Genomic DNA, 288,358 nt, shown 5'->3' on the forward strand with positions numbered 1-288,358 from the left:
TTTTCATTGCCTTGCTTTCTGAAGTAATTTGTATTGATTGTGCCTTTATAGTACCTGGATGTCAGGGAAGAAGCTAATTTCTAAGAAAACTGGAGAAGTACAAGATGTAGAATCACACAGAGTCATGAGCATAGTCACCATTGTTGTATTTCAGTTTGGTCTGGAGCACACTCTCCTATAGAAATGTGTTCCTGCCTCTTGGCAATAATGATCATAAAGAAAACAGCAACTGAGAGGTGAGTTCTTTTACAACTTGGTCTTCTAAGCCTTTGTTTTACCTAGAAGTAAGTTCTATTTGAACTGAAATGTCAAACACTTCTTCTTTTTGACACTGACAGCACTTGGCTGACCTCCAGTTCTGCTTCTGGTGTAAGAAGTGCCAACCCCCGACAGCCCGTCAGGAGAACCCTGCCTCAATGCAGCACTCAGGGCAGCTGTGTTCCTCAAGTAAACGTTCTTGTCATAAACCGGAGGTGCTTAAAAACATAGCAAAGTTGACGTGCTTTAAGACAAAATAAAACCAAGCAATTGCTTGACAGATTTTAGCTTTGCTTTGGACTCCTGACACCGTTCTTTTCCCCCATGTTTAGTTTGAAGCAGAAGCAGCACCTGCTGGTGAAACCAAAGTCTGGGAATCTGCTGAGCTGTCTTCCTGGAAGAACTGGTTTGATCATTACTGCAGGCCTGGGTAAGCTGCTTTAGAATGAAATACTCCAGCGTACCATAGTGATTTTGGAAGGTGTCTATAAGGGCAGGTAACTGGTTCCATTTTTCGAGTGCTTATGAAGTTAGTATGGTGAAAGCCAAGCATGACACAGCTAAGACCTGGGAGCCTGCAAACTTCTTTCTAGTCCAGGGTTTAGTCCTGCAGCTTGTAAATGATTGCACCAGCAGAATGAATTACAAAGTTTCAATATCTTGCTGCTACTGATAAACAGTTACTTGGTTAAAGCAGAAAACCAGTTGCTAGAGTTTATGCTCTTTGATGGGTTTTTAAAAGGCACTAAAAGGAAAGAGGGAATAAAACTTGAATACCCTGAGCTGGGAAACACGTTCCACCACATACCATCCAGGATAATGACGCATGAGCAAGTGTCACTTGTACCTGAATATGCTATTTGCAAATGGAACAATTTCTGTTTTAAATAACACTATTGTCTGAAGACAGCAAGGGAGCTTTCCTGGCTGGGAGCTGGGAATGATTGGGCCATAAATATTTCTTGTCTGTGACAATTGAACATAATATGAAATCAAGTAACTGGTAAAATAGTAAGAGAGATGTTATCTTTTATTTGGAGGGTAAGCAGAACATGGAGAAATACAAATGCACTCTTCTGCAGTGCCTAACTCTGCACACTGTGGTTAGATTGTTGGGATAAGCAATAATGGGATCCTCATTTTCAAGGTATTTTTATAAGAGTTTTAGACAAATTATTATAAAGGATTTTATTTTACTTCTGAAACATATCACAAACATCATGAAAATGATTATTGTACCCTTGTTATTATTTAACAATGGGATGGATAACTGAAACTGTAACTTTGGTTTTTCAGCCTTTCTTGGTTAATACATGTTGCTTAATGTATTGATGAGTGTCACATTGTGTTCTCTGTTTATGAGAGTTGTTCCCAAAAGTAATAGAGGTAATACGGCCCCAAGTACTCTACTTTCCTGGTTCTGGATTGCAGCATGCAGCAGCAGGCACTTTAATACAGCAGTTTGAGTACTTTGTCAGCTTTGCTGCCTACCAGCTTGGGTCTTTCCCAACACTTTCGTATCACGTTGATTCTCCTAAATGAAACAAAGGAAGGTAAAAATCTCTCCATGAGTCCAGAGTCTGGGTCACCATCTGGTCAGTTTGAAGAAATACACAATTTTCATGTGTAATTGAACATGAATATTGAAATGGTCTTTAGAAACACTGATGCAGTGGCAGTCTTTGTGGGACAGAGCCCTGCTTGCTGCAGCAGTGACATGAACAGGACATGATGAATTGCACTTGTCCAGGGCTGGATGGGAACTTTCTTTGGGCTTAAACTCTCTCACACTACATGCGCAATTTAGGTAAATGGCAGTGATGTTTGTGTCAGAGATCTGTTACTGTGAGGTAAATCCAAACAAACTCCATTCCATCATTAGAATAGATGCTAATCTTAATTTATTGCAAAGCAAAGTAAATTGAAAAAAAAAAAAAAAAAGATGCCCAAGTAAGATTGAAACCATGATAAGGAAAGCTGCCATGAAGCAAAGAGAGCTATTGCCAATGAATCAGATCGCCGTACATGTGCTGCTCCTGTCCCAGGCTAAGAGTGCTGGCCAATTCCAGAGCAGTGATGGTGACCCACGTAGGCCATGAACTCCCAGGTGCACAGGGAGGCAGCTGTACCCAAAGGACCTGGATGAACCTTGAATAAAGTGAAGAAGTGTGTTGGCATGAAATTAGTTTGTTAGAAAGACAGTTCTTCATATTTATTTTTAATTGGCTTGCAAACATCCTTCCTTCTTCTCCAGACCATTCACTGAGACCTGGACAGGCTTGGAGTGGTGGGCAGTAAGAAGCCAGATGAGGTTTAACAAAAGCAAGCTCAGAGTCTTGCCCCTAGGGAGGAATAATTGCATGCACCGTTACAGGTTGGGGGATGAGCTGCTGGAGAGGAGCTCTGCTGAGAGGGACCTGGGGGTTCTGGTGACGACGATTGACCATGAGCCAGCAGTGTGCCCTCGTGGCCAACAAGGCCAATGGAATTCTGGGGTGTATTAAAAAGAGCGTGTCCAGCAGGTCGAGGGAGGTGATCCTCCCCCTCTACTCTGCCCTGGTAAGGCCTCATCTGGAATATTGTGTCCAGTTCTGGGCTTTACAAAAAAGACAGAGATCTCTTGGAAAGAGTCCGATGGAGGGCTACAAAGATGGTGAAGGGCCTGGAGCATCTCCCATGTGAAGAAAGGCTGAGTGAACTGAGTCTGTTTAGCCTTGAGAAAAGACAACTGAGAGGGGACCTGATCCAGGTCTATAAATATCTGAGGTGTGGGGGGAAAAGTGGCGAGGCCAGACTCTTTTCAGCAGTGTGTGGAGGCAGGACAAGGGGAAATGGACAGAAACTGGAGCATAGGAAGTTCTGCATGAATGTGAGCAAGAACGTCCTTACAGTGAGGGTGAGGGAGCACTGGGACAGGCTGCACAGGGAGGTGGTGGAGTCTCCTTCTCTGGAGATATTCAAGACCCGTCTTGACGCCGAGCTGAGTGACCTGCTGTAGGGAACCTGCTTTGGCAGGGGTTGGACTCGATGTTCTCTGGAGGTCCCTTCCAACCCCTACGATGCTGTGATTCCGTGATTTCATATCCGAATTCCACACGTCGGGTATCTCCCAGGTCCCTTTACACCAGTCCCACCACATCGGTGTGCGAAGCTCCTCCGGACACTTGGAGGCCCTACGAGCCGGGCCAAGCTCTCGCTGTGAGCGGGACCCTGCGGGGCTGTCCGTGCGTTCCCGCTCTCGGATCCAGTTCGCGGACTTGGCAGGTGCTGCGAGACACCGCCGGTTGGAAGGGGCGGCACAGCGACCGCACAGCGACCGCACAGCGGCCGCCCCGAGGCCGCCCCCCGCCCGCAGCGCGCTCCTCCCGCCCGGAGCCCTCAGGGCGGCGCCCAGCAACTTTCCCCCGCCCGGGGTCGATGGCCCCGCTCCGCTGCCGGCCGCAGCTCCCAGCTCCCGGCACAGCGCCCCCAGCGCAGCGCCCCCAGCGGCGCGGAGGATCTTTGCGGCGGAGGAGGGAGGGGCCGGGGGGAGCCCCAGCGCCGTGCCCCCGCCCTCCGCCGCGAGTCACGTGGGGAGGCGCCGACCAATGGCGAAGCGAGCTGCGGCTGGCGGCCGCCATTGCTGTCAGAGTGGAGAGAGGCAGAGGCGAGTGTGTGAGGAGGAGCGGGTGAGCGGGGCCGCCGTGCGGGCAGCGCCAGGCGGAGGGGGGCGAGGACGGGCACGGACAGCGCTCCCACTCCGGGCCCGGGCCGCCGCCCGCCTCCCGCAGCACCGGGAGACCCGCACGGAGCGTAAACAAGGCGGCGGCGGCGGCAGCAGGAGGAGGAGGAGGAAAACACCATCCACCCACCGCCAGCGGCGGCAGCAGCGAGGGGCGGCCGGGCGGGGCGGGGAGGGACACGGGCTCCGCACAGCGCCCCCCGCCCGCCGTCGCCGCCACTGCCCGCCGCCCTCCCCCGCCCCGCAGGGGCCGCCGCCGGACCGCGGGAGGAGCCCCGAGCCCCGCCGCGGCCGGGGGGGCCGGCGCTGGACGCGGAAGAAGGGCCCCGGGCCCCCCCACCCCTCTCCTCCTCCTCCTCCTCCTCTACCTCCTCCGCGGTGCTGAGGCGGCCTGGAGGCCCGCGGGAGGGCTGCCCGCCGCCGCCGCCGCCTGCTGAGCGGCCCCCGCCGGAGCGGGCCCCCGCCGGAGCCGCCTGAGCGCCGCCCCCCCGCCCGCCGGCACAGCAGCGCTCCCGGGGCAGCGGGCAGCGCCCGGCAGCGCCCGCAGCCTCCCCCCGCCGCCGGGCCCCGCTCCTCAGACATGCCCCGCGCTGGGGCTCGCCGAGGATCATGACTGCAGCGGCCAACTGGGTGGCGAACGGGGCCAGCCTGGAGGATTGCCACTCCAATCTCTTCTCGCTGGTGAGTGCCCGAGGAGGTGAGGGGTGGGGAACGGGGGGGGGGTTGTGGGGAGGGCGGGCCGGCACGGCGGCTCGCACCGGGCGCTGCGGGTTTGGCGCCGGGTGCGGCTGCCGGGGGCTTTATAGCCCGGGCCGTGGGGCTGCTCCTCCGCTGGCCCCTCCCCCGGCGCGGCGCCCTCGGCCGTGTCTCTCCGTGTCTCTCCGTGTCTCTCCGTGTCTCCCCGTGTCTCCGCTCGGTGCCCCCGGGCCGGGGTTGCTCTATTGTCGCTGTGACAGCAGCATTAGGGCGGCAGCGGGCGGGCACGGGGCGCTGCGCGGGTCTCGGGCCGCTGTCAGCTCCTGGTACGGCCCCGCCTGGCACAGTGCCTGCCCCGGGACACCATGGGTGCAGAAATAATCATTTATTCCATCCCTGGGGTGAAACAACCGAAGATGTTGTCTGCCGGGTAGCACTGATGCTGTATTTCTCCGTCGTTGGTAATGGACAACTTTGTACTTGGATTGATTGTTTGGTTTAATGGTGCAGGAATTATGTTATTGGCTGTTTCCACGCAGAAGCAGCGTCCCTTGGAAGCCGGTTTACCAGCAGGCTGTGCACCTGCTGCCCACAGCCCCTGTTTCTGGCTGGGCATGGCCGTGCTGGGGGGGCTGGCAGCCAGGTGGGGTTGGGGGCTTGATGTGTGTGTGGGAATGCACGGTGCGGGGTGGGGATGGAGGGGGGGGCGTTGGGCCCTTCCCCTCTGTGAGCGCTGGATGTGGCTGGTGGTGGTGGGGTCTCATTTCCAGCAGAAAGGAGGGGAGTGCTGTTGGTTGTCTTGCAAGAAGGAAGGGAAAGAAGAAAATGGACTGGAAATGTGAATGATGTTTTTGTTGAACGTTTTTCTTTTCATTGCTGTGTGTCATTGTTATGCCTCCGTCTGCTGGCTTCTCTGTTATTTTGTTGCTCTTATTTGTTACTTTGTTCATACCTATGGAGAATGTGGAGCAGGAGCCCTCAGCGCTCAGCTACTGGGAAAGGAGTCCCGGCCTCCTTCTGTGGGAATGAATGCAAGTCTAATTTTGGCTTTTTCATGAACTTGTTCCATCACCTGGCCTTGTGCATGGGCTTTCCCTTGGCGGTGCTCTCTGAGCCATAACTGCATGTAGGAAGCAGTGCTGTGTGTGCAGAGCTGTGGGAGCTGTTGTGGGGACTTTGAATGTACTGCTCATACATGTGAAGGAAGAATGGTGAGCATGAGGGAGACGGCTGTATGGATGGGCAGAGGAACGGAGTGCTCTCTGCTTTGTGTACGGAGCTGTGAGGTCCCCATTTATTCATGGAAAAGTGATTATTTTTGAGGTGTGTAACTTTACATACTTGCAAACTGCAGGTCTGCCTTTGGTTAATAGAAATAATGGTTGGCATGCAATTGGCATCCGTCATGATCTGAAGTTACTACATAGTGACTGCAGCGTGGTCTGTCTGCTTTGTGTTTCACCCTGCTGTGCTGGGGAAATGGGAGCTTTTCAAATAGGGCTGTGATCCCGTCAAAATGCAGGTGGGCTTCATAGTAATTATGATTTTAATTTGTGATCTCTTTGTTTCTCAGGTAATTTTGTGGGAGGCATCCATACCTGTAATGTGGTACTGTGCATCCAGCTGTAATGATTTTATTATTTTCAGGGTCTACTTGCAAACAGAAGAATATCCATTATGTATATACTTGTATGTATGTGTGTGTATGTATATATACACACATATATGTATATATACATATACATATATATACAAATGTGCTAACTATTGGTGTGATTTGTTTTCAGGTAAATTGATATTTGTTATGGTTTATGTATCAGTGAAGGATACTGAAGAAGGAAATAGGGACTGGGAGTGCGTGGCCAGCAGAACTGACCTTACAGCCTCAAATTGTCCTACTCATTTAAAAACTTATGAAGTGTTAAAGGTGCAGTAGTTGGGGTTACTAATGGGAGAAAGTTTTGCTCATCACTTACTCTTTCAGTGCAACAGAACAGAAACATGCACAAATGAATCAGCTGTTGATGGGAACTCATTCACTTTGTAGGAGTGAGGTGAATTACTGAGCTGTATGAAACCCATTCTGCCATTAGACACTGAGTATTACAGTTCATTGTAAATCTCCAGCTTCGTTTTGGGCCTGAGTCAAAAAGAAATGTTCTTGCCTGGAGAATTACAGTTCAGAAATAGTACTTCTGTTTGTTCGTGTTGAAGCAATGTTTTTCCCCACAAACATTCCCTTTGTCTAAGGAGGAACAGCAGCTCCTGTGTCGGAGGAGCTGGGCTGTGCTGTACGACTGAGGTTGGCTTTGGGGTGTTTGTCACCCCATCATTTCCAGCTTGTTTGTCTGTCAGCTGTAGATGGACTTTAGAGAGATGGTGGCACTGCTGTTTGTTTGAGTCTTCATGGGGAAATATTCCTGGAAGTATCTTACTGTCATGAAAAATATTTTCTAAAGCTTTCTAGTAACTGTTTACGTTTTGTCAGTGGTGCCCGGAATGTGTAGAGGCTCTTAGTTTAAAATATGCCACCTGAGGGGAAGGCATAGTCTTAAGGTTATAAAATGAGCTCTGATCGTGCACATATCAGAAGTGATGTCCGGCACCAGCAGTGGTGTTCAAGCAGGTGTGAGGGGCTGCTCTCCATGGTGTGCTGTGTTGGCAAAGAAAGCTGAGCCATTGTGGGAAGTGGGTTAATGTGAGTGGTTGGGCAGGCAGCCTGCACATGGAAACCTCAATGTCTGCCCTAAACATAAGCGTTTCTTAGTAAGGCGATACGAGGGTCACAGAACATGCTTCAGATGGCAACGTGTCCATCCTGTGGTGCCCAGCAGGTTGATGGCTGTGCTCATTAAGAGTCTGAAATCACTGTAGGAGTTGTATTTATCCTAACTCTGTTTTTGCAGCAGTAGTCAGAATGTCTGCAGCTGGAAAAGAGTGCCTGTTTGTCAACATTGCTAAGCAAGCGATTGTTAAGGGGCAGTTTATTTAAATACAGAGTGTTGGCTAATAACAACTTAGAAACCACGTGTTCTGAAGTAATGCCCTTTGTACTGAAACTTCAGCCCAGCTGGCAGACCGTCTTCCTGTGAATAATCCTATATCATAAAAGTAGTTTTATTGAAATAAATTTGATTTTATTTTTTTCCTGTAAGGGTTGATGGTATGAAGGTGAAGGTGTGCAAGGGAGTGTGTGGCTCTTCTGCCTGCCTGAGCTGCAGTGGTGGGTCAAGAGGCGCGAGACAGCTCTGCAAAACTGGGCTGAGGTTGCATAACGCCTGCTGGGCCAGGAGGAAGAATGAAGCCAAGGGTGTCAGGAGCAACTGTGAGTTTGGAGTAGCTTTCGTGTGATGAAAGACTGGATGTTGTAGGAGCCTTCAGCCTGGAAAGGACTTGATTGTGTGCTTGGGAAGTGATAGGTATTTATGTAATGCTTCATAGAATCTGCTGTCAAAGAGGTTGTGAGCAGGTGTTTAAATGCATTCTCACAGGAGCTTGCTGCAAGAGAGGCCTGACTGGCAGGAGTTTGTCTCTGCTCCACATCACCTTCCAGTGCAGATTTATAAACTATAAGGGTCACTGGGGTTCTGTGTTTGGCTCCCAAACTGACACAGAAGTTGTTGTCTTCCATTGGTGAGTCTTGCTGCTGTTTTAGTGAAACTGAAAGGAGTCAAAGGAGTCTGAAATGGCATTTGAAATATCTTCTTTAAGGGTTTTCATGGTGAAGTGAAGATCAGGAGTGAAGAGACTGCTGTAGAGGCAGTCTTGGTACCTTGCATAATTGTCAGTAAAAGACTTCATAGTAAACAATTGATTGCACAGTCAAATCCATAAGCAGTAGTGAATTAACCAGGCCTTGCTTGTGGGATTATCTGAGCAGCAGGCTGTTACTGCAGCATGCAGGTGGTTGTGTCACAGCCCGGTCAGTATATTGCTTTTTTCAGGCTTTAAGTAGGTGTGACTTTACACAGATATATTCAAGGAATGGATTTAACCTGTCAAATTTTCCATCAATATTTGATTCTTTGGTTACCTTTTATCCTGAATTTTATTGGGTAATGGGATGGAAGTAGAAAAGCTCCCTTTGAAACCTTTTTGGAAAGCAGTCAGAGGGCATTCAGGAGTTCCATGGAGTCTATTCAGGTGTGAGTTTAAACAAAATGAATGCAGGTATCTAAAGAGATTAGGACAGAGCTGCATTCAAAGCATGTCACATCCAGCTTGCTCACCTTTGGGAGTGGAATTAATGACTGAGTTAGGTAAGTAACCTTTTCTGAGCGCTGCACAAGGAAACCGAGTGTGTAGGAGTTACATTTCCAGGTTGGGACCAAATATGCCAAAAGCCCAGGCTGGCTGGTGGGAAGTGTCTGAGCGAGGCTCTATGAAATCCTGCTTAGCTTCTGAATGTACTCGTCTCCTGCAGCTGTCAGTCTTCTCAGTGCTGCTGGTGACAGCACAGGCCCTCAGGGAGGGGCCACCGTGAATGTGAACATAAGAAAATACTCAGTATTAGGCTGATGTGTTATAAAACAAACAAGCTGCTGATCAGGAGTTGTAAATTTCACTTATCCTGGCTGAAAAGATGCAATATTTCTAGGATGTTCTACGTAATTGTGCAGTACTGACATCACAACCCTTGTTACCAAAAACATTTTGATCTTAAGTCTTTGTTTTTCCATTCGTTGCTTCTGAGAGCAATTCCTCATGTGAAAGAGTTAAAAGGAAGAACTTGTCCATGCTGTATATGAGCCTTTTTGCTATCATTTTCCTTCTTTGAAATGTAATTGTCTTGAAGAAATCTATAGAAACTGAAATATTTGAATTTTATCGGAGAAACTTTTGTGATCTGTGTCTGCTGACTGTACTAACACAATTGGATTTGGTCACTGGATGAAGAGAATTTGTGGTGTGGGGGGTGTAGGGTGTAGATAGCCCTTCTGTAAGTGCTAGGAGGTATCAGTGTGAGCAGAATGGCATGCTTGAAAGAAGTTAAACACTTAGGCCTGTTTGATAAGCTTTCTGGTTATGGGCTGAGAACTCTCCACCTTGTCTCCCATCTCCCTTGCTCACTGCAGGGAACCCCCCCACCTCATATGTACCTGCTTGGTCAGGACAGCATCCTTCTGCTGAACACTTCCCTGCTCATACCAGGAGTGCTGCTGCAGTTTTCTCTTGTCCTGTGGCTGGGATCATTCTGCTTCTCTGCATTCTTCCACTGCTGCTCCATCTCCTCTGGTTACTGTGATTTTGCTTCCAGAGCCTTTGGTCCGGCTTCTTCTCTGCCTTCGCACTGAGTGCTACCTCCTGCAGAGGCCGGTGCCATCAGATACTAACGAGTAACTTCTTATTGTTTTATTTGTTTTCTCTAGTTGTTCCTTCCTAATGCAGGAATGTTCCCACTTTATGCCTGCACGCTCAGGGGTCTGTAGAACTGCAATAGCAGTTTTCTTAATCTTGTGAGCACGCTGCCTGCAGGCAGCCCAGTAACACGAGTAGGGGGTTGTCTTTGGGGCTGACCAGTGTAGCATTATACTCCTTCAAATCTTTATATTCCTCTGCTGCTCTGTGTCTGTGTCAGTTGTGTGCTTCTTCTGTAGTCACTGCTAATTTGTGGCTTCATTCACTTTCCTGAGCAGAATCGCAATAGTGTGTATGGAAATGTGATTTGAGTGTTTGGTGGCATTCTCTCCTTTGTTTCTTTGAAACAGGAAGTTTTATGGTGCTGCTGCTGCATTATGTGCCTCTAGGCAATATTTACATCAACGAGGTCAAACATATGCAAACACCTTGTTCCAGTGCGAAGGAATGGACTTAATCATCTTACAAAACTGGAGAAAAATGGACAGTCCTCACCAGTTGAGGTTTTTATTTAAAATAAGAGAAGTTCTGTGTCACTTTTCACAAGGAACTTTGCTTTCTTTCATCAGCCCCCATGGCAGTGCTGTGTACTGCTCTTAGCGTTCTATGACAAGACGAAAACAATACAGGAAGAAGGAGTGTTTTTTCCCTCTCTGTGTTCCTTTCTGTGCCATGTGCCCATGGCAATACTCAGCTCCTATGTATGCCTGCATCAGAGAACTCCTGTCCCCTCTCACCCCCCGCAGCACTGCACCCCTCCGTCTCCTGTATTGTCTCCCCCCACCCCGTGTTCAGACAGTGGTGTGGGTTGAAGCTGGGTGCAATGGCTGTATGGGAGAAGAGATTGAACGCTCATTCAGTACAACTTTATTTAATTCATCCTTTACTTTGAAGAGAGTTGTGTTGCAGTTGTTGCCGTGTTGACTGTTCTTACAGCTCCATGTTTGCTCACAAAATACAGTATTTTGACAAAATAGTGGATTGAAAAGGAAATTTATAGGAAAACTCTTCTGTACTAGTGATCCAGACATTGAATTCTCCTGCTTTTTGATAATATGTTGCTTTGTGACAGTATAAAACCCTGCTTTTTACCTCATTGGAACCTCTGGTTTGCTAGGAAGCCCTGAGCCTGTTCTGTACAGCTGCAGCCTCTTGCTGCTGGGTTCTTGTATGTCTCATTCTGCATGTCTGCTGTGTTCCACAACTTGTAGCTGATTCTGGGGAAGCCATAAAATCCATTCCAGGAATGTCTTGTAGTAACCATGCCAACACCTTTATACATCAAACAATTTGTTTGCTGGCAGAGTCGGCTAATTGCTTCTGAGTTTGTCCAATGTTTCTGATTATTAAATTTTGTCTTTAAATAACATTTTGAGTTCTGTGAATTTCCAGAATTCCCTTCTGGGGAGTAAGGGGGGGGGGGGTGGGAGTTCTGGGATCACGTGTGTGCAGGAGTGACAGGAAGAAAACTGGCAAAAGGAACCTGCATGACCAGTTATATAGTAGATTTATTTGCACTTTGTATGTTAAGGAAGAGTTCTTGAGAGAACTCCTTTATCCAAATCTATGCTCCTGTTTTTCCTTTTTGAAGGGGTTTTGGCAGCCTGCCTGACAAGTGGGGCTTCGCTTGGTGCCCCTGCTGGTGTTGGTGCCTTGCAGGGCTGTCAGGACACACTGTGGGTCAGGCTGTGGTTGCTCTCTGTGCATGGAGCAATCCCTGAGCTGCTGCTCTTGCAGCCGTACTGCTTGGTGGTGGGGTGTGACAGTGTTCTGAGCTCCTAGTGCAGATTCTTCTTTTTCATTCTCTCTCTTTTTTTTTTTTTTTTTTTTTTTTTTTTTACATAAAGGAAAAGAGCTGCATTCCTGAACTCAGTGGGTCAAAGTTTACTCTACTTTGCTTGTTATTTCCTCTCCTCCTCCCCCTTCTCTTTTTTTTTTTTTTTTTTTTGCCTTTTACTGCTCATGTGTTAGATTACTTTGTTTGGGAAACATCTGATAGTCCATTGTAAGACTGATGTTTGATATTTCCTTCCTTCGGTTAAAAATAAAAGTTGAAGGAAGAGAGAAGAATCCTTCACTTTCGTATTTGCGTGTAATTTGGCTCTCTTGTGGCTACTGACGTATGTTTTGCTTTCTTTTCTGAATACACTGGATAAATTCTCCATAAGAGAGGATTTACTTTTTAATTTGGAAAATGGGCAGTTCCTTAGTGCCAGCAATGTCTTTTTGAAGGGGACTGCAGACCTGAGCATTCAGAGTGAGGGAAAGGATTCTTTGGCAGTCTATTGCACGTGGGTTTGATTTCTTTTCTGTGCTATTAGAAGTGATGAAAAAGCACAGTGGTGGTTTTCATTTTCTCTGCTCTCAGCTATCTAGTCACAAGTTAAAATACAATTGATTCCCTTTGTGAAGGAGCTGGCTGGGGCTTTGTGGAGCTCTGTTGTACCTTTAGCCTGCTCGGTGTAATTGTGGTCATAGCACGACCTGCAGAACTTAGGGAACATCATATTAGGAAGAAGTTACCACAAGTTCTTGTTGAAGGATGTGAACCACTAAAGGAGAATTTTACAAGCTGGTAGAGGAGCTGGATTATATGTTATTAATTACCTAACCCTAGGGCTTGTTCAGGTTGAAATAGGGTATTCAATTCCTTCCTTCTCTCCTCAGCAGCGACATTTTGCTTGCAGACATTCTGCAGCATACAGTGGCATATCTTTATTTATCCTCCCTGTTCAGTTCTGGTGTATGTAATTGTTCTACTTCTTCCTCTCTATTGCATAAAAACACCCAAAATGGAAGCAAAACCCACCGCATCTGGCTTTTGAGTACTTTAGTCTGCTTTTGTTTTACATGGGTCAGTAAGTTCTCCATGGACACAGGTAGATCTTGTCCAGTAGCATCCAATGAGAGCTATATTCCTATGCATTCAGCACCTGTTTTGTTCTTGGAATTGGCTTTTCGGCTTTCCGCAGTTTTTCTTATGCTGGTGTTGACTCTAGCATGGTAGCTAACAATATCATGGATTTGTAACAGCCCAAGGAGCAGAAGGAACAAGCGTGTGCAGCTGTGTGTCCCCCTGGGCTTCAGTAGCACGTTTACTTGAGAAGATCTTGCTGTCATATCTTTAGTATTTCTGACTTGAGAGCATCTTTTCAGGTAGCAGCTGAATTTCTGCCCTTTGGCCACCAGCTGGGCTTCCACGTTATCGTCTCAGGTCTGTCAGGTGAACTTGGTGTAGCCCTTCCTGCATAGAGGAGCTGAGGAGCCATACTGAGAGCTGGGTGCTGCTGGAGCTTTGTTAACCAAAGCCATTCACTGCACTGAGGACATCTTGATGGAGCCTGAAGGTTGTCTTGCACAAATTCCTTTTGTTCTGTTTTTCTTGTTTGTGTGCCTACACCCTCAATTTATGTCATGTTTACCTGGTTTGATTTCTTACGTGGTGTGCAATTTTAAGCCCAATTGCAGTGGGCTCTTATCCTTCCATCTCAATTTTGTAAGCAGATTCTGTCATTTTGCTGGTCTCCTCCTCCTTCATTTTAGTATCTGTGGAAAATCTTGTGAAACACTTTTCTCTACATTGATTCCAGGTGTCCCCTTTTACAATAGCAAACGTATTCTCCTCTCCTTTTCCCTCTTGGGTGTCTGTTAATACACAGCAGTGCTCTTCTCTCTTGACCTGTAGCTATTTGACTTGTAAAACTCTTCTTAAATGTTTATTAGCAATCAGTATATGCTTTATTAGTCTTCCCTTGTTCACCCATTTTTGCACTGCAGCTCAAGTTCAGGCGATGCTGGGCTGGAGCTGTCTGAGAGATTAGACTCCAGGAAGGTGCTGTTGCTCTTCCTGTGTCAGTGTGTGCCTGTTCATCTTCCTTCTGCTGGCTTCTATTTTAGACTTTTATTTTGGTACTTAACCCAGAAATTGTATGGCTCTTGGGATACATATCAGCAATTTGGGCCTTTGTATCGCATTATTCTTTCTTTTATGCTTGCCACTCAAAACTTCTTTGGTAGCTCCTATATCTGCCAGAACTGCTGAAACCTGAGCATTCTTACTGGGGTCCTTTTATATTTTCCACCTCAAATTCCTTTTGAGACTGCTCTGACTTCTGTTTTCTGCAACAATCCCTTAATCTTCCTAGCTGCCTCTTCTCCCTCATACATGGGATTGTGCTGACAGCTGGGAGACAGAAAAAAACCTCCTTTCTGTCACTAGTGTTTACATCTTAGGCATGATAGCTCACGCTGTTGGTTTGTTGCTCTTAATAATGGTATGTGCGGATGTTTTTAGGAGTTTTTCTGGTCTTTGGCACTAGGATGCACTATCTCAAATGATGGCACATATAAACTTCATCAGGAGAATTTCTGATAATAGGATCTTGGTTACCTGGAGGAGATAAGAGCTGGCACACACGTACTGCTGGGCTGGCGTGTCACACACAGCTCTGGGGCAGTGGTGTGCAGACAGTGTGTGTTGGAGTACAGAGAGGAGGGCTGTGTGCTGTGGGGCCAACATGCTTTGCTGGCCTCTGGTGCTGCATGAGGGAGCACTCAGGTGCATGCTGACTTTAAGAACAGATCAGCAGAGGGGCTGTCGTATTCATCCTTGTTTCTCTGGGATTGTTGGTGGCTGTCCTGTTTCCCTTCTTCAGCCGCTGGACTGTGCCCTTGGTGCAGAGCAGGCATCAGATGTGTTGTTCTGCTGCTGAGCGGGTGCATGTGGAAGGGAATGGCACTCAGCTGAGTTCTGCTCTTCAGAGCACTGAGCATAATGTAGTATTCGTGTTGGCCATGTGGATGCCATTTCAGTATTAGACTATTTATTTATAATCTGTTGGTGTTTTTCCTTTCTTGAATTCAAAGCATGACTAGGTTTGGTACAGATCATTGTTTATGTGGTTCTTTTCATGCTGGTCTGTCAGTCAGTGTCCAGCAGATGCCATTCAATACAAATTGATGCAATACAACCCATTGAGCGCAGTGCACTTCCCCTTGGGAATGGGCAGCAGGAAGGAGCCCTGAAGGAAGGAGGCACAAACCTGTCCCCTCTTCCTAAATGGACAGGGTAAGCAGGGCAATGGTAATACACAGCTTTGTAAATGGTCTGATTTTGAGAGACTGCATGGGGTTGAGGATGTTTGTTTTATTATTACTTCTTTTTTTATTTTTAAACCGGATGAGTTAAAAAGCCAGAAGCAAAAAAGATGGGAGGGCTGTGTGTTGCTGCTTGGCTCCTTGCTGGAGGAGATGGTACTGCCCCAATTGTTTCCTTTAGTGAATCAGTCTCCTCTGTTCCTTGGGGTGTACGTGTATTTTCCTTGCCTTTGTTCTTCCTATTCACTTGACAGGGACTTAGGCAGATGTTACTAAATATTTTATTTCAGTGGGAATGGGGGATAGGAGTTGTTGTCAACATGTGCTGTTAACCCCCCCTCCCATCCCTTCCATAAGCACAGGTTGCTACGGCATTGTTAAGTCTCTTCATAGTGGGGCTGACTTAAATGTAATCTGGTGTTTGAATGGCTGAGTAGAGTGTGAAATGGTATTTTGTTGCTGTGCGTGGATGATGTAGTGAAATGGAACACTCAGAACCAAAACAGATGGTGCTAATCTTGAATCTGTCTGCAAGATCTTATAGCATTTAATTAAAATGGTGGTGCAATTCCCATGGCACCTTTAACTACAGTTTAAATTCCTGGACTATGAACTAAGGGCTTTCTTATGCAGATTTCTCCTCCTGTGAGTAGTCCTCAGTATGAGTCTCCAGTGGCTTCAGCGCAGCTACTTACTGGAATGGAGCTCTCTAAGATGCGACTAATAAAATTGGCAAATATATTTGTGACATTTACATTTTCTGTGTTCCAATTCAAAGTGTAAATTGTAGATTAAAGACACTTGTCAAGTATGGTTTGATACAGAAATAAGCAAAAATGGAGACTAGAGAAATGGTTTAGATTTCAGCAACCTCGAGAAAACTAGGAAATAAATAGGGATTCTAAGCAAACCTGAACACCTTAGCATCTTTCTTACAAAAAAGCCATTTTCTTTTTTGTACCCCTTCAGGCTGACATTAACTGGTCTGTAGAATTGCCATTTGGACAGGTAGCTGGGAAGTATTTTAATGACCCTTTCTTTTCATCTTTGAGTCAGGGAATTGAGAGAGATGACAACAACCTGAGCAGTGTCGCACTGACAGCCTTTGAGGTGGTCTGGGCACTTAATCTAAGAGAACCAGACACAGCTCAGCTTTCAGACCACTTCCATGCCTGTTCTGTAGATCTTCATCTCCATTTCTGTATGTCTCTCCTGCTTTGGATGCTCTGGAGTGCTGATCTCCCACACTCTGTGGCCTGAGTCTGCCTTAGATTTTCACATTCATTTGTGCTATATGAAGCAGGAAAAAAAGCTGTGTGGTTAAATAACTTCATCTGAAAACTCTGCTGTATGCTTAGTGTGCCCAAACACAAGGTTTTGCCAGCCTTCTGCTGCTCCTGCTGTGTTCTGGTGTGATCTGTCCAAGCTCTGTGATAAAACAGGTGGACTTTCTTAAGTCTTCTGGGAAGTTAATTTAGAAATGGTCTATGGTTTGGACTATGTACGTCTTGTGGGGGAAAAGCATTAGATGGTGATGAGCACAAGAAAGAGGTGGCAGAAGATCTGTTTTGTTTGTGTTCCATCTGCAAGGACCGCAGAAGAGGAAAATAGTCACAGTGGCTACACAGCACTAATTAAATCCTCAGGGTTGCTGGGATTGTGCCAGAATCAAGTTGTGCTGTGTGAAATGTTGCTGGGGAATTGTGATTTTTTAGCAGCCGAAACTCTGCCAATCTGAATGGAGCACTATGAGATCAGCAGAAGACCCTGCCTGCCTGTTCTGATTTAAGCCTGAGGGGAGGGGAAGGAATTGGAGCTTCGGTTTTATCTCTACTGGGGATTTACGGAGCTGAATGCTGTCTTGGAGTTAAAATGGCTCCAGCCCTCGGCTGCTGCAGATCGTGTGGCGGTGTTGTCTGTATTTAAGGCTGCAGAGTAATGGCTGCAAGAGAAGGTGCAAATTTGCTTTCTCTGTCTCTACTCCCTTCTGTACACAGGGGGTATCAGAGGGTTGAATAATCTTAGCTCTTTTTTTTTCTGTTATTTTTGTTTTGTTGTGTTTGAAGCTGTTTTGCCCTGCAGAGTGCAGTGATTAAGACAGTCACCCATAAGGAGGGAAGCTTCTGTTCTCCCGCTTTGCTGAGAGCCATGTGTGGTGCTCTCTGGCCATGTCAGTGAATGAAAGCATTGACATGGCTGTGTTTTCATCATTAGCTATTTCTTGGTTATGGTTTGAATGTGTTCAGCTGCCTCCCTTGCATTTTGGGTTTGAATGCTGACCCTTTTACCCCAATAGCTGCCTTGGGTTGTATCAGAACCAGATCTCCAGTGTCTTAGGAATTCTGCTGTTGCAAGCTGAATGTTAGAGATTTGGATGTTGTTAGACAGAGGTCTGATTTCTTTGTTTCCTCATGGGCTTGGCCTGGCATATACAGAACAGCCTTCTCCCAAACTCTTCATTCTGTGACCAACTGCTGTTCACAGATAAGAGTTTCATTTTATTAAGTTGGTTGAGTTGGACCCTTTGCAGCACAGCCCTCCAGAACATATGTTCCCTTACAAAGCATACAGTCTTTTGCATAACACGTGATTTACTAACAATGTTGGTTAATTGTAAGTGTTTCTAAGTTCTTTCTTTGTCATGATTTTTAGCATTAAGAAAATTGCAACATCTGTAATAAGCTGAAACTGTGCATGTGGGAGAAGGTGCAAGAAACACAACAGATTTCATCACCTGGAATGACTTTTGCTTTAGCCTGCATTCATTTCTGAACAGTTGTGAGCAAAAAGCTGTATGTTCACAGTTCTGTGCTCAGACAGAAACCAAGGCTGCTGGTATCAGTGTCTGCCTTGGGGCTGCACGAAACCTGCAGCAGTGCTGCCCTCCCTGACCCGCTCTGCTGTCCTGTCTTAGTGCTATAGGCAATTCCCTGGCTATGTAATGAACCTGGCTTGAGGACTGATCTGAGTGGAGGGGAAAAAAACGTTCAATAGATACTTCTGATTTTTAGTCGGCTCCCCTGGTTATGAGTGCATGCAGACAGCAGCACTGCCGTAAAGCAGGATGGGGTGAAGCCAGGCGCAGGCTGATGGGAAGGCCAGAACTGCTTTTGGCAGCACTGCTCGCGTGTGCTGCCCTACAGCGATCAGCAGCTTCTGCACACAGTGTAATTCCTGTTCTGTGTGATGAGGGCTGTCCCTAAGGGGACCCCCCGCTGCACTCAGCTGTGCCTTTCCCTCCTGCCCCATCTGCACTGCTGACTGTGGATGTTTTTCCATTTAGTCTCCAGAGCCACGGGCTGTCTGGGTTGTAATGCCCAGCTTCAGATGGAGGACTTAGAACTAGGGAGTAATGCTGATTTAAGTAAGTGAATATGAAGAGCCTCAATGAGGGTGCAGGTACCTCAGTGATGTTAGTGTAAATAGAAAGCTGCCTATAGAGGCACAAGATATACACTGCCTGCTGCCAGCTTCTCTTGTGTACTACTTCTGTATTTAGATCTTGTCTTGAATTCAGTTGTAATTAACATGGAGCAAACTCTGGAAGTTGTGAAGTGTCAGTATTGATGTTCACCTAATACAAACAGAAAGACACACATACGAATAAATACACCAAACAGGCTTTCCTGCTTTGGCCAGGACGTGAGATGTCTTGAGATATTACTTTATGTTGCCAACCTCAGCACTCCCCAGACTTCTCCCCCTTTTTTGGGACTCATTGCTCATGTGGGCACTCACTGCCAGCCCAGCTCAGCTTGGGGTCATTGGCCATACCTCTCAGCCTATAGAATTGCTCCCAACACGTGTTACTGTGATGTTAGATCAGTTGTGGCTCTGGTGGCTTCTGTGCACTTTTCTTTCTAGGGATATTCCATCTCTCATATGGATGGAGTGTTCTGGGCTCCCAGAAGCTGTGTATGTAGGAATGTGCCCACGGCTTCTGCAGCTGATCTGTGGTTATTGCTCTGCTGACCAAGTGTGTGTTGCTGTTGGCAACTTGTTTTGGGGTTTGTTTGTTGTTTGTTTTTGTCATCCTCCTATTGTATGTTCCTGGTGGATGGCCGGTTTCTACACTTAACATGGTTTTTCCTTGGCTTCCCTGTGCTGGCACTGATCTCTGAGGCTTTGTGATCTGTGATAATATTTGATGTACTGTTTCAGAAACCCCACATGTTCCTTTCCTATGTAAAGGATAGATAGAGATCCATGTAGAACAGATGTAGATGTTTTTGAGAAGCATGTGTAAGTACTTTCTTTTAGAGTATTATGTCATGTGTGAGGTATTCCAGCGCTACACTGCATCCTACTGTGGAAAAAATAGATTTTTGCCCTTTCCTTTTCCTTGTCTTCCTCCTCTCCTGTTCACTTTATTAGTGCCAGTAACATGGTGCGCGCTGTTTGTATCTTCTCATCTGCTCTGCCTTTACTCACCAGCACTTTGAGAATGGCCGATGAAGTAATTGCATGGACTTGAAAACGGAGAGCCTTCTGTATGGGAAATGTAGCGTGGCTTTTGTTGGAGTGCTGGAGGTAGTAGCCTGAACCTCCACCTGCAGAGTGTGGAAGGAGGAGCACTGTGTGATTTGCAGCCTTTTTGTGTTCTTTAGAATCATAGAATTACAGAATTACTCAGGTTGGAAAAGACCTGAAAGATCATCAAGTCCAACCACAGCCTAACCATAGTACCCTAACTCTAACAACCCTCTGCTAAATCATATCTCCGAGCACCGCATTTAAACGACTCTTAAACACATCCAGGGATGGTGACTCAGCCACTTCCTTGGGGAGCCTATTCCAGTGTTTAACTGCCCTTCCTGTAGAGAAGTGTTTCCTAATATCCAACCAACCTAAACTTGCCTTGGCGCAACTTGAGGCCATTTCCCCTCATCCTGTCATCAGTGAGAAGAGACTTGCCCTGCTCTCACTGTAAGCGCCTTTCAGATACTGGAATAGAGCAATAATGTCTCCCCTCAGCCACCTTTTTCCCAGACTAAACAGCCCCAGCTCCCTCAGCCTCTCCTCATAGGGCTGATATTCCAAGCCCTTCACAAGCCCCGTGCCCTTCTCTAGACCTGCTCCAGTACCTCCATGTCGTTTTTGTACTGAGGTGCCCAAAACTGAACACAGCACTCGAGGTGAGGCCTCACCAATGCCAAGTACAGGACCAGCCACCAACTGGATTCAACTCCATTGACCACAACTCTTTGGGCCCAACCATCCAGCCAGTGTTTCACCCAGCAGAGCATATGCCCATCCAGACCATGGGCAGCCAGCTTCTCCACAAGAGTGTTGTGGGAGACAGTGTCAAAGTCCAGGAGTAAAGATTTAGGAGTAAATCTTGTCCCCTCTTTGTTGTCTTCAAGAAACGTTTAGATGTTGCAGCAAGGAATGTGGTTTATTGGGAAATATTGCTGATAGGTGGATGGTTGGACTGGATGATCTTAAAAGTCTTTTCCAACCTTGGTGATTCTGTGAATTCTATTCGTATTCTTCGTAGGTACTGCCAAAAGAGAGGAGAGGAATGCTCACTGTGTAGGTGTAGCTCAGTTTGGGGAACACCCAGCTCCTGCGGGCAGTGCTTCCCCTGCTGTGCCTTTCCTCTTCTGCCTGGCAGCAACATGTCTTGTTGGAGGAGCAGTGGCAGGCTTGGAGCTCCTGCAGCTCACTGTGTAGGCCAGCTGGCTTTTCCTGTAAGACCACTTGAGAGCTGAGCACACCGGCTATTTCTGAGCAGCAGAGCGAAGGGTGTGAGTGCTTTCAATGAAGCAGTAAAGGTAATAACAGCAGTGAGAATGTGGTAACGTGGTTAAGAACTAGAATACAAGCCCACTGTGAACACGGAGTGTGTATGTACTGATCTACACCTTGGTAGTGTGCTCATACTGGGATGGCTCTGGGGGAGGTGAGAGTCCTGCTTGTGCTTTGGACAGACTCAGGGCATGTGGTCTTGGGGCAGGCAGGGGGAGCTAGGCTGGGGTAGGGGGGAGGAGTGCAATGGGCAGGGCAGGAGACAAACATGTAGCACCTGATGATTTCAGAAACAAGATGTATGGCAGCTTGGAGTCTCTCCTTTTTAAAGAAAAATAAACAAATAAATAAAGGGGGGTGGGGGTGGGGTGGGAAGCGGACTGTAGCACTGCTATCCTGGTTCCAGCTACCAGCTCTTCCACAATTTGAGTACTTCAGCTTCTTTCTCTCTGGCAGCTGTTTATTCACTTTGCTGTGCAGCGCAATACCTGCTTCAGATGTTTGCCTTCTGCAGAACAACTTCCCCAGAAGCCTGGGCAGCCATCTTCCTGTTCTTCTTTTATGGTTAATACAATGTTATCGGGTGGAGGAACAGTAAATGGCAACTGTTCTTGCTTCACATCTGGCCACCTGAGCAAAATAAAAGGTATACATATTACACTTAACAGCATCTCCAAATGAAACTAATTTCTTTGCTATTTCCTGCTAAGTCTCTTGTTTTCTCACATCTCATAGTACTTTCTGCTTATGTCTTTGATTCTTCCAGTTTCTGGGCTGATGCTGGAGCCACTTCACTGCCAACTGGCAAGAGGGGAATGGGCCTCATTCCCCATCCTTGGCTTTAATTTTGTTTCTAACCTGTTGCATTACAGTAAGATGACAGTAGGGTTAGAAACTGGAAATGAGTCTGCTGCAGTAGAAACTTAAATGCAGGGATAAGCCAGGTTTCTATTCAGCACTGTTTCTCTAAAATCATTTTGCTTTTTTCTTGGCAGAGAAAGTGGAAAATAGGAGTTTTTAGCTCTGGCTGCTTAGAGCTAAATTCTAGGAATTAACAACAAAAATGAAACAATATTATAAATAAAACCGAGTTCTGAAATGAGGTGATTTAATGGCTTTTTTTTTTCTCCTTTCCCCAGGCTGAACTCACAGGCATCAAATGGCGTAGGTACAATTTTGAAGGTCATGGGGACTGTGGCCCTATCATCTCAGCCCCAGCGCAGGATGATCCAATTCTGCTCAGCTTCATCCGCTGCTTGCAGGCCAACTTGCTCTGTGTGTGGCGCCGAGACGTCAAACCGGATTGTAAGGAACTGTGGATTTTCTGGTGGGGGGACGAACCAAACCTGGTAGATGTGATACATCGTGAGCTGCACAGTAAGTTGATCTCTTTGGTTTTTGATTTTTCTTTATACACCTAGCAATGAAAAATGAATACTGTTGTTAAAGTCTTTAACTTGCTACCGTTTTGTCACAACTTGTGTTTTGAGACCTAAAGAGAAAGAAAACAACAATGGGTACATTTGACTTTTCCAGTGCAGCTGATCTGCAGCTGAAGTGCAAAACAGCACTTGAACTTAGGGGAATAATAGAACAATACCTAACGTTGTGAAATGACTTTTCCTGAAATCTCAGGTATGTTTAAAATTAAGAATATTCTTTGAATGGGAATTTAACAACAACAACAACATTTTGATATAGGGTAATAGTCAATAGAGTGAAACACCTCTCCTGCAGAGTCATCAGGCAGATTCAGTGACACCATGTGTGGGTACATCAGTGAGGTTCTACAAGGCTCAAACTTGATACAGACTGTGTTAAAAGAGCTGAGCATAAACAGAGTCAAGCTGCAATAATCATATGTAGTAAATAGGAGGAAGAGGAAGGTAGGATAAGTGACAGTGATGAGTTTATGTGACTCTGGGTTTCATTCTGGATTGTCCTTATTGTCTCCAGAATGTCTAGCCATAAAATGATTGTACAAAATGAAACTCACCTGATGTAATGCGTTGTGGTTTTGACTCTACTCACTCGATCGATCCATCTCTATCTTTTCATTAGTGTGTTGTTGCTGTGAGTAGATGTGGGTTGCCTGAAAATTCTTCACTTCGAAAATATATTTTACTGGACTCCATAAACTCTTTCCCTTGTTCTTGTTTGAGATGAAAACGAGGGAAATTGAGTGACCCCGGAGTAATAATAATGGTAAAACAGTTCAAGGGTCAGTTCCTTAAGTTATGCAATGAACTTTCATTGTTGTAGCCTATAATACTGTCTGGTGGTAAAACTTGTATACCAGTTCAATTATATACTGTACTGTGTTTGTCAAATGTGCTTCAGTTGATTGTTATCTGCCCACCTCTGCCCCACGCTGCTTTGGTTCTGGGTTAGATAGTATGTTCATATTCTTTTATAACCACCTATCTTTGGACAGTTTCAGACCTAATATTTCCATGAGTAGCAGGTTGTTTGTTCAGTAGTACAGCCTGTGAAATCAGGTATGAAATGCTTTCTAAGTATCTTTAGGTGTGTTTCGTGCAGGTAGCCACGTGATCATGTATAATTAAAGAGGTGGCTCTGAAGTGCTGCACTAAGCCTTTTCACTGATGTGAATATTTTATGAGGCTCCTGTTCTGAATGAATGCATAGATAATATTTCTATGCACCCAGCAAAGCTTTAATAATATGTTTTTCTCTTTGTGAAATACAATTTACTTAATATTTCAAATGCAGTATATGGGATGTAAGTGCCTTTTTATTAAAGGGGAGTTTGGCTGTAGCTTACGTTTCCGTTGTAAAGTGATATAGCTTGTTTATGTCTAACATTTTGGTTACAACAGTGTAATGCTGCATCCAGTGATAACAGCATAATGAAACATTGAGATGGGTGAGGAACTGAACCTCTATCAGAGCAGGAGGAAATGAAGTATAGCAAGTAGCAGGTAGTATCACTTTGTGTTTTGACCTGGCCCAAAATATATGGACCATCCAGGTCGGAGCCTTCAGTGCAATAGCTTCCAAGTGCAATTAAATCTGCACATGGGCTGCAGGAGCACTGTTCAGTAAGTATTAACAGCAGTAGCACCATGTAGATGAGAGAGCTCAGGGTATTTCACAAACACTGCAGCTGTCTGTATGTACAGAAAGGTATGTCTGCCCTTGCACAGTAGCATTCTCATTGATATTTATTTGTAATGTTCTCACAAATTAAAGTGAAGTAATGTCTCAGAGGTAATGTAGTGGGATGTGAAAAGGTGCAAAGTTAAGTTTAGAGATGGAGAAAGGAACGTTAGTCATAACTCATTTAGGGGAATGGAAAATTCATTATAATTGGAAAAAAGACGCATGATCCCACTAACTGTTGTGACCTAAGAGAATCTGGGAAGCAATTTTCTTTGTGCTTCCTTCCCCTGCAGGCTTTGGAATTCTTAATATTGTGTTTAAGTCATATAATCGCTTCACTTTTTATTTGTTGAAATTTTTGTGCCCACTTACCAGGTAATAGTTCAAAGTGATGTGAATTGTAAGAAATGTTATCAATAGTGCTACTGATAGGGCTGTCTTGCTTCAGTGACTCCTTATTGTTCAAACATCTGTATTGACAAATCATTGAACATCAGATCCTGCCAGAATGAGACGTTTATATACATTGATTCCCTGAAATATGACAAAGGACACTGTTTAATGTTTCCTGCAGCAGAAAGGCATAAAAAGCAAAGTTATTTTGTCTTCTATTGTGTAAGGAGACAACAGTACTGAAGTATTTGAAAGCTAAAATTACTTAGTTTGAAAATATAGTTTAGTTTCCTCAGCTCTTGAAAATAAAAAGGACTTTTGCATATGGGCACGCAAGCAGAAAATGAGTTGCTGTAGCACATTGATTTATGTGCCTGTCAGTTAAATCATGATAACAAACCAAACTGTAGCCTAGAGATAAAGTAACCAGCAGTAGCTTCAAGTCCCATTCCTACGGGCTGGGTTATCACTGTGGCAGTAACTTGTTAGTTCAGTGTGCAGAGCTTTGTTTTGTGATTGTCCTCAAACATTTAGGAGCCAGAAATGTGAAATTGCAAATACAACTGGAAGAATATACCCCAAACACTTCAGCTTTACAAATCCTGCCTTTATTATATATGATCTCTAGGATACAATGGCTGTTAATAAGGTCATGAATTCTTGCTGAGTATGAAGCTTCTCGCAGTTCTGGATTTGTTCTTTTTTTGCCTTGGGGATGTGTTTTGAAAGTGAATTTTTTGTTAGATGAATAAAAATACAGCAGCAATTTGAATTCTGTATTTATTCATTCAGGTCTAACTCAGAATTGGTTATCTGGAAAAGGCACTCATGTGCTTAACTATAATATATTGCATTTAGTGCTTAAGTTAAACAAGCGAGTTGTCTAGACCATGATTTTTCTTTCAGAGACACATTTTAGTTTTGCATCTGAGCCACGTGGGTTGCCTTATCTTTGTAGTGTTCAAGATGGATAATTTTGGTAACAGCCTGCTTTTAATAAAAAGAATTTGTCGTAGTCATAGGGAAAGCAACCTTAGAAGTTAGAAACAGGAGCTAATGTGAGCAGTTGTTTATGCAGCAGCTTTCCAAAACTGTGTAGGTAATTAAATACTGTCCTGGGGAATTAACTAAAAGCAATGATTAGTAGAACAGCTATGGATGAATGAAGCAGCTGGATTGGCCACACAGCTGAGAACCGGGTAGTTTTTGTGGGTGTGCCTTCTGTTGATTTATTTTTTTTATGCTGCACTTGAATTGTAAGCAGGCGATAAGTATTTCTTTGTTAGTTGCTTGCTTTCTTTCTGTTGAGAGTACTTGTGTTTTGAACTCTTTTTTGTCTGACAGTTTAGTCAGTACATTTGTCATCATGTGCACTTGGAGTTTATGGATACACTCAGCTTTGTCTGTTCCATCTGTGGCACAGAATGCTTGAGCTGTGAGGGATCAGGCAGAGATTAGGGTGTGCTTCACTACTGAGAGTACAGTTCTGGTGGCTGTAAACATGACCTCTGGGGATGGACTCTGGAATCCTGTTGGAATGTTAGGCATCATGATGAAAATGAATAGTGAAGCTGTTAGGCATTTGGTAGGGTGCAGCTTCCTTTAAAGAACTTTCCAGTTAATAGCTTGGTTGCCTAAAATATTGGTTCCTGCAGGTATTTGGGATTGCCATCACTAGTTCCTCTGTGACAGACTGTAGTGGTAGTGCTAAGTTAGGGCCTGGAGCAGTGATGGAGCACTTGGTGGGAAGGCAGAGCCAACCTAAAGGAGTTCAGGTGCATGCAATGTACCTGAGTGACTGGAAGGGGTGGATCCAGGATCCATCTCTTCTCAGACCTCATTTAGGGGTTAACAGTAGAGGCAAGGATATCTTGCTGGAGATCCCCATGTATCATAGGCCTTCCAAAGGTAAGCAGCTCTTTTCCTTCATTTTTGTGTCTGTGTCTGCTGCTTTTGGGTTTATTCTCATTTGCAGTAACTGAAGAATATACTACCCTGCTATTGTCATAGTACTTTCCATCCAATTGTAGTGTTACACAAAGTGGTGAGAGGATCTGGGGGCACTGGGAGGAGCCTTTGGGCAGTTCCTGTAGGCACAGCACTGAGCTGGGCTGTTAGTGCTGCTGTACTTGCCTTCAGAGCAGGCTCTCCCATTCAGAGAAAACAAATACAATGATAGCATTTTGCTGTCATAGTGGTATTTCTGTAAAAGCAACTTTGTGAAGTTCTGGCAAAGTTGTAGTGCACTCTTGGCTTGTTCTCATTTACACCTTACTCAGATGTCTTATTCCTGTTTGGGATCCTTGCTCTGTTGGGCTGCCATGTGTAGTCCTGTGTGCTGATCAGTGCTGAGACCAAAACCACCAGCTGTAGGAGGATGATTTATGAGACATTCATTCCCAGGCTTTAAAGTTGATTTTATCAGAAAGCAGGTACTGGTTAAAGATTTCCCTAATTTAGAGGATTTGAGTAGATGGTATTTTCCCGTATTTACTAGGGATTTAAAAAAAGAAAAGGAGAAAGGGAGAACTTTAATCCTGTATTTTTGCTTCTGCAAAACAAAAGGAGGATCTAGAAGCAGTAATGTGTCTCCTTTACTTTCTGTCTCAATCTGGTGTCATATGCTTAGAGTTCTTTCAAGGTGCTGTGGTTTACTGCAGTTGTAAGGAACTGGGAGGACTCTTCAGGGAGATATGAAATATGTTCTTCATGGCTGTGTAGTGATAAATGTTAATTATTGAATAAGATGTTCCTGTCTGTCTGAACATATGAAGTAATGGGTAAAACCAAGAATAAGCTCTACTTCCTGTGGAATGGGTATACAAATTAATAATATCGCTTTTAATGAAAGTGCTCTTCAATCTTCCACTGTTTTATTAGCTTATAATAACTGAAAGTGGGAAAGAAGGGAGTGTTGGCTGCTGGAATTGCATTATGGCTGACTTTGATACTTTCCTGAGGTACCAAGAGGTTATCTCCTCGTTTGCTGCTTTGGTGGGCTTAGCTGAATAACATACAGACATGAAATATGTTTTACAGCGACTTGTTTTCTGTATGTTAGAATACATAAACCTCATAACTATTGTCACACAGAGTATTATTTGGAATGAGAACAGCTAATAAGTGGAAAAGCAGTTTACTAAGAGAGAATAAAAGGAATCTCACAGGAGCTGGCTTGGAAATATTTTTGAAGGATTTCAATTTGAAAAGCGGTTATGAATATCAAGCAGCTGAGTACCACTTATTAATAATTTGAAATTAAATCTGAAAATGGTTAATTGCCAGTTCTTGAGTTGAGAGTGGAATTAACAAGTAGGTTCATATGACAGAGGACTTTGTTGGAATATTAAGTTACTGACAAGTCTGTTTCTGGGCTGATGATTTTCAATATGATAAACCATTTGCATTTTCTTAATTGCCCAGCATAGACTATTTCTAGAGGCATGAAAATAAAGTTAATCTTGAAAACAATGTTTTATAGAAGAAGATAGTACAAATTCACTTCTAAATCCTTTCTCAGGTTGCAGGATTGTTCTTTGACCCCTGTATTTGACACTGTTAATTGGTGTTTGGTGATTGCCAGTTGAAATTTAGCTTAGACAAAATAAGCTTTTTCCTAAAAGGAAGCATTTCAAGTGAGGTTATTATGCCATCATTTGGGATTAAGGAATTGCTTCATGGGAAAGTGCCAACTTCTTTTATATACAAGAAGCTGACAAGAGCCTTATTGTGTCTAAGCAAAATGTCTTCATTCTGTTTTATTTTTAAAATAACTATTCTTTCTAGCACCCTATCTCCTTCCCTCTTTCTGTTTTCAACTTGTGATTGTGTTTGTGATTACAGCGTATGAGTTCTATGAAGGAGTCAGATCTCTCTTCACCTAGGTGTCAGATTGTGCTTCATCCTTCTTCAGTGTTCTACTGCAGCATTTCCTCTCTCAATATTACCAGTGAATTGCAGTGTAATGTAGTACCAAATAAATGCATATGGCAGCCATGATTTCATTATCAATTCTAGCACACCACATAAGCATTCCTCATTTTTTCCTTTTTACAGTCTGCAATATCTAAGTCTAAAATTAATAAAATAATATCATAATAATGATATTACCTTGGGGCCGTGAGTGAGTTAGCCTAACACTGCCTCCATTCCTGCTGTCCCAAGAATTAACTTCTTAAATCTTTCCTATGTTTAGGAATTTGGAGCTTTTACTGTTAATTGCAGCAAATACCTTCTGAAAATAGTTTAAAGGATGGATACTGATGATGGAAGGTAAAACCAGTGAGTTCTCTACTGGATACCACACTTTCCTTAGTGCTCTGACTTTCGAAATATAACCTTAGTTCAACTGAAATAGTTGAAACTGAGAAACTAATCCTTAAGTTTCACTCACTGTTATGCAGTCAATAACTTTTTTTGTGTATTTTGTGGAAAAACGTTTTAGCATTTCCTGTGGAACACGACTGGCTGCATTCTGTACTGACCAGCTGTAATTCTGTTGCAGTTCTATCTCACTAAGACTGGAGTTCATAGGGAAAGGTGTGCTTCTAAGGTTGGAGCTGAGTTGGTGCTGCATATTTGTTAGTGCACAGTAAGCGTTGGCAATCCAATGCAAGATCATAATAGCTCCAAACCCCTTTCATAAAAGCTGGTGTGAGGTATTACTATGGAGCTGGAGAGAGCTGTTGTATAAAATGTACTTGGAATTAACAAGAGTGTTGGGACCGAACTGAAGTCCAACTTCTGAATGTAAATAAAATTGATGTGTTACCACAGGCAACTCAGTGAACCACGTAATTAGTTTTTTTCCATGAAAAATGAGACATTATACTGCAGCTGCAGCAAAGCAGTATGTAAAGGATTTATATTCTAGTTAGATGAAAATTAAACAATCATTAAAAGATTGTATTTTTAAAAATGCTGCCTGAGGGGGGAAATGGGAAAATCCAATCAGTAGGATTTATTTTTCAGCAGTGTGTTGGGCAATATCATCCGCTGTAGTTGATGTTGTTGTTTTTTGCTTCAGGGAATCTTTTTTTTTTTCTCCAGTGAAATGAAGTCACTTAACTATGTGAAGTAAATCTAAGTTAACTTGGAGAGAAATCTACATGAACAGAGCTCATTACTGATGGCTGTGTTTTCCTATACTGAGTAATCCTGAGAACACTGGGTAAACTTTACTGGAAAAAAATCATCTTTAAAAATAGGTGAATTGCTGCCTTTAAAAAGGGGAAAAAGACACCAACCGAAAAACATGTAATCATACAATTCCATTATGGTAATGCAATAATAATTAATGAACTTTTAGAGACTTATGCGTGCTACTGCATAGCAGATAGCGTAGGAACACAACTCTTCTGAAGTTAACCCTTACTTTCTCTTGAGGGAAGTATGGTTTCCATTACATAAGTTACTTACTTTAACACTCCCACTAAAGGTTATAAATCTTGATGCAAAATTCTTATCCTCAAACTGGCGAGACTTGTTTCATTTTAAGTGAACTTAATTATACATGTGCACTCACTTACCTGTGGATTTGATGGTAATCTGTATTAAAGTGCATTGGATAGCTTAGCGTGTACATACAGCAACTTTAAAGGAAGATTTGTTGCACAGTTCAGTGTGTCAGCAATCAGCCGTGAAATGTGAGAAGTGGTGTGGTGCACTGGGGGGAGGTTTTGGAACATGTGGTTTGTTTCCAGAAGTTTATTTGAAACTACGGGGCACGATATGGCTGTATATTATACATCACTTCAGAAACAGCAAGCCATAAATATACAAAGCAAAAATACACTTACGTAGAAGTAGAGAGAGGAGCAAATGCAAAGCAGTTGAGTTCAGTACATAGAGTAGTTAAAGAATGAGGCTGAATTCTTTGTTCCTTGCCCACCAGAGTTGTGGGTTTCAATAGGATGAGAAATGGGTGGAGTTGTGTTACTAATTAAGTATTTGCTTCCTGTTGAACAACAAAAACAGAAAATAAAACTGTGGTGTGCTCATTCATGTGATGGCAATTAGAACGTGGACTTCCAGGGAAACAATGTTACATTGTTTTTCAATGTTTAACCTTAAATAATTTGAAGGAAAGGTGTGCGATAGAGGGAAGTCACACTGCTGAAATGTTCCTCCATTCATGTTGGTCTAAGCTGTGTTCTTACTGTTCCCCTCTTTCTCCTTCCTCCCCCTCTTTCAGCTAAGCGTTGCAAGGGTAACTCTGAATGAAGGTATCTGTGCTCAGTTTGCTCACAGAACAGTGACTGTTGTGTACTTTTCTGCCATGCAGTGCTGTTAGCTGAGCAGAGTACAGAGACTGGCTGATGAGAACAAGGCAGTGGATCCAATTTTGTTGTAGCTCACAACAAGGTTTGGGGCATCACAGCCCTCAGCCAGCTTAGTGTGCTTCTGCTTGTTCTCTACTGCCCGTGGTGCTGACTTACTGCTCTGTAGTGCATGGTTCCATGGCTGCAGTCATCCTTAATGTGACTATGCTGCATTTTATTGCTGGAAATAGAAATACAAGTACATTTATATACTTGAAAATACTGCTGAAAGGTGTAGAGCATTGGAAAGGAATTAAAAGTTGTTTCAGTGTCCTGATAGGAATGTTGGGGTAGTGCCTTTGTGGAATAAGGCTGATGTCATCTCTTAGAGAATTAAAAAGGTGTTCTGGGCCAATGTAGAGGCTTTTGTGACTGGAGCTGTAGGTTATTAGAAGTTTACCTGGGTTACTGCATGCAGTCCTGGTAGCTGCAGTTGCAGATGTGGGATTTTGGGTGTTGCAGTCTGAACAGAGCTGTCGCCTTGTGAGTCTGAGATGTAGCTGAGCATCAACAACATTTACTGGAATCTCCTTCATAAGGCAAAATGAGGGGCTGGTGTGTATTTTTTCCCATTGTTTTTTCTGTCCTCTATGAAAATGATGGATAATCTTGTGCTAATAAGTAGTGTAATTGTAAAGCAAGTGCTGCTTTTATATTTGATTGGAAGTCTCTGCTGCGGGTAAGCAGATGATACCATGTTAGCCTGTGTTGGTTTGGAGTAAATAATGAAAAGCTATTCTACTTCTATGAATGGACCCGAGAACTGTGCTGCCTTAAAAGACTGCCTGTCAAAAGGAATATTTCCTTGACAGGGGTTATGTGTGTTTGCTTGGACCCCTTGCCAGAGTGCATACAGAAATACCATGTTTTCATTACTTGCTAGATGTGATTTCATTTTACATTTTACAGAGGTGGGGCTCGTGGCTCCTTCTTTACATGAAGAGGATTGTATTGTTGGCTTTGTTCAAGTCTAACAGGCATTGAAGATTGTCAGGTTTTAGTACTTGTATCTTTTGTGTTCTGGTCTAACTTCCATCTCTCAATCATTTCTAGTTGTTTTTTTTGTTTATTTTTTAACTAGTAATTACAATTTCATTTCCAAAGTCTATCCTTCAGGTGCCCTGAAGAGGAGTGGCATTAGATTAATTAGATTAGATTAATTCTCCCAAGGATACTTGCTGGCTTTCAGGATGCTGAACTTTGTCTGTTATCAGCCCAGAGGTAGCAGTGCTGTTGGAGTGAACGAGGGAGCTGTGCAGAATTCCTCAGGTGTTGATTCTCTTGGTGGCTCGACCTTTTTATTGCATTGAATGGCACCATTGGCTTCACATGGGGAGCTGTATTTCTTTATGGAGATGGCAGTATTGCATTTGCAGAAACTGTATATTTGAGGAATGAGTATTATAATCATATAATGCTAAAAAAAAAAAGATTTGGGTAAGTGAAATGTGAAGTTATGTAACAGGAGATGCTCCAAACAGAGAGTGGTACCTTGCTGAAGCATCTCAGCATCCTCGCTCCACTGCATGTGTGAGCTCCCAGCCTTTGGGTCTGCCTTGCCTGGTTGTGCCCAACAGAGCTCTGTCTGAACAGGGGAGTTCACAGTCATCTGCTTTCTTCCCATTCCTTGGGAAACAATTTGTTTTGGAAGCTGATAAACAGATGAGGTAATGCCGGGAGCACAAAGCAGCAGCGCATCACACAGCACTGCAGGGATTTGGTTCCTGGGTGTAAGCAATCCATTGAAACACACAATTTGTAGGCAGCTGCCTGCTGTCCCATGTCTGTGCAGTTGCTGTGCAGTTGCTGCCCAGTTCCCAGGTAGTTTGGAAAGACTGATCTTTGCCCCTCCCTGCACCCTCCTGAAACTAAAGCAGTCTGTACCAAGTGCTCCTGTCTGTTACTTTTGTTGGAAGCTGCAGTTAAAGCATGGAAAGTGGAAGAAAATGTCTTGCCTGTGAAAGTGTTGCTGCTTAGTTTCAAAAGGAAAGCAGTGTAGTACTCAGCCTTCTAGCTCCTCCCTCCCTGCAGCTCCTGCTCAGTCTCTGAAAGAATCTCAGCCCTCAGAATGTGCACCATTCCCTGCAGGGAGTTTGCGTGCAGGTCCTGTCAGGGTGTGGGGCTGCTCTCTGGCTGACACTGTGTTTTATTACCTTCTGAACAGAAAGGCTCAGGTTATTTTATTTTACATAAGAAAAGATCTTAATGATTTTATATATTATCTACATGAAAAGAAATTATTAAAAAAAAAAAAAAAGGCATGCTTCGGGAGGTAATTTTTGAGCTGAATGGGAATCTCTGTGGGTTCAGCTTTCAGTTTTTTTTTGTTTTTACAAGTGTTTTTAATCTATTTATTCCCATTAGTTCCCATTAGTAAGGTTAATTACGCAAACCTGTGTTGTGCATCCTCCCAAAAATGTTTGTTTTCTTTCTGTCTTCAGTAACTGGGTGCAATTTATTTTATCTGTTACCATAATACACTGAATTGAAGTTTAAATTAAGTTCCTGAACTGAAAACTGACCCAAACAAAAGATCCGTAGGAGGGCAATGGTAAATCAGGAAAGGAAGGGAGGAGAAGGGGGAGGGGAAGAAAGGCCCCCCTGTGTGTGCTGCCCTCCCCTAGTCTCAGAAAAAGCAAATGACTTTTCAGTATTTTCATCTGAATTCAGTGCTTGGTTTAACTGGTGTGATCATACTGAGAAAGTAGAAACCTTGGATTACCCGTGCATTAGAAAATCTCTGGTAGCTTTTTGTTATTAAAGATATCACTTCATGTGGCTGAATGGTATATACAAGAAACACGGTGCTGATTTAGCTGAAATAACAGGAACAGGGAAGGAGCTGCACGCTGATAAGGCTGCATGATTCATTATTATGTTAGTTCGGAATCTTTTGCTGCTCAAACTGCTGAGCTGTGTAGTTTTGTACTGTCGTTTGTCTTTGTTTTAATGGGATTAAGTAATTATGTGTGCATTTTCTTTTGACTAACTAGCTTGATAAAAGCATGCAAAACTGAACAGCCTATAAATCGTCAGCTCTTCTGTTCTAGAAAAAGTGCTTTGATTGCAGTGCAGTTTTTAAATCTTGGTGCATATATTTAGATGACCTACTGAGGTGAGTAAGACTACAGAAGTAGTTTATGTAACTAATGGGCTGAGAGTCTCCCCTTGGGACTGTGATGAGGGCAAAGCAGAGCTCAGCCTGCAGCAGGAACTTCTGAAATAGCAATCCCCAGGACTTTAAGTGGGGAGTAATGGATGTGTTGCCTAATGCAGTGGCATAAATGCTATTCAGCTGCTCTCCCAAACAATAGGATAATTTTCTGCTCTTATCAATTGTGTTTAGTATGGGCATTTGTACTTCTGCTATGTAACTAGTAGTTGAAACAGATTTTAACTATAGCTTTGGAAACCCATCCTGCAGGTGTTATGACCTTCAGTAGTGCCCCAAGTAGTGCTAGCACTAGCTTGATACTGTGATTGTCAGGTGCTAGTTTTGTCCCAAGACTTGTATTGCTCATGGTTTGTAGAACTGCCACTATTTAATCAGGAATAGCCATTTAAATCAAGTTAAAATGAATCATCCATCACTGCTTTCTTACAAGTGTTTGACAAATTGTACAAATAAGAAGGGTAAAAGACATTGTATCAGAATAGCACCTTAAGCAGTATGTACGGTCTCCTGAACAATGGAGCTCTTGCATCTTTATCCTGACTCTCACCTGGTTCTTTGCCATGGTTTTTAAACCCTTCAGCTGATTGTTGTGAGACCAGATGATATGGGTGATTGGTTGTGCTCTAGGACTTGTAGCTGCTGGGCTGACAGGGACCAGGAGCCATAAGGCACCTTAGCTGAGCCAAGTTATCTGGTTTCCTATTTGGAAATTCCCTCCTGTCTCCTTTATGCCCAACCTAAGTTTCTTCAGGACTGAAACTTGAGGAGTTATCCAGGATGTGGTACTAAAGAGCAGGAGGAGGTTGTGGTCTATGGCTGCTTTACATGCTGCGAAGCAAGAGGGCACTGCCTGTGTTGGATGAATTCTAGGGTGTGCTCAGTTGGCACTTGGCTCTGTCTCTTTCTGTTCTAGTAGCAGGGCAAACTGGGGTGGGGAGTGCTGCTGTGGAATTGCTTCTGTTCAGTGTTTGAGCTGGCCATTGTATAAAGGGAATTTCCACAAACGTATGTACTGTGAAAATGTAATTGTGCTTATGTAATGATAATTTAATGGATATTTCAAAAGGAATTTGGCTGCCCTGTGCTGTGTCTGAGAGGTGAAGGCAGAATCTGTGTGAGGTACAGGCATCTTCAGCAGCCTTGTGCTCTGATTCTTTGAATGCTCAGTCTGTTAGAGGTGTTGTAACTCAGCAGAGTAAAGGCAGCTTAGTGGATAAGACAGATGGACAGAGCTTGGCTTTGTTGCCACAAGGAGTCCATTTTACATATACCACAATGGGCAGAGCAATTGGTGGTGACCACTGTTGCCCAGTTCTTATATCTATTAAGTGCTGCTGTGATAATTTACTCTGTCTATGGCAGGTGTGCTGTGTGGATGGTGTTAGCTCCTGATGGCCACTGCCCTGTGGCTGCTTTGCAGTGCTGGCCTATGGGAGTCACTGATGTCTGCAGTCCAGTGCTGGGAGCACTTATGTTTCAGTCACAGTTCCTGGGTATGATGAGCAGGCTAGGGGTTGGCAGAGTGTTACTGTGGATGTCATGGCCTTAGTGGTGCCTTGTATAAGCATAGAGGGCTCTGAAGGCCAAGGTTGTGCTGGTGTGTGGGGCAGTGCCTGTGTTCCTGGCAGTACAGAGCAAACACACCCTAGGATCTGTTTCCCTTCTTTTTTAAAGTAACATGTACTCAATATCTACTGAATATTGCAAGAAAATGTGTACTACTGCCGAACTGAAATGTGGAGCGGGTTTCTGTGGTCAGCTGGGGGTGGGGAATGATGTGAGAAGCCTTTCCAATCTCCATGTCAGCAGCTCTTGAATTTGGCCTCGTAGTTAATGTAGCAGTGGTCAGCTTCATGCTGTTCTGGGTTAAAGCTAGAACACAAGAGTGTATGATTTACGTAACTTAAGCTCTTTTACTATTGTTGTATTTACATTACTTCTTCCTTGTATTTTTGTTCAGCGAAATAATTTCTGGTTAAATATTTGTGAAGAGAATTTCGAAATACTGTCATTAGTTCTTTTATTTTGAAAGAAGTAAATAGGAAAAAGCTTTTGGGAGTACTGAGTTTCTGGCAAGTGCCAGCGGTACAGAGTGTACTGAACTGTAAATATTGCAGAGTTAGCACAAACTGTCTGATATAAAAAGCACGTTTTTGTTGTAAACACTGCTTGGCTAGCAGAGCTGTTGGTCTTACAGAACAGTTTAAGCAGTGACTTGCTTTTGAGTAATATTAAATATTTGTCTTCTGGTGAATGTTTTCTTAGGAAAAGTTGCAGATAACAAACTAGTCCGTTCTATTATTCAGTATAAGTGCACGTGAACTTGTTTGTTTTATTGAGACTGTTTCAGCTAAAGTTACATATCTGGGAGCTTATTCTTCCCTTGAACAAATTAAAAGTAAAGTTTATACGAATCTTTTGTTGTTTTCAAATCAGCTGTGTCCTATGAAAGCTTAGTCTTGTTTCTTTCTGTGTGTGCTGGGACTGCAGCATGTTGCTTTCTGAATGCTGGGAGTGACAGGAGTCACAACTGTAATGGAAAATACCAACTTGAGTAAACACTCTCAAGAAGCACAATGCACTGTGAACATGTAAGTCTTTCCAAGCTAAAACTTGTTAAAAAATGTTCTATGCAATTCTACCCCTTTCAATTTCTGAATTTCTTCAGCCTTTTAAGTCTGAGTGCCTAGAACATAGAGCATGTAAATTATCTAGATGCTCTATCTTGTTATTAATCTGGGCTTTGTTGACTTATAACCAGGATCAGCTGCCCTCTTTATTAAGTGGTGTGATTTGTATTTGCTGACCCTCAGGCTTTGTGACCATTCCTTAGTTCATCCCATACTTGTATTTCCTTTTCTCCAGCAGTCGCTGTGAACTTAGGTGGAATGGAGGGAGGGGATGATGCATCTTAATATTTGCTGTAGTCCGTACCAGGAACAGAGGGGGAAAACTGCTATTTTTTTGAGATAAATTGCTTTTTGTTAATTGTAACAGCAGTTTGCATTCAAGAACGATAATTTGAGCTGTATGCAAACTTTTGTTCCTGTTTTAAGAATAGGACAAAATATTGCTTGATCATTTAAGTTTATTTTCATTTATTTGGCTTTTCATACATCGTCACAATTATGCCAGAACTTTTCTTGTAGGGCTGTAGACAGCTGAACTTAATCTTACTGATGTTTGCTGCATGTGATGTCATAGATGTATTCCGGGGCCTTTGGGCAGTGAAGTTGTTTTGTTTATAAGTTATTTTACAGGTTATATTATAGGTTTCTTATAAAGCATTTGGATACCTTTGTTGGTACAGCAGTGTTTTTGAGCATGGGATTATAGTCATCCCATCTTTGACTGAAGCTGGATGTCTAGGACATTTCTCTAGAGGCCTGCCTACACCTTAAAGCATCTCAATACCTTTAAAAATCTGCTTCTTATGCAGCAACTCATCTTTTAAGTCTAATGCAATACTGAAGGGCTTGCCTTGAAGGTCACAAAGCAGATGAATGTAGAATTGCTTTCAGAATACCTGGGATGTTCCTACCCTGACACCTGAAGCTTTGATTATTGGAAGAGGTTTCTGCTATGAACCGGAGTCAAAACAGCAGCCTGTGGAGTGGTGACATGCAAATTCCCCCTCAAAGAGAAAGTTCAAGATTCATCCCTCAGCAAACAAAGCGATGTGCTCTGTCTGTTGGGATAGGAAAGGGATGATCCTGCTGCATTTCCTGGAACCCAGACAAACCATCAACTCTGACTGCTGCATCACAGTGCTGGCTAAGCTGAAGGCCTGAACTTCAGCATTAGACCAGAGAAGACATCTGCCATTCTCTTTATCAGGCCCCATAGCAGTTTGAAGGCCATGGAGAACATTGCCAGTCTTGGCTGGACTGTTCTACCACACTCACAGTACAGACTGGTTTCAGTGCCTTCTGACTTCCATCTGTTCTGGCTCACAAATGTTGGGATGTGCAGGCAGTGTCTTCCTTGTGTGGTGCCATCATAGCCCTGTGCAACTGTGAGTCACCTCCATTTGGGCAGGTTTTTAGGAGCATAGCATGCAGCTCTTGTTCATCACTGGTGAAACTGTATAGCTAATGGTTGTGTCTGTGTTGGAAAAAAATACTGTTTTGTAGCTGTGAGTTTGCTGTATCAAATGGTGCTATTGTGCTCCTTGTGGCTGTTACAGTTTCTGGGGATATAAATCGGTGTCGTTACTTCTGGAGCAATGTGTATATATATGCATGTAAGACAATAACCCACAGAAACTGCAGTGTCACATGAAATAATCAAGAAAGAAGAAGAACGACACTGATGCTGTAGGTTTCTGTGATGACTGGGAACCTGCTGGATGAAGTAATGCTATGATGTGATGGAAAACACGACAGTAGCAGCAGGGTAGCAAAGTCCCAGGCTGTAGCAAGTGAGGATAAGCTCAAGTGTAGCAGTGGATGTAGAAACAGAGAAAAAAAGCTGCTCACCTTCAGAAGGCCTTGTGTAGACAGGGGTCTCCAGCAAGATTCCCTTGCCTCCACTGACAGCCCTTAAATGAGGTGTGGGAGAAGGTGGAACCATGATCCACCCCTCCTGGTCATTCAGTTGCATTGCATACACCTGAGCTACTTTGGGTTGGTGGTCCTGCCTTCCCACCGGGTGCTCAACTACTGCTTCAGGCTGAGCCTTAGCATTTCTGCTATGGATTATGTATTTGCTGTCCTTTTTCCTTCAGTGTGATTTAGGTCTGTTGTGTAATTCATTAAGAGTACAGTAGTGGGGGAAAGGCCCTCTTCAGTCAGCAGTGCTGGAGGAGCATCTACTTGTACCATTGCCAAGCATTTGTGAGAATGTAGGCTCTCCTGGTGTCCAGAGCAAATGTTTTGGTAGGTAAAAGATGTGTTTGTTGGGATCTGGCTTCAGATCACAAATGAGCAACCTGTTTATCTCATCCCTAACAACAAGAAAAATCTAATTGCTTAATGCTTAACAAATGAGTCAAAGCGAACCTTAATCCAGTGTGTTTCTTTTTAACAAATTAAGCGTGCATGTCATTATTTAAGTATCTAATGAGATTCTAGAAAATTAGATTAAGCCTACTAAGAAAACATTGTGAAATGTCACAGAGATGAAGTAAGAATTGCACTGAGATTGAGCATATATAATTAGTTTTATCAGTCTTAGGTGTCCTTAGTGCTCACTGGTGGTGTACGTACTTTGTTTGCGTGCTATTTTTTCCCCTTGTTCATTGAATGTCAGTCTCTTGCTGTCTGTTCTGGGAATTCTGATGGAGGGCTTGCTGTACAACCAGCAGGCTCAAGAGTAAGGGAAGAAGGAACTGGTTTCTTGCTGATAACCTTTCCAGATGTCAGGGAAAGACAATATTCAAAAGTGGCTTTCTTGAGTTGAATGGGTTTTGGTTGGAGATGTATTTCCAAACCTCACAAGCTCAGTCTGAGAGGAAGATGGAAACTCCTACAAAACTTGGGCTTTTCTCCTCATGTGTTAAGTTCTGAAAGCATCGATCTGCTCCCCTCATTGCTTTGTTTTCCTTGCATCCTCACCTTGTGTAGTAGGTTCAGATGTTTTTAGAATACCTGAGCTTGGTTTGTCACTGGGTAAGCATTTAGCAATGGGAGAATGTTAAGCAGGGAGAACTTGGGAGATGCTGATTGTGTTGAATGTAGTCGCTTACTTTTAAAATGAACCTTAAGCAAAAACACTTATAAGAAAGAGAAAGATGCAGGATCGTAAACTAAGTCAAGTATAGAATAGTTGTAAGGGGATCTGGGCATAATGGTGGCTTTCCACTGGCACTTCTAGTGCATTTTGATGATACTTTGCAGCTTATGATGATAATGCTGCGTGGGATTAAGTTTTAGTCGTTGCATTTCTCCTTAGATGTGGTTTTAACCTCAGAGCTTGACATTGGGATAAAAATATCAATTGGGAGAGTGCAGGTGGCACAGTGAGTGCACAGAGCTGCCATGTGGGCTTGAGTAGCTGCTCAGTTCTTGCCCAAGTACCTGGAGTGCTGTGTGTGTGCTGAGAGCTGGGGATGAATAAGGACAGTCTTAATTGGGGTAGGAGTGATTTCCCTCCACTCCCTTTGGGGTTTGGTATATAAAAAGCAGGCTGCAGAGTATCTGTTCACCCTCACACTCTGCCACTGCAAATCACAAGGGGAAACTGTCTAAAGTGAATGACTCCTTTAGTTGCTGTATTGTGTAAAACCCTTTATTTACAAGCTGTATAATCAGTTTCTTATTTTGAAATAATGATCTTTTTATCTGCACTGCATGTTTCCCCATCGCTGATCCTTTATTTGTGGAAGTTTATTTTTGTAAGAGTTTCCCAGATTTAGGAGCTGCATCTGATGACTCATAGTAGTCTTTCCTTTGCTTTATGCCAGGTATGAGCAGCTGTGTACTTGATAATCAGCTCACTCTGCCTTTGCTCAAACACCGCATTCTTTTCGGTATGTTCTGGATTAAGGGGGAGAAACGTGGAATTTTTCTCCCATTTGCTTTTTGTGTTCTGCCTACAAAATCCAGTTTAACTCAGCATCTGAAGCAGCCAGAATATTTAAATAGAACATCTGACTAAAAGGGGGACTGTAGAAGTGCTGTAAATAATCTTCCCCCCCCACCCCTGTGCTTGCTTTCTCTGAACATCGTGGTTCTGAATAGTATTGCATAAGTAGGGAGGCAACAAAAAGCAGATGGTTACTATAGCTTCAGTGAATTGAGGGCACACTTTTACTTGGCTGAAGGTATTTTCTAATTTCTGCCAGCTTGCCTCACGTTCATGAGAGGCTTTCATAAATGTGTTGGAGCACCAACTAATTTCATATTCGTTTGATCTGCCCTACCTATAAAAGCAGAAGTACCATCTCTGAGGCTTTTAAGGCACATCCTTACGCTAACGGTTTTATTGCCGCTATGGTTTACTCATAACTGCCTTTCAGCCTTTTGAACAGCACAGGTCATTTTGTTACGCTGTGGCCGTGCTGTTCTTCCATGAGCTGGGCCCATTGGACAGAAGGCACCTGTAACTCACAGCAGGTTTGCGTGCCTGGCCTACACCAGCAGCAAAGCTCGTGGGACTGAGCTGAGGTCCTGGCGTGGATCTGATCAGAATTAGAGCTGCAGAGGAAGCAATTAGATGATATTTTTATGAATCTGCAGTATCTCTTTGTCTGTCTGTGGTCATATGGTGGATGATTTAGGTAGATGTTATACATGAAACATCTATGATAACATAGACATTCCAAAATGTGAAAGGGATTCTGTTAATTGGTTGTTACATCATTAAGCAGATGTCTGCCTTGTGGAAAATGTTTTGAAGTTGATGTCACAGTGGCTTAACCTGAAAGCTCTTTGCAAACTGCATAAAGCGGAACTGTCTCCTTGGAGGTGGATTCTTCTGATGTCAGATCTTTCTGCTCCGTGCTCCCCCAGTACCATGTCACAGCTGCTTGCTAGTTGGATGTAGATGAAGCAGATCCCAAAATAAACTCCTGTCACTTAGTGAGTTCATTAGGAAAATTATTCAGCAACAGGCTGGTGGGCAAATAGAAATTAGAAAGATCATCTCCCCCAAACAAAGAAAACCCACCAAAGCACACACACCAAACAAACTTTGCAATACATAAGCTTTGCAGTGAAAGTAACTTTGCTTGCTTGCTATGTGAGGTTGTCATTTGTTCAATGAAAAACATATTCTCAGGGAAGCATCAGCAGAAGCACCCTGAGGGGGACTGTGTGTATGGCTGGTGTTGGATGCAGACGTGCTTTGTTCTGTTTCATTTGTTATTGAGTGTAATTGGAGGGCAGTGAGGGATTGGCGTGAGGCACAGAGGTAGGCAGGGTGGGATGGCCCTGTGCTGTATGAGCTGCTGGCTGCATGCACACCAGCTCTCACTGCAGGAGCTCCTGCATCTCATCTCTGTTGATCAGGAGGAAAAACTGAGTCACTGGATGGAGTTGCAGAACTGTCAGCCAGCCTGACAATATTCTTTTCTAAGCTGTCATCAAATCAGTGTTGTTTTTTATTTTTAGGCCTGAATTGTACAGTGTTTTTTGTTGGTTTATACGGCTTGTTGGTAAGAATGCAAATATGTTCAGATCTGAATGCGGGCTGTTGAGAGCATTTTAAGCAGCACATTGTCATTCTTGTTCATGGTGAGGGATCATGGAAGAGTTACAATAAGTCACATCAGTGGCTGCTGATAGCAGGTCTGGAAGTTGTTGAATCCAGAAAAGATGTTGATAATGATAGCAAGTAGTAGACAAGAAGGCAGGGAATGCCTATGCCAATCCAGCCAGGTAACTGATAGGAGCCTAAAAATGTATCATCTTCCAAAGGTTTTTGAATGTTTTAGGGTTCCTGTAGATATGCTTGCAAAAATGTGCAGGATGAAATGTGCTGTAAGACTTGGAACTCCATGTGGCCCTGTAGTAGCTGGTGGGCGTTCAGGAAGGGGCCCTTTGAGCCCCGCTCAGAGAACATTGTTCAACTTCATGTAAAGCTTCCATTATAAATTCAGGTGCTTTAGTCAGAAATGATGCTTACTATGGGACCAGTGAAATGCATTTCCTCTATGGAATTACTGAGACTTCTAGTTTCTGGCTGCATGCTTATATCTGGGGAGCCAGGAAACCTTAAGCTGATCTTTATTCAGATATTTTTGGTAATTAAACAGTATGTGTTTATGTTCTGTATCAAAATAAAAACTGCATTGCAATGGAATAAAATTAGTGCCTTTCTTCATAAACATATACAGGACTGTTCACTTCTAATGATGATTTTATTAAGATGCACACATGGTGTATGTGTGGGCCTGTGAATCTGAAGAATGCACACAATCTTCGTGTTCCTCTGTATTGTGTTGTAACGCTGATGTTTGTGAGGGGCTCGTACTGGCTGCATTTCTGTTTCCATCATTTGCTCAGGTTTTGAAATGGCAGCAGAGCTGAGGAGGAGCAAACAATCCAGCTATTTTCAGTTACAGATACTAGCTTTTGGTTTTGTTAAGGCTGGATAAAATTCAGCTTAAGCTTTTTGTGCCAATGCTGGAGTAGCAAGTCAAGGAGGAACTATGGCTTAGAGTAGTAAATATGGGGAAACTACAAGTGATTACTTGTGATTGATTGATTCTACCACAAGAAACAAGATGAGGACCAAATGAAGGTTTCTGAGCTAGGGAGAGAAAAAATCCTGGTGGTGCATTGTAGGTAAAAAGCTGCAGACTCTGGTTGTTGTCTTGAATTCTGCCCCTGCCTTCTCATCCCTCATAGTTTGGTTTTAATAAAGGCCTTTTGCAGCTCTGGATATGAGCCAGGTGGATGATTGTAGGAGAAACTAATGCTGGGATGGGAAAATCTTGACAAGAATTCCTATTTCTGGTTAAAGGGCTGGTTAGACCGAGAAGGCTTTGCGCAATCTGTTGCTAGGAAAAATGAATGATTCAACAGTGTTTCCATTTAAGAAATTTATTAAGCATTTCTGGCACCATCCCTTCATCTTCAAGGAGCAGCTGTTCAAATTGGAACGGGCAAAACTTCAGCAGCTTATCTAAACCAGGTGATATGGAAGTAACTTCAATCTGTTTAAAAAAAGTAGGTTTTGTCTGTAGGCAAACAGATTGTTGCTGAATTTATCTGCAACTACGTGTTCCTGTAGAAACAGGTATCAGGAGGGTTCACCCACTGTAACTATCAAAGAACATTGGAACCTTGTTGAGAAGCCTGTTGATACAGCAGAATAATACAATGCTTTATTCCTGATGAAGATTTATGATACGGCTTTAGAATAATAAACCTCAATAATTCAGCTTTAGCAACAGATGTTTGTTTAGAAAGAAACGTGTGTTGATGGCATTCAGAACTGGTTCTCTTATTTTGGAGATGTCTGGTTTATGCGGCAGGGTGGACGTGGGGATGACTGGCGTGGCTGTGCCATGTTCTACGTGAGTTGGGAGACTTGCTGACTCATGGCTTGGGTCTGTACGCTGATCTAATGTACAGAAATGCATCACATTTGTTTACTTTGCTTAGGCAACTAGCAGTGCTGGGCTCAAGTAAAGCTTCACCAGGAGCCAGATTGAGCAGCTGAACTGTTGCTGGGTCATCTTGCTTTGGATTTCTGCTGTCAGCTTTCACTGTGCAAGGAGATGAAGGTAATAGGTGTAACTAGATTCGTGAAAAACAAAGGCCCTCAAATAATGTTTTTCATTCTGGGTGCCAGTGTTAAGAAGTTTGAGATCTTTTGACATTCCAGCTCTGTTCTATTTAGTTTTGTGGTGGGGAAGTCTGAACCTTAAACATCCTGATCTCTTAAAAGGTATCATAGGTGTTTTGGTAAAAATCTGGGAGATGCAGTTCATAAACACAAGGGAGTGACTGCAGGGCACTGTACTGTATGCAGAACTTTATCATAAGTGATAACAATAGATAAGTTCTGATAGGGGGATAACTTGCTGGAGGAAGAATTGCCTTGGCTACCTGGTTATTCCTTGCACCTGCTGCTGTTGTTTACATTTGACATTACAACAAGCAGTGTCTGCACAGTGATGTTGATTTCTGCTCCTGGCTCTGTAAAGGTTCGTGATGTTAAAAAGAAAACACTTCAAAAGCTGTTTTGCTTACCTATCTCAGAGAATCACAGAATGGCCTGGGTTCAAAAGGACCACAATAATCATCCAATTCCAACCCCCTGCTATATGCAGGGTTGCCAGCCACCAGCCCAGGCTGCCCAGAGCCACATCCAGCCTGGCCTTGAATGCCTGCAGGGATGGGACATCCACAGCCTCCTTGGGCAACCTGTTCCAGTGCGTCACTACCCTCTGGGTGAAAAACTTCCTCCTAAGATCCAACCTAAACCTCCCCTGTCTTTAAACGGTCATGATTTTGGAAGAATTCTGTAGTTTATTCAGGGATTGTGATGCTCAGTATGTTGGTATTCTGTAATTTTCAGATATTTCTTGGGGGGCGGGGTGGGTGGTTGGGGGGAAATGGAATAATCTGGATTTCTTACTTATTCATTATATGAAACCATTTCAAATAAAACTACTAGGCACTACTTGAATTTTTATGCTTTTCCAATAGGGACTAGAAAATCACTGGGATATCAGAAATACAAGCCAAATCTGTAGGGTTCTCTTCTGTACTCTGTGGTCAGAATTCTGAAGCATAACTTTTTGGACACATAAAACAACAATGAAGTGTTCGGTTTTGTTGCCTACAAACGTTCAGAAGTTCTGTTTTTAACATGGTAACACCAGCCTTTGTAGAAAACATGTGTAACACGTGCAGCTGGAAGTACACTGAGCTTTGGATTTCTGAGTAAAGTTTGCAGGAAGCGCAGCTGGACTCCAGCAAAATGACTCTGCTTCCCCCCCTGCTGAACCTGGGCCTTTCCCTCCTTAGTGCCCCTGCATTTACTGCTTTTTGTGTTGGATGTAACATATGCTGCTCTTTAGAATCACGGCCATAAGCCATCCCTTTGGATTTCTGTTGTGTTTCAGCTTTCTGTTAATGTCCTTCAGGTTCGTTTGATGTCTTCATCTAATTATTTTGCTGTTGCTGCAGAATGCACTTGAACAAGTAGAGCTGAACAGTTCTAGGAAATTACCAAAGCCAAACGCAGCTATGCTAATTTTAACTTGGTTTTGTTTTAACTTTTACTCTCTATAATGACAATGTATACGAAGCATTAGGAAACTTAAAGTACAGATTGAGCTGCTTAAAACTCAAAATGGCCAAAATATCATTAGTTTTTCAGAACATACTTCGCAGCTCCATCTCTAGCGAGTTTGCTGCTGAAGATCTCAGTGCCTGCAGCAGTACAAGTAACTGCTTTCTATAAAGATGGAGGATAAAACGTTGAAAATGCCACTGAAGTATAATAGCAGTGGATTTGTTAGGAGGCTGTAACAAGTGGTAATGTTTGGTTCTGGTGGCTGAAAGTTCTTGCAGCAGCCCAGATTTTCCATCTGTGCTACTGTGTGCTCCGGCATTGCATGTGCTATGGGTGAGCTGTGCTTTTTGCTCCTCTTGCAGAGGAGGAGGTGTCCAATGATGGAACTTGCTTTGCACAGTGAAGCTGCTGCCCTGCAGAGTGCCTGCTTTGGAGCTCACGGGCAGCTTCAGTCACCAGCCAGACGGGCACCATGAAATATTCCCACTTCTCCAAGCAGACTGATGGATGTGTCCTCAGCCCACACCAGAAGAGAGATGAGGGCTGGTTGGTGTTTGAGATGCTGCTTTCAAGTGCTGAGTCTGGCAGGCGATTATTTACAGTTGGGAAGCTGGGAGCACTTAATACCCCCATGCATTCCCACTGGTCCTTTTTTATTTGTGTTTGCGTGCTTCAACATTGTTCAGCTTTTTTGACACTCCTGAAATTAAAAGGCATTCCTAACACAGCCTAAATATTGACCACTCTGATGATAAAACACTGGTAAGTAAATGGGTTTTCCAGCTGACCCACAGAGCTGGTAGGTGGGTGTGGTGGTGTGAGAGCAGCACTGCAGGGGCTGGGGCTGTGCAGCGCGTTGCCAGTGGATGTACACTAAATAACCCAGCAGTGCTGTTGGCTGTGCTCTGCTCTCCCAGATTGTGCTGGCAGAAATGCTGAAGCATTTCTGTTTGTTTTGTTTTTTTTCCCCCCATAAACTTGATCAATCCTCTTAAGCTTCTTTAGAAAAAGCCTTCCTGGTCATTTTACTGCTTGGAGTTTCCTAAAGCAAATCTGGGTTTTGTCAATCTGTTGTTCCCTACTGGCTTTTTTCTTTATGAGGTTATAGTCCTGTATGGTATTTAGTTTCGTTTCTCATGGTGAGAAGAGAAGTGCTCTATCAGCTGTGAAAATATTGACTATACCTTGGGAACATGTTTATATGTTTTAACAAAGAAATACTGTTGCTTGGAAAAAAAAAAGAAAAAAAAAAGAAAAAATGGAGTGGAAAACGATGAGTGTAAGTGATACATGGCTGTGTTGTGTCCTGTCAGGGGCTTCTCGTGCCAGCGTTGTAAGCTGCCTAGTTTACAGAGCTTGTAGATAGTGTTACAAAAACTGTGTTTAAAAAACATGTCAGTGCTGATAATAAGGTAAATACACTGAAATAACCATCTAGTTTGAATTTGTTCAACAGAGGGATAACATCTGTAGCATAGAGGCTGGGGTTTGTTTCTTTTTTAAGAGCAAGAAATAAGGAAGAACAAGCCTGTGGGTTTCGCTGTGCTCTCTTCTTTCCTGTGCAATACAGGCTGTGCTCCTGCACTGTCTATTTCTGCTGAACCCTTTGGGACAGGCAGCAGTGTTCTCAAGTTTGTGTTTGCAGATAGGAGTTCTTGTGCTTCGTGAGGGGCCATGGTGTGCTTCTAGAGCACAGGTTTGGCTGCCTTCTGAAGGATCTGTTTTGTCTTAATGTACAGAGGTTCTGCCAACCAGCTGCAGTGAAGCAGCGTGGGGCCTGTACAGTGGGTCCTGTACCGGGGGTGGGGAGGCAGCTGGGGGTTGGTGCTTGCCTCTGCAGTGCCTTCCAGGGAGGCACCTACATTCCTTTGGAACGGAAGCAGAAGTGCTGCCATTATTCTTTACAGATTTAAGTAATTTGTAATAATCTCTGGGCTATGCAGTCACTGTATTTGTATTGAATGTGCTCAGCGTTCAATATTTGTGTGATTTCTAAGTAATTAAAGCCTCGAATCTGCAAGGTAGTAGGAATTCCTTATCTCCCTTATCTGCATTCCATTTCCCACTTTAAGGGAGAGATGGAAGACAACTGATTCTCTTTGTAGCATCCATTTTCCTAGATTTTTCCTTGCCGTTGCCTCTTGCTGGTCTCGTGGGGCTGCTGGAGCTCACCTATTGATTTCCAGTGAGCCAACGTGCACGCGTTCAGCTTCAGCTGTCCCTGCTCACATGGCATGATGGAGCTGCGGGCTGAGAGGGCTTGGCTGTGAAATGCCAGCAGGTAGAGGTTTCTACTCATCTGTGTTGTAAATGGTGAAGTCCTAATCACAGCCATTTTGTGACAGAAACACACTTGTTTCAAGTTCCAGTCAGAGGAAGACCCAGACAGGAAGGGTTTATTTTCCCTATTGTGTCTGTGTTTATTGAGTACGTATTTATTTATTACCTGCCTTTCAGGAGGTGTTCTGAGTGAGTTCAAACTCTTACAGAATTAAGACACAGTAAAAGTAGCAGCTTAAATACCTCCAAGGAATCTTCATTAGCTCAGACTCAGTAATACAGACTTACTTTGACTGAATTTGGCTCATAATTTTAAATGGAATTACTGAAGTTTAGAGTGTTCTAAGCCAAGGGCGATAAAGGTGAAAGCTAGATTTGATCACAGCACCTGTTCAGGGATGTATCTTGCAGACAGTAAGCAATTGTTCGATTTAATGGGATCTGTTTAGTAGAGTGAACAGTAAGTGCAAACATATGGAAGTTATTCCCTTGACAGTCAGTGCCAGCTTTATTTGTATACGTAATGAGCTGTGTGTAGCTTTGGAATTGCTTACAATGTAACCAATGCTGCGACTTTACTTTGGCTGCTTTTTTTGTTGTTGTGTTTTGGTTTTTTTTTAAATTTTTATTTTGCTTTTCATCTTTTATTCTGTCCCGGTGTGGATGAGGATGTCTGTCAAAGTTGCAAGGCGTATTTTTAGATGACGGAGAGGCCATAATGCTGGCTCTGATCCCTTGAAGCACGGTGCTTTTCTTACTGCTTAAAGCTGTTGCACGTATTTCCATGCTGGCCTAAGGCTCAGCGTTACACGTGATGCTCTGGTTTCTGGAGCTGTGTGTGGCTTAGGAAGGTGCATTAAAACAGTGGGATTATTTATTTTTAAATTGATTACAAAAGTGCTCTCCATCTTAGAGGGAAGGCAGAGCCTCGTGATATTTTTGTTTGTGAGGAGAGGCATTTCCAGACGCTAACATTAGTCAAGTGGTTTTGCTGAGGGGGGAAGATCTCCTCTTTGGAGATGGTATGTGCTGGGGAAAGAGGTTTTTCTTTTAATGGGGTAGATTAACAATCCAGAAACCCCAAGATGATAGATTTCTTTGTTCCAAATACACAAGGTTGTTATCTCTGAGATCATTTTTGATTTCCTGAGCTAAATGTTTGATTTGACAGTGGAAACAGAAGATCATTGCAGGTTCTTTTCCTTCCTGAAGTCACCTTTCTACTTGTTTTTTTTTTTTTTCCCCAAGAATTTGTTAATGCTTAAACAATTTCAAGATCTACAGTCACAATTAGGGTTGTTACCATCTAATAATCAGAGCTCCTGGCTGTCTTCTGCTCACAAAAGCCTTTCAGACTCTGCAGCATCTTCATACCAGACATTGTCTGTTCTAGCTCGAGCAGCACTGTTTGTAAGTTTGCCATTTTCCTGCAATCCATTGCAACTGAAATCCTACTTATTTGTAATGGACCATTTTGTAGATCAACATTGGTGATATTGCTGATGCTGAGCTTCGTATTAACTTGTGTTTGGGTTGGCTTGGGCAGTGATGTGCATTTGGCATCAGTGCCAGGAGGACTTGGCGTTCAAGCCCTTTGAAGTCAAGGGAATCTAGGCAGACATACTCTTGTAAAACAGTCTCTTGGGTTGAAGGCCATCAGAGTTCCCAAGTCCAGCCTGGTCTCAGAGTAATGCAAGATCTCAGCTAACGTCAGTGTCAGGGAGGAGTGGATCCTATCCTTTTGGGAAAGCCCTCCAAGAAATGCATGGCTTTTCCTCAGAAAATGCAATATGTAGCTCAGTAAAATACCCTCTTTACCTTCTGTACTGTAGGGGATTCAGAGTAGAAACGAATTATTTTATGCATCAATTACACTATTTCAATTTTTTGCCATCCTTTGGAATACTAGAGATCAATATGATCTTGTGTGAATTTAGGATTCATGAGAAGAAAGTGTTTGTAGAGGTGCCTTTTGTCTTACATGTGTGTATATAGTCCAGATCTGCTAATTGAGTAATGCTTGTGGAAAAAGTGGGATGGGTTACCTTTGGTAAATACAGTGATATAACTTAGTAGGAATTTAAGTGCTTCTTGGTATTAAAATAGAAAAGACCAGTTAGAACAGGCATGCACTTGATTCCAACAGTTAGATCATCTTTTAGCATTAGCAGGTCCTGGTCGTGTGTAGGTGGACTCTTTAAAATGTAAATGAGTGAGCTGTTAAAAGCAGAATGTGTGTAAGGGCTGCTGGGTGTGCTTGCAGTCAAACAATGCAGGGAGAGAACTGGGAAGCAGAAGAAACAAAAATTCCTTTTTTTTGTGGATAGCTTTTGATACTCAAATAAAAACGTAGTAACTACTTCTCAAATTCTCCCTCCCTTGACTTTTAATACTGTACACCTGTACTGTCATAGCTGTAATACAGCTCAGTTGAAAGATGGGATCTGTGTGTAAACCCACTCTGTTTTTACACTGGAGATAAAAATCAACATACAAACAAAAACTTGAGAGGGAACCAGTTTAGTGTTCTGATTATCTTTATGAAAACCCAGGTATTGTGCTTCTTGGTCCTGCACTTAGGAAAGCCAAGTGCAGCCAGATGGGGTTTGTCTTCTGCAATAAAGCCATTTTATGGCCTAACTTGCTCCTGCCCTCTCAAACTCAAAATGTGGGGCTTCTAAGGTAAAGCATTAGGTAGTTTATGAGACAGACTTTCATTATTAGTGTTGCTATATGGCAGGTGGTGCTTTTTAAACTGAATTTTTGGTTTTGTGTGAGTTGTGCTTGGTGCTTTAGAAGAGGGAAATAAGATGAAACGATAAATAAAAGCTATTGCTTTAGCAGTTGTAGAAATAACATCATCAATTGGACAAGAAAAATAAGACAGTGCCCTGGTGAACTGTAATTCTAAGCTTGATGTTCAGGTACTCATGAAATCCTGTGCGTTGTACTGAGCAGTAAACTGAAATGTTTGCTATAGTGCTGATCCAAGGGGACGTCAGTGCTCTGAAAGTGGTGTGTCTTTGTCATGCTGAATATAACAACGGTGAAATGATTGAGGAATAGGATAAAATCAGTGTTAACAGTGTCTGGGTTCAAGGAATCGCCTGCAATTTGCAGCGTAACACAAACAGTGTCATCGTTCTCTGAATCATTTGAAAAATTAACCTGAAAATGTCTTTGAGCCTGTAATAACATAATAATATTAATGTACAATATAATTGTTTAATTTTTGTATTTAAATTCTGTGTAGCAGGTGTTGCTTAGGGTGCCAGATTAATTGCTCCTTAATAATAATCTTCTCAAGCTGTAACATTCTGATGAATAGCCTTTGGTGTTGGTAGGTGCATCACCCAAAAGCTGATCCTGGATTGTACCCATTTGGATTGTGGATCGAGCAGCACTTACTGCCTGGGGGGCCAGTGGGAGGGTGGAGGTGCTGCTCAGTCACCCTGTGTGAGCTGCCATCTCCCAGCAGTGCTTCCTTGGAGGTTTGCACTATTTTGCTTCAGCTTTGTCTCATAGTTTTGTGGTTTGAGAACTGCTCTTTTCCTCCCCCAACAAGATAATTAAGATGTGAGAAAGCACGCTTGAATTTTCTGTTTCAAAAATAGGGAAGTGGTCTGTTAACAGATGTGGAAGTACTGAATGTGTTTTACCTTTGCAGGGAAAACTAAGTAGTATTTGAAACTCTGTGTTTCCTACCAGTGCTGGTCTGCATGTGGTTCCTCTCCATGATGTAGGAGGTGGAAGATAAAGCAAATAGTTCTTGAGTTGTACAACATGCGCTCGTTGTCCTGGCTGGTCTTGACTGGCCATGTGTGCTTCTGAGCACAACCCCTTTCCTTCTGTTTCTCCCACAGTGGATCTAATGAAACTTGGGAAGCGATGGGCTTTCCTATGTTGATTGAGAGATCCTCTGTCAGTTCTGTCACTCCGTTGACTTGTCCAGATTTTTGAGCTTAACTGAGGAATTTCTAATACTGACATTAATTTGCCTCAGTTGTAATCTTGAAAGTGATTTCTGAATGATTTCTATGATGTAGCTCAAATAATATGATGTAACTTGTTAATAAATGTAGACTTCCAGTAGGAGTGAAGGTGATGCCACCTGTCAGCCTGCAGTGGTGGCCTCCTCTGGCCTTGCCTTTCTTTGCCTTCCTTCTGCTGTGTCCTCAGACAGGATGACAAAGGAGATGCTCAGAGTGCCATAAAAACAATATGAAACCCTGCAGGCATTCTTTTAAGTCATTCATGATTTGTGGGGTTGGAAACAAAGGTCTTATCTTTCCCCAGAAGTGAAGGAAAGCAAAATGAGCTGAAGTGCCAAAAAATAAACAGTAGCATATTTCTGGTTTTAAATCAAGTTACAGATCAAGAAAACATTCCGTACTGATCTGAAATGGAGTTTCAGCCGTTCTCAGATTCCTAATTTATTACGCTGTTGTTATTATGCTCTGATTATTCCTTATCGCGTATGTAGATTCCTGATGAAGCTTTTTACCCTGTTTTTTTTTGTGTTGTTTTTTGATTTCTTTGCTTCCAAAACTTGAATTACTGTTTACAAGAAAGCAAGTGAGACTTTTTCCAACTGTTGTTGGTCTGGTTGCAGTCTGGCTTGTTATGTGATTGCTGCATGCCAGCATTTCCAGGCCTCTTTGTGCTTTGTTTTCTTCAGGCGGTGCTTAAGAAAAATAAAAATGTTATAGTTTGAAGAGTTCCAGCAGGGGATTCTTCCCTGCGCAGAGCAGGCCCCCCCTCTGCCCTGTGCCCCACTGCTCCCTGCGTGCTTCCCTGGGGCTCTGCTCACAGGGCTGGGGGTTCATGGCAGGAAGTGGAGGCTGGGCTGGCTCAGCCCACAGCAGGATTCACCCATGTGCAGGCCTGACTCTGTCTAGGAGGCAGCGACAGTGCTGGGAAGGGGCACGGACCTTGCCTTCCTGTTTCCATTTGGTAGCAGTTGTGTATCTACCGTAGGCAGTGGGCAGCTGGGCTGCTGCTGATGGCTGCATGCAGAAGTAGGGCTTTCCAGTGAGCATCTCACGTTGCTTGGAGGATTTTTAGATTGCTTTGAACATCTGTGTTACTGTCAGTGTTAAACAACAGCTTCATACCTGATTGTCTTAATGGATCTCACAGGGTTTTTTGCTTCCAAGTTAGGCTTTCCTTTCCTCTTCAGAAGCATATGTTTTTAATACGAAGAAAGAAGTTGAGTACTTCTTTAGGGCTATACTCTATTACAAATATCTTAAGATATTTTCTCTTGTTCTTTAGGAAGCTATTTCACTCTGTAACTTCCTCTACAATTTCTATATAATCAGGGCCCAAAAGCTTATTTGACAGCCTGTCACTTTCTATTAGAGCTATTTTTATTGGTTATTCTTGGAAAAATTAACCAAAGGTTATTTACTGGATGTTTTTTTCCACCATAACTACAGCAACTTAAAGCATCAGAGAAAATCAGTTATTTTTTCCTTCCCTTCACACAATTTGAGACAATTGCTGCATTGGTGACTTCCAGCACAGTCACACATGGATCATGGACACCTCCAGGAGCCCTCAGCAGACTCGTGCAGGCTGAGTAGCCCACAGCAGCAATGGGCACCAGGAGCATTAAGTTTGTGGGGGAGCAGGGGCTGGAGTCAGCACCCCCAGCCCCACAGGGCTTTGTGCAGCCTGGTCATGTCCTTGCTGCTTTCAAGAGGCTGTTTGCTGTTCTTTTTGTCAAAGAAAAGCCTCCCTCCCAGCTTCCCTTTCCTTCATCCAAAGCTCTTTGGGCCCCATGAGTTATTGAGATCTGTTAGCAGCCAGTTGCTCTTTCTTTTGGAAATTGGCTGTCAGAAGTAGCAAGAGAGCTCTTACGAGTTTCTGTGCTTTTGATTAAGTGGAACAGTTGGATTGGTAACAGATTCCAGATTTTATATGACAGACAGTCATTTCTTCACAACCTCTGTGATTCAAATGAATTCCCAGCATTTTGACTTGCTCTTCATTTTGTTTGTGCGTCTGCATGCACACGAGATTTTGTCCTCATATGCACACACACACATAGTGATGTAGGTCATATTATGTTAGCATGTTCTCTGCATTTCTTTGAGCACAAAATGTTTATGGAGGGGGATCTCATATGGATTTTATATTGATGGCTTCCTTTCTAAGTAGAATCTGCACTGATATAATAAGCACTTTGCTGCTTGTAATGTGGCATAATTTCTAGCTGCTTCTTCTTAATGAAGGTATAGTGAAAACTCCATAAAATTCTAAGTGCTGGTTTTGTATTTTCACCACTAATAGTGGTGCATCATCTTAGCATTGTTGGAGTTGGATAGAACCCCTAAAGGTCGTCTGGTCCAACTCCCCTTCACTGAGCAGGGATACCCACAGCTCCATCAGGCGCTCAGAGCCTTGTGCTGCCCAGCCATCTTCTCCCTCTGCTGGGGACAGATGGATGCACTTCGTTCAGTTTTCTATTGAGGCCATTTTCAATTGCACTGTGCTGTGGTACATTTGGCTGTGTGAAGGTGCTGTGTATTTACGTGGAAAGCTGCTTTTGATTAATATTTTGGAGCATTCCTTTCCCTCTTGAAATAGGTTTCCAGCTCTGAGGGTAAGACTACTGAGCTGTTTGTGTGTATTTCTATGCATACAGGGTATATTGTTTCACTGTGTTTTATAGTCCATCTCCATCTTTTGCAGTTAGGAGACAAAACAACTCTTAGCAAAGTTGTCTGTGTGTTGATTCATGGGTTTTACAAGGGCTAAGATGACTTCCTGGAGCTTGTTTGGCCTTACTGTTTTGGTTGGTTGGTTTGTTTAGTTATGTTTTATAGATTTACAGTGATCCTTGAGCTCACCTGGCCATCTACTGCTGAATCAGGTCACGCTGTCTCAAAGGAGTACCCCAAAATTTCCTGTGGAACAGAAGAAATGTGGAATAATGCACCAGTGTTCTCTGCTTTTATTAGTTGTAAAATAGTTTGGTTGGTTTCCTAAAGGCAAATTATCAGCAAGGGCAGCAAACAAGTTGCCACAAATAGGGAAATTTCAATGAGGTGTCAGAGCTGTGTATTTTCCAACAGGGGTGGTCAGACCCCAGCACAGGTTGTCTGCAGGCTGGGCACATTTCCAGCACTGGAGATGCTCTGTGCTTTCCTGGGGCAGATCAGCCTGACCTCAGGTGTGGCTCTTGTGTGACCGGAGATACAGGTGGCCTCCTGAGCAATGCAGCCTAAACTATTCTGGGACTCCTTTGCTTAAAGATACTATTTGAAGCCCTTGTCCTTCTTGAGGACTTGTGTCCCAGTATGGATGTAGATACAGCTCTTGTTTACGTAAAGTAGGTTCCTGTTTTCGTTTTTAATACAGAGTTCATCTAGAGAGATTAGCCATAATAAATGAATGAGTATTAGGAATCTAATTTTTCAAGTTAGTGCTTCTTGCCTTGCAGTGGAAAATTCAGCCCTGTTTTTTCCCCATCTTGATTTGTTTTGGGAGGTAGAAATGTATATATATATTTTCTGTTGTATTTCAGTCTTAAAGAAATAGAAATTCTCTGAATGAAATATGTTTTGTTATTTAGATTAGAGCCTTCTGCCACTGTTGGTGATGCATTACACTATGACCGTTTTTTCCTATCCTGAAGAATATTTAGTTACCATTCCATAATACATCCTCAAAAGAGTGTTTTCCATAAATGGAATCCTTTATTCCTCTCTTTCTTTTTTATGGGTCAAAATTACGTTCTATTTCAATTGCGCATTTCTTGAAATATGGCAGTCAAGGCTCGAGATGCTGCAAGATGAACGAAAAGCATTTTATGTCAAGTTGTACAACTGACATCTGAATGAAGACTCCAGAGCACCGACAATCTTCCTTACAGAATCACTCAAGCATTGAACTACTATTCCATGGATTTTATCTGGTTGTTTGCCTCACAGGTGCACATCTTCTTTGTTGGAGCTCAGTGTCATTTTCTTTTCTTCTATAAGAATGCCTGCTGCTGTTGGTTTCAGCTCCCAGCTCTTCATTGTGATAGGACTGACTAGGCAAGCCTTTGGGTAAAGGAGGTGTGTACTTGAAGGGGTCTAGTCCTTATGGGAAAGCAGGTGGGCTCTGGTTTCTGTGGGGTGTTCCTGTGTGAGATACAGGGTGGCTGACATGCTGAGCAATCAGTTTTCCACCTAGATATATTCTGATTTAGAAAATGAGAGGAAGTTGGTAAGAGGGAGTGAATACTTTGTTAGATACAATCAAGCTATTTTTTAGTGTGTTATCTACTTCCTCTCTTAGAAAACATTTCCTCCAAACTATCATCATATAAAGGTCCATCATGCAATTTTGTGTTCTGAAACCAAAGCCAGTTGCATGGGGAAGTGGCTAATTAGACACAAATGGGATTTAACCTGCCTTATCTCAGGTGGCCAGTTCATCCTGTCATATTTATGTTCAGATGTTGAAGCACAAGAGTAGCATGTGTTAATGCACGAAGTCAAACCCTGTCTTTGTTGTGCTGAATGACAACATTTTTGCTAATTTGTGCGAGCCAGAATTGGTTGCCTGTTACCAGACAGCTCTTGGAGTATCTGAGGAGGAATCGTGTGCTCGTTACTGTAAGATCACTTGATATGAAGGTTTGCACTGAAAGCTAATGAAATGATGATGCAAACTATCTGCCAATGTACATAATTATCTCAGAATGCTTCTGGTCTTGTAATGCGAAAAGCCTCTAATGCATCTTCAGCCTTTTTCCCTTGCCTTGTAGTCCTTTGTCCCAGCAATACGGTTTTCTACATACTCCTCTACTGATCATGAAGTTGGTGTATGGCAGCATCTGCATTTCAGAAGGGGGTGAGGGAGATGTTGCCTCTCAGATACTGCACGGTGGCTGCTGTGGCTCCGGAGTGAGTTTGGCTTCAAATAGCAAGCAGTCCCAAGCATTTTAAGCTCTGTATTAGTGTTGTGGGTTGACTGAAGTAGAATTGAAAAGATTCTCCGTTCTGAGAAGCTCACTGGGGCTTAGGGGATACAGGTGATGTCCCAGTGCATTCTCTGAGGTTTGTGAAGTCCCCGTAGCCTCAGCCAGAGGTGTGCGTTTACAGCTTGCTCAAGGGCATGGGCTGAAGGAGGGAGCAGTGAGCAGGCAGCCTGCAGGCAGTGACAGCATCTTGAGGTTGCTTGAATGGAAAACAGCAGCTCGAGATGGCTCTTTGATTTTGAAGTCATGTGGTGAAGCATGTAATATTCCAAATCACTTGTTTTACATGAAAGTAGTTTTGAACAGTAAGTTTAAAAAACCAAAATGCTTCAAACGTGAGTGGCTGCTAAATGTCTTCTTTTGAGCTCGATGAAATGTTGGAAATAAGAGTGGGGTTAGGTCAATGTAATAGCAACCACTGGGTCTGAGCGAAGATGAAATTAAGTCCATTTTTATGTGTAAACTGTATCTATAGCTACTGAAAACACAAACATTTGGGAAAGACTGAACAAAAGCTGCACCAGGCGAGGTGAAAGGTTTCTTGTGAAGTAATGTGGCAATTGCAAAAACAAGAGCACTGATTACTGAGCTCTGTGCTTATTTTAGAGAGGCAGGAAAAAATAATGGAGAAGCTGGATCAGGAGAATTGGAGCCATGAAGAGGGAACGTTTTTGGAATGGAGCTATAAGAAAACCTCAAACAGTTTGGGTTCATTTCTTAAGTAGAACGAATCTTGTAGCTGTGACCAGAAGTGCAATTTCTTGTCGCTTGATTTCAACTCTGTTCAGAGAATGGGGAAGAATCTGAAGATGCTGCCATCCTCTCTTCCAGTAATTAAACCTTCCTGAAGGTGGTGTGCCTAGGATTGATTTAATTAGGCAGAAAAGCTTTCAAAGTGCAAAATGTGCAGACGAAACTGGATTCAAGTCTGGATCTGTGTCCACGAATAGATAAAAATATCTTAAAGCTTTTAAGATCTGTGATTACGTGTACATCCTGTTGTGCCTTGGAGGACCCTACATTGGTATATTGGATAAGGTTAAAAGCAGAGAGCTGTTGGGCTTTGTTGTCTGCTTCCAGTATGATCTGTCGCCTGCCATGTTCCTTTTCTCATTTATGTTACTATTAGCAAGTAGAAATTAAAAATAAGTACTTACATGCTCCCTCCCTTACAGGAAGGTTAAGGTTCACATTTTTCCTGTCCTTCTAATGCCATTCAAAGGATGATGTGATTGAAAATATTGCAATTACTAACGTGTGTACTGCAGGAAAGGGATGGCAAAAAGATGGTAATGTTTTATATATGCATATGTTCAAAATAATTGCAAGCTGTTTAGGGAGGGAGGGAAGTCCCTTTTCATTTACATTTCTCAAGGTGTATTGTCCTGCGAATGACACTCTCAGGAGATGCTGTAGGTAGTGCTTAAGGTGGTTTCCATTCCCTAAGTACAGAACATGGGAAGCACACACACTTCTTGCAGTAGGACTTAGGCAATTTTGTTCTTCCTTGGTTTCAGCTTTTCTCACCTGTTCTGTTTCTTAGAATCAGTTTCTCACAAGAGCTGTAATTTAACACTAAAATACTGGGAAACAGTCAATGTGGAGCAGCAGGCCTGATTTTCAGTACCTTAGGTAGGGCTAAGCTGGATGTGGAAGTTGGGGTAATAATGTTTCTCAGTCTTATGCTTCAAGGAATTCTGAACATACACATCAGGTCTTGTGGTGATTGGCTTTGTCCTTTCTGGAGGTCAGCTTTAGGTGAGCTATCTCAGCAGTGTTGCTTTTAGGAACCGAACACTTGTTGCACTTGGTTTTATGAATCTTGGGTACTATCCAAGTTTCTCTTCCTTGGATTACAGAAGAGGCTGTAAAAACTGAGTGTTAAGAGCAAGTCGACAGCACCAGAGTAATAAGATAACAAAACTTTGAAGTAATACCCTGTAACTTTAAGCTAATTTGAAGAGCACATGCCTACACAAATTCTGGGTTTGAGTAGTGGCAGTAGAGTTGGGGGAAGATTAGGTTTGAGGTATTTTTATTCAAATTTAACATCACCTGAAGCTTTCTTGAAGCTGAATAGCAATAGGAGCCGGGTATGCACTTAGCTGCAAGAATTGAACAGCCTTTTTGCTCTGAGTGTCCATCTAATTAACTTAAGTAGTGTATCAGGGCTTAATAATAATGTAGTTATTCCTATAGAAAGGAAGCAATCAACAATTAAACGAGAATTTATGTTCTTTTCTCTGTGAAAGGGTACATAGCAGCTAAGAGCTGTCAGCTCTTAAGCTCTTTGGATTTGGGAGTGATTCTGGATGATCTTGTAGTAGCAAATGCTGGTTAGCCCTCTGAATGGAAGGCTGTTACAGAAACAGAATAAGTCAGTAGATGTGATGCTTTGTTTGCCAGCGAGAGAGGCACTTGATAAGGCTAAAACACAAATGAGGTAAATTGAAATAATAATAATAACAAATCTTTCTCTTTATTAGATTAAGTATTTTGTAACAACTGTTAAAGCAAAACAACCTCTCAGTTGACACCATATTCAGTTACAACTGTAGATTACATAGCTTGTCATGTTTGCATGCACGTTGGAAGTGCTACGCTGCACTCCTTTCAGTGATTAGTATTCTGTTAGGGCTCAGAAGCCAAACAGCATGGTTACAGAGGTGAAACCATGAAGTAGGATGTTTACGTTTTCTAAAAGGAGCAGTAATAGTGGTTAGGAGGGGTATGGTAAGAGCACAAGGGCAGAGGGGTTGTCTCATAAAGAGTGTTCCCCAAGTCATGGGAAAGGGTCAGGGCATTAAGCTTCCATTTAGAAGCTTCTTGTTTCTGTTTCATCACTGAAACCTCAGAAAGATTAATTAATGGATAACAAACAGCTCAGCTTCAGTATGTATCAGAAATAAGTAGTGTATGTTATAGCTCATAAGGAATTTATTATTATATTAGCAGCATGAAAATGTGAAATAATATGAAACCTCTGTTTCTCCAGTGTAAACTGAATAAAGGAACAAAGGACTGTTATGAAGTTGCAATGCTGCTTTGCCAGTCCAGACCATGTAGCTGCTGGTTGCTGCTGTTCTAGCAGTATCTGTTCGTGGTGCCCTGCTGCTGGGGAGCAAACATGGGCACTGCTGAGTGCCAGCCTCCTTCTGTCGGTGAGATGGGGGCATCCTCTCAAAGATCTACAAAACACTGTAACATAAAATGGCTTCTTCAGGTCCCTGGGGATGCTAGCCCAGGTTGCTCACAGCCCCATCCAGCCTGGGTTTGAGAGCTTCCAGGGTGGCAGCATCCACAGCCTTGCTGGGCAACCTGTTCCAGTGTCTCACCACCCTCACAGTAAAGAATTTCTTTCTAATATCTTGTTGAAATCTACCCTCTTCTGGCTTAAAGCTCCTGTTCTTATGTGCTCTTATGGATATTAGTGCAGTTGATTTTAAGTCTTGGGCAACAGTGGAGCAGGATGCTGTGTTTGTAATTATCATGTGTTACATATGTAGCTACTTGAGACTTTAGACAGGGCCCTGCTGTTTCTGTTGTGTGAACCCTTATGTACCACCATGAGCATTTCTGGGATTGTTTTAACCATAATTGATCATGCAATGTGTTGTTTCCATACAATGATTTCCCTGAAGTCTGTGTTTCCTCAGGTGGCCCTGGAGGTGCTCGGCTCCCACAGGACAGGAGCTTGGCTCCTGCAGGTTGTGCTTCCAGCTCTCTGTGGGATCTCACCTCCTGCCAGGAGGCAGTTAATCTCCTGTTGTCCCGGTATGCTTTTCTGTCCCATCTGTCCCCATCAGCAGCTGCCAGTCACAAGGTGTGCATGTACTCGTGGACTCTGACAGAAGCTGAGAGAGAACAGGAGTAGCAGAATGGAGGAGAAATAGAGGGAGGAAAATGGTGTGGAATGGGGTCATGCAGCTTGAGGCAAAGCATGAATGTAGGATGGTGTGGGGAACACGTGTGGGCCTGTGCTGTGGTGTGGCACGTGGCTGCAGCCCTGAGGGCCTGCACTGCTGCTGCCTCTGAACTGAAGGGAGTGGAGCATCATTCGTGCAGCACTCATACAGAACCTTGTCACTGTGTGTGCCTGGTGCTGAGCCATAGGTACATCTCTGTACCTATAGGGCTGCTGGATCAAAGGTTTGTGTGCTGTCTGAGGAAAGCTGTCTCAAACACAAACTGTAAGAAACATATTTTGTAAAATACTGGACAGTCCTGAAGCTGTCTGCATTTGGGGTTCATAGGGTCTGAGCTCAGTGTGATGGCTGGCCCCTGGTACCTACTGCATGGGGCTGTGCTGCAGGCACACCTCTGGGCTGCCCCTGTGGCTGCTGGCAGCTGTCTGAACACACCTGGGATCTGGCCTGGAAGTATTCTTGGAAACTGTCTTCATGGAAGTATCTGCACTGATGTAGTTAAATCAGATTAGAGTCACAGCTGCTTTCTCCTGCAGACAGTGCCTGGAAGGAAGGGATGCTTAGATGGAAAGGGAAGAAGATGGCAGAAGCCTGGGGAATTTATCCGAGCAATTTGTTTTATTTTACGTCTGTTAGAAGCAGAGTTCTCAATTTTTCTTTCGCTGTTGTGGTTTACTTCCTCTGCCTTTCCTCTATATAAACATGATGAACACCTTGTGTTTGTGGTCTAGGAAGAATAATGTGTCTGGTTAAAAATTAACTAAGGGACAAGAGCTTATAAAACAAATACCTTCCAAAGCCCAAACTGCAGCTTTGAGTGCAGTTACAGATAAAAATTGTGTAACAGCTTGTTTTCTTTCAGTTATTGCTTCTGTGGCGTGTGACTTGTTTGCTTTTGTATGGAAGCTGAAATGATGCCATTGGAGGAAGGATTCTTAGTGATTTTAATGTAAAATATTAGAACATCACGGTGGTAAAAAATAGTTGATTTATTTTTTGATAACCATTTAAATCTGTACCACATCAGAATGGTGCATCTACAAGTAGGTAATAACATCTCTGATTAATGATTAGGACTTTCAATAGAGACCTCACCACCACCTCAAATAATGAGGCGTAGATACAGCGATATGTGTACAGCCTTTACTAAGTCGCTGTTATGCAGAGGGGGAGGTGATACAAGCATGTTTATGCTCTTGCCTGCAGTAGATTAAGCACTGCCTGTCTGTTCAGGCATTGATACCATCTTAAATTCTGCCTTGTCTTTACACAGAATGGCAGTCATGTTTTTCTCCCCTTTGTTCCAGTGTTGATGTGGTGGGTTCCACCAGTGTTCTCCTACCACCCTACTGGTTTAGTAACAGAGTGTGATGGGATCACAGAAGTGTACGTTTCTTCTGTTTTTAAGCAGCATGTTATGGGGAGCTGTAGTCAGAACTTCAGCAGTCCTGCATGCACATTAAGTCAAAGCAAATTGCAGCGTGCACTTGCAAAGCAAGGTATGCAATTCCTCCTGCTCCTGCAGAATGGCATTCAGAGCAGCCGTTATCTCATAGTGTGTGCACACCTGCATTTGTAGATGACTTCAGCTCACTAGGGGTTTTCTATTGATTTGGTTCCGTGAGTTTGTGTAGTTGCTGCTTCTTACTGCTCCTCAAAGAGTGCAAGCAGGAATTGCCAGCACTGGAGCCTGTGGCCATACAGCTGAATGTCGGCTTTCCCTTTGGTCTGATGTTGCAGCTCGAATGTAGTTAGGCTCAGGGTGTGCCTGAATTCCCGTGAGGAATCTCATGCAGTAAACATCAATCACTTTGCCTGCTGACTTTAACTTCTGTCCAAATATGGAAGTAATTGGTGATGTTCTATGCCAAAATATTATGGATCAGAATTCAGATAAATTTTCATTTCATTAAATGAGGACTCTGAATTTGCTAAGTGGACAAATGGTAGCTATGGATGTTTACCTGGTTTGGAGCTGGCTGTAATGAATTGCAGAAATATGAAGCTCTCAATAGCTGTCCAGCCTGGCAGCTCACTTGGATGGGTGCTGTATGGTGTGCTGTTGCTGATGGAACAGTGCAGTGCAGGGTTTCATAGTTCTTTGGGCTCTGTCACTTGTTTCAGTCAGATTTGAATCTGTTATTTAAAGCCCCAGACTCCATTATGTTTTAAGTTGTTCCATCGCATCTTTAATTCCTGGTCTCTTAGACATGCTGTGTGCCAGTCTTGCTGGTTTGTTGTTAAGGTGAATGAAATGGTTCTGCGTGGTGTTTGTAGGCAGTGGTGCTGACTTTGGAAGCTTGAGTGTTTATAAAGTTGTGAGCTCAACAAACAAGAGGGAAACAAATGAAATAAAGGATTTCTCATTTTTATTTACTTACAGAGCCCTGCCCAATGCTTCCTACGAGTTTAAGAGATCTGCCAGGGGAATAAGTCTGGAACCACAAGCTTCTTCTGAGCTGTGTTTATTTGCTTGAACAAATACTCAGAGCAGAAAATATTCCATTGCTTTGTGGAAAAACAGAACAAAAATGCTTAGTAAAAACAAAACCGCCACCCTGCCCCCAAACTAAACAAAGCATCCAAAACAAATGCAGAAAAACTCACTCTAAGTGCAAGACAAAGGCAAGCAAAAATGTTTTCATTTCTATTCGAGTTTCTATTTCCTTGCAACTCTGGCTTAAGGATGTGGATAAAACAGGATATTTAGTGCGACTTGAGGGAATGACAGAATAAAACTACAGTATATTGCTTGAAACCTTATTTTCTGATCATGAATGCTACAGTATTTAAAAAATACTTTTATAATAAGCTACTCTGCGTCTCTTCAGGTCTGGTTATTGTGCTGCATAGGAAATGGCAGCAAAGAAAGAAAGTGGTTTTGAATTCTAAAAAGCCAACAAAAGGTCTTTTGTTTTTTGAAAATCAAACCATTCCAGATAATTTTTAACCCAGATATTTCATACTTGATTTGGTTTGATAGAAGCAGTTCTGGGAATGCTAACTAGAAAATACATCATCCCTCTGGGCAGATGCCATTAAATAAACATGTGTTCACTACTACATAAGAATATTATTTTTTCTAATGTGGCATATGCATGACAAGCACAGAAGGCTTAACTGTCAAACTTGAAAAAATATCTGTATTGCTAATTCTGTGCTTGCTCTCAAACTGGCTTTTGCATATGCTGTAAGTGTTGTTTTTCTGCATAAAATTCTTTACTTTTGCTTTTAAATATCCATTATGATACTGGGACTATCTATAATTAGCCACCAAGTAAGATAACAGCACTGAACTCCCTTTGGTGGAATTATTTAACGTAGCGTATATGCTGATCTGAATTGCACGGTATTGGAACACCTGACACTTGTCAGCATCATTCCTGAGTATTTTGATTGTTATGGAATAATTTCGGAGAAGTTTCTCCTCTCTGGCCATTTTGAATAGGATGAATAACGTGGAGGAAGAAAATCTCCACCCACTTCTCTGAAAACAAGCTCAGTTGAACTGCATTTAGGTACATGTAACTTCTCTTAGTTTTAACACATCCTAAAGACGACACCTTCTTGTTGCTGGCACAAAATCCATTTCACTGGACGTTGTATTTTCTAAGTCTAAAAAGAAACCCAACTTTTAAAATGAAATGTGTTCAGGTTTCTTGGATTTTATGCATCTTCTGAATGTTCTGGATGAACAAGATGGAAGAGGTGCAAGATTTGCTGAATATAAAGATGTTTAACTCTAAACTGAAGAGTTTTAATTATCCTCTATTAGTATTACCAACAACCTGCCAGAGTGAGAACAAGGCAGAAATCCTCTGTGGTTAAATAATCAGATTCTCATTTCAGCTGTTGAAAATGGGCTGCTTCTAAATCAGAGTTACTCGATTATGATGTTGTGTTGTGTATGCTGATGAATGTATGCAGCACTACTCTACTGGGATGTTATAATGTTAATTTTTCAAAAGTGCTGCAATTTACATTGAAATTAATGAGAAGAAGGAAAACATTTCTTTCAACTACGTGGATTCAGGCAATTATAGATGGTGTTTTTCTTCTGTTAGATGTTGTTCTGTTCTGGGGTTTTCCTTGCACCGTTTTTTTTGGAGTCAGAGGTTTTTTCCTTGTCCTCTCCCTTCTCACTTGTGCCCAATTAATTTCTCTGGGGAAGTTTGCTGCCTGCTGGGGCCATGCACTCACTCAGGACAGCAGGAAGAGGCTACTGGGTATGATGAATCTGGAGGACTACTATCCCCTCCTGCTGTAGAAAATCACAACGTACTGAAGAAGATTTTATGTCCCTTGGAAAGATGTTGGAGGAGTCAGTAGTGTTCTCTTCAGTCCTCCTGGTTGGGGACGGGGACGTGAGAAGGAAGAAGAGAATGAGGCAGTTGAATGAATGGCTGCAGGGATGGTGTCAGGCTCAGGGTTTTGTTTACTGTGGTTTACTGTGCACCTTTAACAGACTGAACATAGGGTCATGAAATGAATGCAACTGACCAGAAGGGCAAAGATGTTCTGGGCAGCGAGCTGGCTGGGATGATCACTAAAGGTTTAAGCTAGATGTGGTGGGGGAAGGAGCCGTAGTTCTGATTAACAGAAGAGCCAGGGAAGCAGGAGGAAGGGGGAAAAAAAAAAAGACTGGAAACAGCAGGAAAAAAACCCTCAGATTTGTCTGAAAGGAATTTTAGTGGCTCCACCAAGAAGGTAATCCAACTGATAGCTTGGGTGAAGACCTTCTACACAAATGCATGCAGCATGAGAAATCAGTGGGAAGAGGTGGAGACTGTTGTGAATATGGAAATCTGCAACCTGGTTGCTATCACGGAAGCATAGTGTGATGCTCTGCACAACTGGAGTAGTACAGTTGAAGGCTGTGAGCATTTTTGAAGGGATGGGCAGGGTGAGGAGGATGGGGGCATTGTAGAATGGGTTGCCCAGAACAGTGTAGAATACCACCCTCTATGCAGGTGATCAAAGCCAGGTTGGATGGTTATGTTATCATGTCTTCCTTTACTAAATGTGGTACACAAATTATATGATTATTTTGTCTGTTTGGAACTGTGTAACTAAACAGTCCTGTAGTGCCTGGAGAGGAGGACAGGATGGTGGCTGACTATGGGCAGGGTGCTGCGTTCCTTACAGCCTGTGTTTGTAAGGTGGTCTCCCATGGGCCCCAAGTGAAATGGTTTTGGCCACAAACCCATCTGGGGCGGAACATTTGTCCGTGTTGCAGAGCCAGAATGGGACTCAGCACATTTAAATTGCTGGGAAGCTTTACTAAGGAGATGCACAGCAAAGAATAACTAGGTTTGCAGGAGCTTATTGTTAAGACAAGCGGCTGGGAGTGAGTGAATCACCTCATAGCTACGTGTTTTGACTTTAGTAAAGACAACTGATTTCTGATTTTAAATTAATTAGTTAAAAAGATGTTCAAAATTACATACAGCCTGTTATAGTTCTGGTTGCTTGTTGTGAGCCCTGCTTATAATCAGTTGCATCTCTTTAACACCTTTTGAAAAGTCAAGGCCTTTTGACATTCAAGATATGGTTGATTACTTCTAAAGGCATTAAAAAAAGAAAGAAAAAGCAACTTTAATAATCACAGTACTGAGAATTGTCTGCAGTTGGTATATGTTGTAGATTTCTCAAAGTATTTAATCCCAGGGCCTACTTAACTAACTCCATATGGCTGAAAGCATGCAGTCAGCCTTTAAGTGGGACAAAGAGTGTTGGAGTCTTAATGAAATATGCAGTAATCATCAGGGCTGTGCCAGCTCTTTACATTATTTCACACTGCTGCCTTGAAACAAAGAACAGGATGTGGCACATTTAATGCTTTCCCCTTGAAAATTAGTTGGAGTAAAGTTCAATTTTTAATTCAAAAGGCAAGGAAAGCTGTTATGGAATTAAAGATGTGGATGCTGCCCAGATGAGCTATAAATAACTGATCCGTGAACAGCAAAACCTCTCTAATGCTCAAGGAAAGATAAATGCACACTGCTACAACAGCACACTTATCTGAAACCTTTTCTCTTAGTTCTGTTGGACTTTTTCCTGCTAATTTAGCTATCAAAAAAAAAGAAAGAAAAAAGATAATTAGTTAAATTTAATCAAACTGGGAGTTAAAAATAAGAACTGTTGCTTGTAAATACAGTTGCAGCAGCATTTAGTTTTATTGTTAAAAAAACCTTGTCTTTGCAGTGTATTTTGCTGTTGGCACTTTGAGTGATGCTCGTGCCCATTGGGGTGGCTTACAACATACTCTGCCATGTTCTGCATGGAGAGCAGATATTGATATTCAATTCTCTGGATTGAGTATCTTCAATTTACTGCTTAGCTTCAGGTGCTGTGTTTGTACGACTAGTGGCTGTAAAATTGACTCCACTTGTTTCAAGGCAGGTGTGCCAGTAAGTGGGACTGTATTCTTACTCTGTAGTTCCCGAGTCAGTCTTGAGGATGGGGTGGCAGCAGCTTTTTGGCTGGTGGAGGGATGCTTCTTGTCAGGGATCTGCAGGTGGGATCTTCCAGACACGTTTGCCTGTGGCTCTTGTAGATGCTGAATCCCCCTGTTCTAACTTCCATCTTGAGCTGCTCAAAAGACAGCTAGCATCCATAAGGTATGTTAAAAATAACATAGCAAAGAGCAATAGTTGCTGTAGGGCAACTATTCTTTTTTGGCAGAACTCCCAAAGTGAAAATGTTGTTATTGTATTGAGGTAATATTTCAATCTTGATAGATTTGAAATTGCTTTTGAGCTTCCTCCCTCCCGTTCTGTTGTTTGGATTAAAATGTATTCTGGTATCCACTGGGCAGGCTGCCAGTACTAAATTAACAGCTTCCATTGAAAAGCCTTTGTGCGTTGCAAGGTTCCAGCAGACAAGTTTGATGTGAATATCTGAGTTTTGAAGGTATCTTTCCTAAGCAGTATGAGTACATAAAGTATGTTTTTAGAATTTAAGTGCTTATAGAGCATTGTGTAATATTTTCTTGAATCTATTTGAAAATCAATTCAATATATTTAATAGTGGTGGAGAGTAAAAGATCTTTTTTTGTTTAGATGTGTGTGTAAACAGACATGCATACACCTTCCTTTGCAGCATGGCATTTAATAAAGAGCTATTGGATGATGTCTGTCACTTCCACTTCTTTCTTGATTTGAAGGGTAAAAATAAACAGTAGTTAATTTTTCCTCTTAGTTAAGCTTAGTTAAGTTCCTTGTGTAAAGCTGTTTCTCCAACTTGTTTGTAAGTGAGCTTGTTTAGTACACCTCTCCTTATACACCAGCATCTCAGGTACCTCTGCTTTCAAAGCGTTCCTCTTGAAGCATTTAGCAAAGTAGGTGAATAATTCTTTGCTGTAGCACATCACTTAAACTCAGACTTAATCCCTTTCTCATTTCATAATGACTTGTAATGGGGTTGGTCATCTCAAATACCCATGTTGCAGGGCAGATGGTGTTTGGCTGAGCTTGTTACAGAAATGCATCGCTGCTGTTTTGAGTTGATGACTTGTAAGAGTTGCTGAGAATTAAGTAAACTGTAAGTTCAAAGAAACTTTGATTAATCTTGTCAGGGCTTTGCTTTTGGCATCCTGTCCTGTCATCCATTTGGTGTCAGGGCAGTGTCTCCTGCTAACAGACATGGGCACTGAGTGCTGTCCTCAATGGAACTCATGCTGGAAAGCACCAACCTAGAATCCTGAAACAGAAATGAGGTGTGTGGAGGCACCTTTAAAGGCCAAAGTGGGGATTTAAGCCATTTGTATTTCATAAGCATCTGCCTCCTCAATTATCTTCCAAGTATTACTATGCATACAACTATGCTTTTTCCCCTAAATATCTCTGGTGTGAATGAACAACTCTGTGTTAGTGCTGATGTAAGTTGTCCTCGGCTGGGAATGTGGGTCAGGAGAGAGCATGGCCTTGTGCCTCTGGAATGGCTGGGGTAAGGAGCTGCTATCCTAATTCTGCAATTAGGGCCTTAGCATTTCCAATGTAGTAAAGTCTGTGAGGATGGTTTCTGCACAAGTGTAGATGCCAAGTGCATCTGCCAGAGATATCTTGAGCTAATGCTGGCAGCGTGCAGTGGAACAGCGCAGCAACTTTTAAGTCTTTGGGGCTAATTTGTAACTGATGGTGTGTTAGAAGGCATTTTAAAATATATAGAGACCAAGAGTGAGATGAGTGGGGGAGATTTTTCTTAAATACAGAATAAATATATCATTCCTATGACACCTTGTCAAAAGAAAAGACGTTCAAAGCAGTTCTTGTGAAATGCAAAAGATGACAGCAGTGAGAACATCATGTATACATTGCCTTACAGATTTGCTGAGAATTCATTGCAAATTTGTCAGGGATTGGGAGAATTTTAGGTATAAAATGCTGCTTTATCAAACTTGTTTTCCTATCACAGCGTGAGTTTTACTTTCTGCTGAAAGATATTCAAGTGGAAGTTAAGTACTTGTTAAGTAATTTGTCTGTCTCTTATGGTACCAGATTTGGATGAAATTATTTCTCAGGCTTAAAGGTAGGAACTTCATGCATTTTGTAGCACAGTTCTGGTAAGGTCAGTAATTTGGGTGACTTAAATATTGCATAAATGTACATAACTGTCCAGCATTATCCCCGCTAATCTGATCTGAACTCCTTTCTAAAGTCATTGATGAAGCTCACCACTACTGTCGCTGAGAATCAGTTTAGGAAATGCAGGGTTAATGCTGGCAGTAATGACTTGGTTTGCTTTCTTAACTCAGGGTAGAAGTGGTTCAGTTATTTTAGATATTTGCTCTATAGAGATCCTCTATAATTTTAGGAACAAGCTGCATATTGACCATTTGAATGTGCTAATGCTTCTATGCAATGATGATAATAACGATTAAATATCTTAAGTATTGCTTATGTGTAAAGTTAAGATCATTCTGCTTCTCGATATCCTTTCTGCAAAATGTTAGTGAAGTCTTCATTTGCAGAATTGAGTTTGTGGTAAAAAGTTACTGCAGCTATTTGGAATAACTGTAAGGTTCTCTGCTTAAAGACAAAGGCCTTACAGGTTGTGTAAATCTCCAACATTCGAGGAAGAAGGAGTAACAGAATAAGCGTAATTATCAGTGGTGTTAATCACTGATTGATCTGTTGGTTATGTTTGATAATTGCTTTGGACCAGATTAGAGTGCATGTACTGTAGCAGATTTCCAAACAGGATATGTTTCTGGTTCCTTTAGATTCTCCTTGGGGGGAAAAAGAAGCAGAGCTCGGCCTCCTGGCGCTTTTTGGCTGGCAGCCTCCTTTGCTGTCAGATCGTTTAAATGTTACAGGGCAGTGCAGTGCATTGGCCAAGGCAGATCCAGCGGAGCGGGGATGCCAGCCTGACATTGGGTTTCAGATGGGGACTTCTCATTGTTAATTTACAGTTAAACAGAGCTTTGTGAGAGTTATTTAGCAGTGATAGTAGGAGTTGCTTGTTATGTCCATAACATGGTGATGCCAGTTCGGGGGTGGCTTTTTTGCTTCTGAAATTAGTAGGTGAGAATTTCAGTTTGGCTGTAGGCATGTACTGAGTGAATAACTTATTCTTTTTTAATGTAAATTCAGCTGAGTTTTGCCTATGTGAAGAGCAGGTACGGTTCACACAGGCAGTCTATTGGGTATGTAGCTGAAGATGTACTTATTTCTTTGTCATTAAGATCCATGACAGAAAAGGAAAATTACATCCATTACAGTATCTTGATTCTGACATTCTGACAGCAGATTATTCTATTTATTTATTTATTTTTGTCCTGCATTTGGAAATGATCCCTGTCTGAATTGCTTGTGAAATTCCTGGAGCAGGTTTGGGCTGATGCCCTTGAAAAGAGGCTGCAGCCCACAGCGAGCACAGAAGGTCGCAACCCCCCCGGCTGCAGTGTGAGCTGATGAGCAGTGACATGGTCTGTGTGGCCAGCCTGAGTGGGGCACGAGGGGACTGCTGGGACCACCACGTCAGCTCTGATGGCAGCAAAGTCTCATGTGTCCAGTGAGACCCTGGGCTGGATGCCTGGCAGCGCTCTGAGCACAGGAGCTGCAGGCCATGGCTGAGCATGGGGTACTGCTGTGAGCAAGGATCACTTTGCCCCCTGTCCCTCAGATGGTCACACACATCTTATTCAGTTCCATTTGTTTCTGGTGTTTCAGCATTGTCTTCACTGTGTTCCCATGAGCTTGGAGGCTACCATGTAAGCCCACCTGCTTTTTATTACCCTTGGACCTTGGACTCTAAGTATGTGGCGTTACAGGAGGGATAGGCTTTTCCTTGAGGGAGGATCCATTCTCATATTATTCCCTGTTGCTGAGCTGTTTGGAGCTTGCCAGTGTGGCTGAGTTCATCCTGGTGTTGTGGCACTACTTAAGTAACCACATACAGCACCTAGGAATCTAAGTAAACAGGCTTGATGTCCCAGTGAACAGTGGCTTGAAAGCAAGAAATTAACATGGGTCTGCACCCTTGATTTCAGTATGTGGTTGTGAGGCTGGTGGGTGGAAGGCAGGGCTCCAAGGCTGACCCTCTTTTCCTCAGTTGTATTTTTCTATGGGACACTTTTCTTCCATCCGTTGTTTGCAGTATCCAGAGAACTATTCCATCTGCCACAGAGATGGCTGTTATGGAGCTGCCCTCGAGCTAATGAATTAAAACCAGGAGCAGGAGCACAGCATGCAGCTGCCCCAATCAGAGCACTGCAGCACACCTGATGCACTCAGCATTGATGCCAGTGGGAGATCCTTGAGGCACACCTTGCTGTGTGGGCTGTGCTCCCTGTTGGATCTGAGGAGTTGCTGTTCTTTGTATGTAGCAAGTGAGGTGGTCAGGTATGATGAGGTGTTAGAGTATCTCCCAGAGACCAGGAAAGTCATAGCTGTGGAATAACTTTCTCAGTTCTAAGATGTCAGGAAAAAAAAAGATTTGTTACTACTTTTATTCAGCTACTAAGTAGCCATTTGAGGTTTAGAGAGATTTGAATAGCAAGTGCTTCTTTATATATTACCCCTCTTTGTGTGTTCTCCTTTCCCCATAAGTGCTGGGGGCATAGGAACAAAAAAGTATTTAATGAACGATGATGGAGAGCAAAGTGCAGAGATACTGCAGGGAAAAGGTTGTCTCCTCATTAGATTGAACAGGAAAGCAGGAGCTACAGATAAGACTAGGGAAAATAATCTTAAATCATGAAGGATCAGATCTGTCCTGTTTTCTGAACCAGTATAAATATTGGATGGCCAATCTGAATGGAAGGGTATGGATTTTCATGTGGAATTCAAGTAAGTTTGAAGAGGGTGGGAACACTTTAACATTTTACAACATTAAGTTTCTCATCACTGAATTCATGGGCTTGGATAATAGAATATTCCCTAAGACCAGAGAGAAGTAGGACAGTTCTGAGGCTTCTCTTGACTGAACTGAGGGGCACTGAGAGGCCCTGGGTTTCCCCACTGGGCATGGAACACTGTGTGTAGGCTTGGGCTGGCAGCACAACAGCTCAATGTGCAGAAGTGCCAGCTGCATCTCTGGGTGGCTCTTCTCTGTCCTGGGGGCTGAGGTGGCACCAGAAGGGCTGGGGGCTGCATCCTGAGCCATGTGAGAGGCCTACATCCCATGTAGAGTATTGCTGGCAGGTGTCCATGGGCAGAAGTGCATGCTTGTTCCCCAGTTGCTGTGGGCTGTCTTGGCTTAATCAAAACCACTTGGAGAAAAGCTAAACTGTTTGGGAAAAAGATTAAACGAGGGTTTGACTAATTGAAAATGAGTAAAATCCCGATTTCTCTTCATCCTAAAAGATGTAAACTGCTTGTGAAGTCTGGGTGTGCTTTGTACTGCACTGTATTTCTATCTGAGCTAAATTACTCGTTCCTTCCGTCTTTGCACGTATATACAGATAAAGTAGATTAACTTCTAATCTTAACTGCTACCTTAATAAAACAAAGACAAATTTTCTCTCTGTTCCTGGAGTCCTTGAAGAGCAAAAATTTAGAAGCATGTATGCAGTAATGCAAGGGCAATGTGCAAACCTGATTTTGCAGACGTGAAGTCCTTGCAATTTCCATGCTTCTGTTGTGCCTCATTTTAATACAGTAAGTGTAATCAGCAAGTCAAAAAATAGCTTAAATAAGAGGAGAAGGAGGAAGGAGTTCAATAGGCATTGCTGGGTGGGTGCTCAGTACCTGACAGTAAGGTATGAACTCGGAAACATCTGAGGTATTCTCAGCCATGACAACAAGGTGAGCTCAAATCCTGTTGTATTTGGTGCTGGGAGGTTCCTCTGTGCAGGTAGCAGTCCAGTAAAACAAAATGGGTGTAGGCTTTAATGAAGTAGTGGTCTTTAATGTAGAGAAGCATTCCTCAGTTCTCAATTGAGGCATACATGTTCTGTTTGAGATTTGTATGGGAGTTGCTTGTTCTTAAGTTGGCTTTCTTCGACGAGTTCGTCTTGTTTCTGCAATGAAGATTTAACAATTTATGACATCACATTAATATCCATGGCAACAGACTGTAAAGTGAACAGCATCTTACATTTGCATTGCAGAATCAGCAGTGAGCTCCAATGGAAACATGGAAAATAACTTGATGCTTAGTTTGTAATTGTGCATATTTCTAAGGATCCGTGTGTTTCCACAATGAATTCAAACTACAGTAGTTCCAGTTGTGGGGTTTTTTTCCTATCTACAGTGCTTTGTACTGCATTGGAACTAAGTTATGCCACTTTGGTTTTGTTTTCCTGTAATCCTTTTTATTTCAGAACAGAAATATCATAGTATCATAGTATCATAGTCTCGTGCGGGTTGGAAGGGACCTTAGAGATCATCGAGTCCAACCGCTGGGCTTCGAGCCTCTTGTGTAGCAGAGCGGCACTTCTACCACTTGCGCCACAGGGGGATTCGAACCTGGGCCTCCAGTGTTGCAAGCGGCATTCCTACCACTGCACCACCAGGGCACACGTACCCCTTACAGTTGGTTCTGGAGGTGCACCACAGGACAGCATTGTATCTGAGCAGTGCATCCTCGCAGTGCTGCTGGGCTATATGTGGCTGAATTAGACTTCTGCTCCTCAAGTATGCACAGAGATTATAGCTAAACCTATCACTTGGCTTTGCTTCTTCAAACAAATGAACAAAACAACAACGGTGCCAGCAGGGATAAATTTATTCTCACTTATTTTCAATTACTTTCTCCTGGTGTACTTGGGGGGGTGGGCAGCGTTCTGGAGATGTGCTTCTCTTGCTTTGCTTGGCTGTGTTGTTTTTTCAAGTGAAATTGCTTTAACTTCTCCTTCAAGTTTTTCAGTAAACAAATTTGAAAGCCAATTTCATACTTCGCTGTGTGGAGTATTATAGTGAGCTCCAGAAGCTAGGTAGGAAAAACAGCAAAATAAGCTTCAAAACACTGTTTTCAAGTGGTGTGTAAGCAAGAAGCAGATGTTTGAGCAACTCGTTTTGAAAATAGGAGGAAGGCTTAGCATGGATGTTCTGTGTGTTATGGGATTCGTGCTGCGGTTTGCTCCTGCAGCCATCCGTTATGTGTCTACATGACTTGATTTGCCATTAGAATGGGAAGATACCTTATAATAGTCTCCTGTATTCCTTAATTAAATCAAAATGTAGTGGTGTTACAACTTCCATTGGGAAGTCTTTTCTATTAGCATCAGATTAAAAGCATAAAGGAAGAGAAAGGAAATAGTAATACAGGCTGTAAGTAGTTCAGCTATTGCAGGAAGTGTGAAATAGGAAGAAAATGGGCACAACTTCAATTATTATGCAAAAGAATGAACTCAGATTTTGGATAATTGAAATCCTCATACTGGTTAAATATAAAAGCACGCTGCCAGGATGGGAATGTCACAGTGGTACAGACAGCAGGAGGAGCACCCAGCACTGCTGGTTTCATTCAAACAACTTCCCTGTTTTTCTTTCCTTAACTGTAAATTATCAGTTAAAGACTGTGGCAGCCTATAAGCATGTTGTAAAGCTGAAAATAAACTTCAGCAGCAAGCTGACTTCCTTAAGGGCGATGATATTTTTCCTGTCTGCACATGCAGTAGTTGTACAGCAGGAATGCCTGAGCCCCAGTGATGTGTAAGAACTGAAAGGCTGCATGAAGTTGCTGTGTTCTCTCTCCATCTTTTCCTGGCATCTCATACTTCTGTGTCCTTGTGGCTGTGAGTGCAGTGGCCTCAGCCAGGGGCAGCCCTGGATGGACCCCGTGGGTGGCACTGGCTGTGGGGTGCCTGGGAACACTGATGGGGTTGTGCCTAGGAGAGCTGGATGGGGGGAGGGGGAAGGTCTGTGTTTCATAGAATGGAAGGGTTGGAAAAGACCCACAGGATCACTCAGTCCAACCAGGTCAGGGCTGTGGTTCCAAATGGGATCCTGTGGCTTGAGCTGTGCATTGACTTTGTGTGTCTGGGCAGACTTGTGGTTCCTTTCCCTTTCCGGGCAGAGATTAACATGAGCTGTTTTTTTCTAGGAACACCTTGGCATTCTTGTGCAGATGCCAGCTCCCCTATCCTTGTGCTCCCCTTGCATCCAGCGGAGCCCCTCTGCCAGGTGTATGGGTAGCATAAAAATATCTTGAGAAGAAAGAGAGCCCCCCATTCTGTTTGAACAGTGCAGGGAGGAAGGGTTCACTGATGCAGATATAATTTGGTAGTTTTATTTTCTTTGAACCTGAACAGATCAAAAGGCAGACGTGGGGGAGCTGCAGCCTGTTTGGGAAATGAGGGCTGCTGGAAGTCACTGAAAATGGGAGCAAAGGAAGAGGAAAATGGGAGCAAAGGAAGGAAAAAATGAGAAATTTGGAGGGTGTAGAGATGGCTCTCTGGGAGGTTCCTTTGGCTTGCTTCTAGGATTCTCTGAGAAAACTACTTTTTATTTATCTTGTGACAAAATACTGCGGAGGGAAGTTAGATGTAATGGAAAGTGAAAAGTTCAGAGATATGGGAGGAAATGTGGGAATCTGCCCAGAAGTGGTCAGGGAATGGAATGGGCTGCCCAGGGAGGTGGTGGAGTCACTGTCCCTGGAGGTGTTTGAGAAGTGTTTAGATGTTGTACTGAGATGTAGTGTAGTGGGACATATTGGTGCTAGGTGGATGGTTAAACTGGTTGATCTTAGAAGTTCTTTCCAACCTCGGTGATTCTATTAGTGTGTATGACACCCACAGCCAAGGCGCCGGACATCCCTCCATCCTTGTAGGTCATCTTCACTATGGTCATGTTGGGAATTGGGTTTTGGCTTTTTGTCTCTAGAAAAGAGCCTTTATGACAAATATGAGGTAGTTTTAAAGTTAAACTACCCAAAATAAAAAAGGGGGAGGGAGTAAACAAAACCTTTTAGATTAGGGATTTGGTGGGGTTTTATAGAGTGTGAGAGCAGGTTTTACACAGGACAGTGTAAACAGCTTAAAAATTGTGCCCTCTTTATGTTCCTTGTGGTCTTTCTTGGGATAGCACTAGTGACTGTAAAAGGCATCCAAAGCAAAACCACACAGCAAACGGAACCATTCTGTTTGGAAGCACGTCTCTGAAGTGAGCTGCACAACTTGTTCTTCACTCCTACATGGAAAGCTGAAATGTTTATACTGACTTCATGGATTGTAACTTTGGTTTTGGAGGAGCTGGATATTGGCCTTTATTTTAGAGTACTTAGAAATGACCATCTGTAGGACAAGGAGGTACTGGGCATCCTAGGGGTGCAGTTTGCTCCTGGGGCTGTGGAACAGCACGTTGATAACCATGATGCTCAGCATCCCCTAAATATCTGGTCTGTGATGTCTGACCAAACAAACAAAAACAGAGAAGACCATGCAAGTGTGGAGGAACATGTAAGTGTGGGAGAGGAAGAGGGGATTATTTAAGATTTAATCAATAGCTTGTTTAAAAAAAAAAAAAAAAGGTGGGGAAATGAAGAAAGTGCTGCTTTGAATTAGTGCTAACACTAAGTGCAGATACTTACCTACCATCTGTTTTTTTTTTTAATAGATAGTTATTATGCTAATTCCTGTTTCAGTGTGCAACACCTAAAACGCTGTAGTATTCCTGTCATATCCAGCAACTGTTGCACTGATTTTCTTTTTGTGGTCTTTGGCTCTGCTAGAAAATGCTCATTTTTACACAGCAACTTGTTGGCTGTAACAATGCAGAGTTGGGCTGTGTGTGAGCAGCAGCCCCCACTGGTGTTCCCTTCTTGGGGCTGCAGGGTGGTGCTCACGTGGTAATGGATGCTGAGCTGGCATCTCCAGTCTTGAGCACTCCTTGGATGGACCCCGCGTGTAGATGGACCTCCTGATAAGTTCTGTATGTAAATAGATTAAGACAAATGGATCATTGCAGCGAGCGTTTCATCTGTGTTGGTTCTCTTTGGCTGATGAATTGACTTCAGGCTGTGCCAAGATGGATTCCCCGTTCTGTCAGAGTAAGCAGTACAATTTCCCTACGATCATAAGCAGCGCAAGGAAATTAGATCTCTAAGTGGGTTGAATCTGATTTAGCAATAAGTCAATTTAATCTCTAATGACTTCAGACACAGATTTTACAAGGTGATCAATGGCAGTATAACAATGATCAATCAATAGCATTGCATTTAATTGGATTTTTATGGGAGTAATATAGTTTTTCAGAATTAATGTACAATTGCATCACTCTGTTACTCTTTCAACTCAATTCTTTAGAAGAAATGCTGGTTGCTCTTTGAAATACTGTTTGAAGACCACAGTTAATAAGAATTGAAAAATGAAATGCTTGGTTTTAGTAATTGAATTTCTGATTTTGTTTGAATTGTTTGGCAACTACGTCCACGTGTGGGAGGAGAGCCACGCTCTTCATACTTCATGATGCTCAGATAAAATACCAGAGAGTCCCAGGGAACGGGCACTGCTCTGAATAGGAATCCCAAGTAGCCGAGTAACTCCCTGTCCTCAGCAGTTTGACACTGTAATCTTCCCTCCAAGTAATCTCCTTGTCCCATGCGTCCTGCTTTAATCTATCAGTATTTCTGCAGCGTGCAGCAAGAAATTGATTTTCAGTAATTTTAATGGCTGAATAACTGGCCCCGTCCCAGAGTGTTTTTTCATATTTGCAGTGGCCAATGTGGTTACTGAGCTCAGTGTTCTGGATAATAGGTTTCATTAGTTTTGATGCCTGAGGTAAAAAAGCAGTAGGTGGGAATAAAGACTGTTTTTGATGTCTAGACGTTCGTTTCAGCTGTTGCTGCAATACGATACATTAAAAGGAAATATGTAACATAGCTCTGAGGAAATATGTGTTCTTTGAAACTAATTCTACTTTTAAACTGCATAAGGCGGTGTGACCTGAATTATTAAAATGTGGGTGGCTGAGTTTCTTAAAGGTATAACTATCTGTGCCGTGCCAGTGCAGCCTCAACTTGCTTTTTCTCCTTCCTTCCTCTGTTTCTTTTAAGTAAAATATGTCAGTTTGGTCACTGAAGCAGAACAGAGATCTTATTATCTTTGCAGTGTCTCTGCTGGGAGACCTAAAATTATTGAAGTATTTGCTTTGATATTTTGCTGTGACTTTTCTCCTTGAAATTTTTATAATGGCTCTTTTCTGAGAGCGTGGCTGGCTTCAGAAAAGTCGCTGGATGCTTTGAAGACGTTAATGTCTGGAGTCTGAAAATAAAAGGCTCCAAACGCGCTAAGTTGCTCGTTAATATATGCTTAAATTATATATTGACAATGTGAGTCTAAATCACCGTGCTTGCTTTTAATTTGATATATGAACATCAGAACAAATGTCCTGTTCATTTTTGGAGCTAATAGAAACAAAGTGATTAAAAAATGATAACAAACATATTTAAGAGCATTACGTGAAGATTGCTGATGAATTGCCATTCTGCACTGAGTGGCAGATATTGAGCAGCTCAATCATCATCGCTTCCAGTGAATGTCAAACGTGCCTTGTTGCTTTTTGGGTTTTGTTATTAATGTCTCGGTAATGAGAAGTTTGTTCTCTATGGGACTCTGTGTTTGGGAAGCAGTGCGTTCTATTTTCTTTCGGGTATATGAAGGAGGTTTCTGACCTTCCTGTAAGCACTTGTGCCTTGGAGGATGGGGATCAGCAGGTGCCCTGCTGGAGCTTTTCTTCTTCCTTCACAGCGCCCTGTCAGTTTGCACAGAATTATTTTTTGCCATTGTAACAGTTAATAAAGCATCACAAAAGATTCAGCTTTCCTACGTGAGTTCTAATGGCTGTTTACCTTTTCACTTTCTTTGCTTTTGTGGATTGCAGCAATGAGGCCTCTCTGGATATGAACAGAATGTTCTCGTAGGAAACAGGCTATCTCAAAACACTTTAAGAAGCTGAAAAATTCACACTTCTCTTAGGATCCATATGCTTCTTCAGCTTTTTTATCCTTGCTGAATTCTAAGAGTGTATGGTGAGAACGATGTAGTAGGGGCAGTTTATAGGCATCAAGTAAATGGCAGAGATAGCATCGTAGTATCTTCCTTTTTTTTCCCCTCAGAATCCAGATTTTTAGAGACTGAGTAATAATAGATTTAGTTATAGATTTAGTTGTTTATTTTGGGAACTTATTTCACTTCAAACAAACACATGCTGCAGTTGCTTATCTGTGTAACAGATAGTTCAGCAATGGCTTTATCTACCCAGGTAGTGTAGACTCTAAGAACAGTATAGATATTTAATGCTCTACTAAGGAGGTAATTTTATGCTATTGTGAGGACTGGACACTGTCTATTGTTCTGATGCTCTGGTATTTTTAAAGCTATTGAAGAAATGGAATGTTTAAGGTGGTGACCACGTTAGTTATTGGAGCTGGAAGGAGCAACACAGAGCCATTAGAGACTGCTTGGTTCCACTTGCCTGGCACTGCCTTCTAAAGCAACTATTGGGCAGTTTTGTCCCACTGGATTTGCTGCTTCTGCACACTCTCATTTCCATGGCAGAAGCAGCAGGGCAGTAGGCACCTGCTCTCTTGTGCTTTTTCTTTTACCCAGTCTTTGCTTGGCTCCTGCCCTAATTTCTAATGTCATATTGGCTGCCTCTGAAGAGAAATTTTTCTTCTCTGATAACAGGACGTATATTTAGGACAGGATATGGGTACTTGGTGCAGATATGTTTCTGAACCGTACAGCACCTGCTTTCTGTAGCTGTGGGCCTGAGAACATTGCCAGGCAGTGCTGAAAGACTCCTGGGGGCTCAGGTTGAAAGCAGTCTTGAGAGCCTTACAAACCATTGTGTAGACAGACAGACAGCAACAATTATTTCCTAGTCTTCAATCTGTGTAAGGAATTTAAAATATTCCACTGCTAAAATCTAAATATATTGTTACAGTGTGAGAAACCTTGCAAATGGTGCAGATCGTGTAAGCCATAGCACTTTGCCAAGCTTATCACCGCTCTCCGTTTGCAATTTGGAGTTGTGATCTGTTGCAGTTATTTAAGGCTTTGTGTGATGAAGAGTGAATCAGGAAGCTGGAGTGCAGGAAAGTGCCATGCTGCAGATCTGATCCCCCTGGCCACCATTTATTGTATAGGAAAGCGTCTATAACGACATCATAGAATGTCCTGGGTTGAAAAGGACCTCAAAGATCATCCAGTTTCAACCCCCTGCTGTGTGCAGGGTCGACAACCAGCAGCCCAGGCTGCCCAGAGCCACATCCAGCCTGGCCTTGAATGCCTGCAGGGATGGGGCATCCACAGCCTCCTTGGGCAACCTGTTCCAGTGCGTCACCACCTTATGAGTGAAAAACTATGACGTGTGCCGCCCTGCACAGCCAGACCTTCTCCTGAGCATAGTGTAACAGGAACACGGCTGGGTCACTGTGTGGAGAGAGGTGATGGCAGAGGAGCAGGGCTGCAGAAAATCTGTAGCAGGCACAGCTCATGGGGCAAAGAGAACACCGGTAATGTCAAGCACCTTGCGAATTGATAGCAATGTTCTGTAGGGTTGTGTTGGTTTTATCTTGTAAAGCACAAAGCAGTACAATCTGATCTTATTTCTTCTGGAGATAATGGCAAAATTCAAGCAGTTTTGAGAGGTGGAAAGAGCTCTTCTTTGAGTCCCATTCATTCTGTTGTGTGTACCTCGGACTGGAAAAAAAAAAAAAGAGGGATAGTGATCTGTGATTGGGAACGTCAGAACTGGCTGCAAGAAGTTCCCTAGGAAAGTATGGAGTACATTCTTGTCTCTCATTTTGCATGAGGTTCTTAAGGCAGATACAGTACTTGTTTCTGGCACCTGATGCTCTGATGGGATTAGTTGAAACTTGAGCACTGCCCAGTGCTGTGTAATAAGTTTGTTTTGCCTGATATTAGAAGTTCTACCCATTTCCTGATAATGTCTGAAAAACTGAACTTTATTGAAACATGGATCTTCACAGAAATGAAATCGGATTGTGGTATCCCTCATGCCTTAGCATGTAACTTCTTAGCTGGTGTACTTTAGAGTGGTTCAGTTTTGGGGTGCAGTATTCAGTAGGGTGACATGGGTGCTAAGGTGTTCAGTCTGTACAAGGAGAGAGATACCGTTACCAACATGCGTGTATCATAACATCCTGTGTTCACAGCTGTGTACCTTAAGGTTACTGCGAGAAGCAGAATACCAAATGTTGATGTGTTTTGGGGGCTTGGAAGCTGCAGTTTGGAGACTGTTGGCAATGCTAACATTTTTTATAGAGGAAAAAGTTTAGAGTAAGCTGTAGGTAGATGATAATCTCTGCATGGTAGATGTGTTGTTGGACAGTTCCATCCTTTCAGTTGGCCAAGGAGGGCCATTAAGGATTCAGTCTGTATCATGTTGCCAAATTTTCTCTGCATTTCAAACAATGGACAGGGTATTCCTAATCAGTTGAGATGACAGAACTCAAATAACAAATCCACTTTCTTTGACAAGGTTATTTCACAGTTTGCATTTACTCTGGCAGAGGTTAAATCTTTTTGCAGCCAGGAGGTGCAGATCCTGGTACAGATTGCCTTTTACTCATGGTAGTTCTGGAATTCAGCATCAGTGCCATAAGGACAGCAAGTATCACTGAGGTTTGTGCATCCTTCATGTCCTCACTCCAGTGAGCAGTTTATGCTGCACTCGGCTGTGAGATATCAGTAGTGTTTTCTACTCCCATAAATCTCTGCAGTTGTGAGATCAAGTTTTCAGATTTTAGTTTGGAAGAAAAAACTGCTGTACATTTTCACTGTAATATTATCAGTCACTGGAGTGGAGGAACCTCACTTGAGCGTGACTGTGAAAGTTCAGTAGAGTTCTTCAATGCTTTTAAGTTGTGTAAATAGATTTTAAAACCTTTAATGATTCACTTTGTTTCTTCTTGTCTCCATCAGCATAGAAATTCCAAAGGGTCTGTCAGCAGTTGTGGCACAGTATGATCATGAGTTCTTCACCCCCTGCTTTTAATATTGAATCCTTTCCTACCAACAAATGTTTGCTTTTATGGAGTTTTGTTGCCTTTGTTGTTTTATTTTCCCCCCACCATTGAAATTCAAAGTTGTTGTCTTTAGCTAGTAACATTTACATGTCCTTTGGCAAAGCGTTCAGCGGTTGAAATAACTTCACAAAACATGCTGCTATGGGGAATTAAAGCTGTTGGAGTTATGTTTAGTGCAAATGTCTGTTCTCTGTTCTGAGCATGTTGATGTTTGTTTGTTTTGTAGTGGTGGAAGAAGGACTGTGGGAGAATGGTCTTTCCTATGAGTGTAGGACCCTGCTCTTCAAAGCGATTCATAACCTTCTGGAAAGGTAAGAAACACTTTATTGCACTCGAATGTTTCATTTTTGCATTGACCAAAATTCAAGATGTTTATGTACCATTTATATTATTATCGATCTTAACATGGATTTTTTTTAGAAGTAGAAGTTCACTACAGAAATGAGAGAGAAATGGATTTCTGAAGTCAATTAGCCTGGTAATGCATCATAAAGGGCTGTGCAGACTAAATACTCGTACAAGTAACATCAATACGTTTGTCTGCTTGTGTTCATGCCGGGGAGCTGTTTCAAAAGGTTAAAAAGTTTTTAGAGAGGAGTGTTTACAGAGTATAATTATATCTGATCCCTGACCCCTTTGAGATTAAATAATGCACATCTTAACAGCTGTTACTAAAAGACCTTAACTCCGTTCCTCCAATCATCCTAATGACAGGCATGTTACCACTTGGCTCAATTTGTACACAATATTCAGGGGGTGGTTTCACAGTTCTGGCTGCCCTAGTGTGATCTAACATTGCTTTCTTTTGTCTTCATTATATGTATATAGTTTGGCTACAGTTATTCTGTGATTAGTTAGGATACTTGAAGCTTTTTTTCCCTTAAGCCAGCTAGCAGCTCTTATGCTGAAGACAAGCTTCTTTGTTCGTCCTTCAGTGTTTGACACTGCAGCTAGACTTGTGCATTTCATTCCTTCTCTGATGTTGCAGTTCCTCAGGTCTTCACCATCTTCCTATGTTACATTTCAGTTCTTTTTATGTATTTTTAGATCTCAGGTTTAAGTGTCATTAAACTTTCCCCCCCACTTTTTGAATAATAAAATAGAACGCATCTTTCTTGTACCACTGTGTTATAGTTTATTTGCAGGATGTAGCAAGACATGTTTTTCTCGGAAAGTAAGCTAATTGAAAACACTTTCATCTTGTCTCATTTAGCATCCTGTTTGCTTTGATCTGCTTACTAGTAATCAGATTTGCATTATGTTCCTGAGGCTGTGTTTCCATGAGCATAGTAACAGTGTCCCCTTGGAGATCAGTACCTGTTTGTGCCCATAGCACATTAACTCCTATGAGCATACACAGGTACAGGACCAGACGTTGTACTTCTTATTTCCTGTTTCATTGCTCTTTTGGGGGATTTTAATATAAGTAGCAGACTGCTTAAAGCAAATAAAAACCAGTGAATAAAATCACAAGAATTCCATTCTCAGTTTCGAATGGTCGCAAGTTCTGTTGTCACTTTGTGGAGTGAAAAATGCATTTTGCACATGCTTGTTGATCTCTGGTTTCCATCCTGCAGTCTTTAAAGTTGGGCTCTTAATGGATGTTCTTATTTCTTGCAACACTTGAACCTCGTGGAGTAGAATGTGTGAAGAAAACATCAGCAGCAGCAACAGGCTGTACTGAGAGGGGTTGGCAGAGTAGTATCATTTATATTTCTATCTCGTAATATCATTTCTGTTTCAGCTGAGAGAACATCCCTGGGCATCCTTTCTTTCAGCAGTGGTTGTTGGCATTCTGTTGGTCAACACACACCCTTGGGTGCTTCTTGGAGCATCTATGGGTGCCCTGGAGCCCCAGACTTACCCTCTTGCCCAATGGCTGAGGCTGTCATGTGCCTCTCTCTGTGGTGACCTGCTCCTTGTGCAGCCTGCTCTGGTCTGGGCCAGAGGCCGTTAGTTGTAAGTTTTATAATGCACATGTTGTCAAGGTGACTGCAGAGGTGGATGACCAAATATCTATCTGTTAGCTATCTTACTTCCAGCCTGAATAAATAAATCAAGGCACAGATTTCTGAGCCTTATGCCCAGGTGAAGGTGTGGTTATTGGGGCTGTGCAGGGCTGGGAGAAGGCTGAGACTGGGAAGGGGAGGAGGCTTTATTTTTGTTTCCTAAGTACCCAAATCATCGATCAGAAGCTCCCATTGATCGGCAGGAAATACAAATAAAGATCCCCAGAGCTGAACCTCTGTTGGCTATGATAGAGTGTGCAGAAACACTGCAGGCTGCTGTCAGCCTGCCCTGAAGCTCCATAGCCCTGGGGCGGCATAGCGGTGCTGCCTGCTGTCCCCAGCAGCTTGCTGCCTTCCTGCTCAGAAAATGTTGAGAAGATCTGAGGAAATAATAGTAGTATTACATACTAGTATTCAGTGCTATTTTATAATCGTTTGTATGCCCTCATCAGATCATTTTATTTTAGAAAAGTAAAGTCAGAAATACAGGAGGTCAAGTGGCAGTGCAATGTTTTAATAGCTGTGCTACTTGAGAAGAAAATAGCACTCAGTCTTAACGAGAGGAACAAGCCAGAGAGTTCAGAGTATTTTATGTTTCCATGTGATTAAATAACTGCTTTTAAGTGTATACTTATCTGGGTTTATGACCAGCATTTTTTTTTTTAACTCAAGTTCATTGTTATGGCTTAGTGCTAAGGGCTCCAGTTACTGCTGAGTGCTTATGGAGCAAAACCTAATTCAATGCTGTCATTAATTGTTCACTCGGCCAAATCTTTGAAATCTGTGTCTCTGCAATCACGCTTTGCGTTTCATATCGGATTATGCCTTGAACAAGCTGAGGTTCATCTCAGCGTGTGTGAGGGATGGCTCATTTTTAAGGCCAACTTTGCCCATGAAGATTGTCTTCTGGGAAATTAGCATTCGCTTGAGGCAGTTAAGCCCGCTGTCCTGAGACATGATGATGTGGCATGAAAAGTGTATGGGGGGGTGGGGGGCTTAAAATTATACTTCTTGCTAGTACAGATTCTTTTCTTTAGGCATCTGATATAAACCCTACTTCCTTTGTTTTTATGAAGTGTGCTGACAGCGAAAGGCTTTCAGACAGCAGCTCTTTCCTAGGGAAACACTGAAGAATTTCTTCTTTCCTGCCAGCAAAAGAGCAGTGTCTTCAGATCTTTGGTGGTTTAGCTTCCAAATTCAGTTTAGGATATTGAAATACTCAATTGGAGTGGATTATTTTTACTCGAATAGAGAAATGGTGTATTTAGAATATTCTTCGGCCCGGTTTTAATTTCTGAAAAGTTTATACAAAAGAATTAGGAACAGGCTGGAAACTATGTTGTTCCATTTCCTATCTGGTTTAGATGTGCTTTTAAAATATACAACACAGTTTTTCTAAGTTTGGAAGAATGTGCTTTCTTGGATCACATGGTGTGATTCCTTTTGGTTCATCTGTTACAATTGCAAGAGAAATAAATGGTTGGAGAACTCTGAGGAATGGAGAGGTGTCCTTCTTCTATCCAGGGAATGGAATGGTATTTGGGTGTGAAACACAAAGAGAAAGCTTATATATTGCCTGTAATTTGTAATCATGTTGTAATATGAACTGCTAGCAACAACCAACCAGTTTCTTGTTTTCAAAACTTGTCGTGATTAATGCACAGTGTGCTTAAAGTGTTTTGGTGTATTGCATGTGGGATTTATAGGTACAGGTGGATGTAGAAGGTCATCAAGCGCATCTTCAGCTCATCAGCCTAAACTGATTATTCATCACTTTGGATTCTCCCTACTTTTTTCAAAGCCACAGAGCCCACCATTCCTGGCAGTATGTTTTGCTGCAGAGGGGTTTTCTGAGAGAGGAAACACTATCATAGTTACAAGGCCTGAAATAATGCTGTGGGTCATGTGAATAGAAAATGGTTCATTGTTAATTTTGGGTTAACATAATTTCCTGTCATTCATATTCCGTTGCTAGTTTATACTGTCATTTTCATGTGACACATACAGGAATGTGTGCTCTTTGTCATGGAGTTGCAGAGAAATGCAGTATAGAAAAGAACACGTTCTGCTAATGGTCTTTATTCAAGAAGGGGGGGTTTAAAAATAAGGCAATGCATCATTCAGCAAAAAAAGGATGGTGTGGAAGAGAAGAGATTCAGTCAAAGAGAAGGGCAGAATGTGTGCGTGGATATCTGCATTAGTGCCTGTGTCATGGAACTGCACAGTGACTGTGACCAGTGTGGGGAATTTACGTGGAGCTCTGAACCCAGAGCTGCTGAATTGGTTTTGGAATGAGGGAAGACCAACTGTTTTATCTCCTTCTGTTTACTGTCTTCCAAGACTGCTTTTAATTACATCTTAGGATGTAACTAGTAATTGTTGATGTAATTATTTTCTAGGTGCTTGATGGATAAAAACTTCGTGAGAATTGGAAAATGGTTCCTAAGACCCTATGACAAGGATGAGAAGCCTGTTAACAAAAGGTGAGATGATCGTTATAACTAGTACTGTTCTTGTCAGTGTTATATTTCACGTGCCAATAAGTTGGTGCTGCCTTTTGTGGATTGTTTTCCACCTTATTTATCATATAACAAGTAAAAACATAGACACTGTTCACATCAGTAATACATGGGAAGCAATTAAGTAATTTCAGAACTGTTGGTGATGACACTTTGAGATGATAAGGTGAGCGCAGTGTTTGACTTCTGGTTTCACTGAAAGTTGCCAGCCTTGATGTACAGCTTTCAGTGATGGGGCAGGCTGACTTTGGCTGATGGGTATGATTCTCTCGCAGCAGGAGAAGCATGGAAAGGGGTAACTGTCTGCACTCACTCACTGCTGTTTCCTCTCCCAGCGTTAAAGGTTACGATGTTCTCAGATCTTCTGGTACTTGCATTTATAGTCGTCGGCTAAACAACTTCTGTCAAGAATAATCTGAGTTAAGCTGAAACACAGATTTTCTAACGGGAATCATTTTGACAGAACTGGGTTAGGAAGTGACTAAACATGCAGTTATGCTGGGAGATTTGAAGGTAATGAGCAAGTGGAGAGGAGATGGGGTGGCAACTTCTTCTTACAGCGTATCTAATCACTGCAGCGTGACTGAGGGCAGCTGGAGGTACAGGTGGAAATCAGTCTGTAGCTCAAACCCTGTGCCTCATCTCGCTGTCTTGCTATTGGTACAATGAAATATTACAAAGCATTGCCTGCATTCTGTGACAGATTGTGTTAACCATGGCCATGCAAACAGAAGTTGTTCTTAAGATACTGTGTAGTAATTAGATGTGAGTGCATTATATCTGTAAAAACTGAAAGCTTCAATTTAATGTGAGGATCTCTCTTTTGTGCTGCTTAGACTCTTCGTAGCTAGGCAGAGTTGTGCAGTAACTTCTGTGACTTCACTCTGAGCTAACAACAAGAAGCTGTTGAAGTAGCCAGTTTTGTCCACGTCTTCCTATGTCCTAGATGGATGTAACCCACTGCCCCCTTGCATTTTCTCTGCTCCTTTTCTCATCACAGCAATATCTGATTTTCTGGAAGATGAGCTCCCAGAAGTGGCACTGGATTGGTGCTGGGTACTTGGTTTGGTATTACTGGAAAAGTGAGACAGCTCCTTTCAGCAAAAGCTGTTTGTTTATCAACTTCACTGGAGCCTTAAAACACAAACGAAATGCATTTGTGATTCTTGTGTTTATTCCTGGTGTGCGACAGTCTGGGAACTGAAGCATCTGATGCAGTAGACAACGTCTGTCAAACAGCAGCAGCGCTGACACAGAGGGGAACGTTGCTTTAGAATTCTGGGAAGCCAGCAGGTTCTGTTTATTTACACGTATGTGATACCAAGTCACTCGTACAGTGCGCTGATCTGCAGGGGATCTTTATGTTGGTTTGTCATGTATGTACAATATACACATAACACATTTTAGAGGAGATAACATTGCAGAAATTAACATTGAATACTGAAGTGATATTTAAATTATTACTATATATAAAATGGCCTTTTTATAGGGAGTTTTAGGCTTAATGAGTGAACTCTTGATTTCAAGAAGACAATAATTGTTATTGGGTTTTAATTAATGAAATTAATTGTCATTATAGGTCCTATGGATGTATAGAGTATTTTTATTTATTTCTAAGAGCATTTATGGCCTGGTTTGAGATAGCTTTTGTGTTTTTGAGGTTGGTGATTTTTCTGTTGTAACCATGTCATTAGAATTGTCTGATCTTCCTGAGAGGTGGGGTACAGGCTACAGAGGATGGCAGAAGGGTCTGTATCAGACAGTGGCAATAACAGCAGGAGGCTTCGGGGACTAATTTGTCCTGACTGTTAATTTAATCTCTGGTGCTTTTTTCATTTCTGTCTCAGTACAGCACAGTAAACTGTCTTTACATAAATGTATTAACATTTATTCCACATAAAGTCATTGCGAGACTCCTGCTTTAAGCAGCAGCTTGTAGATGGCACAGTCAGGAGCAGTTGTAAGATGAGCAGGGCAGCTGCAGGGGGTAGGTGTTTTAGCACTGCTGATGGTAATGCTTTCGTGGCTGCAAAAAGTGATGTTGTAAAATACCCATGTAAATATATATAATACCAGAAATCAGTTGAGGTCTGTGCACTGATTAGGTTGGAGTTTGGAACCGTGTAATCACGTTGGAAAATGTATGCAATGTTGTCCTTGGCTGGAAAAAGGTGTATGTACGTACACTTTTTTTTTTTCTCCCTGTTTTGAATACATGAAAAACTGATCAGATATCATTTGGACACAGGAATGCAGGCAGTTCTGCAGTCTGGATTTACACTTCAGCCAAAGTTAATCTTCAATCTCAGAAATCCTGGATGACCAAGTTCATCAGTGTAATCAGTGGGTTGTGGGCTGGGTGTGAGCACCCAGAGGAGAGCTCATGCAGCTGGCGTTCACGGAGCAAATCCATTCAGAGCCTGTGATTTTTGTGAATGGCATTAAGGGAGAAGGGTGGGGAGATATGTGAGTTGAGAATGAAGTCAAAGATGAAGTGGAGCGTGGCAGTGGCTTGACCCACTTAGTCCTGAGATGTGAAAAGGAGGCCTAGGAACAATGGGTGACCTTCTTGGGCAGCGTGAGGAACAATGTGCCAGATAAATTCTTCTGCTCTGCTGAGACGGGAGGGAACAGCAGAGGGAGTTAAGATCCGTATGCAATTGTTTTGCTTGCAGTGGGATCCAGATGCTTTTGACAGGAGATTTAACGCGGTGCTTGTGAGTTTTCTTTCCCAAGCATCCTTTTTGTTGGTAGCACTAGTTAATAGTAGGTGTCGCTTGTTACGTTACGCTACATGGTTTATGGTCTGTTCTACATCAGTGTGTATCTGAAATATGTTCCCAAGTGACTGCTGGAGAATGCTAACCTTGCTTATTCGTCATCACAACTGATAGAAGGAACTGATAATGCTTTCTGCTGTGTTCACAGTCACTTCCCAAGTTTTATATGGGGATTTTGGATTGCACTGCTACAAAATCTTAAGAATGTTGCTTATGAGGGAAAAAAAAATCTCACCATCTTATTTCAAGGTCTGAACTAGTGATTTCAGCATCTGTGTTGTTGGTGTGTAGGAGAAAATTGGGAAATAATTTATATTGAATTGCATGTGCAACTTAAAAGAAATTAAGCTATTTTTTAAGTGACTCGCATAACTGGTGGATCCACTCCTCTTTTCCAAGTCTGAATGTTCTTGCTTTTTCTTTTATTTTTTTCAAGAGATGTTCCATCAGTAACGTACTTGGAAGTACTTCTCTCATTACAAGAAGTACCTTTTCTCATTACTAGGAGAGAGAGCTGAAAGGTCAGTGTTTCAGTAGCCACATTGCCTTTCATGCACTTGAAGCACTGCAGGTGGAAGAGCGAGGTGCAGTTAGGCTGCTGTGAGATAATACAGTGCTGTCATTTCAGTTTCTAGTCATTTTTGTTGGTTACTGTTCCATGTGACAGTTGATCTTCCTATGGCACTGGTAGAAGTCTCTTAACTACAAGCTCGCAGTGTCCCACTAAATAAACTATCCTATGCTTTCACATGTCAGCTCCCTCCCAAGGTCTGAGCCCTTGGAATTTCCCTGGTTTAGCAGAGTTCAGTCAGTACATCTGCACCTCTGCTTTTTGCAAGCACCACAGTGGGGCACTGATGAGTGCCATGGAGAGCTGAGTGCTGCGGGTGCTTCAAGAACTCAAAGCAGTGCTTGGAAATCATCGGTGCCTTGGGTTTCCTAGGAGTGTTTGTAGGACTTAGCCCAGGAATACATCTGATCAGCGATAGCACTGCTGGCATTGAGCATTGTTTCCAGGTAACGCTGCAAGCTGCATTCTTTTTGCCATGCTAGGAATTCGTGTCAGTCAGTTCTTTATCTGAAAGCATCAGGTTTAGTGGGCCCTGGGGAAAGCTGCAGTGAGGGGCCAGGAGAGCCTGGAAATGAGTGGCACTGATGCTGTGTCCACTGCTGAGGTTGGGCTGTGTTGTGTGGCGCTGCTCAGATAACGTCTCCTGGCAAATGTTCTCAAGGTGATTCATTAAATAATGGCAACAATGAGTAGAAGCATTGCAAAACGAGTTAATTGATGGTGCAGATGCAGTGCTGTCAGAGGGGTTCCATTAAAAAGGGACTTTTCTGTCTTAAATTCCACAGAACCATTAACATAGTTTTGATTCTTATTCTCAGAAATCTTACTTGTGCATTTGTATTTTAGTGGTGTAAAATAGATTGCAGTGATGTGGTTGTGTTCTTGAAAGCTGTGTTACTGCAGCAGTTTATAGTGTGTATGGCATATTGAACCCAACCAGCAGCCTCACGACCGAGGAAAGGCTTGCAAGGAAAACAGTCTGATTTAATTCTAAATCAGGTGTGATTTATTCCTGACTTGTCAAATAAAAACAATAGAAATACTGAGTAGTGAGAAATACTGCCTATTTTTCAAAAATTATTCCCATACTCAAAAAAAAAAAAAAAAAAAAAAAAAAAGCAACAAAAAACAGGCTTTTCTATTGTAGTTGGAGAAGAGGCTTAGTTCCCTGCCAGGGGTTTTTTATACCTTTGAGGTTTAAATTCTGAAAAGTAATGTTAATCTCTGAGGTTTTTTCTCGCTCTTACGGTTTCTGCACCAGGCTGCTGTGTTATGTGCTGTGTGTTTGTTACATCCAAACCAGCAGCCTTGTGTACTAAAGCTGATTTTACCTTTCAGCATTGGATAATGCAACCGTGGGAATGTCTTCATGTTTAGCCAAAGGAGTTGGTACAAAATACAGATACAGTAAACTTAAGTGTTTTTAATGCTTGTTCTTTTTGCAAGAGATAATGTTGCTGATATCAGTGTGCTTAAACTTCTGATGTTTTAGAGCAATTTAATATAATTAAACTACACTAAAGAGCATTAACGTGATATAATTTGTAAATACAATAAATGCTTTTATAGAGACAGTAAAACATTAATAATTTAGGTGTACTTAAGGATGTTATTAAGGTAATTTGGAAAAACAGTATTCAGACATAACGGTTTAAGTTCTTATGACCTGCTATATGCTACTGATAACCTTGGGCTGTTGGTGCCTACATTCAGGAATCCTGCATGCAAAACTCTTGAGGATGTCAGCACACACTGCTTAGGAAAAAAGGCAGTGGGGACCGTAAGCCTTGAGGTGCTTTATTACCATGGTAAATTCCTAGGTGAGCTATAAATTAAGTAGGGGTATTCTCTGCTCAGTGGCTTCGTATTTTTTCATTTGGTAATGAGAATAATAAAACAATGTTTTGAAAAAGCTGGAAAGGACTGTCACCATGCTGTAAAATTTTCATAGAGCGTATGAAATCTCCTGCCCAGCTTGTGCTCTCCGCGTTGCCGTATGCTGTGGCACTTAGCCACAACTGTTAGGTTTTATGAATGTCCTGCAGTAAATGAAAATAGAGCGTTGATGGGTGCGCTTGTAGCAAGTATTGCTGAGGGCTGCTTCCTTCCTGAAATGACCCAACCTTTTCATTTCCCTTTCCTGGGGTAAAAGCATTAAAAAAGACAGTGACAAAGCAACCCCAGGCACCGATTCTTCCACATTTGTTGACCCTTGCCAATCAAGATAAAGTCCCAGGAATATCAGAGACTCCCTATGTGGGGTCACTGGAAGATGTCACAGGAGCAGTGCTTCTAGTGTGCTGTGTGTATCCACTTCAGCTAATTCAATTGATGCTGCAGGGTGTCTTACACAGTTATTTGCTGAAGGCTTGGAGCTGAGCCAGACAGCCAAGATAGAGTGGGGAGGCTGTTGGTAGGTGTGCTGTTTGTTCCACCTTTGCAAGCCTACCCTTGTCTTGATAGCAGGGGTTATACTATTGCACCAGCACCTTTGTATGGATGCAGCATTATGAGGCTGCTGCTTGCTTGCCAAACAAAATTTATTGAGGTCACCACTTTTGCTGTTTTTGGGTATATGGTGATATAAACCGGAACCCGCAGCAGTTGGTAATGATTATCAATTACATCTAGGATTTTGTAGATAAGGATCATTTTACTGATGTAGTGAATGCAAATGAACAGACGTGTAGAAAGCTGCTCTTCTCATCTTTTGTTCTGGTCTTTTGTACCACTTTGTCTTGAGCTTCTTATTTGCAAGCAGCATTTATTTCATATTCAAATGCTTACACATGTAAGTCTATTGGCATGCCTACGTGTACCCCAAATATTTGCATAATGTAATATAATTGAAACTCTGTGTTATTTTTCACACTTGAACACTTCTCAAAAATAATTATTTGAAGATTTGCAATGTTTGTGTCTGGGGTATACAAACAGCAAGTTGGTAAAGGAAAGAATGGCTATATACCTCTATTGTCTGCTTCTTTTTAGCTATTTATATTTATCTACTTTAGAAGTGACTTTGTATCTACATGAGTTGTTTGGAACTTCAATAATTATATATGAAGCCTGGCTTAATCAGGACTTGGTGACCAATTAGCAAAGTCCTACTAATGTTTAAGCTCCTTTTCTCATTATGCGTTTGCTATTGGCACTGTATATAAAGGATAAACTAAGTGCCCCTGATGTGCTGTTAATTAGATTTGTCAGGGCTCCCAGTTGTACTGTCTGCCAAACACAAGTGTTGTCACTTACTGTATCAGTAATGAATTGACTTAAGGGCTTTTGTAGATATTTAGAGGGCCTTAGCTTTGAATACTTATTTTGTTGTAACACTCTAATCGCAGTTACCGCTATAGCTCTGCTTCCTGCATTCCAAAAACTTGCACAAGCGCCATCAGCTTTCTTGAAGGTCTGAATATCAGGCTGCATTTTGTGCTTAAACTGATTTAAAATCCTGGTAGGCAGCAGGTGGCCTTTAGAGTTCTGGGAAAACAGTGGCACTGTATAGGATTTGTGTTGAGTCCAACTCAGAAGTGAAATGCACTTCTTCGTGTTCCCAAATGGAGCTGATTACTAAAGCCAAAAAATCTTCAATATTTCTCCAAAAACTAGAAAGAGAGATTCAAAGGAAGAAATCCCATTGAATTATTTCAGCCAGCAGTATTGTTTTTCATCAATTTTCATGGTGTTTTTATACCTTTGTGAAATTAAGTCAGTTTTGTTGTTGTTGTGTTTTTTCCCCCCCTTATTGCCACTATGGAGGCATCTCGTTCTTAGTTAATCTGTTAGCAAACCTCCAGGTATTGATGACACTTGCAATCAGCACGTAGCAGCTGGCCAAAATGACAATTTCAGTCTCTCTTCCTCTTTCCCTAAATCCTTTCCCCAAACCTCTCAGGTTTGCCTGTTTGCTCCGAGGAGTTCCCTCCACCAGGAGTGGCAGCAGGCAGAGTGCCAGCACTGTGCTGTGTGCTCTGTGCAGCAAGCATTCCAAATGCTGCAAAGTGTTGTTGTCATCTGTGCTCAGTACAAGGGAAAGCAGTGCAGAGGAAAGCTACAAGGCTGACATTGTGCAGTCACGTTGCTTGGTTAGGAAATCACGCGGCGATGCAATATGAACGGTCTATTCTGTGACTGATGTTGCATCAAATAAGCTATGGAAATGCTTATTTTTTTTTTTTGAAGAGTAACTGTCTGGAGCCATTTATAAAGAGAAAGCTGAATTACACTATTCGGAATCCCTTTAATGTTTTGGCTTATTAAACTTCCAGATTCAAGTTAGTGGCACTCTTCTAAAGTAGCTTCTCTTTAGTTTTGATTTACTGCTAGTTTAGGAGATGGGGGAAGTTGAATGAACACTGGCTAGTATCGTAATATAAGTATGGCTCTATTATTCTTCTGCATAAAAGTAGTAATCTAAGTAAAGCTGTTCTTCCTTCTAATAATGAGCTGGTGAGCTGTAGGCCATCCTTTTCATGACTGAAACAAACATTGCACAGGACCAATCTGCTGATGTACAGTAATTAGAGTGGATGCTTCTTAAAATATATCATCATTAATGAGCTTTGTTAGCTTCCACTTCCCTGGCAACTGAGTAAAGCAAAATTAGAGTATGTTGGCAGTCCATTGCTGTAAGTACAGAAATAATGCTGCTGGGTGTTTTGAGTCACCTCTCCTCACCTCTTCCCTTCCGTTTGCTTCTGAAGGTTGTTCTTTGTCCTGCATATCACTGTAGCTGAACTCTGTTCTGAGCTCAGTGATATGACTCCCATCTACAAGAGGGGGGCCGTAAGGAGCATCCAGGGAACTACAGGCCTGACACCCTGTCCTTGGTACCAGGGAAGGTTATGGAGCAAATCATCTTGGGTGAGCTCACATGTCACATGGGTGGTGTCCAGGGGATCAGGCCCAGCCAGCACGGGTTCATGAAGGGCAGGTCATGCTTGACCAACCTTATCTCCTTGTATGACTAGGTGACCAGACTGGTAGATGAGGGAAAGGCAGTTGATGTAGTCTACCTTAGACTTCAGCAAAGCCTTTGACACGGTCTTTCACAGTGTTCTCCAGGGGAAGCTGGCTGCTGGACATGTATACCCTTCTTTGGGTAAGGAACTGGCTGGAGGGCCATGCCCAACAGGTAGTGGTTAATGGAGTTAAGTCCAGCTGGTGACCCATTACAGGTGGTGTTCCCCAGGGATCTGCACTGGGGCCCATCTTGTTTAATATATTTATTGATGACCTAGATGAGGGCATTGAGTGTACCCTCAGTAAGTTTGCAGATGCCACCATGTTGAGAAGTATTATTGGTCTGCCTGAGGTTAGGGAGGCCCTGCAGAGGGATCTGGATAAGCTGGATTGCTGAGTTGAGGTGAATGGGATGAGGTTCAACAAAGCCAAGTGCTGGGTCCTGAACTTTGGCCGCAGTAACCCCATGCAGCACTATAGGCTTGGGGCTGAGTGGGTAGGCTGGATGACTGTGAAGAGGAAAGGGACCTGGGGTGTTGGCTGATGCTCAGCTGACCATGAGCCGACAGTGTTCAAGGCATCTGGATGAGGAGCTACGAGGTATGGTTTAGTAGCTTGTGGTAGCAGTGGTGATGGGAGGACGGTTGGACTAGATGATCTTGTAGGTATTTTCCAAACTTGTGATTCAATACTTAGTTTTTAAACCAGTCTAGAAAGAGAAGAGCTGCAGTTGGAGCAGTTGTGCTTGGTAGGATGAATTTGGTCAGTGTATTAAGAGTCAACTGGTCGTTATTTTCGGACGTTTTATGAGTGCGTTGTAGCAGGTATTGACTTGTGGTGGTGTAGATTTTTACTTTGATCAGTCTCGAAGTGGAAGAAGTCTAGCTTTTCCTTCTGTAGAGTGGTGCACATGGGTGGGGAAGGTGAGGTTTCTGCAGGCAATATAATGAGCTGCCTGTGTACCTGCCTCAAACAGATATGGGGGTACACTGCTGATGAGTTCTGCCCTTTGAGGCTTTCAGTCTGTTCTTTCCTACGGAGAGCGTTCCTTTTGTCCTGCTTAAAGTTTGTCTGTCCGTCTGAACTCCAGAGAAGCAATACTGGTTTCCAGCCTGAGGTAAGAGGAAGGCAATGCGTGGAGCTGGTGGTTTCTCAAGCACAAATTCTGGGTGGTTTCCAAGTGCTCTTACTTTGATGAAGCAGCTTTGGATGTTCTGAGAGCATTCATTTACAGAGTTGAGAAACCCTGAACAAGTCAGCAAACAGTGGATAGCTTTGAAGAAAGAAAGAGGAGCTGCTGGCTGTGTGCAGAGCTCTCTTTTGGGGTTGGATAAATCCACCTGCGTGGCATTCTTGCTTCTGACTTACAGTGTAGGCAGTCCTTCTTTTTACTGTCAGTCACAGCAGACACTGTGTTTATGTTGTTTTCTTTCCTAAAAATCAGTAAACATAAGAATAGCTGCAGTAAGTCAGACTGCATTTAGTCTTGCTGGATTTTACTTTTGATAATAAAGCTGAGAATGAGTTGCCATGAAGGAAAAATGTTTTTTTGCCAGGTGGCAAAGAGCTCTGCGATCTGAGTGCAGCAAACTGATCCTCTTCATCCATAATGTGCTTCATACTGCCATCTACTGACATCCCATTTTGTCCTTGCAGCAGGAATCCAACCATGGCTCGCATCTGCGGTGAAGTGTGTAGTCCAAACTGCTTTGTCTTGATTATACCTCTGCAGCTGTGTCAGTACAATGCTTGGATCTGGGTACTGTTTTTCAGGATTTAATGTACTGCTCTTGGAAGAGCTGATGTCTGTTACAAAGTGTTTGCATTGGATTGGAAAGAGTCGCTTTAAATCTTGAAATTAGAGTTGTGTGGGATTACTTCAGCTGATGTTTTGGTCAGGGTTCATCTGTGCACGGAACTGCAGATGGAAGATGCTGTGATCTCAGACACTCACGTGACAACTCCTTTGGGTCCGTGGTAATTTATAAGAACAAAACCACATGCACTGTTGGGTTTAGTAATGTCTGTATGATCCTCTTCAGTGTCTGACTTTTGAAGATACTTTCTTCCTGCAGAAGTAGATTTCCCCCTCTTTGCCCCATCTCTTCTTGACTTCTGGCATAAGCTCTCATTGGATTTCAGAGAACAGGCTCAGGTTTGAACTGAAAAGCAATTTGAGGTGTGTTCTGTAGCAACTGCTACCTTTAACTTTTGCAGTGCATTAGTGGACCAACAAGCCAACAATACCAGGATATTTATGCATACATTGAAACTTGCATGGAGAACACTTGCACTCCCTTAATCCTCTGTTTGTTCAGTCTCAATGTCACTGTGACAGTTGATTTTTGACTTTCATCCTCCTCTGCTGGTGGGTAGTGTTCCATGGGACATGGCAGTTCCTGCCAGGAGATGCTCCCAGGGTTTGTGACATGGAAGGGCAAGTCAAGAGCTTAATGCTAATGGTCCCAGCAGCACTCATGGCAGAGCTCCTAGGAGAAGAATCTTGGAAGGACAAGATGGTATTGCAAAGTAGATGGAATTTCACACCAGATAAGGGAATTTTCTGTCTTTTTTTCTTTTGTTCCTTTTTCATCTCTTTGTTACCAACTGTTCATGACTAGAGGAGCTGTAAGCATTTTTGGATGATGATATCAATGCATTTAATAATACAGCTTCCATCTGTTGACTGGAGAGAAAATCCCCACTGAAGGTGAGAGAGAAGATCTGAAGAAAGATCTTAAAATGAATCTGACAATCTAATTTGTGGAACTGGATTTCTAATGCATGGAATTATCTTATTAGTCTTCATAGTACACAGGAACACACACAGTTCTGCCTAAACTGTATTTTTGATCTGCTTTTTCTTTTAAGAATGTTTCTTTATCACAGGGAGATGTAGCTGAATAGTTTACTGTCCCACCCAATTCCTAGGAACAGATTTAATTTAGGAGGGAGCAGAGATGCTGTCTGAAGTGTTCCAGGTCTTGTTTACTTTGGGCACAGCCACGAGATAGATGTGACATCCAACAGAGTGAGTTAACAAGTAATGTAATACAGACACTTCGGGTATTGCAGGGAGCTGCCTGCCATTATTATGCTTTTAGTTTCTTTTAAAGAAATATACCCAGCTGCTCTTCTTGAGCAATCCTTAGTGTAAAAATCATCTCTAGGAGTTGTCAGAAGTGAAGCATCTCCATGTAGCCCTAACAACTATGTCATTTCTTTCTATATGCAAAATTAAGAGTAGGGCTATCTCGCTACTTAAAGCAGTCCCAGCAACAGAAGCCATCTCAGCAGTGATACTGATGTAGATTTACTCTGTATGTAAATGAAAGAACTAAAGGTGTGATCATAAAAATAAACAGAAATAATCTTCTTGCTGATGGAAGTCAGGACAGAAAAAGTTAATTCTAATTTAAGGAGTTAAGTATTGTAAAACAGCTGACGTTGTAAAACAGAAGATATTGTACTAGCCAATGAGTGTAATTATCCCCACCCCCGTTCATCACTTCTCTTTGCAAGAGATGACAGTGATACAGTTAATGGAACTACATTTCTCGTGTTATGGAGGGTGCTTTCTTAATATGTTCAGCAATTTTCTGTTGTGCTTCATCTTCCTAAAGATAAACCCATGTGAACATTCACAGCTTTGTCGTGCATACAGTGCTAATTTAATCTTTCAGTTGAAAACTAAAGCACTGTTTTGAGGCTGGACTGTCTTTGTGGAGTAGTGCATATTTGTGGAAGTACTCTTGACTTATGTATTTGTTTTTAAGAGCAGCTTCATACAGTGCTGCGTTGTCATGTCATTTGAGCAGCATTACAGAAAAAAAATCCTGTGTTCCTGGAGAACAGATGGGTCAACAAAAACTCTTCCTCAAACCTCGCACTAGTTTAGAATTTGTTTCTGGTATGGTGCAAAAAACAGCAGTGTAGAAGTTGCACTGCTTTACAGTAGGCTGCCCTGGTGCTTCTTGAGAGCATGATGTGCCTGCTGCTGCCTGATGTGCTTTACTTCCTCCTGCCAGCTGGGCATGCGTTTCCCTTGATATAGAGCTGAGGAGCTTGAACTGAAGAATACTTGGTTTCCACCTCATTTTTTCCTTTTATAAGTCTTTTGGGAAGCAGTACTTAACTGTAGATTCATAGGATGGCCTGGGTTGAAAAGGACCACAATGATAATCTGGTTTCAACCCCCTGCTGTGTGCAGGGTTGCCAACCAGCAGACCAGGCTGCCCAGAGCCACATCCAGCCTGGCCTTGAGTGCATCCAGGGATGGGGCATCCACAGCCTCCTTGGGCAACCTGTTCCAGTGCGTCACCACCCTCTGGGTGAAAAACTTCCTCCTAATATCAACCTAAACCTCCCCAGTCTCAGTTTAAAAGCATTCCCCGTTATCCTGTTGCTGTCAACTCATGTCAGCAATCTTTCCTCAATTTGTCTCACATTAAAAGAGTGTTTTGGTATAGTTGTTACGTATTCAAACAATTCAGGCTTCTTTTAGATAACCAAGCCTTCCTTTCCCCCTGGAGTCTGTAATTTGACCAAATTCTTCTTAAAGTAGCAGTTTGCTAAAAGCCCCACTGAGCATCTATAGGAGCACAGCTAGACATGGGTGCCTGAGCACTTTGCAGCGCTCCAGCAGTTCCACCTGTCTTTGCACTTTGCAGATGCATATAGTACTGAAATACCAGCAGTTGGTTTCCTCAAGTATGAAGTTAATTTTATTTGCAACTTTACTGTTAAGCTTTTAAATATTGCTGATTATACAAGCCTCTATAAATGCCAGTCAAATTAATTGTTACGTACTGCATGGGTAGCATATTAAAGCAAATAGGTTAAAGCATGTTATAGGAAAAAGTATGCTGGAAATGTAAACGTATATTAAGAAAGAAAAGATTAGATGCGTGGAGCAACTGGAAGAGAGCAAGCCCTGTTTGTTAAACAGCCTGATGGCTCTGCATGCTGATGAGCTGAACGTTGTGCTGCTAAGAGTAAGCAGATCACTGGCTGATCTGTGAGAAAGGCTCAGCGTTTCTGCCTCTAAATCTGTAGAATCATTTTTCCTTGTAGTTAAAAACCTTGAGAAACTTGATTTGGGGGCAGTTGTGGTATTTCCGTGATTTAATAGGCAGGTAGCTGCCTGTAGGGTTTCCAAACGTGTTTGGACACCTTCTCTGTGCTCCTTCCAATGGGCTTGAGGTGTAAATGGGTTCTTCAAGGTGCTGCCCCTTGTTCCTTTCTGTCTTAGAGCAACTTTGAAAGGCTTTTAAAACACAGTTCCAAAGTGAGTTGGTGCTCTAAGTCCAGCAGTGAGTGGAAGCTGTTGATGCAACCCATGTTTGGGGAGGCTTAGTATTCTCAGTGCCATTGAAAACGGGACTTGGACATTTTGTGGAAAGCTTTATAGAAAAACATGGCTTTTGTCACTTATTCCTATTAGCTTGTATTCCTATTAGTTTGCTTTCTATGGCACAGACAATTTCTATTAAAAAGGGAAAGTTCTTCTGTTCTTGAGAATAGGAATATAAACAAACATTTGTTAGTTACTTATTGGCAGAAGCCTTTAACTTTGCATGCGTATGTGTGTATAATTTTGAACTAAAATTTGTGTTTGTTTTCTGTCGGTATAGTGGAGAATATAGTCTGGGAGGAAGGGAAACCAGCCCTCAGCTGATCCAGTGCTCTTTGGGCTGCCTTTGTTTTGAAACAATTCTGGAGCATCTGTCATTGTTTCACACAATTTCCTGTAAAGCTGCCTGTGGCAGTTGCACTCATTCTTCATTACCCAGGGGCATTGCTAGCTATAAAATAATGTATCTGGCTGCCTAATAGCCTAATATTCAACCTTCCCTGGAGAAGTGGGAGTGGAAAGCTGTTTTTACTTTTCTTTCTGCTGACTGTGCAAAGCTGACCCTATGTGAGCAGCTTTTATCTGTGCTGCCAATGAAGTAGAAGGGATTTCCTGGGATCACGGTGTATTCAGCTACCAGATGCACCAGAGAATGGCCTTAGTCAAATTGAACTTCTGCCTGAATAAGGATGACAAATCTCTGTGTGATCATCTTTCTTAATAAGCCCTTGGTCTTCGGCTTTGTTTGTTTATTAGTTTATTTTAAACTGTGGAAATGGTTCAGAAATGATGGCTGGACGCTGCTTGTAGGATCACTGCAACAGATTGTGTACTCCTCACATCCTTGTGTATATCTGTAGGTAGACTTGTTCTGCTTGTGCTGTTCTTCATTAAAAAAAAAACACAAACTCAATCCAGTCAGTTTAAAGTTCCTAAGCACTGCTTATAGATCAAGCTGTGTTGACCAGTTGAGAATTAGTTCATTTTGACGTGAACTGGGATTACCCATAAAATAAAGGTGAGTTTGAAGAATGAAATTATGTCTGCATCTGTCAGTGCTGGGAAAGCAGTGTGGGCCTCCTTGGATTAGTGCGTCCTGTAACACTAATTCTGAACTCAGGCAGATAGTGAGATAAGAAAAGCACTTGGAGTATTTCAGTTACATCCAGCATGTAAAACATTGGTATGATGTGTGCTGGGTTTAACACCTCTCTGATTCCTTCATTGGCAGTTTGATTCCCTCAAGTTCTTATTAAAACACACTGGAGCTGCGCATAACTTCAGAGTATCACATTCCATTGGAGCCATTGCAACCACATGATTGTAATGTCCTTATTTCCTTGTCTGGCTGAATTAGGGTACAATCTGTATTTCTACATTCCAAACACATGAACAGCTTCAAAGAGATTCTTTCCCCAGCCAAGCAGGCTGCCAGGGCTACTTTCTGATCTAAATGTGGGACTGAAATCTCCATTTTAAATCAAGTAACTTTTTTGGACTATTTCCTGACGTAGTTATTAGCTTGGTTTGGAGTTATAAAATTATGTGATGCACCAAAAAATGCTTTGACTGGCAGATCAGCTGCCTCTTTTGGCTTTGGACTTCCATGTGCAGAGCAGTCCAGCTAATCCTGAAACTTCTCCAACGTAAATGAGGTTCTGAAGCGCACTCTGTGCCGGCCCTGCTTTGTCTCCCCTGTGAGCCCTTAGATTGTGTACGTACCATAAATGCATGGCTGTATCTTTGTGTAAAAACATCTCGATCTCCTCATCACTGTTGTTTGTGGCCGAGTAACTTAGAGTTGAATCCAATACTTAGATGTTTTTGTTTGCAACTTAGTCTGTCTTATCTTGATAGGCAGTAGCAGCTTTTTTAGATGCATTTACAGACCTTTCTTGATACAATTTTGCCTTTCAACAGTAGCATTATGAAAACATTTGCTAATGGCTGAAAAATGTTAGCTGAGCTGTTCTGCTCACATTGTTTTAATTCTGGGAGAGCGTTTGTTGTTGCAACTCAGAAAGGAATTCAGGTGGTCTGATTCCTTTCCAATGGGATAAGTTATTCCCTTGTGGAGTTCATATTTTGTCTGCATTTTCAAAAGCAGATACACCATAGTATTACTTCTTCACCTGCTACAGTTCCCTTGTGCTAAGCTTATCCATTGAAGTGCAGCAACCACTTCAGCATCTGTCTCTGAGATGACAGAAGAAGAAACACTGAAGCCGTATAGAAAACCTGCAGGGCTGCATCTCTGTGCTGGGTGCAACCCAGCAGTGTAATGTTTGCTGGGACCATCCGTGTCATACTTTGCCCATATGTGTTACAGCTGAAATACAGTGTAGGCAGGGAAAAGTGGTGTGGAATTTGTTCTGCTCCTGCTTTGTAGGGAGCTCTCTCTCCTGCACTTCAGTAGCTCACTGAGCACAAGGCAGCAATATGCAATGGCTGGAGCTGCTTCAGTCCTTCAGGGTCCTATTGCTGGGCACTGGCAAGGTGTACTTGTCATTAAAGATATTTTCCTCTTCTCTGTTGAGGAGTCAGTCACAGAACACGTGCCTGCTGCAGTCATCCTAGGCTGCAAGAATTGAGGTGTTTGGCAATGAAGCCAAATCCTGTGAAGTGTTTCTTTGAATGTCAGTGTATGTCTTTACTTAGGTATTTCTTTTTCCTGCTGGAAATCTGCTTAAGAGTTTTGAAATTGAGCGTGGACCGTAACAAGAGAATTACTCGTTCCTCAGGTTTGTACTCCTGGTTTGAGAAATGAAGCACCGTGCCCTGAGGTGTAGGATGGGAACGCATGAAGTGTAATCTTTAATCTTTTTCGTACCACTCCTAACGCATCTGTGCTGTTGACTGAAGGAATTCTTTGTTCCTGAACTTACCTGTGTGTTCCTCTGTGTGTGCAGTGTTTGATAGGATCAGATAATATTGACGACTTGTGGCTTGTTTGTAATTACCTGTTTAACCTCGTGATTGAGAGTAATGCGTCACCTCCATTTGTTACCAGTATAGCAGAAGTAAAACTAGTTTGTTTGGAGGCTGTTGGCTTAAATGCTGACGGATAACTGTGAGAAGCCATGAATAATGCAATTAATTGACTGGAGTCATTTTTGAAGGTAAACGTGGTTATTGGTGCAGGCCGCTGCTATGAATTCTAGGTCAGAAAATTTCAAAGCTTTGTTAATTCTGATGGATGTTTTGTAATCATTGTATGAAGGAATTTTGTAGATACTGCTTTAATTTCCATGTTCTGAAACTCATCACTGCACTTCGCGCTAATGAGCAGTCTGGGGAAAGAAGCCAGGGAATTAATGGACCATAGAAACTAAATTACCCTTTCAACCCTGAAGGAAGTCTTCTCTCATACTCCAGCTCATGAATTGATCCGAACACAAGGAAAGCAGAGCCTGCTAAAGCCATTTGATGGCAGTCTCTTGCCTTGATATTAAATTGGCATCGTTTTTACAGAAACAGGCTGTCTTGTGTGTCTCCATTCTAAGTAATCTTCCTAGATTTAGATTTCTTTCCAAATTTCACATGTATTAAAATCTGGCATCTATCCAAACAGATATATATATCAAATTATATTTGATTATTTATATATATATAAAATTTGTCTGCACATTTGAATTGCCGTGGCTGCTGGAAAATTGAAATCCTTTCTGCTTTATGAAGTGAATTTTATATGTGGAAATTGTAGGGTTTGCTTGGATTGGCCTTTGTTATGTTATGGAAGCACAAACTGCAGGGCAATGCATGGTCAATGGCAGAGTCCTCGTGAGATGTGTTTTAGCATTGTTTGCTTAAGATAAAGCAATAAGGAATCCAATCTGTAATCTGTTTCATATGGTTTAATTCTTCAGCAACAACTGGAGCATGCTGTACCCAAGCAGGGCTATGTATTGGTTCGTGCATAGGCATCAGTAATTACCTACAGAACTTGCTGTGAGGTGCTGTGTTTACTGTCACTGCTAGTGTTCCCAGTGCCTCTCCTTTCTTTAAATCATTACATATCTTAGAGCAGAAATTTTGTCCTGCATGAGGGTGTTTTCCTCCTCTGCAGATCCAAACATCAGTGTAACTGGTTGTGAAATACTGTTACCTGTTTTTTCTCTGAGATAACCTTACGTTTACAGTTCACATGTACATGTGTGTGAATATGTATAGTATGATAACTATGTATATATAACAATATATATATCAGACGTTTTGTAGTAGATGTGCATGGATGCCTTGTTTCCAGCAGCTGCTACTCATATGTGATGAAAAAGATTGGTTTTCAGTGTGTGCCCCTCAGGATACTCAGCACTAAATGTTCACCGTAGTGACTCAAAAAAAAACTGCTGGAAAAATCTTTCTCTGCTCGCTGTGTGAAGAAATGAGCCAGTAGGTCTGGCTGATCCCAGTACAGCTGAAATGGGCAGGAATTATTTCATTAAAATAGTGTAAAGCAGTTCTCAGGAGAAATAATTCCTGCTAGTAAAGAGTAATGCCTTGCTCATGTAGATTCGTGTACAGTGGGGCTTTAGCCATCATGGTCAGGTCTGAGGGGGATTGGAGCTTCCCTCTTTGTACCAGCAGATGCTTTGGAGTGTTTTTACACCTTGAAATCCTATCACAACATTCCACGCTCTTCAGCTTAAGATAAATAATCACACTTATTCTCTTGGTTCTTTTTTTTTTTTTTCCTTTCCTAAAGAAGAAATCAGTGAAATGGATCAGGTGAGTTGATTGGATGTGCTGAATGGGATGAGCTGTTTCCAATCCTTAATTCCTTTTAGGATGTTCATAGAAGTGTCATAAAGAACAGCTATTACTTAATCACACGAATAGTCCTCCTCTGAGCCTGAAATAAGAGTAGCTTGTCCCATCACTGGATCCAGAAACTCCTCCTTGAAGGGTGTGCAGCACCTATAGTTGCCTGTTTCCAGCCATAACTCACCCACCAACCTCTCAGTTTCCCCAGCACTTCTACTGCTATAATGCGGTAGATCAGTCCAGAATTTTCCATACAGGTCTCATTTTGAAACGGATTACGTGTGCAACAAAAGTAATTGTCACATATGAATATGTAAATAGATACATTCGCAAATCTACTTTCTGAAAGCTGTACTTAGGTGAAGTACAAATGTGCAGCTTTTATGCATAATGTTACTCCTTTTTGTATAATGCATGCACACGGACAAAACAAATTGTCTCATTACTGATACTCATCATGAGTTGCTGAGTGTCAAAATACAAGATGTTCACAATTCCTGTCATATTTGCCGATGCAACAAAGATTCTTAATGCTTCGAGCACTAATTTTAAACCTAATTTTAGGACAGAAGTATTCTTTTGTATCTCTGAAATCCTGTCTTAACTAACAGTATCTTTATTATGGAAATAGGAGTGTGCGGTTAGCCTTTGGATCCTTGCACTTAAGTAACGGGGTTTTGAAAGGTGACGTGGTGATATGAAGGATTGCTGCCCCGCTCCAGGCTCTTGACTGTGCTGTCATCCTGCACACCATTCAGGTCTCACCCATTGAATCATCAGTCCTCTGTCTTTGCAGAAGCTTTGATTTCTTTCATATACTCACAGTTTTCTCTGTGATGGGTAGAAATCTGATTAACAGCTCCAGCATTTCTTCAGCCAGTTGCTCAGGCGCTTTCTTTAAACTCACCAACCTTCAGCATCTTCTCTTAATCTGTGGTGTTATTTTTCGTCATTATTCCATTCTGTCAATGTATTACAAAGTGTAGGAAGTTGTGAGGTGCTAATAAGGGTAAGTAACCATTCTCTGTTCCATGTAGGTGTGTGTGGTAATGTTGGGGTATGTTGGAGTGAGATGTATTTTCCTGCCAACTGCTGACATAGGGCATTCTGAAAGTTTTATTTAGAGTGATAGGGCGTTATAGGGAACTGCTCTTAAAATAGCATTCTATTTCTTTTACTCCTGTGTAGCTTAAAGTATAGAAGGAGAATCTCTTCAATGACACAGGGAGGTGTTGCACTGGAATTGTTTATTTCATCTCCCTTGTCAAGGAGGACAGGAGCAGTACCAGGACATTGCTTAGCTCAGTCTGCTATTATCAGAGAGTTAATGAAATAAGACATAAATGTATGAATGCTGTGTCGAGCAAGCTGAGTCCTCATCAGGAATGCAGGAAAATCTTTTATCACTTCTGACATCTCATCTGTTTTCTGCTCTTGGACATAAAGAACCTGTGTGATTTTCTTTGGGAATACATTACCAATAAACAGTCAATCCACTTGGAATCTGTGTTCATAATATTGATATCTCAAAATATTATCCTTCAGCATGCCTACCAGTATTACCCTGCTGTGAAACAGTGCATTTTCAATCTGTACAAAGCGTCACACACACACACACACACACACGCTCCCCAGCCTTTCCTTCAATAACATGGGAGTGCTTGGAAGGCAAGGGGATGTGGTGGGAAGATACAAAAGCCCTTTCATTTTCCATCAAGAGAGGGGAAGATCCAACATTCAAAGTTCAATGTTCTGTTTTGTGCTCCAGTTTGATCAAGGTGGGAATAAGGATGGAATGCAGTAAGGTGATCTTCTCAAAATCTGCTTGTAGGTAATTCCGATGAAGATCTCCTTGCATTAAAATGAAGGAATAACATATCTTACAGTTCAACCCAAAGATTAAAGCTATTTAAAGCTGTATAAGTCTGATGATGTCTATTTATACTCTGCTTATGCATTTTAAAAATAATAATAAAAGGTAATGTTTTGGGTGGAATTAAAGAGCAAAGGGCCTCTGCACAACTGAAGTCTGCGCTGTGTTCCATGTTTGTCCCGATGAATGATTGTCTTCCTTCTTCTCTGTGCAAGTGAATTCTGTTTTTATCTCACATGCAAAGAGAAATCTTAAGCACAGATGATAATTGTGTTGGATTTGTTCTGACTGGGAGCAGGGTAAGGTTAGGAAAAGAATTTCTGGGCTTTGAGCAGTAATTCTCCATGGAGACCTGCCAGGCTAACCTTAAAGTCAAGGTCTCAGAAGCCACTGTCCACTATACAAAATGAGAAATTAGGGTTGTATTTTAAATACTTATCATTTTCCTCCTCTTTCTGATTAGTACACTTAATTAAGAAAAATCAGAAAGAAAAAAAAAAAAAAAAGGAAAGAGAAAAATTTAAATAAATGAAAATATTTTCTTAATTCAGAGAGATGTTCAGAGCACTCCAAAACATTTTATTGAATTTCTGATGTTCTGAAGGTTATTGCTCTTCTGTGAAATCAGCTCGTGCTTTCCAGCTGTTTTTTAGAAGAATGTAAAGCCCAATCTTTATGGAGTATATGTTGTCATTACGTATTGGTAATACAAAAACATTAAAAAAAGAGCAATCAGCCATTGGGAGGAGTCTGTTAATTATGTGCATGTGACAAATACCTGTAGCCCAAACAATTCCCTCAGTAGAATGCCCACTGCTCCAGCTCAGGTAGGTTGTAGATCTGACTGAGTCACTCAGAAGATTATGACAATTTCTTGCTAATGTATTTTGTGCGGCCCATCCCAAATACATTTTCGTCTTGCAACAGCTGTGAAATGAAGCACACACACAGATCTCATTTTAACATCAGAGCAATTTCATGAGTGAATCCATAGATTTTGGATGAGGAGAGTTCAGTGTGTATTTTCCAGTCACTGGTGGTTCCATTTCTGGTCTAAATGCTCCTAGGAATTTTGTACCAGGATGTTTGGTAATCTTTTCATCTGTCCTGAGGAAATGAAAGAATAAAAGATTCAAGTGGGCAGGACTCCCTCTGTTACCCCTCAGTGGGAGAGCAGAGGGAACTGGCAGTATTGTTAAGCAGCACTTTATTACTTCATTCTTTGCTGGTTTTGGACAATCCATTACCTCTTAATCCAGAATTTAAATCTAAAATATGAAATGCCGATTAGGACTTTCTGCCTTCCTGTGGGTAAGGATGCTTCCACAAACTGGTTCTGTCATTGCCACAGCAATAAGGTCAGAGAAATTAGGACATAACAAAGAAGTGCATTAGGAACTTTTGGTGCAGTGTGTCCATTGCCATCCTTCAATAATGGTATTTCTGAATCTCAAGACCATCTTGTCTTTCAATGGAATTTTTTAATAGGTGACAAAAACCAACCATCAGCTTGCGTCTTTCTGATGGTTCTGTTGGGTGGGCAGGCTGCGTATCAAGGAAAATTAAATGCTAGAGAGGGAAGTGAACAAATTGCACACATTTTCTATTCCTTTTTTTTTCCATTTCCATCCTATTGTACCAACCTGTTCCACACAAAAGCGCCCACATTATCCTCTTCTGACTTTTCTCTCCTGCCCATGTGTATTTGTGTGCCCTTACTGCTGGAATACCTGAGTGTATCTCATGCAGTGGTTGATTGTGCTGGAAGAATAGAGCTTGATAAAGGTGTATGCGCAGGCAAGTATGTAAGTGTGTGATGGAAGCACGAGGTCTCTGTGGAAACAGATGTATTGTGCTTACATCTTAAAAAGCTTTTGTGTGTGTCTTGTTTTTCCTAATAGAAATCAGATTCATGAACACGACTGCCATTGACCAGAATATTTTCAAAAGGAAGCGACTTGTCTCTTTTATAAGGCATGTGAGCACAGCATTGCATTGACTGCCTGCAGATGTGAGGAGTGAAAAAGAGCAGCTGAACGTTACCAAGAAATTTCTGTTTTCTACTGACAGCTCCTTCCACGTGTGCGGAGGGCAGTGTGGGGCTGGACTGATTACAGTAGGGTGTGCAGGACATGGAGCAGCTCTGCACCCCAAACCACTGCAGGAATTCTGGTTGAGGAGCAAAGAGGGGTATGGATGTGATTTCAGTCTAACTCAATTCCCTTCTCCCACATTTACTGGTGACACCTGTGTTCTCTGTGCTTGGATTCTTCCGGAACAGGATGGCAATGGTAATAGCTCCAGTGGGGACTTGAGTTGAAACGGTCAGAGATTTTGGCTGGCTGTCAAGTTGCACCTGGGGGATGGGGAGACAGGAAGGTGGAAAGAAGAATCGGAATTGGGAAGCGGTTATTTCTTTTTTCTTCACCCTGTAATTCAGTCAAAATTCAGCAGGATTTAATTGAATGCATGAGGTGAATGTTTTGACCTTGAGAAAGTCTTGCCAAATTTCAGTCACTTGTTGGAAATAATGAAGTCTTTGGGGTTTTCAGAAAGCTTTCATGAACTTTGTGCAATCTTAGTGCTTCATAGGTCTGAGGCAGTGGAGCTACTTTTCCATCCAGTAACATGCACATCCAGTGTGTGGAGGTCAGTCATTCCATTTGCATTCCCTTTCAGGGCACTACCTGAGGCTGGTTTGGAGATCAGGGCAAACTGTGTTTTATCCGTGCACGCTGCTCTGTGAGGATCTCGGAGCTGCAGGTGTGCGCGTCTGCACACAGTGCCTTTGTCTGTGCGAGAACAGAGCTTCCTGCGTGGTGAATAGCGGGTGAGGCTGGCTCTTCCAGTTGGTGTTTTACCTTCATAGCCCTTTTTGGACTGTAGTCAGTACTGCCATCCTCAGCCAGCAGCGTGGAGGCAATGAGGAAGCCTGCTAAGGTCTTGCACAGAGGTTTGCATTTCAGAATGGGAGGTTCAGAACATGTTTGCGTGCAGTTTGCTTCTCCTTTATCATAGCTGATGGTCAGTAAGTGATATGAGGCTTCTCTGGGGTCACTGCTTTGCTGTGCTGCCCACCAGAGCTTTGCTTTGGTTAAGTGCTCTGCAGCTCTGCCTTGTAGGGCTCATAGCTGCCATGTCTGGCATGTGTGTGAGACACCTCTCACCACAGAAATTTTTTGTGTGTCTGTGCTGCTTGTTTTTTCAGACAGAAAGCTGTTCTTCATACAAGGGAGAAACTAAGGGGGAAGTAATTGGTGTTATGAGATTACCTGGTGCAAGAGAGAGCAACAAGCATTGCAGTTAATACAGCAGAACAGCGATTTTTCTTTCTTGCATTATTTCCTTGGGTTGTGTTCTTAGAACAATTTTCAGATGATCTGTTTGTCACCCGTCTGTGTAACTGTTACAAACGTTATAAATCTCGTACTGATGTACAGAACGGATATCTTTCATCTGTTTAAGTTCTGCTCATTTGAGCCTCACCAACTTCTAGGAGGTGTTTTTAACTGTGGTTTATTTGAAATATTTCTCCTTTTCAGATTCTTTGCCTGCCTGGGCAGCTGATAGCAGTGGTGAACAGTGTGACCCATTTTCAAACGTACTTTTAACGTGTTATATTCAGGGAAAGCCAGTGTCCTGCCCAGTTCTAATATGATTGAGATTTTGAGTTGTTTTAATAGGCAAAAAACACTATATGTATATATTTATTTGTTTTTACATATATGTATGTATATATGTATATATTTACCATCTCCAAAACCAGCTTACAGGATATGGGTGCTGTCTGTTAACTCTGTTACCTGCCTGTATAATGATGTTCTTGGGTGACAGATCCAACTATTCTTCTCTTTAATACCAAATGATTTTCAAGCATCTCCTAAGTAGTTGTGGTGGCTGTGAAGCACCATGAAGTGAAGTGGCAGGACTGATTTTGTTAAGCTAGAGGTGTGTGCCTGGCAAGAAGAAAAGCAATTCTGATTATGGAAGGGCAACCCTAGAAGGAAGGTGGCTATTAAAGAACTTGAAACTGGGGGGCTTTACAATTAACAAATGAGATGGCAAGCAAGGTGTTACCTTCTAGAGGAGATTCAAGCCAATGTAGTGGTACTTTAAATGCACAAAATATAGAAGAGGGGAAGATCAGGTGCCATGGAGAAAAATATTGGAACTAATGAAACTGTCACAAGAAAAAAATGAGGGATTTGGTTGGGAGTGGGAGAAGTATAAACCAGGCAGGGAATACAGGCAACTAAACTGTAAGGCTTTAGTTTTAATGCTTTGTATCCCTGTTAACATGGTTCTTTCTCTATTGCTAAACATGATTTGTGTGCCACCTGTTTTAACTGCATTCACTCCCCAGGGATGTCAAGTGGGAGAGAGCATGAAGAAGCTAAATTATTTGGAGAGGATTCAGTGATTGACTTACATATAAAGAGATTAATTGGTCTCTAAACTAGTCAATTAAAATGTACTCTGAAAGTAGAAAGATCACAGACGCATGGCAATGAACAAATTAATGCATTTTTCATGGTTTTAGTATTTCCTACATGTTGTTTAATACAGTTTTGGATCATAAAATTCATTCCATGAATTGTGAGCATACTGCATAGTGGTTGCGTATGAAATAATTCTGCATAACCATCTTCTGGAAGGACAGCTGGTAGCAGACTGACAGCACTGAGCTTCATGTTTATCAGTAGGTGTTTACATCCCGTGCAGCCACTTTTGCAGATCATGCAATGAAGGATGATGAGTTTCTCTGAAGCCGTGTTGGGAAGAGAGTGGGGTTCAGTCCTCCCCAAACTCTGGGCCTGTTTCGTGCAGCTCATTCAGCCTTGTGATCTTCAGCAGCAGCATGAAGGGCATCACATCCTCCTTCAAGAGAGCACTGAGCTCTCAGTCCTTGATGAGGTGTGCTAAGAAGTGTGGAGGGGTTTAAGTACTTTGCTAGGGATTTTTTGTTGTTGGTTCAGTTCAGTCGGGGTATAGTTGGATTTTTTTGATCCTTGTTAGGGGACAAAAAGGGCGTTCATTCTATGACAGTGCTGTCCTCAGGCAGAATTGAAAGAGGTTAGCTGCAAGTCCTAGGAATATTAAAGCTCTCTGCTAAGTTTCGTATTGCTTCATGCTCTGTAATTTAAATGCAGGCTTAGTGTTGTAGCTTTATAATTATGTAAAGGTATCAGCAGATTTGTTTAGGGAGAGAAACCACCACAGAGGGGAGTCACGTCTTCCCAAGTTTGCAAATCCTGTTTCCAGTTGTCACTGCTGAATTGCTTGGAGGTGGTCAGGAAGAGCTGGGCTGTGTGTGGGGAGCTCAGTGCCAGCATTCCCCTGCTGGAAGAGCAGCAGCAGCTGGTGCTTGGGAAGTGGGTGCATGGATTTAATAGCAGATGACTTCATTGTTGGTTGTGTTTTTGTGTGAATGTGGCGCAAAAGTGATGATGCTGTTCATTTACTTCCGCTTCATACTGGAAGCAGCTATTTGAAGAAGCGCATCCATCGTTTTTAGATTTTAAGAATAACATTTTCCCTTATTATTATTATTATTATTATTATTATTAGTGTTAAGGGAACCAACTAGCCTTCTTTGATGTACTTTGTGTCGGTGAGACTGATAAATGTAATTTCATCTTTGGTGACCTTAATGACAACCAAGTACAGGCTCATGTCCCTTCTTTTCCTTCCAGTTTGCCATATTTGTTCAAGAATATCCTTTCTGAATGGCCTTAATCTAATATAATGCTACTTTGGATAATAGTATGCAGCTTTCATGGGGGTGAAGGCAGGAAGGGTGCATTAACCTACATTAGCAGGCAGCAGAAAGAAGCATCTGCTCAGGAGCGTTGCTGCAAGGGGCAGCGGTGTGTGATACTGTGCTTGTGTTGTAACTCAGACAATAAGATGTGCTGCATTTCTGTGCTCTGCTGTCTGCACTGGGGGCAGAGCCTGTATGCAAGTCTGGAGAGCATATCTGTGACTGATTGAAAAAGTAATTTAAATTGAGATACAGCAAATTAATTGTGGTGTCTATTAGCTTGTAAAATACTAGGGACTGATATTACTGTGCCAGCGCTGCTTAAATTAGTCCGAAAGCAATGACAAAGAAGAGCACATGCTTTATAGAAAATTAGTCTCCATTATTATTGGAGACATTTGTCTTCTTTTATGAGAACTCAGATTTCATTATTTTGTGGCCCACTTTTAGGATTTATGTATAACAATCTTATCTTAGAAGATATGGAAAACAGTACATTTGCAGCTGGACACATCTGTCTCTTTAAATGTGTGCTGCAAGTGGCAGTGCTTTCATTCTGCTTCACATCGCCCTTGTGCTGACAGCAAGCTGAGCATCACCTGCTGTTTGGGTGTTATTGCCCTGTACACCTCATGTGTTCACTTAGGTTTGTTTTGGAGTGGTTGATGGCTGCTTTTGTTCTTTTTTGGTCTTCGTAGCCAGGTCTGAACAGCACTGTGCTGGATGTTCCCACACTGAGAAGTGTTGTCTTGGGTACAGAGAACTGTTACTTGTATAAAGAAGGCCATGTACTGGTGGAATGATGATAATGTGGGATTTCAGTCTTTATGTTCAAGGCCAGGATGGATGGGGCCGTGAGCAGCCTGGTCTGGTAGGAGGTGTCCCTGCCTATAGCAAGAGATTGGAGCCATGTGATCTTAAAGGTTCCTTCCAACCCCAACCATTCTGTGATTCTATGACAATTGTACAGCACCTCCTAAAGTACATACATTAGTGTTTTTCTGCATCACGGTATTGTTTCCTATTATAGAGACATTGTGAGTGATCATTTTGTAACTAATTGCTGTTGATATAAAAGTTGAACACCTGAAATTTGTTGCTTTCAAAGCAAACTTTGACATAACCATCAAGATATAATTTGAGTGATTTTTGGTGTGTGTACATATAGATATACATACATACATACATATATATATATATATTTGTATACATACACACATATTTTTATACACACACACACACACACACACACACACATATATATATATATAACTTTTTCCTTTGGAAAATATTCTGTATTATCCCATATAATAAAAAGTATTTCAGAAATGTGAATCTTGTGGAACGAAGAGCAAAATGTGGTGGCATATGTATGAGTGCCGTGGGTTGAATCTGTGCAACAAGGGCATGTTTAACAAAAAACAGTAACCCAGGGCTTTACTCTCGGAGTAGCAGAAATATTCCTTAATACACTTAGTAGTATGAAAGTGAAGCTCCTAATGTAAGCATGATTTGATACTCTTATGTCCCTTTCTTTGTTAAATATTCTTTTCATTTCAAGGTGGCACATGACTGGATCATTAACTGGACTTGGCATGCACCTAAGTGCATTTAGAGTGTAATACTGAAAACTGCTAACCTAATTCAATGAGAGCCTTCTTACTTCCATCATCCAGACCCTACAGATGTGCTCATGATGTGCTGGTGCCTGTCATGTACCAGGTCTCAGACTCTTCCCACTTCCTTTGCCTTTTCTTCCTAGAAGCAGAGGTCCACTGCTAGTCCTAGTACAGAAGGATATCACTTCTGTATGGCTGCTAGCAGCACCTTTGTGGGGAATGGAGGGCAGCCGCCTCTTCTCAAGGTTTCAGTTTCCCTGTGGCTCTGGGACACCCCAATGAATCCTGTTACAAATATGCTGGTTGGTGATTCTCATGTCCCTTGCTTGGTGAGACCAGGTGATTGAGAGCTGCATGATCTGTGATAAAATTAGCAAGGAAGTGTAATTTAGGGCGATCCGGGGTTTAAGCTTTGCAGTACTGAGCTGCTGAGAAAAGGTCAGTTTATGCCTTAGGCTGAAAAAGAATGGAGCAGTTGGTTGGCCGGTCTCCATCAGCATTAGTCAGGCTTGTTCTTGATTTTAGGTTATTAATACTCAGAAGGATGTTTTTCAGTCCTGGTCTGCAGAGCAGAACTGCTTATAACAATTCAGAGGTGATTTTATGTCCCCTTTATTGGATGAAATGCCAAGAGCACAGCATAGATTGCTTTTTTGAGTTACGTGTAACCTAACATGTAACGTAGTACCATGAGTACAGTGTGTCATGTTGGATATATGTGCTCATCCAGCTGCAGTCCCACTATACAGAGAATTAGATCTTTTGTGGAAATGAATTTTCCAGTGGAATCTGTTTCATGCTGTCTCTAAATCCATTGAATCATGATGAAGGTGAGGGGATGTTAGAAATTTTAAATTTGTTTTCAACACATCTGCAGAGAGTGGTACAGTTAAGAGTGAATTCCTGATGTTGTTAAGGGCGTGCTCATTTTTTCCTAAGGAAGTTTAGAATTTCAATTGAAAATGAGCATCATCATGGATATCTTTAATCCTGGGTCTCATCACAGAGTTTTACAATTGTCTGAGTTGGAAGAGACCCTTAAAGGTCATATGGTTCAACACCCCCCCCCCACTGCAATGAACAGGGATGTCTATGGCTCAGTAGGTGCTTAGAGCCCCATCCAGCCACCTTAGGTGTCTCCAAGGATGGAGTATCCATCACCTCTCTGGGCAGCCTGTGCCAGTGCCTCATCACCATAGTGCCAGACATAACTTTTCTACTTCTATATAAGTATAGTATTAAGGGAGAACTATTGTGGCTGTTATTGCAGAACGTGTTCCTCCGTGCAGGATTTGTATGGCAAAAGCCTGCTGATTTTCTGTCCGAGAGGGTGAAAACTTCCCTCCTCAGCTGCTGTAGTGTTGCAGTACAGTGTTCGTAGTGTTGCAGCAGCGCTGCTCTGTGTGTAGCTCAGTCCATCCTTATTAAGGTCATTACAAAAAAAAAAAAGAAAAAAGAACAGGACTGTCTTAATCTCAGACTTCATAACCAGCCAGTATGGAGAGCAGTTTATGTTGTGTATAGAAAAGGTTATGTGCGTTGGACATGACCTTTCCTCCAGCAAAGACTAAAAAGACTACAATATAATTACTCCTCCAAGTGTTGGCTAATGGGATGTGCAGTAGTTCCACCATGCTGCAGATTGGTGTTGTCAATCAGAGTACAAACTGCAGATCCCATTTGCCCCCCTGTGTGTTGTGGGAGGGGGGAGAGTGAGGGATGTGAGCCTTGTTGAGAGGTGCTGGTGACAACTGAGCAGTTGCACTGGCAACAAGATTTTGCAACAAGTAATACATACAGTCTTAATTTAGAGTGAGAGATAATAACATTTGTCGGAGTGCTTGATCTGTTCCTCTTGTACATGTTCCCATTTGGTACATGCGTTCAGAACTCTGTTATGAAATGCATTTCTTTAGCATTTTCTTCACTGAGATTGTGGGAATAAGCTCTTTAAAGTTTGAATGCAGACCAGCTGAGCTTTCATTGGGTATTTATATAAACCTACAACACAGAGGAAGAGTAAGACAGTAAATCCGTCAGATGTTCTTTCTCTGCCAGTGTTGTGTAGTTTAAACCTGGTTGTGTTTTCATAGTTCTTGTTTGATTTTTATATGTACATAAATTTAACTTCATGTATTTCCCTTTAAGTTCTTTATAGTCACTTAGGGATTGGTGCTCAGAAAGGGGTCCTAAATATTACATGAACAAGCAACTTGGTTACCTTTCTGGCTATCTCCAAGGTTGTTTAAGGTAATGAAGGCCCAGAGAAAATAATCTGAAGGACGGTTGTTGTCAGTTGTGGCGATGAGGTGCCAGATTGATGGTCTGCTTCATGCAAATGCTCTTTATTGAAAGGATTTTATGTGTTATTCATCTTCTTTCCTTTGTATGTTGTGTTATGTTACAACAGATTATATGGCATTGCTGTTTCTCTTTGGGGCTTTTTCTTATCAACTTCCTTCCTTCCTTGTTAGAAATTAGAACAGAGAACAGATTGAAAGTACGATTAAGTGAACTGACATGGAATAACTGTCAGTGTGGAACTGAGGTGTGGTATTTTTTTCCTTATATTTCTATTAATAGAAGCCTTCTATTTAACTAATGTTTTTAATTTTAGCAAGTCTCTCCCTCAGTAAATATAATGGAAATAGTCCTTAAAGTGTGTGCTCAAGAATTTGCTGGCTCAAGGCTGCAGCGCTCAGCAGTTTTAGAACTTGGTCTAAATGCAGTTCTAGCTGGAAATAACATCAAACACTCCGTTTGGGAATGGCACGCCGTAACCGTGGAGGCTGTCAGTGAGCTGTAAAGGAGGGATGAGATTCTGCAGGGAGACCACAGAGCCTGTGTAGGGTAACATAGGGCCGCACTGAGCTCCGGAGCCACTCGCGCAGCTCTGATGTGTAATGCATCTGAAGAGCTGCCGCTGTTCCCGAAGGCTGTGTGTAGCTCAGTGAGCTTTGTGTGAATCCTGCTCAGCGACGTCTCCCATCCGCAGCAGGAGTGAATTCTGCAGCTTGGCGTTTGGGGAGCTGTGTGAGACGCACTGAAGCCAGGAATGTCGCTGGCCGGAGCACGCATTCCTCACTGGAGGACCTCACAGTGCTATGATGCTGTTTGCTTAAAATAAAATCTGTCTTTGTTACTAAAGTGAATGTTTTGCTCAGAGGCTGCTGGAAGCTTATTAGGAATGTAGGAAGTCCCCAGGCCTTGATCACTATTACTTTGTGGTCTTTTCCTTCTGTTCTATGGAAGACAGGTGGGACTTTTGCAGTCCAACACTGCAAGAAGCACGCAGAATCAAGGGGGATTGCTGTGTAATATCCTAAAGACAGGAGCTGAAAATGACGACTTAACAAACAGCTTTGTTCTCCTTTAGAGAGGCTGACCTGCTGCATACGGATTTCTCTGCTGGGATTATCCCCGTTTGATCTTAGACCAGATTTCTGATCCTCTTTTTATTTATTTGAGTCGTCTTTATATTTGTCCTATGTCGAGGAAGTAATGGGTTGTGATTAAATAGTTGATTTTTGTGTTTGTCATTGATGAACACAATCTGTTCTCATTTGGTTATACATATTACATGGGGCAAGGAAGGTAGATGGACAGAAACACCTGAAGCCGTTCTGTTCCTCACCTGCCACTTGCCTTGTAAATTAACGAGCAGTTTATTTCTACAACACTGATGACAGAGCGCAATGACCTGACATTTCTTTCCCTCATGGAAATGAAAATCTAATAAAACCTTTCATTTTGTAGCGTTAATTGATTGCTGCAAAGTATTTCTGAGGACAGAATGATAGTGCCAGTCTGTAATATAAGTAACCCTTTCTCACTGGATTTTCTCATCTGACCATTTTCTGTTTCCCTGCGCCAGTGTTGGAGGCTCACAGTACAGGGCAGTATCTTGTTCTACATGATGCATGGAATCATTCCGAGGTTATTGAGATTAATACGTCTTCCTGTTCTACACCATCAGTGCCTTTGTTTAAACGTAACTGACAGTAGTTGAGCACTTGGTTGTCTTAAATACTCAAGTGGAATTGCTGCAGTTGGCTGTGTTTCTTTCTGGTGAAGGTTGTTAATGCAGGCTGTATCATGGCCGGCCCGGTGCCAAAGGCAGCAGCAGCTCATGCTGTATGCAGCTCTGTATTGGGCTGAAGAGTCACTGCATTAACTGCCCCTTCAGCTTTAACAATTTATAGGTGGTTAAAATGATAAATCAGAAGCATGAAATGTGTTGTTGGTTTTTTTTTTTTGTGTCTTTGTGGCAAGGGATTTTCCAGCAAATAGTCAGCAGTGCTGGGAGGTTATTTTATAGGTAGAATAAAGTGGGAAAGTTTTAAATACCATCCACCTCCAATTAAGTTTAATAGTCAGTGACAAAACCACAGTTCATCTTAGACCATTGTCAGCTTCTTGTAATATTCATGTGCTCTTATTTTCTCTACACAGGGTCTCAGAAGGTGTTTAACAGACACCTTTCCTGTTTCTCTCCTGTTTCTGTTTCAGCTTGAATCAGCTGCAGAGTTGATGCTGAAGAACTGCTGTTATTTCTGAATGCTCATTATCTCTTGAGCTCTAGATAAAGTCCCTTTTGTTTGTAGAGATCTTACTAATTGAAACAAGCAGGGAAACAAATCTTTCAGATAGATGCCAGCACTGCTAAATAGTTGTTTAGCAATGGGTGCTGCTGTTGTACTTGGTTATCGGACAGTTGATTAACTTGTACTCAGTGGCTACAAGTGACAAGAGTGTATTTTAGCTTCTTACGGCTATGAAATCACTAGCTCCTTTGAGTTCACTAATGTGTTAATAAATTCCTTTCTCTTTTGTCTCCCCCCATCTCCAGTGAGCATTTGTCATGTGCCTTCACATTCTTTCTTCATGGGGAAAGCAATGTGTGCACCAGCGTGGAGATTGCTCAGCACCAGCCAATCTATCTGATCAACGAAGAGCATATCCAGATGGCCCAGTCCTCTCCATCACCATTCCAAGGTAAGGGAAGTGGTTTGGGGAATGTGGTCCATTTAAACCTCACTCCTGTGTGGGAGGAACCTGCTCCCGGTGGTGTTATCTTCAGAGATGAATTAAAATAAATAACTCTTCAAACAGTTCGGTTTCTATTCAGGAAGGTGGGGACATAAAGGAAAGTGTTGGTAGCACCTCAGAACTATAGCTAGACATAAACGATGTGCAGATTCTCTAGAGCTTTCTGTTTATGAATATTGTCTCAGAAAGTACACGTGTAGTAATTTGTTTTTTAAAGGTGAATTACTTATTATTTTAAAAAATGAACGTACTTTTTCTTGAGTGGTGTTTCCATCAGTGGTTTCAAACCTGTAACTTAAATAGCATAGGTATACAAATATTAAGCAGGGTTGAAAATGCGTCAGAAAGAATGAAGTGTTGATGCAACTATGACTATATATTTGCCCATGTAAGCAATTAGAATCGTAGAATCATAGAATCAGGGTTTTACAGAATTAAGTTAAAGCTGCTTGAATTCACGATGCAATTGCAGTGCAGTGCTCTACCTCTAAAATTTAGAGTATTTCAGTCATTGAGTCATTACACTCTGGAATTATAATTTCAAAGCAATTAAAGCAAGAGATCTTTATAAAATTAAACATTGAAATGAAGCAAAATGCACAGACTAGAAAATGAGTGTTCGGAGAAACTTGTTTGAAAAATATTTCTTTACAAGATGTGAAGTTTTGACAGAACAGTAGACTCTTACACCACTTCAAATTTTATTTCAGCAAATTAAGTTCCTTGCTGTCTTAAATAAAATATAACTAAAAGCAAAATGAAGTTAAAATGGGAATACTTCTGTTGAGCAGCTTCTTATCCCTATTTGTCATAACTGTGGTCTTCTTCAGGTTTGGTTCTCTATCCGTTTTAACACTGAGAAGGCCTTAGTACCATGCGTTGCTGGTAAAAGCTACTGTTAAATGTCCATCTCCTATTACTTCCATGTATGGTCATCCCTTTACCAGTGAGAGTTGTTCTAATACACTTAAATAAATTTGTTATGGATATTATTAACCTAAACTGCAAAAAGGTCTTTTAGCTCAGCAAGGACAGCCATACAAGATGCTAGAACAGTGTTATGAAGCCTTAAATTCCCAACCTTAACTGATTTTCCAGTGGTTTTTCCTTGAAGATGGATCTTTAAATCAGCATACAAAGGGAATAGTGAGCCAAGTTAGACAGAGGGCGCTGACAGGTAGTTGAAATGTACGTACTGTAAGCACTCTTACTCTTATTTTGCAGTTTTGGTGAGTCCTTATGGTTTGAATGGTACACTCACGGGTCAGTCATATAAGATGTCAGACCCAGCAACTCGTAAGCTCATGGAGGAATGGCAGTATTTTTATCCTATGGTGCTGAAGAAAAAAGAAGGCATGAAAGAGGAAGAAGAGCTGGGATATGACAATGATTTCCCCGTGGCAGTTGAAGTCATTGTTGGTAAGTTTCAGTATTCTGCCTGAAGCATTATTTTCTTCCACATGCTTTTAAAAAAAAATCTAATTAATCAGAAACAGCTATTATAATTTTCCTATCTTCTCTTGTAACTCTCTTGACGCTGGAACATCTGACTAGTTATCTTGCCTAAAGCTTCTTTACTCCCTGTATCCCACATGCTATTATTCACATTATCAAGCTTCTTGTTTCATCCCTGTGCTGGTTATAGAAGGTTGAATGTTTATTAGTATGTAAAATTCCTTACTTCATTGTATTTCAGACAAGTATTGCCTAATTGACATTGAAAACAAGTGGAAGCTGCTAGAACTGCTGAATATTGTATGCTATGTTTAAAACTTTTGTTTTTCCATTTCGTTATAGGTGGTGTAAGGATGGTGTATCCTTCAGCCTTTGTTCTCATCTCCCAGAGTGACATCCCCATGTCACAAAACACTGCCAGTACTGGAGGCCATATAAATGTGGGTCAGCAGGGGCTTGGAAGCATGAAAGATCCTTCTAGTACCTGTGGAATGCCTCTTACTCCACCCACTTCTCCAGAGCAGGCTGTTATGGGTAAGCAATAAGCCTAACAGCCTAGAGTTGCTATTTCATCTCTGCTTATATGAAGATAAGTGTGTGAAAAGTAGCAGATAAAAGACAGGAAATAGACTGAGATTTAAGAGACAGCTGTTTCCATAGGTCTGTGATAAATGAAAACTGATCTTTTAAAAACTCCTGAAAAAGACACACTTTTGAATGAAACTTTGTGAATTCTTTCCAGCTTTGTTTTCTGTAACACCATTATCTTTGTGCTGTATTGCAAATACGTGACTGACTAGATTATGCCAGTGTTACAGGTGGATTTTGTGTGTGCTTCTGAAGTGGTGTTTTTTTTTTTTTGCATCGAGATGAGAGTGTTGATTTATTGTTATACAAGGGTGTAATGATCAGTATGTAGTTCTTTTTGTACAGAGCTAGAAATACTGTGTTTAACTAATGAGTCATGTTTGTATAATATTAATATGCAAATATAAGCTACTCTTTTCACCTACCACCATTAGGTTTTAGATAGGGGCAATTCAAAAGAAATTCATAAGTCTACAGGCCTGGTGATGAAGAGCTGGCCTCTCAAATGAGGGCTGACATGAGATTCCATGCTCTGTGCTCAGTACACAGGGTGCTGCACAATGCCTGCCACTCCACTGCCTCTTCTGTCTGCTTAGAATGCACCTTCTGATCTCAGAAGTCATCTTCATGCTTGATAGATGGGATGCTAGATCATAGAATGATAGAATGGCCTGTGTTGAAAAGGACCATCCAGTATCAATCCCCGAGCTATGTGCAGGGTTGCCAACCACCAGACCAGGCTGCTGAGAGCCACATCCAGCCTGGCCATGAATGCCTGCAGGGATGGGGCATCCAGAGCCTCCTTGGACAACCTGTTCCAGTGCATCACCACCCTCTGTGTGAAAAGATCCTCCTAAGATCCAACCTAAACCTCTCCTGTCTTGTTTTAAAAGTCACTACCCACCCTCATAAAAAGCTGTTCCCCCTCCTGTTTATATGCTCCCTTCAAGTACTGGAAGGTCACGATGAGAACCTCAATATCTTGCCTCTTTAGAAATAAATATGTGTATCAGGTTGCACCTCAGAAATTAAATGTATTTATGCTGTCTGTTGTTATCTGGAATACGAATAAGCCCTTTGCATTAGTAGTTGTTGGAGGGGTTATGCTGTAACTAACTCTGTATCACAGTTTCAGGTGAGAATGTAGGAACAGAGGAGTCTTAGCCATAGAGAATATATGTATAGAAATGTATGTTTGTCTGCATGTATCTAAGATGATAAAAGGGGAAAAAAGAGTGAATTATCAGATACAGCAAAAAGAACTCAGTGGATTTTGTTCAAAATAACATTTTGAAAGCATGTGAAAAATTGCCATTGTATTTTTTAAATTTTCAGATCCCTGTTAAACTTATATAATATCCCAAGGGAATTCTGCTTTACAGTTTTCGTAACTATTAAAGTCTCAAAAAATGTTAATATTGTTCAATCTGGCAGCCACCATTTCTGTTTGATCTCTGCTGTTGTTTAAGAGAGCAATATGAAACTGGTGTTTCCCCAGAGAATAATGAAAGGATTCCATTATATTGTATCATTTACCATTTTAAAAGATCTTGACAAATTGGAGAAATGGATCAGAAAAACATGTCGTGCTGTGCAGAACTGGTAAATGGGTACATAAAGTGGGTTAATCTGAAGCATGTGAATAATCCTTCAGTTCTGCTCCATCCTGGTAAAAACGTGGGTGTAGTTCCACGTCTACTTTTGAACACCATTATTAAGCAAAGATGTGGACAAATTGAATGGAGTCCAGAAAAGCGCAGTATAAATGATGATAGATTTTTGCAAACAGGGCCCGCAGGGAAAGATGGAAAGAATTGAGGCTGTTTAGTCTGGAGAAATTTGAAGGAGAGACAGTCTAACAGTCTTCAGAGACATAAAAGGGGAAAAATAATAATCTTTTCTCTGCAACCAGTATGTAATGAATCTAAACTAGAGCGAAGCAAATCTAGGTTAAACATTGGGAAAAACTTTCTCTGAGGGAAGATAATGAAGTGTTAGAATAATTGGCTGGTGGGAATCTGCCATGAGCAGAGAGGTGGGTGGGTTGGGTTGGTTTTTCTTCTTTTCTCTCTTTCTCTCTTTCAGAGTGGGTTAGGCAAATGTTGTTTTCTGAAACAAGGTTGCAGTTGATCAGGGGCAAAAGAGGGGATGGGCTTCATGATCTCTTCAGATCTCTTCCAACCACACTTTCTGTGGTTGTCTCTAATGTATGTAGAGAAACAGTTTTCCACTGGAGTTATAGAATGGGATTTCTTTCAGGTGTAGAACAAGAGTGTAGTATAAAGGACATTAATTTTGGGGGAAAAAAAATTGTTAGCGCACACAAATGCAGTCTCAAAGCTCTTGTAGGCCCTTGGTTATCCTCCCTTACCTCCAGTTCTTCCCTCTCCATCACTTCTTTCACACTGGCAGTTACATACATCCTGCTATTAGCTTATGGAATACATATGTGTGTGCATTATGTTTACTCGTTTACATGCATTTCCCCCTGAAAAGGAGCAAATGTGCTAATTCTTGAAGTTTTGATCTGATTTTTATGTTTTTTATTACCAATACATTGAATTCTCAAGTGATGTGGAGCATTTGAAAGCCAGCAATGTAGATCATTAGTCACTAACCTCAGTATGTGTAGGAATATACTTTTGACTGCCTCTCTTTTGTTAGAACGCTATGTGAAAAGAGAAGCAGGAAAGTTCTGGGTGGAGAAAGTAACTGTAAGCATGAAGAATGGAAGAAGATACGGGATTAGGGGGCTTGTGTGCAATTGTAGAAGCTGGATTTTGAACATCACCTTATAGAAGTCAGCAGAACTGCCTTATTAGATGTAGCGATGTATGGCAGTGAATACTTCCAGCATTTCCTTCTTAAGGCTTTTTAAATTGTGTCATGCAGAAGGACAAAGTGTTCTGTACACTGATTTGACCTTGTTAAGATGCAGCCTGTCCTCACTTAGTTTTCCATCCAGGGCACAGTGACTGAACCAAATGAGCCTAAAGCTCCCTCTGCTGTTCCAGGTTCTGCTTTTAAAGACGACTCTTGGATTTCAGCTAATCTAAACAAAACCGCAGTGTGTAGTAGAAAAAGAAACATCTGCTTATACAACAGCTGATAAGGTTCTCACAGACAGAAGTAAATGAAGCGCAGAGTGTAAATAAGAATGTTCGGGTTATTAACATGTTGAATAATATTTTCAGTTCTATGAAATATGATACTAATTGCACAGTACAGCTGAGAACCTCACGTTATTTTAGTTGTATATATGAACAATCAGTTGATAAACTGGTCTGTAATAGTTTGTATCTAAACTGTAAGACCTCATTGAAGCAAGTTTTGATTTTGGTGTTTCAGTTCAGGCTTAATATAAAGAAGTAGTGTCATGGTGTTCCATTCATTTCTTTGTTGAGGTTTTATTTTGTGTATAAATAATGATTTCTGCTTTCAAATAATGAATAATGCTTATTTTATCTTGTAGGAGAAAGTGGATGCTCTCAGAGCAGTATCAGCCATTCAGCTGTACAGGAGGGGGCAGTTACTGTACACAGTCCAAAGAAATCAAGCAAGATTACTCCAAAATTTCACAATCATATGGTTCAACGTGTCTGGAAGGAATGCATTCTCAACAGGTCACAGTCCAAGTAAGGCAGTACTCCTTATTAATACCATATAAGATGTAGTTAAAATATTAATAATTTTTCCTTAGATGTTATTCCTGACAGAATTTTTTTGCCACTGATCAAAGCTAATATTGTAATGCAGCATTATCAAAGAAAATTTGTTACTATATTCAGTTGAAAACTCTTTAACGCTGTTCATACTGCATTTGCAGACATGTATTGTAGTTGTGTCAGACTTTGAGGTTAAAAATTTATACAAGGTGCTTTTAGTGAGGTGCTTTCAGATCTAATGTCCGCAGTTTCTAGCTCCACTTGTAGCTACTAGACTGAAAGTTGGGTGACTAGAGGGTGTGTTTGATATTTAGAACTCCAACGATAATGTTTAAAGAGCTGGACTACAATTCCTGTGATAAGGATATGGATTCTTTTTAGCATCACAGATCTTTATTGCTTAAATTTTTATTTATTGCTTAAAATATATTCGTGGCACAAAATGCCTAAAAATCCTTTTTTTTTTTTTTTTTTTTTTTTTTTTTTTTTTTTTTTTTTTTTATTGTTTCCATGCAGTTTCCTATTTGAATATGTCGGATGAATTTTCAGATTCAATCTAAATTGCTTGAATCTTATTTTCTGTTCTCAAACCCCAGACAAACATTTATCTGACACAGAGCTGGTACCGTCCTCCCATATAAGTTTTAGGTGTATTAGAGGGAAATACTGTTAAATAAAGAATTATATTTCAAAGGTAAAGTAGCAGATAAGAATTTTATTTGAGATCAACATATGTGAATTTATGCATGCTTGTTTATTTAAAGTTTTGTTTTACACAGTGTAATAATCACTACAGCAATTGTTTATTCCTTAGGAGGAATCAAATTACAACTGCAAATCTGGAAGTGGAAGTTCCTAACAATACTGTTTCTTGGGATTTTGTGGATCCAGCCCAAAGAGTCAGTTGTTCTTGTTCCAGGTGAGCTTCACAGACAGGAAACATTTCACATGCTGAGAGAGTTCAGTTCAGATTGAGGTGCCCTTTAAGAAGCCGGTTGCAGTTTAGCTGAGAAAAGAGGAAACTCTAAAACTGTGCAAATCAATCACATTCAGGTGATTAACAAGCATCTCTTATCATTGTCTACTTGTCGCAGGCAACTTAAGTGGAAAAATGGTCTCAGATTAAAGAGCCAAGGTCTAGAATCACTCAAACATTTCTCATTTGTAATCAGCCCATCCTTCAGGCTTTTTGGAGATGTGAGCTTCAAAGCTCCAAGATTTGGAGTGCTAAAATTATGATGAAGAGGAGCAGAAGCTCAAATGGCAACTTATGCAGAGTTGGTTCAGAATTAATAAACATCTGGTACAGATCAGTGAAAGAGTTTGCATCTTGCCTGAGTTTCACTGCATCCTGATTGAGGAATTCGTTTGGAAAAAGGCAAAAAAATCATTTTCAATCACACCAAAAAGGCACCGAGACAAAAGAGCAGCTTTGCAGCATGGTCACCTCTGTGAGAGGATGAAAAAGAAAAGAGAGCACAGTAAAGGAGCACTTTAGAAGTTTATTCAATTATCTGTCATTTTTGAACACTGGAAGTTTCTGTGCTACTCGCATAGAAGAGACAAACCAGCAGCACCACTTCTACTAATTGATTTGTAGAATTATCAGAGGTGCTGGAGATGGCCAGAAAAAATGGCTTCTGCTGGAACATTCCTGTGAAACAATTTCTACTGAAATGGTTAATTCCTGAGGTCACCATCTATTTATTAGACTTGTAAAAATGTTGATGTGACCTAATGAAGTTATATTTAAGTATTCAAAGATGTAATGACATTCTTGTGCTCAAATAGAAACACTGCCATGCTAACCAAGCCCCTGTGGTATTGTGCTTGTTTGATTGTTTGTTTTATTTTAATACTACAAGAGGGGGCTTTGCCAGAATTATAGTCAACAGCTGATGATATGGCTGAAATGATTTGCCACTCTTTTGGCTGATGGAGGCATAGCTGGTTTTCCTTTTTCCTTTTCTTTTGACAGTGAGGCGAGCTTGAGAATAATGCTCTAGGTAATCATAACAGTTGTTTAACCAAATTATTAAATGTTTGACCTGTCACAGTAGTCTGTACAGGGCATTATGTGCAGACAAATCTGCATAGAGAAATTTAGGAATATAGGACTCCATTGATCACTGGAAGGCTGTTGTTTAGAAAATGAGAAAGCCTGATTGCATCCCTGTACTTTGTGACTGACTTCATACAAAGCGGGTTCTTATTTGTGTATGTGGAAGAAGAGATAAAGGAATGCAAAGGGATTGTGTGTCACGTGGAAGGCAGAGTGTTGAGTCTGCAAGACCTGTGCTGCCTGAAGTGAAAATGTTGCTCTTCTGCAGCTTTACTTTTACTTTGATTATTTGTTGGTTGAATGCATACTGTTGAATATATATATGTATATACTCAGGAATGTGGAACAAATGAGTGTTTTGTCAGGATGCCAAGTGTTCTCTATAGAAAAATGAAGTCAAGCCTTGCCTGGAAAGCTTGGGGAACCAATTGTGGAAAATGGGGGTCAGAGTCTGAAGACAGGTTGAGCTGCATTTGCAATTTCACGTGGTTTCAAACAGCAGTAAATGTGTGCCATGTGATTTCTGTGTAGGTGAAGACGCTGGACAGACACTGTCACACCAGTATAACTGCCTTAGTCATCACTGTGCCTGTTGTGTGCACTGTGTAAATGTGTAATTATTATTAAAAAAATAATAAAAAAATGTGAAGATAGGATCTCATATATGGAATTCTTTGATACTCAACATCAAATTCAATCTTCTATAGCTTTCTGTCTTGAAAAACAGACCGTCTGGTGTCAAGTTCTGTAGTCATGTTGGTATGGTGAATGATGGAGAATAAGCACATGCTTAAGGCACACCTGCAGTTATTAGTGCATTAGGTCCACATGGATGCTGTGCTAAGGATGATCTATGGTGGCAGAGAACTTCTAATGTTTCCTGGTAACACCAATAAAGCAAACACAAATAAAGCCAGGACAACACCACGCAGTGTAAGATAGTTACAGGAAAAAGATGCAGTACAAATAGTTGTATTTGTACCATTTGACAATCACTCTTCAAAACTTCGATGTTTTCCTAACTAAGTCATAGAAGCAGAATTAGTTTTTCTCAGTCTAGCAGTACGTTTCATTTGAGATAATACAGTTTATCTTAACATTGTAATAAGGTTTCATGTTAGTGGATTTCTGGTTTTGAATGCTTTCAAATATTTATTCATACTTTTTCATCAATTCTTAGTTGCTTATTTTTTTGACTAGTTTTGCCTTTTTTTCTTTTCTTTTCTTTTCTTTTCTTTTCTTTTCTTTTCTTTTCTTTTCTTTTCTTTTCTTTTCTTTTCTTTTCTTTTCTTTTCTTTTCTTTTCTTTTCTTTTCTTTTCTTTTCTTTTCTTTTCTTTTCTTTTCTTTTCTTTTCTTTTCTTTTCTTTTCTTTTCTTTTCTTTTCTTTTCTTTTCTTTTCTTTTCTTTTCCTTTCCTTTCCTTTCCTTTCCTTTCCTTTCCTTTCCTTTCCTTTCCTTTCCTTTCCTTTCCTTTCCTTTTCCTTTTCCTTTTCCTTTTCCTTTTCCTTTTCCTTTTCCTTTTCCTTTTCCTTTTCCTTTTCCTTTTCCTTTTCCTTTTCCTTTTCCTTTTCCTTTTCCTTTTCCTTTCCTTTCCTTTTCCCTTATCTGGAGGAAACTGGAATTAAAGGATTTTGTGGTATTTTGCCTCGGTGAATGTAACCAAACCAATTCATATCTGTGTTTTCGGAGCATAAAAGAGTAGTGGTTCAGTCATTTTACTTGAAAGGCTGTATTTCTTTAGAGTAATGAAAACAGCAGTAGCCTGATTTATTTTATTTTGTCGCATTACCTTCCATATAAGCAATATTAAGCTTTTATAAGTATTAGATCTTGTTTGCTTTGAATTCTGTTTTCTAGGGACTACCATTCTCCATTTTATATGTCAGATATACAGCAGCAACATTGGGCACTGGCTGGTGCAGATCATGTGGTGCTTCCAGTATCTCTTAAACGACCGAAAATAAGCATAAGATTTACTGGTGCTCTTCTTTGGGTTTCTTTCCATTAGAGCAGACAATTGTATAAACCATGCAGTGACTTGCTTTTGCCTCTGTTTTCAGGCACAAGGTTTTCAAACAGCGTTGTGCTGCTGGTTCCAGTCGCCCCCCAACGATAAATCAACCAGGATTCAGTGTGGGAACATCATCATCTTCATCATTGCCACCTCCTGCCTCTTCAAAGCACAAAGCAACAGAAAGACAGGACAAGGGCGAGAAGCTGCAAAAAAGGCCTATGATGCCATTTCACCATCGGCCCTCTGTGACTGAAGAGCTATGCGTGGAGCAGGACACATCAGGGCAAAAACTGGGATTAGCAGGAATGGAACCCTCTTTAGAAGTCGCTAATTCCAGAAAATATGAGAAGCCGCTATCTATACCTGCTAGAAATCCAAGCAAGCAAATTAATATGAATCCTATGGATTCACCCCATTCCCCTTCTTCCCCTCTGCCTCCCACACTTAGCCCCCAGCCAAGAGGTCAGGAAGCAGAGAATCTGGACCCACCTTCTGTACCTGTAAACCCAGCACTCTATGGCAGTGGGCTGGAGCTTCAGCCATTGCCTAGCTTAGATGAGAGGACAGTTCTTGTTGGACAGAGGCTACCTCTGATGGCAGAGGTTAGTGAGACAGCATTATATTGTGGGATAATTCAAAACAATGAGTCACTAGATATGTGGAGGACCTATAGCGTCCCGTCAAGTGCTGATCCAGAATTCAGGCCTCCAGGTCTTCCATGTGAAAGAGATGATACCAAGAAAGAAGTGAACTCAGGCAGCACTGCACTGAAAAGGTAAGAATGCAAATTGGCCTGAATGGTGTTTTTATTAAATTCTTGTTTCAATTGTGAGCTTCGAATTCACTTGTCCTGTCAAAACCTGAGGGATGATGTGAGTGTAGGAGATAGAACTTACTACAGAAATCCCTGTAGCATCAAAGATGGTGTATGCAGGATTTAACACTACCTAAGTAGAAATGTGCTACTGTTTTTTTCTTAACTTTTTTATTTTTATAGTGGCACCAATGTTGTGAAGCCAGTACCTTGTCTTTGAGCTGGGTAGGAGCCTTACTGTGCACAGAATCACAAGGTTAAGGAGGGACCACTGGAGATTATCAAGACCAACCCTGCTGCTTAAGCAGGTCACTACAGAGAGTTGAGCAGGGCAGTTCCCTCAGCCTTTCTTCATAGGAGAGGTGCTCCAGCCCTCTGATCATCTTAGTGGCACTCCTCTAGACTCGTTCCAAGAGCTCTGCATCTTTTTTGTGCTGGGGGCCCCAGGCCTGGACACAGTGTGTGAAGATATTTCACGTCAACTTTAGGCTGAGAATTTGAATTGATTTTCTACAGGCTTAAAATTACTTCTGTATTTTGACAATGGAAAAGAAAAAAAAGAAAAAAAAAGTGCAGCAAAGAGAATTTAATGAAAAAAATTAAGCTAAAATCGATTGAGGTAATCTTTTTGGATTATGACAGTGTTAATTTTGGTAATTACTGTGGAGCTCCATAGGCTAAAAAGGTTATGTGTATTTTGATTTAGTGACAGATTTTACTATTTTCTCATTGTCCTTTGATCAGTAAAAGTTCTTGATACAGTGCAACATTTAATACTGAACTTAGGCAAATGCATCCCTTATTTGAGGAAGAATGTATTCTTGCTCTATCGAGGAGTGAGACATAGGCTGTATATGTATGTGACAGCTACAGGTCTTAAGAGTTGTTATTTTTCTCTTCTATAAAAGATATACGTGTTTTGTTTCATGATGGATTTGTTTACTTGCTTATTTTTGCTTTCAGGCTCTTAGCACAACCTAATAAACGGTTTAAGATTTTGGGAGAACAGAAACCAGTGCAGACACTGAGCTATCTTGACCCCTTGCCTCTAATACAACAGCCAGGAGAAGGTTTGGGAGATGCTAGTGATCCTTACACTTTTGAAGATGGTGATATAAAGTACAGCTTCACTGGCAATAAAAAATGCAAACTTGTGGCTGAAAAAGATCTGCTGAAAAAGAACAAGGTAACATGGAAATTCAGAGTCTTTATCATTAATGTTCTTGTTGAGATAATAGTAATATAGCGCAGTATATGTCCTGCAGCTCTCAGCAAGACATATCCTCTTTGTATATATTCAGCTTGACCAGCAGTGTGTTCTAGATTGAAGGCAAGAAGTAAAATGCTTCAAGCCTTATATTCACTTGTAGAGGCAAAAAGGTGTTTTTCTTACTTTCTTCAGCTTGATATATAACTTCACTGTAAAGCTTAAATCTCCCCAAACCAAATCCATCTTTCTTGCCTTGTCCAAAATTAGTTTAGCCTTTTACTGAGAGGATTTGTGATGGGGATTTATAGCGGTTTGAATGTTTCCTTAGAGGTCATCTTCCAAAACAATGTCATCACCATTCACTGGCCATCACCTGGCCCATAAACATGATATTTCTTATATGTCTTGTCCACTATGGAGCTGTTTCATTCTCTGGCTACGCACTCATTTGTTCCTGCTTAATATTCTAGAAGATGTTTTTTCTAGTGAAATTGGGGGGGCTAAATACCTATACTGCCTGTTGAATTAAAGTGATGTGTATGGAGTCCTTTGTACATCATACTAAATGCTACATTATGTTTTTCTTGATATGCATATAAACAGCAGATCAGTGTGTTCCTTTCCCTTCTTAAAATGTCCTGTGCTTCATAAAATACTGAACTGAGAGCTCTGAGTTTAGCTTGATATAGGAAAAACAGTAGGACATTTGCTCTTACATAGATGAAATTAACATCCATTAAAAAAATCTTGGCATTTTTGTATAGTCAGAAGATGGAATTGGAACCAAGGAAATCCCCGCAACAGGTCATTCTACACCAGTTCCTGATGGAAAAGATGCCATGTCTATTTTCAGTTCTGCTCCTAAGGCTGGTAAGTAAAAGCACTCTGTAAAGCAAAAAATACTCAAAGGTACACCGTAAAATCTCAAAGGAAAAAATGATACACTGTAACATGAGAGTTACCAGCAGTTTCTGATGTGGAGTTTGATTCTACTTGTCCTTTTTATATTGTTATATAATATTTTTTTGAACAATAAGGCTCAACAGTAGCTACACTTGTAGCTCTTCCCAGTTGATTCTTTGTCATTGCTTAAAACTCGCTGCAAAGCAATTTGTAGGCTATGTTATAGAAAAGGGTCATCAGTGGTTCTTGGTTCTTCTCTATTTAGAGTGAGATTTAAAATTTGCTCTTGTTTTTCACTGATTATTTCCTTTCTTCCTGATAGATACCCGACAAGACAATGCTGCAGGCCGAGTAGGCTCTGGTAGCCTCACACAGGTGACAGATCTCGCACCATCACTGCATGATCTAGATAATATCTTTGATAATTCAGATGAAGATGAGCTTGGTGTAAGTCTTTGTTTGATTGAGTGTTCTGTAGACTTAAATCCTGACAAAAGGAAAAATAAAAAGGCAGAAGGATGCTGCAATCCTAGTGTGGAGCAGTTACCTCTCTATTAGAGGTAATATCTATTATAGGAGAGACTGTTTCCAGGCAGGCAAGCTTCTTGTTTTTTTAACCAGGAAGAATTGAAAGCAAGCAGAGGAATCCTTTAAGGAGATTCTATAAAGAAGATAAATGGTTGTATACAGTTTGGAAGTATTGGAAGATCTCTTAGGTAATATCAAAGCTTGTCTCATATTATGGTTTTCCAGTCACTGGAAACCAGTGGGTAACCAGTATACTCTGAGGAAAACACAGCTAACTTACTGTCATAGGCATGCAGAGACAAGCTATAAGATTGCTTCCTGAGGTAATGCCATGTGGTTGCCTCTTAACTGCATTAAATCTAGTTTAGTATCTTCAATTTTTGTCAGTATTTTGTGTTTTTTAGAGCTGTGGAAAAGATCCTAGTTTCATTATCTGATGATTTGTTCTTTACCTTGTTTGAGAATCTGCCCAAATCAAAATAAATTCAACTTTATGGAAGTAACTCTTGGAAGCATGTTCCTTTCTATGCCTGTAAGCAGCTTATGCTTTGCAAAGAGGAAGGAAATAAGGAGATACAAAAGGAAGATCAGGAAATATATAGGGAAAAGCAGGTTTAAATCAATTACCAGAAGAAAAAGTAATAAGGATGCTTTATAAGCTTAATCTAATACGGGCATAATGTTACAAAGCGGGATCCTAAATTGACTGGTAGTAGATAATAGATAACAAGGCTTAAGTCTACAACGTCTGGTTCTTGGCATTACTTTCTGAGTACATCAGCTTATTTACCACTTCTTCCTGCTCTGTCGTTTCACAGAAACTGCACTTAAGATGTTTTTTATTAAATCTCATTCAGAGAGTTTTCAGTTTTAAATAGCTTTTGATTTCTACTATTTCGTATGTTTTCTTAGTGTGGTATGTAATTATTCTGCTTTTAGGCTGTATCACCAGCTCTTCGGTCATCAAAAATGCCTGCAGTGGGGTCTGAGGAGCGCCCAGTGGGGAAGGATGGTAGAACAGCAGTACCTTACCCACCAAGTAAGTAGCAGCAACTGATTACCACTTTGTTGCTAGTTAAAATCTTCTGATTAGCTACGTTACCTTTTTTGTAGGAGGTTTGATGTGTCACTTAATCCGAACTCAGAGCAATTGTGCTTATTTTTGTTCTGTGATTGCTGGATGCTAATAGTAAAATAGGGTAAGAGTATTCTAATGGGAACTCTGGATTGTACTATAGACATACGTTTTTAATGTGCCTACAAAGATTTCAGGCGCTCTGCTTCCAACACTGTTGTCTTATAATACAGACACAGAAGGGAGCTGTTAAAAATCTACATTTAAAAACTACCCTTCTATTATCAAACCAATGTTTAATCACATTTATTTGTTTACGGCAGTACCTCACCTTTTAGCATAAATCATTCCTTTTACAGTTATTCAGAATGTAAAGGTGTGACTTGCATATGGTATGCATTTGATGTAGAATGAATTCAGACTAAAATCACCTTCAGGATTTAATTTAGGTATGGAGGAACCTAGAGTACAGTACAAGTTCTGGCTCCTAACTGATGGCACATTGTGAACCTCTTGGGGACGTTTATGGTAGAAATGATTCTTGTGCAGGTGCTGCACATGTAGCAAACCAGGGTGAGTGCAGGGGATGCTGAAATAGGACTGTATACTAAAAAGTATTATACAAATTAAAACAATAGGGCTCTTCTGGGAGGACTGTGCCAAAGCCTTTTTAAAATTATAGATTTTACTCTCTTGAGGTGTTTGGGTTTTCTTGCATTATTTACATAGATAGCATTTCTCCTGAGATTTCTATATATAAAGTATTTGCATAGGCAGGAAGAGGAAGATGAGAATTTCTGGTGTGATACTAGCTGGTCAGATAATGAATTATGAATTACTTAGCAGCCAGAAAGAAGAATGCTTGATTATTGTGGCCTCTACAAGCAGAAATCAAATCTCTCTGCAAATCATTCTTTAATGCTTTCTCATTAACTTAATCTTTGAGGGAAAAAAAAAAACAACAGTGTGAAGGAGATGAGTCAGAGTTTTATGCACCCATAAAAGCTGTGCTGATTTACTCAAATGTACAAGTCTGGAGTATACAGAGATTGGATTTTGACAGGTTTAGTTGATCCATAGCTTTTTAAAATATGCAAAGCTTTTTCAAGCATGACACATATGAAAGTGAATGATGATAGTTCGCCTGTTGCTGTAGGGTTTGGGGATTTTTTGTAATTAAACTTCTTTTATGACTCTGCACTGCAGAATTTTGCTAACTGGGGCTCGAATATGAGCGAAATATATACTATAGAACTGCGTGAAATAAGTTCAATAGATACACTCCACTTCTGTTCTGTAGCTCTCTTCCCTTGATACCAACTGTCCAGTCACAGCAGTATCTGCAGGGAAATGAAATGCGTTATACACCATAGTAAAGTCCTACTGAATACACTGTGTTTTAACCCTTTTTTCCTGTCCCATTTCTCTGCCTCCTGAAGCACACTTCTCTTTGAGAAACAGAGGCAACACTTAATCCAAGTGGCATCTTTAAGATTATACTTCATACTAGCACCAAATGGAAAATGTTTTTTTCCATTTCATTGAAGTTGTTTTCAACATTTACTAATCCTTTATCAGGACAACACTAAGTTGTTTTCAAGTCTAAATTCACAATAAAACTGAGAAAGAAAGAAGAAAACAAGTAGGAATAAGCCATTGCCAACTAATTTACTCTGCTTCTCCAGGTTCAGCATTCAGTGCTGTTTCCACCAGAAGTCTATTTCTGGGGGCACTTCACCCATTCCAACTGTTTCTCTTTGTCTGAAGAATTAAACAGGAGCTTGGCTGTCTCATCTCTTTGCACTGTTAAGTTGAAGTGGAGACAGGACTCGTGGTTGTCGCATCCTACAAAAACACACTGTTAGCTCTTTGTGTGTGTACTCATATTCTCTATCTAATTTTAATTCCATCACTTAATTTATTATTTCCAGTTAGTTTTTGAGACTATGTTTCATTGGTTTCGATTTCCACAATATTGTATTGTATTATATTGTATACAATATTGTATTGTAGTATTTTCCAGTCAGAAATGTTTGTGCTAGTAACTATCTTTTTTTGTCAGGAGTCATGTTGCTATGGACAAAATTAGACTTGAGTGATTGTATTTCAGTGGAAAAACACAGCTAAGTGCATGCTAATTCCAAAAGCCTAAAGGGAGAAGAAACTATTCTGTCTCCTTGGCAGTTCACGGGGTGTACTTTCCATTCGTGTCACTTAATCTTTTCTTTTAAGATTATATACATATTTATTTACTTATTTATGTTAAAAAAGGCTTATATGTTTAAAGTTGTGTGTCTACCAATTTGCTGTTTCTGCTGAGCATCAAGTTTGCGAAGCATCCCATGGAATTTTTGGAATGTATCCCTTGGAATGAACTTCTAAGCCTTGGGTTATACAGGTGTCAGAGCTGTAATAAGTCTATAGAATCTTTACAAGGTTTTAACCTACAAAATAAGAGCTAGTAATGAGTAACCCCTTCTGTTTTATTGGGTTTTCTTGAGAATCCATATTGTAAAGATTAACGGTGCATTATTTCATTATATTTAGCTGTGGCAGATCTCCAAAGGATGTTCCCAACACCACCTTCTTTAGAACAACACCCTGCCTTCTCCCCAGTAATGAGTTATAAAGATGGAATAAGTTCAGAGACGGTAACCACCTTGGGTATGATGGAAAGTCCCATGGTCAGCATGGTTCCAACACAGCTTGCTGAGTTCAAAATGGAAGTGGAAGATGGATTAGGTAGCCCTAAACCTGAAGAAATTAAGGTAACATACCACACATGGGGTGTTTTCATAATCTCACCTTCATATGTTTGGATTTTTATAAAGAAGTCACCTGTAGTGTGTCTAGCAGGCTAATTTATATGGCTCTAATTCCCATTTGTAAAAGTTTGTATTGGTCTTTAGTTGGGAAAAAAAAAACAACCAAAAACTTCTCTACTAAAAGAGCTTATAATTGTTTCTCTGATTTTAACTATAGGTACTTTTCTTCTCATGTAATAGGTGTAATTTTATGTTTGTAATGTTTTTGAGTGCAGTCAGGAAACAAACAGTATTGTATATGAAACAAGCCCTATGCCTAACAGAAAGAGTGAACGTATTTGAAAAACATGGTACTTGTGACTACGTAGCTTTTAAATGGTTTGTTTCTTCAAATAATTTTTCTGTATCTTTTATGTATAGCCACTCCTTGCTGCCAGTCTCTGGGGATGCAGCTAGGATAAAATCATGCATGTAGAAAGGCTGCCTTTTTCTCTCTGAAATGTTGCCTTTTTTGGTTAGGGCTGAAAATCACTGAGAAAGCCCAGGGGTTGAACTTGCTCTGTTTCTTCTTCAGCTGATGTTACTTCACAAGTTTTAAGGCCAGATGGGACCATTCTTATCTGACTTTCTGTATAACACAGGTCAGGTAATGTCACATAGTTACTCCTCTATTGAGTCCTATAGTATAACTGAGTAAAGAAGTATTTTTAAATGGGGACTCTGCTGTGGGGTACTAGTACTCACCTCCCCTGCTTTACATATCCAGATGTATCCATTTTTCCATAGCATCACATAAAAAGACTAAACATAAGCACCCGGTCTACATTGATATGTATTTCATTGTTCCATCCTTAGCACAGGTCAACAGGTAGGTTAGAATCATTCTGCCTGATTGTGTGCATTCTGCATTTCTTAACTTCTTTGACCAATTTTTTTATCAGAAATTATCATATTTCCATGCATATAGATGAGAGTTTTTTAATTTAGAAGTGTGTTTTTCCTTGGTCTGCAGCAGTGCAAGCTTGTTTGTTCACACATATCCAGTAGGGAGATACACACAAGAACTGTCTTCCTGGTATTCCCTAACCTTGATTTTATAACCTAATTCCTTCAGGCCCACCCTGTCCCAAATCTCCTTCTGTTTCTGCAGCCATTTCTTCCCTCAACAGCAGTCCCCCCACCCCTGCGAGTGCTGGAAGTAGCTGAGATCTTGCTTTAGTTGTTGGCATTGTTGAGTGAGGTATACACACAAAGAGCTTGTAGTTGCATGGACTAGAAGTGGCTATAACTCAATATAAGAATACCGAAACGTAATTTTGCCTAAGTGTATATGATTTAGTCAGCTGTGAATGAGAAATTGCATGGCACCTCTGGAATATCTTAGGCAGACTGAAAGTAAAGCACAGGTGAACCACAGGGTGACTTTCTGCATTCAGGTATGTCTGTGGGAGGAAGTAAGATTGCTGTGTTTGAGGATTGTGTCCCTGCATAGAAACAAACTCTGACTAGTCAGAAGTGTGAGGAAGTGAGGTGTAGTGTCCCCCTCCTGAAGACGGGCAGCCACCTGGAAAGTTGGCTTTGTTTTTGCAGGACCTTTTCTTCCTTCTGTCCTGACTTGATAACTTGAAGGCACGATGAGAAAAACCTTGTTCCTTAAGAGTTTACTGTTGTCCACTCTCTTTGTATAGTTTGTGTGTCTATGGATTTGTATACAAGTATAGATGTTTGAAGTTTATAACAAGGTTTGTAATAGACCTTGCTTTGTTTTATTCTGTTTTCCAAGTGAACTAGAATAATTTGCCCATGGAAATAAAATCTGTATTGTGATTTGGTCAGCAGAAAGCTTTTAAGTGGGAACAGATTTTAGGGTGTCATTGCTGTTGGAAGTACTTCCGTCTCTCTCACAACACTTTTAGGAGTATTGAACTATACTTTTTATTTCTGCCTGATAACATCTCCAACAAGCACAGTTTACTCTGCTTTTAAGTGTGTCACACCTGCTCATATACACCAGTGGGGCAGACAAGCACCTAAACCCATTGCTGATCATTTTGAGAACATGTAAGTAGATTTCCTGTGCTGAGTATTCAGCAGCTGGAGATAGTAATTCACACATTTCTCATCTCTCAATGCTGTACAAGGCGTAAGGGAAAAATGGAAATATCTAATGAGCTGTTAAATGCTGGAATTCTGAGAGACTGTTGTTACTTTAATAATTATTTTTACTTTGCAGTAGTGCGTCAAAAGGACTAGTTCTTTTCTTCAGTAAGAAACATGGCATAGCTTTAGAAAGTCTGGCTCAAGTTCTTGTCATCATTGTCTGCAAGCGAACATAACAGTCATTGGAAGTCCAGTTTGACTGAACTTCATTTATATTCACATTTAATATTATGTTTAGTTGATTATTTCTGTCCAGTGCTAGGAGTGGTGCTAGTGTAAAGTGTGCACTGTTACTTGTCGGATTATATTAATTCCCAATGTGGGGGTTGTTCTAAAAGGATGACTTAAAGGCAAATAAATTTTCTTCACGATATGACTTAACCTCTCCATTATGAGTGTGGAAGTCTTGAAAAGATCAACCTCTTAAGTGCATAAAGTAGACACTTTAAGTTAGATAGTGGGAATATTTCAGTGCACCATTTGCTTTTCAAATGTACCTTGTCCTTAATGAGTGTAGTCTATGTGCTGGCATTAGTTAAAGCTGTACAGTATCTTAGTGTACCAAGGAGCCTCAGCTGAATTTCCTTGAAGGATCAGCTCTTGAACATTTTGTAGAATGAATGAATGTGCTTAATTATGGGAAAAAATACAATTATAGAGGGTTCAAACAGTACAACAAGTTTTAATGAAAAATAGTTGTGTAAACGTGAAGTTCAGCCTTACTGTGGTGTTGTAAACAATGTCACTTGGATATTACAGGATTTTTCGTACGTGCACAAAGTTCCATCATTTCAACCTTTTGTGGGCTCCTCGGTATTTGCTCCACTGAAGATACTGCCAAGCCAGTGCCTCTTACCTCTGAAGATACCAGATGCCTGTGTTTTCAGGCCTTCTTGGGCTGTTCCTCCTAAAATTGAACAACTTCCTTTGCCACCGGCCACTTTCATTAGAGATGGCTACAAGTAAGTAGAGTGTTGTAGGGAATTACAGTGTTTGTCATTCCCATGTTTCAAATAGTTTGGTAATTAAATCTCTTGAGAATCCCAATGAGTCTTTAGCTAAGCACAAGAACCATAAAATGGCCTGCAGCCATGTTTTAAACCTTTCAAATCTGCAATTATGTCAGGTAAAAAATTGCGATTTTATGAACATTTGTATTAAGAACATCTTCTGGAAATTGTTAGGGCAGTATATATCTGTTGCACTCTTATAAAAGAAGAAGAACTAACTGCAATTCTGGTACAGGAAGATACTGTAATCCAATGCAAAACTGGGAAATAAAATGATGAGATGCAGTTTATCTTCCTCTTTCTAAATACCAAAAGAAAAGATGTCACATCTCTTTCCAGGGTGCTGTGACCTATAAGCAATCGCTGTTATTTAACATAAAATTATGTGTTCCTTACTCAGTTCTCAGAAATTAATAATGTTTATGGAAGAAATTATTTGCTGGGGATCTTCAAAGCTATCGAGAATTTCCACCATTAAGTTTATAAAATCTTATAAAAGGCATGGTGTAGTACAAAGGTCTCCTTGCTTGCGCTGTGCTGCTTTCTGGTGAAAGTAGCCTGTATCTTTAAATCAGTCTATAAACCCTTTAAATCAGTCCTTTTCCAGCTCCAAAGGATCCTTCAGTGTTCTCAGAAGAATTGCAAAAAAGAAATTGTAAAGCCTTGATAGTGCCTGGGGAGCAATCCAATTCTCAGGTTTTCTTTCGTAATAGTAACTGATTCACCAGGCCTGAGCTGGTTATTAATTTCAGGTATTTGTTGAGGGAAAAAAACCTTTCGTTTTCAATATAATCCAATTAGAGCAAAAGTTTTCACTGCAGGCTTCCAACAGAGTGGTGATTGCCAATCAAAGTTTCTAGGTCATCTTTTCTTGTTAGTCTGAGGCAATCAGTATGCTTCAGATTCAGAGCTCTTTCAGACCTTTGTTCTTCCTTTTTTTCTCTTGCTTGGAGTTGGACATACATCAGTTCAAGGTAATAAAATGATTATAAGAAATCTGGTTTTTACTGTTTTCCTTTTCAAGTTGCTAATGACATGAGAACATTACAGTGGTACTCCTTTTAAATAACCCATAAATACACATGTAGAAATAGACATGTAAAAAAGATCTGTTTTCGTTCTTTTATAAAGAGACATAGTGCATCTTCAGAATTTTTCCTTGCCCTAATATGTAATGAAGGCATTACAAGAAAAATGAACTTGGGAAGAGTTAAGTAAAGATTTTTGTTCTGCTTGGCTTCACATTACCTGTTACTTGATATAAAGAGTCACTGCAGAGAGAAGGTGGCTGTTAGGGGAATATACAAACTGTGCTTTGGTCACTTAAGTTTGGCAGCAAATGACAAGAGTAATAAAAATCATTGATGACAAGAGGTATCCCAAAAATACGATTCTTAGCTTTACTTCATTGAAGGTTTGTAATGGAATGTGTCATTTTGTGCTGTAAACTGTGTAGTTTTGAATGGGTATTTGCATTTGTAGTACCTGAGATGTTATTATCAGTTGCATACTGATACTAAGCAATACCTTATATAAATGCCACGTGCTGTATTACTTCTGAAAGCTGTTTCGAGTCATAATTTCTAAAATAAGGTAGCATCTCCATGACTCTGAAGTGTTTTCTTAATTTCCACTGATGTACATGTTTTTACAGATGATTGTGCTTAAAACAATAACAAAAAGTAATATTCTTTCTGTTTTTCCCTAGAAGAGTTAAGGGATATCCTCAAAGCTTAACAATTTATCTGCAGATTCTTTTAAAGAGCATTTGAGTTTTATCCCATGGGAATAATCTTTAAGAGGGTTAAGTGCCTGAGGTGATCCCATTTTATCATACTGATAAGAAACAGCTGTGTTCATGCGAGGATTACAGTTTCAGTTGAAAGAGACGCACATATAAAAGGTTATGAGCACGGTGTCTGACGGTGTTCCTTTACTGCAGTTACAGTGAGTCCTTTGGGTTTTCACAGACTCTCTGTATGTAAAAATAAGTTTTGATGAAATCAGTCTTCACAACCAACCAGACTGTTGCATCTGACTCTGGTTTTCATATATTTCTTGTAGCAATGTGCCTAGTGTTGGGAGTTTGGCTGACCAAGACTATCTTCAGATGAACACTCCTCAGATGAACACACCAGTGACACTGAATAGCACTGCTCCGGCCAGCAACAGTGGAGCAGGAGTTCTGCCATCACCAGCAACTCCCCGCTTCTCTGTCCCTACCCCACGCACTCCCAGGACCCCAAGGACTCCCAGAGGTGGGGGGACTGCGAGTGGGCAAGGATCTGTAAAATATGACAGCACAGATCAAGGTTCACCTGCTTCTACCCCTTCTACAACACGACCGCTTAATTCTGTGGAACCAGCCACTGTTCAGCCAATCCCAGAAGCCCACAGCCTCTACGTTACGTTGATTCTTTCAGACTCTGTGCTGAACATCTTCAAAGATCGTAACTTTGATAGTTGTTGTATATGCGCCTGTAATATGAACATTAAAGGTGCAGATGTTGGATTATACATCCCGGATTCATCTAATGAGGATCAGTACCGTTGCACCTGTGGCTTTAGTGCTATTATGAACCGTAAACTAGGTTACAACTCTGGGCTCTTCATTGAGGATGAGTTGGATATTTTTGGCAAGACCTCAGACATTGGCCAAGCTGCAGAAAGACGACTGATGATATGTCAAAGTAACTTGATCTCTCAGATGGGAGAAGGAGCTAGAAGGACCCAGGAACCTCCAATGAGCCTCCTCCTCCTCCTCCAGAATCAGCACACGCAGCCTTTCACATCTCTGAGCTGCTTGGATTACATGTCCTCCAATAACCGTCAGACGCTCCCATGTATGAACTGGAGTTATGACAGACTGCAGGCAGACAGTAACGATTCCTGGATAGAATGCTTCAATGCCCTTGAGCAAGGCAGGCAGTATGTTGATAACCCCACTGGTGGGAAAGTGGATGAAGCCCTAGTGAGAAGTGCCACTGTACATTCTTGGCCTCACAGTAATGGTATGGATCCAAACAGGTTTCTTTTACCTATAGAAGTATCTTTGAAACTTGACAATAGCGATTTAATTTAGTCTTTATGTGAGAAATGAAATGTATTAAAACATTCTAGAATTGAAGTAGGTTTTTGAAAGCTTTATAAATGACTTAGAAAACCATGGTGGTTCAGTTGTCCTTAGCATTTAGACATAGTGATATCAATTGTCTCAGAATTTGTGTTGGTTCACAAAGCTAAAGCAGAGACAGGCAGTGGTAATTAACATTGAAAGGTATGTGAAAGGTCTAATACGACAGGTTTATTTCAGTGAAGGCTTCATAAAGCACCGCACTGAATTCGGTTAAGCTAATTAGAGTTATTCAGCTTTTATGGGCACTATGAGGAGCAGTACAACAGAACAATATATATATATATTAATAAATTCCTTTTCCTTGCTGGAAATGATGGGAGCTCCATTGTCTTTTGCAGTATTGGACATCAGCATGCTCTCCTCCCAGGATGTGGTGCGTATGCTGCTGTCACTGCAGCCCTTTCTCCAGGATGCCATCCAGAAGAAGCGAACAGGAAGGACCTGGGAAAACATCCAGCATGTGCAGGGACCACTCACATGGCAGCAGTTCCATAAGATGGCAGGGCGAGGAACCTATGGTATGTATATTGTGTGATATGCTTAACAGTTAAAATGAAAGTATAGTTTTCTAGAAATGTATGCACTCTTTGTTCTGGAAAAAAACGTGATAATCAGGCTATTTGGATAGATTTTCATGGTCTTAAATGACATCTGCAATACGCTACTTGAATACTGCAATGGAGGTTTTATCCTTCAAGACAATAAATATTTACATCATGCAGGCTGCTGGGTAAAGATCAAGCTGAGTCTGTGTTTTGGCTTGCACTGTATATACATAACACAGAGAGAGGAAGCTGTTAAAATTGTACCAAATAATAAAGGAAGGGGAGGTTCCTGAGCCAATGCTCAAACCCTCCTAACTAAAACTGCACGGAGTTATCCTCATTCTGAGGTTTCCTATTTACTAAGATAATTCAGTTAAAGTGTTTCCAAGTTGCAATTCTTTCTTCTCAAAAATACGTTTTACAAAATGGGTTTTGTATGTGCACGTTCAGATGATGACGACTGACCTTTAGATGGTTATTTCTTGCTTGAGGCTTATTTCAGTTTTAACTGATGCAGTCTTGCTTAGGTGGTTTGTTTTCTCACTGTTCCGTAGTACCTTATGTTCCCTCTGCTGGTGTTTGATTTATTGCAACTTCCCTTCGAGGCTAGGACAATCTTGTGTAACTGCAGTTCCTGTCTTAAAGCTGTTTTGTTTCATGAGAAGTATTTCTAATTAGTAATTTCTAATCTAATGTTTTATCCAGCATTTGTAAATTTAAGAGTTAGTTTGGATCTGCCAGCTGTTACCAGAGTATGAAACTAGAATTGCTATGTAAGTAGCAGAGCCTTTGATGCAGATTCAGCAATTTTTATTGAATGTCGATTTTCTAATAAAGTTGGATTATACTCTGCAGAAACTATCAGCTTATTTTTGTTTGGATTTTTTCAGTAGTGTTTTTTCTAATGAGCAGTGACTGGAAGATACCATGCTGAACTTGGTGGTAGTCCTCTGAGCTGTGACAGCAAGTGCCTCAGTATGGAGAGGAGCAGAAAACAATTGTTTGAATTAGGATAACTTTGCTCACTACTGTCTGCCCTGGGAATAATTTTTTTGCTAACCATTTTATTCAGTAATTTTGCACCACCAGCTGGAGGCTGCTCCATAAAATCAGATTTTATTGTGTTCATGTTACTGCTTCTGGTTGAATAGGTGCTGGTGAGGTGTGGTTATGGTTATGACAAAGTGAAAACTCTTCTAAGTGAGCAAGATTGACTCAGGAGGGGCAGTATGTATTTTTACAGTATGGTATAAAATATAGCAAGGATTTAGTGATTTCTAGTATTTCAGTAAAAGAGCCAACCTCCTATTACATCATAGAACCCACTGTAGTTAAGCTAGTTATTTTAACACCATCTTCTCTTTCTCTCTTTTTGTTCCTAAGGCTCCGAGGAATCTCCTGAGCCTCTTCCAATCCCAACTTTACTGGTGGGATATGACAAGGACTTCCTGACAATCTCTCCATTCTCCTTGCCATTCTGGGAGAGGCTGTTGCTAGATCCATACGGGGGCCATCGGGATGTCGCCTACATTGTGGTGTGTCCAGAAAATGAGGCCTTGCTCGATGGAGCCAAAACTTTCTTCAGGGACTTGAGTGCTGTATATGAGGTTGGGAATTAAAACATTGCTCTGTTATTTCTTATTTATGCATCATTTCTGCTTTTCTGAATGTTCTTTGCAAAATATCCACAGTTTATTTGTTATTATTCAAACAGTTATTTGTATACAGATTTATTTTCTTTGAGGACTTTCTGCACTTCCAGCGTCAAGAAGAGTGCCTAATTGAGTTATACTGTTAGGGTTTTGATTTCGTTATGAGAAGCAAATTTAATCCTGTAATACAGCCATATGCAGTAATAGTTGGTGTTTCAGTAGTATCAACAGAATATTTTTTCATAGCTTGTCTGGATAAGCAAAAGCTGCATAAGACGTTCATCAAACATCATTGAGATGAACAAACTATAAAGAGCTAAAACCACTGTTTAATACAGGATGCTGGAATATCAGTTCAGCAATAGCACAATTCTAATAGCTTGTTATAATCAGCAGAAAAATATTTTTTATTTAATGTAGAAGTGTGCACTGAATTAATCTCATGTGCTTTACTGGCCTCTGTACCATTGCAGTGAATGGGATGGGGAGCATGGCTTGGGAAGATGCCTTCTTTGATTGAAATTTTCAGAGGGTGCAGTACCAGTACTAATACCGTTGCAACCTAGCACACTGAGACCCAACCAAACCTAGAGAGTAAGGGGTAGATAAAAGAAGTTGTGTTCTTTTTCTTTGTTTAATCATGGTCATTGTGTACTTTTAAATTACAGGATTGCTTTGTAACCTTCAGTTCAACCTTATGTTGAATTATCTTTGGGTTTTATGCTTAATAGGAAGTCACCATAAGTGTGCTGCTCATATAGAGCATAGGCTACAAACCACTCTGCGTAACTCCTTTGGGTGCTCAGCATCTACTTACAAGTGTTTCTTCTTTCCACCAGATGTGTAGGCTTGGCCAGCACAAACCGATCTGCAAAGTGCTACGCGATGGGATTATGCGGGTGGGAAAGACTGTGGCACAAAAGCTGACGGATGAGCTGGTGAGCGAATGGTTTAACCAGCCCTGGGGCACTGAGGAGTGCGACAATCATTCCAGACTCAAACTTTATGCGCAAGTTTGCCGGCATCACCTAGGTAAGTGTGCCAGGTGCTAGCAAGGCTCTTCTGGTTGGCTGTAGGTAGGAGAGGGTATTTGCAACGGTTGGAAGTAGGGGAATTTCTCTTAAGATATGGATTAAGATCTGCTTAGAAATAGCGTATGATCATGTTATATCTTTTCTTAACCGCTTCCTGGTTAAATTCGCCTGTTCAGAAAGTTTGCTCTTTCTTATCAGTCTGGTAGCCATGCCAAAGATTCAAAAGCAAATTATTACCTTTTCTAGAAGTCAGTTTGGTGTAAGACATCATGTGTCAAATACGTTCCACACACGACTGCATTGATCTCAGTTATATGCTATTCATATGGGATATATCACCGTAGAGGCATGTGCATGGTGTCTTCAAACATAAGATTTATTTAATTAAAGATGAGTTCACTAAAACTGCGAAAGAAGAAGAATTTAATGCTGGTGGGGTAAAAAAAAGAAAAAAAAAGAGCAACAGTATCTTTGATGAGTGAGATAATTTGAAAAAGTTTGTGGGAAGGCATTGTCTCCTCATGTGGGCTTATTTCCGTCCCAAAACATACTGGTACATTCTAAAAGACTAGAAAAGGAGGTGTTTTCTGGCTACCTGCTCTGGTTGTGTTTCGTAACAATATCAGATGTGCTTGTTGGATGATGGATTGTAGAGTGAAAGAGTGTAGAAGTTTGCTGGGCTATCAAAAAACAGGTCCTGGTTGAGAAGTCTCTGGCCTCATCTGAGATCTGCATTGCTCCCAGGTTTTGTCTCGTTTCATTCCAGAAGGAGTGTAACATGTATGGCATACCTGACTGAGAAATAAGATCTGAGCCTGAGACAGGGACCCATCTGAAGTGTCACTGGCAATACTTCTGCTGAGACAGTGCTGGTTAGCAAGATAGGCAGTGATCACAGAGAACCAGTCACATACATCTAAACTTGAACTGAGGTGCACAAACCACTTTTGTTTTAAAAAAACGAGGAATTGTGAATGGTTTCTTGAACAGCTCTTACTCCCTTCATTCTGGGAAAGGACTGGCTATGATTAAGTCTGCTTACTGAGAACACTGGTGACCTATTGTTGGGGAAAGGAAGTTTGTGAAAGCATACAGAGATGAGAATTATTTGCTCAGTTCCACAGACTGCTGAATGCCTCATCCCATCCTTTGAGGAAAGTTTGGCAGAGCATAATAGTGCTTGTTTATTTTGAATGATAAATATTATCAATATATTATATAAATATAATATTATAAATATTATTATTGAATGATAAATATATATGAATAACCAAGTTTTTACATCCATTCTGCTTTTAGTTTTATTTTACCACAAAACTGAGAGGGAGAAGTTATTCCTTAACATAAGGACTCTAGGTTTACATGTAGAAATATATAGCACATGCATGGCATTTGAAAGTGATTGCTGTGATATCTTTTTCTGATGCTCAGGAGCAGAAATAACTACATTAGGATTTGATGCTATTGTAGCTCAAGTACAAAGGCCTTTTAGATTTTCAGTCCGACAAAGATAACCTATAGTAGATGGCAGAGCCAAACACCAAGTAGGGGTGTTATCCTAACATAGTCAAACCAGAGGTAATAACATGTCAGTACTGACTTTGATCCACAAAGCTCTGCAGAGTCAGTCCTGTTTCTACAGCCATCTGATTCACATCAGTTGAACTGAAACACTGAAGAGTGGACTCCAAGCTTAATATTTATAATGGAGATTATATTCACTTAGCTTTTGTACATTCTTTGAATACTCTAAAGGCATAGAAAAAAAATGTATGACTTTATGGTTAATCCAGCTCACTTTTATCTAAGACTGTCATTAATCTCCTTTCCTTTTTATATGTCATTTCAGCACCTTATTTAGCCACTCTGCAGCTTGACAGCAGCCTGTTGCTACCACCGAAGTACCAAACCCCAGCGCCAGCAAGCCAGACGCAGACAATACCTGGGAGCACTGGACCTGTACCCTCAAACTCATCATGTCTTTCCACTTCTGGGGCACCACCAACAGGCAGTTCTTTTAACTCCACACCCAACGGTGGGACCACTAGCCTTCCTGCAGGAGGTAGTTCATCCTCTGGATCCTCTGTGCCACAGCTGTCAGCATCTTCTGCAACACCCGGCGTTAACCAGATGAGCACTACCCCTACTCCAGGGTTTAGTGGAAACATTGGTTCAGGGCAGAACACCAGCACTGGGGGAAATGCGGCAGATCGCTCACAAGGAAGCACAGGTCCTGGAGGAGACACAGATGCAGGTCAAAACCTATCACAACAGCAACAAGAAGGACAGGAAGGGTAAGTGCTCAAATTACTCAAAATACAAATAAAACCAATCTTTTCCTGCTTTCATACAGCTCATCATCTTTTTCTAAGTCATTGAAATGGAAAGAGCCTTGGATGTGTGCAGTACCACTGTCCAGATGTAAATGAAACAGGGTCTTTTTTAATTCATTTCTAGTCATAGCATCATAGAATCTTTAAGGTTGGAAGGGACTTCTAGTCCAGCTCCCCTGAACTGAACAGTGACACCTACAGATCGATCCAGTGCTCGGAGCCCTGTCCAGCCTGACCTTGGGTGTTTGCAGGAACAGGGCATCCCCCATCTCTCTGGGCAGCCTGTGCCAGTGTCTTACCACACTCGCTGCAAAAGGCTCTTTCCTTATACCCAACCTAAATCTACCTTCATTGCTGATGAGAGAAGTTGGAAAAAATAACTTCCCTATTTCATTATAAGAAATTAAGCTTGAGTCAACTACATGAACATGGTTCTGTTTGAGATGGCCACCTGGACTGAGTTTGCACTTCAAGAAAAACACAAGGTGTCTTAAGTTCAGTGCCCATATCTACTGGCTCCATCTCACTACTGTCTGGTTCTGCAGGGTATCTCATATGGCACCTTACACCTCTTAGGTGGGCAACTCTATTGTGCCTATAATATTAACAGAAACAAAATAAGATCCATGGTGTTGGTTTTTTTTCCTAAATATCTTGTATTGCAAGTGCTTTTTGTGCAGATACATTGTGAGGTATGAAAGAAGGGTTGTATTACTGTTACTTGAAAATAAAGACCTTATTGTAGTCATCCATCAAACATAAAATTAGGAAAATGTTTTAAATGTCTTATGTAAGTGACTTCCTGAACGAACATGTTTTTCATTACTCCTGTAATAATGCATATTACTAATAGTTATGATGTATGTTGTGGAGTTCCTGTATCTTAAGTGAAAAGCCCACATCCTGTACTGGTTTGGGTTATTCTTAAGACATCTGTTCGCTGCATCTATGCAAAATACCTCTATCAATTGCAGTGGGGTTTCTGACAAAGTGAGTCTGAGCTGCTTTTATCACTTACAGATGTTGAGCCTCCCCGTCACGGTTGAGGCATGGAGGAGTATTTTACAAAGTTAAAAACATTCAGTTGCTCCCTCCATTACCAAGGGAACCTTTTCTGTAACTAATCAGAGTCACTTCAGTCTCCATGAATATTACTTTGGTTCTCAATTCCTTCTCTTGCAAAAGAAAACCCCAAGCAACTCCAAAACTGAGCAAGCACAAACATAAGAAAATTCGTGGACTTAATATTTAGTCACCTTTTCCATATTCCTCAGGCCTAAACTATACTAATTGCGTTAAATGATTTTTGTATTAGAATTCATGGTGTCTTGAGTGCATAATTTCTAATGAGTGCTTTGAATGAAGTGTCTGGGGGTAAAAGTCATCCTTCCTCAGTTACCATTGTTTTTAGTTTTGCTTCTGAACACAAGACTCATTTACTACACCCCTGCTTTGACCTCATATTCTTTTACTCCAAAAGCCATACTTAACAACTCTAATTTACATTTGAATTTAACAACATGCATATCTCTAGTGTTACAGAGAGGGAGAGAATAGGGATTCCCACTGAACCAGAGTCTGCGGACAGCAATGCCTATCCTCCAGCAGTTGTCATCTACATGGTGGATCCTTTTACCTACACTGCAGATGAGGAATCAGCCTCAACCAACTTTTGGCTGTTGAGTTTGATGAGATGCTACACAGAAATGCTGGATAACTTGCCTGAGAATATGAGGAATTCTTTCATTCTCCAGGTAATTCTACCTCGTTCTGCACCTTTGTATGTGGGAGCCATTATATCACAGCATATTTTTATTGTTGTACTGAAAGAGACAAAATGCAAGATAATATATCAAATCTCAGAAATAGTTTCAAATTACATAGTTAGAAGCACAAAACTTGCACTTGTTTTGATGATGAGATTAATTTAGAGCAGACACCATATCCTTCAACAAGTGTGTTGCATGGTTCTAGCAATCAAACACATTAGATGCTTTTTGAAGAGGGATGTCTGTCATTTAACTTGCAACTTGAGTAGCCATCACCAAGGGAAAAAAGTTCATTTTCTCCTTCAATTTCTTTGCATGTTAAATTGTTTGCTCTTTATATTCTCTCTGAATTATACTGTTTAATCCAAAAGAGGTATGTGCAACCAGACATTTAATGCATAATTTAACTGTAGTATTGTTATTATCTGCTTCTTAAAAATAATTTACCGTGTAACTTGGCGTATAATAATAATTACTTACTATGGAATTACTGAAGAATTGAATTTGTGTAGTCAGAAACAGAGCTTGGCCTATTGCCCAGACTGGCTACATTTTGCCATGCCTCTTCTTTCACGGCTGGCAGTTCAGCCTAAATAACTGCAGAGGAGAATGAAAAGCCAGAAATTATGAGCTGTGCATGCATGTGTGCAGCACATGCAAGAAGCAGCACGTGAAGAATTTTTGAGTGCCTTATTCACTTATGCTCAACTTACCTTAAAAATATTTCATTTTAACTAAAGGATGAATCAGGAGCTATTGTAGCATCTCAGGTTGAGCATAATATTGAGCAAATATGTGTCATTTTTTTATGATTGATGGAAAACTGTCACCAAAACACTTTGTGTGTAGAGGATGAACTGAATATCAGTCCCAATTGCAAATTGTGGCAGTCTTTTGGCAATTTAATGGATACAGAGATGAAGATGCTAAAAATACTGCTAATTTTTGACACTGCGATATCTGAAAAAGCAAAAACATATAAACTGCGTTCTGAAGTTGTATTTTAGTCTGTGTAGGACAACTGATGAATGTGCTTACAGACTTCTGAGACGTGCTGTTTGTTGCCTGGGCACTTACTACTTGTTTCTCAGAACATGTGGCGTTTTACAAATCTGAAGTCAAAACAGTGTCAAAACAGGCAATTTTCACTGAGGGACGTAATCTCAGCCCAATATTCTCACAGCTGTATGTGCTACATACTTGGATCGCTCCACAAGTGATGCCTCCTACTTATTTCCATGGAAACTATGGAAGATGCAAAGAGCACAATAATACTATTTGATAGAGCACATTCTCAGCTACAGAACACTCTTTTTCAACACAGTTAATGCCTCTAGTTCTGCATTTTCACCTGCAGTGAACAAAAGCTGAATGCTCTTTCAAAATATACCAAAACAAATTACTTGTACATATGTATTACAATTCACAGTGTTGGAAAAGCCCAGCTACTGAAAGGCTCTCAAACCACAGAAAACCTTGTAATTTAAGTTCTGCTCTCTACAGTAGTAAGAATGATACTGTAGTGCCAATTCACATATGAACAGCAAATGAATCTTGGGTTTTAGCTAAAATTTCACAACCTTAAAATATATCACCATAATGGAATCAGCACTTCTGTATAGTGGAATATAGATAGTAACTGGTGCCATCATTCATGCAAAATATGGCATCCCTGGTGGGAAACAACAGGCACAATAATGAAAATAATTGAATACAACAGGCCATGGGCTGATGGATGCGTGAGTCTGGGTGGGGTCGGTATTAATGAACAGCTCTTTGAAGACGTTTAATCATGTTTTATTGTTTATATGAATTACATAGATTGTGCCTTGCCAGTACATGCTGCAGACAATGAAGGATGAACAGGTTTTCTACATTCAGCACTTGAAGTCTTTGGCATTTTCAGTGTACTGCCAATGCAGGAGGCCATTGCCCACACAGATTCACATCAAGTCTCTCACAGGCTTTGGGCCAGCTGCCAGCATCGAGATGACCCTCAAAAATCCAGAGGTCAGTATTAGTGTCAAGAAATAAAAGCTTGCTAATAAATTGTAACTACTTGTCTCAATAAGAAAATATTCTTTCAAAGGGAAAAGGTAAGATAATAAATAGAAACTAATAAGAAATATTCCAGGCTACTTGCTTTTAAAAAATGTCAAGTTTAAGGTTTTGAATTAAAGTAAAAGGTTGATTTTACACTTTGAATGAAGAAAGAAGAAATATATGTTCTTTGGGATTCAGAGATGTTTTGTAGCTTTTGTATGTGTTAAGACCTACAAGAAAGTATTTATGTCTGTCATTTGTATATGTATGCATATATATGAAATAATTTGCTGTGCATGATTATGTGTATTACACTAATTCTCTGAGGTAATGGAGAAATCCCCCTACTTCAGTGGGCTTATCTTTCATCTGCTTTTTTAAACTGTAAATATTCAAGCGCTGATTCTGAAATATCCGGGATTTCAGAAGGATAATAACCCATCCTGCTTTCTGTGAATATTTCTCATTCTTCGAAAGATAACAATGACGAATCCATCTGATTTAATGAGCCAGCACAACACTTAAACACTTACCTTGGGGTCAAGATGTGCTTGTTAGGGTTTAAAAACCTAGTTTCAAAATAATCAGAAAAACAAAATATGAGTGTGTTTCATTACTGATATGAAACCAGAAGCAATCAATGGAGATGGCTGAAAGCAGTAGCACCCCAGGCATATCCTCTTTGCACTCTGACCTCATTCTTCCATCAAAAGGATGCCTGTTCCACACAATGTATTTAGCAGCAAGTTGCAATAGTCAGACATCAGCATAGCTGGGTGTAAGGGGAAGAGCAATAAACTTGCAAGACCCCTGCAAGTATCTTCCTCCATCTAATGAATGTAACTGTACTGTTGCCAAGGTGGTATACTTCTAGAAAATGACATAAGCAGAAATATGGTTCTTCACAGTGTGTCAAGGAAAACACTGCAACCTTTGTTTTTATGAGTTTGTTAACTTGTATTTTGCATTTCTGAAGAGACAGAAGTTAGAAGAATAGGAGGATAAATGTTTTCATGAGCATCTGTTTGCATTCAGCATCATTAGTGAGATGCCTCCTCTCCATACGCTTGCTCTCCGTCTGCACTGCAAACTCCCAAACTTTGCCTGAAAATTTAGGAAAATACCTTATTTCTAAATTGTTAATTATGTCTTGTCAGAGAGGCATTATAAAGCAAAGACAGGTTTGGGGCCTGGCATCTGGAAAGCAACTGTGCAGAAGATGACCTGGGGCCCTGTTGTTTAAGTTGAATGTAAGCCAGCAATGTGCCCTCACAGCAAAGTGAGCCAGCAGCACCCTGTGCTGCATTAGCAAGGGTGCTGGCAGCTGAGCCAGGGAGGTGGTTATTCCCCACTCCTCGGCACTGCTGAGACCACACCTGTAGTGCTGCGTCTGAAGCGAATCCAGCAAAGGGCCACAGAGATGATGAAAGGACTGGAGCATCTGACATCTGAAAAGAGGCCTAGAGAGCTGAAGTGGCAGCACGTACTGAAATACAGGAAATTCAGTTTAAATAAAAACTCTCAGCCATTGGTGATCCAACACTGGAAAAGGCTGCCCTGGCAGTTTGCCTGGCCAAAGTCCTGGGTAACATTATCTAATTGTCCCTACTTTGAGGAGGAGGTCCCTTCTAGTCTAAGCCTTCTGTGTTTGATGAAAAAAAGGAAAGATTTAATGATTTACTTCTATCAGACTCAGTAGGAGAACTGTACATGAAGTTACTTACAATGCTGATTTGCCTCCTCTTATCATTAAACATTATTAAATGGCCTTGATTTCTTACAGACTCCTACATGTTAGATTTCTGAGGGGCTAGTGGTAGCTTATTTCTTAAAGATAAGCAGTATAATGCATACAGAGGATCTGATTAATTAGTTCAGCTGTATCAAAGGCCAAAGTATTTCTGAAAGGAAACTGAGATAAAAAAGGCTTAGTGAATTTCAGACATCATGCCTACCGTTCCTGAAAGTATGATATACCTAATGCCCAGATAGAATGAAGTAATTTGAGCTCTGAATTTAATGTTTTTAAGTTCCCGATACTTTACGTCAGACCTCATCCATGCAGTTAGTATGTGAATGGATGAAAGTGAGAAGATGTCATTGATTTGAGCAAATAATATATAGAAGTACAGGTTTCAGGTCCTCCTTGTCTTGGAGATGGATAGCAGCTTGTGCAAAGACTGTTTCATTCCTTAGTTTCCCTATATATATAAAGGAATCCTCAGATAAGTTTTGAGTTACACCAGTTTTAACTAGCAGGAATTATTTGTCTACATCACCCCATTTTCCAGAATCTCTTTTGACTGTGAATGTCTTCAATCTGTCCATTGTTTCAAACTCATATTTTTCTGTACTTGCTGCCAATCTGTGTTGTATGTTTCTTGCGTGAAATAGTTATAGATATATCTGCTGATTATTATGTTGACTTTATTGCAGAGGCCCAGCCCGATTCAGCTATACTCACCTCCTTTCATACTGGCACCCATCAAGGACAAACAGACAGAGCTGGGAGAAACGTTTGGAGAGGCCAGTCAGAAATACAACGTGCTTTTTGTTGGCTACTGTTTGTCTCATGACCAGCGCTGGCTTCTGGCATCCTGCACGGATCTTCATGGTGAATTGCTGGAAACCTGCATAGTTAATATTGATTTACCAAACAGGTAGAAACCTTGATTTTTTTGCACTAAATCTAGGTCTGTAGTTGTCAGACCTCACTCTCATCCCTCACTGCATTTGTTACTTGCACATCCCATTCTGGTGTTATTTCATGTTGTTATCATGATAATGTTAGCAGTGATAATGTTTAAATTGGCATTTTATAGTCGTAAACTTAAAAACCAGAGAGGGCAAAAAACATTCTTGTATTACACTTGTTTCACAAATGCTACCTACAAATCTTACCTTTGAGAACAACTTGGATGTTATTCAGTGTATTGACACCTCTCACTACCATTGCAATGCCAGTACTGAAAGCAGACAGATACTTGTCTGCTTCATATGAGGAAGGTAAGCTAGGCACTCTAAAGAACTGTAAGAGCTTCTATAGATCTTAAGCAATTACATAATTGTGTAGAGTAGAAATATGAGTATTATCCTGGATTCTCTGTAACTTGTGTTTTTTTTTTCTCTGTTAATCTACAGGTCCAGGAGGAGCAAGTTGTCTGCACGTAAAATCGGTCTGCAGAAGCTGTGGGAATGGTGTATTGGTATTGTACAAATGACATCACTGCCTTGGAGAGTTGTCATAGGGCGGCTTGGTCGCCTTGGCCATGGGGAATTAAAAGGTGTGTGATGCCAGCACTGTCACTGTCAGTGGTTTTGGTTGTTTTGCAGAGCAGGATGATTTACAGAGTTGATCGGGAACCTTTAAAGCTGAGAAATTTAGATTAATAATCCCTTAACACTGCAAGGGGAGGAACTGCCTTGCTTCATTTCAGCAGTGATTTTTCTTACTAGTTTATGCATTTGGCAACTCCTCTTCCTTCTCTAATGGCTGTGGCCACTAGTCAGCTCTTGGCTGATTGGCCAAAAAATGGGATTCTGAGAAGGTGCTCTGCATCTTCACTCATCTCCTTAGCTCAAACGTTAGGAGAAATTAGATAAGAGTACATAGACATTTCATGAGTGAATGTCCTTTTATCATAAGAAATTAATGTGATGTGAATTCCTCTAGTTAGCTTATCGTAAGAGATTCTGTATTTCATAAGGTGGTAAAAAACTAGAAGAACAGTGCACAGTAAGTAACAGTTCAGTCTGAAAGCATAAAGAATTACTCTGGGGCAAGAAGCACCAATTAAATGCCCATGCAGTATGTGCAAGGAAGAAGGGATGTTGCCTGCCCTGTTAAGGGAATTTGTTATCCCTCATATTCTCCTCATTATCTGTTCTGTCTAAATTTGCTTTGTTTCAGACTGGAGTATCCTCCTTGGGGAATGTTCCCTGCAGACAATCAGCAAACAGCTGAAGGAGGTGTGCCGCATGTGCGGCATCTCATCAGCAGACTCTCCTTCAATCCTCAGTGCCTGCTTAGTTGCCATGGAGCCACAGGGGTCATTTGTTGTCATGCCAGGTGAATATTATCCAGCTGATTTAACTTCTCTTCTTTGGTCTTAGCATGTAAGAAGCATGTTGATTTTGGGAGTCTTTTGATCCCAACCAAGACTTTGCCCAGCACAGCTGAATGTGGTAGAAAATAAGCTGAGCCAGCAGAGTTCCCAACAATTTCAGGGAGGGTTGCATTGTCAGGTGCCTCAACTCCTAGGAGAAGAGATTACTTTGTGCCCCTGACAATCTGATGACCTTTTCTTTGAGGAGGTCATGTTTCCAAATCACCCAGTTCTCATCAGCTGAAATGTGGTGTTGTAGAAACCATTATGCAGGGAGGAATGCAGACGCTGTTACAGTCTATCATATGAAAGAGTTGGAGGCCAGGGAAGTGAGGGTAAGGGTAAATCTGCTGGACATTTCATATACTTAAGAATGTTTTTAGATAATTCTTTTGTAAGCATTGGTCTATAGGCTTCAATTGAAATGTTTTGAAGTTTGAGGCCTTTCCATGCTGCATTTTTCCCCTTTCCATGTTTTTTGTACTCCTTAAGCACATACTTTTTGTGTATATGTTGAGGTATCCTTACAAACTACCCCGGTTTTTAGTTTATATAGAAAAGTTTACTACATGGAACAGGAAGTAAATGAGCTTGAAAATTACCAAGTTGAATAACTTTCAAAACAGAAGTTCTGTAACGTGAGAAAGTAGGTGGCAAGTTGTTTCTCTTTCACTGCCAACCAAAGTGGGGTGTATTGCGTAATTTGGAGTTCTACAGATGTGTGTGTCCAAAATGAATTTGCCTTGATCGTTTAACAAACAAATCTTTGATTAAGGGGCAGCACAATTGAAAGGTGGGGTAGTGCATGGGAATTCACATAGTTAAATGTTATCTGTATGACTTGTGATCTTAATTTCAGGCTTTTCTGGTAATTTATTCTTTTTAAGATAAGAACCTTTAAACATTTTTATTAGCATGCAAATCAAGATTAGATGTTTAGAAATTTAATTGGACATTGAAAGCATATTTTGAAGATGATGCAAATTAGTGCCTCTGCCTTTGCTTCTTTCTGGAAGATGCTGTCACTATGGGATCAGTGTTTGGACGAAGTACTGCACTGAACCTCCAGTCATCTCAGCTGAATACCCCGCAGGATGCCTCCTGTACACACATCCTTGTTTTCCCAACCTCTGCTACTATCCAGGTAGCACCAGCAAATTACCCCAATGAGGATGGGTTCAGTCCAACTAATGGTAAGTCAGCATGTGTCTGGTGTCCTGTTCGGAACACAAGCAGAGGTGTTCCTGTTAGCAGTAAGAACTGAATGGACCTTTCTTCTCCAATGGACCCCATTCCACTCTGATGTAAAGAGAACAAACAATACCTGCTTTATAAAGAATAGTGCACTATGTTTTTATGAGCTTTGTGTTCAGAGAATCCTACTGATCCACTCTAAAAAGAGATATTGGTTAATCAGTACACAAAATGACACAGGCTACAAAATGCTTCCTCTTGTCATTGTGATTAACTCATGACTCAGTCAGGCCAAGCTGATCTATGGCAGGGGTGTGTGCTTCATGGTCTGTAGCATGGAAGGCTTGTGAGGAGGAAAGGCATTTGTTTTAGAGTTTTTATCTTCCTGTAAAAGTATGCAAAATAGACCAACCAAGCTGTGAGAGCTCTATTATTAGCAGTGTGGGTTTTTAAGCATATTTACCTCTATCTTTTGTATTTCCAAGGTTTAATACTTCATAATAAGTATTTTTCTAACTGTTTTGCCATAAATTTTTTAAAATAGTTGTAAAATAATTTAAACTACGTAGTCATTTTGAATAGAAACGTTCCATTGAGGTAAGTTACAGTATAGGGAGGTGGAAGGGCACACTATTTTTAATGAGAGTCTGCTTTGATCTTTTCCTCCTGGAATTTCAGTGGGCCTCACAGAAGGGAAGTTACCCCCTTAATACTTAAGCAGCTATCCTCTCAAGGCCCCAGAATCCTGACTGAATGCTGTGCTGAGGAATATTTAACCTGCATTAACCTGCCCTTTAGTGCTTCAGATGCTAATTAGAATCAGGTACAAGAACTGGCGTTTTCCAAAATGGTGTTAAATTTAATTTTCTTAACTCTGTTCTACTTAATGATTAAACTGCTTCCTATGCTATTAGCCATCTCATTTATGTTTTGGAGGCTAAGCAGAGCATGACATTAGTTCTGTTTTCTTCAGTGAGGCTGTAGGACAGAAGTTAATAAACTGAGTTAATTCATTGCTTTTTGCAATCCAGTCTTTCTATTCAGAAGATGAAGAAAAACAATCACCTGCCTATTCCAGCACTAGGGCTTCAGGTTGAAATAAATTAATTCAAGACACGCATTCCTTTCCATTTTCATATGAAGCAAATTGTTTTTCAAGAGAAAACATTTATTGTACAGCACTTCTTAAACTATGTAGAATTGTACTACTTGTACTTATGGTATGTGCATTTTACTATAAATCTGGCTGCAATTCTAATTAATCCACTTAAGTCAGACAGCTCCCAGTGTCCCTTTTTATTCCCCCAGAAGGTACTTCTGATGTCATTATTACTGTTTAAACATCTTTGCTGAAAAATCTGGACGAGTAAAAAACGTTTGAACTGTATTGTGATGTTTGTAGTTCTCTGCTGTGTGTTCCACATGTCTTGGCTTTCCGTCATGTAAATCACCCATATTACCATAATATTGTGTTCCAAATGACTGAGCGAAGGAATGTACTTCTCATAGAATGCAAACACATTTTATGTGTATCTTTACTGCCTTCCCACAAATTAACATAAGGCAAATTAAAATAGCAAGCTATGATAATAAAACTGCGTTTAATTTCTGAGATGAAAGTAAAATGTTGAAAGCTGAATTGTAGGAAATTTGAAATGATCATGAAAGTACATTGCATGTGAGCATGGAGCAGGCCTTGCTGCCTTATTCTGCTGAGCGCTACCTGATGATGTGAGCAGCTTCCTTGAAATTGCTGAGACTGCTCCCAGCAAATATGGGGCAAATATGCTGAGGCACTGCTGTGTAGCACAGGTCTGAAGAGCAGTACCTGCTGAAGGTAACTCACATAGGTTTGTTCAACCTATTCCAAATACATATTTTAATGGGATTTCTTTGAGCAACTGCAAAGAGGTGTGATTTTGTCTGTTACAAAGCTCAGTTTGGATTGTTGTTGCATCGGCATAATGGGAGCTTTGTTCGCTCTCTGACTGTTGGTAAAATACATGATTTTAATAGGTGCAAGCCAGCCTCTGCTTCCAAGTCTGTGCGGTTGCAATCAAAGGTACTAGGAAGGATTCAACAGTAAAATAGTAAAATGTTTATCACTGCTTTCATCTGTCTGAAGTGTCTATTAAAAAATGACCATAAATTACAACAGTATTGTGATAGGAATGGACACAGCAGATTGAAATTGATTTTTTCTTTCTTTCCTTTCCAGATGATATGTTTGACCTCCCGTTCCCAGATGACATGGACAATGACATCCGAATTTTAATAACAGGGAACCTTCACTCTTCACCAAATTCTTCCCCTGTTCCTTCCCCTGGATCCCCATCTGGCATTGGAGTAGGATCTCACTACCAACACAGTAGGGTAAGGCCGAGGCACTTCTGTGGATTTGCTACTTAAAATTAAACAGAAAAACCCAAACTCTCCAACAAAGCCTTTTATTTGCACTGTTGATTTTTAGATGTTGTTTGATCAACAGCAAGCTGAAATTAATGTTAGAATTGGAGATATTAGCTAAGTACTATTGTAAAAGATGCCTCTGCCGTGACCATTTACATCTCCAACTTTAAAGTTAATTGTTACATACAAGACAACTGAGAGAAAGAGAGGAGGCTTTGCTTTCTTGTGACAGAGCTGTATTTAGTCACCTTGTATAAAATTAATCTCTAATCATCCATTTTTCTCTGGAGAATGGGATATCCCTGACACAAAGTGACAAGTCTGTGAGAAAAGAGATGACATGACGGCTCTGATCGCATGAATTTCCAGGGGAGGGACAAGGGAGATAATTGTCCTATTAATAAAACCCTATCCATTTAAACTTCACAGGTGCTGCATGTTTATGCAAATGTTGTTTTCTTAGTAAAAATTAGCCCAGAGCACAAAGTGTTTGTAAGTTATTTTTGTTTGAAGTGGCTTTTATAAAGTTGGTTCCAACATAAGTGGTTACTTAAAATGCAAATCATTTTTGGTAAATCAAGGTACTTTTTGAATCAGCCTTAGTTCGATGGAGCTCTTACTCATGCCATTTAGTTGTGTAAGAGCCTTAGTTGTCCTTCAGTTTTCCATTAAAAATATGGAGAAATGTAAGGTGCTTCATAATTTCCTGCAGAGCAGTTTTACTCTAGAAGCAATGCATTCACAGCAGTGTGTTACTTTTGTTGTAAATAAGATGCCTGATTTTCAAGATTACAAAATGTCAGTTTTTCACTGCCTGGAAGGAGAAAAGTCCTTCCTGTGCTTTCCCTGTGATCCCTGACAGAGTGCTTCAGTGGTCACCTAATAGAGGTCTGTGAGTGAAAGATCATTTTTGCATCAGCCACAAAAATGCTAATGCTGTATTTTGTGATCACTGTACGCAACCACCGTGTTTCTGTTAATGCACCAATCCACTTATCAAAGGCTAAATAATTTCTGTCTCTGGTTACTCCAACCTGGTATGTGGGCAAATTAAAAGTTTTAAATTCCAGTACCAAACCCTCCAACCGTTAATCACAACTCAGCACTCGTTACATTATTTAGCTTGTTCAGTAATCTCTATTCTCTGCCACATGGAGAAAAAATGCATTTAAAAAACTTATTCTCAGTGGAACTCCATCCAAGTGCCTTAAGAAAAGCACTGAAAGGTTAATGACCAAAGAGCTTAGAAACCTGGACGAGCCGTTTCTAGATGAACCCGTCATAGTAATTCAGTTTAACCATTAACGAGTGCCTAGTAATTGACGTGTAATTTTTGGTTTTAAAAAAGCAGCAGTGTGTGATCATTACCTCGTGGGGCAGGGAAGGTCGAGCCTTCGTCCATGTAAACCATAATTGATTGCTGCACTTTAACAGTGTAAGTCCTGACTGCTCAGCAGCCAGTTTCAAGGTCTGCACTTAGGCTTTCCAGCCGCCCACAGCCAGGTGAGCTGCAACCTTCTCTGGGCTTTATGGACTGTTTAACTTCCTCTGATTACTGAGCAAGATACTGCTGGTGGAGAAGGACCTGCTTGAAGGGCTACCATTGAAGGCTTTGTGATTAAACCAGTTTCTGTTCAGTGAAATCTTCTTTATCTATTGGCTTAAAAAATCTGTATGGATTAAATGGACTGCCATCTCAGTTCTTCTGGGATAAGTTTCTAGCTAAAATACTTAACAGATTTGTTTGTTTGTTTGTTTGTTTTCCCCACTCTGAAATTAAAATGAAAGCAAAACAATAAAGGTTGATTTTAGGAATGTACTCTAGTGTGTAATGGCAGTCACCTATTCTGATGCCCAAGGAACCCCTTGTAGATATGGTAATGGAGTTCATTATACATAAGGCTTTATCTATCTCTTTTTCTATAATGGTAAATAAGATCACGCTCAGGTGTTCCTATCCATCAGCCTCAGGTATGGAAGATTCACTTGGATTTAGATTGCAGAAATACAGTCACAGATGTATATCCTGACAGGCTGCAGCCCAAAGTTTGACGAAATTGCTAGTAAAGCCTTTTAAAGTTGCTTAACTCCTGTCTCTTAGTAACTGTTTTGTCACTATGCAAGAACATGAGTAACTAATACTACAAAATACAGTATATAAATAAATGATACAAATAGGAAAGCGGGACATCTGTTTCTTTTTTTCCTATACTTCATCTGCTTGGTAGTATAAATATAAAACATAGTTTCTTCTGTCCAGGTTATTCTTATATCAAGGATATGCACCCAAGGGTATCTTATATACTTGGGTGCATAACACATCCTTCCCCAAACATTCCCTTCAGGATGTTTGTCAGTTCAAACTGGTATTCCCAGGAATGGGAAAATTCTGTCAGGCTATGTAAACTTGGTGAGGCTGTATCGCCACAGTCAGTACTGCTCTCCTCTGTGTGCCCACCAGAAGCTGTTCAGATTCATAGCCAGAGTCCATTACCTCTAAGAGACCCTGTAGCAGCCACCTCCCCATAAGCTCAACACAGCGTAGGATCTTAACTTGCCGTTTGGTTGCCCAAGCGTAAGGGAAAAAGGAAAGCACAAAGATTCACAGATGACTGGAGGATAGCTCATTAATAGCAAGACAGAACTGTATCCAAGACTGATTAGTAAGCAAAACATAAGTTATTGGAGGGAGATGTAATGACGTAAAGTGACAAATGTGCCTTCAATTCTTATTTCAGAGCCAAGGGGAACGTCTCCTTTCCAGAGAAGCCCCTGAAGAATTGAAGCAGCAGCCTCTTGCTCTCGGATACTTCGTGTCGACTGCCAAAGCTGAGAATCTTCCGCAGTGGTTCTGGTCATCCTGTCCTCAGGCACAAAACCAGTGTCCTCTCTTCCTGAAGGTCTGTCTTGCTGATCTTTCTCAGTGGAAAGGGGGGAAGAATTGTATTTAGATCCTACACAATTCCTTTGAAAATGACAGCTTTGTGTTGCTTCTTCTGACAGTTGGAAATAATGAAGAAATACATTTCCAGATATAAATTCACTGAAGACAGCTGGCTATTAGCATTTACTCTCTATTACCTGAAAATTGAATAGTTTGGCAGCTTCTAAATACAAAATCATCAATGCTGTATCCAGTCTTCCCCAATTTTAATTTCCTAAATTTCAGTTAGCCCACGACAGGAGACGCATTACCTCCTATTCTGCCATATCATATCATAATACAGAGATGAAAAGGTTAGAGAGCAGCACTCCCACACAGAGCTTTTGCTATGTGTTCCTATTCCTGTAGATGTAAAAAGTTGCATGGCGTTGTCTGTAGTATCAGAGTTTATCTGGTATTTGCCAATGCAGAAGACTGCTGTTTCTTGCAAGAGGTACTGGTATATTGCTTGCAATAGCTGAACTGGATCAAATACTACAGATTCATTCACCACTGTAGAGTGACATGCTGTTTTTTACTGGGATGTTGTCAGCTAGTGAGCGTGGAAAAAAGGTGAAAAATCTGCCTTGGATAGAGTCATGTGGATACTCGAGCAAGCAAAATAGAAAGTAATTAAGATAGTAACATTTTATTTATCCATTCTCAGCTTAATTGACACATACAAAGCATTTCGTGAAGTCTCTTAGCTAAATTCTCTCAAACATGTATATCAGGCAGTCATCAGAGTAAAGGTGTATAATATTTCTCAATTCTTATGCCAGAAAGCCATTTTAGGACTGATAATTTGAGAATGATTGTTGCAGTTGGTGTGGCAGGCTTTATGTTCATTTCAGCATCTGTTGGCAAAGTACTGCAGTACTCAGTTAAATGAGATCACCTACCAAGTTCCCCACGTTTTCATAGAGGCTTCCCAGAATTATGTGCTTCACTCCAAACCTGTGGAATAGAGATCTCAAACTAATGTGAAAAATAAGGCACTGTATTTTTGGACCTAGAGATGAAGTTTTATCCTAAACTTAAAACTACCTTTCTTTGTGAATGAGTAATAATACAAAAGCTGTGTTTCAGTTCCAGCTTTAAAAACACAGCAGAGCTCTAGGCAACTCCATGAATTCCTTCTGTAAGCCTATGCTAGATTTATACTGGAGAGAAGGAGCCACCACCCTTCCCCCTTAACCCAACGCAATTGCTTTCTCAGATCCAAGCTGAATTAAATGTTTAATTTGACTTGGAATGTACTGTTACGGTTTGGACAATTTTTAATAAAAGCAAGGGGCTGAATTCGTGCAGTAACTTGTAAGTGCTCAGAGAGCAGCTGGTGCTGTCTCCTTTGTGCTGCATGGCGCTGCAGTTAGGAAACCTGCACAACACGTGAGACGTAAAGATTTAAGTCATCTCTGTCTGATTTGGATTAAGTCTTTTTGAGCTGAAGCATTCCACCTCTGAGGTGCATGCTGCAACTGGCAGAGCACAAACTCAAGGTCTTGCCCCAGCAGGCCATGTGGTCTATTGAGTTACCCACTTGAAAGGCTTACATGGTTGCCTCTACCCCTGGCACATGATCAATATGAAATCGCTTTTCTGTTCCTGTGTAAACCAAGGCACAAACCTCACTCCAGAAACAAAGACTGATTGCTATTCAGAAGGCACGGTAGCAGAGAGCAAGAGGAAGGCTGTGCTGTGTTCTGGTTGGATATCTCAGTCCGTGGTGGGTCTGGTTCTCCGTGGTGGGTCTACTAAATGGGAGAGTTTGAAGAATTAAAATCCTATATTGCTGAAATGCAAAAAGAAACACTGACATACTCCAAGTGTTTTCCCTCATCACTTCTTCCCTGACTGAAATTAAGAGTGGAATTCAGGATGCTTTTTAAAGGTCCTTAATTCCAATCAGAAAAAGCAGTCATTTTATTCAAAAGTGTAATCGTTATGGAACTTCAAAATGCACTTGGTCCTGGTGGGTTCCACAGAGAACTGCCAGCTGTCCTGAGACAATTCAGGGCGTATTTGTTCACTGTGAATCTTCATACTTGCTATGCAAAGAGTTAAATGGTTCTTTTTTGTTTCGTTTGATTTTACTTTCACAGGCCTCGTTGCATCATCACATCTCCATAGCACAGACAGATGAACTACTACCTGCCAGAAGTTCTCAGCGAGTTCCTCACCCCCTTGACTCTAAAACTACATCAGATGTCTTGAGGTAATGCCTTCTCACTTTTTGCATTTCATCTCTTGACTTATGGGGACTCAGGAATGAAATTTCAGAGGGACCTTTTTTTATGCTTATCAACAGTTTACACCTCTATTATATCCTACACGTGTTTTTTAATAAACAAAATTACATATTACATATACCACAGATCCTATGATCACAACAAAAGAACAGAGCTTTGAGGGTTACTTCTTCACTTTTCTATCCTACTCTGCAAAGCAATGAAGAGGAATAATTTGTGCCTTACAAAGAGAGTGCCTTGGTTTGCCTCCCAAAGATGATTTGTTTTAGCTGAAAGTCTGAGCTGGCCTGTGTAAATAATTATTTTTAGTCACCAAATCAAACTGAGTTATCAAAGGAGGTAGAAGTTCTCTCCTGATACCCTCTATCTTAGGAGATGTAGTATAAATGAGACACTTCCTGAATCAACACAGCACTGTTATCTGTCCCAGTGCAGAAGATTAGTAGAAGACTATTTGCCTCCATGTCACCTGTTGGGCACTGAAAAAAAACTTTTATGGGACAGCATATGAGGTCAAACACACCAGTGCACAAATGTGTACATTGCTACCACACAGAGAATATCAATAGGAAATATGAACTACTACTTAACTCAAGTAGATGATACTATGCAGTATTCTAGATCTGAATTTGCATCCTCTTGAATAAAAAGGTGATGCTTTTGGAGGTGCACAAGGAAAGAATGAGGTGCAACAAACTCAGATTAGAACATAAAGAATTCTAGTCAGGCATAAGGAAAAATAATTTCTTTTTTTTCTAAGTTGTCCTCAGAGATGTCCAAGAATCAAGTTTTTTAATACAGTAGTAGACTAAACCTCCAGAGGTTCAGTCCAATATGTAATCCTTGCTATTTAACAGGAGAGGCCTACACTCAAACTGTATGTCAAGTACAAATAAGCTAAGAACAAAAATTTCCCCCCACCTCTACCTGCACGCACTTTGTCCTCACTTTCCTACTTTGCGTGCACCACCAGCATTAATATAGTCCCTTCCACATCGCATCATCAGGGGAAAAAAAGGAGATAAATTTAAGTAAATCTAGAAAAAATGAGAAGTAAAAACTCCAGTTTCATTTTCCTTGCATTTCTCTTTCACAGGTTCGTTTTGGAGCAGTATAATGCACTGTCTTGGCTTACGTGTAACCCTGCCACTCAGGATCGCAGCTCCTGCCTTCCTGTCCACTTTGTGGTGCTCACTCAATTGTACAATGCCATCATGAATATACTTTAATAGATAGAAAAGCACTTGTTCTTCTGGCTTATTCTCCCCTCAACGTGAGAAACGTGCCACAGTCTGCAAAGATCACAGTTTTGCTTCTCTTCAGACCAGTCCTGTGCTGTGCTTCTGTTCCTCCAAAAGCACATGTGAATTCTGCAGTGTTGAAAACACCCATTAACATCTCTGGCAGCTTCAATCCAATTCTGGGAACATCCGAGAACAATGAACACAGAGTAACCTCAAGTCGGCGTTAGTTTGGTGGCCCAGTAACTACTGGTCAGTCTGATTTATTTTTATTTTTATTTTTTAATATTATTTTATTTTTTTAAGGAAGACTACAGTATCTTTTTGGATTAGGAACTCTGCTGAACAACCGTAAGCAGTTTCAGCCCCACAAATGAAACCATCGTGCAGTGACCGCTTTGGGCTGTCCAGAAGTTCTTTGTTCTTTGGTCATCATTAACTGGGACTTGGCAGGAAAAAAACCTACACACCATCATAGTCTCGTATGAATATTGCAATTTTCTGTCTACCTGGAGTTCCTGTCAGAGTGGATTGGGATGAATGCATGCATTTGTTACCTGTCCATGTAGATATGAATGGTCTGGAGATATTTATTTTATTTTTAGGTTTGGGGAGGGGAGGGATTAAATTATAAAGGACCAGGAACAGTAGGATATCTTAAAAACCCAGCTCCGTTCCACCTTAGGGTTATTTATCTACATACCTCTCGCTCTTCTGACCTAGAAATCGAAAAGCTAATAACAATCAGAGTCCCACGTGGGAAGGGGAGCATGTCCTGATAAGGATACACTTGTGTTTTAAGGAATTCTCACCTGCATTTAGCCTGGTTAAAGTAAGGAAAGACCAGTGTTTAATGAAGGATAACACTACCTAATGGAAGAAGAGTAACTGAGAGGTAGGGAGGAAAAATACTTTAAAGTTCTTTAAAGGGCGAAAGGAAAGTGGTAAATTAATCTATTGTAGAGCTATGATTGAAATATATTTCCAGTAAATTTAGTGATACTAGAAAACTATTTACTGAAACCCAGGTCGCCCTGTAATTCTGGGCAGACTCGTCCGTGTACATATCCAAAAATGTGCTTTTTGTTTACACGAAATCAGTTACAAATCTGGTGTATTTTTTCTGACTTATAGGAATATTATTTCAAAGAAATAATTTTAAAAAGAAAATTATATCATTAAATTAGTACTTGAAGTTCTGCCGCTGCGGTGGAAAAGTTACTTTGTTGAGTAAAATGATCGCCATTTGAAAGGTCAATGGCTAATTGAAGTATTTTTATGACTCCTTCATTCCAGGCTCCGAGGGGTTTATATTTAAGCTCCTTTTTTCTGATGTTTGCTGTTGCAGTGTGCAGCAGGCACGGGCTGCTGTGTGCGAGGGGTCGGGCACTTTGATCAGGCGCTGTGACCTATAGCTGTCTATCGGCGGGGGAAAAACCAACACGTTGTAAAAGTTCTTCCAAAAGACTTTCATGTTCTGGTGGGAAAAAATAATAATAATAATAATAATAATTAAAAAAAATGAAATTCTATGATTTTAAAAAGTATTTTTCTTGAGATAATGTAAACATTTAAAGCAAATGATATAAGAATCGCTTGTGTCATGGAAGGGTGAAGTCAGAGAAGTAACCTGTAAATGGATGATGTCGTTCTCTGCACCGAACCTCCCGTGTGGGTTATCCTCTTTGCAATGTATAGGTTAAAAAAAAAAAAAATCTGATATCAAACCATTTGTATCTAATGTGTGTACAGTGTAAAATTGACTTTAAAATATTGCAGTACTATTTTTTCTTAATCAGAAGAGAAAATTCTCAAGGCCTTTTGAAGAGCATCAAAGATGAAGATTGTAAACTTGTATAAAAAAAAAAAATTAACTTGGGGAGGAAAAATGTAAAGTAGCCATTTGTAATCTTTTACCATTTGGGGGTTATTTGTTCCCAAGATTCATCGGGACTTTGGATTATGATTGAGTTTGTTCTTTTTAAATGGGTCATTTTTTATCTAGGGGCATTTCTTCCCCAGAAACCTGGTTCTGTGCAGACATGGAAAATCCAAAAGGGCAGCGAGGAGTTAGTTTTCATCTGGTGTCTTTTATTTAATTTTTTTAAGTTAAGAGAATCTGGTGACATATTTATACGTTTTTGTGCAAAATAAATGAATGGCAATAGATTTTAAAGAAAAATCTTATGTACTTCAGTGTGAAAAGTTCTGTATAATATTTTCCTTAAATATGCATTATTTTACTTGTGAGTTTTTTACTGAATTAATCTGAAATGTACCAAGCCCTGGCTTTCCTACAGAGTGAAGAAAGTTATTTTATTTTTTCTTTTTATTTCTAACTTTGGAAATTCATGGCTAAATCAGAATTATTATTACAGTTGTTTGAGCTAAAGGGAGAGGGAGGGGGGGAGGGACGGGCGGGGAATGTCCAGCATGCTTGTATGTATATTTCAGAACTTTTTTTAAATGTCAAAGCTGTACATTTCTGGGGAGTTCTGAATTTCTTTGGGGGTTTTGGTTTTTTTTGTTTTTTTTCTTGTTTTTTTTTTTTCTTGGGTTTTTTTTTTTTTTCCTCTGAGCATTTTGCAGTGAGCTTCTTTTCTATCTAGCCGACTATTTGAAAGCAAACGATGACAACAACAAAAAAAAAACAAAACAAACCAAGTGAAGTTCATTTTAAATCTACAGTATATCGCTGGTACAATACACTAAAAAAAAAAAAAAAAAGAAAAAAAAAAGAAAAAAAAGACTTTGATAAAAAGAAACAATAATAATAAAGACCTCCATTTTAAATGTCATTCATATATACCTTGTGGATGAGAGCTATATACTTTTACACACTTTTTTAGATGAATAAATTATTGAATTACTGAAACTACTTGTGGAGTTTCATTTCTATGTGTATTTTCTGTAGTTTAAGCATTGCTGGTGCAGAAGGATTTGCGTTACCAGGTGTGGGTTCTGCGTGGTACCGATGGAACTGAAATGCGTTTAAAGACTCCTTAGTGTTGGTTTATTTTTGAGCATCGGTCAGTACAATGCCTTCTAGGTTGGCTGCGTGTCCATGCAGCCATGGCTTCATCAGTTGCCCTTTCAGTGCACTGAGGTGTAAAAGATTCACAGTGCAACAGTGCTTTTAGACTGATATCGTGCCAAATAGAATGGTGCTTCTGTTGAAAATCTTGCCTGTTGTAAAAGAAAACTGGTGCCACTGATGTCAGTGTTGAGATGAAGAGATGTAAGTCCATCCAGCTGGAATGGGTTGCCTTTGGAATTAGATGGAATTACAGACAAAATAGGAGAATGCAGTGGCACATCACAGTCGTGTAACCTCCTCCCCCTGTCATAGGATTGCAAATAAGGTAAGTGACGAGCAGGCAGCCCCAGATGAGCGAATACAAAACCAGATCATATCTGCCACTTCAGGCTGTGCGGAGAAGTGGGAGAATCTCCATCCTGGAGGTGCTGAGGTCTCCACTGGATATGGCAGCCTGGTTGTGTTATACCCAGGACGTGGTTGGACAGCCTTCAGGAGGTCCCTTCCAGCCCAAGACATTCTGTATTTAGCAGGTTCAGAAGTGCAAAATCTAACCAGCTTAGAACTAGAACCCAAGCCCTCTTGTGCTACACCTCAACAAGTCTTTATATAAAAGGAGAGGTCTGTTTTGCATCATTTCCTGTAGGAGCATGTCTGGAAAAACTTGAATTTTCAGTTAGTCCATAACTTTTCATACTTTACAAATCTGTGACCTTCTTAGGTACCTCTGAGGTGCCATGGCCGTTGCTTTGCTCTTATGAAAGAACAAAAGCAGTCTACTACCCGCCCCATACCTCATCACCAGTTCTACCTGCACCACTGCCCATGGGCAGCCTGTACCACAGGTGGGTACGATGATTGTCAGAATCGGGTGAGACCATTTTCTGCAGGACCAGAATGCCTTTAAAACTGGCCTGGTGGCTCTTTCTTGTGAATATACTTCAGAAGTTCATTTTCCACGGGGAAAATTGATGCCATGCTCACAGTTCTGTGACCGTATTGAGGAATTACCACCGAGTTTCACAGCTGTTGTAGTGACCAACTGGGATTTTGTAAGTAGTTCTAATCTCCAGTCTACGTTAATTGTCGATGCACCTCATTTCTAAATTTAAAGTCCTGTGCAAAGATAGTTCTTCAGATTTATAACTTTTCAGATTTATAACTTTCAGTTATAACTTCTGGAAGTTTGTTTCCTTTAGGTCACTTTGGTGTTGGTTCACTATTGAAAATTTGCATGGAGTGAACTCACATGGGAATCTCTCTGCTTCTACCTTCCATGGACTGCTGTGAATAGGTGAGGGCCTTTAGAATGGAGACTGCTTTGTGACCAAGTCATTGGTTTTAACAAATAAAAAGTACCATGACAAAGAACTATCAGCCCACTGTGCTGTTCCACGGGGACTGTGGGAAGAACTGAATAAAAAGCACTGACAAATGGGTATGTTACTGTGGGTACAGACTCTGTGATACCAATGAAGGAGAGCTTTCTAAACACAAGGCTGAAATCCTTTTGTTTTTCTTTCCATTTCTATTTTTAGTGAGTATCGTGGCCACCTGACGACAGCTTTCAGCACGTGTAGAAAGCATCAGAAGTCATGGAAGTAAACACTGGGTTTGTGTTCCGTCTCTCAGCATTTATAGTGGAAATGGAAACAGCCCAAACAGGAAATCTTTGGTCTTTAGCAACAAAGCTGTGTTTATAAAATGATGCTGCTTCCACTTCCCTGTTTTGAAACTGAACCTTAACATGGTAAGAAATGTTTATGTGGGCAGACCCCATTTTAGTGCTTATCTACCTGGTATCAAAGCTGCAATCCCCATTGGGTTTTCCAGAGGACATATAAACCTCAGTGCTAGTTTAACAAAACCTGCAACACCATGGCGCAAACCATGGTGTGGTCAGTGGTCAGAGCGTTCCACCCCTCCTTGTAATCAGTTTCAGTGGTAATTTCATTAGTGCCTGGGGAAAAGACAAGCAAGAAGACATCCACTTCCATGGCAGGGCGGCTCTGAAGGCAGATCAGTGCCCTCCACTGTACCTCACTGACTGGGGGTCGTGGCTTTAGCTGTGTTTCTGGATGGGCACTAGTCAACCAACGTGTGGGCTAACCAAGCTGTAAGAGCATATCGTATCACTTTGATAAGCACACAAATTATGTTCTTATGTCTGTATAAGTATTAGCCTTTTTTTTTTTTTTGGTTGTTCAGACCCTTCAGAACTGAATGGCACTATCTGCTCACTGCATAGACTGAACAAGAATTTCTTTCTCGCTGTCCTGTAACCAAGAATCTGGGGAAATATCTGCTTTAACTCACAGGATACTTTTGCTTGCACCACAGAGGCTGGCTTACATCCAGGATTGTCACAGCTGGGCTCCAGCACAGAAGTGGGGGCACACAGCCCTGCTGTTCTGTGCACACATACAAGTTCAGCAGACACTTTGTTTCAGAAATACCTGCTTCTGTGAGATATTTGTCAACTACACATCATCTACCCTGGCAAGCTCATTCCAGCTGGCTCCTTTTAAACAATGTGCCCCAGCAGAAAGCTGCTCCAACCAACATGGCAGTGATAGCAGGCCCAGACCCTTCACAAATGAAATCTATTTTCCTTACAAAGCAGATAAGACATGCATTGAAGTCCTACCAGCTCTTACCAACCTACAAGTCCTACCTACTCATTGTTTTTATTTGAATATAAATCAATCAAGGCAACGTCAAATGGTGGTACAGCTCTGAGCACCAGTACTGTTGGGAAATGCACTGCAGTCACCTTTGGAGAACTCCCCACCATTGAGTTCCAGCCTCCTGACCCCAGAATTATAAAGCAACACACACACTCAAGAAGAACGAGAAAAAGAACGTGTATTTATAAACTTTATAGCTGGGGCAATACTTTACACAGCCTTGGGAAGCCAGTCATGTGGGGTTATTCCCTGTGGTTTCCTGGGCTGTCCCATTCATCACATCTGTTATGTTCTCTGCGCCAGGCAGTGTTGTCCTCAGCATGAAAAAGCGAAAGTCATGTCCTCTTTCTTCCAGCAGGGGTCACGTTTTGATGGCAAATGAAACTCCAGATTGCTAACAGAGCTGGCTCAAACAATCCTAAATGAAGCCGGGCGCTTACTGAGCTGCTCATTAAAGGTCAACCACGCGAACAGGTACAGGTTCAGTGGTCAGAGCGTTCCACCCCTCCTTGTAATCAGTTTCAGTGGTAATTTCATTAGTGCCCGGGGAAAAGACAAGCGCGAGAGAAGCAGGTGATGGGGTGAGGTACATCTGGTGGGGAGAGAGGCTGTTAATCCCAGCGGGGTAATGACCCATGGAAGTGCTAAAAGAAAGGTGCAGTGCGCGGCACTCCTGGCTGCTGGGTTAAGCAGCACTTTGGAGTCAGAAGTAATTGCCCTTGTGTTTCTTTCCTGCTACAAAAGCAGGGAGTGCATGGAGAAGACATTCTGCTGCAACAACACACAATGGTGCACAGCTGGATTGTCCAGCAATGGGTGGTGGGCAGAAAAAGAACATGCAGGGGAGCACTGGTGCAGCAGGGCTAGGTCTGCTCGCAGGCTGACTTTAGACATAAGTAACAGGGAGCCCAGGTGGAAAACAATGCATAGTTTGGTGTGGACTTGTCTCACCAGGGCTGGTGTTATTCTCTAGCACAGAGCTATGGCAGAGGCAGGCAGGACATCTCTCCTACTGCTAGCAGTGGAAATGGAGGTTTCCCCATCACTTAGAACCACCGAATTGTTTGGGTTGGAGATCATCTGCTTCCAACCCCCTGCTGTAGGAAGGGACACGTCCCAGCACACCAGGTTGCTCACAGCCCCATCCAGCCTGGTTTCACTCTTCTGCTGGTACTTTGCCTTGGTTTGTGTTTTGATGGTGGGACATTTTAGGCTGTGAGAGGTTGCTTCTGCTTGAAAGAATCATTCTTCCTCTGGCACTCTCACCTAAACATGCAGCATTATTACCGTTCTTTCTAAATACCACAGTGTAAGTAGAAGGCCCAGATAAAGAACATACGCTATTTCTAGGCAATGTCTTTGCAAAGGAAAACCTGAAAGAAAGATTTTGGTGCAACTGAGAAGCTCAGAAACTTTTTTTTTCCCCCCTTCTTTATATGTATTGAGAACATGGTGGATCAGCACATGAATGCTCGACTGTCAAGATGCTGTACCAAGTAGTACATCTTCATCTTGTTCACTGCAGTTATCAGGTAAAGCCCTGAACAGAGCACTGGGCCACATGTCCATCTTTCTTTCATGTTGTGCAGAACACATCCTGCTTCTGTCCTGCTGTCCCAGGCAGATCTCTGCCCTCTCCTGCCTCTCTCTTTGACATTTAGCAAGCGGCAGGGCAAACGATGCTATCTATCTCAGTTCCATGGGCGCTACCATCAGCACAGCCAGTGAGGCACAAGCATGAGGCACCACACTATTGATGGACATGAGGGGCATGAAGCATTAATGCTTAATCCCAGTGTGGCTGAGGCAAGCAACTGTGGAATGGAACTGCTGTTCCAAGTTTCTGTGCAACTGTGATCCACCATTTCAGCCCCCTAAGCAATGTGTTTCCAGTTATTAAGTCCACAGTGAGACAGAAGGACGGCTCTAGACTTAATAAGCAAATAAGCAAGGCAGAGAGGAAAGATCTAAACTCTATTTCCAAGCCTGCCAAAACAGACGCATGGTACCGGGCAAATTGTTGGCTTAGTTACGCTTTGTCTGCGTAAGTCACACTGCTATTGATACAGCTGTCTGCATCCCAGATTCATTGTAAGTGAAGGACTCTGAGGCAGAAGAATGCAGAGTGTTAGCCTGCAAGCTTCAGTCCATATAGTAAATTGATACAAAATTATTCAGGACAGTGAAATCTAAAGCATCCTGAAAAGACATACTAAAAGATCCCAGAATGCTGAGCAAGCAGTCAATAAAATAGCAGAAATAATGCCAAATGCATGCTCTAAACTACACTGTAACCAAACGTATAACACAAAATGGGAGGAAACATTCAAATGTTCTCAGGTATTTGATGGGGGGAATAAAGCAGCACAGTGCCTATGAGACCTGCACAGGCACAGCTGGTAGGATGGGATGTGAAGCATGGCTATTAGGACAGGGGGCTCGGCTGGTGGGATGGTATGCACAGCCTTTGGACAGGAGGAGTGGCCATAGGGGTGTGAGATTCAGCTTCTTGTGGAGCTGAGCAGGCCATGGTCTGGTGCTACATGGTTCCCCTGCAGCACAGGACAGTGTGCCAAATGAGAACCTCTTCTATTCATGGTGGTGAAGGCCTTCCTGCCCAAACAGCTTCATCTTGAGCAATCCAAGCAAAGGTCTTGTAAAATACAGAGAGCTGCTGCTGTGCTTATAGGGTGACAGTGGGCAGGTGGTCCTCCTTCACTTCCCCCTTTCAGGTGGATCCACCGTTCCTCTGGCTGTGCTGCAGGTAGAAGTGTCTATTGTACATCAGGTTCCGATTAAAAAATGAGCTCTCCACATTCCCCATTGCTTGGGGAAGCTTGGCTGAAATTTTACCATCATTAACACCCCATCAATCCTGTGTGAAACATGCCTGTAGGCCAACAGTGGGGAGGTGTCCATCTGGAATCCAGCCCTGGCATGGATCAATGTCACCCAACCATTCAGGAGGCTGTGCTGTGAGGAGAGCAGTCCTGGGCTAATGATGAGCATCAGAGAACTCCAGGCAGGTCTTGTGAGATGTAACCAAATCCTAACCATAACTATCACCATAACCATAACCCAGGTCTTGTGCTCTGTAGCCCAACTCATCCCATAGGCCATGCGCTGGATGACGGAAGGAACTTGGAGCAGAACAACCCACTGCAATGGGAGCTTACTCATCACTGACCAGAACAAAAGTGGTAAACCCTCATTGCATAGCATGATGGCTCAGAGCTGAAGCTTCCAACAATGAGCAAGTATGAGCTGGAGAGGGGAAATCTGAGCCCTGGCTGCTAATCTGAAGAGGAAGCAGAATGGGCATTCAGGAGCTGGCCAGACAGAAGCCATACAGACATGGGGTAGGGAAGGAAGGCTTTCATATACAAAAGGTGTGATGTGTTCTTCCCTTACCTTTGTAGCAAGGAACCCGAATAGGAACTGTAAAACCTAAGGTATTTTCCTTGCAGCCCCAAGCCCTGCTTGAGTGATTGAAAAAAACCACAGGCCACGACCATATTACATCCATAGCACATCTGCAGTGCATTCAGGGCCTACACGAAAGTGACTATCCAGACTTATCCAGCTGGGAACATCAGAGCTGCTGTGCACAGTTTTCCTTATCAGCCTGAACCAAATTCTAAACTTCTCCCAAAAGAGACGTGGGGTTTCCTCTGCCCAGGCAGCACAGAAGGAAGGGAGTCTCTTTGAAGATAAGTGCCTCACGGGCTCCCACACAGCGAGCTGGCTGAAGTTTAAACTGTCTACTTCAGAGCAGTGAAAGAATGATGTGCCTGAAACCTCTGGGGTTAGAATTGCTCACTCTCTCTCTCTGACTTCAAGACTTTGCAAATAAATCAGAGGGGGGCTGGTTAATGCTAGTCTCACACCCACTCCCACTGCAGGCCTAAAGGTGAAGCATTTCTGGTCCAAAGGAAGGCCTTGCAGTTGTCTCTCATGCTGTGTCTTGACAAAAAGCCTCCTTTTCCCACAGATTTTCGCTGTGGCAGCTCTTGGCCCTCAACACATATCAATGGATGCATAGCAGTTGTCTGGATACATTTGGGCCACTTCTGGTTCTCTGCCTCTTTCTTCTCTCCCCTGCCTTCCAAACAGCCTTCCAGGACTGCTTACTTTGGCGATGCCTGCAATAAAATAAAGGAAAAAAAAAAAAAAAAAAGAAGAAGAAAAAAAAAAGAAAGTCTCAATGAAAAGGAAAAATCCATTAGGAAAAGCTAGCTGAGTGCTAAAAGGCCCCTAATCAGTGGAAAGTTTAAAGAGCACCGCTCTGAGAGAGGCTGCAGTGCCTTTCCAACACCTTTGCAGCAATGTGTGAGGCTATGACATGTCAAAGCAAAGCCCCAAACACGGGCCCTGTGCCAAAAGAGCAGGCTTTGTTAGGGCTGAGCAGAGCATGGATGTCCGGGGAGGTGGTGGGCAGGCACTTGCTGCTGAAGAAATTACTGCAGCAGAGCAAATGACTGCAATCAAATTCACAAGATTTCTGGCTGGTTTCAGCACATGGATTTGGCTTTTCTTCTCAGCTGATGTGCAGGCAAGGGCTACAAACTGCACCCTGACTGAAACAGGAATCCCAGTTAGAAGTGCCAGCGCAGCCTAAGCTAAAGGATGGTGGCAAATCCAGCTGGGGTGGAAGGGCAGTGCTACTGAGGGATGTGGTGCTGTGGAGGGAGAAATGCCTTCAGAAGTGCTGTCTTCCTTGATGACTATAGTAATGAATTCAGCTAACGGCTGGAGAAAGCACAGAATACAATTCAGGTTAAATTGCAGATGTTCAGCAGCGCTGCCAGCTGCTGATCCCAGAGTGAGAGTGACTGTTTCACAGAATCACAGAATCACAGAATTACCCGGGTTGGAAGGGACCTCAAGGATCATGTAGTTCCAACCCCCCTGCCTAGCAGGGCCACCAAACATACACATTTACTAGATCAGGTTGCCCAGGGCCCTGTCCAACCTGGTCTTGAACACCTCCAAGGACGGGGCATCCACAACCTCACTGGGCAGCCTGTTCCAGGACCTAACCACCCTTCTAGTAAAGAACTTTCCCCTAACATCCAACCTAAATCTTCCCTCCTTCAACTTAAAACCATTTCCCCTAGTCCTGCTATTATCAGCCCTTTCGAAGAGTTTACTCCCCTCCTGGGAGTAAGTTCCCTTCAGGTACTGAAAGGCTGCAATGAGGTCACCCCGCAACCTTCTCTTCTCCAGGCTGAACAAACCCAACTCCCTCAGCCTGTCCTCATAGGGGAGGTGCTCCAGCCCCCTGATCATCTTCCTGTCCCTCCTCTGGACCCTTTCCAAAATCTCCATATCTTTTTTGTACTGAGGGCTCCACACCTGGACACAGTACTCCAGATGGGGCCTCACAAGAGCAGAGTAGAGAGGGACGATCACCTCCCTATCCCTGCTGACCACCCCTCTCCTGATGGAGCCCAGGATCCCATTTGCTTTCCGGGCTGCCAGAGCGCACTGCTGGCTCATGTTAAGTTTCTCATCTATCAGGACCCCTAGGTCTTTTTCAGCCGAGCTGCTCTCAAGGACAACTCCTCCCAGCCTGTACAGGTGCCTGGGGTTCTTCCGGCCCAAGTGCAAAACCTTGCACTTTGTCGTGTTGAACCTCATTAGGTTCACCCGAGCCCAGCTTTCCAGCCTGTCAAGGTCCCTCTGAATGGCATCTGTTCCCTCCACCATATCGACTGCACCACTCAGCTTGGTGTCATCATCAAACTTGCTGAGGGTGCACTCCATTCCCTCATCGATGTCATTAATAAAGATGTTAAAGAGCACCGGTCCCAAGACAGACCCTTGAGGGACGCCGCTCGTTACCGGCCTCCACCTGGACATAGAGCCATTGACCACCACCCTCTGTCTGCGGCCTTTCAACCAATTGCTTATCCATCTAGTTGTCCACCCATCAAATTCACCTCCCTCCAATTTGGAGATGAGGATGTGATGGGGGACCATGTCAAAGGCCTTGCTCAGGTCCAGGTAAATGACATCGGTCGCCTTCCCTTCATCCACCAACGCCGTCACTCCATCATAGAAGGCCACAAGATTAGTTAAGCATGACCTTCCCCTGGTGAAGCCATGCTGGCTGTCTCGGATCACATGCTCGTTCTTTATGTGATCAAGCATGTTGTCCAGGAGGATCTGTTCCATAATCTTCCCAGGCACAGAGGTGAGACTCACCGGCCTGTAGTTACCCGGGTCGTCCCTGCTCCCCTTCTTGTAAATGGGAGTGACGTGAAAATGGGAGTTTCCTTGAACTGTTTCCACTATCTGGGTTCTGGTTTCTCAGTAGACACACTGCAATGAGGCTGCAGAACCCTCTTTTTCTGACCTCTTTTCAAATCCTTCATCTAACATTTCACAAGCCCACCAAATTATAGGTCTCAAAGCATCACATGGAAGTCAGTGAACATTCCCTTTCAGTTCACACAAGAGGAGAGAAGCACAATCTTCTTTCAGGGAGTAATTGAAATACATATAATACATCTGCTGCTCTGCAAACTGTATTTGTTAAAGCTTTATGTGCCCACTGCATTGTGATGGCAACAGTCGGGGTTAGGTTTCTCCCATCTCCTTCACCTTCCACAGTTCTTAATCCAATATGTAAAGAAACTCAGGCACACATTTCAGCTTATAGAGAGTATCAGTCTGCCATACAACGCACATGTACTTTGCAATCCATAGGTGAGCTTACAGCTCAGGAGCACATGCACCAGGTAATTGCATGTTGCTAGTTCAGCCTCTTGAGTGCACTGCACAGGCTGGTTTACAGGCAAACACCTGTATTTATGGCCTGAAACACTGCCAGGACAGCTTTCAGATTCTGTGCTATGTGGTTGAAGGTGCCTCATAGATCTACCTCAGATCTACAGTAGATCTATGAAACAACCAAACATGGACCATAGCACAGAGTGGTGTGACAAAACAAGCCCACAAGTTCCAATTGCTACCAGTGAAATATGTACAATTGGAAGGTGCTCTGATTATTGAAACCAATATCTTTAGTTTTCCACAGAATACAAGAAGGGCTGGGCGAAGGGTTTGGTTTGGTGGTACAGTGCAGTATTGCACCTTATCCTTCTCCAGATGAAGAATGGACAATCAAATGTGAGTGCTCAAGGTGGTGCTGAAAAGAAGGGTGTTGTTTTGACACAACTTGGAGCTATACTTTACCTCATATAAAGCGGGCTCTGTACAAAGCCATATAAGGGACAGAAGCCCTGTTACATTAGGAGCGTTGCAATTCAGGTTTGTTTGGAATGGCAACAAACTTGTGTCCTTCTCTGACCTATCTGGAAACTTTCAGCACTCATTGTGCACACTGTCTGGGGGCATTTGCAATGCCTTATTCAATGCAAGCTTTAAAAAATGAAACCAAACCAAGCAGTTCTTTATTTATGCTGAACAGGAAAAGCTGTAATCATATTATTTTTGTTGCTGCCTTCACATAATCCCATTTTTTCTTACAGAACAAACATTTCAGAGAATAATCCTAAGCTGGAAAAGCCATATAATTTTATATATATATATATATATATGATATTACAAAAAATTTCATGATTAAACTCTAAATAAGATTCATACAATTCAGGACAATTCCAAAACAAAAAGTGAAGTGAAAACAGTTTCCCTTTTAGCAAATAGAAGATAAACTGTTATGGAAGCTACATCTAGAATGCTTTTATTATTGATAACAGCTGTAGAAAGAGCCATTACTCTCAGCCAGGCGGACCCAGCAGATAGAGATGAAGTGCCTTTGAACTAACAACTGATAAAACTTTTTGGAACAACAAGATACATGCACACACCTACATCATCTATACATTCCTTCTATGAGACCTTCTTGTTGAGGCTGTTGTGGTTGGGTGTGTTGGTGTTGTTTTATGTAAAAATAAAGCAAAAAATCTGTTTGGGGTCTCTAAGTAGCCCTTGTGTAAGGAACTGTGATCCTTGGAGTTCATTTTCAGCCACAATAGCCTGTAAAGGAAGAGGAATTCTCCTATGCTGATAAACTTTTCTGTCCTCTTGGCATTCTTTTTTGCTGTTCTGCAGTGAGGCATTACTCAGTGGGCCATATGCCAAAGATGCACCAGGCTTGCTCTCTCACAGGGACCTGTACGGGGATTGTAAAACTGTATCAGATTGCTAATAGCTTGTTGTTTTCCTTGTTAAGAGCCTGTTTTAGTTGGGGCAACTACTGCGTACATCTTAGCCTGCCTACAATTCTTCCGATGTAAAACCAAATCAGAGGTACTTTGCCACTCTGCTACTATCAAGGTCATTTCCATCCCATTACAGCATTACACTTAAGGAACTCTGGAAGACCTATGAGTGGTGACAGTCTAAACTTTCTGAATCACAGAGGGCTTATGCCTCCTTTCTCACCTTCCTCTATATCAAAACCAATGTAGGGGTAAGTATTTATTTTATGTCTTCCACAGACTGATACTTCAGTCTAGTAAAAAGAATCCAAAAGCTTGCTGTGAAGAATTACTTGCTAAGGAATTGTGGATGTTCTTAATGGCGCAGAACTGAGGAAGACCAGCTGTAAATTCCATGAAAAGATGCTTTCTTTCCTTCTTGACACCTTTTCTGTAGTCCTACTTTGCCTTCAAGTGCTAAGTATGGATTTTCTGACCACCGGGAAGCTACAAAAGACTGAGGATTTACTGAGATTTACTGAAAAACCTACAGCAGGATGTATAAAAGGAGTGATGGTTCTCGTGTAGAACTGAAGAGGGATGGAAGGAGAAGAGAAGCCAGAAAATAGGTGTTTTATTTTCTTTTCTTAATATTTAATTTTCCCTTCTTGAATTCTCACCATCGTTAAACTCGCTACTTGTCTCTGACCAGGACCAAGGTTTTGCATTTTCTCACCAGCTGGGAGTGGAACATCAGAGTCAGAGAACCACAATCCCAGCCGCAAGCAGGTCTGTCAGCCAAGTTCAAATGAGAATCTGTCACTTTGCAGCAGCAAGAGTCTGGGAGACTGAACAATTTGTGGCTCGTGTACATCTTGGGAAGACCGAGGGTCATAAAAGCAATTCTAAATGGGCACTTTACCGACAGCGCTCACCTTTAATGGCCTTTTTGTGAAGTTACAGCTTGGCTTTTAGGCTCTTTTTGCAATTCATCACTTAATCCATACACACTACCTTGGCCAAGAATTGGACAATGGGGCCCACTGTGTCTGGTTTTGTTATGGAGCAGCCAGAGTGGCTTTTAACTAAAACAATGTATCTGAAGGAGAAAAATGTAATCACCTTGAATTCCCAACTGAGTCAACTTACTTAAGGCAGCTTTGCAGACGTTGGTGTGTGTAATCGATGAAATCAGAACTGAAGCTACATAACTATGGCAGAAAGGGGTAGGAATGTCTCTGCGCGTATAAAATATGGGGGGAGAAAATCTACAGGGAAGAAGGAAATAACTGCATGCAGTTAGGTTTGTGAAAAGGCCATTTTTTCTATGACACAAAATCTTTCTGGATTGACTACTCAGGGTATCTTATACTGGCAAGGAATTTGTATTACGTGGTCCTGAAATTAGAAGGGGACCTTTCTAAAAGGCTTTTCAAAAATCATGCATCTCTCGGGACTGATCAATCCTACAGTCTATTTGTCAGTTTCTTTTAGGAACTGGAGGTGAAGAGTAGAAGTGATAACTCAGCCCCTGCCATGTCTTCTAATGCTGCTGTGCAAAAGTGCTGTGCTCTTCCCAGGAATGTGTAAGTCCTTTGGCAAAATAAAATGATAAAATAAAATAAAATAAATAAAAAACAAACCCATTAAACCCGACAGTCCAAAAGCTGCTGAGACATCAAACAAACCATCTTATTTCTATAACTAAAACATTCCTGGATACAAATGGAGCAGGTGTGTGCACACCCTTATTTTGAGGAAGGAGGAAGAAGTGCTTCCCCAGGCACTGAGGAAATATGTAACTTGCCTTTTTGGCACTACTGATTTTGAGGGATCTCCTACCTATGGGAGCAAGTGCTTCACAGAAGTTTATTGCGATCTTGCAAATGATTTCTCTTTCCAAAGTGCCCACTGTAATAGGGAACTATATAGTTGGTTTGTGGACTTGTGTGATTAGGAATGAATAGCTACATTACCACTATTTGGCTCAGGAAGGCCTGTAACTTACCACTCCCAAGTGGAACACTCAAACTTAAGATCATTTCTGACAGAGGTAATCTTCACTTTCTTAATTTGACAGCTCAAGTTTTAGGATTTATTTTGTAAAAACAAGATAGCATTTTTGGCGTAGGTTCCAGTTAAAGTACAGTAGAAAGCTGTGCGTCTGTAGAAGCTTCTAGAGGCAATTCAAAAGATGAAAGTAAGCCTTTTGAAAGCAAGTAGGGAATACTATACCCTTCCTTGGAATTTATCTGACCTTAATTTGTCTCTAAGTACCTACAGAAAAGCTCTAATTCTGGCAACCAAATAAGAGAGAGGGCCAGTCCAATGCTTCATAGTGACGACGATTGACTTCTGTTAATTTTCTCTCATCAGATGATTCCTTTCTACACTTGGTCATTCCATCTATGTTCTGGTCTTATTGAGCCTGCAGTCTTTCAAAGAACCTCTCACAAAGGGAAACAGGACTCCTCAGTGCACCTTAACTTAAATGTATCACAGAAACCAAAGAAGGCAAGAATTATTTGGCTGCAGTGATGTTTTCCTGTTTGGAGTGAAGCTCCAATGACTGTGCGGCATGATGAAGCACTAGCTCCATTTGCTTTCTGTCTCTTAGACCCCCACACCTGCCTGCCTTTTAGCTGCCTCTGAAGGCCGGCCAAGGGACATCAGATCAAATAATAAAAGCCACATTGAAGCAGTGTTTCAGCTGAAACGCTGTGAGTGGAGGCGAGATGAGGATTGGAAAAGGCTCCCTATAAAAGAGCCCACACATACATGCGAGAAGGTCATTAACTTGTGCCTTGTGCTATCTTTGCAGTCTCTGCTCCCGCTCTCAATTATTACATCAGAAGGAAATGAGAGAGCACTTTGCCAAATACTAATGGACTTGATGTTTTCATAATCTCAAGTGTGCAACAATCAGAGCTGTTTATTTTCCAAAGATGGGAACCAGGGGAGGAGGCTGAAGACTGTGAAGAGGTTCCAGAAAGCTCAAGCCAGTTCTATATTCATCTCTTGCTCCATCTGTAGCTGCCAGGCTGATAGTTATCTGAATCATTTGCTAGATGAGGCCTTGTGCTTCCTGAGGAATGTGTCAAAAGCCTGTAGAACTGCAAAGAGGCCTTAGAAGCTGTTCTGTTAAGTCACATGTGCTGTCCTATTAAGGGTGGGGGGGAAGAGGGGTGGAGGAAGGAATGTTATAGAGAAGAGTAAGACTGAAAAACAAGCATCTAGCAGTACTTAATTTGGGGGGGGGGGGGGGTATAGATATTACTCTATAACTAGGTATTATTCTATATCACAGCGTCAGTATGGACTGAAGGATACACAGACCATGAGGTCTCTGAGCTGCTGTAGTCACCAGGCTGCTCCACTTGGTGGACTCCGAACAGAAAATACTTATTCCAGTGTGACTCAGTGCTACGGAAGGCACTAACTTTCATGAAGTGAGGCCCAAACAATTGCTAAAGAGGATAAGGATGCTTCCTGCTCTTCTTTGCTGCTCAGACTTTGGAAAGATCCATCTTTGATAGGGGCCTCTAATGTTCCCTCCCTCCCCCCCCCCCCCGTTACAGTGCAACTGGGAGGGGGAATGGGCAGAGGATGTTCAAAGGATCCCCAAACAGTCGGGGCTCTTTTTGGTTGTGCCACGTGACAGGACAAGGGGCAATGGACACAAACTGGAACACAGGAAGTTCCATTTGAATATGACAAAGAGCTTCTAGACTTTGAGGGTGACACAGCCCTGGAACAAGCTTCCCAGAGGTGGCAGATTTTCCTCCTCTGGAGGTATCCAAGACCCATCCGGATGCTTTCCTGTTCAACCTGCAGTACAGAACCTGCTTTAGCAGTAGGGATGGACTCGATGATCTCCACCCCCTACGAGTCTATCATTCTCTGCTCTTCTGTTCTGCTAGGGAAACAAAATCTCGCCTACTCTGCTTCTCTAAAAGCCGAATGAATCAAATTTTAACCAGGAACAAATCTCTCGTGCTCTACATTATCATCAGAGGCGGCTGGAGGAGCGGCAGTGGCAGCAGAGGGGCGGCACAGAGCGCGCACCGCCGGGAGGTGGCACCGCAGACCGCGGATACGCAGCGCTGGAGGTGGGAACGCTGCTGCGGAACCCTTGCGTTAAAGCCTAACCAGCTTTCAGATAAGGATGGACGGGGCATTCGTTCTGACAGGGATTATAATTTTGCGCACGGATGAGATCTGAGAAAGGTCTGTGGTATTTATATTGAAGCAGACAGAAAATTAAAGGACTCTTTCACTGAGAATGCAGCTGGCTTAGAATCATGGGACCACGCCATAAGAGTGGAAGGCGCTCGTTTATCTTGTGGACCATCTCTGTAATTCCTGGATTTTAATGAATCTTAGAATCATTAGGGTTGGAAAACACCTCTAAGATCATCTAGTCCAGCCATCAATATTGCCCACTAAACCATGTCTATAAGTACTACATTTACCCTTTCCTTAAACACCTCCAGGGACAGTGACTCCACTACACCCTGGGCAGCCTCTGCGAATGCATTTCCACTCTTTGGGAAAAGAAATCTTCATAATATCCAACCTGAACCTCCCCAGCACACCTTGAGGACATCACCTTTCATCCTATTGCTGTTACCTATGAGCAGATCTAAACCCCCATCTTCCCACAGCCTCCTTTCAGGGAGTTGTAGGGAGTGACATTGCACTTTAATAGCAAATTGCTACCAGAGCCTTCCTTTTGTTGTACTTGAAATGCGGCACCCGGAGCTGGGTGGCATTTTCCATGTGCAATCTGGGCAACAGCAAATAACCAAGGGTGGAGGTGATTTAAAATCATGCACATAATAGTGAGAGGTTTTCCTTACAGCACTTTGATGCTGGCATCACAATGGTAAAGCAGACAATGATTATTTAAACATCAAGTCTTAAATACGCTTTAAATCCCAAAGAGTAATCATAGGTTGCTGGCATACAGGAAGAGACAAATATATAGGAAGAGATAAATATAGCTGAGATGGGAAATGATGATTATCCCCTGCCTAAAGTTAAACTGTGTATAGAAATACTGAATATGGAGGAACTGTGTCACTTTCAGAAAAAGGAAACATCCTAGACTGCAAAGGGTGCACTTGGAGGAAAGGAGATTAAGTAGAAAAAGCAACAAAGCAAACAACAAAAAAAAAGGGGGGGTTGGTAGTGGGGGTGGTAATCAGTCTAATCCTATGAAGCTGCCAGTAGCAAACTATCACATCTTGAATAGAAAGTCTGTCCTCCAACAGAGAGCAGATGGGGATGCTTGGTGCTCCACATGGGTCTTCCCTGTGTGTTTACTTCTTAAGTGTTTTGAGAATCTCATGGCAATCTTTAATCCAATGAAATAAACCCTGTCCTGCTCCTTGGTGGAGAGCTCTTTAATTCCTGCGGAAACACATGCCAATGAAAGGGGGGTACTGCAGCATCGCTGAGCCATTGGCAACATGAGCAGCAACTGCACAAGCAGCCATACTTGTATGCAGGTGGGGGGCTGGTCCTGCACCACACCTGCTGCTGGTGTGCAGCACTGTTGTATTGTCACTCCTTGTTCTTGTCTCGAGCAATCCTGCAAGAATACAAATGATTTACCCACCAATACATAGCAGTGCACTTCAGGCCTTGGTATCTCAGCAGTCCTGCTGAGACAGCAAAGATCCTTGTATGCTATTTTTAGATCCTTTCTCCTAATTCTTTCTGGATGCAACGTTCAGAAGTTCTTCTAGGTGTTTTTCTTGCATTTCAGCTCTCTGAGGATTCTATTAACTCTCCCCCATTTGTTTCCTCACTTAAGAATTTAAGTACATAGTTCAGGCAGGTACTTGCCTCACTGTAAGCAGTGGCCAAGGGCTATTTAATTTATACAAATCACACTGTCTGCCTAAGGAGCTAAGTACCTTTTATACATGGTAAAAGCACAGATTTACTTTATTTATTTATTTTTTCCTGATAGGAGAAGGTTTATGTTTAAAACAGACTAATGGACACCAGGTATTTTCCACAAAGGTAGCTATCCAGCCTACATTAACCAGCTCCAGGCTGTCTGAGCTCTGCTTCTCCTTCGGACAGGTGTCCTCACAGAGCTGCCTGCTAGGACTGATGCTACCTCCTGTGCTTCCACTCATGGTCCTTCTGCACCACAGGGCTGGATACAAGCTTGTATCTGCAGAGGAACCCTGGAGAAAGAAGGGAAGAATGACCCAGCTGTGGGATGCTGAAGCTGTTGTGGTAGGCTGCTCCTGGCTGGGAAGCTGAGGCTGTGCCATCCTCCAACAGGACCAGCCTATTAGTACATCTTATTACTCCCATGGGGGTAGAAATCTTCTAAAAATTCATCCCTCTCTTTGCATATTTTGGAACCCAAAGTTTCTTCACTAGCAGTGAAACGATAGTTCTGTGTTAAAATGACCCGCAGACTCTGGTTCCACTTGAGAAACATAAGTGGAAAAAGTGAAAAATGTGTAACAAGAAGACATACAGGTACATATTCTGCACTGTTCCGTCCACTTTGGTCCAGGGTTGACCAGGTGCAGCCTCACCCTGCAACACCAGAACTCTCTGAAGGTCACATTTTCAGCTTTTCAGAGCACTTGAATCCAGGGTGAGCGCCGTGGGGACAGCTCCAGGTCTGCTGCTCCACACGGTGTTCTTCCTTTTGTGCATCACCATGGTAAACAGTTAGGGTTGCCAGGAGCTTGGGTGCATTGTTTGTCTCACTCCCTCATCCACTCTCCCCCTCCTTCACCAAATGCTTTCTCAGTGATTAGTTACTGAGTAGAAGGGGCTCCAGTTACCATGCCGCCTGCCATCTCCCCTCATTTTATTGGAACTAATATCCCACCTGCGATGATAAGGTTTAAACTTGTTTAATCTCCCAGCTTAACTGTGGCGTTTTAATATTTTTAAAATGGTTGTTTCAGGAAAAAAATAAAAGGGGGAGGGGGAGGATTTAAACAGGTTTTGAATAAATAATAAAAGCCCTTCTCACAGGTTGCGATGCAGGCTGGGAGACATGAGCCATTTTCATCAGGTCAGGTTTCATGTTGGGTTATCCCAAGGTGGCCTGACTTTGTGGTGATGGATTTAAAATGAAACAGTCAGATGCAAAGCAGTTTATGGAGGAGAAACTGCTTTAATAATGCATTTCCTGCTCAGCAAACAGCAGATACAGTGACATTCATGGGGAATGAGAAAGGGAACAAAATCTCTCCGAAAAGAAACCAGTTTCTCCCTGGAGTTTAATAACTTTTTTCCTCCTACAGCATATTTGGGGAGATAAAAACTGACTTGAGGGACATCAGAACGTAGTTTCCAGGTGAGACATGAGAGATAAGTCTGTAATATCTTCGGCCCAATAAGCTGAAGCCCTTTCTGTATTTTTTCATAATGATGGGAAGGCAAACAGGTTCTCATTTCATCAGGAAATGTCTCTGTCATAAACAAGACCCCCCACACAGCAGGCTAGCTAAAGAACATTGTGCTGATGTGCAGAACACCTTGGTTTGCTTTTCACTCCATGCTCCCTGTGTTGGAAATGCTGCGTTTCTCCTTCAGAGGAGGAATGCTCCTGATTTCTGAGCAATAGCAAAGCCGTAATACCAGAAGTGTCTTGCCCTTTTAGCCTAAGCCACTAATAGGCACTTTCCAGGCTTACAAGTATCTATGGTTGAGATTGTAAAGCCTGTAAAATGAGGCAAGACTTTTAGAGCTTCGTTCAAGGCACTTCCCACTTCTGCTTATTTAGGCACCATTTTTGGTTGGAATTTGAGTGAATAGGATAGAGGTGGCCCACCCTCTTTTAAGGCAAAAGTGTGATGGAAACAGCCAGTTGAGTCACAGCATGGTTTAAGGGGAGTACAAGCAGCACCAATTCCCATGCAATTCTATTTGTATGGCTTCCATATGGTGAAAATAAGCTGTTATACAAATGCTATCAGCTAATATTATTTCTGTTCAGGGAAAATATACTGGTAAATATCGTTCACCTGTGTCCTGTCTCTGTTGTACCAGAAGAGAACTTGACTGCAAACAGTGGAAAGTGGAAAGAAAACCATCATGTCTCCAAGATGGATCCTACGCGGTAGATCTGTTAAAGATTCTTTGGAGTAAGTACAAAATTTCTCCATTATGTCTAATTGGGATAAAAATGACAGAGAACCAAATTACTGGCTTTTACTAAAGTATTTGTCAAATATTATGCCATAGGTGTTGATGGAGACAGGGTGAGCAATGCTTGATACAGATGTGCTTCATGTATTAATGTGTTCTTTGGGCAACAGTAGCATAAACACAGAGAATAGTTTGCAGGCCCTGTTTGTCCTTACAGTTCTAGTACACTCCAAGATTCCATAAAATAATACTAAGAGACACGCTTCAGGTGATAGGGAGCAACACTTGATGAAATGCCAAAAGTAGACTTGCTGTCCATGTATGATGGCACAGCCTGAAAATGCCATTCCTGGAAACAGTTTTTGGTTTCTGTTTAAATCAGTCCCTACTGAGACTAGTAGTCAGCACAGTGTCACTGCAGGACAATCTCACTTCTGATATCTGCCATGCTCATGTGTTTGGTTTCATGGGGATAATTTTTGTCTTGACATTAACAGGCGAGGGCTGTACACCAAGGAAATGGGTCTTCTGTGCAAAATACAGTTGGCTATTGGTAAAGAACACACACAGCAAAGGATTTTTCCGTGCATGTCAAACCCCTCAATATAGGAGTGTTCCTGTGGGGCTTGCAGGTCTTAATTATATACAATTAACCTCAGTGCAGTTATTGGTTAGTGATCACTGCCAGCCCTGATTCAATAGCAGATGACTGGAGAAGAGATCACAACTCACCAACAGGATAAGAAACATAATTCCGTTTTGATCCTTTTCTCCTTGGTGCCCCAAAATGCAATGTCTTTTTACGTTAGGCTGTGCAGATGATGTTCAGTGTCCTACATAGTGGAAATTGGCAAAAAGTAACAGTGAGTAACTTGTGTTGTATCAGTAGGAGCTGAAATTTATTTGGGTGTTTTCTTTCATGGTGAGAATGAAAATCTGATGGATGCGGATCTAGCTACAGAAAATATGGGTCATTTAAACTTGTAGAAATTGGAATCATCATAAAGCATTTCTAGAATGCTGCCAGTTTGGTTTGCAAAGAATTTAGTTAAGCAGCCAACAAACTGAACATGGCTCCAAACAGGAAAGAGGTGAGACCAAAGGAAACAGGTATCTGTGAAGCAGTAATTATTCCTTATTATTATTCTCTATTATTTCTTTATTTTAAAGAAGAAAAAAAAAAGCCAATGGTCTGGAAGGTGATGAGTTGCATGTTCTGTTCAGTGAAATAACACAGTGCAGTCTTTGGTGGTGAATCTGATTTAGCAGCATTCTACGCCATGGGTGGACACCCCTTGCAGTTATGCTGATTAACTGTTTCTGGGGCAGCAGAAGAGACTGCATCACTGAAACATCCCCCTGTAAAGGTTATTTTCGACCAGAAAAAATTGTCTGCTTCAGCTGATCACCCAGCCCAGTGAATCATCGTACTGCATTGACAGACCATTTCCAGCAGCTCAGATAAGCAACTAGGAGCAGAGGGAGATAGGGAAAGAACTGTCCTTTCCTGTCTTTAGGATTCTGATCTGCAAATTTCATATTGTAAATCCTATGTACAAAAAGATCTTCTTGACTTCAAACATCCCTCTGGGAATGCAATTTGTAACAAAAATAGGAAAGAATTAAGCTTCAGCATCAGAGCATGCCTCTCTTCAGGCCTTGCATTTTAAAACGTTACAAACTAAATTTCCTCATTTCGCAAGACTAGCCCATTGCCTTTCCTGTCATAACATCTGCATTATATTTGTGAAGAAAGCATCTAGCATTTCCCTGCCAACCCTCAATATCCTCAGGTGCAGGACATGCATATAATTTGCTCTTGCAATCAGTGAGCAAGCAGAAAAATAGAGGAAATTAATTTCTCTCATTCCTTTTCCCCATGTCCTATTTTATTCAAGAGCCTTTTAAAAACATTGGTTACTATATGATTATGCACAACAGGGGTTTGTAACAACCTCATCTTAACTCAACTACCTCTGCCCTTGCTGTGGAATGAGCGGTTGCCTTGGCAATTTCTACATGCAGCGCTCAGGAGCTACAATTACAGTGCTCTTCTCAGTAGTGATCCTCTTAGTTCTTTTTCTTAGAAGTTCATGACAAGGAGATATAAAAATACAGGTATAATGGATTGTTTTGCCCCAGTATTCCTTTTCCTCCAACCCTGAAGGAAGCAAACCTACATTATCTAAACCTGCTTGCTCTTCAACAAGAAGAAAAACCCATTTGTGTAGGGTGAAGTATTGCATTACCTGAATGTTACAACCAGATAAATTAAGCCACCCAAGGTGGTAACACCGAGTTCCATATAAAACCTGAGGACTAGAACAAGGACCTCTAGGGCAGTTCTATATTCGAAGAAACTGAAGGAAATATTGTCTTGTATCATGTAGAAAATACATCCAATCGAGCACGTACAATTATCTCACTTTTCACTGCTGGCTCTGCAAAGTTGGAAAAAGTGTTTGAGCAGTGGTTTATACTGAAATGGGAGGGTCTGTTCCTTCAGCTCCTTATCAGCTCAGGCAGTTCATTGGCTAAACCTTGTGGCAATCTACATCAGTTGCATTTGCTCTACATGCAGTAGCAATGGACAAAACTAAGCTAATGTCAGCTCTGTGATGTGAGCAGAAAGCACTCAGATCCAGTTCAGTTTCTTGACTACACTATCTCTGCTGGGTGATCACAGTAAAAACAGACTCCTTGTCTATGAAGCTGATTATGACTGGTAAAGGGGAAGCAGTGCTGAAGTAAACTCCTCTGACATAGTGGATTACTATTTTAGAGAGAAATCTGAGAACAGAAATGAGATTAGTTGTACCTCTGCTCCCAGTAATCAGTGAATGGTTGCATAACAGGGTCATACATTGTTTAAATCTACATGTGAAAACTCCGTATTTCATACTTAAGTTTGTAGAGAGTATGAGTACCTGAAAGCAAAACTCTCCTTGGAAAAGGAGGGAAAGACAGCTGTTTTTCTTACTGCTGGGAAGGGAAGGCTATTGCACTGAGGGAGGTTGCTCTCACCATGCACAAACTGTGGGACTTCATAACAGAAATGCCTAATTGCAGCTGGCATTCTGGACACTTTAGTGCCTGTGCCTGTGGGCACTTGGCTGGTGAGCAACATCATTTCTGACATGGGCAACGTGAAAGCTGCAGAGGAGACTAAAATGCTGAAGTGCTGGTTCAACAATTAAGAGGCTAAAAAATTAAGCAGCCCTAAAGCTTAAACAGTTCAGTTCTAACAGATAAAAGAGGTTTTAAAATGGAACATGGGTTTTCAGTTTTGTAAACATGGGCCTTCTCTCTTTCCTTCTCCCCTGCTGTCACACAGGACCAGAGATGCTGGTTTTGAACCAAGATGGCAGTCACCAGCCACCATGGCTGAGAGATGCCATTGTTAATTATGGCTTCATTCACAAATGCTGCTCAGATTTAAGAAAGGGTGAGAAATATCGCATCTGAGAGCAGTACGCTCAAACACAGTCACTAATGCTGAACACTTCCAGGTAGACTACAAATATTTAGCATTTACAGAACAAATTCAAATTTAGCTTGGAGGACAGAAACTGCACATACCATAAATGTTCTTGCCTACTCAAATGAGAAGCAAAATGAAGAACTTAAGAGTCAGTTCTTCATATAATAATTGTCCTTCCAGTGCAGTTTTGAAATGTCCGTTCTCCAAAATAGATGTGCAGATTTTGAGAAGGAAAGTAGCAGGCTCTTCAGTGCCAGAATGCAGTGATCACTCTCTGACTGAGAGGAATCACAAGTCACTCTGCTCATAAAAATGATGTTTCCATCTGTTTGTGCAGCGTACAGTACAGTGGGACAACTTCTGAAGCTCAGCTGCATCCTGAATCTGGCTGTCCGTGATTGAGGACTTTTCAACTCTACAGCTATTAGATTTGAGTAGTTGGCAAACTGTTGTCTTCTGGTTTTATTTAAGGGTTGTTTTTTATTTATTTCTTCCTCCCTTACTACAAGTACCAAATAAAGAACTGTATTTTTGATTTACAGTAGAATTTATTAAAACTCTTCATAATAAATATCAGCACACTATCCAAATGCCATACCAAAAAAATCCCTGTCAGTCTAGTCTTTGATCATTCTTTTGAATATCAGTAGTCTTGCTGTGGAAGTTTAAATCTTTTTGTTTGAATGTGAGTTTGTTACACAGGTGTATGGCAACTGTGGAGTCAGGGCCTGAACCACTGATTGAGCACCTGGGGAAAGGACCCAGTCAGCCCTGGGAGCACAGGTGAAGGCAGTTCAGCTGTGTGATAGGAAGGGGTGGAGCCTGGCTGCACCTCTCAGACCTCATTTTAGGGCTGACTGCCACTGGGGAAGGTTCTTTCCCTTTGAACCTGGATACTTCTGATACAGGTGAGCAATCTTCTTCCCTTTCTTTGTAAAATCTTTCTATCACACTGGTACTTCTGTTGTCACACCTCTGCTATAATGCCTTTTCCATTGTAGTGATCTGTTCAACTGCTACAACAGCCTTCATTGTGCTTGGCTAGTAGTAACATTGATTTTACACTGTTCCCCTGCACATCATTTCACAAAGAGTGTCTTCATTTCTGGCCTTGTATCTTGGGAAACTAACTCAGTCATCCATGTCAAAGCATTTTAGGTATAAGCATATTGCATAGTATTCCTTTGTACTGCTAGACATTTGTTGATCTTATATGCAACAATGGTGAGTGCTCATTCTTACATCAGCTGTAAACTAGGTTGTTACAACTGAATGAGACCAAATTTGTACTGGAAGCAAGGGATACAAAGGTCACTGAAATCAACTGGAGAGAATTTTAAGGGCTTAAATGTAACTGAAAGAATTTTTGTTCAGTCTAAGGGTTTTTTTATTATTACTTCAAGTTTAGGCTTTTTGACTTTAGGGAGAAAACAAATCAAGAGCTATTCATGTGTTTTGTTAAGTTTTTACATCACCTTAGTAACGTGCTCTTGCCCATTTCAAATTGCATGATGGTCTTTAAGTCAAAGAGCAAATACTACAGACAGATACTCTTGATTTTCTTGGTACCATACCACTGTAACCAGTTGGGGAAGTCCAAGTTTAGTTTTCCTTCTAAGAACTAAGCAGTGCAATAGAATATTTGAAACATGTTTGTTTCAGCAAGGACCTAAGCTTGGTTTTGGTCAAACAAGGAGTGTCACTAATCCACCACTTAAATAAAGCCACCTTCAGGGCAGAAATTGGCAGCCATTCAATGTGATGGACTGGTGCTGCACAATGGTTTAGTATTCACTGAAATTTCAATGACGTATTAAGGAAGAGAATGTAATTACAGCAGGAATTTAGACATAATGTCAGGATTAGCACCTCTACCCTTGTGAAGAGTGCCACAGGATGTTTAGTAGCCCTGTCATACAGTGAATTGCGTGATCTATGTCACTAACTGCATTGCTACATTTACTTAAAACTCATATCATTGTATGCACTATAATTCTGCTTAAGTGTTTGGAATTTGACAAAATCGCACCTTGAGATAGCAAGCAATCTACTGTTGCACTTAACTAAATTTCAAAGGACCCATGTACTTTTCTCTTTTGCCCTTTGCTTTGTGTGTGTGTGTTGTTGCACAGTCAAAGGAAACAGCTTTTTACGTGAATGATGATTAATAAGCAGCCCTGTTGAAGGGTGAATGGAGTTGGTGTTAAGAACAGGCTCTTTTAATAGACATTTTAAAATGGGTTCTAACATGTGAAAATAATAGGCTGTCAAATGGCTGTTCAGGTGTACACCAAGATAATAACATGCATTTGAGAAAAATGATAAGTTAGAATACACATTTTTACAGTATGAAGATAAATGGTGAAATGCACACTTGCATTCCCCAATGTAGAATAAGGGGGAGGGGGAAAGGGAAGAATCCATTTAGAGTGGAATTGTGAGTAGCCTAGACATCTCCATTGCCTTGTGCTTGAACTATCAGCTGAAAGTGTCAGATCTGCATGAATTAAAGATGTAAAGCCTTTACAGTTTCCATTTATCAGTTGTTACAAAGACCTTTCTACAAAGCTGAAGGAATTTTAGGACAAGATATTGTTTAAGGGTTTTGGTTGTATTTTCAGTATGTGATTTTTCTAGGTAGAAACAGAAGGGGATCTTTTTACAAACAGTGTAGTGAGTGAGAAGCTTAATGAAAACAAACTATTAAGCCTTCTGGTTTCCTTGTGATCAATGTCAAAACATCACCTTTCTTATTCATGTGGGACTTTGACAGGTAGTAATTCAAGTTGTGGGCTAGTAAGAGGATCGCTGTCTTTTTCTATTTTTTTTCTAAGTATACCGCAGTCCAGAATCCCCTTCCCTGATTGCTGTATTGACCTCTGAAGAACAAAGTGCCCAACTATTTGAAGTTTAACCTCAGATACATGCAGTGAGCTATAGGCATTTCCCTATTCCCATTGATGTTGCCGTTTCCTAGCATTTGATAAATGTTAAGTCCTCTCCCTTTACAAAATGTTTTGATATTTGCTTCAGTTCTTAATTCAGTCTTTAATCTTTGTTGTGTGCCTGTATGCTCCAAAACAAAAAAGGTATTCAATACAGTTCCCTAAATGGCATGGAAGTCCACATACTGGATAGAGAACTTTAGTTAGCAGGATTTAGCCCTGACCACTTCAGGACTAACCAGAAGTTAAGCACGTGATTAAGGGCATTATTCAAATGCACTGTGAATGCACCCATGTATGGAGCATCAGCCTCTCTTAAGGAGGTAGATAAAAGAATGAACTTTGAGACTTACAGATGGATTGAAAAACACAGTGAAAATTCCTGATTGTTTTCCATGTTTTCTTAGTTAACTTGGTAATCTAAAAGTATTTCCCATAGAATCCTTCAGTTAACCAAGTTTCTATGAGAAGAATAATAGAGCCTAGTGGTGTTCATGCTGCAAAGAGCTACTGCATCCACCAGTGAAAGTAAGTGTCAAACCAGGTTAAGCATTTATCTGTACTGATAGTACTCAATTAGAGCAAAAATGAAACAAGTCTTTGGAGCCGTAATTCAAGTGTGTGCTAGACTTTAACATAAACTCTTGAACAGATGATTCAGAAATAATGGTTTTATTTATTTAAGGTTACTCTAATTCTCCAGCTTTCTAGATTTGGAATGAAATGAAGTTTAGAAACAGGTCCCACTGTTACAAATAGCATCTATCTATGTTAATAGATCTAAACCAGACCTAGACTGACATGCTTCCAGCTGAGTTTAGAGACTGCAATCCAAGTCTGGACCTAGACCCTGAATTTACAGCTCAGAAGCAGAAATCCTGGGAGTTACTTTAAGTTGGTGGGAATTCTGATTATGACTTTAGCTTCTAGTTTTACTTTAAGTACAGAATTGAGACTTGACATACCATCCCTTTGGGGACAACTTCTTTTAATTTAACAGGTTGTGTGAATTCTCAACTGCATTCATTTGGGACTTAGATAATCTGCGTTTTTCCTGTTCGTTCCAGAAACATTGCTTTCCTTGCTTTGGGTAGGTCCAGAGTCTTCATATAGATTGGTTCCAAAATGAAAGACTTGTGTCCTATTGTTTCAGTTGCAAAAAAATAATAAAACAGCCAAGAGTGCCAGGTAGGACACTTTCCTCAAAGGAGAAGATTGCCCAGGGGCTATAGGGTAGAATACCCTATGTGGAGTCTTTCCAAGCTTTTCAAACCAAGCGTCAAAGAAGCAACCCTTTGGCTTGGTAGTGAGAAAATGATGCCCTGAGGTGCATCTTCTGTGTCAAGAAGGTAGCAAGCAACAGGCTCGTAAAACAATGTTTGAAGAAAGGCAAAATGAGGGAAAGGGAAAGAGGTTCTTATTAGCTGCAAAGTAAGGCTTTTCAATCACAGTGTTTGACAAAGAACAGAACTATTTGGACAGTAAATCACTGTGGCCCACTGAGAAACCCGTGCTGATAAAAGAGAGTCTGACAGACAGGCCAGAGAAGAAGTTCAGGGTGGCTTGCAGGGAAAATCTTTCATTCCAAACACACACACTCCAGACCAGCAGAGACAGGAGGAGCAGGTACAGGCAGGCAGTCCTGATCAGGAGGGTGAAATGGGATTTCAGTTCTTTATTTCTACAAAGAGAACAGGAAAGCCCCTCTCTGATGTTTTTCTTTGTGGGAAGGAAGGCTGGCTGCCCTCCTGACATTTTTATTTATTTATTTTTTCCACCTATGTATTTTAATTTTTGTGAGACAAGCTGTAGTTTCAGACTTAGTTGGTTGTACTTCCATCAACTCCTGGCTCTAGTGACAGAGCCCTAAATGACAGGGCAGCAAAGCAGATCTTCCTGTTTTCTGGAGCAAACCTGAGCAAGCACCACTTGTTTGGCAGCTGAGTATGGCTGGGGAAGGTATTTGCAAATCATACGGAAGGATGCTTGTTAAAAAGCCTTTGAGATAGGAAATAAAGTATGTAGGAGCTGGATTGACTTAAACAAGATAAGTGAGCTCAGTCACAACACAATGACCACAAAGTGCATTCATGGAGATTGCTGTGTATCATGTACACAGCTAGCAGGATATGAGTGACTCAGAACATTGTGCTTTGCTTGTAAAACCTGCAGTGCTTTGAACCTGCTTCCTTTTTAATGACAAGAATATCATATTCTTTGCCTTCCTTCTTCCTTCCCACTTTCTGCCTTGTGCACTTTAGTTTTACTCCCAGAGCAACAGGGAGTATAATGTGGTGTAATGTATATACCTCCTAGAGGTAGAGTGAGGGAGATAAGAGGAAAAGCAGCAGACTGAACAGTTTAAACTGTATGTTCCCTTCTGACTTTTCTCTTGAGTCTACAACACTGCAGGTATAAAATTTCACTTTTCTGCAGAATTTGTGGGAGTTATCTGTAAGATCTGAATTAAAGAGACAATTAGAAAGGAAAATAACAGGGAAAGTTTTAAGATTAGCTTAGGTAAACTTTTGGTCTTTTGCTAATGGAGGGGATGAATATGGAATACTACACATTGCCCTAGATACTGATCTTGATGCTAACGTTCACATTATTCCATTTTAACTATACCCCCTTGTTAAAGCCCGCTTTGCAGCACCAGTGTAGAACAAGCCCAGCACTTTCACATTGCCCTTTCTAGTGTTGTGCTAATGTTCCATCTCTCTTATATTTCAAGTTTAGGGACTGGATGATAAGGAAAAAGACCTCTCAAGCAGCATTTTCATCTGTCAGTTTTGCAAGTATGTTTTGTACTAGAAAAGCAGCAGAGATGGCTTAAAATGCAACAGAGATTCTACGAGGGTTACTCCAAAAGTGATGTCTCTCATTTTATTATATTGGCCCATGACCTCAGAGGCATATTTTGGTGGTATGGCATTGGAGTTTAAACCTTCCCACCAGTATTCCGCTACATTTTTTTGTTGTGTGACAGATGGCAGCAGAGAGGTATTCTGACAGAATGGCATCTGGCATGGACCGTGTATAAAATTGTAGAATCATGGAACCATTAAGGTTGGAAAGGACTTCTAAGTTCTCAAAGTCCAAATACCACCATGACCGCTAAATCAGATTCCTTAGTGCCCTATCTCCATGCTTTTTGAACACCTCCAGAGATGGCAGCCTAGTCCATTGCCCAAAAAAAGCAGCTCTGGGATTTTTCTCCTTTTCAGCCTTATCTTCTGCCATCATAACAAATCTCTGCAATCAACACTTGACCAAAGCATCTTGCTGTGTCCGGTATTTGGAGTTTTACTGTTGATCCAGCTAACTTGACATACACATAGTAAGTTACAGCTTGTGAAACATCTTTGTACGCTTGTGGAAATGGTAAGGGAGAAAATGTAAATAGCTATTAATACTAGATTGCTACAAGTAAGCAAATGTACACTTAGAAAGTGTTTAACAGTAGTGGGGGGGAAAGGGGCGGGGGGGGGACGTTTTCCTTTCCTACTGTGGAAAGCTTGAAAGGGGAATTCCGGCATCTGCCATTATAAATAAATCACCAAAAGCAAGGAGGTACTAACTAGTTAGACACGGTACTTTCCCCAGGAGAAGAGTATCCTGTTATATCACTGAGAAACATTCTAACCTGAGGCAACTGATCTTAACAGTTCAGTGTCTTGAATTTAGGGAGTGAGAGAGAAAAAGAACTGTAGCACTCACGTTTTGTTGGGAGAGAGGCCTCCTGATTCCACTGTAGTTGAACAAACTCATTGTCTTTCTGTGGAGAGCTTTCATGCAACCCAGACCAGATAAAATGATAAAAGCTATTTAAATTTGTTAAATATTTTAAACCCTCTAACTGGAGATATGGGGGTTTGGACACAAATGGAAGCAAGTTAGGTCACAGTTGCATCTGTTTCAACAACCTGTCTGTTACAATGGTCATTAGAGGGTGCTAATCACAGAATCGTAGCTCAGGTTATGATAGAACCATAGACTCATTTAGGTTGGAAAAGACCTCTAAAATCATCGGGTACAACTGTTAGCCGAGCACTGCCTAGTCTACCACTCAGCAACATCCTTAACTGTAATGTGGCTTACACCCTTTTAAATAATGACAAATTGAACAGTTATAAGAAATAGGACAAGCATAAAAGAATATCATCGCAGTTCAGACCCTTCGGGAACTGCAGATATTACAAATAGATGACAAAAGCTCCTATCACAGGCTTTTAGCTGAATGAAAGCCACCTTTCCCACTTACCATGTCTCTAGATTGATACCAGAGTATTACATTCAAGATGTGTGCAGAAAAACATATCTGTAATGGATTAAAATTGGGTTACTTTCACTAGAAAGTTCCTATGTGTTGACAAAAGGTAATTATGAGATGATAACATCAGATGAAGGGAGGGTTTGAAATAGAGTTGGCTACTTTATGAAGACTTCATCCTTACGACAGTAATGTGGCTTAAAGGCATTCATTCACTTCTTGAGCCTGTATTTTCTATCTTCCTTATGAAAGCACCAAGACAAAGCTATTGAATGGTTGGGGATAGAGATGCAGTTGATCATTCTAGTTCTGTTCTGTTCTTTAAATATAGTATGTGTATACACATAAATATATTTAAATTCTACCTAGGCACAAGAAAGGCTTGCTTAGCCCACCATTCAAACCATTCAGTTGGGTGATATCAGATGTGGGTTCGGATTACTCTAGATAGAAAGGCATAATGAAAGTGGGCCTTCTTAATCCTTAATGGATGTTTTCTGTAAGAGGCAAACACATAAAGGAGTAATAGCAAGTATTTTTATGCATGCAACCTCTGGTTTCTTTGCTTCTCCTATAAATGTCTACTTTTTCTCCTTCAAGAAATTGAGAGATCTGGTTTTGAGTTGGAATGTTTCTTAATACTGTGTAGAACTAAAACAAGTAGCAAAATGAATAATTTACTCAGTGTAATCCAAACCTGCTTTTTTTTTTTTTGTTCGTTTGGGTTTGGCTGTCAGACCAAAAAAAAAAAAAAAAAAAAAAATTGATTATTGAAGGGCGTAATTGTGGGAGATCCTGTGCAAAAATCTCCTCTCAATTGGTAGTTTAACCATTTCCAGCCAAGAAGTACTCAATGGTTGACTGTGTCTCTGTCCTAATACTCAGCAATGAGCTTATTCAGTGATCTGATCCCAGCAATAATAACCATAGAGAGAGCCCAAGTCTGAGTGCATCCTCACAGGCAAAATGTTCAGGTGAGATTCTTCCTTTTCCAAAGGCTACTGAAGCTGGAAGAGGACATGCTGAGAATATCCTAAAGTATCCATGCGCTGCTTTTATATGTATGGTGTCTCAGAGCTCATATTCCAGAGACCTCTTGGAAGTAGCTCAATTAAAAGTATATGACCGTTCTCTGTGGCTGCATCTGCTGGAGCTAATTGTTTCATTCTGTTTCAACTAAAAACATTTAGTGTGAGTGTTTTGAGTGTTTTTTTTTTCTTCCTTATTTAGAAGGTACTGAGTTGCAGCCATGTATAACAAGAACAATTTCTTAATTTTAATTCTTGGCCTTAGATAATCAAGGATACAGTATACAAAAACTTTCTGTTACTTCCCCTCATCATGGGTCACTACCTAGCAGAAAATTTTCTTTTAGAATCACTATTGCACGTAGGGAAGCAGAACCAGGCTGAAGAATCCAAGATGCCACTGTTGATCTTTCTAAAGCAAACAACTACAAATTGATCAAATTAGGATGAGTAAGAACTGTAGGTAAATAATACCGTGCTCTAGGCTTCATACTTAGCCACTTAAAAGACCTAATTTTACATGTAATTACCTCATTTTCAGTTTCTAGAACTTATTTGCCAATTAACTGTCCACTGTGGGAGGCCCTTGTTTGAGAAATGGAGGTTGATCATCCCAATCTAAGATTCCCCAACCCAAGTGTGTACTGGAAGATATAGCTTTTTTGCTTATCAGTATGTGCTTGTCTCACACAAGAACTCACATACTCAATGTCCTGTAGACCCTGAGAGTTGAGAACAGGAATAGCTGAAAGTCCTCCTCAAACCCTTCCAAGGTCATAATGCGGAGACCCCCTACGGCAGCTCTGACCTGTCTCAGCACAGTACAGATCCTCCACCGTTCTGACAGGCTGGCAGTTCATCATCCAGATTAAAGACTCTGATCTCCCCTGTTTGTCAGCAGAGCTGTCACAGGTGAGATTTTGCAGATTTCCAAAGGCAGGTGAATTACAGAGTCAAATGTGACTTGGGGGCAGAGTCAGATTTTGAGGGTAGGGAGTACGCAGTTATAATTCCTTGATGTCTTCAAGATGTCTCAGACATGGTGCTTGGTGCTTCTGTCTGGCTCTCGCCCATGATTGTGTTGCAAGAGGCCTAAGGGACAGTTCCTGGAATTCTTCAGGTTGTCAGGGAACTGCTACTCAGGCAATAGGTTGCATGGGTATTTCTCAGCTCTAGGAAGTAAAGATTTAAGCTCTATATTCATTCATCTTTCAGACTTCCAATAGTCACATTAAGAAGGGTATTCTGGGTCCAAACCCTTTGCTTTCTCATATGTGAAACTTTTTTTTTTTTTCTTCACATCTCACACTTTGAAGGATTATGGACACATAAGTCCTGTGCATCCTGTAGGGCCCCGGTGCTCTACAGGGTTTTGTCTGAACCTGAAGGTAGGGTCAGTGCTGCAAATCAAAGCTTTCTTAAATAGTCAGGACACAGAATGAGATTTTGTTTCTGATGCTGAGCTTTGAATAATAGTAGTAAACACCAGACAGTCTTGTAAATTTTATGTAGTTTAAATGTGGAATTGACCATAGACAAACTATCATTTGAAGGACACCTCACAGAGAAGCAACAGACTAGTAAGGAAAAGCCTAAGCATGACTGATGGCAGAGAAAGGAGATTGATAGATTACAGGTTTATCATGCATGAAAACTAATCATGATCTGATTGATTTATACACCGTTTATGTGTTACCTAAATAATCTGCCTGATATCTGAAAACTATGATGATGATTTTATTTTCTCTTCAAGAGTACAAGCAATCAGCAAATAAACTACATAGCAGATAGCAGTATAAATGATGCATTTTTCTCCCCTTCCCACTGGTATCCAACTAACACAGTGGCAAATTATATTCTATAGTGGGGGGAGGGTGGCTGAAATGATTTATTAACACAAAGCTGCCTGACAGTGTGTGAGGGCTGAGTTCAGTTCATAATGAACAGACCATTTAGTGATAGCATGAGTGGTGAGATCAATATTCTCTGTGGAGAAAATCAGGGGTCAAAATGCCCTACTTTGAGTATTTTCATTTTCCCTAAATGTCATGTATACAGTGTATAGTCACACAACTCTCACTGTCCTACCCCTACCACTCCTCAGTACTTAAGCATATTTTCCTCATGAGTTTAAAAAATGGTGGAATGGGTCAAAAAACATTTAGGAACCTGCAGCAAACATCAGTTCAGAAACTGTCTTTTAATTAAGCCACAGTCATTATGAAACAATTTTATTTGAACATATTTATTACTCAAAGCATTTCCTAGGTGTTTTCTGTATATGTATTGCTTTGGTCAGTCAAACAGCAAAGATTTAGGCATCCCTTCTTTGCACCTGACAACTCCCAGTTATTTGTCTGAGAGAAGGGCAGAATATTCTCAGTGACAACTCTAGTCATGACTTCATGTGAACACAACCTCTGTGTTACTGATGTCATCAAAGTGTCTCAGAGAAAACTAAATCATAACAGAAGTGTCTCAGGTTTATATCATGCACTGCTAAAAATAATGAGGAGAGTATGATAGTAGATGTAAAATTGCTTCCTTCTTCTCAAGTTTATTCTCTGTTGTCTATCAAACTGCCCTACTGGAATACCTATAAATGATAGTTGTTTGTGTGAGTGGGCGCAGTGGGAAATACCATCTTCAGAGATGTTGTTTTCCCTGTGTGTTCCATTTGGGCACATGATATATCCCCAAGGTGAAAATAAATGCTGCTCTTATATAAAAGAATTGGCACAGAGAAGTTAATTTCTAGTTTACCTAAGCCAAGATTCTTTATCTGAGAGGACTAGTACCAGATGTGAAGATGAAGGGGAAATAAACTCAAAACTAAAAACTGAGGCCAGCTAGCCCTGATGAAAATTCTTCCTGACTGCAGAAAGTTAAAGAATGGCTGGGAAATGAGTTCAGGCAGCACAAGAGGAAATTGATTAAAGAAAAAAAAGCGTATGCAGGGAGAGATCATCCCAGTCATACAACTACTTGTAAGGTGGTTGTTTTTCGTACAGTTGGAATAGGTTTCCTCAGAGTTTATGCAATGGCTTTTTTGACACAGTAACAAACCATATACTTGGATCTGAGAGAACACAGTGGAGAGCTGTGGTCTCATGAATGTGAGATTGTACAGGGTGAAAACTTTCTGAAGGAGTCCCTGGTTTTCACAGCACAGCCCATCAGCAGGGTCACAATGAAGCCTCATGATGAGCAGCCATAGTGCATCTGGAAGAGGTGTCTGGTTTCTGAGCTAAGAGGCAGAAGCGGGACCCCAAGGGAAGGCTCTGTCCCTGACCCCCTTTGCCCTCCTTAGTTCTGATCTTTATTGGGCCGTCTGCCTTGTAGCATCAAAGGCAAAAGCAGGCCCGTGATTTGTCCTACAACAGCTCTATAAAAAACATAATTGCCCAATAACCCTCTGTCTGCAAACCAAGCCATCTTCCTGTTTCTTCTCTCATAAAGACTATTTGACAAGCCTCTTCCATCAGCTTATAAAAACCTAGAAATAGTTACCTTCCCTGGAAAGAAAATTTGGAGAAAAACAGAAAAAAAAATCATTTGTTTCTCTTATAATATGTATGTGTGTACACTTGGCACATACATATGCCCTAAGATTTCTACAACAAGTAAATAATGTAAGCTGCTCAAGACAGCCAAATCACACATGGTATGACAAGTGGGGAAAAAAAAAAAACAACAGCAACAAAAAAACAACAAACCATCTCATCTTAAAATAACGATATAAGACACTCTATTGAATGTATAAGGTCAGAAATGTTCTAGCCTTTAACTGAACAAAATTAAAGGGGAATATGTGCTGCTAGGATGGAAAGAAAATGTTCTAAAAGTATTGCATTAAAAATTATTCTGAATATCCTAGCTTTTTTTTTTCTGAAATTCCATGGTGAAGAGAGATAATTTAATATTATTTTGCATTTTTGCCACTGAAAACTGAAATAACCTCTAATTTCTTGTTTCCTCTTCTCTCTCCTTTATTCTTCGTAAAGAGTTTGTTTTCTTCCATGACAACATTGCTGCAAGAATCTCTAACTAAAAATATTCACTAGTTTTACCCTCCAGAAGAATGCTCATGTCAGTTGTCCCATCACCTTCTGGATAGTGTAGGGAGTAGCTCATTCAGGGGGCATTCTGTCTTCAGGCATCCTTGAGAAAATACAGAGAAACTCCAAACTGAAACTCTGTTGTAACTAAGGCTTAAATCTAAATCACTTTGTGTTTCAGCCTCTAAAAATTAATTTTAGGTAATTTGAGCAGTCTTGCTTCTGAAAAGTTTGAAGAGATCAGTTCTTGTCTGACTGTCCCAGGTCTCACTTGGAATATTTAATGCAAATAGGATTTGATCTGCAATGCTGAGATTTACAGTCCTGGCAAACATAAGGATAATACATTTTAATTCACTTTCAATACAAAATAGTTGCTTTGATATTTCTGAGAGCAAGCACCTTGGGATCTGCTCCTCCCAAATGACATCAAATAAGAATTTCTCTATTAACACCAGTGGATGAAGGATCGGTCTCTTCAAAAATGAGCAATAAAAATTTATGACTACTGCTGTAGGCCAAAGCTTGAAGTGCTTATTTTACAGTCAAGACTGCCCTTGAAACCAGTGAAGGCTTCACTGAGAAAGAAAGGTGCCATTAATGGTATGGGATGATGCTGAATTCAGATTCCAGTACTGTACATCCTTGGATTTTCAGAATAACCCATGTCACACTGGTGAATCTATGATCAAGGATTTTATTTTCACAGATCTATGTAAGCAAAAATCCCCCAGTGAGGGACAGTGATGAAGCTAGAAAATGTAAGGTGCCGCTGTAGAAAAGGCTGCCTGAGAAGATGCTGGAAGACAAAGCCTTGCAGCTCTTTTTGCAGCTGAGGCCTTTTTAAATGGTCTGAACTTAGGATATAGTGGGCAATGTGTCCGTTTTTTCTCACCATCTAGCTTCTATGACAAATAACAGTCAGAACTGGACTGCATAATTTTCTATCTGAGTGCTAACCACTTCCCAGCTCTATAGGCAACCTCTATGTTCAAGATATTTATCAAAGACATACCTAGATTTCCAAGTCCCAGCATGCAGCACTATTTACTATTTATCACTAAGCTGGTGTCCTAAACCAACCGTATCACACCTTAGCTACAGGGAAGCAAGGACTGGAACCGTTTCAGCTACTTTGAATACGCCAGTTCCCACTTAGTTTTATCATCAGCCTTGAGATGATTTCTTCAGTATCTCAAATTCAATCATGGCATAGCTTCAACACTGCTGTCATGCTGAACAAAACGTGTCAGCTAGATTTATTTTGAGGAATGCTGTGGATGAGTAAGAGCTAATAGTTTCTTGGACTGCTGTTCAAGTTCTCTTTTCTGAAGTCAGTCATGCTCATGTGATTCAGCTTTCTTAAAGCAGACTGACAAAACTGGGATCATCCTTTGGTCCCAATTAGCTCCCATACCTATAACACTGAACAGTGTAACTTGAAAGTTTTATGTAATATACTATTTCATTCACAGTTCATGGGAAGTATCTTCATATATTTTTCTAGTTTTTCAAGTTAGCAAACTCTGTTCTCTAATTTGCATCCACATAACTGTTGCTGTGAGACTGAATCTCAATTACAATTATCTATCTCCAAGTTTTACACATTTGCCTGTTGCTGCTGGCAAACAATCAAGCTCCACCATCCGCTCTCTTGATTTTTATCATGCATTGATTCATCTCTGTTTGGTGACTTCCTGTGATTAGAGAACTGAGTTGGCAAAAAAAAAAAAAAAAAAAAAGGAATATTTCCCAAGTCTTTTCTGCATTCTTTCAATTCATCACAAGGTCAGTCTTTATGTGGCACTGTTCTCTACACATCTCCAGCAGATACTGCTGTCACTTCTCAGCGGTTACAGTTCTGAAATATCTTTCACCTTCTTCCAGGCTTTTTCTTTCATTTTTTGTCCAGCGGAGATTCAATGCTTCTCACAAGTTGAATGAACTAGTCTGCAAGGCGAGCTACATAGAGTGACCTCCCTACTACAGACATGAAAGTCTGTGCGCCAAAGTACTCTAACTAGCTTGTTCTACAGTGTGAGATGAAAAGCGTCACTACTTGTTGTATGAGCCACTGTAAATTCAGGCTTAAACAAATAAGCCAACTTTAAAGATTGAAAAGAAGCCAATCACCTAAGGTCTTTTGCTGCCTCTTTCTGTGATGTTCCAGGTCTTCCCACCAGTCCTATTAGTTTTTCTCTCTCTCTGAGTTCATCTAAGTGGTGTACACATTCTTAAAACTCTTTCAGAAATAACGTGTACCTTTAGTGAGGTAATGCTAAACTCACCCTGTGATGAGATGGTAGCATTTTTGGACCGTGGAGATCAGGCTGTCTCCAGCTCTTACAGGGCAGCAGACAGATAGTGTCAATCCTATATCTTGGTCATTTCAATCTTATTCTACCTCTTACACAACTTAAGAATTCCCACATACTTGCTTCTACTGTACTGTCTACTCCTGTCTTCTGCTCAGGGGCTAATTTATTTTCCTTATGTTGTCTCAGTGACTCCCTGTAGTGCTTTATTCCCTTGTTTGGGCCAGGAAAATCATCAGCAACGTTGTACCTATCCTGTTTCTGTAAAACTGCTCCCTCCCTAAGAGCCTTTCTCTTAACCCTATGTGCCCTCTTGACCACAAATGGCGTGCCAGTCTTAAAATCCAATTGCTAGCACAGATATCTCCACCTGCCTCCACCTGGGGGAAGCAGAGAACCACAAAGCGCTCTTCCTTTTGGAAGGGTATCAGAGTACTCTTCTGCTTCAGATGGGAATAGCAGGAAGTCAGATGCAAAATATGCAAAAACAGGATTCAGGCTTAACAGCTGTGCCAGGTTCAACAACAGTGTTGAAAAAACAGAATTTGCTCTGAAACCTGCTACAGGTGTAGCAGTTCTCGTCTAATAGTTGCACCGTGTTGTCCTGTAGAACTGGATGGGCCTGATCCCTGGAGGTCTGATAAACCTATGACTGTGTGCATTACTCTGGAAGGAAGCTTCCATGCAAACACCAAATTCTGGTTCTTCTCAACCTCCACTTCTAATCTGTCAACCTTGATGATTTCTCCCAAGGAAGAATAGAACCCAAAGGCTGGGGTTTCATCTGTGGTTTTAAGATTGATGGGATAGTGTGATATTATAAAAAGCCAATGGCATGATGCTAAATTAATTGTTCCTAAAGTGGAATTGTAAACTTCCCTTAATGAAGGTTGCACAGTAGTAATTTCTAACTTGTACTGGCACTCAGCATTTTGAGCGTGAAAGGGAAATTAATGCCAGTTCTTATAAAAAGGAATGAATGTATCAATGGTGGAAAAAGTCCATTCAGAGCAGCAAGAACCTGATTTCTTTTAAAGTCTCCTCCAAAGATACTACTGTAGTAGTAGTAGTAGTAATAATAATAATAATAATAATAAAATAATAATAATAATAATAATCACTCTTGCCTTGAAATATTAAAAATTCTTTGTTGGCCCATATGATATTAAGAACTGTTGCCTAGGGCCTTCAAGCCCAGTGCTTAACCCGTGAGCCTCCCTGCCCAGCAGCTGTTCCACGAAGTTGTTTAAAATTAAGGTCTCAGTCCTGCTTAGCAAATTTGTGTGGTAGAAACCTGAGCTAAACCAGAGCCTTGTTAAACAAAATAAGCCTCAGTGCTGGCTTGAAGCGTGCTTGTGCTGTACAGAAAAGACTTAGGCTCAAAGTTGTTGCAGCAGGCTATGAGGAAACTCACTAAACTGTCAAGTAGGTACCTTTGGAAATATTTTATTGACAGTCATCTCCCCCACAGGAAAGAAAGCACTGGGAAGAGACATCTTTTAATAAACCCTTATTTATTTGTTAGTCACTTGTCTCCACAACAGGAAATAAACCAGGGGGTGGGGAAGGAGGGTGATAGGTGAAAAAAAGAAGGGAAATCGCGTTACCCTCACAACCCCTCTGCTCCAAGAAGCTGTATTTTTTTAAAACACTCTGCTTCTAATGCAGATGGAAAAAATAATTAAACCAACCAGCCACCCACCCCTTTTATTAAAATCCTTTGTGGCCACCAGGGATACGATTAACATGGCCACTATAAAAACCCAGTCCCCTACCTTAAAAATAAGTGAAAAATACAAAAAAAGAAAAAGAAAAAAAGAAAAAAAGAGTGAGACATGGTGCAGAACAGGAAGCAAATTAGGAACTTGCCTCTAGGGTGGTGAGAATATTTTTTAGAGTGCCTACTGGAGAATTAGACAGGAGAATCATAAGAAAGGGATAAGCGCTCATTTTATCTCAGCTAGACCTCGAGGACTCATTGAAAAGAACTTCCTTGTTGGCAATGACCTTGGTGTGTGAACTGTGGAACTGCCCAGCTCAGTGGCAAAGTAAGCATGGACCTCACAGCCCCTTCTGAGGAAAGAAAGGTAAGGTTCTAGTTGTCCCAAATTTACCAAATTTTGAGGCTTGCTCAGATCCTCTGATGTTCCACACCTGGTGCTTGGCATCTCCTTCAGTCTTCTCTGTACTTTCCTATTGTACTTCTACTGCTGATTCAGGGCATTCCATGCCTACAGCTAAGCCAGATTTCCCTATAATTATTCTCTTTATTTATACAATGCAACAGAAGCCTGTATTTCTCCAGCTGATATCATAGCAAATTTAGGTACATAGAACACATGTGACATATATTCCCCACCCCACCCTCTACTAATACTACTGTAGTCACTGGCACCTCAACCTCCAGTCTAAACCATCCCTCCTTCCATGAGACCAGAAGTACTTAGGACAAGTAACTCTTATCCCTTTGTGATGAGTCTTCTGTCCTCTCTTAAAATCTGCTATCCTATCTGTCCTCAAGGGCATAGGAAAACCAGGAGATCCTAAAGCTAACTGTGGATATTCACATGCATTCTTACTGGGACAGTAGAATAAAGGAAGAATACAGAATAGTTAATTAATACAGGGTTAGAAGAGGTTTTATGTACATAGCTTCTCAGTTGCAGAATGAATAAGTACTGAAGGCACTGGGATGCTTAGATACACACTTTACTGTATTATTTCCATGTTATCTTTAGTAATACACCTACTCTTTCTGAATGTGTGTACACCAACATCTGCTCCTGACTGTAGCACTTCATTTGTTAGGATTACCCTGGGGCAAAAGGAGATTAGCCAGAATATGTATGTAGAAGGCTTTTCATCACAGCAACCTGGCTAGAAAATGTTATGCATAGTGTCTATTAGTGCATAATCATAATCAGAAGCCATGCCAAATGTGGCAGCCTAGAACAAGAAGCTGCCAGGATAAAATGATAGTCATCTCTATGGTAGAATCCAAACCAAAGATTACTTCACAGTGATTGCCAAGGAACCTCCTTGCACACTGTTGTTATTATGTAAGGAAATGTTGAAAAAAATTTTGAATATCTTCTGAGATGTTCTCAGAAAAAAAGAATACAAAAATACCCCTTGTTCCAAGCTGACCAGGAAAGCATTTTGTTCACCTCCTGTCATTCCCAGTTCTGGATGTTCTATTCTTTTTCAGTTCAAAAAAACAGGAGGCCTAATGGCTTGGTTGTTAATTTGTTAATATAGAACAGGCTTGTGATTAGTATCCCCTGTGATGTGGTAGATGTTAACTGTAGGAGGATAAAATGATGCCAGCTCAAGTACAGAATGAAAAGAACTCCATATTATACACATAAAAGGACTCCACTGAGTTGAAGCAGTGACAACTGTTCACAGTTTTCTGTGAATACAGAAAAGAACTATGCTTAGTGTGCTTGTAAGGGGAATGAGTAGCTCAGACCGACAACTTGATATAAGGAAAAAGACTGGTGGTGTTCCTACTTTAATAAAGCACTTTGAAGAAAATAAAATTGAAGAATAACATTAGCACTGAAGAGGGCAATATCTCCCTTTCTCCCCTATTAAAGTTAAGCTGTACTTCAGTAAAATGTCTTAATGAATGATTAGTAAGGAGGGCAGTATGGCAACTACAATATTCTATAGTTGGGGTACAGTAGGTATTATACCTAATATCTGTTAGAGTTGCTTAGGAAAGCTGAACACTTTGTAAACACTACATTACTGGTATGCAAAATACTACATAACTACAGTTTTGACAACTAGACTGTTGTCCACAATTGTAGGTGCTACAGAACATTAGACTAGCAGTGTAGTTCATTGTAGTGAGTCAGGAAAGTGACTGCATTTATTGCTGGCTCTGACAATAAACTGTTTTGAGACCATGAGTAAATCACTGTCCCTTTCTTCCCTTTCTAAGTAGTGATAAGGACAAATGAGCTTCCTTTGTAAGAGGCGTTGGCATAAATGGATAAAAAGTGTTCAAATGAAAGATGCGTTTTATTCGATAATTGAGAATGGACTTAGTGTGCTAGAATGTAAAGTCTAGGTGGAAGTGGGAATATCTGCTGAGTGGATGTATAAGTCTCATTAAAGTATCTTTCATGACTACACAGAGATGAAAGAAGAATAATTTTAATGTCTTGTATGGATGGCTCTTCTACAGCAATGTACAGCTCAGGTTATCTTTACAGAGCTATTTTACTGTCTAGCAACTAACCAATGGAACTACTTACAATTAGTTATATTTCATATGCATTGTATCATATTCTCAGCAGGGATCACAAGTCAAAATTCCTGTCTTAGGATGTGAGGAATGAACTGGCCTTACCAGCATTTTAACATATGGTTATTGGCAAATCATTTATATCCTGCTTCTCTGATAACCAATCTGTTCATCTGGCAAAACATTATCAGGCAGTTGGTGTGGGCTGGCCTTGCTCACTGGTATTTTATCATCAATTGTAGTGCTTTTGGGGATGGATCTCAAAAGCAGAGATTGAGTGCTTTAATCAATTTCCTGAGCTCTGACCATCAACGGTGTCTTCATTTCCTGCCGCTTTATAAAATGGGGTAAGTCACAGTCAAAAACTTGTTTGGGGTTATTCTAAATAATCCCACTGAACTGCTTCACGTTTACACTCAGCTGGGATCCTGCTTCAAAGACTGATAATATTGATGAGAATCTTCAGCAGAGTTTATATCAGCTCTTCATACCTTGATCATACAGTGTTCAAATCTACCCAAATCTTACCATTGACTTGAATAGGAGCAAGAAGGAAAAAATAATAGTGAAGTAGGAATTCAGTCAGAATGAATTTAAAACAAAAATAATTCTATTTAAGTTATTTCATTTAATATTTAACTAGGAACTAGTGAGTGTAATCTTTCTTGTTTCATTCTGAAAGAGACCTACTTATGAGTTCTGTGCTAGCACTGTGTGAAAAAAGGATTAATGGGTACATAAAGCTCTTCAGTATTTGTCTCTTAGCTATACGTCTCTGATGTCCTACAGTTTAGCTTTGCTGGGACAAAATTTTGCCTAATTCAGCTTTCAGTCTCTCAGGACTGTGAAGTAACTTGAGGAATTATCAGAAACTTCTCTAGAGATGGAAAGAAAGTAAGTAAACAAATGCAGTAAGTTGCTCTGGTTTCTAAAACTTTAAATGAGTTTCTTAAACAAGTTTCCCTATATGTTTATTGACATGATTTCCCTTGACAACTCTGTATCGATATCCAGTTTTTTGATCTGTTCCCATATGGGTCAAGGTGTTTAAAGGTATCATCTGACAAGACAGACGTCTTTTTTTTGTTTCTATAGTGGCCATGCTAAGTAATGGCCTGAAGCAGTGATTGAGCACGTGGTGGGAAGGCAGGACCAACCTGAGGGGAGCTCAGGTGCATGCAGTGCAATCCATCTGAGTGACCAGAAGGGGTGGAGTCAGGATCCACCTCTTCCCAGACCTCATTTAAGGGTTGGCAGTGAAGGTGAAGGCATTTATTGTTGGTAATCCCTGCCTGCCTGAGACCTTACAAAGGTAAGCAGTTCTTTTCATTTATTTCTATATCTGTGGCTGCTGCATTTGGGCGCATTCTCATTTGCTGTAGTTGAAGACTGCCATCCTGCTATTATCATCCCGTTATAGCGTTACAGTTTCTTTTTTCTTTTTCTTTCTTTCTTTTTCCTTGGCAAATAGTAAATAAATTAATGTGGATAGTCAAAACCAGCATGTACTAGCTAACAACAGAATTGTAAGGATTAGCACAGAGAAAGCTGCTTATCATTACTGCCAAAATGGTCATCTTCTGTGAAATAGGGCTGGAGCTATGTTTCCATAGACTTTCTGTCACTGGAATTGGTCTCTAGCTACTGGGAGCTGACAGTCTATGTAAGAAAATCACCTAAGAAGTTATTTCCTCATATGAAATTTAGGTTAAAAATCTCAAAAGCAGATGACTGCGAAACTGTGAATTTATCTGCATTGTTGTTTCCAATGTCATTTAAAAAGTAATTTTGTTCTTGTGAGTTTTTTAACTTCTGTCTGAAACTAATATAGGTTCACTTGTACCTAGGCAAGCCTGCTATGTCTATGACTCTCTCTCTTAAGTGGTATATCTAATTTTTTTACTTAATTTTAGTCTACTTTGTACAGACACTTCAAGGAGGTAGCTTAACTGTGTCAGGAAATCATGCTTCTAGGAACAGGTATTTAACCAAAATATGGTTATTTCATCAACCAACCATTTGTCCGTGAATCACTGTCAAGTTTTCATAACATACACAAATTTGAATTTAACATTATTTTCTCTTGCTTTTGTTTTTTGTATCACCACTTGAAGTTATATCAAAGCTGAGAGCATATTTGTGCCTGAAAGAAAGCATGATAAGCACTGATATCATATTTGTCATGAAGATTCCTGTGATAGAAAGCAAAGGTAGAATAGGCCACTTAATTTCACACCTCAATGCTGCCTCTGCCAGGAATAAAAGTATGGTAGTTGTCATAGATGACTCCTTTCTGAAAGGAACAGAAAGGAGGTTGGATTCCAGTTGGATTCCAGCTGGATTCCACTCACAGGGAGGTCTGCTGCCTCCCTGGGGCCCAGGTTAGGGACAATAATTACCCAGTTCTGGTTGTTGCTTTTGGCAGCAATGGAGTTGTGGGGAGAAGCCCAAGGACCATAAAAAGGGGACATTAAGGCAGTAGCTGGAAAGAGAGGGAGCTCAGGTGGTGTATCCCTGCAGTAGCAGGGAAAAATATGGAGAGAACAGGAAAACCCACTTGGTCAACAAATGTGGCAAGGAGGCTGGTACCAATGGAGGAGTTTTATTTTTATCTGATCATGGGACAGTTCATTCTGCACCAGGCCTGATGATCATAGAATCACTCTGGATTCTTTTGCCATCACCAAAGCATGGTGGGATTGCTCATGTGACTGGAATGCTGCAATGGATGTCTACAAGCTCTTCAGAAGGGATAGGCAAGGAAGGAGGGGTGATGGGGTAGCTCTCTCTATCAGGGAGTATTTTAATGTTGTAGAGAGGATAGAGTTGAATCTTTGTGGGATCAAAAGGAAGGCCAACAAGTCTGACATCCTGGTGGGAGTCTGTTAAAGACCATCCAACCAGGATGAAGAGGCAGACAAAACATTCTATGACCAGCTGGCAGAAGTCACACAATCTTTAGCAATTGTGCTTATAGGGCACTTCAGCTTACCTGACAATTGCTGGAAATACAGTCCTGCAGAGAGGAAGCGGTCTAGGAGCATGTAGAAAATAACTTCCTCACGCAGCTGGTAAGAGAACCTACAAGGGAAAGCACCCCATTAGATGTGCTTTTTACAAACAGAGGACTGGTGGGGTATGTGGTGGTCAGAAGCTGTTTTGGGCAGTGTGAGCATAGAATGGTAGAGATCTCTGTTCTTGGTGAAGTCAGGAGGGGGCTTAGCAAAATTGTAATTTCAGCAGGGTGGACTTTGTTATTTAGGATGCTGGTAGGGAGAATTCCTTGTGAGCCAGCCCTGAAAGGTGAAAGGGTCCAGAAAGGCTGGACGTTCCTCAAGGAAGGAAATCTTAAGGGTTCAGAAACAAGCTGTCTCCTTGTGCAGTAAGATTGAGGTGGTCTGGGAGAAGGCTGGCTTGGTTAAAAAGAGAATTGTGCTGGCATTCTGGGAAAAGAAGATTTTTACTGTCTTTGGAACAGTCTTTGGTCAGGAGCATGGAAAGAGTACATTGCGAAGAGTACAAAGTTGCTAGGATTGCAGAGAGAAAATTAGTAAGGCAAAAGCCCAGAAAGAGCTTAATTTAGCTACTTGCTAAAGATAATTTAAAATGTTTTTACAAATCTGTTAACAGATTGGGAAGGGCCAAGGAGAATCTCTATCCTTTATTGGGTGCAGTGGGGAACATTACCACCAAGAATGAGGAGAAGACTAAGGTACTCAATGCCTTATTTACTTCTCTCTTAATTAGTTAGATGAGTTATCTTCAAGATAGCTCATTGGGCTGGAAGATGGAAATGGGGAGCAGAATAAAAGCTCCTCAATACAGGAGAAAACAGGTAGTAACCTGCTGCTCCACCTGGTCTGTCACAGGTTCATTGGGTCAAATGGGATCCACCTGTGGGTATTGACAAAGATGACCAGGACTGCTGAGAAATGCTGGAAAGCAGCTTGATGAATGGGTAGATTCTGGATGACTGGAGACTTGTCAGTGTGGTGCCAACCTACAGGAAGGGTTGGAGTGAGGATCAGGTGAACTACATGGCTGTTAGCCTGACTTCAGTATCAGGGAAGGCTATGAAGCAGAGAGATCATCTTGGGTACGATCATATGGCATATGTGGGACAACTGGGGGAGCAGGCCCATCCATCATGGGTTTGTGAAAAACAAAGACCAATTGTATGAGCTTCAACAAGATTAAGTGTAACGTTCTGCCCTTCAGTCACATCAACCTCCTTCATTGCTACAAGTTTGGGGCAGACTGCCCAGGGAAGTATCACTGTCCCCAGATGTTTTCAAGAAAAGGGTAGATGTAACACTGAATGATGTGACACACCTTCTTCCTTTATGCTATTCATATATTGCTTATCAAGCTCTGTACAATAATCTAACTAATACAGAGTTCAACTCACTCTTATGTTGACTCCAGTATTTGCTGTTGTTCATATTGTAATGGTAAAAAGTTTAGAAATTAAGGGCTTTACTAGAGAGGAATTTGTCACTGGACAGGGTACTGATATTTATTCAATTCTCAGAAATCATAAAACACTGTAAAACATTAAGAATAATTAGTACTTCTTTCATAATGCCAATAGTTTGTTACTGTTGTTCTAATTCTCCAAATAACTTAACCCCGTATTTGACTCTTAAGAAAGATCCTAAAGCACGCTACGATCCAATTAAGCATGTGCTTACATGTTTTTGCTCCACAGGAATAAACTTAAATTAATAAATATAAATATCTACTTTGAAAACAGGTGTCTAAATGCAAACTGATACCATAAAATCAGTTATTTTAAGAGCAAATATAGAAAAATAAGCATCATCGATAAAGGTACCCAGACTTTGGAAAAGAATCGAGATTGCCAGTGTATCACTACACCAACAACAGCATACCAAGTCACAGACATTTAGAACAACAGACGTGCCAGACACAGTAATTATATGTTGTTGTTTTTCTACTGACTTGTTTGAGTAAGGAGTGTAAAAATGATTAAAAAAAAAAAAAAAAGAAAAGTGAAGATCCGTTTGGATTAAGAACTCAGGAAAAAACAAACAAACGGGCAAGGAAATAGGATTTTGTGCCCATCTGAAGAAAATATACGCATGTCCTTAGCAAAGACAGTTCACACAAAATATTTTGCTACTGTGTAATGGTGATAATACAGCCATCTGATTCTCTATGATAGCAGGCTCATCCCTTTCCTCAATCACTGTCTATAAAATGGCTAAATCAAGAGATAATAGTATTTGTTATGTAGATGTTAGGCTGTCTAGGCATATCACTGGGAAAGCATTCAGAAAAAATTAGCCCAGCCAAAGCTATAGGGCAAACTATCTACACAGATCTGATTTGACTTTTCAAGTATAACGAAGAAGATTAATGATTCTCATCTAATTCATCATGAAAACAAGTAGGTCTTCATAAACATACATTCAGGTTCCTCTAGAGAGAAACCCTAACATTCAGTGTTGGTAGCTCCTAGTCCTGAAACAGCATCTCTTGAAGCTAAAAGTTATTTAATCAGCATGTCAGGTGGACAAAACGTGTGGAATCGATGTGTGATTTCTCTATGTATTTCCTAAAAAGTACTTCACTGTACAGTAAAACTGGGAATGAAGAATGTTAACAGAAGAAAAATGAAAGACTTGTACAAGTATCAGGAAAAGGGACAAAAAAAAGGAAAGCAATGGCTGTAGCTGAAAGATTTTATTGCATATTTTTGCTTTGGTTACTAGAACTGTAAGAGGCGTGATCTGATAGCAGGTTTATTCATTTCTAATTACAGACATGGTTTTATCTGCAAGGCTTCCTCCCCCTTCTCTGCTAACTGTACTCCCCTCCCTTTTTTTCCTCCTGTCCCCTGGGGCAGCACTGTGGTGGGGCTCAATCACTCTTTTATTAGTTGTGATATACTGTGGCTAATTCCCTTAATCTGGACCTTGCTTTCCTATAAAGCCCAGACCTCAGGTATTGAATTTCCCTGATCAAAGTGCAACCAGTGTGGGACACAGCAATCTCCACTAAACAGGGGAGCTTGGGAAAGCTCGTAAACGGAGTAAAAGAAATACACACACACACACACTCACAAGATGGTGCAATCAATTGGTAGAACAATCATGTGTGAAATATTACTGGCTCCTTAAAGTGCTGGTTCTGGGATTTACTGCAGTGTATTAATCTGCTATGCTTAATGCATTGACCTTTCACCCCCAGCAATTCAGTAGACGGTGCTTGAATTGCCAGAAGCTAATACAATGGATTAGGAGCAGAAAGAGCCCACCACGCTGAAGGGCCAGGGCAGCCCTGAACCATATGACCAGTAACTTCTCCATCTTTCGTACCACATAGCGCCAGACAATGTGGCCACCACAAGAAGGTCTTTATTGACAGCAGAATTTCTGGAAAGGGAGATAGAGGAATACAAGCTTATTATAAAACAATAGAAAAGGACAGTCTTGTGACTGAGTCACAAGGCAGTGATTTAGATGCATTTGTTTTATTCCATGCAGCCATTCTCTCCCTGTGTGTGACTACAGGCAACACAGTTCACTTCTTAGGATCCTGTATTTCCTATCCATAAAATCAGGACAGTGGCACTTACCTAATTTTCCCAGGACCAGTGGTGAAGCTTTGTTCATTGACATTCAAAAGGCATTTGAAGATGACAGGATTAAGTGTTATGTATTAGTACAAAATAGGATTATATTCACTTCATTAAATATACATAGACGTGGAGAAATGAACGGAAGAGGACTTCCCCTCATCTGTATATCGGGGAAACTCAGTCATTAGTCTAAAAGCTTTTAATGAAAAGTGGTGTGTTCATTTGTACCAAAATGCTCAGAACAAAAAACTAGTGTCACACAGACTTGCAGAAATGCATAGGAATAAATGATGTAAAATCCAATACAGATTCAACAATGGTGAGATAGTAAAACGTTGTTTTCCTGCTGCCTTGGCCATTGTAGAGCCTCTACATCTTGTGTACACAAAGCCATCTGGATCTTAATTCTCAGTGTAATCTTTATTCACTGTAATTTAACAAACAGTTGTACAATAAGACTGAATGCTAGAGGAGGGTACAAAAAACTCATAAAATAGATTATTCTGTTATAAGTAATTGCTATCAAATACTATTAAATTCTGAATAGTGTTAAGCCCCCTCCACTCACCTGCTCAGGCACTCTCGTTTAGGATTAAAACAACCTTTATTTGATTTGTTTTACTTCAATTCACAATAAATTAGGCTGGCCTGAATTAAGTCCTCTTCAATACTAGGGAATAGTGTCTACATAGGGATTTTAATTAGTCCACTTCAAAGGTTAATTTGCTTAATATTTTCCTGACATGTTCATAAATTACCAGAGTGCGTGGGCCATATTTATAAGATGGCTCAGAACCTAGAGCAAAGAAAAGGGATCTGGACATATATTTGAAGTTTTCTGCTTTCATGGGAGTACTAGTGCTGCTGAGCACTCCTCTGAACTGGGATATACTTTAAATGATGAATAATTGTGGGATTTACTTCAGCTACCCTCTGCTGTCTAATGTTAGGTTTCTAGCTGAACTTTGCAGACTAGACCTAGTCAGTGGAAAGAGACACGCAGCACTAGAAGATGAGTTGATGGTTGGACTAGATGCTCTTAGAAGTCTTTTCCAACTTTACTGACTCTATCGTAACAAAACCACTCTGGTATGCATCTTTGAGTCTGCCATTATATGATTGCTTTATGTCAACTCAAGAGCAAGCTGTCCTCAACGAAGTTCACCTCATATTCCCTTGTCCCTAGCTGCGTGCTTTGCCATCTCCCTTGTGCCAGCAGGCATTCATACAGCCCCGTAACAAATTGTGTCAAGAAACCAGCCCAACCAAAACCAAATCTGAACAATAACAACAACAAGTAATGGAAAAAGATTAGTTACAGAAGAATCTCTGCATCTGACTTAGGAAGGCTTTATTTTAATTGTGCAACCGTATTCTTAAAAAAGGCAGGATGAATTGTTTTTTAGAGATATTTCTTACATTCTAGCAGTTATACGGGGAGCTTTGCCTGTTAGTTTATAGCAAAGACCTAACTGTCAGACAATTGAAAAGGAAATCCTAACCCCAAGAAACCAGACTGGTGCAAGTTCTTATGAATATAAATAGGTCTGAGTTTCTGAGCAATGTTTGTACCTCATGTCTTGTGGTTAAACATCTTTCTTCAATTTTTCACAGCAAACTTTGACAAAGACAATTGGAAACATCGTCTTCTTTAAGTGCCCAATTTTTGCTACCTTAAAGATAGCTGAAAGGAGCCTGTCCTGTGAAAGTTATCACTCTTTAAAGAGCTTCTGTAATGCACTCAGAACAGCAAATTGTTTTTTAAACTCTTGACCCTATATAAAAGGAGTTAGATTCATGCAAATTATTTTCTTCAAATAAAAATCAAATATGTAAATATACTTTAAGCCAGCCTTGTGAGTTTTAAGAAATAATCTTTGCCTGTTTGTCATTGCTGATCATGTGGCAAATGGGCCAGACATCATGCTATGTGCTTCAAGATCATCTTGACTCAAAACACTGGAGCCCAGCCCTTCAAGCCATAATTCAAGGACACAGAAGTAGCAAAGGACAGGAAAGATGAATGGCATAACAGCCATAAACAGATCAGATGAGAAGGGATGTCAGAAGGCTGCAATGGACGGTGGGGAAATCTCTTTGCCTTGGTGGCTTGTGGGCCCTAGTGCTCACAGCCTGACATCAGCCACTTGGAATGCTAGTAATATAACACCCCTGCGACACTCGGTGCTCCTGCCGTACGGTTTTATTGCCCTGCTTCCACTCTCTCTGGTTTATATCGGATTGTGTTTTCCAAAGACAGGCAATAAAGAGGGGAGGAGGGGAGGGGGAATTTATAGCCTGCTAAACTAAACTTCCCTGGACTTGCTGTCCTCTGTCCTAGCCTTCCTCTTGCTGCCCTGACTGCTCTGCAGAACAGTGCTTATAGCAAGGTCTCAAGGGTGTGAAGGACATGGCTTGTCAGAGACTCACTTGGGTTCTCTTCTTGGGAGGTCAGAGAGCACATACTGGTCATTCGTTAACTTGGTTGCTTCAGTGTGTCAGGCAGTATTCATGGAAATGCATGCGGGCTTTTTCACATGCTAATAATCTTGAGACTAATCTTGAAGGGCATACTTTACATTTACTGCATGAGACCCTTACTAGTTGTGGAACAAGTTAAGACTTACCAAAATCTGGCTTGATGCATGCATCATAACATTTCCATTGTTATTGTTTGCATTGTTAATGCATTGCATTATGCATAACATGATGCATAACATCATTTCTGAGAAATGATTGTTAAGGTCCCTCTGCCTCATGAGGTTTAATGTCAATGTTACATGTGTTGCATGTGTCATTTCAAGCATACTATGACAGTAGAATGTAGCTTGGAGTCTTTATAATACAGATCCAGCCAAGCTGGGAGCTTTTAAAATACGAAGGAGAAACCTCTGCCTTGCTCTGATGAGGGCAACCAAAGCACTGCTGTGTCACTGGTAGTTGTCCCATCACATAGTCCATGAGGTATACACTGTGAATATATGCGGATAGAAGCAGAGGCAACCATAGTTTTCTCAGGCGGTGGTGTTCCTACATGAACTTGAAAGGCTGCAGTAAGGCATATTTACTTTGTGACGGGCATAGTAACAGCACAGTGTGACTTTGTGCTCCGTGAATACGAGGGTGCCCTTTAAATGAGTTGAAGCAGAGTATGAGGGAGGATTTAGATTCAGGATCAGGGAGAACCATTTCCACATAGCAAATAGTTGATGAAATGCTCACCTAAGCCCTAAGTACCTAAAATATATATATATTTTTTTTCTCTGAGTTGGCAACTCAGTTGGCTGTTCCTCAAATTCCTATATTGTTCACATATTTTAAAACATCCAGTCTCTGAGGGTACATTCTTAGAGATGGGATATATAAATGGAATTCCTTCCTACTGAATTACTATTGTAATGTGGTATTAAGGTTGAGAGACAATTTCATGAACCAAGTCATTGCATTCAAGGAAATGTGGCAGATAAGTGCTCAAATAGATAGAAAAACACCAGTAAAATGCAAGCACATGCCACCAAGTATTTAACAGTGAAATTGCCATGTGCTCTGCTATCCTGTGATAAAACTGTCAAGTGTCTCTCAACTGCCCATCACTGACAGAAATTTTAAACCAGCTCTTACTAGTGTGATCTCATCATGCCAGGTGCTCTTCTCCAGTTTCTCCTTCACTGCTTTCCAACTGCCCCCACTTTTGACAGCTGCCCTGGCTGTGGTGAGTAAGTGAAACACACCAGCATCCAACCAACAAGTCATGGAAGGCATTGCCTCAGCTCCTCTGGAGCAATTTAGTAAGTGTGGTGGGGTGAAATGTCGGATGATGAGTGGACATTGCACAGAATTTGTGAAACCACACTGTTTGGATCATTTAAGACAGTGCTGAATGTAGGTCAAGAGAAAATATTGTACTGTGGGGAACCAGTCTGCTATGGCAGGGATGTACAGAAATGAATCCAATTGGACTTTTATATTTCCTTCACTAAAAGATTGCTTGTCACAGCTTCGAAGTCCAGTTCAGTTGTACAGCACTTGACCTGCCAACTGACACCAAAGAACTGACTGATATTTAGTGGTTTGTTTTGTTTTTTTTTTTATTTATCTTCTACAATGAACAAAAAATGACATTGTGCTCAACAGCATATTAACTGGAGCCAGAGAAAGGACTTGGAACTTCACTCTCCAAACTGTTTTGAGGATTGCAGTATTGCATGTATTACTTTCAGGGGGAGCTTGGTTTCAGCTCAGTGTAAGGATTGCTTTGTACAACACACAAGGGAAAAGGTGTTTCTGGATGCTGGGCACTTCTTCCACTGTATCTGCAAGCTCAACTGATTATTTTTTTTCTCATAGAAAGCAGATACTCTGTTTCCATTTCAGCTTTTCTTATCTTGTTTTTATTCTGTTAAACGAAGGTAGCAGTTCCTTGTAAATGGACCTCTTGCAGCTCTTGAAAGGAAAATACTACTCAGGTCAAGTTCTTATGTTTATATGACTTGTTCTCTGGTCTAAGGAGGAAAAAATCATAGTGTGGGATGGGAGGACAAGGGAAACCTTGCATTTGGAAAACATCGTTACTCTGTCCCAACCTCTACCTCCCACACACTCAGAGAATCCCTTGTCTTTGTACATTCTGTGTGTACCTACGATTTACCAACACCTCTGTGCCTGTACTCACCCCTTTCATCTTGCTTACTGACCAGTTTGTGAGTCTTTGCTCCTGTGCAACTACCTGCTTTCCAGGACAGACTGAAGTCACATGGTAGTATTCCACTATAGGCGTTCAATGACAGTGGGGCAAGGGTTGAAAAGCCAACACCGTCTTTATGTAAAGTTACCTCTTCTGCAGGTGGTGAGGTGACATTCAGGAAGCTTATGACACAGAATCAAGTGGAATGTCTGTGTGAGGTCAACTGCCTGTGTGAGGAAAATCATCACTTTTTAGAAAGGCAGCAGAAAGATACACAAAACAAGTGAATGCTACTGCAGATCCCCCTACTCTTCTGGTGAGTCCTGTTAAACTTCCAGAACTACTATATATGGGGGACAGAGAAAATATGGTATAGAAGCAAACAAATTAAGTGTAAATATCCAGCCATGTACCATCCAACAGTTTTAATTCTATATCTTTCATTGCAGTAGCATGAAATAACATTTAAAATGCAGTCAGGATGTACATGCCTGGATATAAATAAATGCATTTTCATCCCTCCTTGTACATCAGGGTTTTAACTAATTTTGGGAAAACAGTACATCTCTTTTGACATGAATGCCATAATGTTCACTGTCAATTTGATCAATTGTGGCAGCAGGTTACGCAGTTAAAATAGTGACTCCTGACGATGTGTTCATCACCCTTGAACTTCACCAAATCAATCTTATTAGCAAAATGAGGTCCATCATCATCAAAACAACTCTTTCCAGGTTAAAAAGGATTTACCCACTCTTCTGTCCTAACATGTTTGGGTTCCCTGGCCAAGCATGAAGCCAATTTCAGGAGACTGTTCCTCCAGCCTGAAGGTACATCTATCTGTGCATTATAGAAGAGTTCGACTGGACCTAAGAGTGCTGCAGTAAGGGAAGAGAATGAGATTTTTAGCTTTCTAGAATCTAACCAACATATAGAGCTCAGGAATTCAGAGTCAATACCTAAACTGAACATGATGCTATAAGCAATAAGTTGCTCGAATTTCTAGAGAACAGCAGGTTTCTGAAAACTCTACCAAAGAGTTTTCCATTCTTTTTAACATCCAAAAGTGAGGGGAGATCTATTTTGTGCTGCTATGAAGAGTAGTAAAAAATTTCAATCGGTAGTTACATTCAAATTCAAACTTCACAAAATTTTAAGGAATCCAACCTTATTATTCTGTATAGTGCATCATGTGTATGGCTATAAACCACATCCAGAACTTCCAGAAATTTGGTGAAAAGCAAGCTGAGTATCTTGGATAATGCCTGCCTTTTGTTGCTACGATAGATCATGCTATATGGAAGTGTTCCATGAGTTATCTCAAGAGACAGCTTCCTTTGTTGTACAGGCTGGTAAGCAAAGACAGCTCTGGAGTAGATCAGTGGAACTCTCTTAGATGAGATCAGCATAGACTCAGTAAGGACTTATCTGCATGCTAGTTTCTGGAAGAGCAAGTAACTAATCTTGATACTTCTAATTAAATTAGCAGCTCTTATTATTTAACCATAACACATCTATTCAGACCTTCTCAGTTTTATCTGTTTAGAGAGATAGCATGAGATTGAAGTACCATTTACATTCCACAGTTGTGGATTAGGTCCAAACAACATAATTCAACTATCTCTCTAATTTGAAGAATTTCTCTTAGCACAGATGTCACAGAGATGCCTGACAAACAGAGATGCATTTTAAACAGTTATTGAACCTCAGCCTGTCTTGAAAGCTGCCACAATTCCAAGAAAGGCTTTGGAATACATGAATTGCCTCACTGTGTCCAAGAGCTTTTCATGTGTACATCTGATATGAGCAGCACTCCCATCCTCATTTTTTTATTTCTAGATTGTCCTATCTGGTGCATTTACCAATGACTTCATCTGAAATACTTCTGATGGAATAACAAAAACAAAACCGGGATCCCTTCCTCCTCTGTTTCTGCTACTTATTAACCCAAGGTGATTTAGGACGTCCTTGAGCCTTACAGCAACTGAAATTTATTTCAGGAGCCATGTGCTTAGGGACATGTGGAAGAGGTTATTTATTCTAAAGAGCCATCCAGCAATGGTGATGTCATAGGGACCAGCAAAGTACCATATCAATTCATTTAGTGTGCTACCAAATCATTGCCTACAGTTTCCTATGTGTGATGGCACCTGTTGATATACAGAGTGTCTGGATATAATTGTCATATAAATTGCTTCATTTTAATAAATGCTTTAAAATAACTTTTGTCCTTATGATGTTGGCCTTCCATAAACCCCTGCTAGTAAACTTTTGCAATTTCTAGGCAAAAATCTATTGTAAACAAGTTCCTTCTCAACCCAAAATGAAATGCAGTTCAGTTATCGCAAGTTGAACTCCCATAAAACTCTTTCCTTCCTTTGTATATACAAATAACAGATTTGTGAATAAAGAAAATACTCCATAATTAAGACATTCTTCTATAAAACCTTGCCCAGAAGTACTTAAGTTTAAAGGAATTCTGCCTCACTTACCTACTATTACTGAGACTGTTTTCAGAGCTGCTTCTAAAATTCACGGCCTCCTCCTGAGAATGGCAGCATTCAAGCTTGGCTTTTGGTTCTAAGACATCAGGTATTGGTGAAATCTATACAAGGTAACAAGTTGAGAGAATCACAGACAGCAAGGTAGAAAATAATCCCAACAGTTCTTCTAATCCACCTCCTTCCAAAGGACAGTTGGACTTAGAGTGATCATTGGTGGTGAGTGAAGGAATTGGGCAGAGAGTGATGCTGTTTTTATGTGGGCTGAACTATAGGTTTCTCATACATAATCATCCAGATGTTATTCAACACATAAACAAATTTCCTCTCTCTCTCATATGAGTATTAAATAGTTCAAATACTGTCAATAAAGACAGTAGTACCTCTGCATTGCTGGATTAGAATCCATATGCCTACTGAAGTTCCTGAAGTATTTATTTCTCAAGTTTTGACGCTTTGGGGATCTGTATCAGAGAGACTTGAAGTCTATAGGAAGACTCTGTATGACGTTAAGTACTGAATTAGGTCCTTTATAGTAGTGAGCTATTTGTAAGTGATTGTGCCATTCTGAAATATTACATTCTGCATTATTCCTCGTGAATGTTGGGGTGCATTATTCTTCATTACGAATGGCTCACAACTCTCCTTTTGTGAATATCCCAGCTGTAAATTTACCCAAAGTGCGTTAGTTACGTGGCTCAGGTATTATGAATACTGTACCCTCCCCAGTTATGAAGCATTGCATTCCAAATATGTTACAAACTGTACCATTGATGATCTTTAAGGTCTTTTCCAACCAGAGCAATTCTATGATTCAGTGTATGCTTTCTGAAATTATTGCTATATTAAATTCCCCTTCTGTAGATACAGTGCTTTGTAACTTGAACATCGATGGCTTAGGCAGTATCTCATTATGTTCAAGTCCACAATTATTTGAACGTTTCAAAGAAGATTTGCTCAACATTTAGTTTTTGTAAGTGCAGGTGTGGAGTTCTCTGTCATGGAGGAAGCCACAACATTTTTATGACTTAATAGGAAGACTAGGTGTGAAAGATATCTGGAATAAAAAGAAGCAAATGAGAGTGAAGATGGACTATGATTTCAGTATGAGGATGGACAGGTCCCATTCCTTTACAACTCCTTCATTAGGATGTTGTGTACAATCACTGATGTCAGTACTCTGTCCGGGCAAGCACATAGTTTTAACAAGGTATTTCCCAAATTGTTATATCTGGAATTCCTTTCATTTTGTCCTCAACATGTGTTGTTTCCTAACAGTTGCTCTACTCCACTCCCTTAAGTTAAAGCAAGCAAAGAAGATTCAGAGTCCTTCCGTAACAGGAAAATGTAATATCTGGGGAATAATTTGGCTCTCATGTTCCACTCCCAATTCTTTAGTTCCTTTCTTTATAGGCAGTTCCTAATCTGTTACTCCTCTCTAATTCAATTATTTTTCCCTTCATGGATCGAAATCTTTTGTATATCTGCTACAGACTTCTTAAGGCGTCCATGTACAGTTTAAGGGTCATATTACAACAGGAATTGTTTGTATGACCTAATTAGATTTCCACAGGGACGGCCTTAATTGGTCCTTTTGGTTTTTTGGATTGTCTGCAAAGTAATAGTGCAATGGCAGCGTTCATTTTGCTTGGCAGTATCAGGCCATATATCACATCCTTTTCCTTTCAGTCCTTCAAATAAGCTTGTCTCATTCTTATTTTGGTTTCAAATTATAGATTATAAATTTCACTTCTCTACACTTTTTTCTATACTTTGACCCCCAGCTGTTGAAACTACTTCTAGTGATTCCCCCTGCCCACCGTCTGCACCCATTGCTAACGGTTTCATATGAAAGACAGCCCTTGCTTTAGGAACAAATGACGTCCCTCCAACCAGCTGTATCTAATAAAAAACCCAACCTCCAACTCTCACTTCCCTTCCTCGAAAGGATAAAATTGATTGGAAAGTGCTGACGATAAGATACATGGGAATACAAAATCTCCTTCAGTCAACAGACCGGAATTGTGCCCTGTGACATCATCATATCTGAAAGAAATGACGCTGTCAGTTTCTCCACAGCCCTGTAACTAGAAGTTATTACAGTTGTTCAGTAGAATTGATGTTTGTTCACTTAATGTAGCCTTTTTTCTAGCTTGGCTTCAGCTGTTTTCATTTCTGAAGTATCATAATGAACGTTAGATCAATTTTTTGAAAAACAAAACACTAGCAAGTGTTGGATGACCATTTGCAATAGTTTTACAGGAACACTGCAGAGCATCTAAATGGGAAACAAGAGCACATTGTGCTGCAATGGCCCTGCAGCGCTTGTTCTACACCAGTATGGGGCTCGTGGGTGGCATGAGCCTTTGCTACTTGCTTTCACACTACGGATGCCCTGGCAACTAGATGAATGTTTCTTAAACGTGGCTGTATTGCTGAATACGACTATGGCAGGCAGTAGATAAGATTTTGATTCACTCTATTGTCTGGGCATCCTTAAAAGAGAGCAGAGACTCAGTCCTCGTGTCTGAGTATTCAGAAGTCCTCTGTACCTTTTTCTTTAGCCAAACCAGAGTTATATCTATTGCTGAAGGCAAAAACAGTAACTTTGATCTCTCTCTCTTTTTTTTCCCCATTACCCATTGGAGTTTAATCTTGCTCAACATCTCCAAACCTCTTAAAAAAAACCCTTAACTCCTCTTCACGTTTTCTCTATCCCACTTGGATGACTTTGGGTATTTCTCTGGACATCTTTGGTTGAGAGCGCTCTCTGGAACTCATATAACTCACATTGTTTTCATGAGATTTCTGGTATACCTCAGTCTCTGTCAATTCAGAAGTACCATTCTTTGGCTTTTAGTTCTATTCCATCCTTCGTTTCCCAATTAAAGCTGGGAGTTGCAGCCTGGAGATAACAGCTATATATGATTTGAGAAAAACAGTATGAAATCTTTTTATAAAGTTCAGAAGGCATTTATTGTTTTATTTATGTAATGAGGGGATTTAGCTGAAAAGTTAGTGTCTTTGTTACTATTACACAGTGCAAAACATTTTGATGACCAGGATAACATACATATCAATAATCTATTTGAATTGTGAATAAATGCTGATCCTGCCCATTGCTAAATGCCATTATGGACCCAATTCTGCAGAATTAGCCATTCTCTATCACTGAAAACTGTTCAATTTCAATATTCAGCAACAATCTGTAACAGTGCAGAGTAACATACCCAGTGGTGACGAAGGCAGTACTGTATACACTGAAAGAAATTATCTATTGGGAGTGGTAATTCTTCCATACAAATATTATTTTCAGTTGACTCTGAATATCTGCAAGAGTTACATATTTCTGCAGAGGAATGGTTAACTCAAAAATCAGATGTGTTGACAAAACTGTACTCTATTCTCATACTTACAGCATCTCTTTCTCCATGTTGCTTCAGGAAGCTCACTTCCAATTATCACACATAGTAAAATAAGTTGAAATCCAGTGGTTGGATGTGTTAGAGAACTCTGTCCAGCCCATAAGAGAACCACTCACAACTGAAGAAGTCTCAGAAATCTGCTTCTCTGCTTTGTGGTAGCATAGTAGATTTCATTTAACAAAGTACAACAATTTGATTTTATAATACAAAAAAGGATTGTGTTCTTTGCAAAATCTGAAAATGAATTTTGTTCTTTGCAGTTGTGTCTTCTGGAGATTGAGTCCTAGGGTTACTCTTGTATAGCTAGGATAGCAAAAACATATTTCATCTGATAGGTAGCATTGTGATTCTGCTGAGTAGCAGCAATATTCTGGGCCTTTCAAAGTATTTTTGTTTGATAATGTTGAGAACAATGTTTTTGTATCATTATTCATATCAGCCATTCTCACTCTTCTACATCACCTTATCCAGGCAAGTGGTTGGAACACTGCAGCTTGGCATTCAGGTATCCAACTCAAAAATCTGATAGTCTCTCTACCAGACTTTAATAAGATCTGTCTTACCAGAGAAAATATCATTCGCTGCAAAATCATGTCTTATTCATGTCATTGCTTTTTGGCATATATCCATTTATGAACAATTATTGTCAAGGATGAAACACAGGACGAATGAAATTCCATCAGAAATCTGTGATGAGCACCTAGAGAACTCACCAAAAATCACAGCCTCTTCTAGTGAACCTCACTGAAGTGTTATTTTACAAAAGCAAGGTGAAATATCTGTCTGGTTTTATGTTTTTGTTTTCTCTTTTTTTATTCTTTATAAAAATATTAACTATTAAAATAAGTTTTGTTACTTATACGCATTAACTATATTATATATATTACAAGGGTTGCTCTGAAAGCAGTGCCTCCTATGTTATTATGTTGGCTCACGATATCAGAGGTGAATATTGATGGTACGACAGTAGAGGCTGAGCCTTTCTACCAGTCCCACTGTATTTTGTTGCCATGTGGCAGATGGCAGCAGAAGGGCAGTCTGATAAAATGGCATCTGACATGGAAGCATGGTATTCAGGCTTTTATTCATCTCTGGCAAAGATGCATAGGTAAAGGTGGTGAATATGTTGAAAAATAGTGTTTTGTAGCTGAGAACATGCCCTATCAAAGAATGTTATTGTTTTCTTTTGGTGGTTGTAGTTTCCATGGAAACAAATAGAAGGCATTACTTTTTGAGTAGCCATGCAGCCCAAGAAAATTCCTCTTCGCTCAGTGCGGCCCAGGCATGCCAAGAGGTTGGACACCCATGAGATAATGTTTTGCTCCTTAGTTTCCCTTCATGTGTTCATTGTTGTGGTACAGAACTGCTTCAGAATCATGGAATCATAGAATCATGCAATCATAGGATTGTTTAAGCCGGAAGGAACCCTTAAAGGCTAATCTAAACCAACTGCCTGCAATAAATGGGGGCACCTGCAGCTGGTCAGGTGCTCAGAACCCCATTGAGCCAGCCCTTGGGTGTCTGCAGTGATGGACACCCATCACCTCTCTGGGTAGCCTATGCCTGTGCCACACCACCTATACCACAAAAATACCTCTTCATTCTGTCTAGTCTAAATCTTCCTTCTTTTACTCTGAAACCACTTCCCCCTGTCATTTCACAACAGATCCTGCAAACCTGTTCCCTTCCTTCCTACAGCCCCTTTAGATAGTGAAGGCCCCTCTCAGGTCTCTTCTCCAGCCACAGCTCTCAGCCTGTCTTCATAGGGAGGAGTTCCATTCATTTTTTTTGTGGCCCCTCTCTGGCTGTGCTCCAACAGCTCCATGTCTCTCCTGCACTAGAGCACTCCCCCTCTGGATGCAGCACTCTAGGTGAGGTCTCACAGCACGGAGCAGAGGGGTAGATCCCTCTCCCTCACCCTGCTGGCTGTGCTGCTTTGGATGCAGCCCCAGGATACAGTTGGCCCTCTTGGCTGTGAGGGTACAGTGCTGGCTTGTGTCCAGCTGCCATCCACCAATACCCCCAAGTCCTCTTCCTTACTCTATCTTTTCTTCCCCCAACTTGTATCAACAGGCTACAGCTCTTGATGGCACCTCCCTGCCTGAAGGGTTGGCAGGTGCCATACCTAGCTGAGCCCCATTGAATGCGCAGCTCTGTCAGCACCCTCCTGCTGCCTGGTGGTAGCTCACTTTTGGTGGGGCTGTGCAACAGTAGAGCAGGGCTCCAGAGGGCTCCTTGTCTGTGAGACACAGGTGAGAAATGAATATTTCACATGATGAAACGTTACTCAGCAGATGTCGGGTGAGAGGATCACAGCACTGATGGGAAGTTGGAGGGGTTGGGCAAGGCAGGTGTGACAACAAATATATTGTCAGGAAAAGCCTATAGCACATATCACATAACCTCTTCAAATCCGGGTTGAGGTAACATCATCCCTCATGCCTAAATTATCTGCCACTTCAACTGTCGGACAAGTTTTGGTGGGTATTTATGCATTAACTGCAGAGGGCTTGTGACTGTAAATAACCCAACAGAGCTGATGGGCTTAATCTTCTGAGTGGGGTCACTTCCATTATGAGAGAAGCATTTGTTGCCACAGTTGATAAGAATTTTCCACTCTTCAAAATAAACACTGTAAGCAAATTGGTGTTTTTTTTCCTATTTGAAATGCATCCATTCTGGGGTTACTGCGGCAGCTGTCTCTACACCTGGCCAATAGAAACATCATCAGCACTCTTTGGTATGGACAAGGTCTTTGTTTTCTATCCTAAAACATCACTGTGTTTTTGTGTGAGCTCTGAAATTAGTCAGAACACATTGTTTTGGAAAGCTGAATGAATGTCCTTTTGTTGGAAATCAGAATTTTTGACTGGATAGGATGATAATGCAATCTTTGATGGCAAGCTGTAATGTGAAAATATTTAAGCAAAATCGCTGAAAGCCTGATGTTTAATCTGTGCTCCCAAATCAACGAGACATTGTTATTAAATGCTTTTTTTAATGAAAAGAGCAGTTTAAATAGAAAAATCAATATCCATAACAAAATCATTACAGTTTCCTTTTTTGCTCTTATATTTGATAAATATTTTTCCAATTTGTTTGAATTTACACTACCTAGATATGCTAAAAGAATTTTACTTATACTGATTCTTGCATAATTGAAAGCTGCGCTAGTTCTTTTAAAGAACATTATTAGTTGGGACCAAGCATTTGCTTATCTGTAACCAGTTTTCCAACTTTATTTGTACTTTTAAGGTAAGAAACATCAGGGAAGTCAGTACTTAGAACTGTGCATGCTGTAACAGCACTAAGAACAGTTGCTGGCTGCTTCCATGGGGAATTATTCCCAACTGGATGGTAACACCACTGGCTGACAAGGCTTTGAATGTCATCCCCAAGTGAAGGGCATCTCATCTGTCAAGAGGGAGATGCCTGGCATTATTAGCTTAGTCTGTTGTTGAGCATGATGCTCGCATTCTGGTGATCTCTGCTTGGGGGATCTTGATGTTGACATAGTCTGGTGCCACATGGTGCACCATGTTGTGAGCTCCTGTTGTGAGCCATGTGGTTGTCAGCCCATTGGAGGCAGAGCTTTGCACTATCCTGTGCTTCCTCTCAGATTGCCTGAGAGTAGAATAGGCCCAGTGTGCTCCTTAGCAGGCGAGTGCTGCTGTGCCGAGGCAACCACAGTGCCCCACAGAGGCTCACATGTTCTACTGATTATCCAGCAAACTTAAACTTTGAGTTATAACAGTGACCCCAGCCAGTTGGCTGAAAAAATATATTTGACATCATTGAAAATGTATGCTGCTGCTGAAGCATGGATTTTAATTTGGGGAAAATGTCGGCCATAATCTAGCATACATTAAAAAATATATCTTTTTATTTCCATATGGGTCACGTTAAGGAAAATATTAAAAAAAAAAGAAAAAAAAAAAAAAAAGGAAAAAAAGCCAACTCTATTATATGAAGTCTCATTAAAGCAGCCTGGAAAAGTTTAGCCAATTTACAGGCTATACATCTTAATCTCCCCAAATTACAGGAACGATAGAAAAATGGGTGGCAGAGAGGGAAAGCGGGACCAGCAGTACCTGGCTGGGGGCCAAACAATGGATCAAGTAGCCCGTGCTTTCCCTTGACTGCTACCCCTTGTTATTTAAAGAAGAGGAAGGATTTTCAAAGAAAGGCCTTGGTATGGTATGGTATGGTATGGTATGGTATGGTATGGTATGGTATGGTATGGTATGGTATGGTATGGTATGGTGAGTACTTCCTTTGCCAGATAGAAACAAAGAGCAAAACTCATTTATTTTAATACATTTCCTTGCCCCAACTCTTTGGTGTCTAGTGTGATGGATTTCTGAGAGGAAAAGAATGTATGTGCAGTTCTGTCTTATAGGATAAAGTGAAGGCAGTGGGGGACATATGATGCGTATGGGACCTATGTATTAATCCTAACCGGGCTAGGTCTTACAGCTCAAGGAGATAGGGTGACATAAGCACGTCTTTCTGTTTGTATAACTTGAGATTCACGACACTTTTATTTCTTCTATCATTGCTAGTAGGTGATCTTAAGTGGACCGCATCTTGGAAACGAAGGGTAGAATGGATGATTGGATGCTGAAGAATACAGAGACCAAATGGCCAGAGACAAAAGGAAAGAAGCACAGCAATATAAAATGGCAGAGAGGTCACTGTCGTTGCTTAAGTCAGTAGTGTGCATGTTAAAAACTGCCTGCTATTTACTTTTGCTTCCATTGCAGTGGGTTACTGTAATCTACTCAGGTGGCAAAAGATGCTCCGTGAAAGGAGCATGTTGAAGTTGTCTCCTCCACTGGTTCAGCAGACCACGCACTGTGTAAGGCATCAAAAAGAGGTAAGGTGTCCTGACGTGAATTAGCAGGTATGTTTAATAGCCATCAAGGAGAACCAACATGACCATCAGAAAGACAAGGAAAGAAGCCAGAAGATGTTGAGTGTTTGCAAATCAGCCTGCTTTAGTTAGCAGGATAAGGTACTGTGATGTTAGAATATGGTTTTTGTAGTGTTTTCAGAGAATAAAAATTTAAACTGCAACATGGGTCAAAAATGCATGGCAGAAATCAACTGTGTTTTCCCCTTGTAGGTTTGGGTACAGTCGACCAACATAATCTCTTCCTTCTATGGTACCCAGAAAGTATGTTGGTGACAAGCAGGCTGGATACAAGGTACCAGAAATGGTGTTTACTTCAGTTCCCTTTTAAGATGATTGTATGTATGACAATCTGCATTGTATTTACATATTCCTGAGAGAAGTCACAGTTGACAAAGAAGTTCTATATTTTTGAGGGAAGACCATCTCACTGCACTGTTTTATGCTTTTAGATCCAAGTATCTACTGCAGGAGTTTGCTACTGGTTACATACTTGTTTTTTGTTGTTTTGTTGTTTGTTTTGTTTCTGTGCTCTGGTAGGCAGTCTTCCCTATGATATTTCATGGGCTGGATCTTGAAATCTTCTGTTACTGCCTTCCTATTCCTCAAGCCCTCTGGCCAGGGTTTGCCCCATTATGGAAGTTAACAACCAAAGGGAGGGGTTACTTTGCAGTAGACATATTCTGTGTGGCCAGCTCTGGCTTGTTTGAGGAGTTTCCTGCTGACTTGTTTGCTTGAGGAAACTTACAGCTTGGCAAATAAGTTGCACAACCTGCTTTCTTGTGCATCAGAAAGAGGTTTTTTTGCATGCGTGTATGTCTGTGTTTGTGATGCCCTGCCTAGTTCTGTTGCACAGTACTTTGAGATGTTGCCTGTGGGGGCTAAAGCATTTTGTGTACCTTCTGTGTCAAGCAGGTCTTATACTCTGTGCATGTGGTAGTGTTAATATGGGTGTGTCCTGAGGGCAAGTTTATTAATACAACTAAAGATAATGGCTTTGGCAACATCTTGAAGCATCCTGCTCCATTAAATTATAGACTCTGTGGAGACAAAGAGATTAGGGAGAGCAAGGAAGATTATTCCATGCAACAATTTATCATTGTAATTTGCTAGTCTTACAGACTTTGCAGAATTAAGTGAGGAAAAATGGGATACCTTAAATACGCTGAAGTTCCTACTGCTAGAACTGATGTATACTTGACTCCGCCTTACCAGTTTGTAAACAAGTATAGAGAAAGCAGTATATCTTTATACAGCCATAGGATTAAAAACACTCATAAATGATCAGTTTGAGAGATACAGGAATACAAACAAAAAAAGAAACAGCAACAAAAAATAGAGTATTGAACAATCCTACAGATTCAATGTACATGAATACCTAATATCAGTAAATACAGATACTTCAAGACAGGGGCCATGACTTCTTGTACAAAGGATCACCTCCTCTGGTGCAGATTATAGTTCCAAGTGCAGCACACAGCTCTTGTTCATTGTTGGTGAAAAAGCAGAGCTAATAGTGATGACTGTGTTGAAATGTAATGTTTTATAGCTGAGAATGTGTTCTATGTGTTATTACATTCTTTGTATCTATTGTAGTTTCCATTGACATAAATGGGAGGCATTACTTTCAGAGTGACCAACGTATGTTCCTACCACACTCCATATGGTGGCATTTCAGTCTGGTCTGAATTTGTTGCCTGGGCAATGCGTTTCTATGCATTCAGCAACTGGTTATTTCTCATGAAGGTTTTTTGGCTGCTTTGCCCATTCCTTGTGTAATCCATCTCTTGCCATTTATTTTTCTGGAGTGTCTCAGATGTTCCCAGTGTCTCCACTGGATTTTCATGCATGGCTTCCAGTCCCTCACAATATACGACTGTGCTACAAGGTTAGTGCCTTTCCTTTATACCCAGATTCTACCACCTCCTTTCCAGCAGACCAACATATTTCATATGTTCCTACTGACGAAACTTATTTTTTAAGTTGCTTCTCATTGTTCATTTCTTCAGATGTGTCTGAATGTGTGGTGTGTTAAGTCTGATGTGGGTTTTCTGACAAAAGGAAGAATCTTTGTTAGTTTATTAGTATCCACACTGACAAAGCTCAGATTTCTGTGATGCATATCTTTTCACCACCAGAAAGAGGTCTATTTATCTTCTACATGTTTTCTTCTGCTTTAACTTTCTTTTGCTGTTTTGTTGTTCTCTTTTAAGTACCCTCATACAACCTGCAGTGTTTGGCTAAAAGATTGAGGTTGATGGTAGGGCTATGGAATAAAGCCACTGAAATGCCCCCTCTAAACTAAGTCCATTCTCAACATGGCACTTCTGAAATGCAGCCTTTCTTCATTGCAGTTCGACCAAGGCTATCACCATGTCACTGCTTCTACTTCTGAGTTTTGAAATCTTATTGAATGCAGAGGTGAAATCTGGTAGAAGCCACTGTCAAAATAAATCTGCACACAAACATCACTGATGTCTGATATTTTGTGACTGTTAGATCTTACATCTTTGGGTAATTATGATCTATTTGACTAACGCTTCATTTCTCCTGACTAATATTTGACTAGTTGTGTCATCAGAGCTTGCTAGCTCTGATGGAAGAGTGATACCTCAAATTAGAGTTGTTTTATGAAGTTCCTTCCCCTCTGTAGATTAGCTTTAGCTCTAGGAGCTGTAAGTGGAGGAAAAAAGTGATAGATAAAGAAGGAGAGATGCTCATTGAATGTTATTGCACTGACTGTTGAATGTTAAAAGGTTCAGTTTAATCATCCACTTGTATCTATTGTGCAAATTATTTCAGTCTCATTTTCTGAATATTATTTACATGTGAAATAGACATTCAGTCCTTATTCTACTATTTCAGTTCTGTCTATAAAGAGCGTGGCTGAGACTCTGCAGACCTTGAGGCTCTTGGAGACAAGAGTTCTTTGACAGAACCTTTTCTAATAGTGAGGAACTTTATCTGAAGGAATGAGCGCATGTTTGAGATTCAGGAGCTGTAGTATTGAACAGTGGCTAACCTCTAGCTCTGCATATGGCAATGACAAATCCTTTTGCTTCACTTTCTCCTTTCCACTCTTCAGGCCTGGGAATGACATACTTCTGAAGTAAGATACCAAAGGAAACAATAGATATCTCGTGTGTTAGATTCCTGTAAGTTTAAATTCCCAATATTCTTTTTTGAAAGACAAGGAAACTTTTACAGTGGATTTTACAGTAGATTTTATTGTAGAATGTTACTGGTGTTTGGAAAACTCTGAAGTGTAAGTAATAATCTTCTATTTGAGTTCTTGGTCCCCAGCTGAAGCATTCAATGGTACATTCCTCTTGGAACAGGATGGGGCTATAAGGGCACAGAGGCCATCTGCACCAGGACATTTAATTTATTTTGTTTTTATTTCATAACTATAAACAACCCCCGTATTTACACATCATTGGTCCTTACCAATACAGTGTTCTTGATTTACTTTATTTGGAACCCCTGAAATCTTCTGTGGTACTAACTGTTCTCTTCTTCCCCTGTTAAGAATCACAGCAAGGCAACCTAGACCATACCTGTGATATTTGTGATAGTACTGCTTAAGCATTTGGGAGACAAAGGCTTTAAAACTGGTGCTCATATGTGTTTATGTACACACAGATACATGAATGCATAGTAGAAAAAGGGAAGTTTTGAAGACTTGGAATTCTGTCTTGCTTACTCTACTAAATTGAAATGTATTTACTGTATTCAGTGTGAAACCCCAACAGCTGCTTGATGGGAATCTTGACTTTTCCCTGGGACTGAAAATAGAAAAGGAAGAAACATTTTTTTAACCTGTTATTTGAATGCGGAACCCACTTCTTGAGCCACCATTTCCCGAAGGAGGAAAGTTACTAGAGCTGGAAAAAGTGTCATGCTGTCCTAAGGCAGCTCTCTTGTGTAGAAGGGAAGTTCATCAATTCCCTGACACAGGACTCTGTATTTGACAATAATAATAAATAATACCATAAAAGAATTATGCTGACATCAATCTTGATTGCCCTATGTTGAAGATGGCAACATGTCCTTCTTGTTCAGCTCAATAATACATTCAGATAAAAGAGGCTGACTGGTGTGTTCTTTCACAGTTCTCAAAGAGAGGAGGAAAAAGGCATAAATGTTTGTGCTCCTGTCCTTTTCTTTGTGCTATAGAAAGATTTCGGTTGAATGCAGAGTGTGTAAGGCTTGTATCAATAAAATTAGATCTAATTTCACTTCTGCTCCTGACTGCGTGGCTTTATGTGGTTCATGCTGCCACTGATTTGGGCTTTGCTGCTATGTAGAGTACATGTAAGGTTCTAGAGCTTTTGGTGATGTTCTCTGTTTCTGCCTGACAAGAATAGGTCATACCCTCTGGCCTTTTTCTCTGTAAACAGACAATACTTGAAAATGAAAATGTGCATTTTTGCATAAGCTGACCTTGAGAAAGCTTATGTAAAGCCTAACCATAAACCATCCTAGTACATCATCTGTATTTCCACTTATGATTGTATATCATGACCTTTATTGGACTTTGTTAGTAACACTTACAGATACTTATTCACAGCTGAAAGACCAGCATTTGGATTTTTTTAATCTCCATTATAATTTTTACTGATCTGCTTGTCTGTCTGACTGCTACCCAGTTATTCTTCCTAGTTAGAGGAGGGATGGAAGAAGAAAAATCTAGAGTCCAGTTGGAAAAGTACAATCTATTCAGCACTGAGAAAACCTTTTTGAAGCTAAAAAGATGATACAGTTGTTTCAAGAATAAAAGACATCATTTGTCTGTTTTTGATGGAGTCAGCTCATCTGTCCCTTCCAACCCAAACCATGCTATGATTCTGGATTTGTCAGAAGTGATTAATAGGGCAAAAATTAAGTTCAAAAATTTAAGTATATTTTAGTTGACTTCTATGTGCCTGTAATGTGTGGGCATATTGACTATGTCAACACATCCTGCATCACTCTCTGAATGTTTGTCTTCTCCAGAATGTAAAGGAGCAGAAGCTACTGCTGGATATGTTTTTGTACTGTCCATCAGTAGCAGACATACATCTTTTCAGGTTCTTCCATGCCTCTGACATGATGGTACGCAGCACTTTTCTGAATGGAACGTTCCCCAGATCTCAGGGGCACACTGTCTGGGCACCACATTTGTGCAGAGCAGACCTATTCTTGGATACACTTCATCTCTGAAGGAGTTGTATAATCCTTCCACTGGATCTAAATTGTCTGGGCTTACGAGGCCAGCTTTACAAGGAGACAAAAGCAACTCAATCCTTCCTGCGTAACAATAGAATAACCTTAGGTAATGCTGCAAGACAGCAGGTAGAGGACGTCTTTGTGCTGTGCTGATGCTGAGAAGTTGGCAGGAGGAGTCAGGCACACAGTCAGGCTCCTCAGAGCATTTGGAAAGTACGAGCAGTGAGTTTGCTTTCTTCCTTTTTTTCTTCTTTTTTTTTGTGTGTCAGAGTTTGATTCTCCCTTCTACTTTATTCCCCCCCATCCCACCCCCCTTTACCCCTCTGCTCCCTAAGCCTGCTTTTGATTTGGTTTTATTGGCTAGTGAAAGGAATCATTTACTAGTCAAGGGCCAAGCAGTGACAAAGGAATGCAGGTAAATTAGTTTCAGTTCCTATTTCTCCCCGTCTTCCTCCTTTGGAATTTGAGCTGAAGAAAATAAAGTCTTTTCACCCATTGCACCCCCCTGGCCCCAAGCCTTCTTCTAAAAGGGTTCCCCCCACCCACCACCCCCCCAGCAAACCTCTTTCAAGAACTTCTTTTTGTAGCTAAAAAAAAACCATTAAAGTACCTAAAATGTCAAGGTATACAACACATTCAATGAAATCCAACTGAAATCCTTTCTTTTTTTATTTTTTTTTAATTTATTTTTTTTTCTTTCATGCACCTTAAAAATAGAGAAATAAACTGCAAGTGCCATTAAGCTTGTTTTAATGAATAACTATGTACACGCTCCAAAGTTTTACATGCACATATATCATGCTTTGAATGCTGAAATACTGTTAAAGTTTAAACATTTTGCTGGAGAAAATATGCAAAAGAACTTGCAGAGAATCAACACAGAGAAAAACTGTGTGTTCAGTCTTTCATCACGCAGTGTTATTGAAGTATTAAGCACTAAACTCATAGCAGTAGATTTAAGCTATTGGTTCCTTTTTTTCTTTCATTTTCTCTTTGTTTTTCATCTTTTTCCCCTTTTTCTTTTGTTTTGGTTGATTTATTCTTCTGGACAAAATGCTTCAGAAGTACCTGGATGTTTTGTGAACTGTACTCCTATGCAAAAATCTTTAGGGAACTGGGACCCTTGGTATATAATGCAATCCAAAATGCTACTGACATTAAATAGTACAAGGCACTGTGCAGTATTAATGACAGAAAATCACCTGTTTGTCTTTGCTAGCTATTGCTGTTCTTATCATTCCATGTTCTTATCATAGCAATAAGAATGATTTCTCCTTTCTTAAAACCATGCACAAAAGTCACTTGTTGGGTCTTTTCATTACTTCCATAATTAGTTGTATATTGTGTTTATGCATGCACAGCACAGACCCAAGATAGAAAAGGATTCAGCTGTGCCTGGGTAACAATAAGGTTTTAGACACAGCTGAAAGAGTCCCAGACATGTAAGTTAAGGCTGATATTTCCTACTTGCCTCATACAACCAAAGGGTGATTTTGTGGGAAGAAGCACGATGAGGAGAGAGGTAAGAACATGGTATTAGAACTAAGGCTGCACTTCCTGGCTTTTATTTGTTTGGGTCATAATCTTAAAAAAATTGTCTTTAATCTCCCAAAAATTGTCTAAGAATTCCTCCTCCTGGTGGAGCACCGTCTTTTCATTCAGTCCTTTTGTACAAACAATTCCTACGGTTCCGTGTTTCATTCTGCTTCTACTCAATTTAGTGTCACTGGGTCAGTTTTTTGCCTCACAGCAGATTTAGGAAGCAGGGGAACTTGCTTGAAAGCTGAGCACTCAGATGGTAGGAGTGAAGGAATCTGATCAGAACAAGATCTGTTGTCTCCTACGAAGTGCACTGATTAAGTCAGAGCCAGATGCTGTTGCAGTAAGTTGGAAAATATATGCAAGAAATTGAGTTTTCAGTTGTGCAAGAGCTGAAGACAGAGTGCTTCTTTCTTGCTTAGCGTGGAAGAATTCAGGTAGTATTCTCAGGGTGGTTAATATTTGTGTATGTGTGTACTTAAACGACCATCAGGTTGTACTGGCTTTGATCTGGTGTAGTGGTTTCTTTCTACTTCATGATTTTGTCTGCAGAATTTGAAACACTTTCATATGTGCTCGTATTTCTACATTTTGAACTTAACAAATTGCTCGCAAGGCAGACACATTCATTGATTATATATTAAACCTTGTTTAGAGTCCTACGTGCTACTGAAAGAGCATTACTGTAAGTGCAGATGGATGTTTTGCACTGACTTATACTATGTAGGTTGACACTACTAAGGGTGTACAATACTTGTTATTCCCATTCAGAGACTTCATTCTTATTACACTGCTAAATTTTACACAGGCATTTTGAAATATCAAACTTTAAAATATCAGACCTACAAAACAAACAAAGAAACAAAACCCACCACAATTATGTGTTAGAGAGGAAAAAAAGCAAACAAATAACTGCCAGGATTATCGGAATCACAGGAAATTTCTGACTGTGCAACTCTAGGGCTGAACCTGGTATTCTCTTTACCACTGACAATGCATTTCTGTGTATGCGCCAGTGGTTAATATAATACTAAAACACTTAACATTGTCCTAATTCCTGCTGCAGTGATCTTCTACTGTATAATTACTAGAGAAATAAAATGTGATGTGGAATGGAAGAGTTTACACAGTATTAAGAACGCTGGAAACAATAACACTGAAATTATCTAACAATAAGTGAAGATTATGTTGGGCTTCATTTGTGACTGGTGGTACATCTTAAAATCTTAAAACATTGATAATGTTGTTTAATGAAAGACATAAAGAAGTCTTTCTTCATTATATCTCAATTTCTATCAAATAAACAAAAAACTGTACCAAAGGACCTTCATGTCTCCGAGTACCATGACCAGCTTTGTCTTGCATCCCCTGAGATATCATACGTAGTGAATTATGTCCTAATGAAGCAAAGATGGGATCTTTACAGTCTTCCAGACTTTGGATGTTTGCATTGTACAAAAGGAACTATATTTCACCACTTTCAAATCAAAACTAATAGAACTAATAGAAAAAACTAATAGAATGAGATCAGTGCACGACAATCAGTTCTGTACCCAGCACAAGTTTTAGAATGACTGTATAGGAGTATGACAGACGTTTGTGTATTTGGTGAACTCTCTCCCTGCTTGAGTTTATTGATGCCACTGAAGGAAAGAGCTGAAAAGTTTTTGAGCAGCCTTTAGTAGTAATGGTGAAACTATCAGGAGAACGAACCGGTTCGTGAAGATGTTGAGCGACTCCGAGTACATACAGAGCAGAAAAGACCCGCAGGAGCAAAATCAGAGCGCGACGGACGTGGGTTTGAGGGGAAGAGGAGTGTTTTTCCTATGGAATCAGCTCGTTCTGCACTCCCCCGTCCCAGCTCGGAGCAGCGGCGATCCGCATGCAGGGACGCACATAGGCCGCCAGGGGGCGCTGTGACCCCACCGACTCCCGGTGCGGCGTGGAGCGCTCGTGGAGCCGCGAGCAAACCCAAGTTGAAAATCCTTTTTGTCTTCAGATGTTCTATTCAGATGTTCACTATTCCAGCAAAGGAAATGAAAAAGGGAAACTAAACGAGCTTTCTTCTCCCCCTTCCTCCTCCCCCCGACCTCTCTCTGGTTTCTATTTGTAATACTTTATTTCTACAACAAGCACAAACCACTACAAAGACACGCAGAGAAAAACAAAATATGATTTTTCCCCCCTCTTCTTTTCCCTGTAAACCTCTGTAAAAACAATAAAAAGGATTCTGCTCTATATTAGATGGCGTGTTTCTTGTTTCTTCTCCTCCCCCCCCCCCCCCACTTTGTTTTTTGTTTTGTTTTGTTTTTTTGTTATGCTGTTTGCATTTTCTTGTCGAGGGAGGAAGAAAAGGGGAAATAATCCTTTGTAGAAATACAGTAATTACTAGTTGGGCTGAACTGGAGGCAGCAAATGATGGCATTGAGTAATTATGTTTTCTGTCCAAATACTTCCAAACAGGGCAGAAAATTGTCCTGGAGTTGGTGGTAAGAAGCTGTACATATGGAGGACGGTGTCTTCCTAAAGAAGAAAAGAGTGTGTAACGTTCTAAAGCAAAATGAAACTCAATATGAGATAAAGACTTAATTTTCAGTCTCCATCAAACATCATCTTAGATTCTGAATACAAGTAATAAGTGAAATAAAAGAACTAGGGTTGATGGATACATTTAATTAGAGTTTATTTACCATGGGCTATATAAACACTTTTGTTTCTATAAGGGGAAGGATTTGTATCTGCAAGTCCTGCCTAGAACATTTCAAGTTAAAAACAAATGTTTTAAGAAAAGAAACTAACATAAAACAGCCCAGGGTTGGCTTTTGTGTCTTTGTAAATGTCTGTGGCTTTCCCCTTGTCTGAGGGAAAGAGCCATTCATTAAATTAAAAGTGAACCAGTTCAACTGGACCTTTCATTGAAGAAAGTCTCCCAGTGATCCGTGCTTTATTTAGTGGATTGTCTTACAATACAAATAAACCAAGTGTGTGTGTGTTTTGTTTTGTCTTTTTTTCTTCTTTTTTTCTTTCTTTCTTTCTTTCTTTCTTTCTTTCTTTCTTTCTTTCTTTCTTTCTTTCTTTCTTTCTTTCTTTCTTTCTTTCTTTCTTTCTTTCTTTCTTTCTTTCTTTCTTTCTTTCTTTCTTTCTTTCTCTTTCTTTCTTTCTTTCTTTCTTTCTTTCTTTCTTTCTTTCTTTCTTTCTTTCTTTCTTTCTTTCTTTCTATCTTTCTCTTTCTCTCTTTCTTTCTCTCTTTCTCTTTCTTTCTTTCTTTCTTTCTTTCTTTCTTTCTTTCTTTCTTTCTTTCTTTCTTTCTTTCTTTTTCTCTCTTTCTCTCTTTCTCTCTTTCTCTCTTTCTCTCTTTCTTTCTCTTTCTTTCTTTCTTTCTTTCTTTCTTTCTTTCTTTCTTTCTTTCTTTCTTTCTTTCTTTCTCTCTTTCTTTCTCTTTCTTTCTTTCTTTCTTTCTTTCTTTCTTTCTTTCTTTCTTTCTTTCTTTCTTTCTTTCTTTCTTTCTTTCTTTCTTTCTCTCTTTCTTTCTCTTTCTTTCTTTCTTTCTTTCTTTCTTTCTTTCTTTCTTTCTTTCTTTCTTTCTTTCTTTCTTTCTTTCTTTCTATCTTTCTCTCTTTCTCTCTTTCTCTCTTTCTCTCTTTCTCTCTTTCTTTCTCTCTCTTTCTCCCTTTCTTTTCCTCTTTCTTTCTCTCTTTCTCTCTCTCACTTTTTTTTTTTTTTTTTTTTTTTTAATGCCAGCATCTAAAAATACTAGAATGAAAGGAAATCCAAGCAGGGCAGAAAATACTGGGAAATAATTTCCTATTAAACAGACCCTCTCCGTCCGTCTATCTCAGATCACCAAAGTATGCAGCAGAGAAGGGCTCGTATTCCTTTCTCAGGTTAAAAGCAAGTGACAGAGGAAATCGAATGCAAAAGTACCTCCAATGTTTGTGGCGTCCAAAAGGAGACAGAAATAAATATACACTACAAATCCATCGTGGTTGTTTGCTGGCAGCTAATTACTCAGTGCAGATGAAGTTGCTCCCTTTGAAAAGCAGTCGAGACCAAATAGGATCTGATGTGCATAAGAATACTCATATATTCATGGGTATTTGGGGCAGGTTTAAACTGCTTTTCTCTCTTTTGGGGCGAGTGAGGGAACAAAACGCTTCAGCGATATATTGAAATATCTCGTGGCCCATTTAAAACAAACTCCCACTTCGTCTTCCCTTTCGTTTCAAATGCTCTGCAAAGTTTCGAAGCGCTGCATGATAAAAGGCAGTGAAGCCTCTCACAACAAGAACTGCAAAAGAAGCGCAACTGTTTGAGAAATGCTATTTATTTTTTCTCCTGCAACTACAATCTTGGTGCATTTGTTTACATTTTAATTCTTGTTGGTGAGACTAAACTCTATTTAACACTGCGTGATTAATGAAAAATAAGCAGACTAATGTACTCCATGTTGCAGGACTGAAATTAAAAGCGAAATGGAGTCTCACACACTGAAACCTTATGAATGCATTTTCTGAAAGGCCACTGGTGGTTTGGGATAGCCTATATTTTTCCACAGTGAAACCTTTGCTGTAAAGGGCTCAAACGATGCCCTCAAAGGTCTCTTAATAGTTGTGCTGATGGGCACCCAAACGGCACTAATTGCTTCCATATGTCTTATACAGGCGCATACGCTCATGTATGAACATCTTTATCTTCTATAGGTGCTGAAATAGCCTTGTCCTTCAGCTTTGCCCATCAGAAGTGTCCATACATAAATATAGCACATCCTTTATGGGATGTGTTTCTTTTGTGCCCACAATGAGCCTCTAATTAATACTGCCTATAATTCCATAGCATTTATTATTAATGAGTCTTAATATAATTTATAATTATTACATTATGTTATTATCATTCATTTATAATAATCTAGATTTTAAAAATCTAGAACCATTCTCAAGATTATGACTCTGGCCTAGTGTATCTTGAATGAAAATGTGCATAGGGAGGAAAATTGCATTTCTTGTTCTCTTGGAGTAATAATCAAACAAAATTAAATGAAATCAAACAGCTAGTGGTCCCAAGTTTTAAAAGCAAAAAGATTCTGTACATATATGCATATGACATGTGATAGAAAGAAGGCACCACAGCCACTCTGCATAGGCTGGGATTATATAGGGTGCCTTCTAGTAATTGCTTCTAAAACTCAGCTTCTTCTATGGCAAAGCCAAGATGTTCATGCTGCACTGAAAGAATACACAGCAGTTTGAAGAGCTATTTCCCAGTTATTAACTTTTATGGGACTTGCAGTGCGATGTAACACAATGAAGTGGGAAAAGATAATCTCTGCTAATAATGAGCTCATAAAATCAGTTCATGTTGATGATGTATCTCAAAAATTTTGGTCCAGGAGAAGCTGGAAAATGAACTCATTCTAGCCAGGCCTATTTCAAAATAATTTGTTTTCCTTTAGACCAAACCAAAATACCTTTCTGACTGCAATCCAGCATTAGGAAAGTAGATGTTCACATCTCACCTTAGTACATAAATGATGGATTCAATGCATTTTCTGCACCCAGGAAGAGTTTAGCTCATTCATAAAATGTGTCTTGTAATTCTGTAGCCTAAATACCAGCTAACCATGTCTGAAAAGCTACCCCTTTGTGCAAAATGCAAGTGTATTTGACCCAAAAGAAAGTGTTGTACACAAGGGCTATTAAGTCCTGGTTTACAAAGTGCTCCTTCTGACAAGTGGTGATCATTTATGACTTGTTGCTAGGCAAGTGTGGCCTACAAATGTGACTTGCCTAGAAATTTTGTTTATAATAGAAAGGAACTCCGTGCTTTTGCCTGTTTGCCCAGGATTTCCTGACATTCAACAGTTCCAGATTTGCTGTCTTTCCTGAATGCCCACAGGTACCTCAGACACTCTGTGCTGTTCTGCAGGCTGTACTGTGCCGTGTGGTTGATCCAAATGCATTCCCTGCATCCCGATCTGTCTGAGTGTGCTTGCAATTGATCACAGAGCACATTCGGATTCATTGCAGAGTCTCTCTGCATATTACTGTCCAGGAGCCCTTTCTATCCGACAGACATTACTGTGAACAGCTGATGGCGTTAGGAAGAGAAAACTTCCAAACGCTTTGCACACTTGAACTTCAGACAGTTTCCTCATCCTAATTAAAGCTGCTGAGTGCAGCGTGCCAGTCCTGTTCTTGCATATGAACATTATTTTTTGACTGATGCAGGTTTGGTGTATCTTAGTGATGGTTGCACTTGGAAGAAATGTGTGATTTACACAGTAAAAAAGGGGGAAAAAATGTTTTGAGCTGTGAAGGCCTAAAGGGTGTAATCTGCACTGTGTGATCCATTTGTGTTGCAAACTGCTACATGGAAGCACAGAACAGCCTCTTGATTTCTTAAGCACCTGAGGAGGAGGAGAGAGAGGCAGGGGAGGAGGCACGAGCGTGGAGAAGAGGAAAGTAAACAGACATCAGCCAAAGCTTTTACAACAGAAGTTTCATTGTTTTAATTTAGAACAGTTCTACATGTATAAAATTGTATGTTTTCCGCCACCTCCCCCCCACCCCCCCCCCACCCCGCCAACCAACCCCAGTATTTCCATTAGCACATTTAAATTGTAGGTAGGAATCCTGTTGCTGTTGCAGATAAAAATGCATTTTCCATAAGCTCTCAGAGAACAGGGAGAGAAACAAAATAAGAAACAAAACCCTTTTTCCTGATTTTTTTTTCTTTTTTTCCTTTGCAAAGACAAGAGTCACCTAAAAATGAGGGGATTAACTATTATGAATCAATAGGAGGCACTTTTGAAAGAGGAAGCATTGCCATCCAGATTTGAAGGAAATGAAGCGTTTATTGGAACAAAAATACCCTCTTTGTTCAAATGTTACTTCATTGAATTGTGTATTCCCTTCTGAAGAGCATGGAAAGCAATTGAAGAAAATGTTTTATGCCACTCTTCCTTTCTTTCCCCACTCATGTCTTTGTCTTCCTATTTTACCTTGCTTTCTGTGCGTCCATCTTTCTCATTAAATTACTAACCAATGCTTTTTCTCATTGATGCCAGTTTAATTTAATGTTTAATGAAGCTATGTCTGTGTGGGGCATTTGATTTCTTTTTGTGATTCTGGCCCGACTATTGAGATTAGCAGCATCTACACAAAGCTGCAGAGTCCCTTGGGGCACTGTGCAACAGTTCCAACCCCTTTTCTTTTTACAAAATGAAAGTAACTGGCATGTAGGATTAGCAGAAACCGCACTTTTCAGAAAGCCACAGCGACTGTTTATCTTGCAGCGTTCTGAATTGGTTGGAATTTGTTCACTTGCTTGTAAGCGATTAAAGGTGATGAAGTTGGGTATGTTATTGTAATGCAACTGCAAAATTGAGGTGGAAGAAACTTATCTGCAAGAAAAATGAAATGCTCGTGGTGGCAAACTTTGGCTGTAAATGCTCCATAAGCATTTATACAATTATACATGTCATTGGAAAATATTCACAAGAGAACTATATTTTGGCCTGCGGGTTGCTTACAGATGGTTTTCTGAAAAGTTTCTCCTGGACTTTGCATCCAGTTGGTTTGTAGGTCACATGATATATTTTCTATTTGTTGATTACAGGAGCTCCAAGCATTAGAAGAACCTTATCAGCAATGCTACCCGCACTCTGATAGAATGAATACTTGTACAGAGTACTGGAGCACAACTCCTTATAACATTTTCCTTACAAAGAATTTCTGGCACACATCTTTGCAAGGAGTGCTTCCCAAAGGGTAGTAAATACTGCTGAACTTCCCTTGTGGCTTCTTCTTCTTGGAGATCAGGATATACTGGCATTCTTCAAGCAGCACAGAGTGGCCTTACGAACTGTGCAGCATATTTGTCAGAAGCACTGGGAAGCGTAATTCTAGGATTACGCTCACTGAAGTTTTGGAGTACTTGTATCAACAGGCCCCACAAAAGCAGTGTTTTACACAATCTTCCCCAGCAGCATGAAGCAGGAGTTTGCAGCGCATGTCCTGAGACCCACAGGAGGGAGTGAGGGAGTGAGTGTTGCCAAGAGAGTCTATAAATGTCAATACTGAACCAGGTGGCATCACCAGAGCTGTTCAGAGAATTTGAGTTGTTGTGAATAGATACCTAAACCAACCTGGAACTTCATCTGCAGAGCAAATTCAAGCAGTTGCTAAAAATGCAGAAGGTGTTGGTGTCGTCTTGTAAACATGCACTTACTGGTATGATTTAGAGAAATAGTGTTCGCTATTTCCAATCACACAGTTCCTATACTGTGGATTTGTGTTGTGTTCGTTGTTCTTTTTCCAGTGGGATCGGAAGGACAGCGTCACTTTCAAAAGTGTGATGGATTCTGTCCATCACATTCCAACTCCTACTGAATTTATGGTTCCTCCTGTCACATACAGTTTATCCTCTGCTGGCACCAACACTGCATCATTTTGAAGAAGATGGAACGTTTTTAAGGAGCATCAACATATTTTTCCTGAGAGACTATGCACTGAAGTAGAAAATATTTAGAACATGTTTTAACTTAATTGTGAAGTTTGTTTTCATTTCAATAGAAAGATTTGCAACATGATTATGTCTATTTATATGGTAACGTGCAGGAGGAGGGTATAGATTACAGCATTTAAGGGAAACTGAAAAAATGTACGTACTTGGAAGTCTGTATATGCTTCTTGTTTGACCTTCACCCATTGCTTCATAGAACTGCTGTTTACATTTGGAGCTAGTGGTTTCCTAAATGCTCGGAGCCCAAAATTGAGCCCAGATTTGCAAAAGTGCTTGGCACCCAGCAGTTCTCACTGAGACATTTTTATGGCCAGATAATCAAAATTGCTCAGCATGGTGGAAGCCAGGGAATTTAGAATAGCTAGCCACTTACTTTAATGCCCAAATAGAGTCTGGGTTCCTCAGAAAAGCTGGTTCAAATATTGCAGATCTAATGACTGAGTAGCTATCCTATAAATACATACATCTTATAGAGTCTATCACATATATAACCTTCCAAAACTTTCCCACTTGTTCTTCTATATAAATTGTAAATACATCAGTTTCATTGAATTTGGAAGGTTGTTGGTACTATACAAAAGAATCAAAGTTCAAATGAAAATCAGATCCGGTAATTATAGGATTTTCTGCAAGCATTTTTCTTTTCAGGCTTGACTTGGAAATGAAATAAAGACAAAAGACACCCGTTTCCAGGTTAAGAAGCAAACAAAACCAAATTGTAAATGGTTGCTTAGATGAACTGCTTCTTATAAAGCAGTTTGACAGCTGAAAACAAAAACAGTGAGGGAACTTGTAAAGTGAATAAGACTTTAGCTGTTACTTTTGCAATTTTCCACCTAGAATTGCCTATCCTACTGAGCAGAGGGACTTGGTAGTACATAATCTGCCAAAAATAATAGTCAGCACTTACTTTGTACAATGAAGACATTAGGTAACTAGCCCAACGCCCCTGCAAGGTGAGGAAATAGTATGATTGCCACCTTGTCTCTGGCAGAGCAAATGCTAGTAGAGGTTAAAGTCAAGGACTGCCAAGAGACTTGCTCTTTGTCTTGTTGTTCCCTCATTTCTTTTAGCAGCTCTCAGCTCACAGAATCACCTCTCAGTATTCCAAGAGAAATGCTTTGCTCTCTTCTAAGGGCTTGATCTTTATAAACAAATCCAGAAGAGGAGGATTGGTTCAAATGTATGTCTAAAAGGACATCACTTAGCTAACAATAAGCAACACTGTGGCTAGCTTTGGGGAAAAGATGAAGAAGAAATGGCTTGCATCATGTGGATTGATTAATTCAAAGGAACTTGTGTTGTAATTGCTTTGCTACTTTTGAATATGTATGCACAAGCCTTTTCTTCAAACAAAAGGAACTTCATCTTTTTAGACAAAGAGGTCTCTGACTCCAACTTGAGGTGTTATGATACTCTTTGTGAGTTCATCTTGTTGGATCAGCTTCATTGGACACTCTTGTTAGGGAACATTTGCCAGAAATCTTATGTGAGTCTGGCTTGATATGATGGTAAATGAACTCTTTCATCTGCTCTCTTCCAGCAACATGTGCTAGCTTAGAAGTAACGTTCTGAAAAGGAATACGTGTAATGACAGTATGAGGTTTTTAATAGAAATGCTAATAGTGGCTGCCACAACAATATCTTAAAATATGTTGTGCAGTCTGCTAGAGAATGCATAAATGGTTGGAGAAATTCTTATGGTGTGTCTTCTTCCCTAAAGCATCAGTGAGTCTTTCTCTGCTTGCCCTTTTTCTCACTGGGTTTGGCTTTTTATGCTTTGTGTGCATCTCAAAATTTAGAAGTAGTTGCAATGAATCTGATTGTGTACTTCATCTTCCTTTGAATACAGCTTAGTTTGTAGCATTGGTAGATATTTGTTATGCTATGTAGTATCGCAAGCAAGCTCTTGTGAAGGTAGGTTGAAGCAATAGTTTGCAAAGTTGATATGCTTCTCTAATTTTTCACACCAGCTGCTTGAGAAAAGCACAAAAATTAGTGATTTGGAAAAAGCAAGGGCAGAATGTGTGCTTAGAAAGGACAAGTTTCCTGTGGTTCAGAGAAATCATTTGAATAGAAAAAGCATTACTTTTTTTTTAGCATCAGCATTAATTTGTTTCCTGATACAAAAGTTTTACTTCCAAACAAAAGATTTTGCTGATTATCTTGCCCCCAATTTCTTTGATTATTTCTCCCTGTTCAGTTATTTCACCTCATTACATGGACTTTTTATTGTTACTTTTCAATGAAAAATGAATCTTGAAATTGAGCCACATGATGGCAAATGAGCGTTGAGGATTCCGAATGTGATTAGCACAAGGTATGGAGGCTGAGAAACCAGTATTCACATGAGCGTAATTTCTGATAGCTTCTGATGCTCTAGATAATAACCATGTTAAGTACCCTCCAGGTCTCCATCTACTAGCTCTGGAGGAGAAAAGAATAGTGTTGTTCATTTGGCAAGTAAGTGAACTTGTGACAGATACATGACTAGGCATTGCTATCATTAAAGGAAGACCTCCTCCAATGGATACTTCCTCAGGGGTCTCTAAAAATCCATTGGCAGCTGCAAGTGGTTCAAATTTACAGCTCAAGATCTTGCTCTAGTATTGTACTGCCTTTTGCTCTTGTAACTTCTACTGGAGAATTCAGTTCCTTAATGAAGGTGTGTATGGGAAATTGGTAATCACAGCCTGAACTTCTGATTAATCAGCTGAGGCAAGTGTCGGGTCAGCTGTGGGAGCACAGGTGAAAGTAATTTAGCTGTGCTCCAGGAAGGGGTGGAGCTTGACTCCACCTCCTCTAGACCTCATTTAAGGGCTGACCACCACTAAGGCAGCGTCTCTTGAAGACTGCTCCCTGGTGGAGATTGCCTCAGTGTTTCCCAGCAAAGGTGTCCACATTGGTGAGCTTTTCCTTAGAAATAACCTTTGTATCATCTTTGTATCATTCCACCTTACAAGGTGTTTAATTCATCTGGTGGGGCAGAGTACAGACAATAGCTGTAGGAACTAGTAGGTGCAGTAATAAAAACTGTAGCACACTAATACCATCCACCTTACTGTCTTTATTTCCAGCTCCCCTTGCATTGTTGTTCTCTTGTTTTCTCCCTTCTGCTTGCTTCCTTTCTTCTCCCTTAAGTGAGAAAATGAAGACAAAGTTATGTAACGAGGCTACTGCTGATGCTCCAGATTCAGATCTCAGTCTATAATTTCCATCTGATGCCAGATGTGAATCTGGAATGACTTGATTACTCTGCAGTGTATACAGACCAAATAAAATTAAGTCCACATGAACTTCTATCATCTCTACTGTCTTGACAAGAGAAGGTGAAGTTAGATTTGCATCTGCCTCACTGTTACGTATTCAGTATTTGGGGTGTTGTACCCTGGAGTTTCATTAAAACCTTATCAAACTAAAGAGTAAGATTTCTAGTCTTCATGATTCTAGAGAATAACTTGAAAGTGTGATCCTTGAGTGTGATAGTGGCAGATAAAACAGAAGACAAATAGAAATGGCCCCTGTGTCTTTTCATTCTTACCAGAATTCGTAATGGATTGAAGTTTGTCTCTTTGGCTTTAAGATCTGACTTTCGAATTTGCAGAACTGTTAATTTATGCATTGGTTTTGCAGGTATGCCCATCTAAATCAGGCTCTGACTGCTTAAATTTGTATAAAGAATCATGCTGGGAAGCTGCTGTGATGGAAAAGGCGAGATGAAGTGCCACAGTTGTTATCAGATAGACAGTCTGGGCACATAATTTGTACTATGGAGAGATCTTACATGGTGTTTTCAGCAATGTATGTAGATTAGGATGTTGAAGTTGGGATAGCCATGTTTGTAATGCAGCTTCAATACAGGTATTCCCTTTCTTTTGGACATAGTTACAAATGCCCTGAATTCAATAATTCATTGAGATAATGTATTTGCTTTGTATCCCCTCACACAGAACTCTGTCATGCTGTTTGCAAGCCCAGAATCAGCTGCTGTAAAACGAGTCCCTCCTTACTGAGCAAACACGCCCAGGCCTTCTGATATTTCACTTGCCATGTAACATCACAGGCCATGCTGCTACAGGAAAGCCTGATTAAGCCTTTTGTTTCAGCAAAATGCACACCTGCCAGAAATAGCATGAAGGCTTACCAGCCAACCTTTCTTCAAACGTTGCTTCTACCCTCCCACATCCCAACTAAAGAATGTTTGTGTGTTGCTGCCAACTTCTACCAACAGATACAAACAACGGGGAATGCAGGAAGTGCCACTAAGTTTCTAGAAGAACAAGCCTTCATGTATTTTGGCCAAAGAGACCTGCATTCCTTAAGGAACAAAGATTCTGTTTTTATGGAAATAGTTGTGAAGGGAAAGGCAGGGAGAAGTAAATCTAATTCAGTGGAATACAAACAAAATAAGGCAAGAGAGTTTCTGATAAGAAAGCGGAGCAGTGACTTTTGTCCCACTAGGATACACCTGGAGCATCATTAGCTAGTTCAGTAGAGTTGCTGTGGATTTACCTTTGTGGGACTAACACCAGAATCTGGCTCACAGGAGTAGCTCATCTGACTTTACCCATTGAGAGCAATGCTAGATTCTGATGTTAGAGTATTTCCAACCCTATAAGCAGCCACTTCAGGAGTACTCATTGACCTTTCAAATGGGAACAGTTTGTAGGCAAGGAGCATACATGTTACAGTGCAAGCTGACAGCCTATTCGAAATAATATATGAATGTAAATGATTTTCTTGTCTTATGATACTGAATTTCCTTCACTGTTCAAACAAGATGTCTCGATAGAGTCATCATGCAATACAGTTACCGCTTTCTCATTGATTCTTCAGGGTACAACTTGTGGAGTGTATTTTGAACCAGAGCTGTATTCTTTCTGCTACAACTAGTGTGCCTGGTAAACAAACAGGAAGACAAGGACATCCACAGTTTAAAATATTGGGTATGGCAACAATGTGGTAATTTTATTTTATCATCTTCATTTCTTCAATAACTTCATAATCTTTAGTGGAAATCCTAAATGGATTTTTTGTTTGTATTAGTTATTATATTAGGAGTATATATATTATTTTCAGTTCCCTATCATGGAGTTATCTGTGATGGAGTTATGATAAGACTGTGTTGATTTGCACTATGGAAGTTTTAAGCAAGTGGGTCTAGATTTTAATTTCTTGCTCGATCTCCAGATGTAATTTGGCCTGCAATGCCTGTGGACCTGCAAGGAGACATGAGTAGCTGGTAGCTTTTACTGATGATCTGAAGTAAGGTCTGAATGTAAAGCTTGACAGAGAACCAGCAGTGTGAAATTCTTTATAAGAATTTGTGGCTGATTGCCTTCTTGTTTTTCGGTTTGTCCTGTATTCTTTTCATTAGGCTAGCAACTCAACACATAAAAATGCTGCTTCATAATAATCTGTTTTATGTTCTAATAAGAGATTGCAACTTACAGAATCACGGGATTGTAGAATAGTTTGGGTTGGAAGGGACCTTCAAGATCACTTAGTTCCAACCCCCCTGCTATACGCAGGGATATCTCTGTCTAGACCAGGGAAATGTGAGAACATCATTGGAGCACATTTGAAACTCCAGTAGAATTTTGGACCTTTTTTGGACAAGTAGTAAGTCTTTGAACATCTTAAACATTTCTTTTTATTCTTGTTATTATTTATAAATACGGACTTCAAGAAAATCCTAATTGGGAAACATAGGTCCACTTTGGAGGTGTAATTTGACTGTTCTGTAGAGTCCTCATAAGAATTCAGGCATAATATGATCTATTTATTTGAGATTCTGCTTTGCTTAAACACTACTGTCTACTTTTATATATATATATATGTATATATATATATATGAAAAATTGATTGAAAGTCATTTATTGTTTTAATTGTACAAGGTTGATCTGATTCACTGCAGCTAATATGAGACAGTGAGGAAAGCAAATGTGCTTAACAAAACTATGGAGGCATAAGCGCTTATTTTGCATTATCATCCTTACTGGCTGTTATTCTCAGTTGTGAATTTATGAGCCCTGAAGTGTTGTTTGAAATCAGTAGTTTTGCAGAAGTGTAACATCACTCATGTTTACTGTCACAATTACTCTAGTTTCTCCACTAAAAAAATAAACAAACAAAGCCTCCTCAACAAAAACAAACTCTGGTCCTTCATGAAAACATCTTCTAAAACTGGAATTATTCTATGGGCTTGAAAGTTGAGCATTTGGATCTGGATTTAACAGGGGGAATAAAATTCTCCAGTCGAGGTAGGGTCGTAATCTAATTTGGAAGTTCAGAGTGCACTAATTTAAGTAGCATCAATTCTATGTAGGAGATTCAATAGATTTGAATTGCCATGTAATGTTGATCCTTAGTAGGTGTTATAAACACAAGGATGCCATTTAAAACAAAATCTGGAAGTAAGAGTGATGGAGACTCAACATTTAGAGGACATGTGTTGAAAGTGTGTTTGAAAACTTGAATCCAAAGAACTGATTCAAAAAGGTTAATCAGGAGACATCATAGAACTGTGCTACTTCATCCTTCACAAGATAAACTCAGCTGATAGCTGATCTTTATATTCTCAGTATTGCCTGATTGAAGGTTTGGGGAGCCAGGTGTCAGGAGAAATAGCTGTAGTACAGAGGTTCCTGTATATTGAGTGAGAAGATCCCATGGTAGGTAACATGTGCAGAGGTTATTTACCTTTTGCGTGGGTCTGCAGCATGCCAAGCTTGGAAACTCTTAAACAAGCGTAGTTCATAAAATGTTTTTGTAACTCAATTGAAAGTAGTTGACTCGGCTTTGACAATTATTGGCTCCACTGCCCACATGAAGGGGATGGGAAATGAAGTAGACGTTCAGCTGTTTGTTCTCCTTAGAAAGGAGACTCTGGTGTTGGTATAAGCAGTAAAACAGTTGGCCTTCCCTTCCCCCTGCATCACGACCACTTTTCCTTTGCAAAGCTTTTATATAGAGCGCAAGGGCCTATAAATAACAAAGGAGCCTATAAATAAATACAGCTGTGAGCCAACAAAGGCTTCTGACAAATGATGTTTATTGAATTTCGCATGTGTGGTCCAGTTTTTTGAACCCAATGATGGGGCTTGCTAAGTTTTCAAAAGAGTAGTTTGTGCCAAGCCTAAGATTCTCCTCTCTCAAGCTTTCTGGCTAGATGAGTAAACGAGGAATGGAGAAAGTTTGGGGTTTTTTTCCAGTAGAGTTGAGCTTATTGTATTAACTTTGGACTAACCAATCCTGGATCTAGTGCCCAATGTTTACACAAATGAGATAATTATATCATTGCAAAGTGCTTGCTGAATTGTGAAAGCCCCCTTGGTAATTAATCCTGAAGTCATTGTCCTATAAATTCAGTCATTAATATCTAGTTTTAAGTGTTACTGAAGCATTCAAAAATAGTAACCAGTGAGGTATATGTAACATGTTATGGTGGGTGTTGTATGAAAACAGCCTTTGTCCCAAAGAGTCTGAAGTCCTTCACTTGAGCAGAAGCTCTAGGTCTGTTGGGTGCACAAAATTGGTTCGATCTGACCCATAGCCACCATGGGAGCTCTATTCAGGTAAACTGACAAAGCATTAATTACTTCAAAGGAGAGCTAATGAGGCAATAAACCACAAGAGTGAAACTCAAATTGTTTATGGTACCATTAGTAGACTGAAATGGAGTTATAATTAGAGCAGGGCAAACGATTCATAGTCCACAATTTATCCAGTGGATTTAGTACTTGTTTCTGTTAATGAATTATGCACAAGTAAACATATTTTAGGAATGTATTCATTGTTTGAAATTGCTCAGCAGCCACTTTATATAGAGATACTTCTGCCTATAGGGTGACTCATGCGCAAATTTCTTTTGTTTCTTTCTGGTTGTTTGCTTGGGGACTTTGTGTGTTTGTGTTTGGTAGTGTGAACTGTGCCATTTTAACTTCCTGAAGCTTTAATTTTTTTTAAGGAAAGTTAACTGTTCTGCAATATTTTTACCTGAACTTGTTAGTGAAAGCTTTCTAGATCTTTAGGGGTGGCTAAAGTAAATATCGGAACTACTTCTGAGAACAGAGTCCCTAAATGATCCATTAAGATGTACTGGTGTGTCAGCTTCTAAGTCAAATGTCTGGGGGCCACTTTGTTTACCCATTAGAATCCCGTTCTCTTTTATGCAGACCTATTCAGAAGAGACAGAACTAAGCCACAAACCTATATCTTCTGAAGTTGCCATATACGCTATTCTGTTAATCAGGAATTTACTACTGCATATCTTGGGTGACTGACAAGCTTAGTTTCTTAGAGTGGAGGTGCTTTGTGCTGCCCAGTGGTTGCCTGGCTCCACATTTGCCTTCCTGAATAAATCCTTCATTCTCCTTTTTGTATGACATGTCTAGTTCTGTGATTTAAGAGCTTTAACATATAGCTCTTGTTTGTTCTTGCTTTTGTTAATAACTAATCATGAATTATCCATGAATGAGCTAATTAGGCATTAACCATATATTATATACCAACCAAAAGACCAGATTTTTCACAGACATCTCTGTAGGTAGTAACTTCTTGCAATATCCCTGGGCTAAGAATGTCTGCATGTATTAGGGAAGATCTTGCAAATTCTGTCCTGCAGGGTAATCACAGCATAGCTCAAAATATCAAAACAAGTCATACATGGAATGAATGCCTTGTAGGGAAAAACAAGTCAGGATTCCAAATGATGCAAGTGGTGAAATATAGATCAAGGATCTGGTGACATATTATCCTTTCAGAAGGGACAAGATTATTGAAAACAATAACCATTTTCAATGTTAAGCTTTCAGTGAAGCTCAGGTAGAATTAAATGAGGAACAGAAAGTCTACTCATGTACTTTGAGATCTTTTTGTGGATATTGCTACAAAGAATTTACCAAAATAGGAGGCAGAGAGATACTTCTTATTCTGGGTACTTGTGAATACTGTCCTGCTATGATAGCTTAAGATTTCTGTATGCATCAAACACATGCCTGTATGCAGTGGAATAATGATCAAAAATATTTGTGTAGTGCAGGAATGAACAGAAATGCAGGAAAAGATTACTAGAGGTGGCCCATGAGGAGACTGAGGCAAACACCACAGAACAAGGATAAGGTGATGTCTGGGTGGAATGTTGTGTTTGTGGTGGAAGTGTTGTCAGTAACATGAGTGGTAAGTCTTCAGTGTTCTCACATGAAGCATGTTCTAGTCTAACTCCAGTTCTAATGTCTAATGAGTGAAAATCATATGACTTTGTCTGCCTTCTGTTACCTCTCTGAGGAAGTCTGTGGCATCTTTTCAGCTTGCCTTCAACCTTGAACATTTTCTCAGGTAAATGATACCTGATGGGCCTCCAAATGACATTATGGAACCCTGTTCTCTTGGTCCAGTAATGGCTCTGAGTCTCAAAGGTTTCTAGATGCCTAACTCCATGTTGACATATGTGATGCATCCTCACATCACATCATACATTTTGTATCCTACTTTATGACCCAGAAAAACCCAGCTCCAGTTCTGAGTCAGTGTACAATAAAATAACAATGCTGTCATTTAGATGTTTGGATTAAGGAGGTTGTAGAGTCTGTTTGTAACAAATGACTTTTTTTCATCAAATATTAAAAAGGTAGGCTGTTTTATTTGTTGTTTTTTGTTACCTTTTTTTCACAAGAAAATTACCAAGAGTCATAAATCTATACTAAAGATGAAGTACCTACCGAATGGAACTTTGTACACATTTGCTGTGGTTTCCTGCTTTCTTTTTACTCCAGTGTTACAGAGGAAAGCCAGCAAAAACCACAAGGCAGCTATCTTCCCCTCTCTTAGCGCCCAAATGTTAGTTTGAATGCTGCTGTTTTCTGTAGCATTTGTTTCTGGATGCCTGACTAATGTACAGATACCATGATGCATGACAAAAGCCTAAGGGTTAATCTTACAGGGACTTGAGACTAATTGCCCAATAATGCTCACCCAAGAGGAAGTTGTGGCTGTTTTGGGGATCAGTTTTAGTCACTTTATAATCATTTGGAATTTTCCTCTGCAACTTCGATGGCAGTTGGTGTAGCCCTTAATAAGGGATAGCAGTGCTTAATGTTTGTGTGCTGTGTTCTAGGTCAGAACCTTGCTCCTACTTCTCCTGTTTGTTCTACTGCAGTGGTCAGCCTGCCGCAGTCAGATTTTCATCTCAGTTCTGCGTGTACATGTTCTTCAATTTCTTTCAATCTCTGAAATCAGGGTAGGAAATTTCAATGAAAGTTGTGAGCGCTGACATCCAGCAGCACCACCAACACTATATTGAATGGCCACATTGCTGGTCTGTTCCTGCTGCAATTATCCAGTCCCAGGCACCAAGACCCACTCTTTATTGAGGTTTACTTTTTTGTCTTCAACTGTATGCAAGGGAAGTGGCTTTACTTTTAATTCTAATGAGCTTTACACTACAGATTTTGTCCCCAGTTGCTACCATTGCTGAAAACACTTCAGAAATATTCTGCTGTTAGTAGAGAAACTCTTTCAGCCATAGCTCCTGAAAACTCCCATTGCAGGTCCGTATGTGGCAGAAACTCAGGAAATACTGCAGCTCTATCAGCATGGCCTTACATTTTCACTAAAGTTGTTCTTTGCAGTTATCCTCTCTCTGTCTTGTTTATTTAATATGTATGGGAATGCCTTAATGTCTTGAGCACATATGTGGTACCAGAGTGATGTATACATATGGATGTTTGCATATATATAAACACAGAAACATATATGTATGTGCATACATTCTGACAAGTCATGGCAAGTGTGCTTCTGTGCACAGTGTTTGAGCAATACATGGATATGCATGTGGAAAAGTCTGTGCTGGTCTCTATGTACAGTGTAGAAGAACTTGTGCATGTGTAAAATTGCTTCTGTAAAAATCTGACTTTAATCCAAATTGTCTTGTGTGAGTGCTTAGGATTTTGGTTCTTTTCCCTTTGCTAATGTGCTCTACCAATCTTTCTTTTATTAAAAGAAAGAAAAGAACGATGGAAGGCAGGAGAGAGAGCAGAGTAAAGGTCATCTAGCACTGCAGCCTGATGCAGAGATTTATAACCCTCCAAACTCTCCCCCTCTCTGGCAGCATGTCTTTACAGACTCGCATTATCTCTATTAATACCAGCCACAAGGTCATTACTCAGGCACTGAGTCTTCCTCCAGCATAAATATTTATACAAGGCTGACCTGCGGCTGCTGCATTTGCCTTTTATTTGATTTCTGCCGCCTTTTGTGTCTGTCAGTTAACGTCTTTAGCTGCTCTGTCTGGGACAGAGGGAGCTGAGAGGAGACAGGGAGGGGTTAAGAGGGGAGCAAAAGAAAAAGAGAGGAATGGGATGTATAGAAGATGGATATTTTCTATTATTCCAGTGGATGGAGATAAAATATTTCACACCGGCTGACATTTTTAAAGATTACCTGAATCCCATTGCAAAATACAAGAAAAAAAGTGGAAATTTCCTAAAATTGGTTCAAGAAGCCAGGAGTTCAAGTATCAAGGGATAAGTACAGTGTCACTTTTGCTAGACATTAGTGAGATTTTAGAAACCCACCTCAGGGAATAAGATTTTATAGCTTGCAAGTGATGGATGTGTGGGTGAACATGTAAGTATGGTGTCTTAGTGTGCTGCGTGTTCTATCAGGGATGATTTAATGGATGTGCATTTACACTCACTTTAGCGCTCATGCTATGCTAATCTGAGACCTTGTTTCATAGCTTCTCTCAGAATCACAGGTGCAGATAAGCAGAGAGTGAAAGCCAGTTGAGACTGCTGTTCCTTGATGATCTGTGTTTGAAGGGACAGCCTCAGGATCCATGCTATGGCCTTCTGCTCTTCCCTTAGAGGAGAGTCATTTCATGATGGTCTGATCTGCATCAGGAGTTTAAGAACAGGAATTGAGAGTTGAGTCACAGAGCATGTTGATAGTTATAGGCAAGTTTGTTTTGCTTTCCAGCGTGTTGCAAACGTGAACTGAAGAATACAGAATTTAACCATTTGCTAAAATGTATAATGGCACAACCTTCCTTAACTGTACATTATACTTAATGGCATATTTAACTGCTAATACATCCCCATCTCTCCGAATCTGAAGATGCTTAGTACAACGGAGGTAAAACATAATTAAAACCAAGGAATTTTACTGTAGCAATGCATTAGCACTGCCTTAGCATTTGTTATTTTGAGTCACTTTAAGCCTGGTAATTTTATCTAATGAATTGTACTTTTTTCTGTTTCCCTAGATACTGGATACTGCTACAGGTCATAGATTGCATTAGGCAGGCTATAGTTGGGATCTAGCACAGCAACTGCTACAATCTGTTGGTTTTTTTTTTTGTTGTTTTGTTTTGGTTTTTTGCTGTTGAAGAAATACTGTTGAGTGTTTGCACAGGAGGATTCACCCTCACACCCTGTCAGATCTTGGTCAAAAAAGGATAACATTAGGCTAACTAAAACATAGCTTTTCAGATGCATTTTCTCTACTTTCTGAAAGATTTCTTCATTTCATTCTTCCCTCCTCCCTTTGAGGGTTTTGAAAACGTAACTTTTGCCTGTCATCAAGCTGCAAATCCTGCTCAGTGCCACCATGTCAGTGATGACTGGAGAGGTTTGCTGCAGAGGGTACTTTCTTAAACTAACATGTTGTCTTTTGTCATTATTATAAGCAAGGATTTTTGAGCTTGAATCACAGACAAACATCCCTTTGTGTGGTCTTGGTCTTCCAGCCTAACTAAGTTGACTGAACAAATTGCCTAATTCTATTTCTGAGACTCTTTTAGGCTTTATTGTATGCAGCTGCTTACTCTCCCTTCCTGAATACACAAATCTTCACTTTAAGTCTTTGAACTATCCTGTCAGTAATAGGGAAATGACTTGCTTTCAGAATCTCTTCCTTTTCTTACCTCACCTGAGGATATTTTTCCTTCATATTACTGATTCCAAAATATTCCATTTGCTGACTTATTACTGTCACTAATGTTCAGTTTCTGTATCTGAGCCTAATACTGGTGGGGAAGAAGGGTGTGGGTCTGTTCTGACCTTCATGCTAAGGTCCTGGCCTGGACTAGCACAGGGCAGAGACAGCCATATTCTGAGTGCTGAGGCTGCACCTTGAGTATTGTTGAGCCCCTCACTACAAGAAAGGCACTGGTGCTGGAGTGTGCCCAGAGAAGGGCAATGGAGCAGTGTGAAGTCTGGAGGACAAATCACATAGGTAGCAGCTGAGGGAACTGGGACAGTTCAATCTGGAGAAGAGGAGGTTCAGGGGAGACCTTACTGCTCTCTACAACTGCCTGTAAAGAGATTGTGGTGAGGTAGAAGTTGGCCTCTGCTCCCAGGTAACAGTGACAGGATGAAAGTGAATGGCCTCAAATTGTGCCAAGGGATAACTTAAGGATTAAAAGCAGTTGAGGTGAATAAGGATGGTTCTTCCATTTCATATGTGCTGCTAGGAAAATACTGCAACAGATTTATTTGGTTTAGATTTCAAGTCTTTAAGCACAGTGTAAAAAAATGTGATCTTTCAATTCAGAACCTTAAGCTGAAGTCTCTTAGATAGTGGATTAAAGGATCACATGCTATTTTGTACACATAGACAGCCTTCATTCTGGTTATCTCTTCTAACTTCTTGTCAGCTCCATCTAATCATTTTGATACAGTTGCTATATCTTAAAAGAAGATGTAGAAGTCAAATTTCCTGGCTGTTTCTGGTGTTAGAAGTTTATAAAGTAAAACTATGAAAGCTAATTTTCATTTCTTGACTGTAACAATTCTTGTTGAAAGGAAGAAGTAATAAAATTGTTAACACTGTTCCTGTCAGTGTTTTAGGGGCTGGTTCGGCCCAGTTCTGTGACTAGAAGGGTGGAGGGATTCACAGATCTGCACCTCCAGAAAGGATAAATGGGACCCCAAAATAATTAAAAACAGCAGCAATGATCTAAGGAAAAACAAACTAATTTACTAAATATGGTATTGGAATACAATATACACACTATAATACAACATCATTAGAGTCGAAGCTGATAAATCAAATATAATGAGAGAAAGAGTGCCTGAAAAAGCTGAAGGCCTTATACCAATGGCATGCAGTTGGGATGAGCAACAGCAAGAGAGCCTGACTATCAAAAAGAGGGACATCAGGTGACCTACCGAGGCCTTGTGTGTGTTCCCCTTGAGCAGGAACAACACACAGTCCTCTGGGGAATGCAGTTCTTCTCTTCCAGACAGGTGCCCAGAACTGGAGCATTAACTCCAGAATACTGGTTTTGTTTGGTTTACACCGATGATCTCTCTGTATAACATACAAGTGTATATATGTATATGCACACATTTGTTTTAGTTTGAAGACCACTCTCTGCCTTCATCCATGCCCATTCAGTATATTATTCCTCCTTTGGATTCAGCACATAGTCTCTTGAGAGTGTTTACCTTATTGTTTGTATGAGGTTTTTTGTGTGTATTTTGGGGTTTGTTTTGCACTTGACTGTCTTTTCTCTAGAAACTGGTGCTGCTTTTCTTAGGCCAAGCTGAGGGGCTCTACAAGAAATGGTAGTGACTCATTTAGGGACTGTGCTCTGGTTTCCATGTCTGTTTTTATCCCAGTCACTTAAGCAGGCTATGGAAATCCTTCTGTCAGCCTGGTAGTGTGTTAATAGAAACTTTTCTTGGAATCAGAAAGCCCTCGTCCCATATGACTGCTTAAAATGGGAAGGCAAGACTGCTTTACATACACATATGACAGTTTTTAAAATTTCAGTGTTGCTCCCAAGCTGTGTTCAGTGGCATTAGTGGGGGAGCTGGAAAACACTGAAGAGTGGCTGCATCTTTCAAGATCAGGCTTTCCGGTAACTGTGCCCAGTTCTTTGTTGAGTACAGAATTAGGGCTATGTACCTCCAGATTACATTGAGTGTCCTTCAGATTTGCAGTAATATAGCGTGAATATGTGATTCAAGTCAATGCAATCTGAGGTGTCTGCTCCAGTGCAACACCAAAGTTACTACATAAGAGGCAATGAAGGAAATGGTTCTGCCCAGAACTGTTAGGCATGATTACCCAGAAGAGGTTAGCATGAAGCAAATATGGAGTCTGTCAGTAACTTCCATTCTAGTTCAGTCTCACAGCATTCCCAACCAGTGATCCAAGATGCTAAATGCCACCCACCACCCTTTCCTCAGCAGGAGCTCTGAGCCTTAACTGTCTTCAGAAGGAGGCGTTAGATGCACTACTGGTGCATTCTATCTGGTCTTGGACAGCCTCATGGAACAATGTGCGGTAAATGCCTTTCTTTAACAGCCTATGCTTGAGATGGTGATTTGCTGTAGCTTCCAGACTTCTTTTTCTTTCCTGCTTTGTGGAGTGTCTGGGTTTCAGGTAACTGGTTTCATAGTTTTGTTTTGGTTTTTTTGCTTTTTATAATGGTGTCTTACAGGTTCTAAACCTGTAAGTAGCACAAGTGCATAAATATTATTCACAATAAAATCCATCTGAAACTGATCAGAACAGAGCAAAAGTAGAACAGCTACTGAATGGCTAGTTTGTAGCTAGATAAGGTAGATGAAGTTAAAACATTTGAGTAATCTGAACTATATTTGTCTAATTTTTATTATAAAGCTGTTCTTGTAAACTGTAGTGGCAGGCAGAAACTGAAAGCTTAGACAACTCTAAACATTAGCCTTGGTCCCAGATCTCTGTGCAATGAAGCAATTTTCAGTGCCGATATGATGAGAACTAATACTGACTTGTGAGCCGGGAAACATGAGTTCTTAACTTGCCTGTGGTCATACAGCACATCGATTTCCCTTTTTGGTGTCTCAGTGTTTTCATATGTAGTGTGGTGCTAAGGATACTTAACGTGATCTGTGAAGCCCTTTCTGGTCAGTATGTGTTTAGTGATGTTATGCCTGCATGGTGCAGCCTGTTTCCTAACCATATTGCCTCTTGTTAATAAAATAGAAAGCACGGGAAAGAGGATTAAAACATATAAACACTGAAAATCATTAAAAAATCATGAAATCAAACCTTGCAGTCTGGTAGTTAATTAAAACATGGATGTTTTGATACTTGGTTTTAATAAAAAAGTGAAATTATAGTTTTTTAGGGTTTTTCTTTTAATATGACATTTACTGTCCATTTCAGGTAAAATCTTAAATCTCTCAGAAACACCAAACTAAAGAAATTTCTTGCTCTAAATGTTGCTCTTGACTCTTGTGTAATGTGAACCACATGCAGTTGGTGACGCACATGAGAGTGCATGTTATGTGTTTGTCTGCATGATTGGAGGTGGTATATATTAAAAAATAAATTTGAAAGAGGTTCAGCTTATATTATTGTGGGCAGACCAGGCCTTTAAGTGTTGAACTTGAGTTTTGAAATGCAGATATAATGGAAGACAACGTTTGTCCGTTCAGCCCATACAGTTGTAGATTGCTGCTCACAACAGCAGTGGAATCAAATATATATCAATAAGTTTTAAATTTCCTTTCATTATCTGAAGTGGGGTTATAAGAAAGACAGACTATTCAGCAGGATCTGCTGTTACAGGATGAGGGGGAATGGTTTCAAAGTAAAAGAGAGGAGATTTTAAACTGAATATAACAAAAAAGTTCTTTATGATATGGGTGGTAATGCACTGGTACAGGTTGCCCAGCAGTGATGGATGCCTGAGCACCTAATTGAGCTGAAGGTGTTCCTGTTCACTGCGGGGATGCTGGACCAATATTGGTCCCTTCCAACTCAAACAATTCTGTGAAATTAAAACAAAACCTTGAAGCAGGATTTTCTTGCTTGTCTGGCGGGAAAGTATTCTTTGCCAGCACTTTAAATTGATTCTTTAGTGTACCAGAATGACAGCAGCTAGTGTGCTTGCTTATGTATATGAGCAAACAATGGTCAAGAAATGCTCCTGTTCAGACTTGACATCTGGGTTTCCTTACTATCTTAATATTCCTGAACAGTTTTAGAGTGCTAGCCCTAATGTTTCTGAGGGTCAGAGCTCGAGTACTGTTTTACATGAGCTACAGGGGTAGTTTCTGTGGGAAAACTTCCAGCCACTGTTGGAACTTCAGTATGGTGATGCTAGGTGTTACTTTGGTTCACATTTATGTTGTTCGTGTATATCTCTGCAGATCTGGGAAAGTGTGTTTATGGGATTAAATTGGATTTAAGGAGCTGAAGATAAAGCTTTGAGACTAGAGGAGAAAGAGCAAGATGCACTGTAATAACTTTAAGATGTTGGAGGAAATCCATGTGGATCTGAGAGCTGAGGTGTAAACAGTGTGCATCTTGTTAGGATGGTGTGCACAGAAACTTCTGTGTCATGTCTTCACACTGAGTGCATTAACAGAGCTGTATACATAGCTCTTTTTCCCCATCTTGTGAGCATCTAATTTTTGCAGTCGAAGACTGGGTCTAAAACACTGCAACTGCTCAGTTTCCCCTATGCTATGAAATACCATCTTTGCTCAATTACTGGAAAGTCACCCTCCCAAGGGGAGCTACGAAGCCATAATGGAGTTGAACACAAACATTTGTTTTGTTTAAAAGCCCTGGTGTAACATTGCTGTGCAACTTTTGAAATGTCAGTTCCTGTAAATGCTCTGAGCCTGAGACCAGCAGTGCAGAAATCGCTGGAAGAACCCGTTGTGGAAGCGAGGTTTACCAGCCTCTTCAATGTTTCATGCTAGCTTCACAACAATCTCTGTGGCTCCCTGATTCTTCAATGGCTTCTAGCTTTCTGGTTGTGACATCTCTCCTGATGCACCCAGACAGAGGGAATATGCAAAAAGACGGCTGCAGCTCTGTGTTCAGGAGATGTCATCTCCAATTGATGTCAGCCAGGGGAGCAGCAATTAAGGCTCCAGCTGACTTTCTGCTCAAGCTCCAGGCACGCTGGGGGAGGAGAGAGAAAAAAGGTAGAAGGTAAAAGTAAAATAATGGGGAGGGAGGAGGAGTAGGAGAAGAGGTGTGTGTGGGGGAAGGTAGAATGGGGACAGAAGGAAAGCTAAAATGTGAAAAAATGGGAAACAAGAACAGTATAGTAAAAGTCAGAAGGAAGATGGGGGTGGGAGGGAAGAAAAATGTGAGAATATCTTAAGAAGAGTAGTGAAGCTTAGAGGAATAAATGATGAAAAATGAAGAGGCGTGAAGGCAATAAAGGAATGAGCATGTGATTGTGCTGATGGAAGAGAGAGAAAGTGATAGAATGAGACAGGTGGCAAGAAGAGAAGTGAAAGCAGAAAGGTAAGCACGATCTGTGCACTTTTAGCTATTTGCTGCTGGCTGATGGGAAGATGATCTTATTGTCCCAGTCTACCGAGCACAGTTCTGGACAATACATGTATTCCTAATTTCAGTGAGCTACACATGTAAATTGGCTGGTGTTCTGCAATTACTGTCAGTGGAGAAGAAGAACTTTGCAGAATTGTGAGGTACGTGAGCAGGACCTGAGAGGAGGAGACTGCCTTGAAGTGCTGTCCCTGGATGTCTGGAAAGCACTGTTGCCTTCAGTTTTTTAGACATATCCTGATTAAGCCCAACATTGTATGCAAAGAACTTCATGTTTAAGAAGCAGAACAGATAAAAGATTTCTCTGTATTCAACACAAAAGATGTTATTAGACAGGTGAAGGATTTGCATAAAGCAAATATATTCCCTAAGGACAAGGTGAAGCACAGGCATGCAATCTAGCAAATGCATGGCATTAATTTATTCTTCTGAGACATGATGTTGCCTTTGTTAGTTTATCTTGAATTACAAAACACTCCCAAGTATACCTTGCTGTGGTTTTGTGCAGAACATTGTCATGTATATTTTAGGTTGTAAGCCCCTGTTCAAAAATGCTGGCATAAAATGTTGGATTGCTTTTGACCCTTTGACAACACCTATGTAACAACCCTCATCTTGTAATCTTTAGATTAGGAACTTCTGGTCTCAGGGCTATAATCAACATCCATGAACCTATTGTTGATCTTAGTATTGTACACAGGAAGAAAAAGCCTGTGTAGAGTTTTGTGCACATCTCAGTTTTAGTCTGCCTCAAATATTTACCTTAGGCTTCTTTATAAATAACACAAAGAAACACTGAACTACTTCCAAGAGCCACTCATCAGATGCATCTAGACCCCTGTTTCACAATGGATAACTTAGCTTTCCAGGTCTTAAAATTAAACATTAATTCAAAGTGAGACATATATCACCTGCTATGCCATGAAAAAAAAAAAAATGTTGCTGAGTTACTAGAACTGATATAGAGGTCTTGATGAGCACCCTCGAATATCAAAGTGCCAAGAGATTCAAGCTTTTGAGATAACAGAATTATCAGCTGAGCTGATGAACCACAAATGCTTTTCCAGTTCATAGTACTATTAGAGCTCACTTACCTTTCCAGCTCAGTTTCTTGAATACTAAGGATGTTTGATCTCCTACAGCTGATACACTCCTCTATAAGCTGAATATTGAATCCTCCTTTTTATTTTTATTTTTTGTCCTTGTGTACTTTTGTAACTTATACTCTCGAGGAATCAACCATCTTTGCCTCAGAATTCTACTTCAGTAGCCATTCTTGGCACAGGTCATGGTCAAAGGTGGCCATCATGAGCTATTGGTGGCTCAGTCTTCCTTTGCCCATTCTGAATTCTGGACAGGCTGAAAAAGAAACCAAAATCACAAAGAGATTTTCAAGAGTATTCTCCGTGCACCAGCCATTAAACCTGGAAATGCAATTTGGAACATAAACTTTGATGGGTTTGTTAAATCTACAAAAGTTTAACTGCTAATAGTTATGCTGTTGCCAAAACTCCATGCTTCAGCTTATTAATAGTTACTAAATTGGGGTGAGAGCTGGCAGAGGGCAAGCAGAGTGTGAGATGGAGAGAAGCAAAATGCCTATACATTCACTATCCTTTCTAGTGTTTTATTTTCCCCATCTGGATTTCCCCCTGCTGAGCAGCAAAATGGGCATTTAGACCTGCAAGCAGTGCCAGACAGCTAACTAGGCGCTAGAAGTCAGCCCCTGATGATATTTGGCATCGGTGGGCCTCTTTGTGCCAATGGTTTAGTGCCAAGAGTAATTGTGATTTACACTCACTGCCCCTTTGGTGGCAAAATGGTTTTGATTAAGTGCATACCACGTTTATTAAGTCTTGCACAACTGAGCACAAGGTCTTGGCTGGGACGCCGTAAAAGGCAGTGAGATTTACACATCTCACTGCAGGATTCATTTAATCTCTTGGGGATTTACTGACCTTCAATTAGAACTGTTAAGTACTGTTTACTTGGTCCCTAAATCATGCAAGGCGCAGCTAGAGTTTCTTTTTTGTTTTCATTACTAATGTTGTGATTAAATGCAAGAGGAGAAGGGAAAAGAACCAAACACAGTGAGACCCAGTGATCACACGCCCTAAGGAGAAAGACTTCGAAGGTTTTAAATCAAAATACCAAACTAAATCAAAAGACCAACCTAATTCACTTTTCCTTAATTATCTCTGATATATAAAGCCACTGGTTCAACATAGAGAAAGACATAAAGTTACTTTACAGTTGCGTACATAGTGAAGGACACTTCCTTCTCTTTATGCACAACTTCCTCAAGGTGTATCTATTTGATTGAAGGACACTTTTTAAGTTCAGAGAACTTAGAAACAGGTGTTGAAAGATCTCAGCTTGGACATAGACAATATATTTATTCTCTGCTGAAGGTCACTAAAGTTATCTACAATTAAGGTTCTTCTCTGAAGTTGGCCAAGTATGAGCAGCCAAATTGTGAAGAACGCTTTTTAGTTCTAGTTATGTTCGCAGAATGTAGTTGCAAGTCTTTGTGCTTTATAAGGAGAACCACTTCAGAAAGTCTCCGAAGGTGTGAAGGGGAAGGTTTACTGTCCTTCACTATCACGGTCAGATTTGTAATATGGCACAGGCAGTTAAAAATAGAAATGAAGACTGTCTCAGTCCATACTGTAGAACATATATTTGAGTGTTTAAGGCCTGGATAACTGCTCAGTGATGTGCCATTCCAGATGGTTAACACTTCTTTCACAATAGGGAAGTTAAGAAATTTTGTGTCTATGAATGAATCTCAGATTAGTAGTGGGGTTTTTCTAAAAATTACTTTGCAAATAGCTTCTGGTCTTTGAGAACATGCTTTTTTTGTTGGCAAATGGTAAACATCTGGGCGTGAATACTTAAAGTTCAGAAGTGAACTCATCTGGTCAATTTTTTTTTGTTAGATCATCTGATTATATAGCATCTTTTTGTGCCCCGACAAGGTGAATGCGTAGAACAGAACCAATTGCTTGGATGAAATTTGAGTAAGAGAACCTAAAAATCCCTTTTCCACAAGTTTTCTCTAAATGTTTCTTTAGGACTTGGCTGCTTCTGAGATTTTTCCTGCCAAGAAACTGGTTGGCTGGGCTGTTTGTGGAAAGTGAACCCCAAAGGAACAAGAATGCAGCCAAAATGAATTCATGAGTTGAATAGCCACAAAAAATGTCAAGCATTTGATCAGCTCTCATTAGTAGTTGGTAGCTCGGGATTCTCGCTTCCTCTTGACTACTCACATTAATAACCTAGCTCTCCATCCTTGTGCTTTCACTGGCTTTATGTCAAAAGCAAGGGAATGAGGTGTGGAGAGGTTCAAGGAAACCATCAAATGGTACATGTCCTTTTAACTCAGGTTGTGGAAAGTTCACCTGAGACCTATATCAGAGACGGCACAATTACAGCCAGATATACGTAGTATCTTAATCTAGGACATGTGAAGATAAGTCACTGAATATAATTTTGTTGCTGAGTTAAGCAAAATTCAATTGTCTTTTGAAGGTACCTCAGCTGACCTGAATATGAATTTTGGACCTGATTTGTAGACAGTCTTACTTGGGTGATGATTTTGATAGATATGTATGTGTTCTGTGGTAACAAACTGAATGAAAATAAAAGGTTCCTAAAATCTCACTGGTATGAGCAGCATTAAGTAGCTCGTGGTGAGTGTGAAACTAAAAGGCAAGCAAGAGGAATGAGAAGTCTTAAAGTGATCATGGATTTTAAAGATAGGTTGTTAGCACACTATTTGCTATTAAAAATAGTATGTATTTCCTGTTCCAATAACCACATCATCTCCCTGTGTTCAGGCGGCTTGCTTGGGTTAAGTGAGCATGGAATCATTCATCTCAGAACCTGGACATAGGCTTCCCTGGGCCTTGTCAAACTTCAGGCTGAATTTGAAACTATTATTATCTAAACAAATGGAAAGTATAGCATTTTATAAAAGAAAGTGGAGCTGCGCTGGTGAACAACAGTTGCTGTCAAGTGAATGATACTGGGAATTGTACTCTTGGAATGCAAGTGCAATCAGAAATGAAGCATGTCCGAGAAGCTTAGTTTCTAGTACCTCTGTAGCCTCATTTACAGTGTCTTAACATATGTTTTATATGCCTCGGTTTGCATATTTTTCTTCTTGTAGGAATACTACACCTCCTGCCATTGATTCTTGTTTTAAAACTGGAGCCTTTAAAAGCTCAACATGTAGGTTTGCAGGGCGCTTCTCTGAACAAGCTTCGTATTTTCTGATTGTTCCTAGATCCATCAAGGGCCTGAACACTCATCCAGATCTGCATTCCTCCAAATGCATCCAACGACGACAGCAGGGCAGTCATTCCTTCTCACTGCTTGAGATACAACAAGGGAGCTCCGCAGTCCCTGGAAAGCTTCTGCAGCCACAGCGGCTGCAGTCGGTCCGGGCTGGCTGCTGCTTGTTGATGAATAGAAGGTGCTAATCTCTTTCTTCCTAAGAGACCTCTTTGTCCAGAAGTGTCAGGATTTAATTGGCTTGTTCACACTTTCTCCAGCAGGGTCTGACTTGTAACACTTCCTCCTCAGCCCAGCCCGCCCCTCCTTTTTGGTTCGTGGTGTCAACAGGGCTGAAAGTGCTTTAATTCCCTTGCAGTCCTTCTTGCCAGCAGCACAATTGGGCGGACTGTTGGGGGTTAGCTGTTAATCCTAAAGGCTGATTTTGTTGGGGGAGGGGGAGGGTCTGAAGGGATTTAGTCCTTAGCACTTGAAAGCCTGCAAGGAGTGCTGCATTTTCTTTAAGTAAAGCGTTAATTCCTGACAGAGGGTGGAACAGAAAAGTTAGATGCAGAAAGGATGTAAATCTCTTTAAATTGTATCGAATGCATTTTTATTTTTTTTTAACTCATATTTGCTCAGATCTTTTATATCCTGATCTCTCTTTACAAATAGTATTATAACAGCACCTTCTGTCCCCACTGGAAGATTCACATTCCAACGTGCTAGGTGCTGAGCACCTACTTAATGCAAACACAGCTTCTCTTCTGTGATGTTTTTTTGTCTTCCAAGAATATTATGAATGAAAAAGAGCCTCTCACATGTCAGGAAAACGGAGTCATAGAGTGAGTCAAATATATTGTTTGTTCTTGTACGTTTGAAAACAAATTGTCAGCTTTGTTTAATCCTTCACTAACTGCAGCCTGCTGTACTAAGTAGGAAGGTTAGAAAATCAGCTTCTGTTCTTGGATCAGCCCTGGCCATACCTTAGGACTTGACTGAGTCACTTTCACTCGTTTTCCCTTGTCATGTTTTGTCTTCATGGCCTTCCAGCTCCCTGAGATGGAACCTGTAACTTTCTGGTTGTTTGCATGGTGTGCATTGCTGCTGTGAAAAGAGAATGCCTAATAGAAAAAATGATCAAGTTACTGATGTAAGAAACCAGAGCAGAATGAGAAACTAAACAGTCCCTGCAGACTTGGATTATGTTAAGAGGTGAGATGCTTTTCTTTTGGATGACATTCTATCTCTGTTCTATTTTTTACTTGTGTAGCATCAGCCACATGACAGTTCTTTAAGGGATTTTAAGAAGGCATTGCTGAAAATGTCCTCAGTATTACATACAAATGGGTAGTGAGTATTGTGGTCAGGCTATTATCAACAGCTGTGAACAGGGAGGAAGTAGGAGTTTGCAGAACAAGTAATGGAAAACTAACATGGGAAGGATGCAGGGCCAAAGGAAAAGCAGGGAGATTTTTGGGAAGAGACTAGACAGACCTGGCACATATGAGGATTAAGGACCAGAAAGTGGAGCAGTGAGGAGCCAAATAGTTGGTGCTTCTCAAGGCTGCTGAAAGGTTTTATCTCCATGAGTGTGGAACAGTCCCTAATTGGAGTGGAGATCTTTATGGCTGGGGAGACTGTTTACAATGAACTTCAAGACAGACAGCGTGTCAGTGTATTTAATCCTTACACCCTGGGTATGACAGGCACCACCCTCCTGTTTTTGGAGCTGAGTGCTGTTGAACAGCGACTCTGCAAAGGTTGTGTTGCTATTAAATCACTGTCACAAAGAGAGTGTTGTTTTTTCTTTCGATTGGTTGAGTCACAGTGGACAAATAGAAAAATCATTCCTTGGTTATCTGAAAGACAATGTAATGTACAATGGCAATTAAAAATATTTCCAAAATTAAATCTCCAAAGGAGGAAGTGAATTACAATGCAAGCAACCTTTGACCCTGGAGAATCATAATGGCTTCCTGGATTTGTAGGTATTATGAGCTACTGCCAGATAGGTACTGCTGCTGGGTCATAAGAAGTGTTAAAATTAGAACACAATGTGGTAACCTTGGGTGTGTCTTTCAGATCTGAATTCTCCTCCCACCCACACCTCTATTTAATAATGATGATGTGTTTTGAAAGGCCCGAGTCTGGCTGCCTTAGCGTCTAGGTATGCACACCAAGTTCATCAGCTTCAGGAGTTATCACTGCCAGACAGTACAGGCTGCAATCCGAACAAGTACAAAAGTACTTGTTTATAATTCAGCCTGGGAATAGTTCCACTAAAGAAGAATACCATGCTGGGGTCCCAGGAAATAATACGTGGGTGGATGTAAGCTTCCCGTATCTGAGAAAGTGTCATCTCTATTTCTTGGTGTTATTTATTTATTTGTTGTGACATTTTGGCATGCTTTCTTGGCATAGACCTGCATGTTAATCCCTTAGAGAAATGAGGATCTGTATGTCGTCATATGCACCTCCAGCATCAGACTTACTCTTCCTATGACAGCAGTACTCTGAGTAGGCTGGTCTCATTGCACAAGGCCTTGTACTAATGTATAGTAAAAGGTGGCTGTGGCCTAAAAATGAATAAATAAATAAATAAAGAATCATAGTCTAAACAGGCAAGGCAGACAGTGGGTCTCTCCTGGGGAGAGTGACAGAGAGATAAGCTGGCCTAGGAAATGTTAGGACATTTAAAATCTTTTCCTGTTCTCTTTCACAGAAGAAAGAACATTATATTTGGCTACATACATGAATCCAGATTTAAAAATAGCTGGGTTCCTTCCTGACTGAGGGAGAATGACAGAAGTGAGCCAAATTTATGAGCTGCCTAGCAATCTTGCATTGAATTCTTGCTTGTCAGGACTCCCTCAAGTAATTGTGTTTCCATATACAAGTTTGTTGGGGAAGTTTCATGAGCAAATACTGTGATTTATATGTGGATATCTATATTTACAGGAGAAAAACAACTGACATGCTTGTGTGAGCAAATTCCAGTGTCATAAATGCTTGAGAAGTGGAGCCAAAGGGGTGGAATTGCCATTAGACTGATTGGGAGCTGGATTTAGTGGAAGGACAACATTTTAAAAGCATCTAAGTGACATAGTGGCCTCGGGGCATGTCTTCACCAGGTGGGGCTTATTAGTGGGAATGCAGCAACCTACTAATGTAGCTGGGCTTCTTCTGGACTGCAGGGCACCCAGGCAGCCCTCTGCTCTACTGTGTGGTGGATTTAGCAGCTTAGGGACCTCTGCCCTGTGTGCTGTTGTGTGGTATTGACTTTCACTGTGTGCCATTTTCAAAGGTGATTTAGACATGAGCACTGGATTTACAAATGTATTAAGGTGCCTATCTTCTACTGAAGGCGGTGGAGGCTGGGAGCTTTAAATGCCTTTTTGGAGGGTCTGAGCCTTGAGGCCAGATTTACAGAGCTTTCTAGGATCTGAAATGCCTGCTGATCTTTACAAAAGTACCAAAGGAGTTAGACCCCTCTCCTTGTGACTTCAAAGTGAGTAGATAAGAGAAGAAGGTTGGTCCAAGGTGTGTGTCCTAGGCTGCCTACATAGCTTTGTGAAGTTGATCTTTGGGAGTCCAGTCTTACTTTGGAGCCCATCTCTGTCTCACTGAAGGTGACAGTGTTATGGGCATTTCTGAAATTGCTGTCTGACAAAATTATGAGTAAACATAAAGACAGAAAGCATTTATTAAGTTGAAATTACTGACTTGCTTGAAACCCAGCATGACCCACTTACACTTTGCATTTGTTGTGCATTAACAAATCCACCAGTGAAGAAGGATGAAGATGGCATTCTGGTCTTCCTGCTGTAGCACAGGGGATTTAGTGGTGAGGACAAAGTGGTCAGTATTAGGCAGTGTGGAAATGCAAAAAGAGCAATGTGTTTGGAGTAAGGGGAAGAGTAAAGGAAACATGAGTAGATAGAAGTGCAGGGGGAAAAAAAGAATGGGAAAGAATGGGCCAGTGGACTTTTGTGTCAGAGCAATTGTTTCAAGGATTCATCTGTCTGTGTAACTGGAGACTTTGAGGATAAGGGTGAATGTGCCATTCGCTGCTAAAGCTTGGTAAGGACCTTCAGGTCTCTGCCACCATGAGTCCTTACAAACTTAGTGCCCAGGTTTGCTATGTGGCATGGGAAGCTTCAGCTTACCTGCTGCAAGTCATGAAAGACCACACTACCTACCGCAGTTCCACAGTTATAGCTGGCCTTGAAAGCCTTCACATGGGATAGTATTCAGAATAATATTCTGGAAGGATTGTAACATAACGCTATTCTGTTTGCAGAAGGGAAGAGAGAATAAGAGGATTTTTAACCAGCTTCCTTCATGCCCAGTTGTGAAGATTGAGCTCTTTGTCTTGCTCCCATGGCCTGGCTATCTCAGATCCAATTTCTGGAGAACTATGGAAATAGATCTTCATCGAGGATGGAAAATCTTTTCTCCTGGCAGACCTGCTGAGGTATTAAAACCAACAGGGATGGCAATCTGTGGAGCACGTGGCATAGAAGACTCCACCATGCAGCAGAGTAGTGACAGGGGTTTGCTGTAAACTGAAATGGATGTGGGTAAGATTTAGACTGGTCTCCTCCCCCAAGGTTAGTCTGTGATAGGGGAAGAGAGTGAGCTGCGTAGCCACAAGGCTCCCTTCATTCCCCTGCAGCTGCACTGCAGTCAGAAGCATTAAGGGCAGAGAGCGTGGCAGAGAGGAGGGGGAGGCACGTCCCTGCTGACCCACTGGAGCCATCCCGATCTGACAGGCATCTCAGAGCTGTGACTGTCCGGCTGACAACAGGCCACTGACAGCTCTGTGTGTTGCTTGCTCTCTCTCTCTCTCTCTCTCCTGCCTTGAGGACTGAGAGAGCAGCCAAGGCAGCTGCCTGGAGTGGCTTCCTTACACATCCTGCTCTTTTCAATGCCAGTGAGGGCGTCTGAGTGAAAGAGAGCACAGCAGACAGGCACTGAATGACAGGTGCCAGTCATGCTGGCTGCAGGGGCTGCAGAGAGAAGGAAAACAAATCTCTTATTCCCTCCCCTCTTCAGTATCTCCAGCTAGAGAGCCACCCCCAAGGCCTGCCTCTTGATGCAAGCAGCCACTTGGTACATTCTCTTCCTTTCAAGTCCTTTCTCAACACAAACCTGTTTTGCTCCTTTTTCCCACTTTAGCTGCTTGCTGCAATGCCCATGTTATTACTTCTCAGTTGAACCTTGAAATATTTCTCCTGCAAGTGCTCGCAGGCTCATTTCCACACAATAAGGGTAGTTAGCAATTTCCTCCCATCCCCATCTGCTACCTGCCTGCTCTGGGGGACCCAGTAAATAGCAAGAGGCAATTTTGCTTGATGCTTCTGACTATTTCTATTAGGGAAAGCTGAGAGCATATCAATTAAATAAATGTATTGCATAGACACAGGCAGCCTTTAGGATGTGCTTCTATTTTCTGCAGCACTCCTTGTTATCATGCCTTGAAGATATCTTACCTCCGGTAGCAGCAGCTGCCAGCAGGATAGCTGTTTTGGGTCAAGGGAGCCTCAGTTCCTGAGAGAGAATGAGTGAAGCTGAAGGAAGAAGGAACATGGCACCCCCTTGGGTGCTGGGTAACTGATATTGGCTCAGACTTGGGAAACGGCATATAGAAACCAGGCTAAATTTAAACAGATAAAGAGGCAGATAAAAGGAAACCAAGCAAAGCGTTAAGGTTTGTGAAGCCAGAAATCAGGCTATTCTGCAGCTACTGGAAGCAATTTCCCATCATTTCCAAGTAAGCTGGGCAAAAGACCAGAGAAAACACAGTCTGGGCTGCCCTTATGGGTTTTTCTGAGCTGTGCTTGTGAGAGAGATGTGGGGAAGCTTTGGGCAAACCCTTGGTAGGGGGTGCAGTTGTTAGGCAGCTTGAAGCACTCCAGTAAGAGCAGGCAGTGGGGCCAATTGGTGAACCTGTCCTCTAACAAAGGAGGGCTTCTGAACTCCAAAAGGCAGCTTACGATGTGATTGCAGGACAGGTAAGGTGCAGAAGGAAATACAAATGCAAACCAAGATGCCTATAACCTTAAATTCTGCCTCAGGTGAGAAGAGAAGGTGCAACATTGAAATACATGGGCTGAAATGGAAAGGTTCAGCTGAGATCAGGCATCTGATACACTTGAAAGTCATTCCATGCTGTGTTTCAATGTGGACCTTCTGTGAACAGAGTGTCTTGATGTCTTAAGGTAATTCTGCAGATGTTGAGCCTGAAACACCAAGGCTAATCAGAAAATGTTCTGATAAGCTTCATGGCTGGAAGTCCAGGCAATGTGCCTGGGTGGGTTTCAGGATGGGTACATAGGGAGGTTTGTTTCTTCAGCAGATTCAAACTATAAGGAATCATAATAGTTTTTTCTCTTCTTTCACTTAGTTCAGCTATGAATGGCCTGTCTTTCACTAGCACATCTGGGAAAGGTTGTTGCTTGAAGACTGGAAGACACTATTAGAAGGACCAAAATCCTAATCAGCAAGAAGGTAGTATTCATTCCCATTTCTCCTTTCCTGAAAAGCCAACTACTGCCCTCCTAGCTTCTGTGAGAAGCAGAGGTATGAACAGCAGTGACTACTGTAAGACAAGCCCAGGCCTAGCATTATTGCTGGGCCAGAAGTGAAGATACGTGTCTGACATTTGCAACTCAAAAGTATAGGTTTATCCCATAGCCATCTTTTCTGTTGGACTCTGAGATGACAAGGAGAAACAAGCAATACCTTTTCCCCTGACAGCTAGGCCATAGACTTTAACTGTTTATTTTGGTTGTAGAACTACCCTCTGTGATATCCACCCCTGATTACCTCTAAGCTAGCGAGCAGAAATGTAGTTTAGCTTTTCAGAAAAGTTCTGATTGCTGTTCAAGCAATGTTCTGCTGGCTTAGATGGAGTCAAACGTAGGAAACTGTTTTTGAAGAATACTAAGTATTTGGTTTTCTGGTGCTCTGTATCAGCTGGCTCATCCTTTTTGAGTTTAGTGTAGTGTTTGATCTGACTCATAGTCCCCTATGGGGTGAGATCAGTTATCAGTGGTTTCTCCACTTCTCTATTTCCCTGAGGTGCTTACAAATGAGGACATATATACCCTCTGTTCTTTGGATTCAACTGCCCAGATGTGGGAGAGAGCTCATTCAGAGGCACATTCACAGTTGCTGGGGGCAGTTTCATCTTGTGAGATACCAGAACCTGTGCTTGCTGATAAGACATACTTTCTTGATGAGAACTCTTCTGGTTTGAAAAAGAAATCTGCTGTGGTCAAAGGGAAATGAAAATATTTGAATGAGTGATGGTAGAGATTTATTATATTTGTTATGTTTATGAAGTTATAATATAGCAATATAAATAAGATTGTATTTTCTCTGAGCCCTAATTCTGTATTTAAGCTGTCCAGGTTTCTGATGTCATTAGAGTATGAATTTAGAATACATATTTGGGGGTTGGACTCGATGATCTCTAGAGGTCCCTTCCAACCCCTACAATTCTGTGATTCTGTGAATATCTGATAATGTTTCTAACTGGATTTTAGAGTTGTATCCTACCAGGTGGGTGGATTCGGAAAATTTTAAGAAGTCTCATCATTTGTAAGTTTCTTCAAAAGGATTAAATAACATTTTTGCTGGATTAGACAAGTAGAAGCCCTAAACTGGGACAGAAGGGAAGTTGCATAAATCTGAAGTAATTACAGGTTGAATCTTTGCTTTTGGAGGTTTAGGTTTTTGTTGTGCAGGGTCTCAGCGAGAGTGGGAAAAGAAATTTTTGTTCACTAAAAGCAACAGAGAAGTGTTTACACAATGTTTATGTGATAGATATATATGTTTGTGTATTAGGACTAATGCCAGACTTCCTTAGATACAGCTTTCTTTAAAACTGAGGAAAGTTGCTCTCCTGTTGCCCTTGCTTCTCCATCCCTTTCCCTCCTTCCCCCTCCTTTCCTCTCGGATTCCTTGCCTTTCATGTCTTTGTTTGACATCTAGGAAAGAATCATGAGGTGCTGAATATTATTAACTTCTAAACACCTAAGAAATCAGTAGGAAATCGCAAACATTTCGGCCCCCTGACAGTCTCCGTAAATGACCTGTCCAAAATCCCTCCCCTTCTGAGATGAAAAGAGAGAGCCAGGCAGAATGGAGGATAGAATGGGGAGAGCCAGGGAATGGGAGGGATACGCAAAATAAATGAGAAATATGATTAACTTACTTCCTTGGCTGGGTCTACAGCTGGTTCTGGGTATTTAATAAACAGGTTGACACTCCAGGTTCCCCTCATTAGGTGATCACTAAGGTCTGGGCTGTCATAAATCAAAGAGCCAGGTTATCAAGGCCTGTGATCTTTAACTGTACAGGGGCGCCCAACTGTCTGCCATAACGAGGGCTAAGAAGTGCAAGCTGTAAAGAATTAGCTGGCTGCGGCACTTTAATACACACGCGGAGGCATGAACACTGTGCCGTCTGCAGAGTGATTGCCCAGGTATGGATGTGGATAGGCTCCTGTCTGTGGGCTGACAGCAGCTTCTGTCTTGAATGTGAACATGTGAGGTGGCTTAAGAAATGAAATGCAGCAGGATGCAAATCTGCCTGAGGTAGAGAGTTTCTGGCTATTTCTTGTTTCGTATCTAGGTGACCAGAGAAGTCTGTTCTCTGCTCTTGTTCCAGGAGGCCAGAGACAGAGCATGGCACAGCCCAGACCCCTTCTGTCTCTGTCCTTCATGTGCTTGGCCTGGCACAGCAGAACCTATGTCTATGTTCTGCAGTGTGGGAGGAATTGTTCTCAAGGGCATACTGCTTTGCTGGGGCAGCCTGGTCCTTTGTGAAGGGAGATAGCATCTGCATAGCTCCTTTTTTCCATTGCAGGTAAGGACTGCGGGTAAAGCCTGATGAAAGTTGGTCTGCCTGAAGCCTACAGCCTGAGGCTGCATACCAAATCTGGTACACGAACAATTTCTTGGTATCCTTCAGTGAGGCAGAGCATCAATCCACACAGGTTCTTGAAGCAAATAATAAAAGCTCTGAGTAGGAGCTGAGTGGACTTGTGGAGAGAAAAAAAGAGAAATGCAAAAAGAAAATACTTGTCAGTCTCAGGCCCGGTGATGTGAGAATGATTTTCAGATACTGGGAGTGTTCTGCAGTTCTTGGTTTTCCCCAGTTTTGAATAGCCATTGTCACCCACAAAACCAGGAAAGACTTGGGAGGAGTTCCTAGGCTGATTCTGCAGGATGAGATGCTTGCTGACACAAACACCAGAGAGAAAGAATTGAACTCTGTTGTGTTCCAGTGACTGTACTGTGTATTACAAATTGAAATGGAGAAACTGAGGAAAAGGAAATCAGACGACTTCCCACAGAATAGGTGTATTTTCCTATTTTATCAGTTGGTGAAAAGTGGAGAGCTTCTCAAGCTTTGTTAGCACTTGGAAAGAATTAGGGTTGGATCTACAGACACCGCATGAGCTGAGAACTGTCAAGAAGTGGAAGCCATGCAAGAACCACATCGATTGAGCTAAGGAAAAAGCTCTGCATTGTGTTTATTTTCAAGATGATTTCTTGAGCTGGGGCCTCTGCTATGGCTTCCTCCCTTGGATGAGAAGGATGATTTTCTGCAGGAGACAGACTTTGGGAAATTAGATGGTGCAGAGATGACTTCTGTTTTCCGAGGCTGAAGTCCCCTAAAGCTTTATCCCAGCAAATGTGGATTTGCTGAAATTGCTGTACACCTTGTCACATCTTGTGTGAAGGCCCACATCTACCTGTCTCATAGATATTCAGCTGATAGGATAAGTGATGTCCCTAGAGTTAAGCCACAGCTGAAATTTCCTCGAGGGGCTCAGAGTGCAGTTCCAGCTCTGCTGCAGTCACTCCAGGGCATTCTGTAGCTATTTATAATGGTGTATGTGTGTTTCCTACTTTACAGATTGTAATGCAACTCACTGCTATGGGGGAGAAAAATATAACACTAAAGTATGCCATGCTGCCCCTTGGACATCAAACCGTGTGGTTCATGTCAAGCTGTGAGGTGGAAGCATCTGGTTCACAGCAGAGATTTCAGGGTGTTTTCCTAGCTTCTTTCTCCTCTTGTTTTCCTCATCTGTATTACATAGCGGTCATATTCTATTTTTAAATATAAAGGCATTTCTCTTGTGAAAACCAACTAAAACTGTGTTCATTAAAAATACAATCTCTAAAAGAAAGAAAGAAAGAAAGAAAAAATAGAATGAAAGTAGGTTCCTACAAAGATCTGCTAATCCAAATGCATTCTTTTTTAACTCTGGTCAGTAATATATGGATTTTAGAGGAGGTCAGAGGAGAATCTACAAATGTTTGTGTATCAGATGTTTTCAGCATGTCACATTCAACATTTTGGCAAGCGAATAAATTGAGTCCATTTTCAGAAGAGCTCAGCACTAACTCACAATCGTGTAGCGAGTTCTTTTGAAAATGATGTGCTCTTTGCTAACCACATAGGACTCACCCAGTTGGACACTTGGACTTAACCCTTTCTAGTTGGAGAGTCTAGAATTTTTTAAGTGCTTTGTAGTTTGGGGGTTATGCAGAGAAATGTTACAAATGGTGCATATATAACTTAATACCTTAGAAGCTGAGACAGGAGCAAGATGCCTAAATACTTCTTGTCTCAAAAAAAAAAAAAAAAAAACCCCAAACATTCCATAGGCCCCCTATCATTGTATCAATCTTGAAAATCCAACCCTAAATCCTAAAGTCTTTCCTCAGCTCATTCTTTGCGCTTGGACATAGCTCTCTTTGACTTTTATAGGTAGGTTTGCTTGAACAGAGTCAGTTTTCTATGCTTCTTCCCCAATAATAAACTCTCTGAAAATATCTTTAAATAAAAAATCTGCCTGGAAAGAATTTTTGTTATGCCTAATAGAGGTATATGATGGGTTTTTTAATATACAGTCATTATTATTAATCACTGGATTGCGTGTCAAGACTGTAGGTTCTTGAATTTCAACCTAAGGATATGAGAGATCAACCCAACCAAGGAAGTGAAAATCTTCTAAGTTATTGCAGGAAATTGCCAACGCTACCAATTTGTAAGGAGTTTCCTATGTTCTTGTTAACAGATTCCTTTCTGTACTATATATTAAGGCAAAATATGAAATGTTTTTGTGCAGTGCTTGCTGTCCTATGGAAAATATACCTGTCAAACTCTGGCTGGTGTGTCAGTGGTGCATATGTTTGGAGGCAATATTTTCTGGTTTTAGCTATTAGGAAATTACTACTTTGCTTGATCTATTTTGCTTATCCTATTTTAACACTAGCAAAACAGTTTGATTGTCAGTGATTATGTATACTGAAGGAATCAGTATTTAAATAGTTAATACATTATTTAGAGTCTTTATATTTTCTGCTTAGTAAAATACAGGGAAATCTGCATCTCAGATTGTTCTTTCAGGCCTCTGCTAACTCAGTAAGATACTGCAGCAGTTGTTTATGGTCATTTTGCTTTCCATGATCTTATATGCAACAACATGGATTATGGAATACCTTTTTCATTTTCACAGAGGCATTTGTTGTTGAGTGCTGTTCTGCACAGAGATATTGTCATTGTTCTGCAGTGGAAGGAAGATGGTCTGAGACGACAGAGTTCCCTCTTAGTAGTAGGAATGTAGTAGTAGGTAGGAATGTTCCTATAACAAGAAGCTTAAATAACAAAGCTCGAGCAAGACTGACTGCATCTCTGGGAAGATATGAGCTTTTTCTGGGCCCAGTCAACCTGCTTCCTTCTGGCATTCTGCAACACTATGCCCTTTCCAAAGGAGGATTTCCTCCATTTGGTATTTCAGAGTTCATAAACTGCATTTTAAATGTTGGTGAGTTCTCATTCTAAAGTGCAAGTGGGGTGAAAAATATAATCTGCTGTCACTGTCTACATATCACTTGTCTGTAGGCTGGGTTCATATCATAGAATCATAGAATGGCCTGGGTTGAAAAGGACCTCAAAGATCATCTAGTTCCAACCCCCCTGCTATCTGCATGGTCACCTGCCACCAGACCAGGCTGCTGAGAGTCACATCATATATTATAATATATATATTAAATAATTAATAATTTTTATATATATATATATATATATATATATATATATATATATATATTTATATTTATATATATGAACTCATCTGTTTTCATTGCATGCTGAATACTATAACGAGACAAAAAAAAAAAAAAAAACCAACAAGATCACTTTCTGATGTCCTGAATGGAGTCCCAGACTTGGACTCTACTGTATAGAGCTGTAGATTTTTAACACTGGTTCATATAATGCACTTTTCACTACAGAGTAACAACCTGCATGGTTGAAATCAGTTTGTCCTGGTGTAGAACACAGCTTCCATTTAAGAGAAAAGAGAAGGTGGGGTTACCTCAGGACTGGTTCAGAAACAGCTGAAGTGTTTCACAGGAAGGACAAGAATATTTGGAATACATGTTTTAGCTGAGCTTGATAGCCAGCCAAACTACAAATGAAGTTCTGTAACTCTAAATAGAGAGAAACTGGAAAAACAGTGGGAGAAAAGGAGTTGTAGTGCTGCAGAAGAGAGAGAGGTTTTGATCAGTGTGGCACTGACATAAAGTTCACCTGCCCCTTTTGAGCATGGCTGCTTTTCTTTCTCAACATTTACCACCTACCTTTATCAAATTCTCACTCCCTGATTATTCTAGAAAGCAGAGAATTTAGTTGAATGTCTCTGTAACTATATGAGCTGGATGTTTTGGGGCATGACTTAATCCTTTTTTTTTCTACAGAGTGCTAATGAGCTGTTTCCAAATCCTCTGGTGTCACTGGAGAGTCATTTCTTGGCAACTGTTCCACTAAAAGACGGAGCTGAGGGTTTCACATGTGATATAATTTACACCAGGCTAAGTGCTATTTAAGCACCTGGTGTTGTTTATGTGTGTCTGAATTATGCAGACTTTAATGCTAATTTTATCACGAGTAAGCAGATAGTATCATCATACTGGAGTAACCTAACTTAATGCTGGAAGACCCTAAATCTAGCCTCTTTTTATGACTTTATTCTTGTTTTCTGAAGCTCTTAAGATCCCAACTTAAAAATGTTTCATTCCAGCTGTAGTTGTAGTTATTATTACTGTTTTTAAAATCATAGAGACTGCTGAATTCTCGCTAGTTAATGAAGGTTTGAAGCTCAGTGTAAGAACTAAGGAATGTGATAAGTCCTCCGTCATATGTTCTCTTCTGCACCAGACTGAGTTAAGCTTTCTAGCAGTTTCCCTTCTTGCAGAAGCTATGAGGGGTGAGAAATATTAAATATATATATGTATATATATATTAAAAAATAAAAAATCTGGTGCATCTGTTATACCAACTTTGTTAATTCTAAAATGAAATTTACATGAGGAGTTCAGCTGATTTCAAAGGTGTTATTTGTGGGAATAAATAGGTGTTGGGGAAGCTGTATAACAAGAGGTGCTGTGGTCCATTCATGATGCACATGGCTTGGGTTATAACCCACTGCCATGTGGGTCATGCTAGGTCTGCTGGAGGGTGGTCTGCAAAGGCCACCTGCCCAAGTGATGAGAGGAAGGGAAAAAAGAGAAAAGGGAAATTGAAAGTTAGGATAAGGTGGTTAATAATTTAATTTAAATTACTGTGATTTAGTAATTTTCAAGTATTTTATACACCTTCTGATGGTACACACTGGGAATTTTCTGAGAGCAATGCTTGTTCAAATAGTATTTGTAGAAAAAGTTATAGCAAGAGAAAGAAATGAATAGCAAACCTTTTTCAACATATTTAACTTGTTACTATTTTCTTGATATCCCTTTGGAAAAGGAAATAGGGGAAACCTTGGAAACCCAGGCATTTTTGGCTGCTGCTGAGTTAGGAACACCCTGGTGAATTATTTTTCCCTTTTCCAGTCAGAACTGTGGCCTGAACTGCAGATCAAAGAAGAGCAGCACTTTAGTTAATCTGGCATAAAAATCTACTTTAGTCTAAGTAGACAAGAGGAAAAAGAAATTGAGGCCCAGACTCCACAGCAACTGTGAGGTAAGTTGTTCAAATTGTTGGTAACAGTAATGTATTTATTTTTTTGGGGTTGCTTTTTTTTAAGTACTTGGAGAGAAATACTGCTACCGTATTGAAGAGGGCGTCACATCCAACGCCAGGGTTGTTGCCTGCTATTTCAGGGAACATTCAGAACAATGCAGAGATAGTTTAAGGGAAATAGGATAGAAACCTTTTGCAAAGAATAGGAGGTAGTCTGCTTATGTGAATTCAGGTCTGCTTCAGAAAACACGTGCTGAAGATGCAAGCAGTTTCTTCTTTGAATCTGTTCTGCATCACATGCTAACTTTATAACCATCGAAACGGGGAAATTTGACATGGCAGGTCACCATTTGTTGTGGGTTTGACCACATACCAGACAGCGCTGCCTTATGACATTGAGATATAAGACTGTGTTCAGAGGAAATGCTGCACTGTGACCTCCTATGGCGCTGTTGGGTTCGGCACTGTCAGATCCAAAACATGCTAGGCACTTTGACAGAGGACTTGAAAGCTGATCCAGGATTTCTCAGTCTCTATGCCTAATGAATTTCGCAAATCTACATCTTGCTAATCAAATCAAAATCTTGAATGCCTGCTTGCTGCTGAACATTCTGGACTTATGACTGTGCTAGTTCAGGTTCAAGTAAGGAACTTACCTGCTAGGTCAGCTGGGAATTGGAGTTTATCCAGGTTGAGCTCACCTGCTACAATCAGGAGTAGCAGTAGGATACTTCTGATTATTCTTGCATCTTTCACCTGGTAGGCTTTTTGGACAACAGGTAGAAGCTTGATGCAGTTATACTAATCACACAGACCTTGTTCATTTTTTATCACAAACTTCATATTTAACTGCAAGTCTAAATCTTGAGGTACTGGGCTGGTCCTTTTCAGAGCTGAACAAGCATTTTCAGGTAGCCTGTAGCTTGAGGGTTCTTTTGCTCATGTCTGTGATTGCGTACTCACACTGTCCGTAAGATGAATCTGTCTGAAGTCCTCCTTGGAAAGAAATTTTGTTTCCTTCCTATGTACGTAGCTGCTTTATTCCATTGTTTTTTTTTAAAAAAATTGTGAAGATCTTTTTAATATCAGATATTCTTGCTGCCAGCTATGCTATGCTGAATACGTTGTGTTGTAGCCCCAGGTGGACACAAAAACAAATAAATAGATAAATAAATGACTGTCTTCTTCATAGCTACTTCTGCACTGCATCCTGCAAAAGAATAATCATCTCCCCTTCTTTCTTTTAGATGGAACATAGACGTCCTGTTCCATCGGTCTTTTCCCTCCACCGATGTATTTGAACTTTCTTACCAGTCACGATGGTATTACACATCTCTTCTTGCAGTGATGTGGCCAAAACTGGATGTCTTGGCTTAATATCTTCCATGTCCAGTACAAACAGGGAAGAGTATCTCTTGTTCCTCACCTGTTCTGGTTTGGGATGTCACCTACTCCTTTTGGTTTTTGTTTGGTTTTTTTTTGTTTTGTTTTTTGTTTTTTTTTTTTGAGACATTAACTTGTAGATCAAAATTCAGTTTGTATTTACTTGGAAGTTTGTATATTCTTCTCTGAATATTGCCACTTAATCATATCTATACGAATTTATTATACATAGAGCATTTTGTATGTGTCATTATCTTGTTACATTTTGTTTTATTCTGGTTTCTTGAGATTGTTGACTTATAGTAGTATCTACCAGAGTTGTTGCTGCATAACCATAAGGGCTATCTATGCTAATTACTATGCTAATGAAAGTGGAGCTAATATAGTTCCCTGTAGAACTCCATGTGTCCTGTCAGTTGGACAGAAAATTACTAGTAATTTAAGAGGACTTATCTAGATAACTTTACCTACTCATTGTGATGGTTTTAAGCTACGTTTGATTTCCTTTAACACAATCAGATTTCCTGTATATGCTCTTAAAACATTAAGTGGGCAAGAATTAAAGGTATTGCTTTCTTACTTAATTTTTGGAAGTGAATCAGCTCTAATACTTTCCCTATAATCACTGCAACTGTTACCTCATTAGATGTAACATAATAGATTGAATACTTTGTTCCTGACCATTCTGTATGGACTGATTTAAACATCCTATTTCTTTCTGATTACTCCTAAACTGTTTTTTTTAAAAAACTTTTCCTGCAGCATTCTAGATAATGCAGTTAAGTAAGTTCTGCTTTTACAGGTAGGTTCTATGTCCACTATTTCTCCAGAACCACATCAAAATGAATACTAGTTATTCACAAGTTAACTGTTTTGGATACTACTTGAATTGCTTAAGGCCAACTTTCATTAGGTTTTACATACTTGAATGTATTAAATGTAAGTATCTTAGGATGACCTGGATGTGGCTTCTATGGAGTGTAGGCACTGTTCTGGAGTTCCACCTGAGTTCCTACTTTTACAGAGAGAGGTATGCTACCCCCCAGTTTCTGGCTTTGTAAGTAGGTGCTGTTCCAAGCCTTGTGGAAGTGTTTCCCTTTCTCCCTGGGAGAAGATTTTTTAAAAATATATATTTTTAGAGTCAATTAAGATCAGACATTCCACATGCCTTGTATCAGTTTGGTACTGTATAGTGTGTACCATTAAGTGTCAGGTTTACTCTGCTTCCTATTGGAAGTCTTAGAGATTCTGTGTCTACCAGTTTCCTCCAGCTTGCTAACATCCCTTTTTGGTAGCCCAGTTTCATTGTCTGATCTGCCTTTGCTCTGAGAACAAAACTTTTTCCTCCAAGTTAACTTTTTTGGTTACAGTTTTCAACCTGTTTGTTCCTATTAGATAGGAAAAGATTTAAGATAGCTGTTGACATTGCTCAGCTCTTCCACCCTCTGAAAGAAAAAGCTACTCCTGAGGATGCTGTATTTCTATTGGCTAGCTAGCTGACTTTCTGTGACCATTAGTTGGAGCTCTTTTTCTGTGTAGGATTTTCTAACTATACTGCATTTTATTTTTTTTTTTCCTCTCTCCAACAAAACATAGAATCATAGAATGGCTAAGGTTGGAAGCATTTTAGGATCATCTAGTTCCAGCCCCCCTACTATAGGCAGGGACACCTTTCATTAGACTAGATTGCTCAGAGGCCCATCTAGCCTGGCTTTGAATGCCTCCAGGAAGGGGGCATCCACATGGAATATTTCAGCTTCTGAATTAAATCAGAGCTCAGTCTGATTAGATGGTGGGAACTGCGTTTACCAAGAATATTTGACTGAATATGGCTGCTTTAATTCAGCCATTTTTGTGGTCTCTTGTCATTTGCTGTCAGTGAACCAACGTGATGAATGTGGAGTTTCATTTGCATAAAACCACAGGGCATGCTGTGCTTGAAAGGAATGTCTTGGTCATTGGAGAGCACAGAGATATTTGGTATGTGAACAGAGCTATTCACTGTTCCATTGTGGAAAGGGCTTTGGACATCCACTCAGACCAAGCACAATAGCATATGACTTATGTGCCCAATTACATAGAGAATAACTAAATAGCAATTCACAAATGCTATGTAGTCTGAAAAGAACCTAGTTGAAATCTCCAGCAAAAGATGGTGTGCAATCAAAGAGATTGGGCTTCTTTAACACTTTGTGAAAACAAAACAGCTAAATTTGCAGCTA

At 40.9% G+C, this 288,358-nt stretch overlaps 1 protein-coding gene and 2 long non-coding RNA genes across 7 annotated transcripts; 2 read left to right on the forward strand and 1 right to left on the reverse strand.

Moving 5' to 3' along the window:
- The first annotated feature begins 4,330 nt into the window (after nt 1–4,330).
- On the forward strand, nt 4,331–176,269 carry MED13L (mediator complex subunit 13L). 5 transcript variants are annotated; one of them, XR_014931986.1, is made up of 32 exons: nt 4,331–4,660; nt 22,018–22,255; nt 82,425–82,509; nt 86,607–86,690; nt 119,262–119,407; nt 120,686–120,880; nt 121,259–121,450; nt 124,977–125,139; nt 125,984–126,088; nt 129,292–130,020; nt 131,023–131,245; nt 132,034–132,139; nt 132,495–132,619; nt 133,640–133,739; nt 136,323–136,543; nt 139,460–139,662; nt 141,775–142,721; nt 143,185–143,364; nt 144,775–144,998; nt 145,883–146,075; nt 147,927–148,371; nt 149,945–150,164; nt 152,001–152,189; nt 154,659–154,882; nt 155,364–155,506; nt 156,133–156,291; nt 157,345–157,521; nt 159,741–159,895; nt 162,670–162,831; nt 164,960–165,072; nt 166,203–166,599; nt 170,106–176,269. XR_014931986.1 is itself a non-coding variant. In XM_085509571.1 (32 exons), the coding sequence occupies exons 3-32, from the start codon at nt 22,492–22,494 to the stop codon at nt 166,333–166,335; spliced, it is 6,363 nt and encodes a 2,120-aa protein (XP_085365697.1). In that variant the 5' UTR covers nt 4,994–5,136; nt 22,018–22,255; nt 22,415–22,491; the 3' UTR covers nt 166,336–169,222. The 5 variants fall into 5 exon arrangements, 3 of the variants coding, with proteins under 3 accessions (XP_015733640.1, XP_085365697.1, XP_085365698.1); XR_001558545.3 differs by lacking the exon at nt 170,106–176,269 and adding an exon at nt 167,644–169,222; XM_085509571.1 differs by lacking the exons at nt 4,331–4,660; nt 170,106–176,269 and adding exons at nt 4,994–5,136; nt 22,415–22,513 and having other exon boundaries at nt 166,203–169,222.
- Nucleotides 176,270–186,173: 9,904 nt separating this feature from the next.
- Nucleotides 186,174–186,912, reverse strand: LOC146759688 (uncharacterized). The gene is made up of 2 exons (XR_014931912.1): nt 186,742–186,912; nt 186,174–186,439 (listed from the first exon to the last, which is right to left on the reverse strand). It is a non-coding gene; the product is annotated as an uncharacterized LOC146759688 (long non-coding RNA).
- Nucleotides 186,913–187,027: 115 nt separating this feature from the next.
- LOC146759689 (uncharacterized) lies at nt 187,028–192,755 on the forward strand. Its single transcript, XR_014931913.1, has 4 exons — nt 187,028–187,117; nt 187,526–187,578; nt 188,274–188,368; nt 192,191–192,755. It is a non-coding gene; the product is annotated as an uncharacterized LOC146759689 (long non-coding RNA).
- Nucleotides 192,756–288,358: the final 95,603 nt, after the last annotated feature.

This window comes from Coturnix japonica, chromosome 9 (genome assembly GCF_054131305.1).
Source record: "Coturnix japonica strain WE chromosome 9, WE-NBRP24, whole genome shotgun sequence".
Taxonomy (NCBI): domain Eukaryota; kingdom Metazoa; phylum Chordata; class Aves; order Galliformes; family Phasianidae; genus Coturnix; species Coturnix japonica.

Excerpts from the sequence above, each read along its gene's own strand:
- MED13L (XM_015878154.3), top strand. The coding sequence starts at position 4,589 with ATGACTGCAGCGGCCAACTGGGTGGCGAACGGGGCCAGCCTGGAGGAT. Across the intron at positions 155,507-156,132 it reads TGGCCATGGGGAATTAAAAG|ACTGGAGTATCCTCCTTGGG; the intron begins GTGTGTGATGCC and ends GCTTTGTTTCAG. Across the intron at positions 159,896-162,669 it reads CTCACTACCAACACAGTAGG|AGCCAAGGGGAACGTCTCCT; the intron begins GTAAGGCCGAGG and ends TTCTTATTTCAG.